The 225,522-nt window shown below is 39.1% G+C and overlaps 1 protein-coding gene and 1 long non-coding RNA gene across 2 annotated transcripts; one reads left to right on the forward strand and one right to left on the reverse strand.

Moving 5' to 3' along the window:
* Window positions 1-14,347: 14,347 nt before the first annotated feature.
* LOC131378554 (uncharacterized) lies at window positions 14,348-191,492 on the reverse strand. Its single transcript, XR_009207845.1, has 3 exons — window positions 191,473-191,492; window positions 66,144-66,391; window positions 14,348-14,397 (listed from the first exon to the last, which is right to left on the reverse strand). It is a non-coding gene; the product is annotated as an uncharacterized LOC131378554 (long non-coding RNA).
* On the forward strand, window positions 189,997-222,722 carry EDNRA (endothelin receptor type A). Its single transcript, XM_040064521.2, has 8 exons — window positions 189,997-190,226; window positions 193,105-193,606; window positions 206,686-206,813; window positions 212,456-212,654; window positions 216,421-216,573; window positions 218,938-219,071; window positions 219,452-219,560; window positions 220,865-222,722. The coding sequence occupies exons 2-8, from the start codon at window positions 193,205-193,207 to the stop codon at window positions 221,006-221,008; spliced, it is 1,269 nt and encodes a 422-aa protein (XP_039920455.1). The 5' UTR covers window positions 189,997-190,226; window positions 193,105-193,204; the 3' UTR covers window positions 221,009-222,722.
* The last annotated feature ends 2,800 nt before the right edge of the window (window positions 222,723-225,522 follow it).

Raw genomic sequence — 225,522 nt, forward strand, 5'->3', positions numbered from 1 at the left:
AAAAAAATGTAAGTAAAGCTATACTTACAACACACGGTTTTACTTAAAACAAAAGCCAAAAGCCCCACAGTTATTTAGAATTGTCTAGCTTGTCATTTTGAAGTACATAAATGCTAATAGGACTTTTTTGTCATATAGAGCTACTGTGTTTTTTCCCCAAGTATTCAGTCTACACTTCCTACCATTAAAGTTTCAGCTGCCAGTTCCTTCATTTTGCATGTCTGTGATCTGAGGACGTTAGCAGCAGGAGCACCCTTACTTTTAAATTTGGTTTAATGTAGGTATTGCATGCCCTGCTGGCAGGCCTGAAGGCATAAACTTTTAATAGGGAAGGAAAAACAGAATATAATAAGAGGGGGGAAAGAATTTAACTATTTGCTGCATTTAGTGAAAGGAAATTTATTTTTTGGGAAATAAGTATTAGATCTGAGTCAATTTGTTACTGAATGATCAGCATCAGACTAGCAGATATTTTATATATTAGCCTTTCTGGGATCAAAAGCCATTTCATTGATGCAGCATTTTGCTGTGGTTATAATGAAGTAATTTTTTAAATTGTGTTACTTAGAACTGACTGATAAGGAGAATTATAGTTTGAAAAGATGACAGGATAGGATATTTCCTCTAATTCATTCTTTTTTGGCCTCATACTTATGGTAAAATTTTTACAGGAAAGAAGAAAGGTATTATTTATAAGTAAACTTGTCTGCAATTAGGGGCAGCAAAATTTAACAAAAGTGTGTCCTAGAAAATAAAAAAAATCAATAGAATATAAACATATGGGTAATTCCTCACTATAAAAGATTACACTTCTCACAGAGAATGACAGGTTTGTATACAAAAACTATGTAGAAAGGAAAACCCCTTTTTAGGAAGATACTATTCAGTGAAAAATAGTAATTAAACTTTGGAACAACAATCTTGAAGCCCAGAGAAGACGCAAAGCTTCCTACAAGCTTCTTTCTTTGTGAGGTATTAAGTTGGAAAATGAACACAGCCATGCCTTAGTGGAGGCTGATGAATTTGGCAAGGCAGGGGGGCTGACTGCAGCTATGGGGCAGAAAAGGAGGGGAAGCAGCTGGAAGGAGATCCCCACAGAGCCACTGCAGCCATGGAAAGCCATTGATGGGGAGCTGTAATTTGGGGACTGCCAGAAAGCACGTGGCTGGAGCACACGACAAGGCGTTTGCTGGCTCACACGCTCCACATTCCCAATCCACAGAAATCAAGTCTATGGGAAGAGAGGCTATCAGGCACATGTCTCACATGAGGCAATATTCAGACATTTTTCTCAGCACGTTTCTGTCTCACAAGGACTAAAATACTGCCCTGGCTCCTATTTCAAACTCAAAGCTTGGGAGAGGGAAGAACAAACCTAGAGAGCTTTATAATATGGCCAACTGAACTTTTATTTTAGATGTAGGAGATTGCTTTCAGAGTGAAAGGGAGAGTGTTATTTCCTTCATTTCCAAGGTAACTGATTCTTACAGGTAAATTACAACCACAGACACATGACAGAAGGCACCAGCAACACATCCTTCTGAAATCCATGCGATTTCAGTCGCGTAAATTTCATTGCTGGTCATTTAAAGGCCACTTTACATCTTGCTCCTTTATTATAAAGTCCAAGCCACGTCTCATTTACTTAAACAAACACCCACAGGTGGTGCAGTTTTATTTCTAAAGAAGTGCTTCACTTCATCCCATAATGGAAGGAATCTCCCAATGAACTGTAATTGCTCCAAGGGCACTCGAAGCCAAAAGTAAAACACCAGCTGATAGCTGATAGCAATGCTGCCTTTCCCAGCACCTTTTGGGAAACCTGTTGGCTGCCTTTTCACTCTCCCTACACATTTTCTGAGGTATTCCCTGGAGGCTGAGGATTTCCCAGGGATGTATACAACACACAGCTCTCTTTGTGGGTATATCTGCTGCTACTTGGACCTCGTAGGATAAAGGATCAGAATGTGACAGGACAGACTTGCTGGCACGCAGCTTTATCACACTGAAAGTAACAGTGTAAATTGATTAAAAAAAAAAATTAAAACGAACAATAAATCTTTGAAATCTACAGCCAGCATGATAGATGCTTTTTGTTCCAAGTGCCCTGGACGAGGTCACGGCCCCAGCCTGACCCGTATCCTCAATGCCCTCCTCCGTCCCTGCGGCTCAGGGGACACAGCCGCCCTCCGCTGCTGCCTGCCTGTCACCCACCACCGCCCAGCGACACTTCAGCCTGTGCCTTCACCTGTCCCGCTGCACACCCTGCCCCTTGGCTCCGGTACCGAAAAAATGTAACCCCCAACAGCCGGAGTTCCCCGGGCCACAGACCTGGGCTCACGGCGCGGCCGCAGGACGAGCGCTGCGCCGGCCCGGCCCTTCACGGGACGCCGCGGCCTCGCCATGGCGACGGGGGCGGGCGGCGCTGGGGCCGGGCGCGCTGAGGGCCGGGCTCCCGGGGCCCGCAGGGACCATCCCGCCCCTTCCCGGCGGGCTCGGGGAGCCGCTGGCCTCGAGTTCGAGCCTGCAGTGCGCCGGGACTGTGAGCATTCGGCACGGCCCGAGGTGCCGGTGTGCTGTCCAGGAGCTCAGGTGAGCTCCGAACGAGCTGCCTCAAACGGGAGCGTCCCTCAAAGCTGAGCGAGTTTCTGAAGCTGGCAAGCAAAGAGCCAGGATCGTATGGACAGCTAAGGAAGTGTGGGCAGTCTCTCAGATAAATGGACGCCTGCAGTGAGCAGGTTTTCATCTTTCGCAGAATCACAGAATGGTTAGGGTTGGAAGGGACCTGTGCATCATCTGTTTAAGCAGAGTTGTCCCAGAGCACATGGCACAGGATTGTGCCTAGGTGGTCCATGAATATCTCAGAGAGGGAAGCCACAGGCTCTCTGGACTATCTGTCTCAGTGTGTGGTCACTACAAAGTAAATAAGTTCTTCCTCAAATTCAGGTGGAACTTCCTGTGCATCAGTTTCTGCTGTTGCCTCTTGTCCTATTGCTCAGCACCACCGAGCGGAGCCAGGGGTCCATCCTCCTGGCATCCCTCCTACAGACGCTACCAGACCTTCCTGCGGTCCCCTCCCAGTCATCTCAAGACTGAACAGGCCCAGCTCCCTCAGCCTTTACTTGTAAGACCAATGCTCCAGCCCTGAGTCATCTTTGTTGTCCTCCATCCTTCCAGGACTCTGAACCTCCCTGAAATCCTTCAGGATTCTGAGTAAGGGGAAACAGCAAGTAAAAAAAGCCAGACTGAATCTCTTGACAACATGAAGGCATTTGGTTTCTAGAAAAAGTCCTCACTTTATGTTGATGAGAGTTTGCTGCTTAATTAACAGTCACAAAGGAGCTGTTCTAAGGGGCTGCCCTGCTTGGGTGTCTGGGGGCTGGTCAGAAATGGAAATATTGAGAAGGAATCAATGAGCTTTTGCTAAGTGCAAATGAAAACTATAAGAGAAACCCAACTGGGATGTTACAGAATATAAAGAGCAGAGATTTTTCAGTGACTTCTCTTTTCGTGTTGGAAACTTGACACCAGCGGGAGATAATTTTTTTTTTTTTTTTTTTTTTTTTTTAACCACAGATTTGACCTAGTTTTTATTGCTACAACTGTTCAGAAAACGGGAATGTCAGAATCAATTGCTATAATCTATTTTGGAAGGATCAAGTGGACAGAAAGCACTTAAAAATGGCATTACCTGTTTCTGAGTTGATGGCAATCGGAAACAAAGGATCTTGAATGTTTATGGGTCAGTGTTCTAGTTGACAAGTCACAAGCTGACAGGGTACTTAGCTGATATCAAATCACACCAGAGAACAGCATGACCTATGCCTTACCCACCTACAACACCTAGGGAAAGCGCTGCTGTACTGAGTGAATTTCAGTCTGAGTGACATAACGCTAAAGGTCTCATGCTGCCAGTGTTAAAATGTACTTGGAATTTCAAAATATTTAAAACGTCAATTTCCCAACTCAAAAAATGTTGCATCCAACACAGAGGAATTCTATATTAGACCTCATCTTGTCAGATGAAAAGGAATGGATCACAGAACTAAAAATTAGCCATAGCTTAGGTATAACTGATAATGATTTGATCACATTTGATATGTGCAAACAGAATTAAGTCCAAGCCAATAATACATATACTTAATCCTTTGGAAGTGCTAATTTTGTAAAGGTGAATACTATTATCAGCTAAGTCTGTCGGGAGAAGAAATTTAATCTGAAGTGGGAGAATAGTAATTGGAAGTGGTTTAAGGGTGGTAGTGCAGATACCCACTCAGCCAGAATGCCACAACTAAGGAATATGTTTGCTGAAGAGCCAGGGTGGTTTACAAGGCAAACATCTGCAAAACTGGAGAAAGAATGTGCTGTTGTTCATGTACACTGAAAGGCAGGAATTGTAGAAAATTGCTGTGGCAAGTAAAAGGTTATGAGGGAAATATACATATGGTCAACTGAGTTAAAATGAGGAAATTGGAGGGTTTTTGTAAGTATAGAATATGGGAAATGATCTAAATAGTAAGAAGACCCTATTAAGACCTGCAGATGAGAGCTTAAACCTTAATCAGTGGCAAATTTCAAATGTTAAAGATATACTTGTTATATAAAGATATATTTGTTCTGTCATTTGGGGAGATAACAGCTGATGTAATTATGTTGTTAGTGTTGCAGAATTGTCTTCTACTCAAAGATGAGGGAAAATGGTTCAGTTACTGAAAGAAGACTACCATTAAAAGTTTTGGAATGAACATATCTATCAATGTTCATATTCAGAAGTTCTTGAAACACTAAGACTTTTTTTAAGGAGGATGAAGCTAATGTTGTTCGAATACCTTAAATGAATAAATGGGATAATTATAGTTTACCAATGTGACATTGATCAGGTAAAATAGTCAATATTGTTAACTCAGTTAACAAATAATTTAAAAGAAGAAAGATGTTTCTAATTACCATGGGCTTCTGCTAAAAAAATCTATATATCCTGGCAGAAATCAGATCAGACTTTGCTGTCTTAATGAGGCTGCAGGTTTTGCTTATTGATGTAATTTAATTAGACTTCAGTAAAGCATTTGACTTATTATCATTTGGCTTTTTGGATTAAACACTTCAATTACACAATTATTTGTATCCTGTACATAAACTTACAAAGAAAACTTGCAAAAACCGAAAAGATAAACCAGCAGATTTAAAATTACTCTTAATATGCTGGAATGATATCTGAAGTACTTCACAAGCAGACACTTACGCCATGGCTACATCTCCTGTGTTAAACATATATAATTCATTTGACTTGGAAGCAAAGCAAGAATTTTTTTGTGGAGATGTGTTCAAAGGATCCTGCATGCCAAACAATGTGTAAGCTAGAGAGAACACTCTTTAGCAGAGAATCAAAGGCAGTCTACATCTCTATAGTAATATGAAGAGGCAGTAGCCTTTCTGTGGTTAAGGATGAAACCAACTCCTATTACAATGCTGTGTTCTAGCACCAGTTTAATTTGCCAAGAAACGTTTGGCCTGCAAGCCCCAAAGGGAAAGTCTGTCCATGGAAAAATAATTCAGTTGCTAGCACTTTTTTGTTCCTATCATTAGAGTAGGTTTTCTCCCAGTTCTGTAAGTAAGGATAATGTCCAAGGAATGACAATGTTTTATAGCAGGTGCCCTTTGCAAAAACTGTGTGAAGAATTAATTTGTTTAGGGAAAAAAAATTGATTTCAGACATTGGCACATTCAAAAATGCAACCTAGAGAGGCAAAAGGTGCAGTGTACTGATCATTGTGAGTAGCTGGTACCCTTAGGAAGTAAGTTTGTGCACCTTTAATGGTTACATTGAAAAGGAATTGCTGTGCTTAAATGTGGCAATACCCCAAATTTAATCATATCTGGATACTCCTGAATATTGAATACTTGAATACTGCTCATTAAAATAATAAGATCCCTGCCCACCTGTCCATCTTGGGCAGTTCTGATTTTCCTATTTCCTATCAACCTGTCCACTACACAAAAAAGCTGCAAACCTGAAGTGTCCCCAGTCCTTCGCTTCAGGAGGGAGGAAAGAGGGAGAGGCTTGGGGAAAACTAAAGTATCACAGTGAAAAGTATGAAGAAAACAAAAAATACGAAAGGCCAAATTGTTAAAAATACAAAACCAGGGAACCTGAAGGGGGGCAACACTGAGTGCACTACCAGGTAGCAATCAGTGTACAAAGATTTTCTTGGCATTTGCCTGAGATCACCTAATGTCATGAATGTTGGAATTGCAAGTCAGACAGCTTTCCGAAAATATGCTCATATCATGCCATTGTAAACCCTGTATTCCATGTGCGTTACACACAAAGGTGTCCCAAGCATGCACTTTATATGTTATGATAAAATGAAATTTATGCCATCAATATCTCGTCCTGGTTCTGTTTACTTATTTCAGGTATTTTTGTAGCCCTGCATCAGATGGATTTTTACCTACTGTAACATTTGTAACATTGTCAACTGACTTGTTTGGCCTTCTTTTGAAAGCTGTCTAGAAAGATTTATATAAAAAGTTAATCAAACTACATCACTGACTCAGCTCATCAGTACAACTTTTTCATCATCATAAAAATATCTCTGTGACATCTAGCTTATCATCATGAATTATGGGGTAAAGGATAAACAACCCATTAAGAAATTAAAGGCCCACAAAGGTGCAGTTTGATAAAGGATAAAAAAAACCCACGGGGTATGTATAATAAAATCTCTCTCCCCTGAAGAGTGGTTGTTATCTTCCTTTCATGAGCGTCAAAGACCTGGAGCTCCTCAGTGCCTCAGGCAACTGAGTTTGAAGGTCTCCTTCATGATTGAATAGGAAATTGTAATCAGAATTAGGTTATGACTGTTTATCCTATAGAGCATTTAAAAAAATGTTTTTTGTGTAGAACTGATATTAGTAGCTAAGAGAAAAAGCCACTGTAATCACATTTAGAAAACTCTACTGTATTTTCAATATTCAGTGTGTGATTATCTGTTTATTCTGGTGTATGTTGGGACAAGCTGTTCCGTGGACAACTGAGCTAAATAGTTCTAATACATGAATTCGTATAGTCTTCATTCTGTAATAAATGGAAGCCTGGGTAAAAGAACAGTGATGTACAGATAAAGATGTCTTTACAACCCCAAGAGAAATAAGTTATTCTTAAGTAAGTTTTCATTTCCTGAGACAAAATATGCAGCCAATATTCTAACTGTACACCAATTAATTATGCCTTTCTTTATCCTAATGGAAGACAGCAGTATTTACAGCCTCTCCGACTCCTCTGAGTGAATTTCATGATTCTGCACGTGGTATGGCTTGTGGCTGAATGAGAATCTAACTAAATCAAAGAAGGTACAATCAAAATGAATGACTTAAGCAATGACAGTGGAATTATCCTGTACAGTTCTGTTCCTTGTATGATAAATTATGCTTAAATTGGTGAAAAAAAAAAAAAAAAGATTTGAGATAATAAGAAAGACTGCCAGCAAGAGATGCTCATATTCAGCTGGCAGACAATTTTTTTTTTTTTCCCAAGTAAGCTGAAACTCTGAAGTTTTGCACTTGCTCCCTGAAGATTGTTTGCTCTTAATTGCTGTTAAACTCTTCTTTCATTATTGTTTTCCAGTTCTGGTCAGACCCATAGATTGCATCTCAACTAAAACACTGGTAGAGGCAACAGCAATTATTTACAGATCCCATTTTCTTATGGAGACCAGCCCTGAGACCTGTGTGCACTGTAAATGATAAAAAACAAATAACAACATGCTAACTACAGAGAACAGGTGTCTTTTGAGGTTAGCAGATCTAAAATTCTCTTTCTAGGTGACTTCTGGAACACTGTCAGTGACAGCCAGCATCGCCTTTTGCCTGTTTTCTGTTAGCCCATGACTTATAGGATGTGTTCATATGGGAGAGTACCCAGCAGAGGCTCACCTACATTTTAAAGGCTTACCTATAGAGGTTTATAACTTAAAGTAGCAGCAGTGAAGAGGCATGGAAAGGTCACGTCTAGGAAAATAATGTGTTGTTCTTAGATAGTCTACTTAGGTGTGTCATGCTAGAGATAGCTCAAATCCTCTGGGTTCAGTAGGTCAGGTGATTAATGGATGTTCATGCTCCACTGGGTAAAGTCTTTTCTATACATAAGGCTAAAAAATGTTGCTCCTTTTTTGGTAGAGTAGATGTTTAAACTGAATTTTGGAAACTTTGGGGGTGTAAAGCACTTTATAAGCATACACTTCCACATCCAGTACTGCTGGGTACTTACCTCCAAACTTGAAATTAGTCATTGTGATAAACCTGTCCATTATACTACGGGAACTTTGTCATAGTGTCCCTACCAAATTATTTTGTGGAAGTTTCTCATGTATTAGATTATTGTTATTAACCAGACACAAAAGTGATACTGAAATGACAATGGAGGCCATTTTAAAATTCCCTATCAGTGTCATGAGTATAGGCTTCATTTATTAATTGTAGCTGATTAGCCACAAGGCAAACATTTAATTAAACCTTGGGAGACAATAACATTGCGCATAAATTATCCATTTAAGAGCACATAGGTCTTTATATTTCATTTAAAAATTGTTTAACCAATAAAAACTCATCTTAAGTTCAGTCTGTATTTGCAGATTTGAAGTCAGAGAATTCCCTAGTGCATTACTCGAGGGTTTTTTTTTCAGACATTTATTTCTTGATGTGTTTTGATTTGTATTTACTTACCATTTGTTCATGATGTTTTCCTGATTAGTAGACTGTCACTCAAATCAGTCCTACCAAATTATTTACTTTTAAAATTATTTCAGAATAGTCTAAAAGATATGTTAGGTGCTCATGGGATTCAGAAAAGCAAAAATCCAAACAAATATGATGTATTATTGCTATAAATTGAAGGCTTCTCTTTCTGAATTATTTTTGTCCAATGCAGCTATTTTCTGTTCTTCTAGCCCTGGGATTTTTTTCCTGCAAGAATATATGCTTATTGTTTTATATGTTTTTCTGAATACTGGCATATTATATTAAATGTACTTTTAGATTCAAGCAGCAGGATGACTGCTTAAGAAACTGTTACATTTGTCTAAAATTCAGTTTTCCACAAAAGCCTGCTACATTCCATGAGTTTGAGAAGATCAATATCTGCTCTATGAAGTAACTTTAAGAACCAAGAACACCTTTAACCAAAAACATTCGTGGTCAGCCATAAGCTTTGTGGGCAGGTCATTTTTCTTCAGCATATGTTTTCTAGCCAGAACATTTTCCAAATATTGTAGACTGAGGCAAATATATCTGACAAGTAACCAAGGGGGAAAAGAAAAAAAAAAAAAAAAAACACCAAAAAACCCTGATAAAAATGGTTTATATAAGGTAGTGGACTGATTCTTATTTCATATAATTAATAAGACTTAGAGCCCGACCTCAAAGTTATAAGAACTTGATACTAAATTCTATTTCATTATCCTGTGATAATGTATAAGGAGCACAGGGAAGCATGATGTGAGGTACACTTGATTTCCCTTCAGTGTGTTTATATTTCCATTAAAAAATTACAGATGTATCAAACAAATATTTGTGTCTCAGAGATTGCAGATATTTCCTGGAAATAAGTCAAAGCATATTCCTATAAATCTTATTGCCAGCTCATATGCCTGCCAACTGGCTTTTATCTCTGCAGGCAATACTAGAGCAGGGATCTTGCTTCTCTGTTTTCAAAGTGTCTTGTTTATAGGAGTACAGGTAAAACAGATTCTGCTTAATTTTGGGATGAAAGCACTTGTGAAAATCAGTCTGGTGAGGTATTACCAATGCTCTGCAAATAATTACTTCTTCTGCTAAGACACTGGAACCGGACAAGCTACCGTGTCTTGTAATGGAACTTCTCTTAAAAAATTGCTGAACTTAAGTAAAGCACCACCAAGGGAGCCAATATGATTGAATCTCAGAGATGAGCCCTCTAATATCCCAAGGTAGCCTCTTTCCCTTCAGGTTTAGGAATAGGCTCTGTGACTTTCCTAACCAGTCTTTTTTTTCCCATTTTATTTTTGATTTGGAAAGCAGAGGATTAAAAAAAAAAAAAAATCTAGAAATCAATTATCAAATAAAAGCAAGCAGACAAAATAACTGCATCATAACCCAAAAGCTGAAATGCAGTAGATTTGCACAACAGCATGCGAAGTTAAATGTAGGTTACTACATTCATCTACAAAGATATTTAGATGGCAAATAGAAAGTAGCTGCTGTGAAGCACATCACATTCATATATAATTGAAGTACCTGAGAGTAAAATACTGAGGCACAATAGGTGACAACAGATAAAAACAAGAGAAGAAGTATAAAACAGGATACAAAACTCTGGGGAGTACAGAGAATATCTAACATGGGCTGAAGAATCTACAATAACTGTATCTAAATTACCAGATAATACAAAAATAATAACTGAACTGATAAAGCCAGAGAATTCAGTGAAGTGCTGCTGTTGGAATGATACTTTACTGGGATCAGAAACATTTTCTTGATTTTCTTCACTACCACACAAAGAAGAGGAAGATTTTTGCCTGCAAGATGCCTGCAAGATGTCCAGAACAGGGAAGCAGGAGTTTTCCAGCACAAGTCACAGGCTTCACTCATTCTTTATGGATCTGCCTCAAAACAAAGTATTCACAGATGAAGGTGATATTTATTGTCCCTTGGTCTGCAGGGATGTCCAAGTGTAACTTAAGTTAATACTCATCCAGTCTAGTCTTACCCTTATTCTGCTTGCTTATCTGGTCAAAGTAAAATCTTTTGTAAAGCAGAAGACAGCAGCTGTAAATGACAATTTAGGGCCATAAATCCTGAAAAAAGCATTATCACTACACTAAGAGCAGACTTGGATCTACAGTGCAGTTGCAGTAGGCTTTGACGTAAATACCTTTGTCTTGTGGTGGCCGCAAGGCTCAAACTGTTGAGTCACATTCCCCCCAAATGTGAAACAGACCTTTGTGTCAGTTTCCCATGAGTTAGGCTTTGGGAGAGCACATTTATTGAAAACACATGTTCTTGGCATTCTTCCATGGGCAAACTTCACACTATTATAATTGTAGAACACATCTGTGTAGCATTTTTGCGCCACAGTTTCCTCAGATGCAGAAAATTCAGGCATGTTGTCTATCTCGCTCTATCCTGACCATCATTTTCCAAAAACTTTACAGAATTTAAATTTGAATTGTGCTCTGAATTTTAAATCTCTCACTCAGCTCCAGAGAGGATGATGGTAATGGTGGCTTTTCTTGGAACTTAACCATGGATTCAAAACCTTCATAACCTGGAGCACAGTTCTGGTACTGCTACCATAAGAAGAATATGAAACTATTGGAGCAAGTCCAGAGGAAGGACATGAAGTTGATAAGAGGACTGGAGCATCTCTCCTATGAAGACAGGCTGAGAAAATTTGGGCTGTTCAGTCTGCAGAAGAGAAGGTTGCATGGAGACATCATAGCAACTTTCCAGGCTATAGCAAGGCTACAGGGAAGCCAGAGAGGCACTCTCTGGTAGGAAGTGCAGTGGTAGGAAATTTAGAAAATTTATGGAAATTTAGGCTAGATCTTAGGAAGGAATTTTTTACTGTGAGGGTAGTGGTATGCTGGCACAGGGTGCCCAGAGAAGCTGTGAATGCCTCATCCCTGGAAGTGTTCAAGACCAGGATGGATAAGGCCTTGAGCAACCTGGTCTAGTGGAAGATGTCCCAGCCTGTGGCCGTGGGGTGGAACTAGGTGATCTTTAAAGGTCAGTTCCAAGCCTTAACCTTCTATGGTTCTATGATTCTATAACAACCCCTTACCTTTTTGTGGTAACAGCATCAGTTTCACCTTTGTCTTATGTGTTGCCAGATAGATGTTCTTATAGTGTGATTAGTGATAATTTATTTGAACAATGTTATTTAAACAGTTTGAGCTAGGCACATGGGAACAAGCTGAACTGAAATTGTAGTTTAGTAACAAGGTCCAGCTGGGAGATGGATTATGACAATAATAAAGACAATAATTTGAGTTTACTGCAAGAAAAATAGGAAACTAATGTCTATAATGAAATTCAACATTAACTCCCCCTGGATGATACACAGTAATGTCAGCACCCATCTGTCCGTGGTGTTGGATTTGTTGAGAGGAATTTTTGGTCTCCAGAACCCAGTATGGAGGATTCAGCTAAGATGCTGCTGCTTTGCAGAACAAGTCTTCTCTGCCTTAACAATTTAAATAAAGTCAGGGTTAAGAATCTTGCATAATACAGGTTTATGAGGACCTACATCTTATAATCATTTTAATGTAATCTTATAATAATTTTATCCTGTAATTTTAACAGCTGCCTTCTTGTCCACCCTGTGAACTTTGCCTCTGAACTCTCCTTAAGGCCTCATAGTGAATCCTTGCCCTCTTCAACCTGAGCAGAGTTCAGGCACTGCCTTTTGGCCTCTGTACTCAGCCTTAGCATGCAGTTTCCCTGTCCTGCACACTCCTCTGAGAGCTGGGTCCCTGCTGTCCAACCAGGAAAGACTTTACAAAGACAAGCTCCCCAGGAGCCATCAGGAATTCCTTTCTTTTCTCAGTTGCAAATTAATTGGTAAAGGTTCTTAAAGTATCATAGCAGAGAAATGTGGAGACTGAAGTATATGAAACACAGGCATTGCAGAGATCCTACCTTGATTTTAACAATATAAAGAGCTGAAAAAAATGCTGTGAGATACAGATAGCTACCCGGCTTGTTTCTGATGAGCTGGTGATTCTCCTTCCTTGTGCCTCGTTTTCCTTCAAGTATTGGTATTTCTTTCCCTAATTTACAGTTAAATTTTGTTTTTCTAGAACTCATAGCAACATGGACCTTCTCCCTAAAAGAGCAGTCCTTTGTTTTTGCTATCTTTATCTCAATATATTTTTCTCAGTATTTTTACATTGTCTTTTGAAAAGGGGAATAATTCTGTATCCGTACAAATAGGGAGTAGGGAAACAGGGCAGCACAACACACATGAACTGCTGTGGCAGGCATTCCCAGAAAAGCAGGTCATACAGTTTATGACATAGTCATATCCATGAGGAAGGTAAGCAAAACGACATACTTTGTCTTTCCCAGGAAAGATTTAGTCAAGAAACATTCATCTCAGATCACTTATTTACAAAGACACATCATGACACCACATACAATGTCTAGTAAAAGTATTGGCAAAGGTAGGATATCAACATAAATTTGTAGATGGTTTATAAAATAAAATGAAGAAAAATTCATTAAATAATGAAAAAAAAAATGAAAATCACACATCTGTTCTTATACAGTCACTGTTCGCTTAATGGAACAGTTTTGATTTAAAATTTTTAAGGCTTTGCAGAGTATCTGTTTCATTTGTATGTGAAGAAGCTCTAAACAAACCTGCGACTCAGTCTTAAAAGACTCTGTGCAGTCAAACTGTTTCTTATCCAAAAATCTTGTACTTATATTAAAAGGTGAGATAACCTCTCATTATTATAAGGCCAATAACTGGCAGGTTAGAAAAACAGTGAACCAAGTCTTCAGAAAAATTTACTTTCTGTTTATATCTTTGAAACTCCCAGCTGTATTTTCAGTAATTGATAATAATAATAATGTACTGTTGAATAAACAGACATGCTATATTTTTTTATGTTTGCATAAAAGTTGAAATAGAGGATAAATATACCTGATAATTTTATGTATCATTTGAAAGTAAAATTGATTAACAATTGTTAATTCTCCTGTGGGTTAAAAAAAGTTTTGGGACTGAAAATTGTATGTACCTACACAAATCCAGCATTTCTCCTCCTTTAAAAATATCACAACAGGATTTCTGTAGCAATGATTTTGGATACTCTAAGTAATACGAGCAATACTGTAGTTTGCAGTAATTACTGTAGAATACGGTATTTTATAAAGGTGGCACTTCATATTTCACCCAGTAAAATTTAGTTATTAATATTTTAAAATTAATATGATGTAAGGTTAACAGGTAAATAATAAAGTGCAAGGATACAATTATGCAGATAGAGAAACAAGTATAAAAATCTCGACCTCTCTGTCTATATGTATATAATCTGCATACAGTTGCATTTCAGCATGTTATTTTAAATGAGTGAGGAAGATATCAGATTTTTCTGGATGTGGATCTTATTACTAAGGCAGAAAGTGGTAGCTAATGCTGCAAAACAGAACTTCACACTAGTAGGAATATGTGGATCTAAAATGCTAAATGCAAATCATCGAGTATTACAGAGTGCTTTTATTCATTGATAGACATCTGAGTTACAATTCCTAATTAGCAATAATGGGTCTAAATGCTTTTACCTGTGTCATCGTTTAACCACAGCCAGCAACTCAGCCCCAGGCAGCCCCCTGCTCACTCCCCCACCAGCAGGCCTGAGGAAAGAATTGGAAAGGTAAAAGTTGGAAAACTCATGGGTTGAGATAGACAGTTTAACAGGGAAAGCAAAACCCACAAAAAAAGCAAAGAGCAAAACAAGGAATTAATTTCCTGCTTTCCATGGGCAGGGAGATTCAGTAATCTCCAGGAGCGCGGGGACCCATCACAGGTCACAGGTGACTTGGGAAGACAAATATCATCATTCCAAACATCCCCCGCTTCCTTGTTTCCTCCCCCAGTTTATCCACTGAGCATGATGTCACATGGTCTGGAGCATCCCTTTGCTCAGCTGGGGTCACCTGTCCTGGCTGTGTCTCTTCCCACCTTCCCACACCCCCTTGCAATAGAAAACATCTGCACAATATCAGCCCCGTGTTCAGCACAAATCCAAAGTACAGATCCATGCCAGCCACTGGGAGGAATATAAACTCTGCCGCAGCCAAAGCCAGCACAGCCTGGCTCACAAACACAGCAGCACACACAGCTTTCCACTCTGCCCCGTTATTTCTATTTGCTCTTGCCACAAGTATTGCAGTTATTTGTTGCATTGGTAACAACTTCACATGAGGATACTTTTTTCAAATGTCATTCCGGGAATAAAATACTGATCCCACTGCATGTTTTCCCTCCTAGGATTAGTTGGTGTTTGTTCAAGTTCAATCTTGAGATGAGAAATATTTATTCTGGTGGCGAGTAGGACTAGGTCATAATCTTTATAGAAGATAAAACACTCAAATGCTTTAATGCATTTTCATTGTTGTAACTGATGGCAGCTTCAGAGTAAATCAGGCAATAAAATCTGCAGCTGTGATTTGCTTTTGAGGGCACGACACGATTTAAATTATCATACGACCATAGTTAAGGTTACAGCTGCAAGTTAGTCTAAAATAATGTCCCAGATGTCTTCACATCTAAGAGCTTTCTACTCTGATAAGAGAATTCTTGAACACATTGCTTGCTTTTGCATACAATTTTTTGTACTTCAAATGATTCTGCATCTTTCCTGCACATATAACCGTGGTATTTTAGTCCTTATTTTCTTTTCAAGTATTAGCATCTTAAGTGGAATAAAGAGCTGATGTCAGGTGTCAGTTTGCATCTCCTTTTTTGATTCCAGTCCTGTGCTCTGATTCAGGCATTCCCACTGCTTATTCCAGTTACATCTTTTGAACTTCCTGTTCCCATATAGATAATTGGGTATCTTGCACAGTCTTTTTCTAGACAGAATAAATGTGCCTCTTTTGGGTTATGAGTACAATCTATGGTCAGGTTTTATGCAGTATTTATGCACATCTTTCCAGAAAGATTATTTTGATGCTAATTTAGGCCAATGAAGAGCACAGTGAGCCATCACCAGTAAATTAAAACTTGTAGACAAATCAGATCTGTTATTTCATATTTTTCAGAACGATGACAACCAAATGAGGTGTGAATAACACGTCTATTGCCCTCCCCACCCCCAGCCCTTCTCAAATCTTGTCAGTTACATAGAAGTTAACCATTTTTATGGTTTCATTTCTGTGAACTCTCCCAGAGTTTGTCTATTTATGAAGTGGCAGGTACTTCTGGAAAGTAGGGATTGATGTAATATGTAACAGTAAGAGAAAAGATCTTGAGACACACAACTTTTCCCACTTTATTTTCCAGAAATCTGCAGACCCGGCTGGTAGAAAATCTGAAGTATGGATTAAACTTTTTATTTGTCCAAGACCACTGTGTATAATGTTTCAAAGTTGCTCCAGCAACTTTAGGAACCAAAATATAATATAAAATCATCTCAGCGGAATAATCAGAATTTGTGCATTGTACTATTATTGCAGCACTCGTGAAAGGAAGCAAACTCTGGCCTTGCAATAGATTTTTTAAGTTCTGTGTTTGTTTTTTAAGTACATCATTGATACAGTAATGCAAATTACTCCGGTAATGTGACTGTACAAACCTCTCAATTTGTTTTACTTTTTTATAGTTATGTATTATTCATGTTGCATTAGCATATGCACTGTTTATTTCCCTAATTGTAACAAGCACTTAATTAATTACACTATAACCTCTTGAATCTATAGGCCAACTGTTGCGTCTTTAGTTAATATTTTAAAGTCTCATTTTTTCCATTTTTCCGTGTGTCTTTGATGTTTTGTTTCTTACCCTTCTTGTTTGGGTTCTCTGTGGAATAGTCTCAGAATAATTCTGCAGTTCTCTTTTATGGCTGAAACTTTGCATTTTAACAGTTGTCTGGAGATGGTTTCTTCCATGTGAAATATCAGTTTTAATAACAAGAAAAGAAAAATGCCATAAATCTGCACTAACTACATAAAGCTGAAGTCTCTGAGAGACTGATTAACATTGAGACTCTACACAGGTTTTTCAATAATTAGAGGATGTGCTTGCATGGAGCCATGACTGCTCTGGCCTTGATGCTGTTTCCCAGGGCAGGCAGCAATTATTATAGCCCACAGTAAATTTCCTGCACTCATTGCCTCCAGCTACTGAAGATCTTTTTGGAGTAAAGGTCTCTTAATTTTCTACATTCTTCTCATCAGTTTGGATTAGCAACGTGTTGTACTTATTTTCTTCGGTTGTTTTTGAAACAATTGACAGCTGCTTTTCTGCCGCAGCGTTTTCTCTGCACCTGAGGTTGAAGGGGTCTGATCACAGCTTTTATTATATTAACATAATCCTGGAGCTTTCGGCAGGGTAGCCAGAACCAAACTTATCACTGTCTTTGGGCTCGAGTGAGTAACCCCCACTCAGTACTCCCAAGCTTTGTGCTGCAGATTATATTTCTTTATTATTCTCAGATTTTTACGGCCTCCATGGCTCACAAATGAATTATTCATTGAGGTAGAAGGCTCCTTCTTCTGTGATACCGTGTCTTCACCTTGTTCTGTGCTTACTTTGACTAGAATTTTGTTGCATTACAAAAACACCAACTATAAAACTGACTCATCTAATCTTAAAAAAGCAGAATAGGTTCTCATGGCTAGTAAATGAAATTTAAGTGGTGAAATTTAAAGTGGCTAGTTTGTTCTCTGATTGTACAGGTCAGATGCTGGTAATTATTAGTGGGGAGAAAATGCCCAGATTGCTTTGTGTAGATAATCTTGGACAGGGCTGTGTAAGATAGGAAACCATTGCTGATGCACTTCGTAATTTCCTGTCCTGGGGTGACTGTGTATCCCCAATCGTCTGTTGGGTGCAGGGGGGAGGGCAAGCGCGGTTTGTTTTTCCCCAGGAAAACCCTGCTCATCGGAGTGACCTTGAAGCGGGGGAGTTGGAACACGGCAAGACGAAAGAAGCTCTGTTGTTTTTTCCCCGGCAGTTAGTTAGTTTAGTGCTAGCGTAGTTAGACGCTGTAGAATAGCTGAAGCTTTTTGCTTTTTTTTTCTTTTTCTTTTTTTGTCCTTTTTTCCTTCCTTTTTGCTTTTTTTGTCCTCTCCTCGGAACTGTTCCAACCTCTCCGGACTAAGGACCTGGGGAAGCACCGGGGGCCTCCACCGGGGACCCACCCCACCAAGACCAGCCCTGCACATCTCCTTTTCTCCCAGCACCAGCGGAGACGGAGCGGTGGAGCACAGTAACGACCCTCGAGGAGACTTTCTTTAAGTTTGTTATCCCTCCGTAAGCGGCACGAAGCTCTTGTCATCGGGTATTGTGCCGGGAGTGCTTTGCCTGTTTAATAAACAGGTTTTTTCCACTTCTCTCTGAGGAAATCTTTTTTCCCGAACCAGTTGGAGGAGGGGAGGGGGGCCCCGTGGGAGGGTTTCTCCCAAAATCTGCCTGAAACCACCACATTTCCCTTTTCATCCACTATTGTCAATTCATGCTAAACCTCTCCATGGTGATAGAGTAAAATACAGTAAAGTAAACTTTTAAAGCAAGAAGGGACCTAAAAGCCTGAAAAGATCCACTGTAACAAACTGTACTTTTTGTGCAAATTTGTAGACATTCATTCATCAGTGCTTTGACCTGACCTGAAACTTACCATTAGGAAGAGCAAGGATATCACTTTAGGAATTAAAAATCCTTTGGAAAAGGACGTATGTGAAACTGAGGATGACTTTTCAGAAAAAGACATGTATTGAAATAAAGATGGACATTGAGAAAAAGATCGAAAGAGAAGTAGAAGGAGAATAAACTTCTGACAGGAAAGAAGTAGTTCAAAGAAATATGAATGGTTAGTGAAGAAACATCAGGAAGTGTGGAGGAGGAAGGATGAAAGGTTTAAAGGTATTAGTTAGAATGTGAAAAAGAAGAATAATTAGTATTAGTGGAAAAAGGTAAGTTATTAGAAACGTTGAATAAACCTCTGGAGAGAAAAAAGAGGAAAACCGCTGCCAGGCTGGGTATTGTGTGAGAAAAGGAGAGTGGAAATGCAGGTAAATACAACTGGATATGTTGTATTTACTCAGAGTTGCCAAGTACAGTGCCTGGCATTTATGAAGGTGATGGTGAAATGTCCAGGGCAGATATAACATGTAAACAGACTTTCCATTCTCAGCTAGGTTTGAACAGCCAGGTGGGAATATCCTGATAAAGGAACTATTTTCTTACTGCTTTTTCTATTCCACATGTTAAAGATCTTCAGTCAGGCACCATTTAAACAGAGTAAGACGTTTATCTGGCATTTCTCTTAAGGGAGGGGAACACAAAGTATCCTTTTAGCATATATCATCTCTGTTGCAAAAAAACATTAGCAGTGGTGGCTTTGATTTATTTGTTTGGGTGCCAGGGAATTGGTGCTGTGTTAGAAGAAGGTGCTGATGTTTATGCTTTATTCTTTCCCAAATAAAAAGGGAGGAAAGCAGCAGACTCTGAAATGGAGAAGAATGCTCTTCCTAAGCCACTTCAGAAAGAAGAGAAACCAGCACTGCTGCGTCCAGCAGAGATGAGAAGAGAGATCCAGCACTAGGTCGAGAGAATGACACACAGTAGTGTTGCTTGGAGCTGACCTTTTCTGTACAGCATTGCAAGAGCTGAGATAAAGGAGTAACTGATGCTGGAAAAAGGAATTCTTTCCCAGAAGGAAAATCCAGCAGAGCAGTAGACTTATAGGAGAACAGAGGATTTATCTTTAGGAATCCCCCATAAGATTTTGGTGTGGCAAATAAACTTCATGCCCCCATATAAGTTATTTGCTATAGAACATGATCAGTTATGGCTGGTAGGGGAGTTAGATTTAAAACTTTAAAAGTATGACACTGATAAAAAACCTTCCAGTAAACACCCAAACTCAGTAGCCAGATTTGAAGCTGAAAAGCAGTAGCTGCTCAGCCCAGTTCTTCAGACCTGTTTTGCCAGGGGTAAAGTCAAAGAAAGCCCTACAAATCCCACGCCCAAATATTAACTGCAGGAGCATCAGAGGAAATGGGACAAGATGGCAAATGCAGACACAGTCCTTTCTCACCAGGGGTGAGATTAGCTAAGCTAAAGGTCACTTATAAGAGTGCAATAATGTGACACTGATGGAACCCTTTTAGTCCAAGATCTTGAATGAGATCCCAGTTAGAATCCTGTTCTGTGTGGAAGGAAGTTGTGCCCTGGCTCGAAAGCTGTCACTAAACTTGCCTTTCCTAAGTAGTGCAACTTCCTTCGCCAGGCTTTAGATATTTACTTAACAGTAATTCCGAAAATTGAACCTACTCGGAAGTTTAACTTGGTCTTGCATAAACATTCTCCACATTTAGTCGCTAAATAGGTTATTTTGGGTTCTGTAGTTTTACATCTTTTGTCACTGAAATCAGTCCAACCTTCAGTATGATTTTCTTCTCTGCATATTTGGATGCTTCTCTGTGTTTAAAACTTACTCTCAGCTTTGACTCATTTATTCCCAATTGCCAAGACATTTTTTTGGACTTATTACATGTGATTTGTCCCCTCACCACTACTTTGTGAACGCTACACACAGCTCCTTCTTAACTTGAGTATTTCAGCCTTCAACACAGTATGGCAGCATCTCCTCTTCAGTGAATTCCCTACACACTTTCTTTCAAGAATTCTACTGCAAAAAATAACTCCCATGTAGCATTGTATGAGGCTCCATTCTAAAGCGCAGATAAGAAATAATTTGCATTTCTTTTGTCTAGAAGGAACATAAATTATCTTAGCAAAAACAAATATTAGGTGTTAATCTGACCTTCATTTTTCTAATTACAGGCAGCATGCTTCACATCTTCCTGTGTATATGGACCAAATTTCATTGGCATATGCTCTTTAAATTAAAAATACATTTTAAATAGTAAATGAGTAATGTTTAGAAATGTGGGGCTGGATTCTCAGCTAGCATAAAGGATCTCTCACTTGGCCATGCCATTTTTTACAAGCTGAGAATATGTCCTATAACCTCCTTTCACTTATTGTATCATGAGATGGAAATAGAAAAAAAATGAAACCAATGAGATTTTCAGAATTATTCTCTAAATAAGGAAAGTCAGGAAGACAGATGTTTCAAAGTTCATGCCTGTTAACCAATATTTTCAGGAAATAGAATATCTTTAGTTTCAGAATTATTCATAGTGCACTGATTTTTAGTTGTTTTGCCATTATTGAGATCATAATTAATAATACATTTCCTAAATACATGTTCTAAATGGATTAGCATATATAAATATATATGTGGTTTTATATGCACATATTAAGTCTAGCAGCTCATCAATGTATTGTGTTCCAGATTTGAATAGCACTTTAAAATGCAGCAACATATAGTCAACTTTAAAAAAAAAAGGAAAAAAGGAAAAAGCTTAGTACTCAACCACAGAACCGTGTCTGGCTTTGAAAAAGGGAACAGACTACATAGAACTATTTGCAACTGTAAACCAGTATAGAAGAGTGAGGAGGAAACATCCAGACAGGGAAGACTGTGTCATAATTCTGCACTGAGATGTCGTGTGCCTTTGTATAGGTGAGAGAAAGGTTACCATAAAGCGAGGACATCTGTTCCTGCCTGATTCGGCAGGTAAATTTATCCTCTTATGAGGATAAATAAGTGACGTTACCTAAACAGTGCAGAAAATGCTTTAGTAAAAAATTATGATACTGCACTGTGTTATTTTGGGACAAAAAAAAAATATTAACAAAAGTAACACTCATAAGCTTGTGCTTTTGTTTCAGAACAGGTGGGATCTGCAGTGGCAGAGACAGAGCATGACTTAAGTACAAGCAGGAAGAAAGAAGTTTCCAGTCTAGAACACTGAATAAGGCCCTCATGAAGGAACAGTTCCTCATTTTGTGTGGTCAGATCAAGGGCTGTGCTGGCTTTGCACGGCCAAGAGCAGGGTTTTCAAGGATCCTGGGAAAAGGATCCTGTGCACTCCTGCCTCACGCAGCTCGTGCTGCCCCCTCCTTTGTTGGGCTATTGTTTCCAGAGCTAGCTGGGTTTAGCTAACCAGGGATGCTGACACATGATAATGAAGTTGTGTCTTTTTTTTACTAGGTAGACAGCGGCTCTGAAGTTAGGATGTTACGGGATTCCACAAAGTTTTTTTTTTTTTTTTTTTTTTTTTTTTTTTTTTTTTTTTTTTTTAAGGCAAAACAGGTAATGATAGAGTTTGATGTTAAAATTGATGAAACAGACTATCTAAATAGACTTGTTCAGAAATATGGGCAGGAAAGAAAACAATACACCGGGGTAAAGCAGCACTCAAGACAGATTGATCATAGGGAGCACAAAAAGATACAGTTAGCACTGAAGACTGAATAAATTCTCAAGCTGTTTAGTATTATTCTGGAAAATATGGCTGGCTGTGACAAGAAGGTTCTGAAGACTTAACAGAAAAAGGGGTGATCAAGGTCACATTTGTGACACTAGAAAAATACTACACTGAAAGTTGTTGACTTTTTGTCAACAGGAGAAACAGATAAAAAGAAAAAAAAGGAGGGAGGAGACATATCACAGAAACAAGCTATTTATGCTTTTCAAATTTGAGTTAAATTTTGAATTTACCCCAAAATATGCACAGAGAACTTAACAATTATTTTAAAAAACTTGATGGAAAAGTATGTTAAATTTCTTTTACACTAAGACATGCCCTATCTCAAAAATCTAATGTCTAAAAGCATGGTTTCTGTCGATGTTTCCTCTTTAACTTCCATACTGTGTTGGCTCAGTTTACCAGCCCAAATAAGTTTTTGATCTTTTATCATTGTAGTTCCTGTCCAGCACAGGCAAGACTGTATTCTTTTGGTTTCAAAAATAAATTTCCAACAATAGATAACAAAACTGAGATCCAAGATCATGCCCCTCTTCTTTTTTTTTTTCTTTTTCTTTTTTTGCCTTTTTTTGCCTTTTTTTTGCCTTTTTTTGCCTTTTTTTGCCTTTTTTTGCCTTTTTTTTTTTTTTTTTTTTTAGTGATGCTGCCAAAAGCACAAAGAATGCAGTCAGCCTCTTGAAAGCAAAGTAACTCCCAGGGCACTGCTTGTCAAGAGCATTTTCTTCTGTGGATTCTCAGACATATAGGACAGACTGTCTGTTATTGACATTGCTGCGGAGCAGAGGAGCTACTGGGGGTGTGGATCACACGCACACCTGGACCTTTGCAACTCCATGTGAGTAACTTCAGTGCCTTCTGCTTTACTTGTTTTTATGAGCAAAGTTGCCTTCACGATTACAAGCAGCGCTTTTGCTGCTCTTCTCAGCGGAGATCACTCTCTATGTCAGACTCTCATAGTCTTTGTAGAGCAGGGACTTTTGAAGCCCTTTCCTGAGATGTCTAAAATGTCCTGGGCGTGTTGCTCGTGATTTGGTACATAAAGGAGAAGTTTTCATTGCTAGTGGTGCCTTTTTGTATGTTGAAAAGATAAATCACTTTTTAAATACCTGTAAGTAACTTCCAACTTTCTTTTGGCATGTCAACAATATAACAAATTAAGAAGAAACAAATTACAATTTAATATGACTTCCCAAGTGCTCTGTCTAAACTATTAATGTTGGGGTAGAATAAAAATACTCTCAGGAGGCTGAAGACCAACAGGATATAAGGGATTGGTTGAAAATAGGATCTGACTAGCGAATCTGAGCAGGATACTGAAGATAAAGAGGGACCACTTGGAAGGCAGAGAAAATTGTGTCTCATTACTTGATTGCTCCTTACTGTGGTGTCAAACACCCTTCAAATTATTTAAAATTAAGACTATTTCTCATTAACTATAGCGGGTTAGCAAAAGAGCTGATTTCTCCTTCCTTAGATATTCTCTCTATTACTAATTCCTGCAATTGTACTGAGTTTCATTTATGTTTACTTGTTCAATAGACTAAGGATTCAATATAAAATTATCTGAATTTTTAGCTTGACTGATTTTATTAACTTAAAATAATTATTCGTAAATTCTCAGCTACATAAAAGGCATTTGCCCCAGACTCATTTCTTGGTGTTTTATGACTGTTTGGACTTAAGAAAGGGCCTCTAATATTTAGGTAAATGCTGCTTGCCCACATGCAGATGTTGTCTAATTAATTTGAAATTATTTACACAATGTTACTTACTATGTTCTGTCAATAGCTGCTGTGCAATTACTTTTTTTTGTTTGTTTCCAAACTATAAGGACTCTTCCCTCTACGTGGCCATGCAGGTCACACATCTCCTTGTCCCCAGAGGGATGAGTTTAACCTCTTGAACTGGGTATCTTTTCTTCCCTGCTCTAAGCTTAAATTGGTTTGCTTTTAAGATAGTCAAAAGAATGTTTCTTCTTGCCCTAGGACACTTATTGATTTTGCTATCAGGAACTTTCTCAACCTTCCTTGTTAAAATAAAATATAAAGAAAAATCCCTTTAATTACAGTCATTTGTCTTGTTAGTAAAATTGCACTAAGACTCTGTAAGGTGCCAGACTGTGCCTCAGTTTATGGACCAGCACATTTATGAAATCACACAGTTTATATTCCCAAGGCAAGGCTGGACTGGACAGGCATAGTTGGCATTCCTCCTTTTTTAGGGGACTAGAACTGTGTACAGAGTTCCCCTGTTCTCCATGACATCCTCCCCGAGGGTCTGTCCTTGGATCTGTGCATAATCGTTGAGATAATTGAGGATGGGGAAGAGTTTCTGTAAGAGAAAGGCTGGCATAAACTAGAAAGAGTTGTTAAAAGAGGAGTAACTGAGGGCTGCTATAATCAGTACTAATATGAAGAAAATTGTCAAGGAATGATTGCTCATTGCCTCCCTTTTCAGAACACAAATTTGAGAAATAATTTCTTGTAAACATTAGGTGTAACCTAATCTGCTTAAAAAATTAAGTCCCCTTCATTAATTTTTAAAATCTCATTCATTGGAGATATTTTTGAACTTTCCTTTTTGTCCCCACTGCAGTTCCCATACAGAAAATTGTTTTGAAAAAATCCGTAAAGATGACCTCTGACAGATTCCATTGAACTCATCACTGTACCTTGTTCCATAGCACAGGATTACCTTAATTTATCTTGTGGGGTTTTTGTTTGTTTGTTTGTTTTTTGTTTGTTTTGTTTTTTTTTTTTTAACTACATTATTTCAGTGATAAGAATATAAAGCGTGCATAAAATCAATACACCCATTTTCCTTAATTGAATTATATATACACTTATATATCATGTATACCCCTTCAAATATGGTGTGCAATTTTCCCCTGCTATTTCTGGACAGCTCAAACTTTATATGAGCTTAATTGCATTATTTAATTATTTGCATTCTATTTTGTTATTTAGTAAGCTCCTAGTTTGGGTGAGAAATAATGAGAAGTCTTTCAGAATGCAGATTAATGCAGAATTTTTTTTCCTTTGGCTGACATTTCCTATAGACCAACTGTACAAATGTCATCCGGGAAAATAATATTTGTCACAAATGTATTAGCATGAGGAGTTTCTCTGTTTATTTTTTATTTTTTATTTTTTTCTTAATGGAAGAGCAGTATTTTCACATCATTTCTAATCCAGAAATCATGGCAGAGATCTCTTCATCACTGACCACTTGGGCAGGATGTGGCCAAAGCTTTGACAGAACAGGCAGTGCAACGGGTCACATAACACTATGCAATTCTGTTTGAGCCTGCAGATTTGAAAGTGGGCTCAGCCATGAAATAGGAGATCTTTTCCCATGCTCCATTATCTCACTGAGATTTAAATAAAACATTGGAAAGTGAAACAAGTTGAGAGTTCTTTGGAGAATGACAGGAACAAGTAAGCAAATAATCACTGCTTTGGCACCAGCAGGGCACTTGTCTGCCAGTCTTCCTGAGCTAACAACTTCCTGCAAAACAACTGGTAAGGAATACAGTCATCCTAATGACAAAATGCTCTGAAGAAGTAACCTTAAAACGTGCAGTTCGTAAATTACCACAACACTGTTAAACACAGAAGCCACCAGCTGCAAATTCTTCAAGTTCCAACTTCAGTCATCAGCTGTTGCTCCATCATCAGTGTGAGAAAATTGTCTAGAAATCAAGCTGCTATTACGAAGTCCAACTCTTTCTGTGGAGGCTCTCAGAGGTAGGAACTTTTCCTACATCAGATATCTTCTGTTGTCAGCTCAGTGTGAAACCAATGCTGCTGCATTCAAAGTCATAGCAGAATCAGGATTTTACAATGGCTCTAAGATTTCTACAGCCAAAAGAGAAATGCCAGAGCTTTTGGGTGACTTTGTACTCAACATGAACACCAACTGTTTTATTTTTAACAGAGATGATCCAAATTGAAATAATTCTGCTTCCAAAATATTCAAATCAGACAGCACCAAGCCAGCTCTGATGCCAAGAAAGTGCCTTTCTTCCCTCTCACCTCTTTCTCTTGCTTCTAGTCCACTGTCTTTTCTTTCCTCTGCTCAGCTTTTGAACTGAGGTGTCCCTCAGCTCTTCAGTTTGGTGTTTTGAAACCTTGCCTGGCCTCAGACAAGTGGATGTAACAGCTCAGCCCCTTGTAGGGGCGGGAGATGAAACAATGTCCAGGGGAGCCCAGATTCCTCCAATCCCCTTCCATGCAAACAGAGCACTTAACCTATACCATCAGCTCAATGATGAGGCCCTTTATGTTTAGCACTTTCTCTGGATAGTTTAATATGAAGTAATTCCATTAATGTTTCATACTCTTGTTTCATTAATTTTTTGAAGGAAGAATGTATTATTAAATGTTCAGTCCCTTCTCTCTTATCAGTTCAATTAAGGTAGAGGAGGTACATCTGCAAAAATGTCCTCCAGCAAAACCGGAATTAACAGCTGATATTTTGAGCATCAAGAAGGCCATGAAAACCCCAAAACCAAAAGGTTTTCAAGCACCCTTTATATATCACACACACAGAAAACACACAAACAAAAAAAGAAAAAAAATGGGGCAGTTACTATTTTGTTATTAAAGAACAATGTTTCAGCTTGTAATTGTAAATTGTAAAAGTGACATAAAGTCTACTCTTTAAAATAAGTGTTTTCCTTGATTAGGGCCTTTCCTAAGTGTATTCAGCCTTTCCTTCCCAAGACAACCTTTGTCTCTGCTCTCAAATCATAAGCCCATCTCTCCACTTCTTGCTAGTTTTCTTTGTTCTTTTCCTGTTTCCACATAACTATTCCAAAATTCCAGGGTTGCTACCTAATCATTACATTTTGGTACTTTTTAATGCTGTTTATTACCATTATTTATTTACTTAAGATGCTCTATGAGTGACATAACAGCGTGAATGGTGTGTTTCCAATGAGCACCATGTCGGTTTATTTTTAAATATTTGGCTGTGGTGTAGGTCATTCTACTCTCCATAATTCAGTTGACTTTATGGTTGGATGACACGATTAGAATGAGCCCACCTCAGAACAAGAATGCCATTTTAAACCTCTGATAGTTTTGTGAAATTAGTCTAGTCCTTATAACAGTTCCTAAATTACTGGGAATAGGATTCTCTCTGTGGTGGGTGGTAGAGAGACTTGGACTGGGATCTGACAGCAAAAAAATGCTCCAATTTCACTTTAATAAAGGCAAGATTCATGAAAAAGCCAGATTCGCTAAGCCTTACCACATGTGATGTGGCTGGGTAATAGCACCAGCTGCTCAAGGGCCTCGCACAGGCCGTGCACAAATGGAGTAATTCTGTCCCAACAAACCCTTACTCCAGTGTCCTGCACAAAAGCAGCTTCCCTTGGGATTCTGCCATCTACAGCCCTTCCCCAAAGCAGGAAGGCAGGTTGTCAGAGTTCCCCAGAACTGATTCCTTCTATTCCTGCTTGGATTCCAGAACCCTCAAATTCTCTCCTTTCACCCCCACTTCCCTACATGTGGTTCTTTTCCCTGTCATTCCTGCTTCCTATATAGCGCAAGGCAAGATGTACAGTATTTTGTTTTGGGTTTTTTTAATATGCTGTGCCTAATGAGAGCCTATATTCCTGTGTGTATGTTACAGAGTGTTCTGTGTAATGCCAATCATTCCTTTGACTTCATTGCCATACTTGGGAAAAACTTTCTGATTAATGAGTTTTTTTACCCATGTGAGCAAAAAACGAAGGGATGCCATTTAAGCCCAGTGAGTTGTGGAGCAGGCAGAGGAATCAGCGTCGGGCTGTTTATGGATTTGACTGACTTACAGCTTGTTACACAACTAAAATAGTGAAGGAATATTCTTGTTTTGCCTTTTAATAGAGCACTGTGCCATACAATATTTTCATCTACTGAAAATGTTTTTTTATAAAGTATGGATAAAGCATGTATATTTTCAAAAAACAATCCCACTTGTGTAAGTCAGTACATCAGTGACATAGTTGGGAACACTTTATGAAACAATGTATTAACTCAGAAAAATACAAATGAAAAGTGTATATTAATTGCTTTATGTGCCCTCCTATACTCATGTTTTATTAACTTTTTAATATTATGAAATATCATGGTAGAGTGTGATACTCCTCCAAATAAGGCACTATTTTTACTCAGTTTATGAAAATAAATGAGCATTTCAGATTAGCATTTTGATTTTGCACGAAAGCACTTGATATTTTTTCTTGTATTCCCTGATTGTTTCAAGGGCAATGGATCATATCATAAAGCTGAAGACTCTTTCATCTTTCTTCAGATAAAGTTGCAAATTAATCTTAATTTTGCATGATATTTGAAGACTTTAGCATTTATTATTATCATCAGAACCAAGTCCTAACACCATTCAGATTCGGAAGGCACTAGATAGCTTTTTTTTTTTTTCAGTGTTTCTCTTACAAAGTAGAGTGATGACATACTCCACCACCACCACATTCCCTTCCCTGACTAGAATTTTATCAGAGTACAAATGTTAGGAAGCTCAATGAAAATACAGTTTGATGCAGCCAGTTGAATTGCCTGAGAGGAAACAGTGCATACAGCTTTTTTAAAGCCTTTCCCCTCAGGCCATTAACTAAGAAACTGGTCACTAACTGCTGGTAACAAACCATTTTGGAGGAATTATTGCTATTACCAGAATTCAGTGGTTTATGGCTACATTTTGTTAAAGACGTTAGGAACTGTAACATGGACGAGCTCACAGTACTGGAAAAATCCTGCTTTTCCCTTGTGATTAACAATAGTTTTTCTTCCAGCCCAGATGTCTCGAACAGTGGTTTCATTATTTCTCATATCTCCCAATGCTGTAAAAAAGGCTTTTCATTATGGCCAGGATTCAAACGAAAAGAGTGGAACGACAATACTGACTTCTGGGAAAGTACAGCTCTTGTAGAAGCCACTGCAAGTAGACCAGATTTTGACGATTTCCAAGGATTGTAGCTGCCACAAAGAACTGGTGGAACAACACAGAGCAGCTTTCCCTTCCTGTGATCAGCCTATGAAGGTACCACCACTGCTGAACACACCAACAAGGTTTTATGTTCATTTTACATAATTTTGTAGCTTAAATTTTAGGTGTAAGAAAGGGGTTTTGATCAGTATGTTTCTAGCACTCCTCAGTTAGTTCCGTTTCCTAATTACCACAATTCACATAATCTATAGTATTAGTAAAGATCTCTCAGCCTCATTAGTAATGGAAAGTACAGAATTCTAGGAAGTTCAGCACTTAATTAGGAAAAGTTCTGTGGAGATCCAAAAATCTTTATCTTATTCTTTTTCTTTATTTTTTTAAGGAACCCCATCTAAGAAGATATTTTGACAGCCTGGTTGTACAAATGATATTGTTGAGTTAGAATGCAGATTACAAACGCATTATTTGCATGGCAAATGTGTTTTTTCACTTTATTCTATCCCCTTCCATCTTTTAATTTAAGAAAAAAAATCCTAGATCAGAACATATCATTAGCTGTGCTTCTTAGTGAACCTGACTTTTCTCAAGAAATTTACATCTTTCTCTCATTTTCTGTTAAGGTTTCTTACCCTGTTTTCTCACCTAAAGAATTATAATGAGGTAGAGAGAATGAGATCTATGGGGAAAGCAGTGGACCTAGAGACTAAAGGTAAAAGGATGATTGATGGTATGAAATTACCATAAAAGTACAATCAGGATCAGATTTTAAAATGAATTTTTAAGCAGCCTAAGAGATACTCTTTGATTTGTAGTCTGGTGGAATGGATAATGTCTCATTCAGTGGATAAAGTTTCTCACTGTGTGACTTGAGCTTTTTCTGATCTTTCTGACTGGGAGTAAAATGGAACCAAAGCATAAAGTGGTTTTTAATGCTGAAAATATCAAAAGCAATATTCTTAATGTCAAAACCTAGGCGTAGCAGGTGATAAAAAGAAAAATAAATATAAGATAATTATAATGTTGATATTATTGTATAAAAGACACTATCATCTTAAACATCCTCTTGGATCTATAAAAATATTTTAAACGTAAGGAAAGGGTCAGATCTTTATGCCGAAATGTAAAACCTCCTGATCTTTAAACACTTTAAGTATTTGTGAATTTGTTAAATCAATTTTCAGCTCAAGACAAATACTATAATTTATGTCTGAACAACACATGACATGTATTGCAATCTCTGTCTAACTAACAACAATTTACAGTGCAATTGGTGGGTCACCAAAACCAGAACTTAGTGGGTATTTAAGAGCATAAAATATTCTGTAAAATTATTTGTATATAATTGCATCAAATACTAAAATAAATTCACCAAAGTTGAAAGTTGAAATTAGGAGAATTTTAACTTTCTAATTTAGTGCATTCTCATTAAGCATCTATATTCGCTCTGAAGGACTGATGTTAGAAAGCATTATGTTGTTGACAGGCTTTTCTTTAGAAACCAAATTTCTTTCAGTTATGAATCCTTTTTTTTCTTCCCCCACTCTCTATTTCATTTAGTTAATTTAGAGGATTTAATCTGATAGTAAATTAAAAAAAAAAAAAATCTTTATTTTTGGTAAGCTAATTTACTCCTTTCCTGTAGAAGTAAATTTCTGATTAATTTTCTTACTACTATATATGTAATAAAGATGGTCCTATATACCATTTTGTGTATAACCTCAAAGGATTTATTTCATTACGTGGATCCTTATTATATGGCTGGATGTTGTGATATTAAAATTGCAGACAATATTTTAAAATAGTTTAGCATTATTAAAAAAAAAAAAAAAAACAACCTCCCAAGATTTCCAACAGTTGCTTCTTATGACAGTTTTCATTTTTTTCCCTCCTCCTGACAGTTCCCATAATGACTTTAATCATATAGTCTGGAAAGGGAGCAGGTTACTGAACAGCAACAAACTCACTGGTCAATGTCGGTGTCACTTTTCTGGGAGCAGGACTTTTTGAGCATCAAGGAACTAATTTTAACAGCCTGCTGGAAAAAGTGTTAAGTGCATTAACTCCCTGTCAATCATATTTTTAGCATGCTGGCCAAATTATTATTATTATTTGGCTCAAGACATTCTATTGAAACTTATTTGTATGGTATTCTTATCTGTGTACCTTATGTGACTAATGATGATTGTTTATGGAGAGGTGCCTGTCCAATTATTTTTGAAGGAACACAAGAATGCAGAATGACTGGAAGCATCAGGTTTTTGCCAGAGAATGCCTCAGGTAAGAGGAGAATGGCTAGAGGCTATAAGGAATCACAAGAGACAAGTCAGAGTCGTAAATTGGGAAACTGACATATCTCATCTAATATACTTGCTAACTAGGCCTTTAAAAACCTTGACATTTAACTAAGTTTGTGGAAAAGTTATATATTTTGTCCTTTTCTATTGGCTATAACTCATTAATATGATGAACTGAGGTGTTTATAATCATTATCAGCATTAGCTGACTAGCATATGGGATCATTTAGAGATCCAGTTAAGCACCTAACAACTGCTCAGTTGTTTGTGTAGGTTGTGCCTTTTTCAAAGTGAAGTCAGTCAAAAATGATATTGCAAGTTATTTACCCTTTTGGTACTTCAGTGTGTGAAATAGGATGAAAGAATGCTGGTATTCAGCTGAGGCATTTAAATAATGCTTTGGAAGTCCTGGCCTGCTTAGAACACACTGCAATCCTTACTATAAAACAGAAATTTCTGATGGTTTCAAGAAAAAAAAGGTAGTACAAAAACAAACTTTGCAGTGAATGCTGCCTATTAACTCAAAATGATTTAAATATGTTAGGGGCTTAACTTTTTTCCTGGTGAAAATAAACTTTGTCTTTACCCATTAATGTTTCACAGATAAGACATTAATGGGTAATTAAATATATATCCTGCCCTGATTCTGATCCTATGTATACAGATTTTTTATATAGGGGGGGAGAAATCTAATTTCTATGTAAGAAAATCAACCAACAAAAATTGAAGCCATGGAACTCTGTGAAATGAACAACAAAAGGAACTCAATTCAGTATGAAAAGTGGAGATGATCACAAAAAAAGCAGAAGGAGGCACTGTAGCTCAATAGCTAGAAAAGAGTACGTTTTAATTTCTGAAGAGCTCTCCTCTCTGAAGAATTAAATTAAAACAATATAGTTTGCAGGCAAGCATTTTTATTCTTAGGGACTGACATAATTTTTTCAAAAAGCAGAGAAAATATGAAGAGAGCTAGTCAATGGAGGGAGGGGGAAGCTATTAAGGATTGTTTTCCCAGGGCAGGAAGCTGAAATTCAGTAGGAAGTGGCATTTTGACAAGCACTTTGTATTTCCAACCGAAATGGAATCTTGTTCATTTAGTGCAACTGGAAAACAATTAATTGAGGAAACCACCTCGTTTTAATCTTACACTTGAGAAACTGCATTGACTTTTAGAGGATTTGAGTTAAGTCTACCAGCCTTAGGAATTCATTCTTTTTACCTAATGTATTTTGGAGCATGAATAAATTATATGGCTACATATTACAGTAGGAGAGAAAATGACTACTACTGCTCAGGCTGTGTGACGTTTGCCATGCTATACCCAGTAGCTCATAACTTTCTGAAAACTTCTGGCTGCTGGGTGAAATTTTTCATAGTTTAGGTCTCTGTTGAATGAAAAATATTTTTTGAAAGTTTGAGTGACTTGTTCCATTATTTCTGGATATGGGTGAATAAAAACATATAGCCCATCTGGCAAACAGTCTCATTTCTTCTGCACTGCGCTGTCATCCAAATGGAGAGTGGAAAGGGGATCATTTTATGGGAATTTGGGGATGGCAAATGAATAATTTCATGTCTGCTCAAAGAGTTGCTTAGTTTGAAAACAATGAAAATCTTAGAAGAATTTCCAATTTCACCCACTGCGCTGCTGAATTCCCTCAGCTCTTTTTCCTCAGAACATTTTTTCAGGTGATCACCACACAAACTTGTCAAACATAAGTGTTCTTTATCTGGTCACTTATGATCAACATTTACTTGGCAATATTTTGACTGGTCTGAGATCACTGAAGACTGTGTACTGGGTTATATTCAAGTAAGCCTTCAGATATTGTGAAATAAAATTAGAATTTTCCAGCATGTGTAGGCTCCTTGAAATGCTGCATTCCATCAGGAATCTAATCTTTCAGAGGAACATGTCACAGGACATGTCCATTTTCTTCCAGTTACACTTATCCAGTTGGTTAAAGAAATAAGAAGGCATCACCAAGTTGGTTAAAAAGCTAGGTATAAGTAAATTTGAAAAGACATCTGTGCTTGCAAAAAACAAAATCTGACTCTTTCAATTGTTTCTCCTACCCTCCTCAGGTGACAAATTCAGTTCCACAGGTGAACTGATGGGAACTTGCACAGAGGCAGCAGACTTCTAAATATTGGTATTTACACCAGAATCTTGGCTACAAATAATTCTCAGCCAGTGAAGAAATAGCAAGAATATTATCTCACTCACAGTGTCCACAAAACCCAGTAAATTATTTTAACCAACTGCCTGCAAAGTGAGAGTGATTGTAAAAAGTCTTTGGTATACAAATGCTTGGGTAAGAAAGGCAATAATTTCTATATCAGGAAGCTGAAAATCAGGATTGTAAGACATGAGACAGAATTGTGGGTTTTCTAAATTGCAAGTGCAGCGTAGGTTAAGTTTGCTTTATCCTACCAACTTAATGACACTTTCACAACATTCATCTCTGAGCTGGTGTAGATTTAAATAAAATTACTAAGTAAAAGTGTAAAAGAAAAATATTGACTGCAATCTGTAGAAATAAATCCTTCTGGAAGGACAGCCTAGAATGAAAAATGGGTGGGGAAGAGTTGCTTGCTTTCTTCCTTAAAAGAATTCAGTGTCTCAGCAGATGATACTTAATTGATAAATTTGGATGAGTGATTGGGAAAGCTGTTTCTTTCAAAGTTCTGAATGTATTCTCCATATCTCAATTTACAAAGCAAGTATATAAACAAAAAAGACGAAAAACAATATTCCCGTTCTTGTAGATGCTTTACATTTGGATAAATTCCATAAAATACATCTACATACATGGAGTGGATTGTTATGTCTTTCCCATCATGCGAACGACACTATCTATGCCAGGTTTTAATGCTGGGTCTAAACTTGCAGTTAGTAATTTCTGTAATGCTGTAGACTAAAACATCAGAGCCCAACTTGACCAAAACTCCAGCTTCCAGGCTTCATTGCTTAAATATGTTGTGTTTCAGTGTTATTTTTATAGCTCTTATTTCCTGCTTTCCATGGGTCAATTGTTAAGAATAAGTGAGTGGAAGTTATTTATTTGGAGTAGTAGCAGCGGTTAATTGAAAAGGAGATAAAAAATGTTTTTGCTTCAGTATGATGAACTGTTTCTGTGAAGGTCAGTGAAGTCAGCAAATAAAGTCAATTCAAGCTGCATACAGGGCATTAGCTAAATCTGTAAGAACATTTTTGGAAAGGTGTTTGTACAAGTCTTCAGCTGAAACTACGGTTAAAATAGATCAGCAGCTCAGTACATTCAAACTACGTGTGTCTAAGCGCTCTGAATACATTTGTCGTTCTTATTGGTGAAAACAGTTTTAATAGTCTTTTCTGAAAATAGCACTGAAACTCTGACATCTCCATTAGACTCATGTCTGCTGTACTGGACTGATCTTCCAAAAGCCTGTAATATTTTCCTTTCTCTTGTCCAGGTATTGCTAATAAAGCAGTCCCTATAGTGACTTGAGCTGTGTCTGTAATCTTTAGCTGCAACAACTGTGTTATTTAGATGTGCCATTTTATTTTTATCAGCACTTGAGTCCTTAAAAGGCAGTTGTTTTATCTTCCAAACTTTCTGCCAAGCGTTCCTGCCTGCAGTCTTTGGCATACAATTGCCCAATGCTCAGTATGCATGGCTGTAGGAGACTGCATTTATATTCACTATTTCATAAGAATAAAGGATTTCTCAGAAAAGAATTCCAAGGAGCATACATCCCTTTTCACCAGCAGGAACTACTTGCAGCAGTATCAAGGAAACGGTGTAATTTACTATCTTTAAAAATTGCTTATCCATTGCAGGTTTAATTACAACAGCCTTCTAGTAATTGAAACCTTCTCTTACAGCTATGCTAATCTGAATTCAGACAGGTTAGACCAACGTGTAGTTGATATTAAAAAGCACAGATTAATTTTAGGAAAGCAGCTGGCCTCAGTTTCCTTTAAGTAAATATATTTACCATTCACTCTTTAATAATTCTTGTTTTCATAAGTCTTACTTGCAGCTTAGAAATTCTCCAGCCCCCAGTCCACATTTTCCTAAAACTCTCTCAAAAATTTTAAAAAACCAAAATAAATAATTTGTTAATGACCCTTTCCCAGAATGATCAACACCAGCAAAGTGAGATGCTTTTAAGGCACATGCTTTGAGCTTGTATCAGGCTTACCAATACATTTTCACCAACATCAGTTTTCTGTGAAATGCACTATTATTCCCATTGATGGATAAAGAACTGAAGTAGAAGACAATTTACTCCACCTCATACAGAGTTGTTATGATAGGACTATGAGAAACATTGAATTCCCTGATCTTGATGGAAGGTTTGAGCAACATTTCACACAAAATTATTGACCAAAGAGAGGCAAACTTGGCTATGGAATTAAGAGTGCTTCTACCATTATGAAGATGAAAAGAACAATCTGTCTTATTTTAATATTACACTTGGTTTATGACTTAAGAGTCTCCCTAAAATTGCACATTTTGGGGTGTCTGTATTGGGGTTGATTTCTGGGGAGACTGCTTCTGGAATACATAAAGAATGATGGAAGAGAAATTTTCAGCTCAACTGCTTTGAGAGTGGCAGGTGCCATTGCGTCTCTGCTTTTATAGCCTGTTTGCAACTATCACTAAGGGTTTGTAGATCTGTTGGAAGGACAGAGATGAATAAATAATGTTTGATGGCTGTGAAGTAATTTTTGTTGGATTATTTGTGGATATAAAGAAGCTTCTCTTGTCTAGTGCTGTTAGTGAATCACTAGTGGAGATTGTGACTAATTAAAATAACAAACAGGGAGTCATTAAAAACCAAACAAAATAAGCAAGCTAAGTCTACACAAGCATAGCCTGACTGCAAAGTCATAATTTTAGGGAATTAAAGTGTTGCCATAATCTTTAAAGCTTACAATAATATTTACATGTTTGTACATTTCTTTTATTAGTTCACTGGCATGTTTGTCCTCCCAGGCAAATTTTATGCTTTTGTAAAAACCATGTTTTTGACTCAAGTCTTCAATTTATAATCCAGGTTCTCCTATTGACCATTAAACTGCTGATGCATTGCCTGTGGTAAATATAAACAAACTTGGTGGAAAATAACCACCTTTTTTTCTTTTTTTTTGAGGGGAAAATGTTTGAGTCAATATTTTGCCGAGACTTTTGGGCTGAATTCTCTTGTATCTTGATTTTTGTCATATCTTTACTGAGAGGTCAAGGAGCACTGCAACACGCCTGTGATAAGAACCAACCCATCAACTCTTGGTGGTCTGGAATTTATATTGTGTGACTTCTATATCATACAAGATGTTTGAATGGTTAGACAGGGTCATGTGGAGTAGATCTTTGGGCTGGCTCTTAGAAAGAAGCAAAGAACTTGCACTCAAAGCATTTCTGGTGCCTGGGCTCTTCTGTGTTTTTCTGACTTCTCATTGTGAGGTGTGTTTCTGAAGGTAGTAGAGAAAAGCCATTGGCAGCAGCAGATTCTTTCATCACACATTGGTCTTTCTATCCCCTGACAAGTCAGCAACTGAATATGCAATGGCTATAAATCTTGCAAAAATGATTAGCCAAAGGCTATCATAATTCATACACTCCAAAAGATTGAGAAGTGTTCTACCTAGTTAGGGTGCCTTTCCAGATTTAATTCACGATACTCTTTGAGTCAGCCTAATTGAAACAGAACAGCCACTTTGCAAATGAAAAAAACCAAACCACCCACCCTAATATGTGGGGGTTTTTTTAAAAAAAATCTTTGTAGGCCTATAACTACTGATGCTTGACTTTGAAGATTGCAAGGATAAAAATACATTACTCTTATAAGAAATGTTTATAAAAACATAGCAAAAATGTGAACTGCAACTCTTGTGTTCCCTACTGCTTCTGCTCAATCTAAACACATTGTTTTCTTGTCTTTGTAGACCTGAAAAAATATTAAAAAGCTGCAGCAGGTTTCTTTTCATTCCCACTAAAACGAAGCAGTTAGCAACAGGTAACTGCAATCAAATGTTCTTAGCTTGCACTTTACAGTTAGAAAGAGATACAATAAATAACTTTTAAAAGCCACGTGTACTGCTATAGAGCTTTGGTACTTAGCTGTTTGTTTTTCTATCTGATTTATGAGGTGCTTATAGATTTTACTGGTGCTCAGTGCCACAAGACTGAGCACACTGAGAATTTCTGTGCAGAGTCAACAGAATGTTTTAGCATTACACAGAAACAGAGTCCAGTTAACACACCTGGTTTGTGCATCGAAAAGCCATAATACCAATCAAGTGTAGAGTTAGACTCCTCAGAGCGTATTTTTGTCTCCCTTGCACTGGAGCAAAGCAAGCATTTTGCTGAATTAGCGTGTGAGGCTTATACCATGTTTTTTTTGGTTTTTTTTTAATACGTAAGGCAATTTGGGGAAAGAAAGAGAAGACAACTGGGATTTCAGTTAAGCTAAACTACAGCTTTGCTGTCGAATAGTTCTATTAACAACCAGTGTGTTCACTGGAATCCTGGCAAATATCTTTCTAGTAGATATTTGGATGTGCACACAAAGCTTCTCCCCTACCTCTCTCAAATGCAATTCAGAAACTTGTGATGAGGTAATTATTTAAGAAGGTGAATGAAAATAAAGAAAAAAAACTCACAAAATGTGATTTGAAGATCATTTTGCCTAAGTTACACGTCATCCTCCCCTCAATTTTCATCTGATGGATCCAGGGGGAAAGCAAGGAGGAAGGAGCTACTGTCCCCACAGAGTGAGAGCTCTAACAGCCCACGAGTAATTCAGCCCAGTGCCCCAGGAGGCTGTGGTGACCTGAGATCAGAAGCATCATTTCAAATCCTCAGGCACAGGTAGGTGTGTCCCTAGGCCAGATCCAGTTCAGGAATCATTTTACTGCAGTCAGTGAGCAGACAAGTATAGGGAATGTTGATACTTAATTGTAGCTTACACTTAATTGCAATTAACATTTTTTCACATGAATGAGTAACATTTTTAGTGTGAAGAGGTTATTTTGTAATCCCATTTTTATTTCATACTAATCCCCATATGCTATTTGGTTCTTTTAAATAATGTTAATATTCTTTTTAACAGCTTTAAATACAACAGAACATCTCCCTTTTGATTTATAAAATATGCTTATGAGATTAAAATCATGTATGGTATTAAAATACATCAGACTAATGGAGCCACTGTCAATTAACACTGCTCCAAAACTGCACGTTTTGGTCTCAGCAAAGTCTCTTCTAAAAATCAGCCCTTGAAGCTTCCAGGGGAACAATCTGGGGTTTTTCAGTCACCAGGGAGCTGAACTCTGAGCTCTCACTCCTCAGCACAATTCATAGCAGCCTAAATATCTTTATAATTCAAGAATTTCATATCATCTGAAGTGCCAAAGTAGAATACAAATAGAGAAGTGACCTTTAATCAGTAACTCGAACCAAAAACCTGTGTTTGGAAACAATCTGGAAGCAACTGCAATCTTCCCTGTGAGCAATCCCACCACAGCAAGCAGGCACGCACATCATGTGTGACATGAAGAGATCAGATTTAGCTCGGCTTGAATGCAAAACAGTGTGGAGATGAATCTCCAAAAGGATAATTTGTGTTTCTCTTTGCCAAATGAGTGAAGGAAGAAAGCACTCGGCTCCAAATATTACCATTCGTCCATAAGAAAACAACATTTTGCATATATTTCAAACAGAAATATGTCTTTTCCATCAGGTGTATTTTGCCAGAAGCCATTTCCTCATAATAAAAAGCAAAACTCTAGCAACCATTAGAGTCTCCCTAAAATGCACTTAACAGCAATACCTGCAACATGGGTTTTATTGATTTTTGTTTAAATAAAAGATTTTTATTTAAATAAAATTTTTGATAAAGAAGAAAGAAAATTCTTTTAGTGAAAAGACTGCAAAAGATCCTATTTGATTATTGCCACAATAACTAATTCAAAATTATAACAAGAGAAAATTCTGTATTCATTTTTAGACGCAGTTCTCACAAACCAGACATACACAAAATGATCCCTTGTCAGTGCTGCTTAAAGACAGCCCTGAAAAAATCTCTGTGTGGTGGACCAAAGCATGCATGCAGTGCGTGATAGCTTTATTATATGTACAAGGAAAAAACTACAGAAGGATGTGCAGTGTAGTATGACTGGGAGAAAAGAGATTTTTAGATTTCTCTGTATTTTCTCTGGGAGGCTGTGTTGGCGGCACTCATATTAATTTAATTTTGTGACTATGTTTCTTCAGTAAATATTCAGTCCTGCCGTAACAGATGATTTGGGATTGCTTTGGCAGAAGGAGCTCCAGCTTTCATTTCTTTTACATTCTGCTGTTGGTCATTTCAGGCAGCATTCAAGGAATGTGCGTATGAAAAGAAAAGGCACTTCAAGCTTCTCGCTGCTGTAAGAGGGGCGCTTTCATTTACATCACTGGAATGCAGAAGTAGTTTCAGAAGAGTGAGATGAGGCCCACGAGGCCTCCAGTCCTGGCAGGCTCACGGCAGCATCGAGTTATTCATCAATGCAACCGGTTCTGTGTGCATGGAGAGCCCTGGAGAGGCCACACCGCCGCTCTGCAGACCGGGGAAAGGCGGCCTGGCCGGGCTCGCATCCGGACAGGAGAACTCGCCTCATGCCAGCAAGGATACAGGAAATAAAAAAAGAGCTGATCTCCAAGGCATATCTCCATTCGGATGTTTCTAAACAGGCATGGCGTTCAGAGAGCATCTTTTGAGTAGTGGGTACTTCATTCAGGGCAGTGAAGCCCGTGTGCTGCAAGAACATCAGCTGCTGGTGTTACCTACAGCTGTGGACAAACAGCCCCTGCCCCTAAGCACCAGGAAAGTTCCCTGGACACAAGCACTGCCCACGAGACCCAGAGTCACCAAGCTGTACTTGAGAAAGGTTACACAGCTTGAGCACAAAGTTAATGTCGGCACCTGGGAGAAGGCGCTTATACCTGAATATTTACCCAAGAGAAAATTCTGTCATTTCTGAATTTCCTTCTAATTTCCCACAAATCTCAGGGAGGAAAAATTTTGAACAGTTCAACCTAATGTAATAATACGTAGCAATGCATGAAGCTATCTGTTACCCTGGTTTTTCTGAGTTTTTTTATAGCCTTTTGAATTTTCATAAAATGGAGTCAGATCTTTAGTTACTGCACAATATTAAGAGCAGTTTTCTACCTTTTTCCCACATATGTAACATAAACAAATCCTTTGTTTTTCATTCTCTGTCCTTTGTTTGCATATTTCTAACCTGAAAACAATTGTAACTGCCAGTTGGTCTGGCCACTTGGCTGAAAGGTGAAAAACCCCAAGAAGCCAATCTTCGGCCAGACCCACAAATGTATAAAAAGTAAGAAATAAACAAGGAGGTCTCTCTCTCCACCCCGGACTCGACTTTGAGCTGGCACGGAGGAACCTCTCTGCCCTGCGAAACCTCTCTCTCCGTGTGACTGCTTTGCGAATCATGGTAATAGCTATCTACAAAAAGAAAATGTGACGCACAAATAATAAATATTACCTTTTTTTTTTTTTTTTTTAGGTATCAACAGTTTAAAGGGAATAACTAGAATAATGAATATACTGACATCCAGAAGGGCTGTGCAAGGTAATTCTCAGAAAAGGAGAGCAGAGATTTACCTGAGTTAACACCCCAAATAAAACCTCATTACTTAGAGCTATTCTCCTGCCAATGGAAGAAGCAACAGAGTAGAACTCATAATTACACTATGACATTTCTTTTAAAGTTAGTTAAATGGAGGAGGCTTCAAAGTTTCTCAATGGAGTTTCTTCTGCCAATACACAAACACGTGCTACTCATAAAAGTCAATACTAAAAAGAGAGGAACCTGTCATGAAAGACCCCTACAAAAAGCACGGATTCCCATTCCACATTTTATTGCGCGGTAAACTGCTGTTACAGTTTCTCAGCAGGCATCATCAATATATACCCAAGAGACCAAATGACATCTTTGTGAGTGGCTATTTATCTCTATCTCACTTATGTCAGGAAAATTTGTATTAAAAGCATAACAAATGATTCTTGAATTTGTAATATCTTATTCACGTGATATAACTAACTGCTCAGTGATATATTAACGCCAATCTCAGTTAAACTGGCCCAATTTTGTTTCAGTTGCTACCAGAAATGAATGTCACCCTCACAAACTGTATTAATTTTGAATGCATTGAGTATAATGCAGTACAGTGTTACCTTCCAAAACCAGTTTCCAAGGGTTTTAGTATATATATGTGCTAGCATGTTGACCTGTACCAGCCCTTTAGCCAGTGAGGAATTAAAGTACGAAGATTAGCAAAACCAGACTGTAAAAGCTTTTCTCTTCAGCTGTATCAGTGTAAGAAGGGAGGACGAAGCTGTGAACCTTTTTGTAAGGGGAGGGCAGTTGCCAAGACGGTGTGGTAAAACAGAGGAAAACACTACGGTTTGGGAAAAGAAGGAGATGGCCATATTGCTGCTGGCCCGTGCCATTCTGGTTCATATGCGTTTACAGGGTTATCTCTAAAAATGGATAAAGAATAAATACTTGGAAGAGTAAAGCCACTTTCTGAGGGAAAGGTAAGGGAAACATATCCTGTGCAGGAGGTGCAAGTGAAATATACGTAGGCAAGGAATGAGGAACGCCTGCAGAGAAGAAAGTGGGAGCCAAGAACTCAAAGGCTTGAAAAGAGACAGAAACATGCAGCATGAAAGAAGGGAAAAAGAAATCTTACAGGGACAGGTCAGGCCAAAGACTAAGAGGGAAGAACATGGTTTAGAATAAGAAGAAATGAAACAAAGACAAAGGCTATTTTGGTTTTATGAAACAAGAATGAAAATAGATAAGGAAGATGAGTGAAATTTATGAAAACACTAATATTCAAAACTTCTAAATAAAAGAACTTCCTAGTCTTGAAGTTGTGAAATTACAAGTATAAATGAAGCAAAAGATTATCTCTTTTATGAAGTCGAGAAGCTGCAAGCCAATTTCAATAAGATTTTGGATTTGGTTTGGTTTTCAGACAGATGGAATCTACTAAACTGCAGTCTTAATTTTGGAAAAAGGACTTTGATGTCTTCCAGCTTTTAAGCAAATTGAAATAATTATACTAAGGTATATGAGGTTTTTCTTGCATATCTGGGGCAGATTGATACTTAGATACTTCTAAGCCTTATTTAATACTTCAAATACATGCATGACATTTCATAACAGTGCCTTTAGCTGAAAGATCAAGTTAAACACACATATCCAAGAGAGTGGGTCGTAGTGATGGGTTTAGGTCTGGGCAAACCAAGGACTGTTAAGAGCTGTCGAGATTTTATGAAGTCCATAAAGAAAAGTTCAGTGCTTCTTTAACATCAAAATCATCTCCATCTCTTCCAAAAAACCAGAAGACATTTCCCAACTGTGTTACAATTTTCTATGACTAAGAGGGATTGTTGATACATGGTAGGCTCACTGTAGCTTTTAGGATAAAAGGAATTGGCCACTTTTGAAAATGGTCTGCCATTGTTTCACTCTAAAAAAGACCAGTTGGTTTCAGGTAGAACACCAAGAAATGAAAATAAAGTTAAATCTCTGTCTTAAAATTAATATGCCCAGAAGCAACAAATGCTCTCTGCCCTCTGCAGATTTAGTTTCCCTGCAGTTACCATCTCTTCTGTCTCTTGAAATGACCTTCCTGGCTTTTTTTTTTTTTTTGTACACTTATTTGCACATTTGCTGGTCTGATGTGTGCCCCTTCTCAATATCTTAGTTTGTGAGGGATCGTTTACTGAACAGGGTTTCAGAGGTTATTGATCACAGTGTGTAAATGTTTACAGTAAGTGAGGGCATACAAATACAAAGCATTGCCACCATTTCTTAAGTGACTTCTAGAATCAGATCAAGTACACGTTCCTTTATGAACACGATGCAGCAACAAGCGTTTCCCTTGCCCCACCAACTGCAGAGAAGCTAATTTTGTTTTCCATTCTATATTACGTTTCAGGGAGCATATGGTGACTAAATTTCTTCCATAGATTTTGCTAAATGCTCATCTCATGAAGGTTTATAGAGAGTATAAAACAAACAGCTCTGTGGCTGCTCCAGCAAAAGTGTCAGAGTAAACAAAGAAACCTTCACTGTGCCCCAGTCAAACTTACATTTACTGCAGACTTGTCCCCTCAGACCATAGGTTTGCCACTAAACTTTGCACACCAGTCTTGGACGTTTCCATTCTTGGCTCACGTTCATGCAGTAGAATTATTTAGACAAGCTCCAATTTCCCCAGTTTGGAATGAGAGGGAAAATGTATGGTGCTGCCAGGCAGATGATTATATCTTCGTTTTGGTGTAGGTTTCAGGCTCTTCAGAGAGCCTCTGGTTGTGGCTGTCACTCTCTGCCACACTCAGAGGCTTTTTTTATTGTCCCTGTCAGTTAGCAGCCCAAGGTTACTGCCAGCTCTCTGTCAGTGCTTTGATTTTTGTCAGCTATGGCCAGGTCCTTTTAGTTATCTGCTATCTTTTCAGCTTTGTTCAGCCTGAGCTCTACTTGTCTACTAATTAGCTCTTTGGAGATTTCCCTTTTAAAACTCACTATCACAGAGGACAGGAACCGTTCAAAAGTTTTGTGCTTCATAGAAATTCCATATTCATCCACATCCCATACAGCCATCTTTTTAAAATTAGAAGTGGCAGGTCAGGCCAATTTAAGGTATATAAGCAGCACAGCCTGTAAAAAGATACCTTTAGGTTCTTGATCAGGTATGTAGATGAATGACAGAAAAAGAGAGGAAAAAAAAGGTTTCCACTGAAAGGACCAAGGTGTACGAATAAAAAAGAAACTATCATTCTGTGTAACATATTCTCATTTTCTTTATCTTCTGGTGTGCAAATATTGTGCTAGCTGAATATAAAAGTAGCACAACTTTAGGGTACAAAAAAAAAAAAAAAAAAAAAAACCCACACTGTAACAACATCAAGAGTGGTCTTACATCAAGGAGGGCCCTGAGGATGTCTTTGTTGTCAACTTCAGAAGAAAAGAGAGGAACAGAAGAGGAAACTGGCAGAAGGAATAGATGCCAAAGAGAACTCAAAGGATTAGGTCCGGGTGAGGTGATCGGTATTCGAAAACAGTCTGCCTTCTGGCTCTGATCTAAGGGAATAGGCTGGCAGCAAAGCCAGAGGGCATAACAGCACAAACACACCTTCAGCACACTGCTGGAGGCTTGCCTCAGTGCCTTAAAAATTGTGGTAGCAATTAGAAATAAATGTATATAGGAGCAATAGGCAAAAGTGCTCTATTTATGAATAAAAGTCCTCTTTTTACATAATACTCGGTCTACTTGTATCTTCTTTTCCTTCTTTTTTGACACTTAGTACGTTTTTCTCGTGGCATCTCATCGAGGCTGTAAGTTGCGCCTACATTGCACTTACATAGTGTTAATGCCTGGAAGATGAAAGTAAAAACCTTTGAATATATTAATGCTATAACACAGATGTCTTACTTTTTATACTCCTTTTTTAGAAATATAGTGTGGTTAATAATGATGCAGATTGTGCTGGATGGATGAGCAGATGAAACAGGGGAATACAGATTAAATAAAAATTTCTTCAAAGCTTACGTTTGCTTCATAATTTAACTTCTGTACTTGTCATGATAGTAGTAGCTAGGTGCAACTATGCATAATCACATTGTTCTAAAATATCCTGGTGAAACAGAGCAAACCTAATCTAAACAGCACTGCCACACTTGTTCAGATAACTGGGGGAAAAACGTAATTAGGAGATGTCAGCTTGGCTCCATGGACAATGATAATTACAAATCTACAGTTACAATAAAATATACACAAACAGTTTTACAGTGGAGAATCAAGCATTTCTCACCAAAGGCAAGGCTGCAAAGAGACAGTGGAATAATCTGTCCAGAGCTCCTTTTTAGATACAAGACCTCACACACTTTATGCCTGATTTCTCTTTTTTTTCTGCTCTGATATTTGTCTTATGCATTGGGCGCCAGAAAGAAACACAGATTCGGCAGCTTTTGCTTTGGTAATGGGAAACCTCCCTTCTCAGCTCGCCTGGGGGATACCTGGCCACCATGTGCCGACTCCAGAGCACTCAAAATTCTACCTGAGAGCTGTTTTTGTTTTCCAGAGATCAGGTTTTCAATGGCCTGGCTATTAGAAGGAGTTACCAGGATAATTCTTTTTCTTTGAACTCCCTGTGTACATGGGGTCCTTTGCTCCTGATGTTTGGCCAGATTGACAGATCAACAAACATTTAGTTGTTTCTTGTTCTCATCTTTGGATGTTTCCAGCTGCTTTTAAAACTGTCTGTTGATAGAGTTGGAGGCTTTGCACGCTTTTCGTATTTCTTGCAGGTTGAACTTTTTCGACATACTTTACTACAATATTGTAACTCTGCTGTTTTTAAGGTTCAATCATAATCTTTAACTTGTTGGGTTAATCTAAATTGGGGCATAAAGGTAACATAGATATTTCAGCTGCTTGCATTGAAAACATTTTTATGTCACCTCCTACTGGTTTAAAGAAAAATTCTGACTAGTCACATTTATTTTCAAACTGAATTGCAATTGTCAGCTGGCAAAATCCAACTGACCAAATTTTGTATTAAAAAAGCCAGTTCATTACTTTCATAATTTGCATTCTGTTGATAACAGCAGTTTTTATATCAAAGCTGCCTGCTGTCCTTTCTGGGTATTCTAGACACTTTCTCATTGGCATCAGGTCTTCTGTGTGTCCCTGCTTTCTGAATCCTTCATTTGTGCATGGAACAGCCAGTCACCTGCTCCAGAGTGACACGCAGCATGCACCAAGATGAAAGAGTTGTGTCCACATCGCTTCTTTGTTCCACTGACACCTTAAATGCTTGGGAGCAATTTAGTTCAGAAAACTTACGGATATTAAAAGACTCTCAGCCTGCCCTTCCTCACTAGGAGGAAGGCATACTTCAGCTATGGGTGGCTGTTGTGTTCCTTTAGCCTTTCCAGGTTTAGGGAACACTCATAACAGAGAGCAAGTGACCCCTGTATAACACTGTTGGCAGTCATTGCTTCCCTTGCTCTTCCCTTATTTCAGTTGTGCTTCCTTAGCTTGTTTGTAGAAGCAAAAGGATGTTGCGGACATCCTTGAGTTTTTGCTAACTTCAAATTACTAGACCTGGGCATGCTGATCACCAGGATATTTATCTCAAGGAGCCTTCTTAGCACATTTGGTGACAGCATTAATATTCTTCTACAGAAAATTTAATCTACATTGTCTCTCAGCCTTCCACTTACACTCTGCAGTGTGGAGATTAAAATAAACAATTGCTTGCTTAATACAAAATTGCCTCGTTGTGAGACAGTCTGTGCTGTTCCAGTCAGTTCAGATATGATTTCCTCAACTGCAGGCATCTGTTACTCAGCTTATCTCAGTACCATCCTATATAAATGAATTGCTCTATGCAAATGGATTTTGTCATTTTTTCACCAGAAACTACTTATCATGCTGCTTATCCAAATCAAGGGCTGTGTCTCTTCACAGAGATTTTCCACTTGCTTACACTGATAAAATATAATGCGTCAGGTGAATAATTTTTTTTTTTTATTTCTAGTACATATCTGATGGACGTTACAGTCCTTGAAGTACCTCTCACTAATCTCTCAGTTCTGTTCCAAGGTAAGTATTTCATTTTGACCAATTGTATTTCTTCTTCTGTGTTTATTTTATAGATTGTTTGTCATATATAATAATTGAGGAAATGTATTATAATAATTGAGGCGATGCATACCCTGCACTGGAATAGTGATTCAGCTGGTCAAAACCAGGATGAGGATTCATTGCCAGTGCATTTGTAGCATGTTTGGGAATCTTCTGAGAAATGCCTCGTGGGCTGGTTGCTGGTGGATGGGCTGTACTGGGCAGCAAGAGAAAGAAGAGGGCACCTCAAGAGAAGCAATCACTAGAAACACATCACTGTCAACTTTAAAAGAACCTGTTCATACTGAAACGTGTTCCTAGGAAAGGAGAATGCCAACAGTAGGGATATCTGGCCTTAATAATTTAAAAAGGTACCTCTCCTCAAAAAACAGAAGTCACTTACCATGATCTTGAGACTGCCTAAAGATTAAGACCAGTAAAAGAAAGAACACAATGGAGATTTAATTGACTGAGACTGATGTCAGAAATAATGTTTAAGTAGAGGACAAAACAATGATGGGTGCTCTATGCTGCTCCTTTCCCATATCCATCTCGCCCTCCCTGCTCAGAGTAGCTCCTGAGGACAGATACATCAGGAATTGTGGCTATAGGAACAACTAGAGGCCTTTACCTTCCAATTAAGGTTCATGAAAAGTTCATCAAGCTCAACAGAATCACACTTTTGCTGAAATAAATTTCCTCTAACACTCCTGATCATAAAGAAAATTTCCAGAATATGATGTAAGTATAAATAAAGTCATGGATACCTGCCTACATTTGCAGAGAGCTGTGTTAATATTTGTGTGTGAGAAGTCCCATAGGCAATATTTCCTGTTGTCCTACCTGCACATTTCAAGTGCCATATGGAGCTTTTACTAGGGACAGGAATATCTCTCTAGGAAAAAGAAAGGCTAACAGAATCGTGTTAACACCAAACTAATTATCTTCCCAAGCACATAATTAAAGAGACAAGATTTCTTCAGGACTTGAACAAATACTAAAATTACTAAAATCAGTTTTTGAGAGATGTAGCTGTTAACGTCTGTACTTTACAGAGGGGAAAAAACCAAGACAGAAGTTTTGCCTAAACATTTTTATTGGTCTCCATTTTAGGCCCCTTGCATTTTGGATGCCCAGGTCCATATTTTCTCTTTCCGTTCTCCTCCTGTGCTCCGACTTTGTCTAAAAGATACTGGCCTCCCCCAGCTGCAGCTAAGAAGAGTTGTATCAATGTTCACTGTCACAGAAACTGAACTAAAATTATATCAGGTAGAAGTCCAAGTGTTAAAAGTTTCAGTGCAAGAAACTGGACTCAGCCCCTTACTGAGATCTTTGAGATTTGATTTCCTCTAGTTCAGCACTCCCACACCAGAAATTCACAGTGCTGCCCACCATGTGTCTATGTGACTGCAAAAAAACATCTTTTATAGAAAAGGCCAAAGGCCAAACAGCTGCTGCATGAATACTTTGAAAGTCAGGCTCTGCAGTGGTGAGTGGTTATGAGGACATCTACAGTCTCTCAAACAGACAAGAGCCTACTTTGTTCATTTTCTGGGCTTTCCAGGCATGGATCACTCCAAGCTGAAATCCTGCAGCCATGGCCCGTGCTTTGATGAACCTGGGGCAGTGGGTCCTGCAGTGAGGACCAGCATTACAGTAATGAGATTATTTGGCTTTGGCTGCCCAGGCTGCAGCAGAGCCTCACGACATCCAGTTACAAACACCTCATGGACTTATCACAAACATCATCTGCTACCTTACTCTCTCAGAAATAAAGGAATATAATGATACAGAAGTTTCATCTTTCTCCTCTCATGGCAGGTTTCACACGTTTTTGCTCCTTACAAAATCATTTTTATGTTGTTTTTTTTTTTCTCTAAAAATTATTATTTTACTTTTTCAAAGAATAAAGCCACTCCACAAGGCAAAGAGTGCTGTGGAGAGAAAGCAGAGCAGCAGTTTAGGAAGCCTGGGAGTATTCCACATCACCCTTTTTTTCCTGGCTGTGAGGGCAATGAAGTAATTGAGCTCCATGTGATGAATGAAATGGGAAATTGACATAACGTCTGACTCTCTGTATGCTATGATACATTAAAAATGGTAATTCACCTGATTTTTACCAGGTACTGCTAAGATGAAGTGACAGATTTCCTTCTTTTGAGCAGTTAAAAGAAGTCCCTCTGTAAATGCAGTCTATTTCGTTCACTGGTTTTTAATTTCCTGGATCATGCAAACCCCACTCACATGGCACAACACAGCAGGCAATATTTTCATTGTTTTTTTTCTGCTGATTTGGTAAATAAGGAAGGGAGTCTCTCTGTATTTTTGAAATAGCAGCAGGAATTAAAACTTTAGAGTGGCCCTTGCGTCAGAGACTAAAAGACACAATATAACTTGAAGCTGAGATCCCCACATTCTTTTCCTTCTAGTCCTGTTTCAAAAGTCATTTATGGTTCTTACAGAGAGCCTGAAAAACAGCTGTGAGGTTAGTGGAGACCTGCGGTTACTTATAGAAGATGTCTCCATGTGTACATAGGGGGTCTGCAGATTTTGTCATCCCTTTCTTGCTATCTCAGTCTTTTCTCCTTTCAGGAGAGAACTGGCAGATCCCTAAAATGCTATTCCATTTTTTATCAATTGAACTAATTCAACTTTTGTCCTGACAGGACAAAAATCCTGGTGGTATCTGACAAAGTCATGGGGATGATATAGCTGGATGGTTGTGTAGAAGGGTTTTAAGTCCAGAGGAAGTGAGAAGAGGAAAACAAGCAAAGAGGAGATAATCCCAGACTAAATGGAATCAATTAATAGAAGTAGCTAAGAGAGAAAAGAATGGAAAAAGTCAAAAAGGGAAGAAATGAAACATAAGAACATCGATCTGTTTTAATTTAGGAATGCTATCCCTGTGTTATACTGCTGCTCTAAAGGACTGCGCTTGTTCTCAGCCCTGCAGGACTGGTGCACTCCCTGCCAGCTTGGGGTAGGTGAACAGAAGAACTGTGGGCAGTCAGCTGTTGGCTGTGGGATGGGGTTTCACATCCAGCCTCCGCCAGATCCAGAAATGAATAGGGAGTATTCTCCAAAATGCAGGTCTGAAATGAAACAAGACTTGAAACGCTCCATTTCCTACTCTATTTGTGATTTAACCTATCTCCTGCTTCTAGATCAATAGATAAATGGCATGTAATACCCTGAGCCTAATGCTAATTCAAAATTAAACACGCTTCAGCCCATAGCCCTGCCAGAGAAATTTAACATGCATTTTGAAGGTGGAAGAGAACACACCTCTTATGCTGATTAGAAAAACATACAGGGATTTGCGTGTAGGGGGAATTAGCAAACAAAATCCAACAGGAGTAGGAAAGTAAGCAGGGCATAATCAAACTATGCACAGTTTTGTCAGTGTTCGAGGAATATACAAACTAATAATCAACATGATATTTAACTCTTCTTGTGCCAGTTCTCAGTAGCTCCTTAATCCTCACCTTACTCAGGAAGAAAGAGATTTTTGGAAGAGGAAAGGGTCCAACTATTTTTCAAATTAGAAAATAAAGAGAGCCTAAACATTTTGAAACTAATCTAGGAAATGGACCACCTCTCCTGCATTCCAGCTGCATGTCCTTCTGGTGACAGAGATGTACCTTCCTGGGCATAACAGCCACATGCACAAGAAGGTAGAGGAGATCTCAAGATTCAAAGATTCACAGAGTACAGCTATTTCATATCTTCCATGTTCAGTTCAGTTGGTTTACGACTTTAAAACCATTTTTTGTCTCTCAAACAATGTAGTGGTTGATGAGAAGTGTGAAGAGTATAATTAATAACAAGTAGGATATGTAAAAACACAACTTGCAGCATTGAGTTTCTACCTGGTCCCTTTTGGGCTAAGCTGTTTGATCAGCTTCCCTCAGTCTCTGTGGATGTCCTTATACCACTTTAATTGAAGGACCCCTGTTCTCTTTTTATTTTTGCTCTATGAAAAATGCATTGGAGATGTCTTATAATGAACTTTGATATGGTGAAATGATAATAATGTCCTAATTATATATAAAAATGTAATTACACTTGCTACTATTATAGAAAAACTCCCTTTATAATGAAGTGTTATGTTAGAAAAAAAGATTTCATTACAGCCGGATTCCTTTACTTGTTAATTTGGCCTGTGATTCATCGCTTTAATATTAAAAAAAAAAATCTAAGCTACTTTTGATGTTTCTCATTTATGGTTCATTTCTCTGCTCTGGCACCTTAAGATGCCAAAAATTACAAACTTATTTAAGACATACTTAAAAATTCACTAGTTCTTTAAAAGGAAAACCAGAAAAAAAAGGAATAAGGTTCCTTCTCCTGGTGAGAATATTTTATAACAGAACATGGAACCAGGTTAAATACCATGGCCATGTTCTCACTGACCAATTGCCTTTGCTATTAAAACTTTCTTTCTCAGCATATTAATAAAGGTAGTATCAAATAACGAATATTGCTAACGAAAGGAAGAATAGTATTAAAATAGATCATTTGGAAGGATCAGTCCATTGAAAGAAGCATCCAGTTACTTCTGAAAGTTGCAATCAAGTGACAGTTTTTTAGCAAAAAACAAACAAACAAAAAACCCAAACAAACAAACAAAACCCAAAAACCCCAAGACTGATAATGAATATTTTCCTGCTGTATCATGAAAAGAGTACTCCATGTGTTTTTGTGTGCCAGCAAGTTTCCTACTGCACTATAAGATAGTTTGCAACCAATCAGCCAGTGAAAAGCCAGAGAGGGAAGGTGTCGATAAGGCAGTGATTTGCTAATTATTGAAAACGAGAACAGTCATTTTCTAGAGCAGGAAACAGCATTTCTCAACCCAAACCAACATGACTTTGAGGTAACAGAATGTTTAACTCATTACACTAAAGTACATAGCCACTGCAAACAAAAATCTCCCAAAAATTTTAAAATGTTTCAAATGTAAATGATTTTTTAATAAAGCATACATCCTGGCTTTTATCAGCTTTCCAAGTAAAGAGCTTTAGTTTCCTTTGGCATGGAAGACTCCTGATCCTGTCCATTTGCTGTTTCCTCCTCTTTGTGGAAGAAAGGCGCCCTCACCAGAGGAGGATGTTCCCCACTAGCCAGCAGCTCTCAGGGCTCCAGCCCTTGCAGCAGTGGCTAATGGTTCTGCTTTGTTATAGAGTTATGAGGAAGAGATCCATGCACCTGAAAGCTGCTCTGTATTGACACCTCATGGAAAAGATTTCTTTTTGCTAAAGCCTTGCCTCGTTTCTGTCCTTAGACCATTGCAGCTGTAACACCACTGATGATAAAATCCATCTTTCTCTAGTCAGAGCTAATGTATTCTGTACGATGCTTATAGTACATCACACTCTCCACTCTTGCTCCTTTGAGGGAACCCTGTGAGGAATGGCTTCCTGCCCTCTTTACATCCATGTGCTTCTGCTAGCCAGCAAATCAAGGCTGAAAGGCTCTGAAGGTCTGTTTCCTTGTGGCTGCAGTAGCGTCTGGCATGTTTTCCTCACATGACACTCTTGTAAAGCTGCACAAAGCAAGAGCCTCGGTCCTGTAAAGGTTCTTACACAGGACACCTAGGTACCAAGAATTTTAGTGCACATAACTTCCTTGCTTCATTTTGCTTACTTAAATAAAGAACAGATCCAAGAGCTCTTACTGTTTAACAAATATGAAAGAAAAAAAGTGTATTTGAACATAAATCTTCTAACTTAATTGAGACTGTAACTTTCCATCTATGTGGTTTTAGCACATTGATCAGGAATCACTATACAAGAGTAGGTAGGCTCTTCCAGAGCATCTTTCAAAACACCCTCCTAAAGAGTTCTTACAGCATAACACACTTAGTGGTTAATTTCTTCAGCAAGCAAATCAGATTATCATCTTACTGTGCATTTCAGCTCATACAATTCAGTCCATGGAAATAATTTAAATGAGGCCCTAAACCTGGAAGGCTGAGAGAGGAAGAGAGGAAGGGACGTGCCCAAGACCATAAGAACAAGTCAGCAGTAGGATCAGGACGCAGGTCCTGATCAACCAGCAACAGGCTGAGCTGTACTTCCAGCTATCGTAGTGAAACAGCGCATTCCTTTTCCATTTAAAAGCCCCTCAGCCTATTAGTCAACATATTTACAAGTGTTTGCATGACTAATAGCATAAGTTCTGAGAATACTTTTGGTTTTGGACTTTGAGAGTCCAGATAATTAAAGAAAATCAAATTAGGAGGTGGCACTGAATATATGCATTCTTAACCTACTGCATTCTGTAGCACTATTCTCTCTTCAGAGAGAAACAAAAGTAATAAAATCAGCAGGGATGTGAGGAAGGGCAGGATAGAGACTTTTAAAATGGAGCAGCAGCTGTAGTCTGCAACAGGGCAGTAAGTGTCACCAAGGAGATGCCATCTCATGCACTGCCACAAATGCAGAATTCCCACCAATTTTTTTTCTCCTCTGTCAAAGGAGCACTCACATGAGTAACAGCAGATGAAGCAAAATTGGTTTTGTAGAGGAAAACTAGTTACAATTTTAATCACAGAAGACATTTGAATTAATAAAAAGGACTATTTTACTCTATTCCCTTTTCAGCCTTTTGAGAAGAGTGTGTTGGGATTCCTCTGATGTTTTGGTAGAGATTTCTGGAGTGTTGTTTCTGATCATACTAAAGCAATTGGAAAATGAAGGCTTTACTTTCAGCTTGGTTAAAAACACAGGGAAACATTTTAAGAAATGCCTAGCTCAGACTTAAATATGGCGCAGCCTGTGGAATTTCTGATTGCAAACAGGTATTTGGGGTTGGACAGGGTCTTGTCTGCCAACTGTGCTTTCTCCCAGACCCTTGCAGCATCTACCCCAAGATGCTGTCTGGTGGCTGCACCGATGGGGCCCTGGCAGGGCTACAGAGCCCAATTGCCATTTAAACTCATTTACTGACAGCACTTCTCTGGCATTCAGAGATGCTAATGTTGATGTACCAGGCAAGCATTTCTCCTGCTAGAAAAGCCTCACACAGCAGAGCAATCACAGCCATTTTTGACAGAAAGCACACCTTTGAAGGCTTTAAGATCCTTGCAGCCTTTAAAAATTTCATTCTAAGCTAGCCAGTTGCAAGTTATTTCAAAAGCTTAAGCTTCCCATGATCAAAGGCGCTCCTGAATCACACTATTATGTTCTCCTCCTTAAATCCTGTCTGCTTGGCAGTGTTGGTGAGGAATTCGGCAATTTATTGCTCCTACTTGTGAAGCATATTGAAACATGCAAACTGCATGCACAGAGCTCTTCTGCAGTGTCACATATTCTGTTGACATCTCAAGATGTGACAACACATAGCAATATTGTGAGAAAAACAGATTGCTGTTTATCCCACCGCTTAATTTAGAAAGCACAAAAGTGATCAGTGTTTAGTAATACCATTGTAGGCAAGAAAAACATGTAGGTGCCACTTTGTAGTCATACACCTTGAAAGTAACATCTATTTGAAAATAAAATTGGGGATGAAACTTTCAGCCTCTGACTTGAAAATTTCTTGCCGTTTTCCCCTTTGCTTTCCTGTCTGCAAAGGCAGGATGTATCCAGACAGCTCTGTGCAGGTGCCAGGTGGTTCACCATAAATGATGGTCAGCCGTACAGCTCCTCACTTGTTTATTATCCATCTGGATTTACTAGCATAAAGTAAAACATTCAGCCCTAAACTACTTTATTTCTCTGTTTGAACAACATAGCCAAATATCACTAAATGTTCAAATTGTCCATGGAACCTACATGGTTACTTATTCTGGCCACTATGACAAACACAACTTCTCTTCTTGCCAGGAGGGGAGAAAAAGGTTGGGAAAAAAATTAGGAATATTGCAACCTACTAATAGGCTTTAATTCCTATCTGTTGGCTCAAGTTTGTGGAGACAGGACAGGAAGGCAAAAGCTGTTGCCACAAAGAAAATGAGCTCTCAGAAAGATGAGAGATGCTGGCTAACTCCCTTTCTTACATGTGTCTGTGACCTACTGTTACCTGGTTATATTTTCTTGCAGTCTAATCCCTGATCTTGGCTTTTAAATACCTGATTTTCTCAAAACAAAACAAAACAAAACAAACCCCCAAAACCCAAAAAACCCCAAAAAATAACAACCACCAAAAAAACCCCACAAAAACCCCCCAAACAAACAAGCAAACAACAAACAAAAAACCAAAAAAAACCCAAAACACCACACCAAAACCCCCCCCAAAAAACAAAAACGAAACAAAAGCCCGAACCAAAACAAACAAACAACAAACCCCCAAACAAACAAAACCCCCACAAAATTACAAAATATTAGCACCTGTGGCACCACTAAAAGATTTGAATCAGACTCCTCACTCTTCATATTTTTCATCCAAGCAAATACATAAGAATTAGCACTCTCATCTACCAGTATCTTCAAGTTTTCCAGATAGCTACATAATACAAATACACATCTGGTTCTGGTTTTACATGTTCATGAGAAGTTTTGACATTTTTTCATCTTTATCTTATCTGAAGTCACAGGGAATATGCATCATTTTTAGAAGTACCAGTAATCTCCACTTAGCAAAATTGAGAAAGAGACATCTAGGACACTCCAGCAGGCCAATGCTCTGGCATTTCAAGTTTATCCCAGAACTAGCAAGTAGGATAAAGAGGTTTTTAAGCTGCAGAAGAAATTATACTCTCTAGCAATAATGTCTGACCAGATAACTGATCTATTGTAAAACAGGTTTTTGTCTAAGAAAACAAGACAACAAAAAAACTTCAGTAAAAGCTCATATTGCTTCTCTTTTGCATACAAAGGGCAGGAGTTTTGTGTAGCAGAAGCAATTGCATTCTAGGGGCAGAAGGAAGGGTTATATTCGCATCAGTGTAGCAATGGCAGCTGCATAAGGGAGCCCAGATAATTTTCTAAGTCCTGGAAAATCTGACCTTTATGAATGCATATAGATGACCAAAAAAATTGGGAAGCCATAAGCAGAAAGAGGCTTGGCAGTGCAGCAGAGAATGTCACACACACTCCTGGCTCTTCCAAGCAGAGCTTTGTGCGCAGTGCCGCAAAGCCACAAGAAGTTTTCACTGACTGCGACACATAGCAGCACCAGTGAATTTGATGTAATTTTAAGTTCCTCAGGGTTAAGTTCCTCATAGATAATCACTTGCTTTATGAGAGAGCCTACTGTGTCTCACTTGGAATTAAGACTGTTCATGAAGTGAAGTTTTGTCAGCTTGGTTAAGTGAAGCAAAATATCCAGTGAAGTTTGCAAAGAAGTCAGGTAGCTAAGTGGTCCCAGCTCTGACAGCTGGGAAAATCATGCAAATAAGAAACACAATTTCAAAATTAAAAATAAATTATATATTTGGGGGAGAAAAACATCCTGAGTCGAACCCAGGGAATGAATGGGAAGGTTCTTTTAATGTTGCATCTGGAAGAGAAGCAACAGCACTGATCAGCAGGATATGTACTACAAACACAGGAGCTCCTGCATTTCATCATAAACTGCACTGCTGCAGCAGGGCAAACTGTTGTTGATTGCAAACCAAGAAGCCCACAAACTCTGCATAGAAGCTTTGCTGACTTTTGGGAGGTTATTAATTTTTAACGGGTTATTCAATTTCAAATATTTCAGTTGAAGAGTCTTCATTTGAAAATGCTGCTTTTACATCCATGGTGAAGGTAGGAACTGTGGAGGGTCTCAAACATGTACTAATACATTTTTACAGAGTATTAACTGAGAATCCCTGTCACGAATAACCTCTTGTAGATTTTCCTTGTTGCAAATAAAACTATCAATTCACCATTAATAAACTGGAATGTCAATTATTCCTAGCCGCAGAAATGTCACAAAAGGTAGACATTCTGCCCCAGGAGCTGTACAAGCTGCAGACTGAGTCACTACAGAGCAAGCAGAAATATTTACCTAAAGCACTGCTCCTGCCATTTTAAAAATTCTCTTGATTTTGTGTACTGCCAAAAACTTCTCATTCAGAATTATGGCAGCTTGAGTCCCAGTCTTTGGGGAATATCTGCAAGACACTTCAGTGTCTGATTCTTCAAGTAGCTCATTAGGGTGATGAAAAGCCACATGATGAAGGGGCAGTGCCATCCACGAAGAGCTAGGGGTTCCTGTTGTCTTGAATTATTAACAAGTCAATATTTAGTGGACTGTTCCTGCCTGCCTGCCTACAGCAGGTGGTACCCCACTGCCTTTCACTTGGAAAGCATCTGCTTGCTCTGAGCCTCCCCAGAGCTTGCTACAGTCATTTGTTCGATTTAAGACAGACACTGTCATTATTCCGTGCAGCACTTCACAGAAATATTTCCTGCTAAATGCTTGAACCATCTGAGCAGCACTAGGCAGGCTGCAGGCTTCATTAATAATGCATCCCTGCTTATCAATAGATTTAGACAACTGGTATTTAGAAGCTTCTTCAGAAGGAGTGGATTTTTTTCACACCAGTTAGCTTCATTCTGTCAGTTCCTTGATGTAGACATTACATCCAACTGAGTTCTGAAAGGCAGAGGTGCTAAAATTGTATTTGAGCTGCTGCCTTGCTTTGGAGAACCATTTGACTGATGTAACTCTTCAGATCAACTCCTCTTATTTTATCCTTTACTGGTTTCAGGGTTTGGGGGGAGGGGTGGAGAGCAAGGTTACATTTAAACTAAAATGGAAATTTACCATTGTCTTGCTTGAAATACATGGAAACATTGGTTTCACATTCTCTAGGTTCCACTAGAGTTTCTCTGGACTCAAGTCACAGATGAGGGGAGAAGATTCAGTATTAGATTTGCAGCAGAGTGTCAAGAACTTTTGGCAAAGCATTCAGGATGCTAAATACAGATTAAAAACCACTGAAGTGCTGCCTGGATCAAAAGCAATATGAAAAAAAGTACTTAATTTAGGGAAAGGAAGGAATTTGATATAGGGAAAGGGAAAATAAAGATACGACTCCATTTTGGAAAAAACCCATGAAATAAAAAGAAAGCATCTTTGAATACCTGTGTCACAATTACAGAGGGGAAGTGCTCAAATCCATTTTGATACTCCTACTAAGCCTTCCTTCTGGATCAGGTTACCCTTCCATCACCCCCTGGTCGAAGCCCACAGCCTTCAAACAGATTTCAGCAATTTACTTTTTTGCTGGACTGGTTATATTTGATAGCCAGAAACTGGTGGGGTTTTCTTTTGTTTGTTTGGTTTCAGTTTTTATGAAGCATTCAAACAAATGGTTAGAAAAACCCAATATGCACAGCTCTCACAGACATTATCACCTTTATTTATGGTTTATAGAAATCGCTTTCAGCTTTGATACCTCCATCCCTGCAAGTGAAAAAGCTGCTGTTTCCTGCAGTTCCTGCCTATTTGTCTCTAGAGATGCTCATTTCTAGCTGATGTGCACCATCCACTCAGCAAGCTCACATTTTTTGGTAGACCTGGAATGCTCCAGTGCTTACACGTCCCCCTCGTCTCTGACTTGCACGAGGAAACCAGTCTACACAGCTTCCTTGCTTGATTTCTTTCTTTCTCTATTTGATTGACATAATTCCTTGATTCTTAATGATAGAAATTTTTCTAAGTTTTTTTTTTTTTTTTTTTTTTTCCTTCCATTGCAGGAATTAACTGAGAGAGAGAGACATCAGCAGAAAGTACGAAAACATTGAGGTAGGATAGCAATGGACAAAATTTGCTGTCAGGCTAATCACAGACTGCTTTTACTACAGATTGTTTAAAATGTAGAATTGCTGGTTACTGCTCCAAGGACAGAATTAAGATATGGTCAATAAAGCCAGAGTTTAAAAAAAGAAATAGCTTGTTCTGAGAATTTTATGCAACTATAAGAGAAATGAAATTATTTTGATCACAACTCTTCTAACTCCTTTGAATTACGCAGTGGGTGAGGCTTTTCAAAATGACACTTATTACAGGGGATTGAACTGAAAGGACCTCTTTGGAAGTAGTATGCATCCTATCCCTGTCCACTGCAACTAGGTCACACATGATTTCTCCAAAGATGTAAGAGCATATTTCAGAAGGATGATTTTTGGATCAAAAGGCAGCTCAATCTCTTTGCTTTTAATTCCACAGCCTAGCTAAGAGGTGCCAGTGGTAACTAATTCACAGTTCTGTCCACCAGTAACTATTTAACTGTTTTTAAAAACTTGGTTATTAAATTAGGAATGATTACTTAAGGCAGAGATACTGTAAGGTACAGAGAGGCAATGTATGAATCATATTTTTAATGTTTTGTTTTCTCTTTTAAAGCACAAATTCCCTGATGCCATCATTAGGAGCCTAGAAGAGATAGAGAGGGACTATTGGCAAGAGCAGGTAGTGGCAGGAGGAGGGGCATGGACTTCACTGGAAAAGAAGCAGGTTTAGATTAAATATTAGGAAGAAATTCTGTACTGTGAGGGTGGTGAGGCAGTGGCACAGGCTGCCCACAGAAACTGTGCATGCCCAGTCCTGGAAGTGTTGAAAGCCAGGCTGGATGGGGCTCTGGATGGAGCAACCTGGTTTAATGAAAGACGACCCTGCCCATGGCGGGGGGCTGGAACTGGATGATCGCCAAGGTCTGTTCCAACCCAAACTGTTCTGTGATGTGATGATATTCCACTAACGGGGTAAAATTCATCTGCCATGAACAAAGTTAGGTAATTAACAAGTTTTTCTTCCCCTTCTACATGCAATCTTTATCCATAGCTTCACATCTCCTGTGGCTACAAAAATACAGTAAATGAAAGGAATGTGAAAAGACAATGAAGGAGCAAAGAAGCAAAGCCAGCAGCTCCTCCTGAAGTTAGAGCAGCACTGAGTTTCATATTTGGATTGGAGATGGACAACATCTTCTAATTCAGCCTGTTCTTCACCAGGCAGCGAGATTCCTCTGTACCACCACAGGAAATTCTTTCACCCTCGAGCTAATCTGATTTTTTGACTGCCATCCAATCAGAATTAAAAAAAAAAAAAAAAAAAAAAAAAAAAAAAAAAAAAAAAGAAACAGAAATAACAAAAAAGAAACCACGAAAACTGGTTTAATAATTTTTAAAGAGATTTTAAATGATACTCACTTTATCAAGCTGATGAAAATGACAGTAGTGTCAGAGGGTAACAGGCTGCTAATAAATACAATAGTTTAGGAAAGTGCTATTCTTGTCATGGAAAAATATATTCTGAGAAAAATAATACCACTGTAATTCATTTTTGAAAGCTATAGAGACATCTTAGATGAGGAATGCAGTTATTAAAGGCAAAAGTACACAATATGTTGTAATGAAATGGTTGTGCTACACACTTCATTAAAGGTTTTGTGAGGCACCTGGGAAATTCCAGCTCTCCCCCCTCAGAAGGAAGTGTCTGACGTGGTCAGACCACTAGAGGAAGCCCACAGAGCCAGGCTGAAACAAAAACCACAGTCTTGCCTGCAAGCAACGCTGAATGTGAGCAAAGATTGACCAAGGGGCTACAGGAATCTGCATTTATTCTTCCAGTGCAAAAATGATGGTTCCAGGATTCATTGAGAAAGGCCTGAACGCTCCCAGCGTTCAAAAAAGAGGTTGATGTGAGCAAAGCTGAAGTTTGTTGTGAGCGACAAGCGCTGGGGAAGATCCGACAGACTGTGCTGCGCACGTGCCCATTGGAAGAAAACACGCTTGTCATATGAGAGGCTGAAAGGCTTAAAAATTCAGAGAGCACAGTAGGGAGTCTTCCAGCAAGATTCAAAGGACTGATGTGTTTTGAACGTGTTGAGTGTTTGATTTACAATATTTAAGGGTGGAAAATAAAGGGGAAAAAAAAAAAAAAAAAAAAACCCAGTCAAATTTTATATGGATCTCAGAGACACAGGAGCTCAGGAAGGGCAGATGTGTTGGAGTATCTATGATATATGCACAATCATTTCAGAAGCTCATCCTTTTCGTAAAAACACACCCTCCCCCAAACACACAAACAAAACAAAGAAAAACAACCCCCTAATCCTGTACTTTAACACTATGAGCAGCATTGCTGAAATTGTGCTGTTTACAAAGCATGTTTTATAGTTCTAGTTCACTTTAATCCACTGTTCTTTCAGACACGCGGCAAGAGCACGTTACAGACAAGAACCAGGGCAGAAGAGACGGTGCTCATACCACAGAAGCCAGGGAGATGCTGAAGTCTTGCTTTAAGAATATTTGCAATCATGCTGGAAACTTGAGGACACACCCAGAGCAGAGTGAACAAGGGCAAGATGAAGATATTGTTGCACAATGTTATAGAAATAACATGCAATATCAATAGTGGTAGCTTCTCTTTTTTCTCATGGTTTATCAAAGCTTGCAGTCTACTAAGGTTTTCCCTTAACTAGGATTAACAACATCATTTGAAAACTCTTAAGAGAAAATAGGATAGAATTTTTAATTAATACTTTCAGTGGCAAAGCTTTTATTAGCATCTTAGAGTAATTGCACAACCAGTAAATTCTGTCCATACCCATAGGTTCATTCTGAGGGGAGCTCCTATGGATATGAAGTGAGAGTGTCTCACCTGGCACTCATGTTAAATGGTATTTCAGTCTCAAATTATCTCCTTGAAACGGCAAGGCCACATGCAAGTCCTGTACAGCCTAATTCTCTGAATGGCATGCCAGAGGGCTTGTCTTAAGATTGGTCTATTGATACTCTAGCAAATAAAACAAGCCCCCTGAAGAGGTTCTTCCAAAATATTCAGTGGTGCAGATTTTGGCAAAGATAGAAAGCACAAGGAAGTATTGGGACAACAGTCCTTTTTTTAGCACTTCTCAGTACCAAGGGATGTGCTCTCAGGTGTGTGAGGTGCTGTTTAAGGCCACCAGCACATCTCTCTATTCAGGGTTGGCATGCTCCTTGGAAAAGACATAGGATGAGGATTTTTCCTCCTTGTTCAATTTTTGTTTGCAAAGCTGAAGAACCCTGCAGGGAACTTAAATGACTAGTAAAGTCTGGTTTAGCAGAGCTTTTGGCCATTCTTGTTTCAGTTCTGTATCTTTTAACCTCCAGGGCATAATTCTTCCTCCTAATCAATCCCCTTTTGCATTCCTTCTGGGTTCTCTTCTCACTTTTAACACACAGCTTAGGACGACTCTCAACTTTTAACACGCAGCTTAGGATGACTCTCATTCCAAGGAGATCTATATTTCTTCCTAATAGTATCATCTTGGTTGCTGCTAAAACTTTTTTTGATTCAGAGTTATTATATGGAAATATTATATCCCCCCCCCCGCCCCATTCAAAGACGTAAGCTTCCCAGCACTCACCAAATACCCTCAGCTTTTCAGTTTGCCTTTCTAAGGCCCCAGAACTGTGGATTTATCTTTCACATTTCTCAGAGAGAGACTTGGACAAAATGGAACCTGCTCTAAGAATAGTTTTATGTCCAGACACTTTAGGTCTTGCTGTTCAGTGAAACTGTGTATAACATATGATTATTTTTTGCTAGTTCACTGGTCATTTGGTAAAAAAAGAAATCTACCTTAGGTTACTTTAGAAAATATCCATAGGTTACTTTAGAAAATATCCAAAACCTGACTTTACTGGAATAAATTTGGGAAAAAGAAGTTACTCTATTCATATATCTGGTTTTTCAATAGATGTTTTTTGTTCTTTGGGTAAGTTCAAGTCTTCCATGATCACATAAATTCCACTACTACTTCCTGCCCTTAGTCCCCACCCCACTTCACAAAATGGATATCATCCAGTTCCAAACCTTGGATGTTTCTCAACTTGCCTGGTCCTGGTGGTCCCATTTTTTATTTCACTAACAGACAATGCCACTACAGTCCCACTGGCCTCTACCTCTTTTCATTTCACTTTAGGAAACTGTGATCAGAGAGGTGCAAAGGAGAGCAGCAAGGACACTGGGAGAATATATTATTCTTCTAAGTTTGCCCAGAAGTTTTAAATGCCCTGACAGCAATTAAATGCAGTTAATACAAATATACTGCCTGGTGGTACAGTATGTACAGAAAGTAAAATCTCACCCAACATAGCATCAACTGCTTTGCTCCCACATCGGTCCCTAACCTTATGCTCTTCCCAGGAGAGATATCCTTCTCAGGATTATCTTTTAAGAGGATTAAGAAAATAATATTAATTAATTTCGTGCTTAAGAGTTGTGTGTATTAAATGCAGCTGTAAAAGAAAATGCATGCAGCTTCAAACTAAGCAACAGTAACACCCCTTTCTCTTAATGTTTTATGTAAAAAGTCAAGATTTTTACCAGGCACAGCTTCTTTCTGTGTGAAATCCACATTTTGAACTGCTCAGTTGAAAAATGTCTGCAGTTCCATGAAACCTGAAAGCTCTCAGTGGTATTTCCACCCTGGCTGCCCTTGTCCTAAAAGCATTTCTCCTGACATCCCTTACTGCTGGTGCCACCAAACACCCGCAGGCAAGAGGGCACAGTCTGGGCCTTCTTATGCTGAGAGGTGAAAAATCAATTGAATCCCCATCAGATGGAATCACTGGTGCAGAAAGTTACTCAACACACAAAGTTATTCTGTGATACCAAAATCTTGAAAGAGGATACTGCAAACACAGTCTATAAGCTAAAATACAGGGTGATGATATTTATAAGAACGCTCTGCCTGGTATTGTTACTCTGGGCCTCTGCCCTTCTACAGGTATGCTGCTACTCATGCTGCTCAATTAATTTTCTCTCCAAATATTTCAATTCTTATAGCACATATTATATATGATATGTTATGACACACACTGATACATCACATCACGATAGAGAAGCATACAGAATATTTCCATTCCATTACCATTATGCATTAAAAACAGGGTAAGCTGACAGCAGAGTCTACATACTGTGATAGGAAACATGATTTTTATTTCTGTTTCAAATTTGGGTGATTCTAGGCTCTATGTCCTTATTTTACTAAATAAAATCTAATTATTATATGCTGCATGTAGTATCTATAATATATAATTTAGCCCTGGGTATAAATAAATCCAACCTGAGTTGTCTTTCTTCACATTTTTCCTCCCTTTTTTCCCCCCTGTCATTTTCTATATTTTCTGCTGATTTTCCCAACATCTTCTCTAGCCAATTCTTTGTTTCTCTCTTACACTTGACATACTGCCTTATATATCTGCTAGCATCCAACTGAGCTGCAGGAAGGATTTTTCTTTTAGTGTCCTCTCTGTTTCAGTCCTATTATACTCAGGATGATAAATTACACTTGAAAACTTCTAATACAGATATAAAGAAGTCATATTACCTGTTCCCAAAAGAATGTTAACCATAATCCTTTAATCATAATGCTAATCATATATGTATTTGGAAAAACCCAAGCATTTTATGTTTGAGCATAGGAATAGGTGTCAAAAGATATGTGTTTTCTCCTGGGGTTTTTTTGTGGTCTCAAGGAAACAATCTGATTTTGTTTTCTAGCTTGGTTTTCTTGTCAAAATTCATGAATAATATTGGCCTTCTTGATTTAGGCAATGCTTATAAAGGCTTTGAAAACACCGGCTATGCCCGGCTAAAGAGGTGCAAGTTATTATTAGCTGTCAATAATGTTTTACAGAAAACACCACGGCTGAACACTCAGCAAATTGGTAAATTAGTAGAAAGAAGAAAAATAAAGAAAAATAAATAAAGAAGGGAAATCTACAGCTTTGGAACGGCAAAAAACCAAAGCCCAGTTGCGATGCAAAGAAACAAACTTTCGCATGAAATCGTCACAATCTGCACAGCTACTCCTCACGTGAAATGTAAACCAGTGTAGACACACAGGCTGGTCGAAACGAAACTCCCCAGCTTTACGTATAAACTCTGCGCTTTAAGCACGCCGGTGCTGATGCCGTGAGGTCAGTCGGCTTTGATCTATGATGACAAGAGCGCTAGCTCCCTGATTCGGTGGAAGGAATAAACTTTCGCCTGGCTCGGCGGGGCGCGCTCCTGCTCGCGGCTGTAACCGAGCGCACTCGGGCGCTCCCCGGCGCGCCGCCAGCACCAAAGAGAGCCGAAGCACAGGCAGAGCAGAGCAGAGCAGAGCAGAGCAGAGCAGAGCAGAGCAGAGCAGAGGGCTCCGCACATCCATCTGTGCCGCGGGGCACAAAGCCTCAGCTGCGGGCAGCTCCGCCAGAGCTTCACAACCCCCGGCCCAAGGAGGGATGATGTTGGATATTTGCGGTTTCTGCTTTCTGTGCCTCGCTTCTCGTTGGGTTTATCTAATGCTTGGGAAGATGGCTGGGGTAATTTATGGGGGGGGGAAAAAAAAAATGCACGTGACTCGATTAACCAGTTTGAGATCATAATTTATCTCTAATGGCCTTTCTTTGACAAGAAGACAACAAAAGAAAATTAAAGTTGATAAGGCTGTTCTAGTAATGTCAAAAGTTGGCATTCTTTATCACTCTTTAACTTAAAAGCAGTCCTTGTCAGAATAATGATAAGGGCATCATAGAAATTTTGCTTTTCATCTGCCTGACACATAAATCAATGATCCAAAACACAAATCATTATATATGTATTTTTTTTTAAAGCGAATATAAAACAAGCCTGCTTGTCAACATCCCTTATTCACCTCTGACGGAGTCAGTTATACCATTTCTCTGAGCACTCACTCACAGCTGAAGCTGCTCCCCCTCCCAGTTATAACACTGACCCCGTTTAGAGGGCACATCTCAAACACAGGCACAGGAATCAGTAGCCTTTTCCAGGGTGTGAGCTGACATAATGGGCAGCTTTGCTTCCTCTGGGGAGCAAGCACTCCCTTTATCGCTAGGACAAATGACCTGGAGGAGAAGTATCCAAGGCCAGCCACTCTATTTCCTTACAAATGCCAGATCAGATCACGACACATTACTGTGACTCGCTGTGTTAATGACCAGGCACTTCCATTTGCAGGGAGAGCACGAGGGTGCATCCAGCTGAATCCAAGCTCTGGCTATCTTAGGGTACTCGTTCCAAGCAGGAACTCTACTTTTAAAACTTCCCCTTCCCTTCCAGCACACATCCTTGAAATTCATAGTTACAAACAGACCAAAGCATTGCCAAATCAACAACAACCAAACAAATATTATCAACAAAAAAGGTTTACCTTACAGCACCGCTGACCTGCGAGAAGCAGCGTACATGACGGGTCTTTCACACCAGGGAAGGGCGGTTTTCAGCTCTCAAGGGGCTCTCTCCAGGACCCTTCACTTAGGATTTTTCTTTATTTTTTTAAAAAAATTTTTGAGTGCAGGTCCTCATTCATGACAGTAGCCAAATACCAGCAAACTGTGCACAGAAGTACAAGACTCCTCCATGTCCCTCAGTGTGAAAGTTGAGAAGGATTAGCTGAGCCTAAAAAATAAAATAAACAAAACGAAATTATTTTTCAGGCTTGAATTAATAAAAAACAGAAATAAAACTATTCCATATTTTGGAGGGACAGAAAAAAAAAATCACACCATACTATGGGAACAATTAAAGATAAATTAAGAATGAGAAAAGTAGAGAAGGAAAATAAAGGTTAGATAACAGAATATGAGATAGACAAGGTGATAGAATCAAAAGCACTAGATTAGAAACAATAAAAAAAGGGAAAGTATACAGTAATAAAAAGGGAATAATAGAAATAAAAATATTTACTTTGATGTATCTGTTAAGTTTAACAAAAGTCAGGGGAAAAGGAAAATATTAAACACTCAGTTTAATCAAAAAACTTCTTGGAGGAAAAAACTCAACCAACCAACAAAACCCCCCAAACAAACCAGAAGAAACGTAGGAAATTAGAATGAGAGTGCATGAAGGGAAGGAAAAATATAAAGGTGTAAAATAAAGGCATAGGCCCTCGCACTGTTCACCAATTCAGTCGCCCTGCAGTCACAGAGGCCATTTCATGGAATCCCAGCTCAGAATTGCTCACCAAACACTCAGTTTATGTCAGGCCATGAACCACGTAACAAGTGTTTAAATAAACAAAATGCTTAACTGCACCGAAATACAGTGTCTGTGGCAGAGAGCAAAGCAGAATGTGTATCACAGGGCCCCACAAAAGAGGTGTTTTTGTTTAAAATGCTCAGGAACCCTACTGCCTGCCATGCTTTACAGAAAAGTTAAGAAAACGTTTTTTCCTGCTACCTTTACTGGTACTGACCTGCCATCCAAAGATATATTAAAGTAGAAGATACTGGAGGCTTCAATTCAAGCTCCTTTGATAACACAACCCTTAGGATGCATCATTCCTCTTAGTGAAGGTATTCACAAAATTATATGTATTCCCCAGTGTACTCAAACACATCCTTAGAGGTAGGAAATGTATTTTCAAATTAGAAGCATAAGCTCTCATTTCTATTCATGTTAGGCTATGTTCCCTTCCAGGTCTAAGAAATCTGTGAGAAATCTTTGAGCTCTTACTCCTACACTGTTTTCAGAAACTTGACTGAACTATTCCAAAGCCAGTGTTGAAACTGAAGTAGATACAGCAACAAAAATCTGCGGGCAAAGCACCACACAGTGTCCATCTCCTTCCTCTGCCAAGGATAGCAGGTCCCTGCTTACTGCGCTTTTATCTGTGTTTATCCTCTAAACTAAGCTCAAAGTTGGCAGCACTTGGATGTCTGTGTCAGAAGAGTTAAGTAGTATGAGTTTTACATATATAGATGCACTCAGACATAGACATATAGACATACATACATACACACACATACATATACATACATACATATATATATATATGGGCTTCTTGGTTCCACAAAGAAAACTTGGAGTTAGGCAAAAAATATGTTTTCCTTTCTATACAATGCCAGCCTGTCCCTGGTTTTGAGCAACACGATTTTTCTTCCCCAGAGCCATCAGGAAATGGATTCAGTAACGACGTCTGAAGAGTACAGAATATAGACCAGTTCAGTTTATTTTTGATATGAGTGTCATGTTAGAGAAAATGCATAGGCATAAACTCTCCAGACAGTAGATTGCCATTATTAACTTTTCCCCAAGCAACTCCCTGACACCTGTTTTTCAGTACCTTCAATTTCATTGAAGAGTGAGACAGAAGCACACAGGTCAGAGTAGAAGAAATATCTGTAGGCTGGATCCTTCATCCCTGAAAAACCCCAAATAGCTTGTTCTTACTCTTTCTCCCCCCTACCCTTGGTAAACTTCTAAGTTTTGCTCATTTTGAAGCATATTGTTTCACTCTAAAGTTCTGCATCTGTTGTGCTTTCCTTGTTACCTCTGTATAATGATTACTATTTCCCATCTTACAGCAGCATGCATGATAGAGCACGATTCTGTCATTTATAAGGGTAATAAGATTTTGCAGTAATTTCTTAACTTAAATTTTTTATTACACTTTTTTTTTTAAAGATGATTTTTAGAGAGTGCCTGGTTTTAACTTCAGAAACAATCATGTTGATAGCGTTTACTAGAAATATAATAATTAGCTAAATTTTAAAAATATGTAGTTAAATCATGATTTTTATCCAAGCAAAAAAACCCCAAAATTGCTAAGCTTCCTGTATTTTAAATATCTCTAAATCACGCCAGTTCTTTTTTTTTTAAAAAGTCTTATTGGAAGGGATATTTACACAGAGCAGCTGTGATGAATAGGTGAATGCTGGAATTTCTAATCCTAGGGACGATTTGCTGTTGCAAACTGACTACAAAAGGTTTGCAGTCACATTTTTCCTCCTGGTTCTGTACATATTTGGAACATGCAAAACTTCATACTGGCAATTTGCACATGTAAGGCTGCACAGACGCACGCATTGCCCAGAGTGAATCGTGGCAGAAAATTAGACTTTCCAAGTTCCCTTTTCAGCAGTACCAGAGAGTGCCCTGCATTACATAGGCTGGAGACCCACGATACTCAGCTATATGTAAAAAAGACAGTTTCTCAACTAATGAAACCATCCATCTTCTCTTCAGTCTACAGGACGACATAAAGGTGATCCTTTGAATTAAACTTACATAAAGCAGGAGTCACGGTGGCTAAGCTGAGTGAGGCTAAGCATCCACGTGAACCTATAGAAATGCATGTTTCACAGCTGTGGACAAAGATAATGGCATGCAAGGAACGCCGTTCCAGAAAACGATGTAGCCTTTCATCCTTAATAACCAAATAAAAAATGGGAAGTCGGTACTTGGGAGCTACTCCAGCAAGCAGATCTCCAGGAAACAAGGTTCCCCACAGACTCTTCCTTGATCTTAAAGCTTAACGTGAAACATTTATATGCACGTAGCACCTGGCCACAAGACGTGGGGAGGCACTTTTATCACACTGGCTGTATTTCTTCCTTAAATAATAGATTTCCTCTCCTTTTCTTTTTTTTTTTTTTTTTCTTTTCCCCCCCCTCTCTCCTGGAAATGGAATAAATCCTCAATAATGTTTCTGTATATATATATATTTTTTTCCCTTGAAACATTTTAAGAACCAGGTAATCTTGAGAAACTCAACATCACACAACTTTAAAAACTATTAACACCCATCAAACTGTCTGGGGCTGAATTTCATACAAGATTTAAAAGCTCAGCTATCCAGTCAAAATAAATAAAGCATTATTTAGATGAAGAATTTTTTTTTTTGCTGTTTTTTAAATGTGCTAATTGAATGCTGATATCCCACCTGCACTTCTCTGACATCCAAGCACATGGATAAACTGTGCACAGAGTAAGTCCAATTGAAACTACACAAAAGCCAGTTGAATTATACACAGTATTTTCCCAAAGGCACTCCAGAGGAGTTAAGAACAGCAGTCTGTGAACCTTAAATCGCTGCTACAAAACTAGTGCCAGCTTTGCAATGTTTGACACACATGTGTGTTAAGCAGGAGTTAACTTATCAAACCTGCAAAACACATGTATTATATGCACCTCTGCATAATGCAACTGCATCTCTGTCTTCTTCAAACTACTCTTGTTTTTATCTTCATCTCTAATACAGCATGCAATCAGTTGTGGGTGCAAACCTCCATGATAACAACATAAAGCAACCTCAAAGCTTCCACTGAAGCAATCAGGAAAACACATCTGGAATTAATGCTTATTTGCCTCTGATTACATGAAAAATTCAAAATTGTTTTAGGAAGTAGAAAACCTGAAACTCTCTTATCCATTAAGACCAATGTCTGTTGAGAACACAGGCAGAGAAAACAAAGCCATTTTTGTTTGTTCAAAATAACTCTTCTAATTTTTCTCAAATAAAAATGGCTTCATTTTACTTCAGCTCTGTCCATGTCCTGAATTCTGGCTGAGAGCAAACCAGAAAAAAAAAACCTCAACCAAAACTGACAACCCTACAAAAAGACCCCAAACCCAGAATACTCAAATATGAAAACTAGGGCATTTGGTCATTTGAGTTCCTGCTAGTGACCCCATTGCTACTGTGACAGAAAGACATTTTTCTCATGCTTCAAATGTGAGAGAAAATACATTTCAAGAAAGTTTTTACCCTGATTACTTTTGTGGTCTGGGACATGCAGAATTTTGACAAGAAATTTTAGCCTTAAACAGCCCCTTGTAACTGCATCTCAACTTCTGTCCCTTTTGCAGTATTCCCATGGACTTAAAAAATAAATATTAAAGAGATCACAACTACATGGGAGGAAAAACAGCTGCAGAGTCTGCATGCAACTCAGGCAGTAACAAATGCAATTAGATCCAGAAAAAGCAAATGAGGAAATATTGGAAAATTCCACCATCATTTTCACTTCTCACTACATCAGAAATCTTAGCTGTAAAGCCTGAATTAGATTTGCATCATGTAACATTAGGGTTTGAAGCAAGGAAAGCGCAGCAGCTCTCTTCCTCTACAACAGAAAAAAAACATGAAATACCTAAAAATATTTTGTATTAGTACAATTATTTTAACAGCACTCATTTCTCTAGATGATTTTTTTCTAGATTTGCGTATGTGTGGAAGAATAATAAACTTTCCTCTTCTCTGCCTTCCCCTGCATAAGGTGCGTTGTTTCCAGTTCACATTTTGGAACCTGATCCATGGAAAATTCTCCGCACGAGACACAAATACTGGGTTACGTGGTCCTCCCTGTGAAGTGCTGCTGTGTTCCTAAAGCTAACACACAGAGAAACGTCGATTCTCTGAAAGGAGATTCAAAAAACAGCCCCAGAATAATAATCAGGAACCCTGCTGCATTTCGTGGCGAATAAAGGGAAGTGAGCACAGTCCTAGCCCAGAGAGAGAGCTTGGCAACAAGGGCATTCTTCGGGGACACAGGACACATTTAGTCAGACCACATACCAGGTTTCCTTAGTCAGAACCAAATATCAGAACCACTGAGCAGATGAAGCAGCATTTTCTACCCCCTCTCCTGTATTTTGCAGAATCCACTCTAAGAACAACAGAAAGCAGAGCACAGGAGCTGGGACAGGCAGAGAAACTCCAACTTCATGTGTAGTGAGAATCCTTAGGGATACCGCAAAGATTTAAAACTTGGACAGAGGCAGTCCAAAGGGCAGGCTCCTCTGTGAAGAGTGAGTCCCTGATGAGAATTTACACTGAAAGCATCACTGCTGAAGTTTGCTTATTTGGTTTGCTAAATGCACTTATGAATATAGTTGCTTAGCATGAGGCTGTTTCCTGCCCTCATTAAGGGCTTAGAGAAGAAGTTAACCACAAAGTTCTGCTCCAGCACATTTACAGGAGTCCAAAGGCTGGGACTTGGTGCATCCTTTACAGGTGGAGACAACAAAGATTGCTTCATAGCAGTATAACTTCCTCAAATGGAACTAAAGAGGAGCTGGTAATTGTATCCAGCCTTAGCACAGATCAGTCTATGAACTATGAAACACTGTAAGGGAAAGGCCAGGCTCACGGCCAAGCTCAGTCTAAATCTTGGTACTAACTCAACTTCCTGTGAGACACCAGGCAAGATGCCTATCAGTCTCCATCACCCAGGTGTAAAGTGGGAATTTAGGGCACCTCCATGTCTCCTCACCATCTGCCAGGTGTGTTTTCACTGCCAACACTGGGCAGCAAAAGTCTTCCATTATTCATAGGCTGAGGTCAGGGGGCTCTAGAACACCTTCTTGTCTGACCTTCTGCATAGCAGGGGCTGTTCTGTGGATATGTAATACTCAGTGGGCAGCTGACCTCAAGTGGGGTCTCCAGGCGCTCTTTCAGAAGAGAAATAATAATATTAACTTAAACACAGTCATCACCTTCTGTCCATCTAATACGCTGGGCCTATTTAGAATTTGGATGCAAATTTTGTTTTTCTTACGAAGCCAGCAAACTTCTTTGTATTTCTTCTTTATTTGAAAGTTGTTTCAGAAGAGGATATTTCAAAATGAAAATTTCTGAAAGAGTTCATATATGTAAGGGTATTTCAAAGGCAAAGGATACTTGAACACTCCAGATCCTGAACTGATAGTGGTGTGTACTAATGCACTAAGAACTCATGAAATTGTTTCTAAATTAAGCATGATACAGCTTTAAGAGACCATAAATTCTAGAAATCTGTTAAGTCTGGGCATGAGGCATAAAACCATAAAAATCAGACTTAGTTAACTAAGATTATCTCACTCAATGTCTAAATATTTTAAGGCTTTTCCAAGTAAAATACCCATATTCTCATTGTTGAGATAAGTTGACATAAACTGAGTGACTTAAGTTCAACCAAATCACAGTCCTTAACATTTATGAATTTTCAGAGAATGTCCTTAGTGGCATTATTTACTTTCTGCAGGTTTATAATGTAATATTTAAATGGCACTCTACTTAGGAGAGGATCAAATAAAATTCAGCTTAATGAGAATAAAGTTTGCCCCTCACTTCTGCTTTTATAAAAAAAGAAAACTGCACAAGTACTCTCAAAGTATTAGTAGATTTTTCATGTTTTATATTTTTGATGAACTGGAAGAAAATAGTGGAAAAAAGCCCTGCAACAAGAAGTGTGACAGAAAGCATCACATACATGCTATGACATCATCTGTCTAATCTGATCCTGACTGTATTACACACTGCCATCATGTCAGCTCCCAGAAAAACACCATCATATTGACAAAGGCAGTGATTCACACTGGTTCTCAGACAAGCCTGTGTGTTTATCCTCAGGCTTTCCAATCATTGTTAAAAGAACTACGATCATCTGAGTGCCAAAATTCAATTTATCAGCTCCAATATATATGAAGGGAGTGTAATACAGAAACCAGCAGCATGTGAGAGTTAAACAAGAAGTTCTGATCGTCCCCTCTGGCCTCACTGTGACACTTAGCACTGAATAGGAGGAGCTGGAAGATGTGCTGTCCCCTTTCTGTCCCCTTTTAATATGACCAAGCTGACTTAATAACAAAATTTGAGACAGAATCTAAGACAGTCCTTGACTGTGCTCCCTTCTCACTCAAACAGCTCTGAAGGTGTCTTCTGTGAGAACTGATTTTAGGAAAGGATACACTGAAGAATGGATGTAAAGTTTATCAGATCTGAAGATAAAATCTTAAACACAGGCTGGGAAGTAACTTGGCTTGCAGGGAAGGCCCTATTCAGGAAAATGCCCTTTGGTCCAAGTCTTGGAATGGACCCTGTTATGCAGGATGGGGTGGGAGAAACTGACATCGGAGCTGGAGGAAATGAAATGGAAATGGCAAGCAGAGGGGCAAGTGTGCTACTAGCTGAGGTAAGAGCCTGACATCAGGAGTAATCAGGAGGTAACAGGAAACTTGTAGGCTTGGGAGGGACATCAGCTAATCCAGTATAATGCTGGAGAGGGCTGGGCTCGGAAGACAGCAACTCGGGGAGAGCTGAACCAAAAGTGAGCCAGGAAACTGCAGAGAGCACTGTGGTAGCTACAAATGGTGAAGAGAAGTGAGAAGAAGGATTGAGGGAAGAATACTGGGAAAAATACAGTTGCAGGGAAGAGGATGAGATGGAAGGCTGAAATAGGGAAAGGAGGAGTAATCAGACAGAAAGGTTCAGTCGTTGAGGGTCCGGCCCACCAGCCAAGACTTCCTTCCCAGAAACTTGGATGGGAAAATTTCTCCACACCTGGCAGGAGGTTAGGGCATCCACAGGATGTACACCCTTTCCTCCTTTCTACTGACAGGCAGCATAAAAACTAACTCCCAGCTACTGCTGTCAGTAGCAGTGTTAGCTCAAGCAGCAGATGGCTGTCAGATGCATCCAGAGATTGCCATCTTGCTGATGACCCCTGTGGGGGGTGTTATGATTCCACAAAATCTAGTTCAATGTTTTCACTTTACTTTGCTAAAAAACCCAGGGAATTACACAAAGTATTAAAAACAACATTATGCTTGCAAGTAAAGAAAGCAGCATCAAGATTAAAAATGCCTGCTCTTTTTTTAATGGGCTCTCTTCTGTGCATGCTCCATGTGATGCACATTTCACTACAGGGATAACAAATGCTACTGTCCTTATAATTTTGTCTCATTTCTTTTTCTGTTGTTTTTTGTTTGTTTTTTAATAACGCAGAAGATGGGCGGCAAATCAGGAGATCACTATAGGGAAAAAAAAATAAAATTCTTGGGGTCAAGACAATTGAATGCTGCCTTAAAAATGAGATTCTGTACCTGCTTCTGTACATAACACAAGGCAGAACGAAACAGAAACCTTAACTGACTTGATGACCACAAACTCTCTAAGTTCTTACACATCCCATGTGAAACATCTGACCAGGTTTGCTGAGTACTCAGAGTTTCAGCCAAAGTTTACTTTTTTACAGTAGTTGTCTGAATACCTAATATAGCATAAAAATGCAGAATGCTTTGAAAAGCTTTTTCAAGACATCTCACTAAGATCACCAGAATTACAGCTGTTTGACAATTTTAAACTCTGTCTCACAACACCGCCCATGTTGCCCAGTAACACTGCTTGATTTTGTATGCATATTGTGAAGTTTTACAGAAGAGTCCACAAGAAATTAATAATTCAGTCAGCATCACAGGATATGAATCTCATATTTCATCTTTTTCAATGAAAAACAAAGCATTGAATGCTGGTGAGGTAAGGGCCATCCCTAGTAAAGGTGAAAACACACTGACATGGCAAAAATCAGCAATGTGTGTTTGTATATAGGGGCACTGTAATTTCTATTTCTGTGGGAAGAAGAAAACAAGGAATGCATGGACAATGTAAAATTCAACAACCATGCTTGATTTTTCAGCTTTAATAATGTTTTGTTAATCCAGATTTTTGAATGCAACATGCTATAAACTTTTATAGGAGAGATGAATACTCAAAATTTGAATCAAAGTGTAACCCATTTTTCCTGCTGATGGCAGAGGGTATGGATTAGGTCATCTTTAAAAATTGCTTCCAGCCCAAACAACGATTCTCTACCAGTTTGGGACCTGTAACCTGATGTGTTACTTCAGAACAAATGGCAGCATAAAGTTCTGTCAAAGATAAACTTAGTTACGTGATATTGGCTAATTTTCTGGCACTGAGACAACCATAACTCGTTCCAGTAAGATCAGAATCAAGGAAGTCCGCTATTTCCACTTGTGTTTTTCAGGCATAGCGAACTCAGTGGAAGATGCGGATTTTGTATCCATAAGGAGAAGCATGCCCCCCCCCACACCAATTCTAGCTAAAACCAACCAAAATTGCACTTCTGGGAAAACTATCCCACACACGGGTGCTTGTGTCAGACATGCCTGGAGCCTGTGAGGGACCTTCGCTCCTGGGGTGTGTTTTGTGGCCAGCAGGACCACAGCCACGACCATCCCTTGTACTTGGAACAGGTGAGGCTGCACCTCAAATCCTGGGATCAGTTCTGGGCCCCTCACTGCAAGAAGCACACTGAGGTGCTGGAGCGAGCCCAGAGAAGGGCAACTGAGCTGGGGGAAGGTCTGGAGAGTAAATCCTGCGAAGGAAGAGTGGCAGAGGGTGTTCAGCCCAGAGAAAAGGATGCTCGGCAGACCTTACTGCTCTCTGCAACTCCCTGAAAGGAGGCTGTAGCCAGTAGGCAGTGGCTCTCTTCTCCGGGATAACAAGCAACAAGGCGACGGAATGGCGTCAAGATGCACCAGGAGACATTTAAGCTTGGATATCCGGAAAAGTTTCTTCACTGAAGGAGTGAGGCATCGGGACAGGCCGCCCAGGGTAGTGTTTGGGTCACACCCAGGTATTTAAAAGAAACGTAGATGCGGCACTCGGGGACACGGTTTAGTGACAGACCCGGCTGTGCTGTGTGAGCGGTTGGACTCGGCGGTCCCACAGGTCCTTTCCCAGCCCTGAGGACCCTGCGGTTCCACGGAATGCCCCGCTCCCAAAAATTCCCTGCGTGGGCGCCGAGAATCCGGCGAAGAGCAACGGCGACATCTAGCGGCGGGACGGGGCGCCTCACACGCCGGGCCCGGGCGGGAAGCGGCGATCCCGGGGGAGAACCGCGTATCCCGGGGGAGAACCGCGTACCCCGGGGGAGAACGGCGTATCCCGGGGGAGAACGGCGTATCCCGGGGGAGAACCGCGTATCCCGGGGGAGAACCGCGTATCCCGGGGGAGAACCGCGTCCCCCGGGAGAGAACCGCGTATTCCCGGGGGAGAACCGCGTATCCCGGGGGAGAACCGCATATCCCGGGGGAGAACCGCGTCCCCCGGGAGAGAACCGCGTATTCCCGGGGGAGAACCGCGTAACCCGGGGGAGAACGGCGTATCCCGGGGGAGAACGGCGTCCCCCGGGGCAGAACCGCGTATTCCGGGGGAGAACCACGTATCCCGGGGGAGAACCGCGTATCCCGGGGGAGAACCGCGTAACCCGGGGCAGAACCTCGCCCCCCGGGGGAGAACCGCGTATCCCGGGGCACAGCCGCGTCCCCCGGGGCAGAACCTCGTCCCCCGGGGCACAACCGCGTATCCCGGGGCACAACCGCGTCTCATGGGCAGGCAGGGACACCAAGGATGTCACAGAGTCAGAGAAACAGAATGGGCTGCTAGACGGGAAAAAAACTTCCGAAGCTCATCCAGTCCAACCCTCTGCGATGAGCAAGGACATCTTCAATCAGATCAGGTTGCCCAGAGCCCCGTCCCATCTGGCCTTGAATGTTTCCAGCGATGGAGCATCTACCACCTCTCATGGTGGTAACGTTACAGTTTCATCACCCCTCCTCCTCCTATCTAGTCCAAATCGAACCTCCTTCAATTCAGAACTATTGTATCCTGTCCTACCCGCATGGGCCCTGCCAAATAGTCCATCCCCAGCTCTCCTGTGGGTCCTTTAGGTTCTATAAGGTCTCCCTGGAGCCTTCTCCAATGCTGAACAACCCCAGCTCTCTCGGCTGACTTCATAGGAGAGGTGCTGCAGTCCTCTTGTCATCTTCATGGTCTCCTCCACGCCCATTCTAACAGGTCCACGTCCTTCCTGTGCGGGGACCCCAGAGCTGGATGCAGCCCTGCACATAGGGTGTCACCAGAGCAGAGGGGCAGAATCACCTCCCTTCACCTGCTGGCCATGCTGCTTTTTGGGTTTGTTTTCTTTGTTACAATCACCTTTCTGGGCTGCGGTTCGTGATTCCTGGCTCACATCCAGCCTCTCACTCACCAGCACCCCAAGTCCTTCTCTGCAGGGATGCTCTCAATCCCTTCATCCCCTAGCCTCTATGAATACCAGGCGTTGGCCCAACTCAGCTGCAGCAGCTTGCACTTGACCTTGTTAAACCTCACCAGGTTCCCATGGGTTCTCTTCTTGAACATGTCCAGGTCCTTCTGGATAACCTCCCATCCATCAGGCATTTCAAAATATCCTCTCTTGGATGTATCCTATCTTGGCATAGATGCCAATTCAATATGACAAGCTCTAAAAAGGCTCCAGTCAGGATACATATTTTCTATTTCAAAAAAGACCCCAAAAAAAAAACCAAAACAAAAAACCCCAAACCAAACAACCCCAACAGAACAAAACAAACTCCAGAACAAAACAAAACCCCATACACCACCACATACCTCAGTACACCTCATGTCAGCTAAATAAACAAACAAACAAATATAAAAACCCACTCATTGAAGAGACTATGGGTTATTTTCTATGCACACTGGCAAAATGTATTTTTCCACCTTTCTATGTTAGAAAGCTGAATCATTCTTGCTGTTTCTGGAAAACTTCATTCAGCCTAATAGTGACACTTACTGGGAAAACATGCCATGGAAATGCCAAGGCCAAATGGTTTAAAGCTGGCACGTCATTATCAATTGAAACAAGAGCTGTACAAATAGGAGTGCTGAGCAAACACAGGCAAAACCTGGTCACTTTTTTTGTTCTAGTCCAGAACTTACACAGGCTACACAAGGAGATCAAATTAAATATGATCTATTCTGCAGCCCAGGTGTTTTATTACACCCATGTAAGTCAACCCAAAATTTCTAAAAAGGAATGAAATTTCAGTTGCTGGAATCATCCTCGAAAAATAGGAAATGTTAAGTACGTGACAAAAACATTTTGAGGATTCATCCAATGTAATGCCTCCATGAGCACATGGGATCAATTCCCCCAGAAATGTGACACAGGAAGTTTCTTTAGCCAAAACTAAACTTTTGTGAGTCCTATGTTTATTTGTCATCCATACAGCCCATGAGGCTTCTGCACCTCTTTCGTTTTGTATCAGAACAAAAGTTAGGAGGCTTATCCTGCCACAGGCTTTAGCCAAAGGCAAATAGAGCTGTGATGGTTTAAGCCATAGCCACACATCCCTACCAGCCCCAGCTTGCTTTCCAAGTTTACAAGAAGGGAATATACACTTTTTCATTACTATTTAAAACTAAAATGCTACACGTTACAATAGCTGAGACTCCAAGAACTTCCTTGACTCAGTTTAGGAGCAGAAACCTCCAGCAGAGGCCCAGTGGAGACCTGCAGATGGTGGAGACAGTTTAAGGTACCATATCGAGGTTCAGCAGAAGTTGTCTGTTAAATCTCCAAATCAACAAAAACTCAGTGAAATTTTTACAGACATCCACCTGAGTTGCTATATCCTAGTAGATGGCAAGGAGGGGGATTAGGCTTAGCCTGTACATCACAGCAAATTGTAGTTTTCTGACTACTGCTTTTCTTGAAAAGAGCATGTATATCCTTAATGTGCTGCCAAAAACTCCTGGAACAATCATGGAGGCCCAGATGAAGCATTTTCAAGTGCTTGCTGGGTCCCCATGACTGAAATGATCCTTGCTTGATTCAAGTAGTGGATTTCTTATACACAGCATACAGGGAACTTTCTTACGCACACATCACACATCTGTGCAGATGTGGAGGCAGAAGCTGTGAAAAGGATACATGAAAACAAGAAATGACCATAACAGTGAAACCTTTCCTTTTCCTCCTAAAATTCTAATAACAGCACTACCAGCACATGCTGGGTAGCAGCAGACTGCCCACGTGCCAGAAGAAATCATGTTAAAAAAAAAAATTAAATTAAAAATAAATAATTAAAAAACATCTAAAGAGTTACACAAGCCAAGCCCCTTGAGAGAAAAAGCAGTCCTCTGAATAACCAAACACTGGGTCCTGGCATTAGTTTTTAGAGCTGTTATTCTTCTCCTATATGACTGCAGCAACTCTGAATGTCTATTTATCCTTCTGAGGTCTGTGGAAGAATCTATTTATAGTTGTGGGATACCAGTGCTGGTGCCTCATGACACTGGCCTCGGTTACTGGAAATGATCCTGGCCAATTTACAGGCAACAGGATGAGTGACTGACACATCCTATCAGAACAAGAAGCACAGTTCTACAGAGGGAGTACCAAAGAGAAAAGAGAAGCCTTGAGATGCATGGAAAAGTACTCAAAACAAAACAAAAAAGATGGAAAAGGCCCCTTTTGAATGTAATTGCCCTCTTTTACAGACAAGTAAATGGAGTAAAGAACAAGCCAAAGTATCATTTCTGTCACGTGAGCTCTTAGATGTTCTAATCAAGATAACAAAGGTTGCATTTCGTCATAGATGAAAAGCATCCATAACGACAAAAACAAAAGCCAAGGGTACCAGCCCTGCTGTGCACTTAAAAAACAACCTTGTTCACCTTGCTCAGACTGTGCATCACCACAAAACTGCTAGAATAAAACTCCTAGAACTGATTTTGTTGAACTTAGGGAGTTACTCTCCTCTGCAAGCCTTCAGGACAGTACTGTCACTGAACCAGAAAAAAAACAAAAAACCAAAGCCCTACTGAGATATCAGCTGACACATTTTTGCATCTTCCACCACTTTCTCTTTTCCATTCCCTTGAGTGCTGTATCAGTCAACACTTCACAACATCCACATTCCCTTATCAACAATCAGACATTAGTGTTCATGGCACTCCCTTGCCAATGGATAGGCAAGTTTGACACATGACTTGTTTATTTTGGAGATTTGAGAAGCTGTGGTTCTTGGCTCTCGGCATTTCTAAGTTTGGGAACAGCTTTATTTATCGCCAGCTCTGGATTAAGGCCGTAAAATGCCTACAAAAACACGTAGATGGTCCCTTAAAGGAGAGCTGTGCAACACTGCAAGTGAAATGGTTAAACACAATGTTTGGTTAGTAATAAAAGGAACAGAGCTGCATGCTAAGGGGTAAAGCCACAGCAGTACTGATATCACTGGAGTGTTTGCCGTGCTCTGGGATAACAGGACTCTATTTATACGCACTGGTGCACAGACCAGGCACCCTGTGCTGAGCACAGGTGAGGGTAAGAATACACAGCTGTGAGCTGTCTTCCCCCTTTGAAATTACATTCTCAGGTTACACAAACAAACCACTTTCGAGGTGCTTTTCCCAGAGTTTAAGGGAAATCTACAGCATTCCCACAGTTGTAAATGTTTGTGGGTGTTCATATGCCACCCGATGGGAAAGCTGCTTTGCACAGTGTCAGCAGGAAACTCCTGTCAGGCTTTCCAGAGGGCATCCCCCACATCACAGCCACTGCATAGAGAAAGAAGGGTATTCCTTCATCTATGACATTGCTTGCTAACTCACTAGTGTTCATCCAGCACTTGGAACTGGTAATTTCAGAGGAAGCTACTATTTCATGTAGCAGAAATGGGTGATTTGCTTTAGCAGGGGTTATTGTTCCGTGACAAAGCAGTCTGTTGCTTGGACAGGGCAGAGTATCACTATAAATATCAGCTTCTTACAGTTATTTCTCTTCTTGGTAGTGGTTGATAACTGGAGTGACAGATCAAAGAACAAACGTGGTAACAGTGCCCTATACTGTAAAATCAATAAGTCAACAACTCTCCTTGGATCCTTTATTCTAAGGCAAAGTCTGTATTGTCTGTACTCTTGTCTACAGCAGAAGATATTTAACTGTGAAGTTCACACTGCAGGAGTCAACAGCAGTCTGGAAAGTGCTTTGCCTCAGTTTGAAGATGACATGTTCATAAAAGAGTAATTTCTCTGAGGAAAACTGAAAGAACTGGCTAAATCAAGGTAGGCAGCCTTAAAGATGATGCTGGTGCTTTTTGCAGCCATGACATTTGGGTTACATCCTACCATTACATAGACATTCAGGACTTTTCAAGCTGTAGGGGAAAACCTGAAGCTTCAGTAAATCATTAAACAACACATTTAATTGTAGGGAATGAGTTGCATCTTCTGTTCTGACAGGGTTACTTTGAGATCGTTTGGGTTTTTCTGTCTTCTTGCATTGTTTTTCAAGGTGCCAAATATGCATCAATAAAAAGAAAACTGTTGCTTCAATGTGTCCTCCCTGCAGGTGAATGGGATATCCATTACTTTGGAAGAGGAGCTACACCTTTGTTTCCCTTCTGAGTTTTGATCAGATGTGCGCTTGGCCTAGAAGATGCAATTGCAGCAGATACACATCCACATTGCCAGAAGAACAGTCAGAAAATATTTAGCTTGTTTCTTCATTAATTCTGCCTTCCAAGAACTGTTAACAAGAGAATGTTTTCACACAGGTATGGAAAGACTAACATCAGGAGGAGTTTTAAAAAGATTGGATGTTTCAGGATGTAGCAGTAAGATTGAGAAGAGCAGATGCTATCCTGGAGGATCAGGTTTTGGAGTTAGGTACTTGCTTTCTTGGCATCAAAGACACAGCTTTTCAGGCCACATACTGGACAGTTCCTGAGCATTAAAGAGTTGCCTCAGGATAGCCCTGCCCAGCATCACATGCTTCTTCCACATGCAGAGCCCGCACAGGGACGCAGTGTCCCCATTTGTGTATAACCTACACAGACACCACAGGGCAGACAGAATCCCCCTGTCAGCACCGCTCTCAGCTCAGGGACTGAGCTACTGAGCTCCAGCAGACCCCAATTCCCAATGGGTGCAGCTCCCCAGTGCATTTGCTGGGATCAGAAAAACTTTACTGAAGGCTATTCTTTGTCCAAGCCCCATTTCCCATGTAAGATGCATGACAACATATCAGCGCTCTGCAAGAACCATAACTTTAGCCAAAACTATGGGGCAATCACCAGGTGCTCCTTGAGGAACTCAAGCCAACTGTCCTCTGAGCTGCTAGAAACCCTGAAACCTACAGTGACAAACACCTCTCCCTTTGCCCAGTGTGTTGTGCCAGATTTAAGGAGAACTGTTTCCTCTCTTTTTCCACACAAATATCTTGCTGATTGCTTCTTAGTGCCATGACTCTGCCATCACTTGTTGATTTGCCACCTTCACATCACTCATGGATGCTTCAGTGGAACCCAGAAAGACCTGGAAGGTCCTGGGAAAGTCTTGAAAGGAAAGCATTGGGAATTATACTGAACAGCACACGGGGACATTACAATGCTTGTTGTCCTCGAAGGCAGCACAATTTGCACTTTCCTAAACCTACACTGCTCTGGAGGCTGACAATTACCCATCTCAGTACATGATTAAAATACTGGGCTCTTTGTGGGGTAGCCTCAAGATTCTCTCTGTTCCAGTCATAATCTTCACCCATGCTTCTTACTCCCAGTCCAACCCATGCTAGAGCAGAGCCTAACCAAACAACCTTAAAGGTGATGTTTTCAATGTTTTCACAGGCACTTGTCCGTCCCCTGTGAAAAACTTCTAAGTACTCGCTGATTTTCTTTCATCCAGTTTAATAAGGCCCAGCTTAGAGGGATGGGTTTTTGCTTTCCATTTTTGTCTTTTGCATTTCTGATTGCCCACAGTTTAACTAAATCTTGACTAAACTAATGATGTAATTAATCATAACTAAAGAGATAAATTTTAAGTACGCTACTACTGGTAACTGATATGGCGCTTTTCTATTTATGAAGAAACAAACCAGATTGTCAATATCAAGTCAGTTTCTGAGGAGTCACAGCAGCATATTTTTCCCCAAAGTGACCCAGAGAACACACAAAACATCTGTCCTCAACAGTTTTAAACTGTCCTCTGGCATTAGCTTGGCTTTCTCTCCATGTTATTCTTTTTTTAACTCAGAACAACTTTTTCCAGTCATCCAGAGGAATCTCCAGTAAAAACAGACAAGTCATGAGTTGATGTTCTTGATATTTTTAAGGTTAAATAAGCATTTTTATTTTGAGTAAATCAACAAAAGTTCCTACAGATTGGAGAGGAAACTACCTATTGAACTGCAACTTTGTCTCACATGCTTTTTATGAGGCTGCGTATACATCTCGGTGAAGAGGAAAAGAAGGGCATAAGCCTTATTTTTCTTTAGATTACAGAAATAGTTTAATTCTAGCTATGCATTCAGTAATACTCCCTTCTGCATCACAGCTTATCCTAGGATTTACACCCTCATGTAAAAAGATCCCACACTTTCACAGATATACATGAGACTGAAAGCTTCAAAACATCCACATGGGAACAGACCCGGTGCCAGTGAACATGGACATTGCCGAGGAAGGGCTCAAGCATGGAGTGGGAATGCTCAACAGTGGCTTAATGGATTACAGCATGGTCAAGGGAATTGAATCAAGCAAGAATCCCTTCCCCAGCTGGGCTGACCTGCTCTTGAAGTGAGACAGGTCTAACGTTGCCTATAGCAAGAACTAATTTTTTTTTCACTCCACCATTCCTTATTCCAGCTGCCTAATCAATTAGGGCTCCAGATATATACTTTCAAAAATAATTTTACTTGAAGGATGACAGACTTGCATTGGGCTGTTGTTTCTGACTTCTGTTAGTCTTAAGTCAGTACACGAGAGAACTCTGAAGCAAGAATTCCTGGAAATGAAAACATTAATTTCCCCCAATGAGCCTGAGAATTTAAAGAGAAAGAAAGGGTGGTCTAATGAAAAATACCACTTCTTTTACTATTCTTCCCACAATTAGAAGGAACTTAACAGCTGCAACCATTTATCATTTAGTAAAAAAAAAGTGCCCTTTTTGAAGACAAATTTATTATTTTTAAAAAAACTGCTGCTTAATCCCTCCTCAACAAATTCGCAAAAATCACGCGTTAATATAGGGCCACATATTTTTATGTTGTACAGATTAACTGTAGGCAAGGAATTTTTCTTCCCCTAGCAGCAAGCTGCTTGCCAGTAATATTATCAATGAACACACAGGAGTTCCAGTGTGGAATAACCCTAGATATATTTTATACTTTCCTTTAAGACTAGTGTTTTCACATGTGGCAGCAGAATGTTTCTGCATAAGGAAGTCTTTGATAAGTGACCTGATAAACCCATTTCATCCATCCTATCAAGATAAGCCTAATGAATAAGATTAAATTAAATTGTTTATCCTAATAAACCGGAACTCGCATGACAGCACATAACTTCTAGTAAGTTCTAGGAACAGAGGAGAACTATATGTGCTAAAGGAATAGGGTGGCACAAGGACAGAGTTAAGTTATCCAAAAAAAGATGCAAAGCTGGAAACTGTTAAAAAAAAAAAGAAAAAGGGTTGTAATGACGAAAACAATGATGAACTGAAGCAAACATCCCTAACCCCTTTAAGGGAAAAACCTAGCAATGAAAGCAAAAGAAGAATACATGGAAGCCAGGGAAGATGAAGACAATTTTCTGTGGATAAAAGTAGCATGAAGGCAGGACAAAACAGCCAGGATCAAGTGACTACTCAAGGACTGGTGTCAAAGGTGAGCTTGGGGCTGTTCCACAATGGGAAATAGTTCATGAAAAGGAGGAACTATCTTTGAAGGACGGACTTTCTCTGTATCCTTTAAAAAAATAACCAAACCACCTTGTTGGATCAAATCTAGCACAACCAGTGAGAGAAAAAATTGACAGGAGATATATATCATATAAACGACAGAGCCTCTGACTATCTAGTCCTGTTCCACAGGACTGGAATAAATGCGACCGACCACTTACCACCCAACACCTTTTTAAAGCCACAAGAACCTGTCAAGTTACCTTGGTGTTTTTTCCCTGGGCCATTTTCAGTTTATGGAAATACTTCTTGGCGTTTGGCTTCCCGCACGTTACTCAGTGTTCCAATAGTGGCTGAACTAGCACCGAACACAGTAATGTTTATCACTTTGTTCTTACAAGAATTTCTACTGCTTAGTATGCACATTTGTTCTAAGTCCTCCTGGAACTTCAGCAAAGCTGACTGAGGAAGGCCTGGAGTGTATGACATAAAATTACTGCTTCTGAGGAGAAATTTCACACAATAATTTTAGCTCCTAAATATCTCTTCTGTTGTATGAAATATCTTTTCGTTGCTCACACCAAGGCGAGGCGGTCCCAATTATTTCCCGTTCCCATTTCCATCTGTTTCCTTACTTGTAAGTTCCCATTATTTTGCTTGTTATCTTTTAGTTGCTTTTAAATATTAAATTACTAAGAAACAAGACTATGCTCCTACAGGGGCTTTTAGAAGGACTTCTGACTGATGAGTGCTTTTTCTCTACAAAGAAGACAGAGAGGCGTATTTAAAGAAGGTTATCATCTTTTAAAATTATTTTTCCTTCCTAAGAAGAAACCTGCTAGGGTTTGGGTTTTCTTTGTTTGCTTGACAGAAAACAGACCACGAACAGATTTACTGGCTTAACTGGACTAGCCACAAGGTTGGAATTATATATGTGCTTCAGTACCTTGCTAGATGAGTAAAAGAAGTGTTTATATCCTGAAGAATTTAACACTGTACTAGAAATTCAACTGAAGGGGGTCATTTTAACCGCAACATTCTTGCACACACATGCCAATGGATCTTCACCAAAAAATTCAGGGTCCTGCATTGGTTTGGGTGTTTTGAGTCCCCTCTATTACTACTACAACAACAACAAAAAATCAGGCTAATTTTTCTATTATATAGGTAACTTATTTGCTAAAATAAATATCTGTAACTATGGAAGCATTACAAGATTTTTTGTACAACTCAATTCTGACTTAACTGACATTAGTTATAGACTTTACTTTTGCTCTCTGAGGCCTCTTCAGTGGTCTAATCTTAGAGTTAGGACCCGAAATTCTTCCCTGGGCACACTTGGCTGCCAGCTGGCAGGCTGCCATACCTACTTGGATGGCAGATGTCTCCTTAGATTGCTCTACTCTCTTATTGAAAGTACTTTTTGATCCATTTCCTATATTTACTTGTTTGGAAGAGGGCCATCATCCTTCCTGAGGAACCTAAGATGGAAGTTAAGAGGAGATTGTAAAACTCTGGGAACGGCTGAAAATACCACCTGGAAAATCTTTGAATAATGATTCTGTATCTTAGCAAAGACAAGATAACAATCTTCAACAGCAGACAAGCTGCTGCAAGGAATAAAATGATTAATCTGCTGACTGTGCCCATAGCAGACAGAAAAGAAATAGTGAACTTACACAGTCATATAGGGGGGAAAAAAAAAAAAAAAAAAAAAAAAAGGGCAACTTCTTAATGGCATGGTTAGAGAAGGCCTGGAAAAAAACTACCTAAAAATCATAAAATTTCTGGCATCAGAAGTCTTCAAGAAAAGATGAGGGAAGTGTTTTCAGGAATGCCACAGCACAGCCTGCCTTGCCTGTGATCTCAGGAGGTCCACTTTTAGTCTATTTTTCAGTAAATACTTTCTTTTTTTGCTCTATCTTTAGGCAAATGAAGTCTTAATAAAATTGCCTGCCTGCCAAAGCACAGCACTGAGGTTTGTATCAAGAGTCACACAACATGCATTTCAACAAAATTTCAGCAAAATGTTTAAGTATGTTCCTAGAGTTAAAGACACATCCTTGCATGAGACTGATGACTAAGGAGGAATTGATTTAGGCATGCGTTTTCTAAAAGGCGAGTTTACACAATCTCTTGTGGAAGAAAAACCCAAACACTAAAACTTGAACAAGAAATCCCAACAAACAGTGCAGAGCATTTTTTATTTCTTAGAGTCTCTGCCCCCACATTGGGAAAGGAAATGAAAGCTGCAGCAAGTAAAGGAAATTACAGCTTTTCCTTCATCCCTCCTACACATGCATTAAAAAGAAGGGATGTGTGGGAGGAACATCAACATCTTAGCCCATTTACATTCCCTTTGCTCCATTTTCTCTGTCCAAAAATCAAGCAGAGTTCAAATGAAACATGAGAAGCTTTAGTCCAAAGGCAGAAAATCTCAAAAAGTGTCAGAGATTGTTATGGGAACGTGGACAAAGGCCTTCCAGAGTGCATCAGTTACATTAACATCCACAAATTAATTACCTTACCTGCCCTGAACTTTAACCATGGCCATATGTTAAATCCCTAGTGATCAAAACTTAGTGACATGTTGTAAACTGGTTGTGTCCTCTGTGCTCATGTATCAGGAGTTTTAATCCATACCACTTAAACCACAAAAGGTTGCACACTCTAAATCAGTTTTGTCACTGCTTAAGTATGAAGCTGAGACACACTCCAATATTTGTTTACAGACAAAACATTGACTCTATCTGCAAACCCTATGTAAAAGTGTCTGATTCAGCACATCTTTGACAACACTTCAAATGTATGACCAGTTTTCATACACTTAGTATTTTCCTGTGATCTACTGGGTGTCAGAATTATTCCCTGCAATCACAACAGATACAGAGTTTACTCATGGAAAAAAACCCCAACTTGTGCTACAGTCCACAAAAAACCCGTTAAAATCTAGTAAAGAACTTTGATGTTGCTATGACCACCATGACAACTTACTATAAAAACAATGCATTTTATCAAGCCCATCTTCAGCTATTTGCCAAGGAACGGAATACTTATTATACAATATAAATTAAATATTTGTTCATAAGAGTTACTTTTTCAAATGTAAAAAAGGAAATGTAGTTTATTTTGACAACAATTCCCCCAAGTTCTTTTTAAAACAAAGTGTTCAATTTGGACTACGATAGCTAAAGTAGAAATCCCTGACACAAACTTAGCTTTCTAGCCTTTGGGCAAAATATAAAACTGCTGTTAAATTGAAATGAACCAGGAAATGTATGGTGAAACTCATCTGCAGAAACTTTTGCTAATAACAAACATTTGTCCAGGGACACAGATTCTAAGTAGAAACACATGACAAGGTGTGTCTCGCAGCGGCAGGATTCAGGAATGCTTTGCTGGGTGAGTCTGAAGACCCAAATACTTCTGGTACCAAGCCACATAGATGTTGCACTATCAAATACCACACTCCTATATATATGTACACACACACACACACGCATATATATAACCAGCATCATTTCAATGTCATGAATAAAATTCAAAGTTTTGTAAGCTTCTAATGTTCATTTCATTGGGGCCTTTTTCTCTAATGTTTATACCATTTCCTTTATTATACTGGCTGTTTAAACTGGCCAAATTGTTTTTGAAACTGCCTGGCAATGTAACTAACTACCTTTTATGGTGCTGCAGGAACAAATCTGACAATTTTATTCCCAGTTACAATAAATCTGTCAATAAATCTGAGCTTACAGTAAAACTGAAAAGAAGTCATCATATTGATCAAACATTTAAGGAGGTGCTTCCATTTCCAAGCAGAACACTCTCATTACCTTCTCTCTTTGTTCTTTACTACGTGCCCCAGTGCGTTACAACTTTGTATTCCTTGGGCAAGATATAAAGGAATGTGTCCATAATATTTTAGTTAGCTTATGTTCAACCCTATCTCAAATATTAACCTGAAATGCAAACTAAACAACCTTTTAAAAAGTTCAAAAAGGTAAAAAATCCCCATTCTTCCTGATTTTAGTAGGACACAAAATTCTCATCTGGAAAAGGTGGTGTATTTCTAATTAAAGAGAGATTGATAGAGATTTCCAGAGCACAGAGATTTAAGCCATTTATAAAATTACCATATAAAAAGTAAAGCCAGGATAGGGATGCCACTAAATGTGAGGTAAGGCTCACAACTAAATGCAGTCCAAGGCTAGGTATTTAACTATGCTGGAGTAATTTTGAACGTCATGGAAAAGTATGGAGATGACAACTTGGTTTCATGTAAGCAGTTAAATATCTTCCTCAACAGGAAAAAATAGCAGCAGTTTTAAGTGTGCTGTTACTTATGCTACGGCACACGTGAGTCTGAGGGGTCGCTGCAGCTTGGGTAACTTGATGAACACCCATTTCTCGATATCTTGAAGTGTAATAGGTAAATTAGTTGCATAAATATCCAAACAGTCATCTGATGAAGATTTTGAGCAGTCTTCATTGTCCCCGGTTGCCCCCAAGCACTGACTATGGCATAAACTTTTTTTCCTAGTTTATAAATTAATCAGCTAAAATAAAATTACAGTGGTCTGAAGACATCACAGCAAACAAAGGTTATTATCTTAGCTCTGTAAACTCTTGCATAGGTTGAGAAGATCTTGTGAGCCCACAGGACTGGGTACACTGAAAATGCTTACCCTCTGATTTGGCCAGCATTTCTTCAACAAAGCAAAAAAAACCCCCAAAACCAAAAAACAACCCCAAACCCTCCCACCAAAAGAAAACCCAAACAAATAAAACCGAAACCAAAACAAAACCAGCAAACAAACACAAAAATGGTTATAAGACCACCAATTGCATTCTTAGCTGATCCCCACATTGAATTCATCAGGAGTCCCAATTTTTCAGAATTCAGTATTTTTTTTTGGAGATATGATTACTTCTGGGCTCCTAAGCAGAAAGTCGGGTGTTAAAAATCAGGACTCTCATTGTAGAGAGAAGCTTTTGCTTCAGTTTTTTTTCAAGATGTTTTATGCAGTTAAGTTTCGAGGGGTATTAGTGTTCAGTTTGCAAATTCATCATTTTGCTCCTTTTTCCAGCCCACAGTTTCATCAGAACCAAGACACCCTGTTCCACCTAGCACCGAGTGCAACCATGCCTCCTGAAAATGTTTGATGTCAAACAACGTGTTCGTGATTACTGTTCATCTTTGTCCAAGATGTGGCAGTCAGCTCACATCCAACATTTAAGAGCATCATGACAAATAGCTGTTTCTTGAAGTGTTTACTCAACACGGTTGAAAGGCTTTTTTCAGCTCTGGCTGAAATGGGATTTCAGCCTTGAGCCAGAAACACTGTGATCTTTGGGGGCTCACAAAGCGTGAGTGGCCTTACAAAATCTAGGCAGCTTGCCAAAGGCTCTTTTTTTTTTTTAAAACTTTGTTGAACCATGGTGGAAGGTTAAACAATTCACACAGTTTTGATTCTCCTTACCCCCAATTTGCCTTCTACTTAATGTCTTCTTGTCAAGAAGTAAAGTAACTTCATAATGGGATGGATGGAACCATTTCAGCTATTACACAGCAGTGATGGTATTGAAGGAAATCTGGAACAAACGTTAACTTCAATCTTTTTCAGCTCAAAAGAAAGAAGTATATTTACCATGCTGAGAAGTTTTCACATCACATGATATCAATTTTCTTATGGTTCATTTGAAATAATAGGGGAAAAAAATCCAACCCCAGCTTTAAGCTGTCTGGCAACTGGAGAGCAGGAAGTGAACTGCTCATGTCAAGGGGCAAGCCTCGGAAATTTGACTCCAGGAAAAGAATGCCTTGTTTCCAAAAGCACTAATGCACACATCAAACAGCGCAAGCGTGTTTTCACACATGCATTTTAATTTAGGCATGTTTTGTGGCAGAAAAGGTCCATCACTTTAGAATCAGTAGAAAGAAAAAAAAATGCAACCTATTGAAAATTAATGCTCGAAAGCCTTGTGCCATTCTGCAATTGCTTTTTGAGATTAGAAACAGATGCCTCCTTTCTAAATTGTTCTGAACAGTATATTACTTCAGAAAACCCTCTGCTGGACAGATTTTATGTCCTATTGTGAGCCACAGAAATTTTCTATATCAACACTTAAGTGAGCAAACTTAGTAGGAAAAACCCCCAACAAACTAACCAAACAGACTATTTTTGTTCATTTGGACAAGTGCTGTCTTATTCCTGATCCCACTTTCAAATGCTCTCATGAAGTCCCTTTAATAGGCTATAAAGTTCAGCTACTAAATTTGGTAAATTTAGGGTGACATTTTCAATATGCAAATTTTACCCTCAGCGGTGAAAAAAAAACAAAACAAAACCAAAAAACAACAAAAAACACTACTACCACCACAACAAAAAACAAACAAAAGAACAACAACAAAAAAAATCCCAACAACAACAAAAAAAACCCCAAACCAAAATATAAAATATCTATTCTTGCTTAGAAATGTATACAAAGAAAGGGAACCTGACATGTTTCCCTCTAAAAAACAAAAAGTTAAAAATTTCTTTTTTTTTTGTAGGTTCAGTAACAGTTTTCCCGCTTTATGTCTCCACTTTCAGAAGGTCTCTGCCTGTAGCCCAGCTGTGAGCAGCAGCATTAGCAGACATTCACTTTTCTGGTTTGAAAGTAAGAATAAATAGAATAACGTGATGTAGATTGCATCTGTCATCATTCCCAGTGTACACCAACATGGGAATGTACCCTACCAACTTCTGCTGCTAAAAAAACATTGTCTAAAATAAAGGCCAACATTCTTGCCAGGATTTCAGTGGAGCAGCAGTGGGTGGGTGCCCACATGAACAGACCCACTGGCAACTTTGGGGAATTACATCAATATTTTTACCTCCGTGAGCAGCCTCTCCAAGGTTCTGCATGGTATGCTTTCCAAATTTTTGCCAAATATCAAGACACATGACTAAAAATTCCTCTAAAAAGATATTTTTAAAATTTCTCTTTCTAAATTTCTTTAGTTCATCTTTTGAGAGCATCTTTCTATAAATACCCAGTCAGTGAGGGCATGCTTTGGCATTTTTGCTCAAAGACAGAACTTTGTTTATGTCAGCAGGAGGTTATGGGACTGCACATGGAATGTTTGCTGTGAGCTATGAGCTCCATGGGGTGGACAGCAGAGGCAAACACATTTCTACCGGGTAAGTTATTGAGGGGTCTGGCTTAAACGTGTGTCACAAAAAGTTTATTTCTCTCTCTGGGTAATCTGCAGAGAGGATGCACATCTCCATGAACCAGATACTCTGAGGATGGGCTATTCCTTGGGCAGACTAAGCAACATTGTTGGTAGTTTTCTTATTAGTATTTTGTATTACTGCAATACTTTCCTTTGACTATCCACCACAAAGATCTCCCAGTTTAGTTGACTTGTTTAATATTGATAAATATAACAGAAGTACATTGTGAGATCATGTCTTCTTTATACTGTAATTTTTGCTACCTGTTGTGTAATTTCGTATCTTGCTCCTGATGCAGCATCCCATATGATTGCCTAAGTATTTTGCCAGGAATAATATTCATAAATAATTTACAGCTCAGACTCAGCAAACAATGTGTAGAAGGAAATGTGTTGTTTATACCAACAGAAAGCCTTGTGGTACTTATATAAAATGAAACACAATAGGTACAATATGGATTGTGAGCTTTTCCCTCACTCAGTCCCTGATGTTATTTATATAAATAGGTACATTTTGCTTTAAGAAAACACCAGGCACCTTTCAGCTAACAGAAAATTTCCCCAAACTAATCTCTCTGTTCCTTGTGGTTCACTTCTGAAACTTTATCACAGAAAAAATGATCATAATTCCAAAATCTAAAAAAACTACTGATGGAGAGACTCAGAGCAAGCAGGCACATGTGCAATTGCATTAAAATATTGTCATTTAACAACATATTGGAGAGGTGGGAAAAGGGATTAAGTAGTTTGTGAGAGTCTGAGCTACCATATAAGCTGTCTCAAAGTAGTTAGCAGGTCTCTGACATGAATGCAAAAAATTGAGCATTTATGCTAATGAAACCACATAGTCACTTGCCAGTTATTAGCCAGGAAAATCTCACAGTGTAATACTCAGCTAATAGCATTGGGTAAGTGAATAAACCCATATCATACACAAACCAAATCGTTTGTGTTGTGTACTTAGGACAAAACTGATTTTTGTTTGCTCTGGACAACCCCACTGGGCTGGTAGCAATCACTGCACAGGCATAAACACGGAGGAGATAGGTTATTGTCACTATGAGAGCTTGACAGCAGCGGACAATTTCTGTTTCCACCCATGCAGGCACAATCCCGGTAATATCCAACCAAAAGTTTGGTACAGCAATCTACAGCAGTCAGATGTGGAGATCAGGCAGAATGGCGCTTGAATCCCCAGCAGGCTGCACCACTCACTGTGCCCAGGCCACAGCTAAAACAGACATCAACATGATCACATTAATCCTGGGAAGGGCCAGGGCATCACTCAGAGAACAGGGGAGAAAGCTCCCCACAAAAGCTGGAGATGCAAAGCCAGCGTTGCCGTCAGTCCAAAGGAGTTCCAAACCACTTTCTAGAAAGTGCCTCTGAAGATGAGTCACATGGGATAGAAGACACATGGGGCACCTGTAGCTCGTGCTTGTTCTGACATGGATGTCAGGCAGACATCACACCACAGTGTCTGTAAGAGTGGCTTTAACCTGGGGAGCACGGGGAATGCTCAGTGCCATTTCCTGGCCACCCTAAATTCAGTTCAGTGTGCCTTACCTCTTATCACAGCTGCTGTCAAAGATACTATTTGTCAGTTCTTGTTTACTTTGACAGAAAGAGACTTCTTGGAAGCAAGCCCAAGTAAAGAAATGGGGAAAAGCAGTAAGATGTTACCATTATCTTTTTTTTTTTTTTTTAAGAGAATGAAACTAAACTGAAACCCTTGTTTAATCACACTGTTAAAAATGCATTTAATACAGGCTACCCAATCACATCTATTAGACCACCTACCTTAACCAGCCCTCAGGGAAACACCACTGCATTGAATATATAAATATTCTATTCCTGCACTTTTCAGTTTGCTGTTTTCCCCATAGTACTGTTCTAATTTTAACATAATGGGAAAAAAAAGGCGACGCAAACCCGTTCTCCTTTGATAGACTGAAATACCAAATACCACACTTCTAGAGAGATGTTTACCTGAAGACTTGAAGAACAAATAAGCCTCAACTGTTCAAACAAAGCAAAAAATCCCAAGTAAATCTATTCTGTATTCAATTTGCATTGTATCCTGCTGCAAATATCTCAGCCCTATCACAACTCAGCTGACATACCTTTGTCTCATTGAAGAGGAGAAGTTAGGAGACTATTACTTATTTCTCTTTACAGCTTGAATTTCACTTTTGGCGCTCCTTTTTAGGAACAGAAATATAGAACACTTTTGCCTTTCCTTGATATCATCAGTTGATATGTTCAAAGGAAAAACGAGGATTGCGTCAGTAGCTTCATTTGAACAGAACAAGCTGAATTTAAAAGGAAAAAAACAGCTTCTGAAAGTACCATTTCTAGATGGTTAGAAGAGCTACATGAAGAAAAGTTCTGTTAACTCCAGCAAGAGGTAAAGAGCCACAACCCAACCACAGAAAAACTTCCTCAAGAGCTCATTTTTCCTTCACCTTTCTCTGTAGGTACTCCTTTGTATTTTCCTCTTACACGAGAAGAGCAAGAATTGATTATGACCCTATTGGCCTGTTTTCTCTCTTTTTGTGTATCTGTACTCAACTAAGCTGTGAAGATAAACTGTACTCGGAGGACACCTGCATCAAGTGGGTAGAAAATACGGTAAAACTTTTTTTTTGAAAGCCAGCTTGGCTTATCCATTCCCAAAGGCAATCTAGACCAATACAAAAAGGGATTTTTCCTTTAAGCCCCAGGTGACAAGGTCTGCTGTGACACCTGCCAGAGGCTTATCACCAATGCTCACAAATATCTACATTCACCTAAGAAGCAGGATCAGGACTTCTCTCACAGCACTTCTACTGGAGCCAGTGTTGCAAAATTGCTTGTATTTTCTCTCAAACATCATCTCGCAGATTCCATCAGGGACAGAATTAATCAGAACCATTACATGACAAGGGACAAGCCCTGGTGTTTCAGCCAGACAGGTAAGATGCTGTATATCACGGTAATTTTCTTATTCTGACTTCTACTATTGCGACACAAGTACTTGTCTTGGACATGAGCTATTTCTCATTCCTTCATCATCCTGAGGGTGGGGACACACTTTCATGTGTCTATTACATGTTGCCTCTAGGCCTTATCACAATATAAACAAGCAATGAGTGCAGCAAACACTGCTGGAAGTAAGAAGTGTCACATATCTCATAGCTCTGAGCGTTAATACATCACTTCCACCTACATGGGCTTTTTGCAATACTTTTTACTAAGGAAAGAAAGCAAGCCTTTAGGGAGTGTGGAGATCTTGAGTTTGTCTTTGAAACCTCTGTGTTTTACTCCTGAGGTAAATAACTCATTCTCCTTTTAGTAGAAAAGCTTGAGAGATGTCATGAATGCTGTTGACCTGTTCATGATTTCAGAGAATTGTGATTTTAATAATCAATCAACTATGTTTTTTCTAGGATTGGTTCCCCCACACCGCTACACAAATGCAGCCATTTAAAAAGGGATATTGAAAACCTCCAAGTTCAAAAAATGTGCTAAAAATTTTCCACTAAACCCTGCAATTTGGGCATTCCAAAGTTATGCTTGTGGTTTTCCAGGTTATCTGCGGTGCAGTTAGATGCCTAAGTGGCCATCAGTAACCCGACAACCCACCTGGTCATTAGGTACACATGCAAATTTAGGATAGTATTATATACCCAGTTGTGTGAGCTCAAACTTCCCAAACTGTGTCCTTTAACCCACGTTACTGTAGCAAGCAGAATGATAGAAAGCCAACACTGCATTTGTGCAGCGGAGCACCGCTGGGAATTCTCATGGGTTACCCTCTGGGTTAAGGCCACCATCTTACCAGGAACTCCGCCTGGGAAAACTGCGGTTCCACGATAACGCTTCTACCACTGTTGACATTTTCTTCTTCAGGAGCCAGGAAGTGAATCCCCTTTGGTATTGTTAAGACTTTCAAAACTTGCCCTTTCAAGCAGCTGGCTAAACTGGCATAAACTTTGAAGGGAAATCAATCGACCTTGGCAGTCAAAATGAGTTGAGAGCCAGTGAAAATAAATGATTTCAGATTATATTTCACCTAGGAGTCAATTTTATTCCCTTTCATGTCCTTAAAGTGCAAAGAGGAAAAAACACACTCCTCATATTTTGTCTCTTACATGCAGGACTTCTCTGCTGATCCCCCCTTAAGTGCAGCGCCACTTAAATCCTTAAGTCACCAACTAACCTGCCCATTTTGGTTCTTGTTTAGGAGAGCCTTTTAAAGTTATAAATAAGACACTTGCAGGAGCCAAGTTTTAGGCAAGTTTCAGATCTCTTTGCATTAGTTAGTAGCTCTGGTCTGTGCTATGTATAGCCTGTTAATCAAGAAAAACACAAGGGAAGTCTAGGTATGCAACTTCAGGAATTTATCTTCTAAGCACTGAGCCAAAATTGCCAGCCCTAATTTTCTTGATGCCAAAGGACTTCACAGAAGTCTATTGCTAGCATAAGTCAAGGAGTACACCAAGATTTTTCCAAGTATTCTTACACAGGATAGTAAAAAGAACACTCTTGTTCCCCATAAATTTGTACAAAAAACAACAACACAAGCAGCGTTCTCAGACCTGGAGAAAGGGGGAGAAAAAATGAAACCCACCCTCACCCTGCAATGGGCAATTCTGGCTGACACCAGACATCATCACATACCTACAAATCAGTCTGTCAGATTAGAAGCCCCCTCCCTTAACCTCGTCCACATGGTTCCCATTTAGAACAGCTACGCTGCCCTTACAGCATTAAGCAATGAGGAAAAAGCTTGTTTATGTTCAGAGTCAAAGCCACAGTCCCCACACCAACCATTTAACAACTGACTTATCTTTTGAATTCGAGCTGTTTTCCCTCTTTATGCCAGAACAGACCAGGCCAGTTTTCAGGGTGATGAAAACAATTCAAAATTAATCAGTCACACACAGGACATTCAGGATTTAACTGCATGGTTTCCTTTAGGCACACTGCCCTCTCCTCAGTGTTATTCACATAGGTTAGGTTAAAAAGCAGACTTCAATTTTTTTTCTTTCCTGATATACAGGAGTTAAAGTGTTATATATAGGAGTTATATATCCCAGCATGTATTCATAACTTCAAGAATACAAATTACAGTTACAGCCCAAACCCTTCTGGAATCAGAGGGACTCATTTGACAGTAAGGACTTGTATATCCATAAAGAAAGAGAGCACAAGGAGAGTTTTTCTTGATGATACATTTTAATTCTGCTTTGTGAACATCAGCAAGAGCCTGCTCTGCCTTGTCTGTAGCTCCTCATCAGGTACCAAAAGACAGCAGGAAGGGGGCACCATCAGCCCCATTCCCTAGAATACATAAAAAGATTTCTTCTGAAAGTATAAAGGAAAACCCTTAATGTGTTCCAAAGTGGAAACAGCAGTACAAAAAGCTGATTAGGAATTAACCAGTCAAAATCACAGTTTGTTTCATTAACTGGAAAAAAGCAAGTTACCATGTATGAGCAATATCATCATATGCTGCAGGAGATGAGAACCAGCAGGGTGCTGTGCAGAGGGTTTGTTAGCAGACATAGATCATATCAACATGATCGAGTGACTGCACTGAATAATTTGGTTTATTGCAAACATTCTCTTGGTAAAATCTGGGCACCACGTTCCTTATTTTGACAGAGCTTTGAAGTTCATATCTAGCCAGATCCAATAAAGGATGAGTCTACCTTACCACAAAAAGACAACCCCCGAAAAGCACCAAAAAAACCAACCCACCTCACATCTCAATTTAAAGCCTTTTTTAAACAGCTCATTTTTCTCTCTTAAGTATGCTCCTAAAGGCAGAAGAATGTTACTGAGTCTCCTAAATGAGAGACAGCAGCTGGAACATGGTTTACTAGAGACACAGCCCAGTAAGAATATTTAAAGCCCACTGCCTAACTTTAATCAAGGAAGTAGCCTTGTGAAGCTCATGTCTGAGATAGACAAATACTTCAAATGTTTCATTAAGACCTTAGGAACTGCAGCACCTTGTCTTCTAAGTTCAAAGTAAGTTTCAGTGAACTCACAGGAATGTTTGGGGTGTTTTTAGAGAGAGATTTTTCCACGGAAAGGGATGGTTGTCAGTGTAAAGTGGATAACTAAGCAATGTCTGTGCTAGGATGAGTAAGCAGTAGGAGGGACATGCAGGAAACATCCTCTAACATTAGCTAAGATGTTATTTCTAAGAATTTCAACACCTTTGCCAGAGAAATATCTACCATCTAGAATGTTACAATAGCCACTTAAATATTTAATGTCCCCATCCAAAAAAAGCTGCATCTTTCCAAGCAAGGTAGAAGAGAGCAGTTCATTCTCAGTTCACATCTACTCACAGCCTTTTTGAAATAGAAATACTGGAAGTGCAGCGGGGATCAAATTTTACAGCTGCTTAAAGTCTGGAAAATATGTCCTTTAGAAATTGTGAAGTTATTTTTCATCTTTAAATACTTAGAATAGAACTAGACACTGGAATCTTCACAGCTAAGAGAAAACTCTATTTTCAATTCAGTCTGATATTGTAAACTATTAGGAATGTCAAAAATCAGAGAAAAGGAGCCCAAGTTGATCACACATCAAATTTTGCCCTGAAACTCTAAAGGTCATTATGAGGAACCTGCCATGAACAAAGCCACTGTATGTGAACAGCTCTCCTGTTCAAGATATTTTCTGATTTTCAAAATTTTATTCTTTTAGAAAAGCTTTTCTTTATTGCTTTCATCTCTGAATATGTCTCTAAGATATCCATAGGAGGCTGTACTCCATTCTTACCACTATAAAAGAGAAAGCCCCACAAGCCTTCCTATGAATATTGATCTTGACTACGTGTTTCTGTCAAAATTATCCTCTGATTTTATTCCAGGTCTCTAGACCAAGTTCCACCTTTCCTGTTCATCTTGCTTTTGAACATTCTCTGCCCCTCTAATCCTAACCTTAAGTCACACCTTTTTGCAGAGCTTTGTCTCCGGGGATACACAAAAGTACAGAGTTCGTTTTGTTCTTTGCTTTCTTCTGTTCTTTAAACAACCTGCTCAAAATCACCTAAGCAATACGATGTCAATTACGGACTAGTAGGAACTGAGTGTAAATACCAAGCTTTTAAAGACATCTTTACATAATTTTACTCCCCAAAAAGCTATATATTTTGGCAGCTTTTAGCTAACTTATTATGGTAATAAGCAAACACACTCTTCAAAACCTGAGGAGTTGATAATCTCTAGAGAAATACTATTGACTTCTAAGCTCTAAGGTAAGAAGTTGAAACATGGAACATAGATAAAAGCTCATATTTATCACCCATCAAATCTAATACAGGCCAGGTAAAAAGCAAGAAACAATCAAAAAATCCACAGAATATACAATCCAAATTTTTCTCATCTATTGTGAAGCTAACAAATGAATTTTATGGTATGCTTGAGGGAAAGATATTGACAGAGAATCCTGACAATTTTTTTTTTGTGGACACCTGTACTCAATTTGTAGTTTGGTATATTTAAAGTGCATTTCATGAAAACACTTAGTTTGGCATGATTAGTTCCATTAAAGTCGGAACAGGAAGCAGAATCCAGATTTAACCACCAGCAAATAAAATTCATTCTAGTCATGGAAGAAAGCCATAAGAAGAGTGCATTAAAAAATTACCAGTGCTTTACTCTTACAGTTCCCAGCTACATTTCAGAAGAAAAACTTTGTGTATATTGTTCCTGCTCCCATATCTGGAAGAATTTCTCAAATTACATGAACTTGTTATAAGTTCATAAAGTCTCATCCTGCCCCTAGAAGCTGCTTGCTAGGGCTCAGTACTGTGCTCACTTCACATCCACAACATTTCTGTTTTGCTCAAAGCACAGGCAGCTTCTTCCTCTGTTCCAGAAACAGCTTTGTTACCTCCCACCTCAACACTTCAGTACTGTAAGAGTTTGAGCCAGTAGAAGTCTGTTTCAGGAACAGCAATGGAAATTCATGTTCTCGTGTTATCTTGATCAAAAATATAACTGTTCTGTCTGGAGCTGTAATGGTATAGAAAATTGGGAATGTCTGGGAAAAACAGGTCTAAGCAGGCTGGAAGGCTGCTTAGAAAGAAAAAAAGAGATAGGTTTTCATTTTCCTGCCCTTCCTAAAAGTGTAGGAGACTGAAAATGGGCAGATTTCTTTTTTTTTTTTTTTTTAACCAGGGCTCCAAAACCATAACAACAAGGCTCTGAGCTTTTTCATGCATACCTAGCTGAAACACAGAACCTGAAACAAAGTACATTGCAACAGAAAGCAAATTCTTGATTCATCTCATCCTTGCTATGGAACATTTCTGTAGTGAATGTTGTCACTAGCATCCATCTACACCAGGAGAAACCCAACTGTGTTCCAACTCATTTCATGTGTCAGACACCTTGTGTTCTATCTCTTACCTCCAGGGCTCTCACAGAGATCATCTTTCTGATACTTTCACAGCAAAGATCAACTAAACACTTCTGAGAGATTTCTGTGAGACAGGAAACCTCTATTTCTACTACTTGCTCTGCAGTTTTTCCTTCTGTATTCCTCTGGGTGCATTCATAGTGCAAGTGTGATCCTCCAGGCCAGGTGACAAAAGTGGTAGGGAGAGTTCATATCATCAATTTTTAGCTGTCTCTAGTACATACGTGTCTGTGTGAGCCCTGAGAAAGGTAAGTTCGTATTTCTCTCCACTGTCTCACACACATTCATCCTTACAGAAAGAGCTTTTTTTTCTCTCAGTTCACATCTGTTTAACATGTGGCTATACAAACATTGATGCCAGGGGCAGTCCGGGAGCAGGAAGGAGAGCTGGGAACCAGATGGACCCAAGTACTTTATAAGCTACTCTTGCCTTGAAGGAAATGCATTTGAGCTGAGACGACGCTCAATGAGACATTTCCTAGCTGGCAATATCAGCTGGAGAGGCTCTTGTCCTGCCCATCCCACTTTCTCCTCCCAGCAGTCTTCCAAAACACCAGTGAAAACGGGGTATCTTTAGGGTGGGCATTCTATCAGCCAGTTTGGAGAGCTGATCTGGCTCAGTAAAAATACATAACATCTCCTTTCCGCTCCCCCAGCAATCTTTAAAATGAGTTCTCTTCCCTAACTTGGTTTGCAGCACAGCCACCCTAGCAGAACTGACAGGACTATAGACAAAAACAATCAGCTTGACAATAGCTCAAATTCATTGCTTTAATTTCAGAATGGCATAGTCTAAACCTTGTCTTTTTCCTCAATTGCTCAGTTCTTCCACATAGCTCTGGAAAAAAAAAAAAAAAAAAAAAAAAATCTTAGTACTCCAGTCTACAAGAATTTCCTCACTCTCATAAACCCAGAATAAATCTACACAGATCCAAAAAACCTCTAGAGGTTCCATTCCCATGAAAACAAGTTCACAAATATTAGCTAAAGATTGTTAATTTTTGTGCCATGGGAAGACATTTTATCAAGAGTCACTAAAGATTGAAGAAAAATCCTGCAAGCTGTCCCTCCATCCATGCAATTTTTATCAATATCTATAGATATTGCTGATACTTCAGCAGAACATTTGAGTCCTGTCAAATATACAACAGATAGGATTTGGGGTACATGAGCAGATCCTGAGACACCTGTCATGTAAGAAGCTCACATTTGAGCTGGTCACCTTGATTCCATCTGGAGCCAGCAGAAGGAACAGGCAGTGCTAACATGAGGTCCCAACCCATCCCTAAACAACACCCAGCCCATACTAAAAAGCTTATCCTGCCCACGGCACTGATGTTCAGAGAACTTGCCCATCCAGAGGACTTCAGGGGCTGCCCATGGCCAGACAATAACAAGATGCTGAGATTTCCCTCTTCATGTTCAGATTAAAGGTTCCAAAGAGGGATCTTACACAACAGACCTTGATAGTGGTATTTGGGCAGGTCCCCAGGCACTCAAACATTCACCTGTCCACCTCACTCCACTCATTATTATCTCTCCAATTTGTTTCTAATCCACTTCGTTCCTACTGAGCAACCCATCTTTCCTTGTCAAAACTAGAAGCTTTATGAATGGCTTTCCCAGAGCACAGAGGCTTTTACCACCACAACAACCAATTCCTTGAGATCCATTAAATACTGCATATACATTTAGGTTCCCCCCCTTTTTTTTTGTTCATCAAAACACAGACATTTTGCAACTCAATTTCAATTTAGCCTCTCCTGCCTTGGCTTTAACAGCCTAAGGATACCATACTGTATTGAGAGGCACAGAAACAATGTCATGTTCCCTCTGGCAGCGTTGTTTACATTGTGATACGAAGACAATCATTAAAGAGTAAAGGATTTCCATGGCCCTTATATTCCCTTTCATTGCCCTTGTATTTCCTCCCTTTCCCTCCTGTCTGCCCCAGCTGATCTTTCCCTTTAAAAGGGTGGTTTGTCAGCATCCTGCCAGGACCATCAATCCTGCCCCAGGACCTTCAGTCCACCTCTCAATTTGCCACATTTCTTTTCTAGCCATTTCCTCTCCAGCATATCCACAACAACCCACACTTCTGCCTTTGGCCTCACACTACCTCCTCCCCACCGCATTTTTTTTTTTTTTTCCTTCTTCTTTGGCAATGTTTCCTTTTTTCCATTCAAGACAGAGGGCAAATGAGCAGTGACCTCTGTAGCTGGCACCAGGACCTCTCCTGTGGCTAGAGAGGAGCCAGCCCCTGCAGCAGAGGCAGCCAAGTCCCTTTCCCAGGAGAGGACTGTCACCTCTCCACAGCAGTTCTTCTCTGCTGAGAAGCAGAACAGAGTCAAGTCAAATTTAGATATTGATTAATCCTTCATTTTTCTATTTTCTTCTATGGGCAAAGTTCTCTCAAGAGACTGTGGCAGCTATAATAGAGGGAGCTTTATCCACAGTTCTACCCCTGAGTACAAACTACTTCTTCTACTTCTACGTGTAAATTTCTGGTTATCAGATTATATTAAAAAAACAAAAAACAAAAAAACTGCATGTTTTTTAATTTTAAATATCTGGGTTCCAGCAGACATGTATTGGAAGTACCACAATAGTACAGATGGAAAGTTAATTTCTTGAAAATAGTATTTTCTGGATAACGTGCTGCTTTCAGAGGACGGCGGTTCAAACATGCATGTTTCTGCTTTTAAGCTAGCTTGACCTTGCACTATTTATAAACTCAGGAAAAGCAGGAAGCACCCTAAATATATATTTATACGCAATGGGATAATTTTTCCTTGTCATTAAGTTTCAATATTAAAATCGGAGGAGGTCAAGTGTGACTCGCATAGGCTTTGTTCAAAGTATTTGCGAACCCCCTGTCACAATCCTGCACTTACTCCACTGCCCTATGAGTTTCATGTCACCCTTTGTGAGTGGCATTTGCAGCTGATGATGCACTGGGGCTGGGTGTCCTTTCAGGGCCTGACCCAGACAAGGATGGCCGTTGCCATTCACATTGCCTGTGGCTTTAGAAAGTGCAAATTCAGCACTGCATGAAGGGAAAGGGAGATGTAAAACTACTTTTGTGTGTCCAAATTGCCTAATGCTAAAAAAATAAATACATCAAATAATCATACATTTGGTTTGGCATTCAGAGTCTCTGTCACGCACAGGGCACCAATTCTGTTACAATCCTAACCACCTTCAAATTTCTTTTTTAATTAAGTAGAGAACACAGACAGTGACTCTCTTTCAAACCTCCAGGCTCTCCACAGGTTTGTTTTTGGTTTTTAGTATGCCACAGGACCTTCTGTTCCAATGTCACTTTGGCTTCAGCAAGTGGAAATGGGTCACGGTGACACGCAGTGCTAGAGCTGTCCATCTGCACACACACTAATTCTAGTTATTTCTGCATTATTCCAGCCCTGTTTTGCCTCTTTCACTGCAGTGTCATAACAAAAGTGATTAGCATGCAATAAATTCAGCAGCTATCAGGCCAAACAACTGTGAGGGCTCTGTATGGCAGGCACTTGCCCAAAATCGATGTTGGGTGATAGACACAGGAATGCCTCTTCTATCCCAGTGAGGGAGGGCGACGAAAGGCACGTCTGAAGTGCCCAGTGCTGGCTCCCTGCCCCAGGAATGGCACACTTCCCCTCACTGGGACTGTGATAAGCCCAGCTAAGTTTAGCGGTTCTGGCCAGCATGCTGCAGATGGGAGCGGCCAGAGCTGCTGTTTGACACACCGCGTGTCCCGTCAGCACAAAGGGCTTTAACCTTCAGCTGGTCTTGCACATGCTCCTAATGTTAGAGACACACACAGATCTGGGTGGTGAGGTGGGTCAAAAATCACTGAGAATTAAAGAAGGAATTTGTTTGGGAGAATTGTGACATATAGGTCTCTCTGCAGTACTTTGGTGATGAGAAATGGAGTCTGAGGTTTTGCTGATGTTGCTGTAAAGTCCTGTGGGACTCACAGCTTCCAGTTGTGGGAAGCAAACTTTATCAGAACAGAGAACCCTGGAAACCAAACTTAAAAGGCAAAACTAGACAAACACAGTTTTCTCTTCAGCAAAGACACCCTAGAAGAGTAAATTCTGCACTAATAGTCATAGAAACAAAGCCATTTGAAACAAAAGTACCCTGAGGTTTCCAAAACATGTTTTCTTTATAGCTGTATGCTCAGACACAAAAGCGTAATTGGGACATGATGTGAAAGTCCAGGATGATTCACCCTTAGAACTGTTCATACCTCTGGGTGTGTTAGCTGCTGACATCATGTTATCAAGGTCAGTAATTTAAATTAAAAAAAAATACATGCATGCACACATTTATATCTCCACATTAGGAACTAAGATAGAATTGCAGGGTTTTTTTTGTATGAGCATATTTCCTTTGTTGGAAGAACTGCATTTTAAAAAAATAAATTTAAATAAAATTCTAATTTTATAACCTAGATTATTTTTCAGAGTGCTTTGTCCTAATTCTCATAGAGACTAAGTTTTTTTAAAATTTGAAATAAACCCTATTAAATGAAAATAAATTTTGGTAGAGACTGAACAAGTATGAAGTGATCCAAAAAGTTTTTCTTCCAGATTCTATTTCCAAAACTTTGCGGGGGGGGGGGTGGGGGTGTGTGGTTTACAGACCAAAACAAACAAACAACAAAAAAACCCCAAACAAACCCACCAAAAAAAACCCTCCCAAACTCAAAAGACACAAACAAACACCTGAAGAACTTTTTTTGCAATGATTGGCTTCTAAATATTGGGAAGTATAAAGAAGCCTAAGAACTCAGGGATTCCTCTCCTGAGGGAGAGAATGAATAAACAAGAATTAACAAAGGGACAATAAACCATTAGCTTTCCAATATTATAATTCTTTGTGGTTGAAAAAACAGAGTACAACAGTGACAATTAAGTTGATTGCCACTGCTGTATAAATTAGAAATTTCAATATTAAAAGCAAAATCCAGAATAAATTCAGCAGTAGTAGTTAGGGCTGTTCAGAGGGAATCAAAGACTTAAAACTGAATCATGACTAGTAAGATGCAGATCGAGATGGTCTCAAATCACCTTTATCCTCCATTAAGATTTAAGAAAAAGAAAAACCACAAAGTTAGCAGCAGGGCTCCCATCCAGGTGTCAGAAGACAACTGATTAATATTATGGGGGAAAAGGCAATGCAAGAAGGTGTGTCCCAAGCATTTCTTCAGCAAGATGGAGAAAAGGTCACCAAGAAAAGCAAATTTAAAGTTTTGTGACAGCAAAGTTATTACTTTGAGTTACTACTCAAACCAGCACCTGTGGGACTTTGCCCAAGAAGATGGCATAGCCATGGCAGGTCAAAATCCAATATCCCAGGCAAGCCAATAAGGCCAAGGATGTGGGAAATACAGGCGGCATTTATAGTGGAAGGCTGTAGGAGTCAGCAAGAGAGGTACAGAACTAAAACAAACAGAAGGCAGACAAAAGCACAGCCTTTCCCTCATCCCCCAGACAGGTGACCCAGTCATAAAAGAGATCAGGCTGGTCAAGCAAGGAGCTGCCTTTCCTAAACCCAAGCTGGGGTCAGACCCTTTGGTTGTCCTGATAATCTGTTCCATAACCTTCCCTAGCACTGAGGCCAGGCTGACAAGTCTGTGGTTCCCTGGATCCTCCTTCCAGCCTTTCTTGTGGATGGCTGTCACATTGGCCAACCTCTAGCGGTCTGGGACCTCCCCAGTGAGCCAGGACTGATGGCAAACGATGGAGTGGCTTGGTGACCTCTCCCACCAGCTCTCTCAATATCCTTGAATGAATTCCATGCAGCCCCATAGGCTTCTGAGTGTCCAAGTGCCAGCAAATTGCTGACTAATTCCTCCTGGACTGTAAGAGATCTATTCTGATCGCTGTCCCTGTCTACCAGGGAGCCAGCTACCCTCAGGATAACCATTCTTTCTGTTGAAGACTAAGGCAAATAAGGCATCAAGTACCCTTCACCCTTGGTGGCAATCTTCCCCTCCACCTCTAAATTAGGATGGAGATGTTCCCTGGCCCTCCTTTTGTTGTTGCTGTACTTATAAATACAATTTTTATTATATTTCACCGTGATGATCAGATGCAGGCTTTCTGATTCTCTTTCTACATGACATAACATCCTTCTACTCTTCCTGAGTTGCCTGCCCCTTCTTCCAAAGGTTGTAAAGCCTCTTTTTAAACCCTGTTCAGCCAGGCTGGTCTTCTTCCCCACCAGCTCCTCTTTCAGTGCATAGGGATGTCCTGCTTCTGCAGAACCTTTAAATTTTTTTTTTCTTAAAGTGCGTCCAGCATTTTGTTATCAAGGACTGGTTCCCAAGGGAGTCTCAAAACCAGCTAAAGTCTGGACAGACCAAAGTCCATCCTCTCTAAGTCCAAGACAGATGTTTTGTTGACCTCCCTCCTTACTTCACGAAGAGTTGAAAACTTTATCCTTCCAATAGAGTTTTGATGTTGGAAGTTGTTCAACACAGAACTAAAGAAAGTTGTGAGGAGGTATATGACAGTCACTCCTAAATCTAGTTTGCACAGGGAAGGCTTTGCATCTTGGAACAGTAATGGAATTGCTGTTCAGGATTGCCAGAACTCACAGGCAGAGGGAAGGTTTGAGTTTTGCTCCTATGGAGCTACAAAAAAACCAAAAAACAAAACAAAACAAACAAACAAACAAACCAACAAAAAGCCTTCTGGAGCAAAGCATCAGGCAGTGATGGAAACTACCAGGATAGAGAGAGACCCATTTAAAACTCAGTATGTTTGTGAAGCCCATATTATTAACAACTTTAGTGTTATTTGACAAGCTCCCTCCCCATATCCATTAGTGTGTTTGCCTCAAAAATATTTCCACAAAGATTTGAAAATAAATGCAAGCTCTGTATTCTGACACACAGAATTTCCTGGGAGTGCTTTGGCAAAGAAACCCTCAATGTTGCTACATGAAAAAGAAATTAACAAACAACAATAAAAAAAAAAATTCTTCTTTAACTGCAGTTTTTGGATTTTTGCTGCTGAAACTGAAGAGGACCAGAACTCAGCCATTTGACTTGGGAACAATCTACCTAAAGATTACCATCATTCCCTTGTCAGTGCCAAGGCAGATGATATATGTCTCTCAAATCAACACCAGATTCTTCTCTTAAATCATGCATACATGAAGTTCTTGCAAGGCATATGATTTCCCCCCAAAACAATGAATTTACTTTAAGAGGGAGGAAAATAAAAAAAAGAAACAATCTTCTTTCATGCTCCCAAGCCAATAGGCTGAGTTGTCCCCATGGGCTATTGATGGCATTAAAGTGGACTAGTCAGCAGCTGTGTCATACTGCCCACACTATTGATTAGTTTCACACATGGCTCTTAATAGGTTTATTGATATTTTGGATTAATTTTGTCCTGATTTTTGTCAACCTTCCCATTTTCACAGTCAGGTTCCAGCTCGCTTGAGGAACGCATTCAATTAGTCCAGCTCTCAAAAGACACGTTCTTTCACTAATGATTTATTCAGTGGATTTATCTACCTATTTTCTTTGCCTTTTCCAGTGTTCTTTTGTTTTGAGGTTTTTTGGGTCTCATTTTGTTTTCATTCATGTATTTAGGTAGGATCTGTGTATTATCTGCTGTTTTCTGAATACAAACTATCTCCAAATCAATTTTAAATCTTTTCAATCAATTTTAAATCTTTTCATGGACTCCCATCTGCCATTATGGTCTGACCATGCTTTAAAGCAACTTTTATATTTGTAATATATTTTAATACCCATAAATTTTGAAATCCTGTGGTAGCATTAACTGACATAGGATGAATGTTGTTGCAAGGTAACAGTGCCTTACTACAGAAAAAGATTTGTTTCTTTGCCTTTAAGAAGAACTAATGTATTCAGGTCTGAACTGTTACTCATTTAAGTCTTACTGAAGAGCAGAAAACAGATCCAATGAAAATATTTGTCCCTAAGATTTCAGGGACTATGGAAATTGTGCAGCTTCTGGAACCTCTTCAAAAGACAGAGTACTAAATGGGTTTACTGATTGCTGACAAATATTATGCCACCAAATGTTTCCAAGTTTCTCATATGTTGATTATTTCGCTTGATTCTGTGTAATTTTACAAGATTTTTGCTACTGAGATGGCGTTCTATTCAGCCTGCTTTGAAAGAATTAAGATATCATTTATCTCCAAGTTGTTGTCTCTATATAAAGAATGAATCTCATTTGTAAGACTTATTTTCAGTTATTTTTATGCTCTTTTCCCAGGATGCTACTTCACGTACTATATTGCTTTAACATTTTTCACGCAATGGCACTTGTAGATTAAAACAAAACCAACTGTACCCTTCTAGTGTATTAAATGTTCAGAAAAGGATATCTTAGTTTAAATTCACCCAGGGAACTGGGGAAACCACAACAGTGCACTATCAATGTGCAACCAAGATAGAAGAGTAATTTTGTCATGTTCTTAAACACAATTAGTAACCAAATCTAATGGACCACAGACAAACGATAACCTGCCCCACTGCGGGCTTTGTGATTCCCTTGGTACTTCACGGACAGGTTAACTGCAAAAAGGGAAGCCTTGTTTTCTCACAGAAGAACAAAAATCTAAGTATGACTTTTGTAACTCTGAGTACTGTTGAGGAAAACTCCCCCATTGAATTTAATAGAAATTTAACTTCTGATTTGGTCAGATTTTCACCCCAGCATCTTCAACTTTTAAGGGCTGGAGGAAGAATCAACAATTTTGGACTTAAAAATAATCTTGAAGAAACTAAGGGCTTTATAATTTTCACCATAAAGTCATTAAACAAATTTTTAAAAGCCTACATTTAAACAAACTGATAAACTAAGGAAAGTATCAGCCTTTAGGATGTCACACAGGGGTTTTTGCTTGAAAATAAGAGTTTAAAACTGCCTGTGTGCTCATTCACTTAGCAGGGATTAATGCCGGGATGCCTCTTATGTTAGGCTAGGCCACAACAAACAAATCAGAGGTTTAGTAATGTCAACATTTTTATGTGAGGGTTTTTATTTTTGTTTCTTCATTTTTCTTACAGGTTTTACCAATATGACTTCACCTCATTTCAAGTAAGTGTTTATGCACATAATCACAGTATTTCACTATCATGCTCTGAGTTCCATTGACAAACCTTCATCTGTTTTAAAAGTAAATGAATTCTTCAGCATAGGCACTGCTCAGCAACATTTGGCATAATGAAACCCTAATTATGGAGCTTCTGAACTCTCCCTTAAAAAAAACTAAAATGCATTTGAGAAAGTAACATTTTTCAGGTGTTTCTCAAACAAAGAACCTTAATACAATTTATTTGAAGTAACATATATGTTCCTGGAAAACAGGTCCCTCTATAAGTTATATTTACACAGTGAGTTGCCTCAATTTTTAGCTGAGTTGGAACCACAACTGCGTCTGCCTTTTGTTTACACAGGAGGATTAGAACAGGAGGATAAATGAGGGGTTCTTGGCTGGCTGGGGATTAGAGAAATAACAGCAAGGCCTCATAAAACCAGATAGCATCCTGCTTCAGATTTGCAGCTCCAAAAAGCTAAAGTTTGGCAGGCACACACTGTGGTTAAAGCTTCCTTATTTGGGAAGAAAAGAGCAGTAACACTAAAAAGGTTGAGAGAGAAGCAGTGTACTGTGAGAAGACATAAATTCTGATAAGCTAAAGCAGGCATATATTAACTGGGCAAGCATCAAACTGATGGTCTGATAACCTCTTCTTCCAACGGAAGAGTTTGGCTCTCTGAAATGTGTTTCCAGTCAATTTTTATTAGACAGCATTATTTAATATCTGAATACAGAGTGTTCCAGTTTCTTCTCCCTTTGAAGGCTAGAGTGCTATGGCTGCTCAAAGCAGGGAATCAGAGAACCTCCTGTTGCCTTTGGTCAGCAGCATCTCCCTCAGAAGCCAGGAAGAAGGCTGCTGGTTAATAAGCAGATACATTTTCCTGGAAAGCTCCAGGCTGTAAAAACACACCAAACTGCCAACAACAAGGGTCAGTGTTCGGTCTGTGCCACACTGGAAAACTACCTGCCATGGGCAAGGTTGGAAGGGACCACTGGAGGTCACCTAGTCCAACCTCCCTGCTCAAGCAGGATTCCCCAGAGCACTTCACTCAGCATTGTTTCCAGATGGCTTTCAAAGATCTCCAGAGAAAGAGAATCTTGTCATTTAGTAAAATCAGGTTCTCAGAGAAACTGTGGGGTTAGAAAGAGCCTCTAGACAGTCATCTGGCCTGTTTCTTTGACACAAGTACACCATATGGAACAACAGTTATACCTATTTCTTTACTGACCAACAGTCACTTAATTTGTTCTCAGAAGCCCTTCCCATGACAGTCTGCCGGGCTCCAGTGAGTCACCTTCCTGTTAGGTTTCCTAAAGCCTAATCCAAGCTGCCTTTGTGGCAGTTTCAGCCCAGAGAATTTACTGTCCTCCTAACCCCACCCAAATGTGGTGGGAAAGTTACCATCTGTGGTTGCAGTGGCCTTTTATTAGACAATGACTACAATGCCGGCCTCAGAATTCTCTAGACTAAGCAGTAGACTTTCTTTTTTAATAGCTCATGGTTTCTAGACTTGGGGCCATTTTTGTTGTCCTCATCTGGAACCCCTTCAATGAGCCAGCTTCTGCTTGACTTACAAATCCACAGCCCTGAGACACTATTCTAGTCAAGATGGCACCACGCTTAGCACAACCTGGGATAGCTCTCCTGTCTTCTGTGGCCTACTCTTACTGTTGTGGCCCAGCAGGAAAAGACCCTTTCTGCCACGACAAATTAATATTCACACAAGCCAGGCCTTTTTAGACAAAAAGAAACAGCATAGTAACTCAGTCATCAGTATACAAGTATAGGCCCTGCATTATCTTACCACCAAGAGAGACCTGTAACAAGAATCTTCCCTATTCTGACACAAGTCTTCCCAGAAGTCACAAATCACATCTATCAGCCAGCTGCAAGGATCTCCCCATGGGATCTGATCCAATCTATTCTCTTAGTAACTCAAATAATGTATAAACCACTCAGCATTACAACAGAGATTTCTTACATATGGAAGCCAACATTTTGGGGTACGACACATCGTCTGCACGATCATATATTTGCAAACAGAGCATTTATAGGTCAACTCAACGTTGTATATTTGAAATCTGAGTTCCAGGTGGATTTTGTACATTTCTTATCAGATGATTTAAAAAAGTTTCCAAACCGAGTACATAATTTCTGGCAAGAGTATATTAAACATTAAAACCTGAACTCTAATGGAAATTAAAAATATCCCTGAAAACCCTCCCTTACTGCAAGTATCTGTGTATCCATCCTAACAGTCACAGAATTTAGGAAGCTTGCAGACAAAGACAGTGTATCACAGGTAGACTTGGTTCTGTGGTGCTCAAGAGGATCTGCAGGTATGCCAACACTTTGCAGATCTCAACACATTGCAAAATATTCACTTTGACTACATAACTCTTGGCTTCTTATCTCCACATTTGCCTGCTGCAGCCCCACTATCTCCTGCTTCGGTGTCTTCAAAAGATACAGGGAGGCTGGAAAGGATCAGCAAAGCTCTGGAAAATCCCTGGAGCTGGGAGACTGGGTAAGGCAGACCCATATCCTTATAGCAGATTTATGTAAGTTTGGCTGCTTTGGACCGTGCCTTGTACACAGACAAAACATGATCAGCAGTGACTTAAGGTCTGACTAGTTCTATATTCACACAGCACTCAAAAAAGGCTGGAACTTGAGGGCTGATCTCCTGTAAAGGTAAGTAGGCCATGGAATGCCCTCTTTGGAGTTCACGGGCCTCTTGGTTAAGCTGGATGTAACCGGTAGAGAAAACAACCAATTAAATCTACTGCTAAATTCCAGTTAACTCAAACCATGGGTTTGGCTCAGCAAAAAAAACTCTCTAACTGGTATTGTAGAAAACTGCAGCAACAGAGGAGAAATTTGGAACAGATTTTCTGGAGTGTTCCTAATGCATCCAACCTTTTCTCCCGTAAAACCGCTGAGCACGGCCCTTGTACACAGGGGAAACAAGCATATGTGTACGAATGTTTAGATGTAGCTTGAAGGAGAAAAATGAATCCATAGCTCCCTAACCACTTTCAAAACACTAAAATGATCCTAAATTTCTTTATAAATACTTCTGACTGAATGCCTTCACAAGGTAAAGTTCAGTTGTGTGTCCCTGAGATAATTTACTGTGTTGTAAAACTTGAGATCAAAAAGTATTTAAAACGATATAAGCAGAAGACTAGAAAGAATAGTAAGAGTTACAGCTCATGATATAGGATATAGCAATGCATCAAATGGAAGGGTCCAGCCTTTATTTATTTCCAAAGAGCCTGGAAGCAATTATTAAAGCTGAAGAGCTGTGGGTTTAATGAATGTGGAACATTATTACATGTCAAAAAGATCCTAGTCCATGATTTAAAGGATATAAATTAAATCAATCATTTGACTAGAATTGCTTTAAGCAAAAAACCTAAGCAAGAAATATTTGAGAAAAGCAAATGTAGAATCTCTAAATTTAAAAAAAAAAAGAAAGAGAAAGAAGAAAAAAAGTGCAAAAAAGTATTTGCATTGTGAGACATGCTGTACTAACAAGCAAGTAAGACAGTAGAGGTCTGGAGAAGCTCCCAGCAGTGAGTTACATCATTTACTGCAATGCTTGACTAAATTTCAAATGGACTTGGAGAGCGGAACATTCCCTGTATAATACTAGCAGGCCAAATGTGGGCTCCAAATAAAAGGAAAGGATTCATCATTTACCATCCCTTATGCAGCTTTCTTTTCGTTACAACAAAAGGCTGTTTCAATTAGAGCTGTGCAGATTCTCTGTGCTGAGTTTGGTTCAAAGTGTTCTTTTGCAATACCAGCTTCTCCAGGGATCAGCCTCCCTGCAGACCAAGCCATCCCAGGGCTGGAACAGAGATTTGTTTGGGACAGGCTCTGCTTGCCATCTCTCCCCTCAGCTCTCTGCAGAGTGCTGGTTCTCAGAGAGGGGCCTGACCCAACCTCTTTCCAACAATTTCAACTCTGGTGTCTTCCACCCTTTGGGCTGGATCTCAAGGCTACTGCAGGACACCAGGAAAGCATCCCCTCAGCAGCCCTCCTCACCCCTCTCCCGATGGGCCCTGAAGCTCTGTTAACCACGCGTTTGTCTTCTACCTACTCCTCGTTCCAGCGAGATCTACATGCAATTGCCACCCCCCAGGTGTTTCTTAATAGAAAAGTTAAAGGGACTCTGACAGGTTCCCTCCTAGAGGCACAGGGACTCACATGTACCCGGCCTTTTGTTTAGAAAAGCACACATAATACCCAAAGCTTTGTGCACCTAATGATATCTCCTCCAGCACTGAAAAACTCAGGCATGCAGTGGACTGCAAGGCATCTGCAAACTGGAAGCAAATCTATACAGATTTGAAGGCCGTGACACTGTGCATTGTTAATGGCCATCCTAATTTTTTGAATTAATTCAATACACTCGTCTCAGCGTACAGGCTAAAACCTGACACCAAAAATATACTGTATTTCCTAACAGCTAGAAAATACAAAATACTTTTGATGAACTGATTTCATCTGAGTATCATTTACAATTAAGTAGAGTACTCTATAGCTGAATGGTAAAAAACAAATAGGATCCAGCTTAGAAGTGCAAATGCCTGTAAATGCTAAGTACTCAGAACAACAACACAGTAATTGTGTCCATTACTATTTAAATGAAATAAACACAGCTGAAGGGAATGCAGCTACACAACTATTGAGTAGGCTCTGACCATTCCTGTTCAGTACTGTGAATAATGGAGCCTCTCCAGACAGAAATTTCAAAAAATATGAACTCTTTTGCCCTAAGTAAGTTGTTCTGTAAATATAACAGTGTGAAGTATTAGGACATGCCTATTAGATTATGTCAGACCCTGACAGCTGATGCTGATTGGCTGCAAGAGCTAACATGGTTTATATTTTTTGTATATAATATCCTTTCCACCAAACCCAAACTTTCTTCACTTTCTATTGTTAATAAGTCAAAGTATTTAGCAAGCTTTTGGCCAGCACAAAACCCATAACCAGTGCATTCAAAAGTACATTCTATTGTATAACGCTACTATTTCCTTTTTTCACTTATTTTGGGATTGCATAGCACAGTCAATTTAAGCTAAATTTTTCAGTCTTAAAACTTCCTCTGACCTTTGCCTGAGAATGTCCAGCATTATTTTCATTTGAAAATATTTGAAACTCAAACATTTGAAATTGTCTGTAAAGGATACACAGAAGTCCCTCTTTTTGCAAGTGAGTGATGTGCCCAAAAAACCTTTCCCTGCCACATCCATTCCACAGAAAAATATTGGTAATATATCAAAAGAAAATGATGGGCCTAACTATGGGAAGGAGTCTGACTCATGCCACTTCTGGGGCAGCAGCTGCAGCATGCTGCACTCAAGAGTGCCAAGGTAATTTTCTTTTTACTTATATTCTAAAATAAAAAGTAGCTCTAAGAGAATTTCTAAAAGCATTTTCACTGCCTAGTGGGTTAAACCAGAAACTGGGTAGATTTACAATTACCTACATGTAATTATATCAAGATGCTATGATCCTTTCTGATTAGAGGACCATCCAAAATTTTCTGCAACACATCTGTTTCATAAGAAGAGTAGGATTGTGTAGAGTGGCCCTATTAATATAGCAAGGGCAATTCTGAATTAGGAATTTCTGATCTTTTGAGGACTTGATTTGGAAACCAAATAATAAAAAAATCCCACACTGCTGCTAATCTACAGTTTATAGTATAATTGTAATAACATCCGTGCTATTCAATTAGTGCAAAATTCTGTGCAAATGAAGGCATGACTATTAATTGTACCTTACATAATTAAAGACCTAGGTTGATATTAATATGACCTCATGACTGAACTCATGTAGCATTACCCTGATGTTGATGCTGTTTTCCCCAAAAAAGTGTCTTACTACTTAAAACAATGGATGGCAATGCCCAATGGTTGGCAGTGTGGGGAATCTTTTGTTAGTGGTATTTGACGTGGAAAATATTAATGAATAAGATTACCACAGCTCTTTTGTTGGTCTGCTTTAGATACAGAAGCACATCAGTTTATCCTCCTTACTTGTTTAGATTTTGTTTCATCAGGCTTGATAGGAACTGATGCGCTCATTCTGCATGTGTCTACTGGAAGTGGCATATACCTTGGATGAAATGGGAAATCAGCACAAAACTCTTCCCTCAGCAAACCTCCCGATTACCTAAGTACTTCATTCCAGGCAGAAACAGGAGGCTGCAAACAAAAGGGGCCCATTGCAGGGCACATGCAAAGACAGAGGAAACATATGATTGTTAAAAGAATGGGTTGTTAAAATGAAAAAAGAGTGACGCCTTTACAAACCCTAAAACTCTAACATGCAGATGTTTTACACATAACACAATGACAACGCACAGAAACCTATTCCCATTGTAGCTAAACGCTGCAGAAAAACTATTAAATAAATGCATAGAGCATAAGAACAACAGCAACTACAGCATGAAGGGAAATTATGTCAGAATTTTGCAATGAAAAAGTATTCTGAAGAAAGAGAGCTGAACTGAAAGAAAAAATGAAGAGTTTAGAATGACACTTCAACATGCTTGATCCCAACTCTTCTCAATTATACTCACAATTGAAAAAGAACCACAATCTGTACTTGCCCCAAACTAAAGATAACTGGAAGTATCCCATTCCCCCGTCTCTGGGAAATGACCAAGTCTTTCCCTTTAAAGAAGTAAAGGCATTTCAGGACGAGACAGTCTTTCTTACACCACAGTCCTAATTGAAAGAACATGGCATGACCTGAAGCAAAATGTTAATTAAAACCATTCTGCATTTTTTTCCAAGCAAAGTCCTTTTGTCTGACTTTTATAGATTAATTTGACACACTCCCTTCCCTTGCCTGGAAAGTTCTGGGTTTTTTTGTTTATTCTGTACAAAGCATGAAATTATTGTCCTCAATACTTTGTTCTTTCGAATTGCATGAAACTTAGCAACGTTTTCAAACATATTTGTAAGATGATGAAGGCCAGAGCTGACATATGAAAAACACATGAGCGTGTCCATTTACATGGAGCAAATTCATACTACTTAATATACACGAAAACCAGCACTTATGGAGCTATTTTTTTTCGTCCTCAAAGCACTAAACTATCAATTAACACAACACACCTCCATACTTCTGATGGAAAATCAGTTGCAGAAACAGATAAACCCTTCCATCACCATCCAACACAAGTACATTTCACTATTTGCATATACACAAAAGCTCACTTTATTTAGAAAGGTCTGAAAGAATATTCACTCTAAATTATTTTTTCTAATACTACTCCTTTCTCTCTCAGGCTACATCACCTCTTTTCTCTCCTATCCAATTAAAAATAGTGAGTTTCTTACCCCAGCTGGCAACACCACTGAAAATGAGATTCCTTCTGATCCTGTATTCTGAATTCTCAGGTTCTAGAAAAAGACTAACATTTTTTTAGCACTGAACATTATCCCTTTACTTTCTGCCATCCAGAAAACTCTCACCTGTGTCTAATTTCAAAGACACTTTTAAAAACACCAGTAGTAAAATCAACCAAGTTGTATAAAGTGCAAAAACATATTTTTTTCCTGAAGGCCAACAACATAATGGGATTTGGGCAGACCATTTCATACTCAGTAAAACTTGTATTCCCTTTTAATACATTTGTCCACCAAAAGAAGCACAGGCAGAAAAGACCAAGAAACTGAAGAATTAAACCCAGATTTTCAGAAACACATCCAAAACAACCCCCCCCTCAAATGATAAATATGAATTACATACCATGGAGAAAAATCAGATAGCTGAAGAAAGAGGTTGCACCTTGCTACTTCTGTCCTTGCAGGAAGGGCAATGAAGTGCTTTTCCCATGGTGCATCCTGAGCCCAGGTGACAGCAGTTAACCTCCCAGGCAGTGCCTACAGCTGAGCTGGGGAAGGCAGGAGCATGAGGACGAATCTGATAGTAAACCAAATTGTTCTCAGTAGGGAAAAGTAAAAAGGGGTTGAGGGGACATGAAGAAACTGCCATCTAGGAGAACCTTTACTTGGAGAGTTAAATGTTTGCCAAATGGATTCTCTTTGAAATACTTGTTTATACTTCAATGGCCTAACTGAAAGCTGTAAAATACTTATAGTGCTTACACTGCTGGCCTGGAAATTTCACTGGCTTGCATATTCTGAATAAAATTACATGGACTGTTATCTCTGAGGAATTAATTTTTCTGACATAATTTAAATAAGTGAAAGTGGAGAAAGTAACTGAACTACTTGTGAATGTTTTGTTCCACCAGTCACCATGAATTCTGGTTCATCTGTAGTTCACAGCCAAAAGGAATCCAGGGTAGAACATTTTCTGGCACTATCTCCTGCTTCAAATTTCAGCTAGGAAAAATAAATGCACGTTTAATTGAACACATCCCTTATAATTTCTCTCTTCATAACAATTTGAAAATCAGTCATAACAATTCCACTTCAAATGACATTCTGAATTGCAGGTATGTAAGCAAGTAGTTGAGATCTAAATTAAAATTGGAAACAATTTTACGTTTACAAATGACACAAGGAAACTTAGACTTAAAAAAGAGAAATGAACATTTGTATTTTTTCTTTTCAGACACAGTAACTACCAAGACCTAAATACAACTCCTCATCATATTTACTTTAAGGCATTCCTTTCTTAAATTTGCCACGTACATTTTAATTAAGAGTTATCACTGGTCTGGTTAAATTCTGATTTATCCTGGACAAAATTTTTGGAGACAACTAATAAACAGAACACCTGTTGCAGTTGTGAGAGAAATGCTTCACCAGAACCTGTGATAAGTCTAATTGATTTTTGGCCAGAGTGATGATAACTATTAGGAAAGCATTAATATCAGTGACTTAACTTGGGGTGACCAAAAATAGTGAAAGCAAAAGCTTTATTGATTATAGGACCACTAGCAGATCGTTTTTGGCTGAACTTGATCTCTTATTTGCTGGGTTAACTACAGCAAGAGCTTCTTCTCTGTGCCATCACTGACAGTATGCAGCACCAGGTCAGTTCTCTACCCATCTCCTGCCTTGTTCTTTGCATGGAAAGAGGGAGCTGGAGGAACAACCTATTCTCGTCCTGCAGTTGATCTCTTTCTCCCTAATACTACACTCCCAAAAAGAAAAAACGTAGCGAAAAAAAAAGTATAAAAATAATTTTAAAGTGGGACACAAAAGTTATGAAAAGAGAGAATAAATGTAAATTATTTCCCAAATTATTCAATTACCATTGAATATCAAATTACAAGTCTTTTTGCAAAACAAATCTGCAAAATGTGCTATTTTGCCATAATTTCTTGCAGTTAATTACATCTAAACAATACAGATTTCTTTGTTGCTGTTCTGAGTCAGTGAGATATCTGGAAAAACACTTTAATTTTCAGAGAGAAAACTTATCTTATAAAATTAAAGAGTTAATGTATATTTTGGGGACATGACTTGTAAGATAGTATAATGGAGGGTGATTTCTATGCTACATGGAAAGTTATATAGAATAAATAATAAATACAACCAGTTGCACTCTACAAATATAAGTTTGACAGAGAGGTGCCAGACAGTACAGGAAGGTAACCCAGGGGTCAGCAAACATCTCCCTGGAAGCCCTTTCAATCCTGTTAAATATCTCAGCTGAGCTCTGTCTGCAGCTTGGGAAACTTGGAAATGGCCTTCTCCCTTCCTCCCTAAAGCTCCTGAACCTTAACATTGTGCAAGGACAAAACGTGGGTGTTGGAGTCCAGGGCATTCCTTTGGCTGCCCTGGAGGATCAGAGACCTGGGCAGGGGGGTCTGGGACCCCGGCCCAGGGCCCAGAGGGACATTGGCTTTGATCCCAGTCCATGGGAAAGGCTTCCTGCACTGTGGGAAGGATTGCAAGCCACAAGAGTGTGAAAGATAGTAGTTTAGCTTATCACAGGGTGAGAAAATAGTAGGTTTGGGGTTTTAGTATGGAAGTGAATGGGGGCAAGATGGAGGATTTGGGGCGTTGTCTCCTGCTTCTTCTTTCTTCTTCCCTCACTCCATTTTCTGCAGTGACGGTGGCACAAAGTAGTCTCAAGAGATTGGGTCAAAGTAGAGATGACCTTTTTATTATAAGTGATAGGTATTGGCAAATAATGATAAAGAACACATAGCAATTAGTACAAAAGATAGCGACTGCCCAGTCTGGGAGGAGTCACCAGATGCCCAGGCAGCTACACAGACCTTTGTTGGGCACTGAGAAATTTGTAAGATAAGAAACAATAAACAAAGCATGCAACCTTGAAAAATCAGAACCTGAAGACTCCATCTCTTTCTTGCATTTGGCTCAGAGCTTTGCAGAATGCAAAAAGACTCTAAATCTGAATCTCGGAACCAAAAGCCGAGACATGGGCTCCAAAAAACTGACATCCTAAGATTATATGAATGGCAGATCAAGAGCCCACCCAGTATAACCTCTCAGCCTCCAAGCAGAAACCATTTAGGGCATTTTCCAAACTTCCTGTGGTTTTCCCACCCAGTTACCCAAATAGGTATCTCTTCCAACTACCTGTTCAGTTCCGGTTTAAATACATGTTATGGGAAGAAAAGGTACACAGTTTTTCACAATGAATCCCACAGGTCTGAAAGCTGCTTGTTTCATCTAGCTAAGCATTTGTACAAAGCACAGCAATCTCTTTAAAGCGGGGCTCAACACAGTGCCTTGTCTCTGGGGCTGGAAGGCCAACAAACTGACAAGAGTGTCTTGACCTTCACCTTGTAAACATCAATGACTTAAAAATTTGTTCCTTCTTTCAAGCTCTAATTGTCCTCTTTCAATTGTGCTCTTCCACTCTTGCTCTGTTGTGATACCACACCTTCAAACTCAACAAAAATTAAACCAGCCCATCCTCTTCACTCTCATCACAAAGTCACTTAAAAGTTTTGTCTTTAAGCTTTGTGGTTGCCTTTTTTTTCTTTCTTTTCCCCAAATCCCACATTTGGATCATCGCCAAATTCTGCTGGTTTTGCCTCCAAAAAAACTTCAGATGTCTACCCCTGTATCACTGTAAGTAAAACGTGATATCCCAAAATGCCACGAATATCATGAATATCCAGCTTCACAGATGTAAATCCCTCTCATCTGCCTTTATTAACATCAGTGATATGTGGTCCAGCAAGAGCAAAATAGAGCCACAAAGATGCTAGGAAGAGAGAACAGATAAACCACAGGAGCCACGGGGAGAGATTTGGATGTCAAACAAAGAAAACTCCTACTCTGCCCAGATCCCCTGGGATCCAGAGTATGGCCAGCACAAGCTGGAATCTTCAGGGACTGTTGCTGCCAAACTCTCATAAAGACTGAGCAGGAAATTTTCAGAGGAGATAGTGACACAGTCAGATTTACACAGATTTTTGACTCCAGGCTCTCCAGCTTCTTTACCCACCTGAAAAAGGTGGTTATAAGATTTTTATTTTTTTTAACCATTGCGTACCCTCTATTTTGCCTTGAATTTATTCATTATCTACTGAAATTCAGCCTAAGAGTGATGATAACCATGGAGAAATCAGGTCCAAGCTTTTCAAATTACACACTAGCATAGAAAGGGTCTCATAAAAGAATGTATTACATAACGTCAATGACAGCCAGCTTTACCTAAACCAAATTTTAACAGTAAAGTATTTTGTCTTCTGTTTCCTCAGCAAAGGACCACCTACTTTGTACTGTGTGACATTCTACAAATGATTCATGCAGGAGCTTCCAGTCTAAACTCCAAGCCAAGGTTTCAATGCAAATCTTTTGTGATCTCCTCTAGTTAAACAGTTTCTAAATTAAAATAAAATCAGCAAGTTTGCTGTAAATGTATTTTTAACTGAGTCTCATTGGTTGCACTCAGTTACTGAGAGCCCATATAATCACAGAGTGGTTTGGGTTGGAAGGGAAATTTAAATATTGTGTAATACAAACCCCTGCAATGAGCAGGGACATCTTCAACCAGATATGGTTGTTCAGAGCCCCATCCAACCTGACCTTGAATGTTTCCAGGGATGGAGCCTCTGCCACTCTCCTAAGCAACATGTGCCACTATTTTACCATATTCATTGTTAAAAACGTCTTCCTTAAATCTAGTCTAAACCTTTATTTTAAAACAATTTCCCCTTTGTCCTGCTGCAACAGGCCCTACTAAATGGTTCACCCCATCTTTCTTATAAGGCCCCTTTAAGTACTACAACATCTCTCTTGAGCCTTCCTATCTCCAGGCTGACAATCCCATTTCTCTGAGCCTGTCTTCATAGGAAATTTGCTGAGATTGCGCTCAATCCCTCTGTCTGTGTCATTGATGAAGACATTAAATAGCACCAGTCCCATTGTGGACCCCTGAGCACTTGTCACTGATGCCCCTGATCAGGACCATGAGCAGTTGTCCCTCTGGATGCAACCATCCAACCAAATCCTCATTCACTTAACTTCTATCAATCCTTGAAATATTACGGTTCAGTAGTATCTGGTTTCTTCTAACTCACAAAGGGAATCCTGAACTTCAGAAATTTAAGACATTAAGAGATGGTTTAGAGACCTTTTGTTTAGTTTTTTGTTCTCCCTCAGCAAAAGATCCAAGCAAGGGATGTGAAGCAATTCTCTCGGACACTGAATATAATTATAACTAGTAATTTCCTTCTTTCTCCTTGGAGCAATATACATTGACTTCATTTCAAGGTAGTTGGCTGACACAATTCAAATTTAATTACTCTTTCTGCCTGATAAACTCCAGTCTGTGAGCAAATATGTCTCGTTTTTAAGTTTGGCTAGACAGAAACAGTGTAATAAAGGCTTCTCCACCCCTGCTGCAGCCTGTAACTTTTGAAATCTTTCCTGGATGACAAAACAGCCTTCTCAACCATAGAACTTTATCGTAACAGCCCTATTAAATAAAAAAAAACCTAATCCCTAAGAAAACTCTAAACTATTAAACTGACTGCAAATTATAATGAATTTTCCTGTCAGAATTGCTTGACGTGCAACCAGAGCAGGTAAAGACAATGTTGATGCTGACTTTCAAATTAAGGTTTACTAGGCAAGGAGGAGAATTATCATAGTCATTTTAAATAACATTCTTGTTTTTCCCCCACTGAGTAAGAATTTCCAGTCTCTGAATGGTGGTAGTAGTCTAACTCGTATAATAACTGGATACAAATATCCAGGCAGGAAATTCTGACAGGGCTGCTTGAGCTTCACACCTTGGCTTATCTGCCAAAGCTCCCTGCCCAGATTCAAACTAATATAGCATTGTTAAAGAAGAGAACAATTACTCTTATTTTTTAAAAATTCTCAATAACATCTCTGAATGGGAATTTCTATATCCAAATTCATCTCTGTATAGCCCTTAGCAATGAGCAAAACATTGCAGGACTGGGGAAGTCACTTCCAATGCACCTCAAAAATACTCAGACTGTCTTCCAGAAGAAGAAAGCCAAGGAAAGGCAAGGGGCATCTCTAGACAGTCCCACTTTAAAGATGTTAGGAGGCAATTAAAATATTCTGATCATGGGCTGCGAAAGGACAGGAACAAACAGTTGCATCTCCCTGGGGAAAATACGTCACAAGCAGCAGATTTCTCAGACACGAGGCCAAGAGCAGCATTTGACATACACACAGCTCAGTCTGCAAGAGGAAGATGAAGGATGAGAAACAGCTTATGCCCTGTCAAACCAGGAAGCAAGCCATGCTTTTCCTTGGGATACTTTTAACTCATGGCCACCAGCAGCTGACCCCCTCTTCCTTGTTCAAACTGATATAGGTGTCAGGTGTCAATTTCTTTCAGTGAGGGCTAGAAGGGATTAGCATGTCTCTATTCATACAGATTTTGAGTGAAACCTCCAAAAGTAAAGAAACAATTAGTGGTAGCGCAAAAAATCTAAAGAAAATTTTGAAGACCTATAAATTATCCCTCTGATACAGTAAAAAGAATAAAATTAGCAATGTAAAATGAAGTAAACACTGCAGTTCAGTGCCACTGTTCACCAGGGGCCCAAGTTTTGAGCTGGACATATTTTATGCACCCAATTTTTTTTCCTTAAATGAGTGAATTTTGCATCTGACTTTTCTAGGAAGTTCTAAGCAGGAGTACAATGAGGTTTGGGTAAAGGATCAGTCTTGCTCAGGCTCTGTTGCACCAGTGAAGGGTGGGCTACTTGCACTGGTTAGCTCAGCTTTCACATGTAAATGCATCACATTTAGCAGAAAAGCACCATGATCCTAAATGGAACTTCCTAAGGAGGAATAAATACCATGGGTAAGGCTGTTACAATGTCCTTAACAAGGACAGATGAACCGTTTGTATTTCGCTAGAACACTGAATCAAGGCTGGATGATGGTGAGAATATATTCTTACCAACAGTATTCCCAAACCTAAGAGAGTGATCAATGCTACCCCTGTTGTCAGCTTTCCCAGCAGCTGTCTCCATAATGATATTTCCTTTCCTAGTGGTAAACCTAAAAGGAAAAGTTCCCTTCTTACACTCCATCTGATCTACCTTAGAATTTATTTTTTTTCCTCAGCAGAAGACTGACACGTGTCACGGACATGCATACAGAGTGCCATGGAAGACAGGAAAGAAAAATTATTATAAAACATTTTTATGAAAGAAAAATAATCCCAAATACAGTTGATTTTAAAAGAGGCCTGGAGAGATGTTATTACTGGTCTTGGCTTCAGTTTTATAATCTTACTGTGCTGAAACAAAACATTAATGTCAAGCAGTGTCAAACCATGGACTCAAGGGAGATTCCAAATATTATAGTTCCTCCATTCTTCATGGAGAAGAGGAAAATTAGTATTACCAAACTCCCAACTTTTTTTATAAGTATCTAAAAGCAGCTAAGACTGAGATTTGTTAGCAAAAATTGGTATATAAAAACGTATATAGTGGTGGATAGCAGAAAACTCTTCTGATAGACAGACTTGATTCCAGAGTGTTCAGCTATTGGCTGCATCTTGTAGGCTGCATCTTGTAAAAAGAAAGTTTTAAAAGCAATGCTCTCTAACCTAAGAAAAATACACAATCCACACAAAGTGTCTTCATGCTCCTGAACTATTTGAGAAATAAAACCTAAGGACACATAAGCAACAATTTTTTTTTTTCTATAATGAAAGACAAGGCAACTTATTTTTTGGTAAAGTATACACTTGGGCTCTTTTCTGATTTTTTTTAGTTTTAGAAAAAATTTTCTTCTGCTGATAATGGTAAGATACACATTACCATGTAAAGCAGTAAGGTTACACAAAGAAGCAGATACACCAATTAAACTTCATGTTACCACATGTTACCATAGACAAAACAATGAAAGTGCAAAAGAGGTTAATTGCTCCATATAGTTATCTATCTCTTTTCAAATTAAGATATACTTGTATATATAGACTCTGGAAAATAATCTCAATAAACTTCTGAGATAGCTTTGTAGAATGACTTTAAGCAGCCCAGCACATATGACTTTATCCTAATTAATTACAGAAGTGAATCATAATAAACTGAATACACGTATTTTATTTCTGAATATGTACACTATATTTCAGTGTCACACCATTAATCCTTATAATTGCATTTGGTTTAATTGAGTTCTAACACTGAAAAAAGATATTTTCTTAAAAGAAAAAAAAAGAATGAAGCATGTGAATTTTAAAATAGGCTGTACTCTGAACAACACATTTTCAATCAACATTGTTGAAGTTCAAGAATGTTGAATTAAAGTTTTGAGGAAACACTACCCGAATTTGCCTGTATACCTCAGATGGTCTTAATTATTACACTATTTGTTGATGTGTAAGACCTTAAATTATTCTGTTAACCAGAAAGAAAGAAGAGAAAGGACATTCTATTGTGCATTTGCAAATGTCAGCTTTTGAAATAAGGAACCCACATTTCTGAATTTCAGCTTGTTTTTCACTCCATTTTGAGAATGATGAAACAATCCTACTTCAAGATTTATAACAGCAGCTGCAAGAGTTACAAGAGCACAGAAGTGTCACTGGGAGTACATGAAAACTCTAACTTGGCCACAAATTTTGCCTTCAAAACAGCAGAATATTATTTGCCTAAGGTTTTTGAAGACTGGACATTGTAGCTGATGTCAGGCATAGAAAGCGTCAAGCAAAAATTGCTCTCAATAATTCATGAGCAGATTTATCACTCAGAATATGTTAGAAAGACTACAATGTTCATGGTAAACTGATAATCCATTTTAACGGAAATTTTCAAGGTGTAAATCACACAGTACCACACAGAAACATTAAAAAAGTTATCCCATGACTCCAGCACCTGGAAAGAGTCACATTACACCACCTTTTTCTGTTTCTTTACCTTTTATCATCAAAGCAATATCAAATCATTCTTACATGAGGGGGGAAAAAACCCAAAACACATATATTGTGTTCTCACAATTGGCAATGTTCGGTGTAATTTCACGTGCTTAATGAGGTTATATATTCATGGGGACTTATAATTTTCAGCATTTTTATCCTATCCTAGAATACCCTCTGATTTATTCCACCACACACCTTTTTTTTCCTCCTCCATTGAATTCTTCTTTCTCCTATGTCAAGGCGCACACCATGCTGTAAAAGCACAGATACTCAAAATCAATAATAGATCAATTTCTAGTCAATATCTAAAAGCATAAAACTAAAGAACCACTGCAAGGCAAAGAACAGTGTGAGTGGATGGTAGAAAAGCAGCCAACCACTTCTGAACCATCAGATAGGATACAAGGAAGAGAAGGCGATAAAAAGTTCAATGTCCTCATTCATGGCTAATGTGAAAGGAAACAAGCCTAAAACAAAACAAAGAGAAGTCCCAGGGGTCCCTTAGGGCTGCAGGAAGAATTCTGCTTTCTATTATCCAATCAATATCTGGCATCAATGAAAGTATCCCCATGAATACAGAAACCAGCTCTAGTTTATGCAATTTTCCAGCTCTCTTCTCTTTCACGAAGTAAATACGGCAATCGGATATAAAGGTTTTTGTTGTATTAAGCATTTGTATTTTAAAATACTTCCATACATGAGAATAGCAAATGCCATTTAGCAATTGATTCAGCAAAGACAGCCTTCTATCCTGTGAGTAAAAGAAACCATTATTGATTTTCTTAATTCTGTAACAATTACTTTCACAATGATGTCTAATGTCTACCAGCAATTGATTTATAATTTATCAACAACTAAACTAGAGGCTTTCAAATTTGTGCTACATTGGTTAGATTGATACAAACCACATGGTAATGTGATGATTTACTTATTAAATTACTGACTCTCACAGCCAGGTTTCTCATGGAAATACACCAGCATTTCTACTGATGAATTCTAAATTAGTTTCCCACCACAGTTCACAGAACTTACAGTTTATTTGCCCCATGAACATTTTTTCCAGTAAGTGTCTAGACAGTTCCAGAAAAGCACAAGAAAAGTAGAAGGAGTGGAGACACAGCTAACCAGCATTTGGTTCTTTACTTTAGGGATCCTTTCTGTCTGTGATCAGAGCTGCCAAATCTCACCTTTCCATCCAGATCTGTAAAATTCCTCCCACAAACACCACAGCTCTCGCAGTCCAATGCATACCCAGGAGCATCCCCTTTCATTTGAAATTAAAGTCCTCTTCAGCAAACTGAAGTTTGAAACCAGAAGGCAAACAAAAGAAAGACAGACTGCAGATTTTAACAAGGAGAGGTAAATGTCTTAACACTTCTGCAAGATCACTGATTGGGATAGACATGCACTAGTAATCAGGTAACAAAGTACGTAAGAGCAGCGTAAAACCAGATGGAGCCGCAGTAGAATTAGGAACCCACTCAAAGCTCTACATATTTATATTAATGTGACACATTAAAAAGACTGCTGAATTCCAAAAGTCCTGGGTGGTAAATGAGAAAACCAGAAGATAAGGAAGAGAGAAAATAAGACATACAAGAGATAAAAAACTACATTGATTTATGAGGACCAAGATGTCATTTACTAAAAGCTAGCTGTGCAAGTTAGAGCAGCTTACAGTCATCCTCAGGAATTGGCACTTAAATAGCAAAAACTTCCAGGTCTTCCATAGCTTGGCCATAAGAGACAGACTCTTAATTCAAGAAATCATTAATTCAAGCACAAATGTGTTTTTCTTCTGCATAAGCCAGGCCTCCTTTTGTTTGTGATTATTTTCTGAACAATGTCTTCCCAGTTCCATTTTCTTGATTCTGAAATAAAATCCACATTTGTGTCTGACTTGTAACCAGAGTATGAATAAACAGCAAGATCACAGCTGGATATGTTATTTGCACCTCAGGCTGCAAACTTGGAATCACCAATATTGTGTAAGATCCTGCACAAAACTTGAACTTTCTTTTGGAGTTAAAATACTTCTGCTCTTGCCAAGGAAGACTAGAATTGCTACGTGCCTGATCTCCTATGAGTCCACATCAGCATGCCAGCTTACAGGACAGGAATCAACATTACCTATGGACGTGTACAAATTTAGAGACCTTCAAGGTATCAAAGCTTCCTGCACGCTCTGGGCGAGACTCCTGCTCAGTTAAATGGTGCAGCTCTTCACTTGTGTTATAAATTCTTCAGTGGGCAAAGTTACCATTCCAGGCTGAAGTAGTCCCAGCAACTTCAGCTCAGCTGCAGTCCAGAGAGAGAAGAGTATTGAAGGATGAAGTACTCCTAAGTGATATTAATCCACAAGGCTGAGAAAATAGGATTATAATATTTTCTTTGCATTATGTACAAGTACTACACATGTAACCAAATTTAAATGTCTTGAAGGCCCCTCAAAGTAGCAAAGTCATTAATCCAGTCTATGGGGTTCAGGCTCCTCACTATTTTCCACAAATAAATGATGCTAGCCAAGCGTTCTTAACAGATACCAAAAAGATTAAAAGACTAGGACAAAAATTTTAGGACAGAAAACATACTGGGATGTCAGGCTTTGGCAAAGCACTAACCTTTACCAAGCAAACCTTTTGCCTTTCAAACACTAAAGGAATAAAAGAACTGCTTTGCACACAGTGTTATGCCATTACACTGCTGCAGGAAAAAAAAAGGCCTAGTGTAATGCTTCAAAGTCTTTGAACAAAGTGTAATGGCCTGAATATAACTATTTATATTCACTCAAACAAATCAAGATAGGTCTCACAAAACAGTGTTGTTCTTTCTTAATTTCAGATTCTTATTGTTCAGAAACACAAGGTCTCATATCAGAGCAAGTCCTGGCCTGAATCGTACTCCCAGCTATGTCTGATGGAGATCAACCAAATTATTGCCTCCATGTACCCACTTTTTTATCTTCTTATTTTATTCTTGCTTAAATTGTGAACTCCTCTTTGCAATGACTCCCACTTTTCCAGTGGGTTTGTAGAGCAGCAGCACAACACAGTGTGAAGCTAATCTGAATATCCTTTATCAGAATACTAAACATGATTTAAAAGCACTTCAAACAATGACTCTTAGAACAGATGAATATTTATGATAAGGACAGAGAACTCCTTAGGAGAGCTGATGAAACACTGCACTTCTTCATTTCTAAGGGCTCAGGGTAAGCTGATTGGAGACACCATTTCAAATTTTTCTGTACTTGCAGTGGTACTGCTTTGTCTAATAATTTCAAAAGCTGCTTATTAGCCCAGCTTTGTATGAAATGTCAGATTTCTATCGTGAGTACAGAAGATAAACACTGGAACGTTTTAGGAAGTTAGAAGACAATTAACGCCATATAGAAAGCCTTCTAAAACCAAAACAGAACACTTAGGATTTAGCCACAACAAAGAGATCACAGCAGACTTTTAAACAATACTTCCAAAATTTATGCAAATTGGTCTCATTTTTTAAACATTTAAGTCACCATAAAAACACACATCCAACACGTTGCTTGCATGACCTTCTCGGAGATCTATCAACACACATCCTCACAAAACCAGAAAATGGCTCTTTGCAAAGATCAAGCCTTCAGCCAAGCGTGAAACCCCCCACGATTCCACAGTTTCCATGGACATAAAACCCAATCATACCATAAGAAAAGTTATTCTAATTTCATTTCACTTAACAAGTGGCAAGCAATCAGTGACACTGTTTAAAAGTGTTGTTCAGCACAATAAACATGATTTTGTTGTTGCTGCTGGTTAGTTGGGTTTTAGTTTGAGAGGTAGAAAAGGAATAAATTGGTTACATCTGTGGTGAAAAAGTGAAACATGAGAAAATGTTACCAAAATCCTAAAATACCATTAAACCAATTTCTTAATCTCTAAGTAAATCTTCAACCACAATAACTATTTTATTTTCCATTTGTAGTCACAACAGAAAACAAGCTTTACAAGAAATCCTAAATGAAGCAAAGAGTAAAATTACCACTGGGCAGGTCTCTCCTGCAGTACCACCAATAAGAATATGCAATGAGAACTTAATTGTGGATTTTTCCCCGGAGATTTGTGAATTCACTGGTTTTCTCTTCTATGACTGCTGTGGCCCCCCCCCCCAAAAAAATTCAAAGGAACACGTGGATGTAAGGAATAAAACTTTTGATTATCCTTATACCTCAATTTCAAAAATTCTTCTATCCCACATTCTTAAAGAAATTAATGGAAAGTACCAAATATTTTTAAAGATCTGGCCTTTATTTTCTTCAGAATCTCAGTCGCATTGAAAATCTTCAGTGCCTCTGGTATTCCCCCACCCCAAAAAAAAACCCAAAACAAACTCAGTTTATTTAGCTGAGATACTCAGTGATATTCTAAATAAGTAATAGATTTTTAAGAATTACAGACAAACTACTTTGGTTTTCAAAACTGCTCTGTTTAAAGAAGCAATCTTTTTTATACTCATTTTTAGCCAAACCTACCATCATCAGTTATTAGCCATAATTAGTGAAGACAGTGATAAATGCACACAGTATAAAGACAACCTGGGAGAAGTTTGTACTCTATAGTAATCAGAATAAAATACTTCCTAATACTTTGTCTTGGTAAATCCTCATCTACAAACTGTCTCAGTATTTCAAATTTCTTCTTCTTTTGGACAGAGTTTATTTGAACAAAGATGGATTATTGATGGGCTATGACCAAATACTCTCAATTTTTAATACACAGAGATCTATCAAACCTCAGTTAAGTTGTATTGTTCTAACTCCTCCCCACCCCACCCCCCACACATTCCTGCTTTCACAGTAGGAGTTGAAAGTCGGGGGAAAAAAAAAAAATCACAAATAGGAAGAAAAATCAGTTTTGTCAATTGTTATTAATCATTTCAAAGAGTAAGAAACAGCTTAAACATAGTATGAAAGTGATCATCTGACATGATAAAGGAGGTAGGCAGGTTCTGGTAGAAGGGTGCACTTCTTCATGCAGCAAAAAGGGGCTTCTCCTTTTCTCATCCCACCTCCCCAAGTACAAGCCTCTTTAAGGCCTGCAGCAAAATGAATCTCTGAGAATTTTTCTCACTGTATTGGATACAAGTGTTTTCATAAGCTCAGTTTGCTTTGTTCTCTGCACTTCTGAAGTTGCTGGCCCTGCTGCCAATAAAATAGGAATACAAGGAAAGCTCTCTAGAGATGTTAGAAAACCAGAAGCTCCAGGGACAAAGAAGGAAGCTCTGTTGCTGTTTTACAGAAAGAAAGAGTAGTATGGAGAATGAAGCTTCTCAAAAAGCACTTAGCCAGTGGTAAAACTAGAAAAAGAGAAGTAAATACCCAAGCAAAACAAATGCTGTAAAGAATTAGAGAAATAGATACATAGATAATCTCTTCCTCAGTTCTAAAATTTTTAAATAATATAGAGATTCTGGACAAATCTGAGGCATAACTTCCACAGCTTCAGACACGTCAGTAACTCATCACTTTTATGGTAGCTGTGCTAGTTCAGATCATTCCTAATATCCTGCATTCCACTCATGATGTTGAATTGGCTATTGTAGTAGTCTAAACAAAACATTCTTGTAGTCGCCTTCCTTGGCTTACAGCCCCATCATTTATTATGCTATAGTGAGCAGTGCTAGGAAGGTAAACAGCTCAGCTTAATCCTGTCTTGTTTAAATTGGCCCTTGAAATGGTCAACACTTAAAAATTTAGCACTTAGTACTTAATGCAATATTTTAGTACTTAATGCAATATTTTATTCTGTGGTCTGGACCTTATCTCTACAAACTCCTTGATTTATACAGAGAGCTGCAAACGGATGAGAGAAGATGTTTTCTAAGGGATAACATAGCATTCTCGCAGAAAGACAGCAGTAAATTTGGCTGACAAATCAATGTTTTACAGGCCTGACACACCAGACTGACTTCTTGAATGGCCCCACAAAACTACCTGTCAGCTAACTCCCAAAGGGCCTTTCCCAAGGAGGGGTGGCTCAGCCACTCAAAACATGGCATTCCCTTTTCCCAGGCAGTCTCTCCCACACGTACTGGATACATCACATGTTCAGCATCAACAGCTGAATTTTTGGTGTGATGAAGTCTCAGCTGTTTTCAAGCTGGAGCCAGGAAATACTCTTTGTCTTTTCTGCACCCAAAGGGGATCAAGGGCTGGCCACAGCAAAGACTTGTCTAGCGTGGAGTTGTCTGGGATGAGAAGGAAATTCAGCAAATGAGGGAAATGTCGAGGTAGAGAAGTGGGAGAGCTGGTTTGTGAATGTCAGTCTCTTGCAGGGTTTGTGGTTCCTCTTGGCTGACTTCAGCTCTCAGGACAAGAGGGGCTGGGGGCAGTGGCGGTGAAGGCTGGATTCCAGGAGGAGAATCACAATTTACCTCCCAACTAGACTGGAGAGTAGCCAATGCAGTGCTGCATTTGACTCTTTCATGTTGAGAAGACCATGGGAGAATAATCCTGAATTTTCTGAGTTGAAACTCAAAGCCACAGAGATTTTTTTGGTTTTCATTTCACATTGTTTCCCAGAGTCAATACATAACCATAGAATAATATAGGTTGGAATAGAACTCTATATGTTAAACCCAAACAAAGTCCCATACAAAGTTCTTGCAGGAATAGTCCTTCTCCAGAATGCGCTCCTTCCCTTGTCAGCCCCTTTGCAGGCACAGTCCACTGCAGCTCTGCCTCTCTACCAACCCCAACAGCAACCCTAAGCATTGACTGAGCCACATGGAAAACCTCACAGCCCTCTCCCATAAGAAAAATATCCAAAGGGGAAAGTCTGCTTACAGACTGCCTATTTCTTTGGCAGCACCTTTCCCATCCCCACTTCACCTACAGCTCTACACTTGGTCTCTCACACAACCCCAGCTTTAGGCTTGTGCAGGTGCTGAGCCTTAGCCCTCGTTCCACAACATAGTCCTGCATGAAGTCCCCAGAGGATAACATTTTTTGGCAGCTTGTCCCCTTTATCAACCCATTTACAGCCAGAGTGTGTCTACCTGCAGCCCTAAACCTTCTCTCTCCTCAGTCCACCCCCCTAATCCCTAGGCATTAGCACAGACTAAACCTTAGGTCAAGCCACATGAAGTTAGCTCTAGTTCCACATGAAGTCCTCAGCAGACAATGTTTTTGGCATCACTACTCCAAATGATCCCAGAACTTAGTCTTTCTGCCATTCCCAATCCTAAACATAATCTTCAATTCTAGGGGGTCAAGGTACAGGCTGGATCTTAGCCCATATCTCTGCCTCACATGAGTTTCTGCAGGGAGAAGTCTTTCTGCAGACTGTTCTTTTCTTTGGCAGATTTACTGCAATCCCACCCCATCTGGAATGCTAGGCTTTGCTTCTCTGCCATCCTTAAACCTAAATCTAACCTTTGGAATTGGCTTAATTTTAGCCAAAGATGCCCACTTTCAGCTGAGTCCCAGATGAAGATGCTCTCATGAGACGACTTTTGCCATTTATAATTTAGCAGGGTATCAATCCCACATTTGTTCAGGGGATTGACAAAGTTCCAAGGAGGTTACCATACTCTCACTAGTCCATTAAACACCAGCTTTTGCTTAAATAGTGCCAGAGACACATACTTTTCCTGAGCAAAGATGATCACTTTTCTGACATCTGACACGTCTAGAGTTAGCAGAAACAAACTTATTACAAAAATTAAAAGACAATTCTACAGAATCAGCAGAATCACCAAATGAAAGATGGTTTTGGCCTTGAATACAACTGGAATCAGACCACTGAAGGTCTCCAAAAAGAAGGATGAGACTTCAGATTTGCCCAGTAGCTTTTGTCCTAGCAATCGGGAAAGTTTCTGGAGGCAAACATGAATCAGCTTCAATTAACAAAATCTGTTCACTTTTTCCAGTAAATTGACAGATACATCCAATGTTTTCCAAATGGAAAAACACCTCTGCTTGGCTTCTGAAGGAGAAATGCTTTGAGGTCAAGATTTTCAGCAATATTTGTAAAGAGCTTTACAGTCCTTGGAGAAAAGCAAAACCCAGCCTTTTTTCAATGCCAACTATTTTGTTTATTTTTGCTTTTTCCTTTTTTTTCCCCACTGTATCCTTTCTCAGAAAATGTTTTAGGTCACAGGGGACAGGCAGTGGCCGAAGTAGATAGATACTTTGCCTGTTTTCATGAACCACACATTGGGGGCTTCATTTATCCAAAATGTTGCCTGAGGGTTAAGATTGGATACTATTACTAACTTACATTTTAAGTCCTGTTACTTAAAAATAGCAAAAAAAACCCAAAAACAAAACAACACAAAAAAAAAAAAACAAACAAAAAACCAAACAACAACAACAACAACAAAAAAAAACCCAAAAAAACCCCCACAAAACCCCAAAAACAAACAAACAAAAAAACGCCCCCCCAAAAAACCCCCGCTGTCACTACAGAAAAATACTTATTTGGAATTTTTAGGAACAAAGGTAAACTGAAAACTCAATGTACAAATAATGAAGGTAATTTAAATCCAAGTGTTACCCTACATGCACACATGTATGTGTATAAATAGCTGTTGCTTTTTACATTTCAACAGAAATAAAATTAAGGTCTTGAATCTAAATACCCTGGCTCTCAGTATATTCCACTGTAAATATTGTTTCAGATCTCGTCATTTGGGCATTTATAACACGTAACAAAATCAAAGCACCTGATTAGCTCATAGCTTTCCAGATTTTACATAGAAAGGAAACAGTTGCTCAAGGAGGAATTCCACTACTTCCCAGAAAAACAAAAATCTGTAAATTAAAGGACTTTTAGGAAGACTCATCAACATTGGACAGAAACTACCACTTCTATTGCTTGTTTGAAGGTATATGACCACTCTCATGGCAATAAGAGCATCTGAGAAAAGTCGCTGATATTGGGGGGAGGGGGCAGAAGATGGTTTCATAAATTCTTACATAAATGCATTTTTTTTGTTAAAAGACATTGATTCATAATTTCATTGATAATGTTCCAGAGGTGCCAGAGTTACCTGATATAGCAGACTCCAAGGCAGCCAGCCCACGAACAAACAAACTGCCCCAAATGAAACATTCCCAGCTCACTGTCTGGGTCCAGAGGCTGGGCCAGGGCTGGCCAAGCAGAAGGCTCTGTTCACCCACTACTACTCCTCCTTCCTGGACCTAGATTAGGCATCTCCACTGGATACTGCTTGTGTTCATCTTGAAACCTCTGTACTATCTCCTTCTTAAAGACCTTTTGCAATGATTGATAAGGACACACTCTAACTACTTGTGTCTGTGCAATCACTATAGTTGAATTCCCATTTACATAATTTATATTGGTAATAAATTCTTCTATATGCTACCTAGGCAATTTTAAGGCATACAAATGTATCCCCTCCCAGGCTGTTCCATGATTTTCAACCTAGTTTCATTTCTGGAGCATGCAATCTCTGTTTAGTGCTCAGACTAAACAGAGAGGACTAAACAGATTCTTGTGTTTAGCCAAATATGATAAACATTCTTTATTTCCAAATGGTCAAGAGCAGAAGTATAGTGAAAAACAGGAAAACATGTTAAAATTTAGGATTTGTGGGAAGCATCACATAGCTCGAGGATGTCATAGTAGATATTGAATGTGGTAAGTAAAACTAAGAATAGTTCGTGCACGATCTATATGCTGAAATCTAATCAATATATGTCCAAAACTTTGGAATAATGAAAATACTCAAAAAATGAATTACTCACTTTAGAACAAGTTTCCACCTAAAAAACCACAGCTAAATTCAGGAAAAAGTTCACTGCAATTCATGGGATTAATTCTAGAAAAGCATAATGTCTGTTTCCTCCCTGTCTTGCCTAGGTCAGAATTTACTGGAAAAAATTTACATTTCATTCAAAACCTTTAATTCCACAGCAAGCTATATTTCATACTGTATTCCTCTCATCCAGTCAAAACTGATCTGCTTGTCACTGAAACCTCCCAAAGTGCATCAAATTCACAGCTACTGTGCAAGAGTTTTAATATTCCTGAGTTCAAACCCTCCTCCAGCTCTCAATTGTGCCACTTAAGATTTTTTTTAGCAATATTTTGCTAATTAGTTTTAAGCTCATTAATGCCGTGTATTGGCCCCCTCTCTGTGTGCCCTGGAGCCATTTGTTGTGCTATTTCAGTACAGAGAGCGTTTTGCCACTCATTTGAATCCCCACCTGGCACCATGACGGATGCTGGGAGAAAGGCCTGAGCCTCTGGAGTTTCCCTGCAGGGTTTGAATCTCTACTGAAAACTTTAGGCTGCAGCCCAGTTTGAATCTAGAAAAACATGCTGAATCATTGGCAGGTTTGGTGCAGCTTGTTTCGGTCACGCAGTAAGGGACTGTTTTTGTTGAATCCTGAAAGGAAAAGCTCCCTGTTCCCAGTGGCTTGATACAGGATACTGAGCACTCATGTCAGGATACTCATTTTTCAACACTTTGAAACTGTAAATTATGTCTGAAAATACAGAATGCAATTAAGGTGGATATTGCAGTCTCTTGCTGCTAGTCACTGTTTCTGGCAATTGTCATCACCTGTGACATAAGAAACAGCATGGGAGCCCAGTGTCAGAGGTTGCACATCAGCTTCCATCCTGTCAGGAGAAATTAATATTTAAAGATGCAGTCTGAATACTGATTCTGGAATGAGGGCAATGCAATGAAGAATCGGGCCCTTAATGTTTAATTTAACATTTAAATACAAAGCCCCTTCTGCTGACTGGCTCAGAACAAGAGATATTTTGGTTCTAGTGTCATATAGTTGGAATTCCGGATGTCACTCAGATGCCACTTTTTAGTTCTTTGCTAATCTGAGTAGCAGACAGCAGATATCAGTAATCACCTCTAACTGGGTTCCTGGGCTGGACACTGGAGATGGCAGAGCAGGCACTGCAATCCTCCTGGCACCCTCACAAAAACAGGGATGCAGCTGTCCAGTGTAGTGCTCCACATTTACTAGGATGGCATCGGCTAAGGAAGGAACAAGACCAGCAGGAGACGGATAACAGTTAATGGATACACCCCAAGTCACTCATGGACTGCCCATAAAGGATCCTTCGGGTCAGCTTGGCGCTCACAGGGCTGAATTGCCCTCAGACATTATACTCACTTCTGCACATGCTCACTTGGTTTTGTTCCTCCACACTTCAACTGCTCTTCAAAAGGTCTTTTATGTTAAAATACAATTGGTAAGTGAAGAAAATGAGTGCAGGAGTACACTGGTGTCAAGAAGGATCACACAAACCCATCGACAGCCCCTCAGTTCCTAGGCACAGGCTTCCGTCTCAGTTCCCGGAAAACACATCAAATGGAAACAGTATGTGCTCCCTGTGTCTCCCCAAGCAACATGGGTGAGCTATCTCAGCATGGCCTCATCTCTGGAGAACATTCCTATCATCAAGAGCTTGGGCTTGGCAGCCAACAGAGCAAAGGTCACCCCTCTGCTTTCACTCTGCTCTAATATTTTGTGTGCTGTTTGTTGCTATGTATCTGGACATGGCAGCACAGCCCTGCTCCCACGCATGGATAGCAGTCCTGCAACTCCAGCCTCTGCACATTTCACCTCAGTCACTGCTTAGAGACAAAACCATGACCCTAGAACAGTATATAATACACATTCTCTTTGTTGCTGCATATCCCCTCTGAATGTCAATCTTTACGCTGTAATTGAGAAACATGCAGTAAAAACCAGCACAACCACTTCAAACTGCAATCTTTGTACATCTGAAATAATGACACAGCGCATCATTCCATTCTGCAGGCTGTTACTGGTTTCAAGAATTCACATCCACACAGGAAGGTCTCGCTGACAGTGGACAGTTAAGACTGGTTTGAATCCATCAGATAGCAGAATTTCGCTAGAATCCAGGGATAACAATGTATCTTCCAGAATTAAAACAAACAAAGCCCTGTGAGATTAAGGCTAGAGAAATGGTGAATCATAAAATTAACTTTTGAAGCAGTTTTACCTCTCAGTGTTCAGGGATCCATCTTTGAGTAGTATTTTTATTCTAGGATCTGAAGCTAGCGGAGTAACGGCAAACACCCTATGCTTCCTTGCATGGCACTGGCAGCTGTAAACTGAGGCACTAAAAGAGGGACCCACAACCATTCCTAATCCCATGGAAAGTGGAATGGTCTGAATAGGGAGAGGAAAAGAAAAAATACAGTGTAGCACTGAAGAAAGAAGAGCTCAGTGAATGGATACGTGGCAATTGATGGGTGATCCAAGATTTGAACTCGACAGTGAGTTTACTCACTGATGACAGGAAGTTTCATGTCCCAGACAGAGGTTTTCTCCTAAGGCAAAAAAAAAAAAAAAAAAGGCAGTGAAGAGAACACTAGGAACAATTTCACATGGACTTGGAGGGTAAGAAATACCTCGTAAAAAGGAAAACAAGAGGAATTACATTATAAAAGCAGAAGAGGAGAGAGCAGAATAAACACAGGAAAAGTCAGTAGGCTATGTAAATCATCCTGAAGAACAAATGAAGAGATCTCAAACTGAAGATGCTCTTCAAGCATGATGAAAGCAGAAACATTAAGAGTGAAGTGACTGTGTTATTGCTAGGGCTGCATGTGAAATAAAATACTTCTGAATTTTCTCTGGATGAGCATTTAGAAACTGTCCCTCACCTTTTGCAAGAGTTGCTGCATTTTTCCCATATACATATTTCTAGGCTGGTTTCAAACAATTGCAGTCCCAGAGTCTCACTCCTAACACTTGGGAGTTTCCTGCTCAGCCCATAGTCCATGCTACTAATGGTATTTCTCCCCACACCATTACATTGCCTATTTTTTTTCTTTAGGTCATATATCTATGGTTTCCTCTCCAAAATGAATTCAAATTCATCACAACTACTGGCATTGTTGTTCAGCAATTGGCTTGGCTTTTTTTTTTCCTGTTGGACAAGCCAAAGGAACAGTTGTCTTTGAATCACGTTTATTAAAATTGTATAATGGCAGTCATTTGCATTCCTGTTATGTCTTTCACTGAACTGATCCAGCAAGAGACCCTCTGGGAACTGGTGAATTCTTTAAACACTCCTTAAGGTTATGTGGATTTGCAGAAACCCCTTGCCTGAGACAAAGGAAGTCAAAGATCTGGCAAAACCAATAATTTTCAACCAAAAAGCTGCAATAAAACTTAGTTCTATAACCTACTCAATTCATTCAAACTAATGCAAAGGGGAATTCTGTGGGCTGTCACTTATAATTTGGTTTCTTTTTCAGAATACATAAACACGTCAACTCCACAGAAGTAGGTGTGCCATAGAGAGGCTGACAGGATTTGTATTTGTCCTGGTATAGGGTATCAGAGCTAAAATGCCTAATTAAAAATAAAATCTCCAACGCCACCTTTCTAGCACAATAATCCTATTAGGTCACCCAGACCTAATTAGGACTTGCTCCAAACACTGCAGATAGAGGACAAAGTTCAAAATATACTTGCACTCAGTTTAGGACAATGCACCCAATTTGAGATATACCTTCTTTTCCTGTTTATAGCATCCACTTATTTCCTTTCCTCCTGGTTACAGCTGGGTTAATTTTCTTCTCAGTAGCTGCTGCAGTGCTGTGGTTTGGATTTAGCATGAAAAGACTGTTGATAACACACTGATGTTTTGGTTGTTCCTAAGTAGTTCTTAGCCTAAGATGAGCCTTTTTCGTGTCTGGTGCTCTGTCAGTGAGGAAGCACAAGAGGGAGGGAAGCAGGGAGGGAGCACGACCAGCTGACCCCAAGCTGGCCAAAGGGATATTCCATACCACAGAGCATCATTCCCAGTATATCAACTGGGAAGGGTTTGATCACTGCTGGGAATGGGCTGAGCATTGGTCAGTGTGTGGTGAGCAGTTGTACTGTGCATCACTTGTTTTTTCTCGTTTTATTCCTCTCTGTTATTTCCCTTTTCTTTACAATTATTGTTATATTTTACTTCATTTCCCTCACTTATTTTCAAACACTGTGCATTTAAATGTGTCCTAGCCATTTACTGGTTATTCTGGACAACAAAGAACAAACTAATAAAAGCTTCAACAGCCAGAAACTCTTGACCTCAATGTGCAAGAGAACTCAAGATGGAGGGAAAAAAAACCCTGAAATTCATTCTATCATGCCATGAAACCTTAAAATGAAATTTGGTCACCGAGAGCATAAAACCAGACATTATCCATAAAGATGTTACTGTAAAGGACAATCATCTTCCAATGATCTGCCATTGAACTAAGACATTGAAAATGAACTCTGCTCCTTTAAAAAGTTGTAAAAGCAAAAGCTTTAAGAGAGACATAAACAATTTTTTAATTCCTTAATGTCCTTTCCCAAGACACATTTATTCTGAGCAAGTTGTTACTGGGGTAAAACTTTCCTGAAATTATTCACTGTACCATCATTTAGGTTTCAGAGGAGAGGTAATATGGCAGCATTTATGGCAGAAAGAGCTAAAACACTGAAACTGTAGAGAAAGTGTTTACCACCTGGACAGCAAGAAAACTTTGTTATGCATAAAGAGTAAAAATTTCCAAGTGGTATAAAAAATTGTTATTAAAGAAAAATGCCAGATCTGCTACCAATAAAGCATACTGATAACAAAGAGCTGTTGTTGGAAACCCATAGTGTCTTGAAAATTAATGACCAAGAACTGAATAATTTATTTATGAAAACAGAATATTTAATATTAATTGGAAATTATTTGACATGTATAAAATTATAACTCTGACAGATTAATTAAATCAAATAATTACATATTTAAACACTAGATTATAAATTAAATAATTATGAAACAATTTATTTGTTAATAAGTGGTTTAAAACAAAGACCTAAACTATGAATTCCAGTAAGGTGTGAATTCAATAGTTATTAAAAAGCTGCATTTGACTTTCACTCCCATTTCTTTAGAGATACACTAAAATTTAGCTAAAACTGATGGATTCTTTAAACTTATTTGTGTTTGGAGAGGCCTCTGAAGTAAGCTGCAGTGTAGTGTTCAGATTAATTTTGTGGGCAGACACAACGGTGTGGCTTTTTGTGGTTTACAGCAAGCCAAAAATACCAAAGTCATCAAGATGAAGGCAGGCACATAAAGCTATCTGTCCAGGCCCTTTTGTGACATCTGAAATAGCTTAATAAGCCAGACTTTTAAAAAGGAAACAAGAACTGTTGCAATAGATAAAAATCCATTAGCAGCTTGGTTCAATTTCTGCCTCAAATTTGACACTTAGTTGCATGCTAGTTCCAAAGGGACATTTTGATTCTAAATAATAATGTGCACTAAATCATTCCTATTTACCAAAGTGTTTATTGAAAGAATAGTCATTCAAAATGAGCTACTTTTTCCTCTTTCTGTTCTTCAGGGATGTAAATTCCCCAGATAATACTGAATTTACCTATTGAATGAAAACTACCAGAAGACCCTAATGTTGCTGTTCTTTTATCCCCAAAGTGAAGACAAAAAGGGAGGCAAGTTGAGTCATATTTGCCACAGAGTGAACAAGGACATGGCAGAAAATTTGACAAGCTACCTCATTCCAGCAGCTCTGTGCCAGCTGAAGGGATGCTTTCCTTCTTGCAAATCTGAGGGGATTTGAGGTTGCTTACCTTGAATTGATAATCTTATTACTATTTCAACTAATCTTTCAGCCTTCAAACTAATGCTTCTACTCTGTCAAAACAAAAAATCTTTAAAATAAGTCATCTGCTGTGGTTATAATACAGGCAAGACAAGGAATTGGATATTTTTGTGAGGTGCCTGAGGATGCAACACTTTGGCAACAATTAAAAAAACCAAAAGAAAATATTTGTGTCATTTAAAGAGGAAAATGTTGCACTACCAGTCTCAAATGAAACCACAATGCCAAAAGCATCCATCCTGCCTTTTGTCTAGCTGGTATTTCAAAACATGAACTGTAAGTTCAGAGAGGTCATGCAAAGAACTAAAAAATATACTGTCATTGCATCAGACTAAAATATTCCAGAGGGAAAAAAACCCCTGCACTCTAAACTCCTGATATAATAGAACACAACAATATATTACAGCTAAAATCCTCTTGGTTTGAGGTAAATACCATACATTTACATGCCTATTAAAAAACTAGGTCCTTCAATAGAAACAAAAGTTAACTCTCTACGTCTTGCAGTTGGTTTTACCTTATGTTGCTACTACATTATTGAATAACTTCATTAAGACAAATCAGCAAGTTTTAGCACTGAAAGGAGCACCTGCCCACTTCAGCAAATGTAGTGACTCAAAAGAGCAGTGGCACTGAACTTGACACATTAAAGAATATTATAGTGATTTTCTCAAAACCTAGTTGCAGAGATAAAAGTAACATCTGTGAGAAACACAAGAACTAGAGGAAAATTGTCTTGGGTCAGAATGAAGCAACAGAAGACACTTTGTTAGTTTGTGAGACTTAAGCCACTTTTTTAGAAGCTTCACTTTCCTGCACAACCAGCAGGTAAGATACACCACATGCTGGAAAACAAGCAGAAATGTAAGGGGGTGCTTGGTGAAAACACTATTTTGCATAAGCGATTAATTTTTACTAGCAAATATAATCCTAAACTTTACTCAACTGGGCCTTGGTTTCTAAAAACGACTCCAAAGGATATGATGCAAGGGAAGTCTTTAGTTTCAGTACTCATAGTTTCAATTAATCCCTAACTGCTCGGCAAAAAAGTCCTTTCTAATTAAACAAGAGCTATTAAAGAAATTGAATGTCTTCATAATAACAAACTCTTTTTGATTGACCTGCAAGAGTCATACAACCCCCACAAAGAGATGTTTAAGTCTGATGTTCACCATTGCTCAGTTACAAGAGTCCGCAGCCTGCTTAGTACATGGGATATCATGCATCATGGAATATCTCCACATTCTTTTCAGGTCTAACCACAACAACTTGTCAATACAACGTTTAAACCAGGACTGCAAATAAGTCCAGTCAATCCTAAGCAGGAGGACTGTTATTTTAAAATATTTGATCACCTGAAAAACAAGCTTTGTGGCTTTGGTTATTTACATGTTTGAGGCAATTTGTTCTTCTCAAAGGTACCAGAAAAATATTTTCATACTGGTAGCCAAAGTTACCGACTATTTTATGCTGAACATACAGAAGACAGAGGGGTATAACAGAGGTCATAGATGTGAGCTTGATGCCAGTATTTCATAATTTGAGTACTTTGAAATCAAATTATTTGAATTTTTTATGTTTGGATGTTTAAGTTTTCTATGTGTATATAAAGTTGCTAAAGTTTCCAGCATTGCCAAAACCCAGTTTCTCCTTAGTAACTATGTCAATACTGTCTAAGCTTGTAAATATAGCAAATAAACTCTGAAGGGAATGCAGACAGATTTCCCATTAGAGATGACAAGAGTCACAAGGTATTTCAAAAAGCCAAAGTAAACAAAGAGGCAATGAAAAAAATAGATTATTTCTAGGCACTTATTTCCAGATCTCAGTATGTTTGATGATGGACACAAATGTAACATTGTCATATCACCATGTGCAACAGAACAATAGAAACAGCAGTACTCAAGACAGTCCATATGTATTTCCTGGCTTGCATTAAATTGGTTTTCGCACTGCTAACTGCAGAATTCCACTTAGAGCAAGGAAAATATTCTCACATCCTTCAAGATTTCATCAAAATCTCATTTTCTTGTCCTTCCCCACCAAGTCATCTCACTCCACATAGCAACTGGATTCCAACTGCCTACGAAAGAACGTAATCTGCTGCCGTAACAGATGATGGCACTCAGATGTTTTCTGTCTGGACTAAATTAGGGGGAGCGTGTTACTAGCGCTCTCACAAGCCTGCTGTTACCCCTGAACTCCTCTCACACTGTGACTGTGCTACCTTGTCCTTCTCCAGAGTAAATGGTACTATGATAAAACCAATGCCATTTTCTTTGATGGAGAAAAATCATGACATATGTCAGTCACGGACAAGAAACTCACTCAGTGAACTGACCTGTCTCCATCTGCTTTAAGTTAGAGAGCAGTCTGGGTCATTGCCTGTGTGGTCAAAATTAGGCCACATCCCCCTGACTGGATCTCAGCCTGAGACGCCAAAAGAGTAGCTCAAATATTTGGCCTTCAATTGCCTTCAGAGACATTCTCCTACTTGGAGAGATGGGACACATGCAAACCTGTGCTCATGTTCACATAAGCAGCCAAACACTATATCCCAGTAAATGGCTATTCCTGGGAATTCTTTAAAAAAAAAGTGGTAATATGCAAGTCCTATAAAAAGCTCTGAAAGGAGAAGGATTTCCAGTGAGTCCAGAAAATGGGAGAACTGCAGAGATAAGCTGAAAAACAAAGAACCAGGTCTGTACAGACTCACTATTAAATACTATCCTATAAATCATACTTTCTTAACAAACATTCCTTTCCAGTTTCAAGCCATACCATTGCAGAAAAAAGTCATCCTGTCTTTAAAGAGAGCTAGTAAGTAATCTTTTTGCAATGACACCCTTTTTCCCAGCAGTTTGCGAAAATAAAATATGAGTGATTCAAGCCCTAACACTTGCAGGCACCAATGGCTTAATTATTTAACAGTTCCTGGACTGCTGATATTTCCAGCTTGTGGACTTTGTTACAGGCTAAGAGCTAGGGAATTGTGTTAGTGAAAACAGATTATTAAATAATGAAATACAGGCTTTGAAAAGCCTCCGAGATGTTTACCTTTAGGAATAAGACCAGCATTAAGAGATTTCTAATAAAATATTGAATGAATTAAGGGACTTCCTTTTTCTGTATGCAGAGGTTACATTTAAATCCCCTTACTGCATAGCAGCCTTAGGCAACACAACCTGACTTGACATTCTGTTGCCTTGAAAAGCATGAAGAAGCCAGGTTTTCTCTACATGAAAGGCAGGCAGGACTCTTCTTTCTACTCTTTAGTTGTTCTCTAGGCTCCCTAGTTGAGCAGGGCTGTAGTGATAAAACTAAAAACCCCGGAAAGACTTTGCCTGACTTTCACTGGATTTTCAGGGTATGTGTGTTTATTTTCTGGCACTGAAGTTACAGCAAAGCTAGCTTGTTTGAGAAGCTAATAACTGAGGCAGCCCTAAATCATGCCAAGCCACACCAGTCTCGGTAAAAGTAAGAGAGCCTGGCCATCAGTGAGCATGAAAAGAGGAGACTAAAGGCCTGCAGGGTCATTTGCTTTGTCACACAAATTTGGGGGGAGTAAAAAAATATATGTATATAACCTCTAAAAGTTGTTTTTAAGCACTAACAAAAAGTAACAAGATTTTCAAAAATATATTCCTACAATTTTCCCCCTTGCAAACATTAACCTTCAAAGATTTCCTCAATGTAAGAAAAACTACAACCTTGTTTTGTAGCACGTCGCCTGAGACCTGATGATCCATTAGCAGCACTGCAAAGGTCACTAATGCTTTCATCATAATCACGTAAAATACCAAAACCCACACAGATTTAAACATCTCAGTTTCAGCTAACCATCCAGTTCTCTCCCTGAACCACTTGTCAAACACTGGCAGCCTGCTCCTGTCACTGCAGCTTCTCCTGCCACACAAAGGACTTGACTGATAGAGCCGTGTGATAAGGCATAAATTATACCAGGTGCAGGTTGTCAAACACCAGCTCTGGCTCCCACCTTCCCCCCAGAGTCCTGAGAAGTGAGCTAAGTTTGGCTGGGAAACCACCTCAGTGATAATGGCTGCAACAGGAGTGACACTGCAGGAATCTTCGGTGTCACCAACACAAATTATGACTGCCCCATGATAACACCACTATTGTGATCCTCACAAAAACAGCAAGTGCAAAACGATTTGGGTATCTGCAGATAGGTGTGGGGCTCTTCCCTTCACAAATCTCCTGCTTGAAAGAATTTGACCTTGCTGGGAATGGTGTCTGTGACCTCTGCAGAAGGATTTGACTGCAGAGGACAATGTGAAGCACCACAGGGATGGATAGAGACCCACTCTTCATCCCCCCCTCTACTGCCAGGTCCTGCTGCTCAGCACAGGCTCATTTGCTCACTCTTTGCCTGCTTATCTGCCAGATGAAATATTCTGGCATTTTATGGGGAAAAAGATAAAGAGATGATGTCTGACACTGGAGAACGGAGCATGTGCTTCCTGCCTATTCCTCTCCCATGCCTATCCTGCTTCCAGGGGAGAATAAGAGACAGAAAAGCAGGAAACAGCAAAATCAAACTGGCCACTCCAGAGTCTCATTAAGACTGTGCACAGTCTTGTAACTTGTGTTGAAAACACTAACTCAAAAACAGAGTTGCAGGCATTCTAGTGCTGTTATTTCTTTGCCATATTCATTTTAAGCTGGTATTTAGAGAGCAAATAAATTGACCCCCAAAACTCAAAAATCATAGCAGAAAAGTTATTGGTGGAATGCACAAATTGTACAAAATAGTTTATTCTTCTCAAGCCATCTCAGAGGGAGCAGAGTAAAGGCATGACTGTCCGAAGCCAAAAGATGGATCCAAAAGGCTGCTCAACATAACTGCAATGACAGGCTCATGTCATTTACTTGCAGGGAAATAAACTCCATGCTCTTAAACCTAACAGCCACATAACCACTCCAAGGCAAGAAAAAAAAAAAGAATCCTTTCCTTCACCAAAAATGGTGTCACCACAGACTTCTTCAGAATAAACAACTCAAATCTAGAATAAAGTGACTTGATACCAAAAAGGGATCAATACTGCCAATTTCAGTCAGATCTAGCAGGTCATCCCATCAAAGATGTAAAAAAATTAAGTGTGCTAGCTGAGAATAGCCAAGTTATTCAGAAATGGCTAATTTGGTTATCACACAAATGTATTAAGCTGTAAAACCACATTTTCCCAGATTTTATAGGTATTTTCAACCTTAGGTGGAATCACAAATAGTTGCAAACTATATCCAAGAATAAAAATAATTCTACCACCTCTCCCTACCCAATACAGTGTAACTGTATTTAACTACAAGCATTGGTTGAAATGTTATTTAATAAATAAAAAAATAGGAAAAAAATGAACTATAACTTTTTCTTCCACTTGGCTGAAGTAGCTAGTTTACAGACAACAGAAAGAAGAACACATTTTGCTACAGTGAAGTTTATATTATAGTGCATAATGTGGGATAGCCTACCCAAAATTTATGAAAAAAACACTTTTGAATTGTGCTCAAGAAAAAAATTCACCTGCATCTTTAAGCCTTTGGTTTTGTCAGACACCACATATCACATCTGTAAAAACCCTTTTTTTAATGTAGCCATGTATTCTTTCTTCTTCAAGAGCTGTATGGGTCTTCTGTAGAATCCTCCTGCCTAATTCCTTCAATATGTATGGACCATGATTCTAATTTTTTTTTCCTTTATCTGTTGATATTGTCTGTTTCCACAGTCTCCTGTGTGGCAGCACATATCAGAAGTTTACTTTGCACACCACATGGTTATGAAAGATGATGACTGATTTAAAGCCAAAGAACTTATGCTATAAATCTGGGTTTGGTGAATAACGGGTTGCGTTTGGACTATCTTTGTCATAGCTCTGTAGAAACCAATTCCATCTCTCTCAGCCTTGTCATCATACTTGAGCATCCCAGACTTATCAGTGCTTCCTTGTGATGCTACAGCCCTAACCCATTTGTCAATCATTTTGCTATTTGCAGGCGCTGCCTTACAACAACAACACTCACATCTGGCCTTTGCTTTTCTTTCCCAAACACTTAAATCACATTAGCAAAGACTCTGCTATACTGCAGCACTGGCTGTTCTTATTCCAGGGCACGACCCACATGGTTTTGATTTAAGGCCTGATGCGGAAGGTACCACTGTAAGGGTCCAGGCATGGATCTCCCATCTGGCCCAGCACTTCTGCACAGACAAAAATATAATACTTTTGAATAATTTCTGTCATGAGGAGCTTAAATACACCTTAAAAGAGTTTTACACGCAACATCAAGGCTTAATATCTCTCTCCCTTGTGATGACCCCATCTGTCACAGCCCAGAACCACAAGTTGGTCCCTACAGGCTGCAACCACCCTGTCCCTGATGAAGCCACGCTGAATTTGACACTGGCTGAGTAGTAACTCTGAATCGCTTCCCCAGAAGAATGCATTGGTTCTTCTCTCCACAAAAGGTCTCTAACACATGGAGAAAAAAGCTGGAATATAGATTTCTGTGACTGTTTTCCTCTAAATGTATCTCAGCCTTGCCTGCTGTGGAGGGGGCAATTCCCCTCAACCCTGGGTACTCCTCATCTGCAATGGGGGACCATATCAAAAGGCCTGTATTCTTCACTATGATTAAAAGACTGATAAGTAACAGAAGCTCTAGGGAGCCACTGCAAAGGAGGATACCTCTATTTCATACGAAAACAAAGGAAAGCCATAAAAGACACTAAGAAAAAAATCAGACCCATTAGGGTCTAGATATGCACTCAACAAAACTTTGAAATTCAAGACTTGTCAGACTAGTCAGCTTTCATTTCTATGGACATCTTGGTCATGTCTTTTTCTGAATCCATAATCTTCTTTTGTTTTCCCTGTAAGAAGTCATTCCCAATACTTGTTCCTGTACAGCTGCTACTCCCATGACACATTCCCTGTCAGAGTTTGTCTCTGTACTCATCACCTCAGCTGGGATGTAGATTCTTTGGCACAGAAATGTGTGACTTACGCATGAGTCATTAATTCTTGATACATCTGCAAAGCTCTTGATCTTAGTCTTAGTCCTTTAAGTAAACTCAAAAAAGGAAAAGGAAAGGCAGGTTGCAACATTAATTTATCTTTTTGTCTGCCAGAAACAAAGAAATCAATTGATAAAACCCTGTACCATCTCTGCATGACTGTATTCCCCAGGGCTACAAAACTTGTAATTATTATGGCTAGAGAGTGTCAAGGCTGTTTAGGGTCCAGGGCAATTTATAATTGAACAATTTCCAAAAAAGCCATTAACTTTTCTTAATCTTAGAAAATACTAATACACCTAGGCTCTATTCCTCTGGAAAAGCTGTGGCACATCATGGATAAATCTTTTGGATTATTTGTGCAATTACTTTTTTACAAATACATTCTTTGCTACACTGTAAAGAGGTAAGCCCATGTCCAAAGAATAATAGATTGGCATATGTTGATTTCCCTTGAAGCTTACACATATGTTCAGGTGAACATTTTACTAAGGTCTGTTTAAGTGGAACTAAAATTAAACTGGTAGCCATTCATAATCGTGAGTGCAGGTTAAAAAAAAAGTCTTGCCATAGGCCAAATCCAATAAAACTGTAATTGTTCCAGTTTTCTGAGGATCTAGTAGCTTCCAGAAGCCCACAGGAAAGCTCTCAAGTAGAAACACACACTACATGGTGTCACCAGAGCAGCACACTGTCCATCTAACACACATCACAGGCAGAACATCCCGTGCCACCACAGAGCAATTAAAATTGCTTTCATTGTCCCAGTACATCAGTGATGGGGCAGAATCTCTCATGCATTTACCAGGGGAATTCACACAGCCAAAGCACACAGAAATTTCACCAATCAGATATACAGAAAAGGCTCAGAGTCTTTCCACGCATATCCTGTAACTGGGAAAAAGAAAAATACAATAAAATTGAGCTTCAGAAAAACATGCATGGGCTGCTGAATTGAAGCTTTTCTTTTTTTTTAATTTATAAGGCCATTTCAAGTGCTCACACAGTTTTTTTTTCTTGATCAGCTTTTTTTTGTTTTTCACCTGAAGGGGTGATTTTTCCATCTTTCCCTTTGCATGTAATTACAATGCCATAAAATCACGGTGTCTTCTTGGATTAATTTAATGTACAAGAGGCACTGCTTCATACTTCACAGCATTCATCTCCAAGAACTGCATATGCAGGAAATGACCTGCAAGTATAATAAATGGATGGCTTTATTTTTATTTTCTTTAATAATCTTGGCCGACTGTTCTTATGTCAGAATCACAGTTATGCACAATGAACCTCTGAACAACAGTCCAGTGCATCCAGATGTGCCCAGTAGTTGGGCCAAGACATTGTAGTGCTTCTCAATATTTAGTTCAGGCTATGATTGACTGGTTGGTGGAGATGTTTGCCAAATATTTTCAGAATTGAGTCTGTATTAAAATGGCTTGTCTAGTGTGACCAGACGATAAACAAGAGAGATGAAAAAAACAGCCCTTAACTTTGCACGCTGCTTTCAGACATTCATACACATGGATGAGACTCCCCTTGGGCATTCTCTGAGCTGAACAGTCCCAACTGCAGTATGAGAGTCCCTCAATCATCTTAGTGGCCCATTGCTGGGCTCTCTTCAGTAATTCCAAGCACACAGCACTCCAAGGGTGGCCTCACAGGTGCTGAGTAGAGGACAAATCACCTCCTAAGGCAGCCCACCAAATAAACACACAATTCACATCAAATACATCATCATGCAATTACATAGGGCACGACTCATGAACAAATAAGCAGGTTTTGCTCTTTGTGATCAAAGCCTGCTGCCAGCCTTAGTAACCTCCATCTGATTTCAAGCTGATGCCAGATGCAGAGGCAGACCTTGATAGTTGTAATGGACAGGTGGGTGCCAAGAAAAATCCACAGAGAATCTGCTTGGGGACAAGTGCATGGGACACTCATTCCACTGAGGAGTTGTCCCCTCCAGCAGCCCCAAAGAGAAAAACGCAGTAGCACAGTGGGAAAGAACAAGAGTATCTTGGAAGTTGTTAGTCTGTTATTCCCTGAAGTGGGGTGGCGTTGGGCAGCTTTTTATGATACGAAGAAATAAAGTTCTTTCCTGCTTAAGGTGAAACTTGCCCCAAGCTACCCAGGGGCTGATAGAGCACTGGACTGGCCTGAATCCACACTATAAATAACTTGCATCGATCTACATCTCAAGACTTCCTTAGCTACAACTTTCAAAATAAAATAAGCTTAGTTGCTCTTGAAACATCCACTTTCTATTGTCCTAACCACACAACATTGTCACCTTAAAAAAAAAATCATCATTTTGAAAGCAGATACGAAAAAATGAACGTGTATCCTCTGAATATATGATATTTGTCCCTCTTCTAATTAATTTTAAAGCTGTTTTGATTTTCAAATATTGCAAGGCTTTTATTTTGCTCATTTTTTCTAGTAATCTTCTAGGGAAGTAGTAAATAAAACCTGCTTCCTAGTAGACATCTCTTCCATAAATAAACCTTGCTTCCTGCTATTTCTTGTGTTTGATTATCTAGAAATAATTGCTCTCAGACTTCCATGGTCCGTTATAGCTCTCTGCTCCCAAGACCTCCTCTTGGTCTGACTTACAAAGGGCAAGAAATTGGCTCTTACACTTGCTGACATGTGGCTGGTGAAATCTGCAGGGAGGACATGTAGTGCTGAAGAGCACATTAATCAAAAGATAACAGCAAAATACAACTGTCCCTCTTTACAGGGACAACCGAACAACCCACACTGGTTCTCAAACACACTGGCCTCTTCTGCTTTTATCAAAGACAATAAACAGACTTCTTCATAAATATAAATGCAAAGGGCCAGGCTCCACAGCACAAGTTTAAATCAGGAGAGACACGACTCAAGTCAATGCAGCCAAGCTGGAAGATTGGCATGAAAATAACCTAGCAAATCATCTATAGGCAACAAACAAGAATTTTGACAGACACATTGTGTTCTCTAGAAACTGGCATGATTTCTCAAGCAATGCAAGCATGGTTCAATACCAGATACACATGTAGTGCCAAATGACAATCATGGCTTTTGGAACTGTTTGGAAGTGTGTCTATAACCAAATCCTACACAAAGAGCTTCACATGAACAACTCTTTTCCCTTTCAACATTCTGGCTCCTGCAAGCATGAAGGAAGCTTCATTTCCCTAGCCTTAGGGACTCTAGTCAGTACTACAGCTATAACTTTTAAGAGCTACAGAGGAGTTTGTACAATTCACTTAAGATTAAATTACAGCCCTGATTTTAGTCTTTCAATCAGCAAGCCCCATGGATTTTTTTCTGTCTCCCTTTGATCCAAGTGTCTTGATCTCAGAAGACATCACTGCTGTTGTTCCAGCTAAACTATTTCTCATTGAACAAAGTCCAAGCAATGCAAAGCACCACAGGAACATGAATTTTCAGAGAATGAAACTTTTAATGATAATACAAACTCATTGAAGTACTCCCACAACTGAATAAACCTCTTCAACTTCTGTTTGAAGAGTCCAGCTGGCCCTGATCTTTTTTTGTAACCTCCGCAGAATTTGAGTCTTATACAGAAAGAAGATGGGGAACTAAAGGGGCAAGTTGCTTGCTATACCCATGCTATCAAAAATTATACAACCTGTACTCCTTTTTTTCCCCCCTCGTAGAAGAACAACATTCATATGGGAAGACAGTTCCCACAGAAATCAAGTTCTGTTTGCATGACCATTTCTCCCTGAATAGACTGTCAGGAGGGAATAGCTGTGTGGGATCAGCTGCAAACTATCAGAAATTCACACAACCAGATCTGCTCTGCCTCTTTTATTACCTTTCTTCAGCATATTTTTTTCCCTTTTGGGGGTCCTACAAAAGAGAAGCATAAACCTCTGTTTGTGTCATGCCTAGACCAATAGCAGTCTTAGCAACTTTGCTCCATTGTTTCTCAGAACAATGGCCTTTAAATGAGCTCAAAGATGGATTTACTGACAGTCAGTTGACAGAGGTCACAGTCGAAGCACTTTATGCATGCATATGAACCAGCAGAAATACGCAAAATGCTCAGAAATATCTCAAAAGTGACAAAAGACCATAAAACCTATGTATTTTCTAACTTTTTAGCATCACTGCTGATGATTATTTTTTATGAAATGTTTTTTTATGAAGGTTTTAAATGCAGCTACATTTGGTGGTTTTTACTGTGCATTAGAAACGCTATAAACCTGTAGGAACTTTATTCCCAGACTGGTGGACTTTAAGGCTATAATCCTGCCAAGAAAAACATTTCACATTCACTGCAGTAAACAAGGGCCCTACAAATGTAGAAAAAAGTCATTTACCAGATGTTACTATTTGTCTTACAATCTGCCTTTGACTTCTGCTTATTTTCTCTTGACCTTCTAGGCTTCTCCCATACACACTTGGCACAGAAAAACAAATGTTAAACCTTTGAGAGCCAGTTGTTGTCCGGCTATAAAGTTCCTTAAGACTCAATACATATACCTTTGTGGTGTGCCAAAAAGAGCTGCTCTTACTTAGAACCAGCACAAAAGGATCACTGTATCACATTCCTGCTTTTTTTAAAATAATGCCATGCACCTTCACTCTTGCAGCTTTTCCAACGTTTGCCAAAGAATTGAACAAATAAGCCAAATAAAATCCCAGCTAAGAAATGCACACAAGTTACCTCACTCAAAAACCACAAAAAAGGAAGATTAGATATCTGTGTACACGTAGGACAATATATCATTATTTACAAAACAGCCTTGAATAATAACATCAGTAATTCAACAACTGAAGTCAATGAAGGCATTCCCATTTCAGACTTTTCAAAACAAATCTCCCCTTACCCCCCTAAATAAATAGGAGTCTGCTGGTGGTGACAAATCTACACAGCATTTGAAAAGCACAGTCACTCACTGATGCATTTGCTCATACCCACACAAGCATTCAGCAGCAATTTCTGCTGTGGCAGCCCAACCTGAGGGTCCTGTGTGGATCATGGCTGTAATGTATTGCACTGAACTCAGAACCTTCCTCTCACTCATCACAGCTAGAACTAACAAGTACTGCCACTGAAACTGTTGAGCTTCTGGAACCACTGAGAAGTCTCCAAATAAAAAAAAAAGAAACCCTAGAGTTCGGAGTAGTCTGAAAGCAGCTGTCATAAACAGAGGAAAGAAAAAGTACAAGCAAGTTATGAAAATTGCTTTTTTCTACACCATCATTTCAGATTTGCCTGAACTGTTTTCACCAGCTGCATTTCAGCAGCTCCAGAGGAACATAGGGGACACACTGCTATTTAAGCTCGGCATGCAGAAGATGGGTTTAGGGTTTAGCCGTGCACTTTTAGCACTTCTTCTGTTATCACAGCGCTTTCTTTTCTCCCTAAGGCCAACTAAAAACGTTTAATAGCATGGGAAAAGAGTTGAAACAGAAAGCAAGAAACATCTGGAGCCCCATCTTTCCATGTACAGCAATATTGAGAGGGCAATGCTGCCGTCCATGACTGTGGACCACTGAGTGATTGATACAGAGTTGTGCTTGAAATTGCTGGGAGAAAATATTCCACCAAATGTTTGTTGCTAGTTGACCTAGGCCCTCCAGAGAAGATTTGCCACACACAAGTTGAGACATAGTCCCAGCCCTTCTGTTGCAACCAATCCCAGGGAAAAAAATGGAACTTTAAAGGAAGTAAAAAAAAAATTCCAGAGACTGAAACCAGTCGAAGCAAAAAGCAGGACACAGCTGTACTAAAGGAACAGCCTAATTGAGCAAAACTGCTCTGACCAGAACTGTAAGCATGGGGCCAGTCCCTGAACAAAGCAACAGACACTGAGATTCACATGTGTTGCATCCAAGAAGAACAAACTATCACCAGAAGGAAAAACATCTTGGTTGGAACCACTACAGTGAGTCAGCTGGGGCTGGGAATGGTCCCAGGGAAAATTTAAGGTAGGTATCTGAGCCTGTGTCTAACACAATACACACGGGGTGGTTGATGCACAGCAGAGGATCCAGAGTCCTCCTTCACTATGGTGGAAATTTTGTTTCTGAACAAATGTGTACATTCTTACCTCAATGCCACAGGTGTGTCTGTGATAACTGACAAGTTACAGCAAATACCAAAGAAATTTGAACCTAAGATGGCCCAGCACAAAAAAATTAAATTTCACATTCCCTAGAAAGATATTGGAAAGGAGATGAATATTCCTAATACAGGTAGGATGAAAAACAGATTATATAGTTTGGTTTCAACTAAAGCCAAATAGTTTAGTTTTAACTCTGCTGAATACATGCATTAACAATATGTCCTTGGATTTCAGGTTTTCATTCGCTGAAGATCTTACACCATTGTTTCCAGAGTGAACTACCAATCTGTTAGGGCAAGCAAGTAATCCAAATTACAGCAACATTCTAATCACACCAGTCCTGCTCAGTCTGACAACCTGAATAGTCATTTTATCCTAAATACAAATACTTAGACTGGAAGGGAAGAATTTGACATATATCACAAAACTAAGTAACACTTCATATTGAAAGTGTCTTTGAATTAAGTGCACTTTCTTTTTTTATTAATAACTTTAGCTATACCTTAACGTGAAAATAGGTGTAATCTAAATTATCAAAGAAAACCAGAAAAACCACGTGGAAACATCCAAGGTAATAGTGGTTTTCTTAAGATGTAGCTAAAAAGTCACCATTTTACACATGCACAGACATACTTTTACTCCACTTTAATTCTGTAAAACTCTGTCTTCTGTGAACTAACTATTACAAAACAAAAAAACCCCCACATGTACATTTTGCAATAGTATAGCGTTGTAATCAGATGAGAGACAAACGCTACCAGAGAGGAAAATGCATAGTTATCATATGACTCCCAGAAACTACAAACAAACAAAACCAAAACAAATCCACTGATAAAACAAAAAGGAAGTAGGACGATTTCTTTTTTTTCTCTCTCTCTGCAGTAGCATGGGAAAAGATTCTGGGTGTGTGCACATGAGTAACTTCAATGTCTGTGTCACAAGGACAGAAGCATTAGCAAAATCCTCCTGGGTTACTTCTCCTGTTGAACTGTCTCTGCTTGCACAGCACCTCTACAACCAGCTTGCAAATCATAAGCTGCCTATTGGGGAAGAGACAAATCAGAAATAGAGCAAAGTCATGTGTAGAGTGAGGGTCAAATAAAGGCTTTATTTAGCATCTTGGAGAACAAATTTAGAAAACTTGAAGAATTGTTTTGTAGAAGTCTTGAGTTGTTTAGAAATATTTTGACAGATATAGATTAAGAAATTCAGAAACTCCCCTTCACTTTAGGTGTCAGGGCTGGGTTGGACTCTACGATCTTGAACATCTCTTGCAACCTAGGGATTCTGTGTGATTAGTTTCAACTCAGCAACTGCTTGTCAGGGGGGTTTGACTGTAAATTCTCTAAGAACTCATTCCAGTATTTCAGCCTTGGATAACCAATAACATGTTAAAATACAGTATCAGAACCACCTATTTAGTCTTAGACACCAGCCTAGCTATCAGTACCTCCTTTTCACTAAGCTTTTGTATGTATTTGGTACATGGAGAAGTGATCTATGATGGAAAAATCCTGAAAATACTGTTGCTTAAGTTTGAGAACAGGTGCTTTAAGTGCTTACCAGAATATTTTAAAACTACTTGAAAGGGAAAGCCCAGCTGTCTTTGTGTGAGACATCTAAAACTTATAGGACACGACTGCACTTGTATAATATGCTCAATCTAGCATTGATTCAGTAGATGGAGCAGCTGCTGCTATCCTTTCTGCATCACATTTCTGTTACAGTTAAGCCCCAAAAATCACACATTTCACAACACTTGATCTTTGCTTAATAAAGTTGTGCTATCTCACCATTAGCCTGGGGAACAAAGTGAATTTTGGGGACTTTGTTCTACTCTTTCTTCCATCAAAAAGCTCCATAACTGCAATGGAAGATTGTTCTTGCATAATATTTTGCATAAACTCAGTGTAGAAAAGTGAGCTGTCAAAAATATCCAAGTGGCTTGTAATCAAAACCAAACAAATTTGCACAGCAGATAAGAACAAACAAACATCAGAAGAAAAAAAAAAGCGTGAAGTCCTTGTTGTTTCTGTCTTCCAAACAGGCTGATGTTTTTCTCTGTCAAGTTCACTGCTGCTTTGTGGAGTACAGTTCAGAGCATTTTGGTCATACAGTGGCAAATATCACAATTCACACATCAAGTTCTGCCAAAAAGCAGGAAGGAGGAGGGAAAGGCAGGGAGACAGAAGTCTGCTCATTAAAGAAAAAAAACCCCAAAAAACAGCAAGAGTTTTGCTTTCAAAGAGTAATGGAAAAACACTGTGATCCCAAGTTCAGTTCAGTAATTTGCTTTAAAGGCAGCAATTTATTTTAAGAGAGACTACAAGAAACAGTGAAAACAGCAAGAATGATGCTGTGACCTGGGTGAGTGGAACAAATGTTCTGCAACTGCCTCTGGAACAGACCTCTCCGCAGATGAATAAGAGGGACTCTTTCTTAGTGGTCCAGCTAACTTCCCACTTTACTCTGACAAAATTGTGGACAAAAAACATGCTTATAATCCTCAAAATGGGTCAGGCAGACAACTGTAGTATCATGGGTCTAATTTTTTTAATGCAGTTCCACATGAGCAGGGAATGCTCCTGCTTGAACTCCAAGTCCTACTCAAACTTTCCTCTGCAAAGCCTTTGCTACTGAGTGCTGCCTAATAATCAAAGTGAATCAGAGGCTGAACACACATCCAGGACAGTTGGGTAATTGTGTGTGTGGAGAGGAAGCAGCTTCAGCCTCTTTTGGGAGCAACAAAGGAAGCTCAGCTTGGTGTGAATGTGGCCATTTGTATTTAGATGACAGAACAACCTACAAACAACAGGGCACACATTTGAGGGGCTCAAAATACCAGAGGCTGCTGTCAAAGTAGGGCTGCAAAGAGAAAGCCTTGCTGAACACAAGGCACATTTCCAGCTGGAACTCAGCTGGCTCTATACAACCACATGGCCAGGGTGCTTCAAGTGTCATTGTGCAGTCCCTATTCTTTAACCCACTTTGGAACTGACTCCAGGCACATCAGAGTTCCCAGCCTCCACACCAGTTTTCTATAAACCAGTGTACAGGAAGAAATGCTAGATGTGTTGGCATAAACACGTGGCCACGACTTGCACAAATACCCAAATTTTTGGTATTTCCCAGCATATAAAAAAGGCATGGAATCATATAATCATTGCTTGGTGCTGTGCTGTTAGCATCGCAATCCTTTGGCTGATCAGGGAGGCCTAAAATGATTATTTAGTTCAATGATTCCAGGAAGAGTAGAGGATTGGTAAAGGAGAGTTTGCTGATGTGGATTTCTTAGGACTGCTCAGTACTTTGGATGCTGCAAGCAGCACGTGGCTTTTCTGAAGTTGTGTGTTAAGTCAGATGTCCAAGGGAAAAAAAGGCATAAACAAACAAAATCAAATGTTTTCCAGGAAAACCATGTCAGCAGATAGGACTAGAAAGTTTAGAGGATAATAGGTAACCATGAAGCTTCTGATGTGCTGGTGGCATCCAAAAGGACAAATGTAATCAATGGCTACCTATTGAAGGGAATCCAGAATCAACAAGGAATAATTAAGGCCCAATATTTGGCAGAGGTTTCACGCTAACAGAACACCATGTTCAGATCTCATGTCTAGGCTCTACGGAGGGTCCAAATAATGCAAGTACAACTCTGAACAGGGGAACAAGAGTAACTGGTAACCCAGTCTAATGAAAACTAGTTAAAAGAGCAACTTAGTCCATCCTGGGAGTACTGGCCAGGAAGTAGAAACATTAAAGCATTTCAACATCAAAGCTCTAAGGAGATACTATGAATAGAACTCAAAAAGGAAAATTTCAAGGCAAAAATAAAACATGTTTTGTTTGGTTGGTAGTTTCTTAAACACTTGGGATAAGCTTCTCTTTGAATAACCTTTCTTTAAAATCAAATATAATTGTTCTCTGAAAGACACTCAATTTCAACATGGAATTAGTTTCTATTAACCTGATTCACTCAGAAATGTGAAAAGTAGGAGAACACATGCTCCTTATAAACATAAGGCAGAAGAGGAGCTTCAACCTCCTGAATACCGGGAAATTTTCCCTTTTGAAAAATGATCACTATCTTTCAGCAGATGTGGCCAGACCTCAGCACTGGCAGCTGGACTCCATTTCTGCATCAGACAGGGAGAACAGTAAACACAAAATCTCTTCCCCTTCCATGCTGATTTCAAGAGAATGTCAAGCAATGTCTTCACTGAATATTTGCATAAGGTAGCTGCAATACTGTTGTCCAGTACTTAACTGTGTTTAAGTAAAGTTTGAAAAAATAATGGCTTAAAGGATGCATCTGAAAATTCTCAGAGCAGGTCTGACCATGCCCTTCTGCATAACCCAGCAGATCCAGAAATGACTATATGCTACTCCTGGGCCTTTGCTAAATTGCCAAGAGTGGTTCTTGCCAAAAGTTCACCCTTATTTCAAAACCTAGGGGGATTTAAAGGACAGGATTAGATTTAGATGCAAACAACAACCCAAACTGAGTCAGGAACAGGGTGGAGCCAGAAAAGCTGACTGGTACTTGGAGAACCGTGTTACAGGACAGCCTGTTCCACTCTGCAGGGCATCTCCGGCAGCACAAAGTGCTTCTGCCACCTCTTCCCTTTCCCTCTGTACTTGCCTAAGTCCAAAGATAATTGATTTTAAAACAAAAGCCAGTTTGTTTAGTAGGATATTTCAAGGTTTCATGCTCATAAATCCATTCTTTATGCAGCTTAAGATAGGAATGACACCACAAATACAAGTCAGGGCTTTTTCTACCTTGCTTTGTATTGTATGACAGGAGAAAGTGGCTCTCTGGAGGGAAGGGGGAAGGGACTCTTACTTGTATCAAAACATGCTCATAAATCAGAGGTTCAGATGGCTTTACTATTTAAAAAACAGTCAAAGATTAAACAAGTGATAATAGCCGCTAAGGACAACAGTTTGGGATTTGCTGCAGCGTCACTTTAGAAAATTATCTTTTCCAGGCTTGACTTAACAAATATGCACAGCAAAAGATAACAGGACTGAAGTTAACTGTTCTTCTGCGGTTGTAAAACTGGGTTTACTTTAAGGAAGGTTAAGGAAAGGGTTGACACTGAGAAAAGACATCACACAGGCAGAGAGAGAACCCAGGAGAACAGCTGGCAGGTACACAGCTTGGGCTAAGCAGCTGCTCTTGTGAAAGCCAGCCAAGAAGGGAGCTGGAGCCTGGCCAGAGCTACAGGCCACCAGGATGGCAAGGGACAGGGACTCCAAAGGGACAAACCCGAGGCTAAAGTCAAATGAACTTGCTCAAAGTTGCGTGGAAGGCTGCCTCTGTACCAGCAAAGAGTTTTCAGTCTTCTGGAAGCAATGGAACTTTTTGATCTTTGAGATCAAATCAGACCACATTAGTGAAGGGTCACTGAAGCAACTCATTAGAGCCATTGGCTGCACTTCTCTTGAGCAACAAGCAAAGCTCGTGTTGTGCGAGCGGGTGCTGAACATTTCAGAGGGGCAGAGGGGCAAAATAGACTTTAGAAAGAAGGACAGTATCTTTTTAGATATTTTGAAGTCCAACTGCCTTACAGACAGATTATTTTGCTCATCTGGTTAATTTTCAGTAGGAACTTCCAGGGTTTCTCTGTATTTTCTGACAACTATGTTTTCTCACAAAACGTTCTTCCCTTTTTCTTTTCCAAGAAGCTTCTATTACAGTAAGGGTGTGGAAAAATAATAGTTGAACATGATTTCTCTTGAAGAACCATTAAGTCTCTACCTGCAGCAGTTTCTCTCTTAAATTAAATATTTTGATGACTTACAAATGAATACAGCATGTAACAGTTAAAGTTGATTTTCCTACTGGGCACTTTTCCAACTCTAGGAAAGAAGTCATGGGCTCCCACTAAAACACAGAGCATCTCATGACATTAGAAATATCCATCATGAGCTCATACTTATTTCATGTTCCAGTTCTCAGAAAGCATTTTGTTTTTTCTTGCTCATTGTAATTATTTGCAAATAAGACAATGAGATTTTGTTCTGATGTAGTAAAGGAGCAGACAATCTTGATTTTAAAAGAAAAATGGTGCTTCAACAACAGCAACAAAACCTCTGTAAGTTCCTTTCTGAAGTACAGGAAAACAGAACTAAGAACTAAAGAAGAGTGCCGTGTACTGATGTTCATATTATTTATAAGAGTAATCAGAATAATTAATGCCAACATTTAGGATTAGCTTCTGCTCTTCCAAACTTCAATACAGTTTTCTTCCTTCTAAAAGGGTTTCCAATAATTGGCTGTAAAAATATATATATGCGACTGATCAGGTTTGGTCTGAATAATTTCATTTTTATCTTCAAAGGAAGCACCAATTCATTTGAGCTGCCTAATATTGTTTCCTGAGTAGGATATACTTAGGAAGTAATTTTGTTCTGCAAATCAGTAAGAAATGTGTTCCTTAAGTGATAATTGTTTCCTGTAATGTTCGGGCTGGTAGCCAAACTTGAGTATATTTGAACCAGTTTCCTATGCTAAATGATGCATTAACTTCAGGAAAACAAAAAATGTTTTCCAATCCTGTCACTAGCCATTGTAAAAAAAAAAAAAAAAGCATTTATCTTATTACAGTTTGGAAATTTAAAAAAAAAAAACAACCTATCTTCAGTATCACACAAACACCCTGAGCAATTTTTGTTTGGACTCTTCACCTCCCCAGCCTTGTCTGATCTGGCATAAAAATCACATTTCTGGCCTTATTAGCTGTCAAAGTATTCCATATGACCTGTCTTATCAGACTACCTGAAGATTAAACAAGTTATCTTGTAAAAAGAAAGATATGACTACTTTCACTGACCAAATGAGGTAAAAGCTGGTTGAAGGACAGATTCAAGAGAAGATACAGGTACCTAAAGGGTGGTTTAAGCAGAATGTAAACAGTTAAACTGAGCAAACTACAGCAGGCTCTGTCACACAAGAGATCTAAGCACGGGTAAGTACCTATAGTTTCCTAGTAATCTTAATTAGGTGCATGTCCAGAGTCTTGAACAGCTTCTGTATTTGAGTAGCACTCTCAATTGTCAAGAGGGGTAAAATTCGGGGTCTCTACCCAATGACAAAAACAGTCTAGCAGAAATGTTCCGAGTACAGCAATATAAAAAAAAGTATTGTGGGGAAAACTATATCCCTGAATGACAAAAGTAGGGATCAGCAAGAACAAAAAAAACCCAAAGAAATGTCATTGTGAAAGCTCCTTTATTGTTGAATTGAAAAGTTTAACTGTAAGGCTCAACTATTTAGTTCAGCTTGTGAGCTCTGTGACCAATCTGCTTAAACCAGTGTAGATCAAGGGTAAAACATATGCTAATGGACATATGCAAGTGTAACAGTGACATAATGATGTATGAGCTATAACAATAGTGCTGAATCAAATAAGGATCCATAATGAAAATGGATCTTCTGAATCCCTGTCATCTGTATGTTGTTCATTGCACCAGTAAAGTGGAGGGAAATCAACCAAATCCTGGGCTATATGCAGGCAAATTAGAAAATAATTAGGTCTTAAAAATGTATTTGCTTTGTTCAGAAACTCTGGAAGAGCAGCCATTCCACATTTATTATTTACTAAAATTACCAAATAATATAGTGATAGGCTACTCAGAATGCACAAGCGTCAGATTGCAACTATAATGAGTCTTTTTTTTTAAAAAATGAAGCATCATTATTTGTAAGTCACTGATGAACAGTATCTGAGGAAAAATTCCCTCCTCTAAGAATAGGTGGGAATAAGTGGGAAGAGCTCTCTGTGATACATTTTCAGGTACTTGGACACATGCCCATAGCAGGGCTGATGCATGTTGTGGGCTTACATGGTAAGCAACTGCTCATCTAACATTTGCACATTGCATCTGCTAAATATAGAGCAGGACAAAGGGATGCTTCAAAGAGAAAAGAGGGTAAAGCTGCAACTGCCCTCTCCCTCAAAATGCACTTTGATATATGAATTTTCCACATCTAACCGGGCCCAATTCCTTCTATCCACCTTCAGCAAATTATCTAGTTGGAAATTATTTTGTATTCATGTTATCCCTTACCCTTTCCTCCATCCATCTGCTTTTCTGTTCTTGATACCTACCAAAATCCTCTCTCTCCCCATGGCTGCTCCTATTTCTTCTCTACTACAAAAGAGGTAAATTTCAGCTTCTTGTGGGGCACAGTGAGGGGAAGTGGGGCCAGGGTGTGATGATGGTATAAGGCAAATCTCACATTGCAAAGCTTTCTACTCCCAGCACAGAGGGAGACCCGTTTGGCAGTTTTCCATCACAGAGACATGAGTATGGCCTGTAGCAGCTTACACTGAGTAAAGTGGCTCCACTCTTCAGTTCCTTAACTTGTGGATCACAGGTCACAACCAGAGAGAACTCCTAACTCTCATACCTTAAATATATCCCATTTTTAACTGGCCAAAACCCAAGCTTCTTTCAGGTTTCAAAAACACTCTCAGCTGACCTATCAGGGCATCAGGCATTGATTTGGTCTGCCACCCATTTTGAAAATTCCACTATCTCCCTCCTTCCAACCCACACCCCAGAAACCTCAACCAAGTTCCCCAAACAGCCTGAGAGAATCACCCAGAAACAGTCAACAAAACCATCAGAAAACATTTATTTCTTTCAAGTGCATTTCTTTATGAGCAGCCTTATTGAGGCAAAGCAGCCCTATACAGACAGATAGATCAAAAACTCCTCTAAAGATGAGTCTTCATTAAAAAAATAAAAGCCCAAATTTCATATTTAGCCCTACTTTCTCTTACTTCCTATGTGAAGTGTGCTATCCTCCTACAATGTGGTCAAGCATTCACATGCAAGACCTGTTCATAACCCCACATACCTTATTCTTATCCCCAGCCACACTGAATACCAAACTTGACAAGTTATTGGTACCATCATCTTTCCTTTCACAAGCCACAACTGAATGATCCCCTCACAACCTGAAACTCAAAAATAATCCCAGAGTCATCTGGAAGACTGCATTGTTAAGGGAAAGAAGGTTGAAATAATCTCCAACCATTTTTAGGCGAAACACAAACCACCATCCCAGAATTCCAACTAGGCTGTAGATTCTCACCCATAATTGACAAGACCAGGAGATCCTCATTCACCCTTAACATCCCTGGCACTCTGCTGGTACAAGAGGGCTTCCTGGGAGCTGCTAAGCTGGATTTAAGAGAGTTTGCAAAGCTCCTCTGATTGCTTCTTGCTTATAGAGTTGGGGGATGTTAAGTGTTAGTCTTAGGATTCAGGCTAGGATGGGCTGCAGGGATAGATTAGATTTTGGCAAAGGATCGAATGGAGGAGCTGTGTCACAAGAACAAGATTTCTTACTATTTCCTGGCCAGTAGCAGTTGCTGATTTCATGCCTGGAACCAGGCTGCACATTGCTCAGGCTCAGACTGAGTATTGATGTCAGACCATAGGGACCGGGTGGCAAAATCCAAAAGATTCATCTGGGGAGGCAGCACCTCCACAGCTTTTGCAGCCATTGCAGGGCTATCTCCCCTCAAGGAGCCCTGTTTTAAAATTAAGGTTGAGTTCAACTTTCAGGTCCTGAATCCCTGGTGTTGGGGTGAACCCCAGGAAGCAATGCCTGGTTCCCCCATTCCAGCAGATCGTCATTTCTGCACAGTCAGGAACGTCCTGCCCTTGCCGAGTTACATCCAAAGTCAGAAGTCAGCATACTTTGTCAGCCACCACATATCTGAACACAAATTTGAATGACAATTCTTATCTCAACCCTAGCCTCATCAGTCTGGTATCTCTATAACTCAGGTTTGTAGCATCAAGACCCCTTATACTGGCAGCTGCTCTACAGAACAAAAAAGCTGCTGTTGACCTCAAAATGCACATGATAATTCTTCTATGCTTTTATCCCTACCACCTACAAAAAAGTCCAGAAAATTTCTCTTGTCCTAAATTATGTCAATAAGAGACACCATGAGTAGAACAATAATCCAAAGGAATGGTCACAAGCAAAAAGCTTAAAAAGCTTGAAAAGCTTAAAGAATGCTTTCACATCTTTAAGTGGAACTTTTTGAAGGAGAAGATCAGACTTGTTCAATCATTCACATGGTATCAACTCCACTAAAGCTTCCATCCAGTATGCCAAGAAAAAAGTGACAAATTGGACCACCAGTAAGCACCCCAGATAAATATTCAAATTACAAAAAGAAGTGCTTTACAGCAGAAGGAGCATTTCCTTTAACTCATGTTGTCCCTTCCCTGCTGTGGGTGCAAAGTACTCTTGCTTGACTATGAAGCCAGAGCAAAACTTATCCTGAAAAGACCGCAGCAGCCACCAACTCTTAACACTAGATGATTCCATAAAAAAATCCAAATGTTAAGAATCTTTTGAGTTTTTGACTGTTATCCTACAAATAATGCATGAAAGCAAAACATACTTTTCTGCTGCTTTCCTGAAATGGTGTTTTCAGCAAACTATTACAAATCAGCTGTTCTGAATCCAAGACTACCTGGGGATGTTTCTTTGAACTTCTTTCTCCTTATGTCTGTCATCAGCAGAAAAAGCATTCTCATGCCAGGAGCAGGGCTATAATTAGCCACGTGCCCTGCAAATCTTCAGTTTGAGAACACACTCCTTAGATAATTCAATTATGAAACAAATTGGGAAGTGAGGAATGAGATTTTTACAAGTTTTGTGTCTACACTTTTAATCCTGCACCACACACAGAATTAAATCTTATAATACCAAAAAGAAAGTAGCAAAGAAAAAATCTGAGAAAAAAATCTTAAAAGCATTTACAGATTTTAGACTCCAAGAAAGTCATATTTGTCTGATTCTTCAATGAGAAAAATGCATCCTGCAGCAGAAGCTGATGCAGTGAGGCAACATCCTCAGATTTATCCCTCAGAAAATAACATTTGCATTTGAGAATGCTTATTAATGTCATCTTAGTCATCTCAAGTTGCAATAAAAACTAATCCAGCAACAGTTTAAGTTAGCAGACAGTGCTTTCTTCCTGCATTTCATTTCACCTAGATGGAAGAAAAAGCCTGAAATTAAGTTCCTAAGTATGAAAAGTAATTTACAACATGCTGGGGGGTTGATTTTTTCACACAAACACACAACTACTATCAGATACGCCTGCTTAAAATTCTTACATGAGCATTAACCTGAATTATCTCTGCAGATTTATTTCCAAGAGTCATTACTTTAAAAAAATAAAAACAAATCTCATTAGTATTGGCTCTTATAAAAACAGGCTTGGTGAAAATATTCCAGCTAGTTAGGAAGCCAAGATTTCATTACAGGGAAAAGGGATGATCACACACATTCAAGGACAAATCTCATAAAACTCATGTTTGACAGGAAATTGTACAGGAAGCTAATTTAGAGAGATCAAAATGAGGGTGGTATGTTCCCAGGACCCAGGGCAAGCCAGAAACTTGCAGCTGAATTTTATACATATGGTAATTTGATCAGAGTGGATATAGCTGAGAGGGGAAAGAAATCGTTCATTGAAAATATAGAGAGAAGAAAAAATAGCATGGGAACAAGAATCTCTGCAAATAAACCAGATCACAAAGTCCCTAAATTAAAAAAAAAAAAAAGAAAAGAGAAAAGTGTATATATATGTAACCTACTTAAGTTCCTTTTTTGTAGTGGGATGAAAAACATCACTAGGGAGAAATGCATCAGAACCTGGTCACTTATAAAGTAGGATTTGAAGTTGCTTTCTCTGTGTTTTCTCTTATCTTGTAGTCTTTGTATGAAATACACCCCTGCCTTAACACAGCAAAAATTGAGCACGAGAGCTAAAGACAAGGAGAAACCAGCAAATTTGAAAATAACTATGCACTTTAAAGCTTAATTAATTTCATATGTCCAGCCTCAGATGATTATAGACTGTTTCTATGTTTTTTAAATGTTTATTAGAAACAGGTAATGCAACCATCTTTTGTGTTCTCCTTATTTCCAGAACAAGGATAGCAAGGAATTTCAAAAGTCTGAGGAAATGTACATGGGCTGCAGCCTGTGGATCCCACAACCACTGCACATCCTTCCAGCCAGCTGGTGATTTGTGGTAGCATGAACTTTGATCATGAGTCAAAACAGTTTAATAACATGAAGTACAGCATGTCCAAGTAAGAGCAGAGAGCAAAGAATTAACTTGAGCTAAGGCTGACTTTCTTGGGGAAAACTCACAACTTACAATGTCCTCACAGATGAATAAAAAAAAATAAAATCTATTGCTTAGTCTTCTGGTTTATTTCAAATCCCACACTATCTTATTTTTCATCTTTTAACCAGCCAAAAATTAGAGAGGTTATATCATAATCTGTTTGAATGACTTTTTCTCTTATTGTCATAAAAACCAGGCAACTCAGCTAATACCACTACATGGACTGGAAATAATGTGAACTTACACTCATTTGTTCTTTCAAGAGGCACAAAATCCAATATTGTGTCTATGCTCTGTCTACTTGCATTGAGAGAGACACGTCTTGGGTTTCTTTGGGGAGAATCCCAGAAGCTAAACAGGAAAGAGGAGGAGCAATGAATGGGAAAACACAAGAAAAGCTAAATGTTTCCCACACAGCTATAAGTTTTCCCCGGGGCTTTACACAATCTAGGCCAAGTTCTAACTCAGTTATTTGTAATACCTGACTGACTTCTGACAGTTTTGAATGCAGGGGAGCAAAATTTGGAACCCTGTTTTTAATCACTGAGAAAATAAGAGAAAGGTACTTTAAAAAGGCAACCTAAACCCCATATTCTTATAAAAAAACCAGCAACCACAAGTAGCAATGGACAAAAAAAACCCAAAAAACCAAAACAAAAAACCCACAGAAAAACAAAACCCCCTATAGATTATGTAATTCTTTAGATACTGAAAACTTAAACATAATTTGAGCATGTGCTTCTAGGCTCACACCCAAGGTAGGAAATTGTCTAGCCCTGACCACATAAGACAGTTCCATCATCATGGCTGAAGGGGGTCACATATTTCAGCAGGTGTACAAATGTCACTTTCTTCCAGTCCTCTAGATGATTCCCCCATTTCTGTATCCCTGTAAGATATGTGATACTTCTCATTCTTGATGAGACCATGTAATATGGTCAGACACTTCATCCACTTGAAAATATTAAATAATGTAGGACAAAGTTACTTGGCAGAAAACATGAGAAAGTCAGTTCTGCACATATTTTGTTTTTATTTTCCCAGGTTTCTGCTGTAAGCAAAACAAGAGGAAAAACTCCTTCGGTCTGCTTGATGTAAAAATGAACCACCAACCCTTCACAGTTCTGCCAGGACCTGCCAGCACAACCAGATGAAATGTAGATGACAACTCACGGAAGTGCTCCTTAATTTAGACTCTTTGGAAAGGCTTAAGTAGTCTGCGTACATACAGAGCAGATTCCAGGAAATCAGAGTTAGCTAAAGGGAGAAAGACCATGTCAGAGATGGGGGATTTCGATGTAATTAAATTGCAGCCGCATTCACTTTGTTTTTTGTTTAATTCTGGGGTTCTATTCCCCACTCATTAAAACTAACACAGCTTCATAATCACATTCCTTCTGAACTGAACTTGGGAGCAGACAAGGACCAGAAGCTAAACTTTTTTAGGAGACTAAAGAGTTCCTAATAACAGGGATGTGAGCTACATCATGTTTGCCTCCCCTTTGCCATCCTTCCAAGATAATCCATCAGCCTTCTCATACCTTGTGGCAATGCAAAAGCACAAGTCTGATGGACTAAAGATGGCCCTCCCACTTTGGTCACTGCTTCTCCTCCTTCCCCAACATGGAAAATTGGGGCATTTCTCTTAGTGCAAAGTCTGCACGTACAGTTTTGCTGCCAGATGAATTCCCTAGCAACACATGAAGAAGTGATCCAATTCAGAGATCCCAAATCCATCCACAGAGACCAAGGCCTGGTTTCTTTTTCAGTGTCTTTAGTTATATGAACAGCTCAGATCTTCCAGCCTGCCCAGGACACCACCAATTTTAACTCATTTTCCCTAAAGAAATCCCATTCTGAAGCGCAGTTGGGAATCCTGATCTTTGTTCAAATACATCTGCGGTGAATCAAGGCAGAACATAGGCTCTCCTCTTTTCCCTTTCTTTTTCATGCTTTTGGCCGTGTTCTGTGCAATCTACACACTGCTCAAAGCACTCTTGTTACCTGTATGTTTACTATCCAGCCAAATCACTTTTCTACATGAGCAGCACCTGCAGTCACGCTCCCTGAGAGCTAAGCACAGCACGCTGTTGGAACAAAAGCTCTTGTGTGAGCATCTCCAATAGAAAATTCACCCTTCAAGTACCTTCTGCATAACCACAGATTGGTCACCCTGCCTACACAGCACCTTTTACAATGGCATTGCACTGGAAATACAACCACATCCCACGTTTTTGTGATGAGCAACATAAAACACAATGTCTTGACTTTTCTTTTCATCCAGGTCTCCTAATGACTTACCAGTATCCTTATTTCAACAAAACTTGGAACTCAGCTCTTCAGAGAGCATTGTGTGTTTTAACACAGTACAAGAACAAACGACAGTTGGCAAATGCAGCTGAAAGCCTGTGATTTAATTTGCACTGGTGCTCTTTTTCTTCATTTAATTCACAAGAAGTTGCATGGAAGAGGAAAACACATCTGAACCTAGCTATTAAGTAAGAAAAGAAATAGTCTTTTCACTGCAATGCCTTGCTTACAATGTAAGAGCCTCCCAAACTGCAATGCTGGACACTGCTTGCCATGAAAACATTGAGAATAAAGCAGCTTAGTCTCATGAGTCACTGATTCTCAAAAGCCTCTGCCAGGTATCCAGAAGAAAAGGAGATGACAGAACTCCATTGTTGGAAATATCCCAGTAGGTATGAAGATGTTTGTGCTGGCAAAATAGTAGTACTAAAAAAAAGGAGTAGCATTGCTTGGAAACTACCAGTAATCAGCCCAGTCAAATCCAGGCAGTTCTTTTTCTTGAAAAAAAAAATGTTGTTTTAAGACTAACATATATCATCAAGGAACTAATTACTCATTCACCCTGTTTTACTTTTCCCAAAAGCAAATTTAGTTACTGCTCCTAAATGGATACTCAATGTGAAGTTCCTTTTATAGAATAGGGAATAGAGAAGAGAAAAAAAATAGAGGACTGAAGAACCAGGATGTCAGTTCCAGAACATCACTGAACTGCAGGATTTTTGTTTTATAGATTGAGACATTTCTTAGTAAGTCCTTTATATTATTGCCTAACATCAATTTTATATAACATCAATTCAGTGTTACCACAATGCAAGAGGGTAACCCTCATCTGAAAGCTGGGAAACATATTTCATGTTTCATCATCAAATGTGCAGACCCAGAGTTACCATGAGTAACAGGAAGTTGAAAAAACCCAAACTTTGACTGAGCACTCAAGCATTTAACCACCAGGATGAACAGAGGCTAGTGGTTGACAAGAAGTTTGACATCCGTCCTTTATGAGTTGAGAATTCAGTGAACACTTTCTGAACTGAAAGCTGTTATGTATGTTATTGCCCTTCATTCAGGCAGCATGAATACATAGTGGCAGAAGAAGTGGCAACATAGCTGATATCAGGGCAGCAAAGGAATTTTATTCATAGCAAAAATACCAGTCAGAAAGCCTCAAATATTTCAAAGATGCATTATTTCAAGAATTTAAGGGACAACAAATTTTTACAAGAATATTGTTAATAAAAGCTGTTCTCTGTAGCCTCAGCAGGACAATTAATTTTCTAATATGAAGTCCTACAAAAGTTATTCCTCTTTAATTTCCCCCACATTCTCCAGCTCCATCCTTTACAACAAAAGCATTAATTGGCATCCAACTGCCTTAAAAGCAAACACCAAAAGACCCATCTTTACATGCCCTTCAAGAAGTTCTCTATATCCCTTCTCTATTTTATCACCACTCTCACTAACTAAAGCTGCTGTTTCAAGCTGTCCTCCTTCATGTCCCATATCTTGCTCCTGCCTTGGGATCATCACTGAGTTCAGCTTTCAGAAAGACAAAGATGTGAGATGCTTACAACCCTCTGGAATTCAGATACCTGAACTGAGTTTTGACCCAAGTCCACACTGTAACAGAAAAATTACATGAACAGGAAAACTACTTCATACAAGCTCTCCTTGAAAATTACAGCCAAAAGCATATATTATACATGTTTCAAAACAATATAGTTGTTTAGTCTGAACTGTCCCCTTTAAGAAATTATACAAAAGATGATGTCAAAGAAACAAGCAGGGGAAAGAAAAAGTTGAGACAAAGATCATGAGAGAGGTTACACTTACAGTACTTTTGATCTGGCTGACACAGTGAGGTAATAAAAATTCATAAGGCAACGGTTCTTGCTCAATTTCCAGGACAAACACATATGGATATCTAGCCAAAGCTGACTCAACCTTGACATCTTTTGTTCCTCAGTGCTCCGTTTCTTTGTAACCAAAGATATTTGTGAAGTACTTACAAAAATGCACACATTTCCCAGTGGGTTTTGGTGTAGCCTGATCAGAGTAAGCTAGTAAAGCCAGAACAATCCTGGATAGTAAAGCTAAAAAAAACCCCCAAAAGTCACCCAAACCACCAAAGAAAGAGTTAAACCTTTCCTATTTGTAATAAACATTTATATAGCTCTGCCTGCTCAATAAACAGTGTTTGCTTTGCAGTGTCAGTATTAGAATTGTCAGAAAATGTTATCAATACATAGGCAATTTTAAAAAGTGGAACTTCTGCTGTAACAAATGAAAGTGAGCCATGTGATATGTTTCAAACCAAATCAACAGTGTCTGGAGAAGAGGACATAGGAGGTGGGAATTTCAGAAGTACACACACAGGATGTTCATTACACACCTTCACTGCCTAAATCTGCTACAAGCCTTTAGATCTCCTAAGAAATAAACATTTGTTCCATACATACATGTGCTTATGATCTGGAGGACATGGAGCTAAACAATGTCTTAACAGCACCTGATGTAGGCATTTGTGTCACTGTAACACTCTTGGGCTTTTATTATGGAAAAAGTCCCTTTCTCCTACCTGCTGTGCTAATACAGTTAAAGAAATTAAATAATGAAAATATTACTTTTGTAGAACTGTTATAGAACAGTTCTGGTGTATTTCAATAAATCAAATGTACTCATAGTCCATGCTATTGGTCAGCATAGTCATATTTTGCTCTGATCTGTAAGGCCAAATTTCATGGAACTTTCTCATTTGTTCTCCAAGCCAGTCTAAAAATTGTAATACTATGTCCTAAGTTTTAGAGAGGTTAAGCATAGATCATTTTCACCAGTGTAATTCTGAGAAGTTCATCCCAGCTGATATTAGGTCATTTAATCAAGATGCAAAATATTAACTTTAAAGCTGAATTGTAACTGGCCATTTATGAAATTCTAATTCAGATCATCTTCAGTTCAAATCTATTTGATATCACCATAAATCCAGAACTGGTGCTACTGACACAGTTTGCACCCATGGATTGCAACCAGAATCTGACCTATGGATCGCTATACATTCAGAGCAGCACTGCACTGTTTGAGCTACATTTCAGTTTCTGCTCTTTAGCCACAGACATGCATTCATACTCACTGTGTCTCACATGCTATGAGTTCTCCTAATATTGGAGTTATTCAATAAAGAAAGAAACTCAAAAAGCAATGATTTATATCAATATTTTTAAATAGCACATTAGTTATCTCAAATTCAATGGAAGCCCAAACACTGCTACTGAAGTTTACAAAATGATACATTATCATCCAAAGCTTGTGTCAAGGACTGGAATATATTTAATTTCACAAGGATTTGAATTAGGCTGTTGGACTAGCTTCCAACTAGCTTTTTATATATGGGGAAAGCAGTAATTACAAGGGCAGAAGTGTGGAGTTTGCATAAACGCACACATTCAGTTTGGTATGTTTACACTGAAGATCCCAACAGAGCTTTTGCTCTTTAAAGCTGCTGGGGGTGAACTAGAATAACTGTGACCATCTTGGAGAGATACACCCTAAAGGGTCACTCCCCTCCAAGCATACTAAACAACATGAAATCTGTGAACAAAGCATGGAGCTCAGAGAAAAATCTTTTTACCAGTAAGCTCTGTTGACACAACCATGAAAAACTATGGGGACATGTGCCAATTTGAGCTCATTTTTTTTTTTTTTTTTTGTTTTGTTTTGCTTTGTATTTGCACTTTTTTCCTCTGGAAAAACAAGCCATAAAGAGAATTGGCAACAAAATTCACAATATGCCTTTAAACTTTATTCTTACTGCTATACACAGCAAGCCTGCACTTCAACTTCTTTGGAGCATCCGTGTTTTCAGAGAATACATGAAGCACTTGTTAACAGTTCTGAGAGGGCAGAAGAATGTCCTGGAACTGGAATGCTTCTATTGAACAACCAACTCTAGACTGACCGCTGAGGTGGATGACTGAACCTGTATTGCAATTGTTTAAACTTGAGCTGGAGGCATCTCACAGAAGCTATCACTGCCACCAGAGACAAGGAACCAGTTACATATTTCAAGCTGTTTTTCTGACTTTTTCATCTTGCATTTGAGAGTTAAATACTTGAAGCCCATTTTTTTTCAAGATCCAATCACTTAATATTTAGTAAATTACAAGAATAATATATTGTGAATATTCCCAAGTGTGGTTATGCGTTTTTTACAGATTCAACATACAAGAGTTATGCAGTAATTAGCTACTGTTAAAAATTCTGAGCACTCTTCACAACAAAGTTTGAAATATAAATGCTAATACACCTGACTGTGAGGCTGTCATAAGACCCTGGACAACCATCTCCAGGTGGCTCTGCATAAGCAGAGGGTTGGACCAAATGATCTCCAAAGTTACCTTCAAACCTCAGCCACTCTGTTGTTTGGCAATTCTGTCAATCTGTATGCACAGAAGTGGATATAGATATATGATATAGATATATTTAGTTTAGTAATTTAATATTTTGAGGAAGCCAACTATTTTGAGAGTTCAAGTATTAAAGACAAAGGGACTTTCAGTAAATTAGGAATGTTAAGATGACAGGCAAAATGTGAAAATCATAAATCACTGAGGGCTGGCAAAGGGAAAAAACACAATTTGCACAGAGATGAAAATTATTGCAAATAAACTCTCTAACTCATATATATACTGAAGTTTCTTAAAAAGAAAAATCCCCCAAACCAAAAAGAGTGCTGACAGTTTAACTATAATTTTCCATCATTTCCCAGTTTCTCTATATTCAGCCTACTCTTCCTAGAACTTTCTCAGCATCTGATCAAGATACTCTTACCAGGGTACTATGCAAAAAATACTCTCATAAATTAAAACCTGGGAAACATCCATCTAGGCACATAATTTATTAACAGCTGCACGTGCCTAGTTTCAGCTGCACAGTGACAAAAACTTCAAAGGTCACCTCCACAACCACAGCAAGTCTGAGGCACATTTAAATCTACCTCTAAATAGGTGGCATCATGCGTGTATCATTTTGTATCTCTTCCCCCTTCCTTGAAAGTTCCAAGTCCTTTGGAGTTAGGATCAACCCCCTTTATGAGTTAGTAGACACACCTAGCAAAGTCTTCTCACACCAAGTTGGACACGGAACAAATAAATCCTTAGACAAAGCAGGAGTATGTTAATAGAGATGGCTGAAGGCAGAAAGGAGGGTATTTAAATCATCACATGTAGGTGCCTATGTTAACAGGGATTTGGGGTTTGCCTTTACAGCAAAGAAAGATGTCTCCCCAGCGATTAGGAACGATTCTAGACACATGAACCTTCTAGCTTAGGTGCATCAACTCAGTGGGATGAGTACAGACACCCCTGTGTGCTCATTGCCAACATTTAAATGTTGTGAAAACACTCCCTGATCATGCAAATCAGGACATTAGCTATATCATCATCACAGATAGCATCTCTGAAGAAAGAAGAACAGATAACCTTTACATAAAGAGGCAAGCAAATAAAACTTAAATGCAATATGCACAGCAGGAACATACATTCCCAAACAAAACACACATTTCACCAGAGCTTTGTAGAATTTCTCTGAATCCCTGGGAAATGCTCCTACCGGCCACTGCATCTAAATACTGCATTTTCGGCACTGATCTTTGAAGCTCCATCCAACCCCGTCTGTGATCTGTTCCATATTGATGGCTTGTACTCAAAATTTGCCTAATTTGTGTTGGATTTTTAGTTTCTGTTACTTTCTGGCTGCCCTGGTTTACAAAGCAATCTAAATTCTGCGCAGGGAGACAAGACTCTACATGGAGAATCTGGCATCTGATAAGATATCCAAAAATTGTAGAAATGCAAGAACGCAAACTACACACATTAGATTAACAGGGAAATAGTGTTCTCCTCAAGAAAACACATTTAAAAAGTATTTCTGTGAATGTAAATTAAACCATTTTCACTGACTCAACATCCAAGATTTGCTAAGTTACATTTTTGAAGGTTCAAGAAGCTTCTTTAGACAGAGCCAAGTCTTGCAGCACCAAAAAGCTGTGGGAAAGATGGTCTGAAGGGTATTTCAATTGAAGACAGAACAATTCCAAGAAAGCCTGGTCTCCTGAGGCTTCCAGACCAGTTTTGCTCATCTCAAAAGTGGGCAACACATTTTCAAGATGCATCACAGAATCATAGGATGATTCTATGTCTTGGAAGCACAGATGCTTCTCAAAAATGACAGAAATTGGCAAAAATTATCTCTTCTGTCAAAATCTATGACAAAACTATTAATGTCAATGTTGAGAGAATTGATAAAATACCTGCAAAATCAGGCATCAAATTAGTTGAAATCCATGGAATTTGCCTCGGTGAAAAAGAGGGTGTCCTCACACGAATGTGATCTGCAAGGCAGCATTTTGTGACCCGAGATCTTTACTACCAATTTTTCTGACAAGTCACACAGTACAATCTTCTCTCTTCATTTAGGGCAATGCCACTACATCCTGGGCCAGCATCACATATGAATCTAGACCACTGAAAGCTTTTTGATCATGTCTCCAACTGATTTTATATGATACCAGTTTTATGGCATAGAGAAAAAATGCCTTTTTCTTTATCCAGTTATATAAACTTCACAAATGCAGTGATATGGTCATTATACATATATATTTTAAAATATACACTTGCAATTTAATTACATAATCTGCTTCATTCCTCATAAGGGGAAGGGATGGGAAGCAAAGGGAAATATATAATGGCTGTGAACAAAACCCCCACATACAGGGATAAAAAATAAACCTGTTCATCTCCATGAGAGTCACACTTCTCCCATGCCTCATAAGCACTCAAATATAAACTTGTTCTATAGATTACAAGCTGTCATTTACTATTTACCAGCTTTACTTACTCCAGTCATACTTATTTATGGACTCTATTACTGGATACCCTCTACAGGATGTTGCTCTATTGAAAGGAATTTGGACTGAGTTTATAGTAAAAAACATACTCTGCTTCTTGTAGCTCTGGAAACACAAACAATTTTTCTTGGCAAGACATGTCCTGAGCTTTTCACCCTCTTTCAGATGTGCACTATCTTCTCTCTTATATCTGTGCTCTGCCCAATATTTTATCCCACGTACTTTCAGAACTTTCACAGTTTACTTTCCTGGTTAAAATATATATATGTTTGTAACACTGACATGGTTTACATCTGTCCTGGACAAGCTGTCAGTTCTGTATCCACGTGATATTCTGAATATTCCATCTCAGCACAGAAAACGGAAATGGGTTTAGAACTAAAATCTCCATAAAAAAATTGCTGAGACTCCTAAGTCCTACTGATAGCAGGTCTCTAAAGTCATCACTTTGATGGCTGTGACCTTACTAAGTGTCCCTTCCAACACAGAGCTTGTTATGTCTGCTGAATTAGTGTCAACCCCCAAAATTTTCAATGCTGTGGTGACTGCCCTCAGAAAATAGGCAAAATATTTCCAGCCTATAAATGAACAGGTAGCAAGTAGATGGAAGGAAAGAAACCAACTGGAAATGGACAAATAAAAGCTCTTAATGTGCCCGACCCCTCCTCTGTAATAGGTTTGTAATCAGTGGTGAGAAGAAAGCCTCTAAAGGAATGTCAGTGAAACAGGAACTCTGACTCTCCAGGAATCACAACTTTTGGTGGACTTGCTGATTTTTTGCTGCAGCGAACACTCTTAATTCTCCAGGAGCTGTATGAAGCCCTTGATGTAGAGTCAGAGGAGCATGAACGCTTATGGGGCCTTCTGCTTTTCAGTATGCAAAGGTCAAAAAATCCATATTGGTTCTCAGACCTCTGGCACAAGAGGTCTTGTGACACAACAGAAGCTGAAGAGAATCATCTCTTAAGAGCTCCAAGCTAGATGCCAGTTGGAATTTATTTTAAAGTCTGAAACTGGAAAATGGTATAAAATGGCGATGTAGCCTCCTCCACAATGCAATTTAGAATAACATAATATTTGAGTCACTTGGGGTGAAATTCTAGCTTCACTGAGAGACAAAAAGAATTTTCCAAGTGACTTCAAAGTGGTCAGGATTTAATTCCTTATATGCTTCAGATATTTTATTCAGAGGAGGAAGAAGCTGTTGAAGTATAAAAAAATACGCTTGTTTTAGTTAACTTTCAAATGCACCAAGATGCTGGAAATGTACCAATTCTTTAGTTGTAAATGGGGAAGAAAACCTTTCAAAATGTCACTTTAAAGAGAAAACCCAGGCTTCTTATTAAAGGATCTTATTTGGCAACAACAAATTGTAGCATGCATTCTCCTCTTATAACTATTGTTTATTGCCATTACTGGGATGTGTTCTATAATTGGATTCTGGCACAGATTAGTGGAAAGAGAAAAATCTTTCCAATCTGATTCAAAATAGGTTTTACTATGTAAAACACATATGCAAGAGCAAAAGATTATCTCTTCATTCACCAGTAGCTATTTAAATCACTTAGACGTTTTAGTCTAGGCAGATGTTAAACCTACAACTTGTGAAGTTGTTTTTATAAACTCTGTGTGATTTAGAGTTACAGCAATTCTTTTTCATATTTGTTGGATAGCTTTCTAATCCCAAACTGAGGCTGAGCAACTATTACACTCCTTTCAAGAAACACACTTGGAATGAAATTTACCTCCCACCAAAGAGTCACATACACCACAGTCATCAATAAAATAAATACAATATTTTATAGACCGACTTAAAAGCTAAAAATCAGGCATGCTGATTAGGCATGAATGTGTGTTTCTACTTCAGCACCTATTCAGAAAGTGTAATGAAGGGATTAAGTAAATATAACCGTAAATAAACACAGTAATACAACAAAAACAAATAACAAGAAGCAAAAACTAAAGTTAAGTCTTCCCCCTCTGTTTAGAAGCTGATCTTGCACAGTTGAAGAACTTTTTCCATCAATAGATCTCAGCCTACAGGCAGCCAAAGTGAGAAGCGTCCAACGCATATGCGATATCAGCAAAGCACAACTGATTCAGGCTCATCAGAACAAGACTCAAGCAAATAAAAATATAAGGAAAAGTCAAACCGCATAAAACACAAAACTGAAGGCACTTAAATAAAACATCAGTTTGTTTAAATTTTTCCTCCTCTCTATAAAGCTTAAGCTTTAGCAACTCCCAGCACACACTAGTTAACCAGCTCTTCCCAAGAGGCACTCCACAGTTTTGGCATAAAAAGATAATTGAAAGACATTCCTGAGTTTTATAACAACCTCCAGAGTCAGAGCCACAAAGCAGCATCTCTTCTGCACAGCACTATCTGCTCCTCACTGCCCACTTCTCCAGACAGAGAGCCTGGCCAAGGCTCTCTATTTGTTTCAGACCAACTCAGCTGTGGTGATTCAATGCCTAAGTGCAAGCAGGGATTATCATCAGGTGGAGCTGGCATGAAGAGAATCAGAAACGCACAGAACCTTTCTTCCCGTAAAAGGGCTTTAGGAGACGGATTTGTTCAGCTTCTGATTGATGACAAGCAACAGATGGGTAGCACCACATGAAATCTGGGTAACTACATTCAGAAGATGCCTGTTTGTGGCCTGCTTTGAACTGGGGGAGAGGAGCTATTTTACTTCAAAGCAATCAGAGAGCAGATTCTGTATACTGGTTCCTCCTAGTGAAACCCCAGAAGAATACCACAGACTTGTAGAAATGTTCTAAATTCTGTGCAAAGTTTTCTCCTAGTGTCAGCTATTTTACAAAGCTCAGTACCAGCTTGTTTTCATTAGGTGGTTGAAAATATTTGACTAAATCATTTTGAAATAAAAAAAAAACCCTAAAATCCTTTATTTCTTTAAAAAACCCACAGGACTGCCACAAGGGATTTCACATTCATTTACAGCAATGTTACATATAAAGAGTGTATTTTTAAAAGATATTGATAATTTTACTTCCTTGGATGTTTGTGAGTACAGGGAGGAGAGAATTAGATATGTTTAATGAAAGATCTGGTTAAACTGACAATTCAGTCTTTGAATGCTTTCCATGGTCAACACAGGCCATGAATATTTCTCTGAGGTTATTACTTTTGCATAAATAACACAAATGGCAATGAATCCCTGGCCCTTCAGATAAATTCAATGCGTATCATGGTATGTGTTGCCTTCCAAACAGAACAGTGGTTTTCATTAGAGGCTTGGATGTATCTCTGCTCTCCATCACTCAGAGGTAATTTCAAGAACTACATTTTTGAAATAATGAAACATAAAACCTCAACAACAAGTAAAGTGCTCTAGAAATAGGTGACCAAACAAGACACTGTTAGTTAGTAAGGCCCAACAAATGTCTGCACTGAATCCAGTAACAGAACATTTTTTCAGATGTGCATGGCCTCCAAAAAGCACGGCTTAATCAAAGCAGACAATAATACACTACAATGGTACCTTTTGCAGCAGTGCCTCCACAAACAAGGTAGAGGGATACATTCCTCCATATAAATCTTAAAGTATGGTGTCTGGCCTGTAGAATACTGTAGGTCATGACAAGGAACATAATCTGTCACAGCAGCCCTCTCATGAAAAGGTAAAAATGAACCAAGCCACAGATTTCTTTTTAAACACAGCATGAAAAGGGCCCTGCTTTACTCCCCTTTAAAGCTCAGCCCTCCTGACTCCAACCATTCTGGCTGCAGCAAGCTCCTACTGTAGGTTTCTCTTGCAGCCTCTGACTGCTGGTTATTTCCTGCTAGACTATGACTACACGTGTCAGTTTGCAGACTCTGACTGCAGGCTTTTACCTGGCTAGACTGTGACCACAGGTTCCAACAACAGGCTCTGACTGCAGACCCAGACTGACCTCACAGCAGTGATTCTCTCTGCCCAGGATCCTGCTTCTTCACCACTCTCAAAACTCCTCCTTCATGATGATCTCCTCACCAGCTAACCCCCTCTTTTATCTCATTCACCCTTATTGGATACCGCTGTTACTCATCAGGGGTGAGGCCATAATGGTTAGTTAACACAGCTGTTACTTATTGGGGGTGAGGTCACCTGTATTCCCTTCTCCTACAATAATCAAGTGAAGTAAGGAAAATATGATAAACATAACAATGCACAAGCAAATTAGAGAATAAGATAGCACAAGAAAATGTTGCTTTCTTTGATGAAGAAGCTTCCTAAGATGGTAACAGAGTGATGCCATCACTTGTTCAGCAAGGCAAATGGTGCCAGGGAGAATAGTAGAATATTCTAATGCTCTGCGTCACTCCCCCCATTTCCCTGCATTTGCAGTGGTTCTGAGCATGCATTCCATGAAGGAGCATTGTGATACAAAACTGAAGTCCCCCACTAAGCCAATGTGTTTTCACATAAGTGGTTTGACAGTGGTTAAATAGGACACCAAAAATTGCTGTAGTCTACCAGATTTTTTTTTTTTAATTGAGTCAATATCATTGCACATCCAAAGTCCAAAGTGAAGAGGAGACTCTCTGTGTGTTATTCCTCCACCTTCCTGAGCATGGGAGATCCTCTGTCAATCAGAGATGACAGAACCTTCAGGTGACAAGAGAAGGCAAGGGATACTATCATGGGAAAAACTTGTAGAAGGAGATAGCCTGACCCTGATAGAAATCGCCAAACACATCTGTTCAGACTAGAATTTCTTAATATTGCAAATCATAACAGCCCTCCAGGGCAGAAGGAATTCAATTATCAGTTCCTACTCACCACCAAGAAAACCCTTAAAATTTGTTTCATGTTGAGACACCTCATTAGAGGTGGGAGCTTAAATCTACAGGCAGCATTATAATAAGTAACGATTAATTTAAAAAAAAAAATAAAAAAACCCACAAACAAAAAACAATTGAGAATCTGAACCCTTTAGAAAATTGAAGAGACGAGGCATGTGACTATCTGGAGGCAACAATTATTGTTACTATCTCTAGAGAGTGCTTGGCCCAGACATGTCTATTAATACCAGACTTATTAGGTCTTGACAGCTTCTAGGACATCTGTTTGCTTCATTTCCCTTTAGTCTCGCCAAATGCTAGCAGCAAAAATCCTACACTTTTTGTTCCTACTTCTGCATAACTTGAAAGACTTCTTTGCATATATGAATTTTGACAATACATGGGATCTCGTGTTCTGTATCTGATATATATGTACAGGCATGTGTATTCAAAGAACAGCAAAGGTGGGTAAATTTCTTTAATCTGAGGGCATTTATCTAGGAATAAAGATGCTAACAAACACAAAGTAGAGCTAACAAACATTCCTCAGAGGCTTTCATAGATTTGTTTTTCAACCTGCACTAAAAGAAGGTTGCAGAGACCAAAATATCTCACCAGGAGTTTTTCACAAGCAACTCCCTCAAGTATTTCAGTATATTGCAAAATTCCAAGAAAACGTTGCAAAATTTCAACAAATAACTTGGAGGATTTTGGTACGGCTTTCCCCATTTTTCCAGAAGTCTCACACAGGTCCTGACCCAAATAAAGTTCTAAGGTATGCAATAAAGGTTCTAAGTCCTTTCATTTTGCTAGACTGTTACTGTATTCTAGACCTAATCCAAAAGCCATTTCTGTCCTATATTCTTCATAATTCTAGTTCATCATTCTGTTCTTCTTGGCCATCACTTCAAAAGTAATAGTATAGGTGAGACTTAAATATCACCTACTGGAAACAGAAAGAAAAGGAGACAGCTACTTGTGTACTATAAATCAACCACAGGCAGTCACTGATGCTTTGATCCAGATATTTCACTCTGAATATACGCCAAAGAGCTAAACTATTTTATTTACAAGAATCCAGCTCTGCCCACTCATTTCATTTTCATATGGCTGTATAAATGATTTGTTTACATTTTTAAAGTAACTTTATATTTGCTTATAAACTTTATGTGATCATTATAACCTCACACATATACATTATTTTTAATTAATTTTAAAAATGCCCTCACTCAAGCTGTAGGGCCCATTTAGCATGTCAGTGCAAAGTAGTTTTATTTCAGTTCAATACTTAAAGAAATCTGCATCCAAACAAAAAAACTGTTTTATTATCTGGATTATTACAGATGCTAGTGAATTAAAAATTATTAAAAATTCCAAAGTACTAGAAAAGTATTCAAATCAATTAAAATTCTTATGAAGCAGGATCAGCTTTTGCAGAAAATTGCAGCAGCTTCTCCATTTCAGGTATATTTTGAGAAACATGAACATTATGGCATGGTTCCCTTCAACATCCACTAACGTGCCTGGAAAAGAATTACACCATCCATGATCATTCCCTAAAACTACAAATAAATGTATTTCCATTCCAAACAAAAGATTTATGTCAGCTGAGAATCTGATCCAACAGTGCTGTAAGGCTCCCATAAGAAATCTTTGACTTCAGTGGATCTGCAGGAAATAACACATGACCACAAGCTTGATACGTATGCTTTCAGCACCTGTTTCACAACAATATTCCTGGGGTTTTGTCTATTCATAATCCAATATTGTAAATAACTACAGAGGTTTCATGGGGAAAACAGAACATTAATTCTATTTCCATGCATTTCTTGGTTGTATTTTTTAAATGTCCTTCCTAAATAGTTTAAGTGAATTGCACATTAAATCAATAAAGAGGAGATGAAAATTTGTGACTAGGATAATTGTTAGCTAAAATTACAAAACCTGAGCTTGCTGTTGCTTGACACCAAAAATACATGATTTTAATTATTGATAATAGTGTTCTTTTTGGCTATTTTCATAGGAATTATCACAGAAAACTAGTATCATTTTTGACCTCACTGTGCCCAGGAATTGCATTGGTTTCAATAATTTTTTTTTTTTTTTTTTTTTTTTTTAGTCTATACAAGCAGAATAGTCTTGTGTTACAACTTGATACAAAAGAATCATTGTATACTTGCTTCTGTATTTATTTATGACAAAAATCCAGTATCATAAAATGAAAGTCCTTATAACTGCAGTGGAATATCAGCCAAGAAAGGGAGTCTGGCAACAATATCTCTTTTTCCTTTTAATTTCAAATTCTGAACAATCTATAAATAGGGACTGTGATGAGAATAAAAATAAAAATAAAATTAAGCAGTACACATGTATTATTATATGGTGAGCTAAGGAACCTGCTGGTATATATGCTGGTATATTTTAACAGAATCATTAGTTTACCTTTTCATAATTTCCCTTTATTTGAGAGGACATAGTGGCTTGACACATGGAAACCTCAGTCTCAGTTTCAAGTCTCAGTTTCAAGCTATTTTATAAGACCAAATAAAATTGCTGTTACCAGAGGAAGAAATATTTCTGTCCAGAGATGGCAGAACTGAGTTGGTTCTTTTGTCTGGGATACTTGGACTAAGACACATAAAATTGTTCCCTCTTTTCTTCCCAGCACCCTCCCTCTGTCAGGGAGCAGCAAAGGGATGGCCAGCAGCCAAGGGTGATGCCACAGCCCTCCCACTTTGTTTGTCTGTCTGTCTGTCTTAACCCCACCTAACATCACCGTGATTGGGATTAAGAGTAAAACAGCAAAATCCAACCATTTGCTGTTCAGTGTATGAAGAAATGGGCGCACTCCCAGCTGCTGGAGAAACCACAGTGGGTCATCAGTAGGACGAGGAAGAGGAAGGCGGCTGATGAACGCTGGTGTCGGTGGCTGAGGACTACCAGGCACATGTGGAGATAAGAGGGGTTCTCATTAGACGGAGCATAGCAGAACAGGCAAGGCTCTGTGTGAAGAGGCTGGGGTGGAAGAGGGATGAAGGGAGCCAAGGTTAATTGCCTCCCAACCCTCTGAATCCGCAAGACAAAATTCAGATTTCTCGACAATTCTGAAACTTAGCATCACTGAACAGCATTAACACAGCCAAATACCATAAACCCCACACTTCTTCCACACACCAGGTAGAAGTCCTTGCAGTGGAAATCCAGGTCACAGTAAGGCCATGACCTCACGGGGCAGCACATCATACCAATCCTACAGGCAGGAACACAATCATATCCCAACCCAGCCTTTCCAAATTTGAGATGGAGCCAGCTGTACTGTTAAAACAGACAGCATACTCTCATACATGAACATAAAAACAGAAGGATGCCTTTTAAAGGATTGAGAGCCTTTATCATCAAAATCTAAAGAACTGTCAGCCCCTTCTCTCTCAAGTACCACATACCTAGATTTTTCTATTCACACTATCTTGATGCTGTGTTAGTTACCTAAATGTGTGCTTTGGTTTCCAATAAACAATATTTTCTAGATAGCAGAAAAGAATGGTGAATCTTTTACCAGAAACCTTGATTGTTTGTCTCAAAGTTTCATTGCAGAAAATTCCTTACATCTATGAAAACACTCAGAAGTTTGTAATTAATCTCTCACTCAGTAAGTCTGTAGATAGGTCTACATATATGGCTTACAGTAGGATAATATGGGAAATAGTTTATGCTAACCATTTAATATTGAATAATATAAGAATGGGACTTTACTGAATCAAAGTAAATGTACAAGCAGCTTATTTCAACTCAGCTTTAGTTATGCTAACAAAAAAATTAGATAATGTAGAAACATTAGAAAGAAGTGAGATGAGTCAGGGTTTTCCATGAAAAACAGCTTCACTGCAGAGTAGCCAATAGAAATAATTTTAACCTTATTTAGATTAAGATAAAATGGCACTCTAATGTCTCACTATCTTATCTAGATAATTTTATTAGTGCTTAAGATAATAAAAGATGCATCTGGCAGCAGAACAGCATTCCTCTATCACAGAACTTGTGCTCTGGACAGGCTCACATCTGCAAATGCAGATTGACACTTTTATAAATTATGGAAGGTTTTCTAATCTAAGACATTCTCTTCCTCTTACTGTTCTTTAAATCAAGTTTTAATTTATATCTGGGTTTCCTTATTTCTCTCTCTTTTTTTTTTTTTCTGTTTTGTTTTGTTTTTGTTTTGTTTTGTTTTTTCTTTTGTGTGCTTATAATCACTCATTGCATAATTTCACTCATTTCATGATTATATAGCAGGCATCGTCTGTGACATATTGCTATTTTATTCTTCTTCATGTATATATATTTATATATTTTACTGCATATTGAGAGGTTTATGTAGAAGTATTTTTATTTGTCACCATTGAAGACTGGTCTTTTTTGGAGCAGGTTTCTTAGCTCAGAGATAGTTTCAGGGTTGCCTGAAACAATGGGGATGAAGACGCCCAAATGCTCCCTACAGTCACTCATTTTGCTGTTATTGCCTCAAAAGGGAAGAAGGAAATAATTTCTTAATTGTACAGAGCTGACACTAAAAAAGCACAGCCTTTGCTAAATATTTCAGTAACAATCACCCATTACCCTTTTGGACAGTATCCAACTTGACACAGGACAATAACTTATATGCACTCTTCTGTGTGCGTGTAGTTCATGCTCAATTAAACACCACATCAGTTCCCAATATGAACAATATAACTTGAAGAATTTTGAACTCCATAATTCCAGAGCTCGAGTCAAAATACTCTTGACATAATGGAAGTCTCACCTGAACCACAGCATTACAGATTTACAGACTTTTGAGATTGGAAGAGACCCTCAGCAATCACCTGGGTCATGCCCACGCTCAGAATCCATCCACCTAAAGCAGGTTACTCGTGACTGTGTCCAGTTGGGGTTTGAATATCTTCAAGGATGGAGATTCTCCAGCCTCTCTGGGTGCCCTGTGCCCTTTGATGATCCTTACAGTGAAAGTGGTTTTTCCTATATTCAAATTTAATTTCTTGTATTTCAAGAAGACATTTCTTGTGTCCTTTGCCTCCTCTTCCACACTGAGCATCAGGGAGAAGAGTAATTCTCTCTTTTTTACTGCCTTCCACCAAATAGATTAATAAGATCCAGACCTTGAAAATTAGGGCTTCCATCTATGGAAAAGAAGACCAACAGAATTACCTCTCCCAGTAAATCTTTTCTGAAATGTTCTTAGTCCATCACATTTAACGCAGTCAGTAAATGCTCCCCAGAGGAATCTGAAATGCTCAGCAATTGAAGGGAATTAACAACACATATTATTATTTCTCCAATCTGCACATTAAAGGAAGCTCACTTCTTACTCAAACTTTTCCTTCAAGATTCTGCAAAATTTAGATACACCCAATGCACAGTTCCTATGTAATATTCCCTTTTGGGGTGTAGTAGCTCCTGAAGTGGTTCCTGTATTAATTGTTTGGCTCCATGATCAGTTTTGTCCTTTAAACCTTTTTTGTCCTTTATCCCTTTTGATTCTATCACAGTTTCAGGTTCCCATAGTCCAAGGGCAGGGCTATTTCAGTGGTTCTGATGCAAACACCTTTCTAGTTATAAGAATAAACTACTACAATAGTATCCTCACTATAATTCTCTTTTAATTATAAACTCCTACTGTAAATTGACAAAATTTTCTTTTAACATGAAGGAAACAGTTGAGAGAGACATAGAAAGGGGGAAGATGGAGGGAGGAAAAGAGAGGGCAAGAAGGGAGGGAGGAGCAAGACAGCCTTGCCAGAAACAGGATTTATTTGTGCTAAGCACATAAATATAGTTGTGGATATGTCACTAGTAGAGATACAATTTAAGTAAAGCAGCTGCTGGGAAACAGAAATGTTATGTAACAGAAGCAAATACCTGGTTCAGTGATCACTGGAATTAAGGAGCCCTAAGGTTCAATGAATTTAGATTTTCTGGAGAGTGCCCTTTTAAACTGAATTCTTCTAAAGCAGCTGGATAAGTGCATCTCTTGTCGAAGAACAGATAGTCTATACAAGATAGAAATACTCTCTATGGTTTGGATGATTCTTCCTTTTGTTCAGTGAGGTGCAACTTCTGACTGAATGGGGGTAGTAAAAGTTGAAAAACCTGCCCAACAGGTGTTTTTGAAATCAGCATGATTCCATGAGAAGTTTTGAATTTGCCGAGTTCTTGTTCACTAGATGCAGATACTGAATTCAAAGTGAAAGAGTTATCCAGTATTGTAACCAAAGTATTTAGGTGCATTTTTCCAAATTCTCCAAGTGGCAACTATTTTCTATTGTTTGTATTGTTCCTGTTAAAAACTGTATCAGAAATCTAGTGAAAGAATTCAGAATAATTAGATATTTGCAATATTTGTGATTAATAACTTTTGATTTTCTGAAAATGCTATGGATTATAAACCTACCAGCTGACTGCTTACGGAAATGGCAATTATAGACAATGCCTGGTTTGATTTTGGTCTTTTGAATTTCAACAATTCCATTTAGGACTCCATGACCTGATGATCATATGTTCCTATTTCATACCAAACCTGGGTAAGCAAGTGTCTTAACAGGTAATACATTTGCTTAACACAACTTTCAATCCAATAAAATGAAATTAATTTTTTCTAATACCTGAAAGTTTCATGGAAATTAATAGCCTTACAAAAGCTGCTATTTGCTGATAGTCTTCTTGACTCCAGCTGCAAATCCAATTGTTTTTGGTTTTGTTTTTGTTTTTTTTTTTCTAATGAGAGTGACAGGTTGCCATACTCTGAATGTCTGGAGTTATGCAAGACAAGCTGAGCAGTTTGTTAAAGACACAAAACAGAAGAGGTCAGAGGAAACACTTTCACTGTGCTGAAACTGGTACACAGAGTCCTCAGTCAAGAACTCTTCCCTGCACAGGGCAGCAGTCCTATAATGATGGTGAAAGTGTCTAAAATGAAAATATCTTGGCGTAAAGAACTGCATTTTATCACTTTTCTCTGTAGCTGAGGTCACCTGCATTTGCAACTGCACTTTTTGCATAATTCTTATGCGAAAACTTCCTTTTTCATGTTATTTTACTGAACACCATGAGAGCAGGAAAAATTAAATATAATTTTTAATTTATCTTAGTTTAAGACAATATATCAACTGAGCTTTAGACATCTAGAAGATTAAAGACAAAGCAAAGGTTGATTTAAAAAATTAACAGTGAAAATAAAAAAGAACATGGATCAGCAATTTCTAATAGCTAATACTACTTACGTGGGTTGGCAGTAAAAGAAACACTCATAAAGACTGTCTAGAAATAGATCCTTAACAGCATGGTAAATTTGATAATTTCATTACATTTATTTCACATAATAATAAATATGGATATGCATGGAATCATGGTATTATGAATTGGAAGAACAAATGTAGGTTTGAATGAGATCAGAAACATGCTTTTTGGCTTTGTTTTGTTTTGCTTTTTTATTTTTTTACAGCTCTGATTGTTTAGACATAAAGGTCAAATGATCCCAGGAAAGGAATGGTGTCTTAACGATGTTTAGAGAACACACAAGAGATTTAAGGATTGCATTTCATAAAGCACTCCATAAAGTGCACACGGTCTTAAATAACCTCCTTTCCAGCTCTTCAATGGTTTTTCCAACAAGTTACCATGAAGATGATTCTTGACAAAGGAAATAATTAATGCTAAGCATATATGACCAAACTGTAAAGATTTTTTTTTGGTGGTGGTGGTATATGGATAATTTAGTGGCTTATCAGCATTTATTCCACTTCACAGCAACCTGAGATTTTGAATTAAACTTTCTACTTGATTTGCAAACAGTAGGCTCTTTGGGATTCTCAGCCTGAACATGAATGTTCCTTCAAAGATCCTGTGCTTTGACACTTCATTTAACTGAGATAACTTTCCAGAAGTAATAAAATACTGCTAATCCAGTTGATCCAGATGCTGGTTTTTCCTGTTCAAGACTTATCAGATGATTTCAAACAGATTACAGAAGCGTATTTTAAACTATGCAAAACTGAAAAAGTTCAAAACAATTTCCCAGATGATTTAGTGCCAGATATTTTAATTCTTCAGGCCACTACCATCACATTTTCTGTTGTTCTTCTCAGTCTGCTTTTGCGGTTTTAGGGTGGCAAATTTCTACACCTTATTTAGGAAGGTTGCCTTTTTTATTCAGAAGAAGCCCATATATGTTTAGAAAATAATTTCTGTGGTACAATCAGATGAAAACTTGCCAGGAAATGATTCAACAAAGGACTCAAAATTTCATAAACTTGCTAGCATGAAAGAAGGGATTTTGAAACTCTTTCCTGTACAAGCTGCTCCCTCTGATACACTGGAATTTTTTTCTCATAGTGAGAAAATATCGTTAGGTATAAGCGAACTTTCCACTTTTTCTGCACAAATTTTTTTGCACCTCCGTCTTGACCGAAGAACCGTAATAGGAAACAGAGGAATCACAGAAAATTTATTATTATCCTATTATCTTATTATCCTTGTAAATGCAACTAAAATGTATTAGCAAGGTGTGTCCCGGATGGATCAAAGAACTTTTCACTCAGGAGCAGTTTCTGTTTACGGATCCAGCATTTTTGAAACTCTCGCACGCAATTTTACCGATCGTCTCGGAGACCGAACCCCGCCAGCCCCGGGGCAAATGCAAAGCAAAAGCGGCGTATTGAATGAGATTTCCCCGTTTCGCTGGCCGCTCTTGTGCCGTCCGATGGGACCAGGCACAGAGCATTGCTGAGAACCCTGCGTGCCACCCATCAGCAGTGGGCTCCGGGGGCTGTGGTTTAGAGGAGTCCGGCAAAGCAGCTGCGCTCAGCTTCAGCGAGGAAAGAGTTAAAGAGCTCCGCGCTCCCCCGTGCCCGGGAGGCAGCCTTTGTGTTTAGCATTGGCAGGGGCTCGGCTCGGGCTGGAGGTTTGTTTTAATTGGGGGAGGGGGCAGAGAAGAGGGGACGCTCCGACTCCTTCCCTCTGTCTCTTTCGTTCACGGATTGAGCGGAGGTGGAGATTTTCAATTCCGCCCAGTCAGAGGCAGGCAGGACGATCTGGGAAGACTATCCCAGGAAAAGCCACTCCGAAGAAATTCTCCGAGGCGGCGCCAGCAGCCCCAGCAGCCGCAGCATGAGGGTGAGCCGGGCGGGGAGGCGCGGCGGGGGGAAGGAAGAGCGCGGGATGCTGCGGGAGCCCCATCCCGGGGCCCGAGCCGCGGGCACCTCCCGCACCGCTGGGAACGCCCCGGACGGGGATTCCGCGGCGGTGCTGCACCCCTGTGTGAGCGTGGGGGAGAGGGGAAGGGAGGGAGAACGAGAGACGGGCACAAGGCAGCTCGGGGGAGCTGTTATTCCGTAAAGTTTAACGATGTATGGATCTCGCCGGGGGCTCTCCAGATAGGCTGCGGGGCAGGCAGCACTGGTTTGCCAACGCACGTCGGAATTGATCTTTCGCCGGTGGTGCGAGGAGCGTGTTTCCTTTCTCCTTGGAGAAGGAGCAGCGGGCGGCTTCCCCGGCAGCGCTGGCTGGGAACAGCCCGGAGAATTCCCCTTTGCCGGCGTCGTTCCCTTCAGAGCCTTCCTGCCCTGCTCCGCTTCATTTGCTCCCGTTCACTTCCCAGCTGCCGTACCCCCACCGAGCACTGTTAACGTTGTAGCTGGTCTTTAATACTTGGGACAATCTCATTTCCACTAGTACGGTCTCTTCTTGTGAACCTCGGCATGGGAATTTTTCTGGCTCATAGTCCAGGCAAGTCAGGAATCTAGTTCCCTGCAGCACTGCAGGAGCACAGGCACAGCACAGGCGGCTGGCTCCCACATTAACCGAGCACCCTCACACTGCCCAGGTACCCAGGCTGCGTGTGAAAAGGGACAATCCTAGATTACCTTATCCCAGAAAGTTATCGGGGATGCCAGGGTGTTACTCATACGAGGCAGGTTGCATACTATATTCTGCAGCAAGATAAATGCTTCAAAAATATGCACAGAGGAATGAAGGGCTGTCAGGAATCTCTAAAAAAAGTACCCTTAGTAGCTAGCCTATCAAAAACTTTCTAGTTTTGCTTCTTAGGGAAAAGTTTCTTTCAGGAGAGGGAAGAGAAGGGTAATCGGCAATTTTGTTCCCAGCTTTGCACGCTGGCGGCATGACTGCCACGCTGCCACCATGTTTATATGATACATACATCAGATTTTCACAAAAAAGGGTCACACAGTAAGGAGGAAACTCAAGTAGCTACTAAAACATGGGGCTGTGGGTCTGTTCATAGCTTTATCACCTTTACTTGGGAAAGCCATTTAATAGTGGTACACGTTTCCCATTTGTAAATTGAGGAACCGTATAGGAAATAATAGGCAATAGGAATAATACAAATGTTAATCCTTACCTGAAAAAAATTGCAGTCAACATCTCTGTTGTTTCTGGTAAGATTTAGAAACCTAAAGTGAACTTGTTGCTGCTAAGTGTCCTGAGATTCCGTCATAACCAGAATTAATTTAATTAAATAAAGAAGGGTTTACTATTTAGTACGTTAAACTTTGAAATTAAGTCCATGGGAACTCACGGCTGGCCATTTCCTAATCTCAGCTACAGCAGTAAAAGGATTGAAAGTGGATCTCTGGTCTGTCATGGACAGCACTCTGCATGCCAGGCAGGAATACTCGGGTTAGCATCACATCCGCTGCTCTACAGAGGTACACACACACTTCCACAGACCACATACAACAGGAGCCTGTAATACTTGAAAATATTTATACTGTGTCTGCTCCAGAAGTGCTATCAGTAAATTTTCTCCCTCCTCTGGTAAACGTCTTGCTATAAACTCTGATTTAACAGCCCCACAGGGGATGAAATTAGGATTCATTTATTTAAAAGGATCCTCCCAAATACTTCAGGCGAGTCCCTGGAAATCAGAAAGTTATAAATACTTTATTTTCTACTCTTCTTTTGTCAACACTGCAGCACTTTGTCTCATTTTGCAGATATAAGCCATGTTTAAAAAAAACCAAACAACAACAACAACAACAACAACAACAACAAAACCCACACCAAAAACCTTAAATTAAACCAAGACTTCAGGGAAATGGACTTAAGTGGCATCCCTGGTTTCACCAGAGGTTTGGCATCTACAATCCCTGTGGCAGAGGTTACACACAGGCAGTCACACAGGCAGGATTCTATGATGCATTCTTCCCTACCTAGAAATGCCATGAGTTCTTGCTTAGAATGCTAAACCAAGTATTTTTTATGCTTAAAGAGCTTGATTCTTTCTTATTAACTTCACTATGGCTAAGTACCGAGCATGAGTTGCAATTACATTCAGGACCAAATGACAAAGTTTGAAGGCATTATTCTGGCCTTCAGAGGTTTATTCTAGGACTACAAAATCTTCCTCCTAATATTTAGGGATTTTGGATCTGGTCCAGATTTTGATTTGAAATACATGTCCTTTCAGTTTTCATTTGAAATCCAGATAATAAGTCAGACAAAAATAATATAAATACTAATTGTTGCAGTACATCAAAAATATTCAGAAAATATATGAATTTACTATCTTTAATTTTTAATATAGTGCTTTTACCTTTTTCGAGAAAAAAGAGTGACTTCTTATTTTAGCTAATATACCATTCAGCAGTTTCCAAGACAGGTCGACTTTTCCTGCAAGACTATATTTTAAAACAGAATTTTATCCACCTTATTTTTTCTATCCCTATACAAATTCTGTCTCAAGTTAACAGGGTTTTGTGGGATCTTATTTGCATAAGCTATCACTTAAGGAATTTTTGTGTTTGCCTCTTGTCAGACAGGTAATGGGGGTAATCGAGATTTCAGAGCAGCACCGTGAGTATAAACAGGTGTTTATACATATGTGCTGCAGAGGCTGAACATTCAGATACCCTCCCTATGAGAGAGACAGGAGGTGTTAGATTGCCTGTTGTACTGATTATGTGCTTTTTTTCTTACCTGTTGTACTGATTATGTGTGGTGGGTTTTTTTTGTTTTTTTTTTTGTTTTACAGTTTCTGTCTGCAGGTGAAAAAGTGAGAAGCATCTCACTGAAACACTGAAGAAAAAAGTGAAACCCTTGTCTCACTGCATTTGCTCATTGGGGACTTCAGGATGGAAGCCTTGTGTTTAAGAGTTTCCTTGCTGCTGCTGGTCCCGGGATTTGTCCTCAGTGACAGCTCTGACAGAGACGTTTCCAACCGGAGCGACTCGGGAAACCCCCTTTCCACCTTCTCAGGGATCGAATCCAGCATTCTCCTCACCACCATACAGCCTCCGGTGTCCAACCAAACTGTCAAATGTTCCCAGCAGACTAAGATTGCTGAAACTTTCAAATACATCAACACCGTGGTGTCCTGTGCTATTTTCATCATTGGGATGGTCGGGAATGCAACTCTGCTGAGGATCATTTACCAGAACAAGTGCATGAGGAACGGCCCGAACGCACTGATAGCCAGCCTGGCACTGGGAGACCTTATCTACATTGTCATTGATATCCCCATCATCGTGTACAAGGTAGGACACCACGATCCATGCCGGCTGCAGTTCCTCACGAGTTCCCTGGCTGTGCTTCCTCCTCTGTTCGGTGCTCTTTTGTCAATGAATAGTGCACTTAAGGAAACAATACAGCTCTTTTTTGTTCTGCAGCAAGCCCCTTGCTCTCAGGCCTCACCTCCAGCCAGAAAAAGTATATCTCCCGTGAAAGATGATGTAGCTCTTAGCTCTTAACCCAAGTGTGGCCTTGGGCATTTCACAGGAGCTCTTCATTTCTCATAGCTGCTACAGCTAGCAAAAGAATTTATGAGGGAAGACTTTTTATAAACTGTTCTCCTCCTTGATGGACTCATTGCTATTTTTATATTATCCAATCCTTAGTTCATATTTTTACAGAAAATACTCCCTGTGATGCACAGGCTTCATGTTATGACTTTGCAGGGAGGTATTATGTCAGTTAAGTTGAGCCTTAAGGTTTTCATTTAATATTCATTAATAGCAGAGTCTCAAAATTATTCCAATTATATCACAGACCATATCCGAAATATTAAATTTCATCTGGATTTGTCAAAGTGGAAAAAGGCTCCTCAGCAATTCTTTTATCTGGTATAAAATTATCTTGTCCCAGTGTTTTGATTTTCCATTTTAATTAAACAAAGCCATAAAGCAGTGCTTCTTCTGATGAAATTTATATTTACTAATATAATTCAAGCCAGAACATGCTTGAATGAACAGAACTGAGCCCCTTTTTAATAAATTTCATGGATATTAACTTACCTTAGAAAATAATCAAAGAATTTTGGAAGCTTGTATCTGTCTCTTTGTGGACTGTACACAGGTGCATAGCTGATAGGATATTTGACTTTTTCTTTTTTTACAGCAGAAACATGAAGTGTTTCTGTTTCTAAATAAAACACTAAGTCATATAATATATAAAAGTCATATAATTAATTTCTTTAATAAAAGTTCTTCACAATTTCAGCCCTTAAAGATTCTAATGACTTTTATTTACGTGTGTTTTAAATTAAATATTTTAATGCTTGGCTTTATAACTGGTGCCCTGTGGTTTCAAATGATTTTAAAATTAAAGAAACAATGATTTTAAAACATGAATTTTGCATCTTTATAACATTGACATCATAATTGCATTATAAAACAGGCATTCATAGGACAAGATCATAAAATTTGAATTAATTAACAGGAAAAAAATCTCTCTATGTGCAAATATTACATTTCTACAGAGGCACTGGAAGTTTGTTATTATCCACCCAACCAGGAAGAAGAGGTGGACAACTTACTCTGTAAGCTGCTGGAGAATGTTTCAGGATCACCAGCCCTTGTTCTTGTAGGTGACTTTAACCTACCAGACATCTGCTGGGAATTTAATACCGCAGAAAAGAGGCAGTCCAGGAAATTTTTAGAGTGCATAGAGGACAATTTTTTGTCACAGCTGGTGGGTGAGCCCACCAGGGGAGGGACAATGTTAGACTTGTTTGCAAATAGAGATGGGCTGGTGGGAGATGTGGTGGTTGGAGGCTGCTTTGGGGCAGAGTGATCATGAAATCATAAAGTTCTAGATATTTGGTGAAATCGGGAGGAACATCAACAAGACTCTTACATTGGACTTCTTCAGGGCAGACTTTGGCCTATTTAGGAGACTTATTCCGAGAGTTCCTTGGGAAGCAGCCCTTAAAAACAAAGGAGTCCAGGAAAGGTGGACGTGTTTCAAAATAGAGATTTTGAGGGCAGAGGTACAGACTGTCCCCATGTGCCAAAAGATGAGCTGACGAGGTAAGCGTCCAGCCTGGATGGGCAAGGAGGTTTTGGAGGAACTTAGGAATAAAAAGAGATGTATCATTTTTGGAAGGAGAGTCAGGTCTCTCAGGAAGTATTTAAGGGGGTTGCAAGGGCATGTAGGAAAAAAAATTAAGGAGGCCCAAAGCTCAGTTCAAAATGAATTTGTTAACTTTTGTAAAGGATAATAAAAAATGTTTCTACAAATATATTAATAGCAAAAGGAAGGGTAAGACCAACCTTTGTTCTCTACTGGATGCAGGAGGGAACTTAGTAACTGCAGATGAGGAGAAGGCAGAAGTGCTTAACTCCTTCTTTGGCTCAGTCTTTAGTGGGAAGATGGGTTGTCCTCAGGACAACTGTTCTCTTGGGTTGGTAGATGGTGTCAGGGAGCAGAACGGTCCCCCTGTTATCCAGGAGGAGGCAGTCAGAGAACTGCTGAGCTGCTTGGATGTTCATAAATCTATGGGCCCAGATGGGATCCATCCCAGGATGATGAAGGAGCTGGCAGATGAGCTTGAGAAGCCACTCTCCATCATTTACCAACAGTCCTGGCTCACTGGTGAGGTTCCAGATGTCTGGAAGCTGGCCAATGTGACACCCATTCACAAAAAGGGTGGGAGGGAGGATCCTGGTAATTATAGACCAGACAACTTGACCTCAGTTCCTGGCAAGGTAATGGAACAGTTTATACTGAGTGTCATCACACAGAATTTACAGGATGGCCAGGTGTCGCTTTGCACAGTCCACAGGCTAGCTCAGAGGCACTGCGTTTGAGAGGCACCAAGTTTGAGAAAGAACAAGCATTTTCATTACACATTTTCTTCTAACCTTTCAAGAGCCCTGCTTCTTTTTTGCAAAGAGGAATGGAAATCTGGAATTAATTTTGCCTTTCAGAATTGAGTTTTGATGGTGTTCTGAAAATTCTTTAGAAGTTTAGTTGAAAGTAACTTTTTTTTTAATATTCTCTTTATTATTTTGCAATGCAGTTTTTTCTATTAATTTTCTGTTGCTTCTCTGGAATTCCATAGGTGTGTTTGTCTTGCTCTATCTCACATGATGAGCTGAACTATGGTTCTGATTTGATGAATGAAATTTCCTTAGCCTGCATGAGAAATTATTTTCGTGCTGCAGAGAAGTATTGAATAAATAAAGGCTATGAACAAAACTGCAGCTCCTTGACGCCAATGTCTGTCAATTTCCATATGTAAGAAGGCAGAATTAAAATAACCTTTAAAACTTAATTCTAGCTTTTAGTTATTTTTCAGTTATCTAACTTTCAGAATAAATTACTTATAAATTACCATACACAACCACCTTGTTGTCTGAGGTTAGCTGCAAGAATTGTGATACAGGGAAGCATTTATGGCTTCATAGGGGAGCTCTGGTACATCTGATAAGAAATGCAGTTGTTGTTGTTGTTGTTTTTATTATTATTATTGTCCATTTTTCATACGAACCACTCAGTAAAGCGGATGCTTACATTAGAATTTGGGTTTAAACTTTGTTAAATGCCATTCCTGTTTGTACCCCTAGAATCCTAAAATCTGTGTCACCTTTCAGCTCCTCTTGAGCGACAGTGTGGAGGGTGGCCACTGGAAATATCACAATTGGATAACTGAAGTTATAGGCTTTTAAGGAAAAAAAAAAAATCAAGTGTTTTTATTTTTTTTTTTTTAAGTAATATTTACCCTTCTGAACTTTATTTTAAAATACTCTTAGTTTCAGGGTCAGCCTCGTGTTGAGCCATATATTAGTATCCTATATAAGAAGTGGTGTCAAACACTTCCTTATCACTTAGGTCATACCAACTTCATACCACTTAGTTCAGACCAACACTTTGGTCAGATCTGCATTTTTAGGACAAAACAGGTCTGAAATCAGAGAAAACAAGCATTCAGCTGCATATTAAAATGACAAATAGTACAGTGTTAAGATGGCCACATTGTATAGAACAAAATGTATAATAGTTGTAATTATAATTGAATATCAGAAGTAGTTATAATCACTTTCCTGAAAGATAATGTAGCCTTAGCTATTTTGAAACTACTTTCAAAAGAGAAGCAGATAACGCTACTGGTACTCAAATCCATTTTACGAACCCTTAGAAAGAAGCAGCTATAAAACTGTAGTAACTGGCAATGTAAGATCCCAGGAGAACTGAGTCCTTCATTCTTTTATGTGTTTACACAATTAACAAAGATATGATGCTGGGAAAAGAATAATTATATAGTTTATGTCACCTAAAAATGTGGTCACAGGTGTTTGACATTTTTAACCTTTCTCTGTGGTACAGTAGGCTCAAAACCCCACTCCTTACTTTCTCCTATTACTGTAATTATATAGTGGGTTCCCCTTATTGTTAAGTGGATTGTGATGTGAGTAATATTCACTGTCCTTTGAAGATATTTTGGATATATTAAAGCCCCATTACATTTAATTACCACAATATATCCACTTGAAGTATCAAATCAGTATTAAAAATCTTAATAGATTGAGTTTTACTGGAAGAGAGACAGTTATAAATCCAACCTTAATAGACCAAACTAAGACAATTTAATTTTCAATCACATTTTTATACTGCCATAGTCTCCTCTTTTACCCAAAACATACTCCTCTCAGACATTCAAGATGCCAAAGCCTAAAGCCCCCTATCAGTAAGAATTACTTCTCTGCAGGGCAAAGAAGAGCAGAAAATAAAAGTTTTGTATTTTACACTGCTGTAGAGGTAGGGTTAAGGAATTGAAGAAGAGATGGGTTCCTTTTCTTGTATCAGGTGGCATCAGCACATAACTGAAAGCCACTGATCACCTGCATTACCCATCACTGCCATGTGCATTTTTTAGCAAATAAATTCAGATGCAATGCAAGAAAACTTCTTTAGAGGGCTGCTTTCCATAAAGGCTTTACATGGTTTCCTAAGGCTGCACAAAGGCGGCAGCAGAACATCCACAGCACCACTGTTGCCTTGGCTGCCCTGAGCTTTGGCAAACCCTTACAGATGTTCTGCTGCTGCTCTCATGGCTGAAGTTCAGCAGAGCAACAGGAACAGGAACACAAACATTGCTGTCCACTCTTTTTTCCTGAGCTCATGGAGCTTGAAACACTCCAGACCAAGGCTCTCACCTTTAGAATGGCAAAATTTTAACTGTTATTGGGAAGCCCTGAACTCTCTCTGCTTCCAGGTTTATGCACTTTAGAGAAAGACATAAAAATGAGTTTTCTTTCTTGGAAACTGGATGGCATAGGACTGACATAAGCTGCATTGCCTTAGATCAGAATCTGCTTAACTCCTGAAACCATTTGATTATAAAGTAGATGAAGCAAATTAGGCAGCTTTTTATCTGTGGTTTTTTGGTTTTGTGTTTTTTTTTTTTTTTTTTTTTTTAAATACCATTTTCTTAATAATTTTACTGGTATAAAGCTGAAGACATCTATCCAGGAAAAAAGCAAGTGTTCACTGCTCAGACAGCTCAATAAGATGTTTTCTCGAATAAAACAGGGGGATTCTTGCTTATTTAGTTGGCATTCATACTTACTTTAATTGCAACATTATCTACATCTGAGTAGTCCACATGGAACATTAAAAATTGAAATATAGAAGGCAGCTGACAGCAAGAAAACATGTTCATCCATTTTGTCTGCAGTAAAGGAAGATTCAGCCAAGGCATTTCTAGTCATGGACATTTTTCAGCATCAGAGCACATGCGTAAGTGTTCAGAGCAATCCCTTCTGAATCAAAAATTATTTGGTGTATCTGAATACCTTCACCAACAGAATGAATAATTATACCTACATGGGGATGATAATTAACCACGCTGGTACTGATCTTGTAGCTGATAGAACAAGTGCCATATTTTATGCCAAAGGAGTATAAAGACAAGCCAACAGCATACAAAAGGTTAAGGGCACTTAGAAAAGAAACCCTTCTCTAAAGGCAGAATCTTTCATATGTATAGTGTGTATTTCTCAATGAAGTACCAACACAAGTTGGAAATTCTGAGACCTCAACTTGAAAACTACATTCTGGTTTTCAAGTAAATTCTTATCAGGGATTCCAAGAAGCAATGAAGGAGTAGCCCAGTGTGATGTAGAAATTCATAGAACCTGCTCCAAGCAGGACCTGTTACTTGTGTGTATGTCTCCATGTAGTGACCAAACAGCAGAAACCCAGAGGTAGCACAGGAATTGATCACTGAATCCTGAAGGCATAAATTTCCCAAAATGGAGCAGGGAACGGAAATCCATCAGGAATCTGTTCTATTTACAAACAGCAGCTTCCCAGCAGTGTTTAATGTGCATACCAGGGTAGCAGTTAAGGAAGACATTTTTTTATTCTAGGTCATAGTTCAAGATCCACTCTGCCTTTAACTCATGGCTGTTCTTTAGGGAGTGGGATATACGTTCCTATCAACACACAGCTCCTCCCTCATCTTCAATTCCTCATGCCTGCCTTGCTGCTCTGTGGATTTGAAATAGTGTACAGTACTTAGAGACTCTAGGTTTAAGAGAATATTTTAGTGTGTTTTCTGTCTTTATTTCTCAACCAGCTGAACTCTACATATAACAAGGAATTGTTTTGATTGCGCATATCCAGGGCTTACTGGCTCTGCAGTAACTTCTTAGAAATCCTGTCACTCTTTTTAGCAACACACAAAAGAAAACACAGCTGGAAGAATAACAAAAGAAATATTATGCCCAGGGATTGAAAAAAATTCCTTTAAACAAATCACCATACACATCAGCACACCTTGCAGCTCATTTCTCTGAAGAAGAGAAGCCCAGCTTGAGAAACAGTTTACCTAAGAGGATGGGAAGATAGCCAACACCATGGAAAGTAATCCTGCTTTGTAAACAGCAAAAATACCACACGGGAGATGCCTAGAGTTGTTAGGAATGCTTAACTGCTAAGTAGATTTTTGTAATAAATATAAGTATTTTAACAAAAACCTAAAACTGAGGGGGTTTTTTTTGTTTTTTTTTTTTTTTTTTTTTTTTTTTTTCCCCCCCCAGTTAGTTGTCACAGAATGTTCTGCTGCAAAACCAGGGCATTTGTTTCCCTACTTTTCAGGATGCCTTGAAGTATAATCTATTTTCCCTTGTGTAAAAACTATACATTCCCTTCCACAGCTGCCTAAGCAGGCAAAAAACACCGTAGGCATTCAGTGAATGGCATGAGATCCTTTGCTACCTTCACCTCTACTCAGCTGGGCTAAGATAAACAAAATATTAGAAAAAGCTCTGGCAGGGAAATTCAGAGTAAAAGATGTCTTTGATGGTTCTCATGCATCCCCACTTAACTTTTCTTCCTTCCAGGAAGAAAACCAGCCAGTCTTTTATCCACCCAAAGTGGAAAAAGTTCTTGGTTGTAGCAAAATCAGGAATGTATTTCCTGCAAAGAAGGGTTGAAGAGATACACTGTGTTTTCTCTACCATGCCAGGGTTGTGAATCTAAGGACAGGGAAATAAACAAATGATCCCAAAGCTGGCAGAAGCTTGAACAATCATCTCACCATGAACTCAATCCTGGTCTTATGCCCTGCATTGTAAAGGCTACCCTCATTCTTTTTTTCCCCCTACTCTTTGTTCCTCTAGTCACTGTCCTTTCAAAATCTGAGGTTTTTCACTTCAGCAGTGGGAAGGAACACATAGACAGGCTGTGTTCCTCTGCACCCTGACAGCTCTCCCTCTTTTCTGCAAAGTGGTGGGCACAGCTGAGTTGTGGTGAAGCAATAAATGGATGAGCTTTTTCCGGCAATGCAATTATCTCCTGTGCATATGGGTTTTAGGAAGAGGGGGAAGGCTTGAAAACGTGCCATGAATTCTTATCCTATGGCATTTCATGAGGGCAGAAGGGCCCTGTTTCAGTCACCACAACCAAAACACCACTGCTGAGTCTCGGTTTTTGTTCCGAGATTCAGGTGGTTTTAGAGTCTTTTTGCCTTCTGCAAAGCTCTGAGCCAGACGCAAGAAAAAGAGACAGAGTCTTCAGGTTCTGATTTTTCAAGGTTGCGCACTTCATTTATTGTTTCATATCTTACAGTTGTCTCAGTGCCCAGCAAAGGTCTGTGCAGCTGCTCGGGCATCTGGTGACTCCTCGACTCCTCCCAGACTGGGCTGTCACTATCTTTTATACTAATTGCTACGTGTTCTTTATTTTTAGTTATTTGCCAATACCTATCACTTATACTAAAAAGGTCATCCCTACTTTGACCCAATCTCTTGAGACTACTTTGTGCCACCGTCACTGCTGAAAATGGAGTGAGGGAAGAAGAAAGAAGAAGCAGGAGACAACGCCCCAAATCCTCCATCTTGCTCCCGTTCACTTCAATACTAAAACCCCAAGTCTACTGTTTTCTCACCCTGTGATTAGCTAAATTACTCTCTTTCACACTCTTGTGGATTGCAATCCTTCCCACAGTGCAGGAAGCCTTTCCCATGGACTGGGATCAAAGCCAATGTCCCTCTGGGCCCTGGGCCAGGGTCCCAGACCCCCCTGTCCAGGTCTCTGACCCTCCAGGGCAGCCAAAGGAATGCCCTGGACTCCAGCACTGAGGACTCAATGCATCCTTATTCCTAACTAAGCAGTCTTACAGATCAGAGATAGGTGCAACACTTCAATCAGAATCATCATCTTTTGTCACTTAATTGCAGTCAACTCAGTGGTATAGAACTTAGACACTTCTGTGCTGAGCCAGGTATCCCCTGGATTCTACCCAAAACACCAGATACCTTGTCTGACCCATGCCTTGAAGCAGACAAGGGCATATATAATTGTAAGACACAATTTGAGACAGAGCTTTATAAAGACAGCTTAATATCTCCTAGAGGAAACTAGCCAAAAAAACCCAAACCAAACCAAACCAAACCAAACCAAACCAAAAAAACAAAAAACAAAACAAAAAAAACCCCAAAAAAACCAAACAAAACAACCCCACAAAACCCAAAAAACCCAGCAAAACCAAATGTGCTGATGTAACAAACCCAAAAGAATTTCCCTTATCTTTAATTCTGGGCTATGTGGCAAGGAAAGAAAATTGCCCCAGACTACACTGGTTTTGTAACTCCTGCTCCCCAGTTAGGAGATGTTGGTCACTTACACAACTGGATCGTATCTATACGGATGAAATCTGCTGGCTTGGTCCCTTTCTCCATTACCACAAAAGTGTAACTTAAGTCACGGAATAAAGAAATTTCTATTTTTCCTGAAGAGGGAATAGAAGCTGACTTTCATGGTTGTGCCAGAGTTGTTCCAGCAGTATCATGGAACATTTAAATGCCATGAAACTCAGGAGAGTGTTCTGGATGGTGGCAGCACGAGGGGCAAGCACTGCACGTACAGAACACAGTTCTGTTTCTGGGAAGAACATCTTGTGTGTCAGCACAGCAATGGTCCCAAGTGGATATAGGAAGAGGCAGTCTCTAGAGCACCAGGATGAGAGCAGAGCAGGAAAGGGCAGGCATGAAGCCTTTGCTGCCATCCTCCAATGCCACAGGGCAGAAAGAGGGGACCTCCTGACATGCACTTGGAGTTTTAACAGAGCAGCTCAGAGCTGCTTCATATCCAGCACCCAACCAAGTCCATCTATTTTGGGCTGAGCTCCAGGGCCATCATCTGCCTGCAAACACACAGCATCAGCCTGGCATGAGATAAACACTGTGGCTGCACATGAGCATGCTCTGGCCAACACTCATGTGGTGGGGTTACAACGTTCTCTCTCTCAGACTATCTATAAATTGCTTGGGATGCACAGTGGGACTTGATGTTTTGTACATCAGCTACCATACTGAGGGGGGTTAGGAAATAGCAGCAGCAGCAGCAGAATAAAATCAACGGAGTGACATTTAAAAATCACTGCAAAGGAATGTTCTCAGTGCTGATGTCTTGTTTGTCTTCAGCCACGGCTCAGGGCAGAGAGGCCATATAAAGCAGCAGAGAAGGGAGGATGCTCAAGGAAGCTGTGGCTGTCTGGTCACTTTGCTGAGTTTTTAAGAGCAGTCTCGGTTTCTGATTTCAGTGCAAAAATACATGTTGACCATACTTTTTTCTCAGGAACTGCACCACAATATGAAATACTCCTAAACTGCAAACTACACAAGGGAAAAGAGTGTTTCCTTTGCCACATGTCCTATTTTGAAACCTCAGAGGTTTTGTAAGTGGGTTTGCAAAAGCACAATTCACTTCCCCAACTCATAGAGAACTGGGACACAAGTAGGAGCAATCATTCTGATTTCTTCTGTCCTAGAGCCTTGAGAGAAAATGTAATTTTCTAGAATTTTATAATAATTTTGTTTGGATACTAAAATATGCAAAAGCACTCAAAGAGCAAAGCTAGTAGTTCCAGTTCTTGTATTGTACCTAAGTAAACCAGGATTAATTAAATTAAATCCCTGGGCTCATTTTTTTAATACAAAATGAATGTATTATTTCCTTCTGAAATTTCCATACCATGCTAGGGCAGAACAGAGGGAAATGGACTTGTTTTGATGCAAAAATCAGTAAAACTAAAGACAGGATCAGATTTGATGACTAAAAATATCTACAGAAGAAAAAAAACTGGCACCTGATCCAAGGGGAAATAATGAATGCATAGCTGATGCGGAGTGATAATGGAGTACACCCCCAGAAATGATTGCAAAGTGGATCTTGAAATCAAAAAACCTTATTTCTGGTCCCAGGGATTTTGATTAAAACCCACTTGAAAAGAATGTCTAATGATTTGGTACTGATATTACTTCAATTAGTGGAAAGTGTAAGAAACAAAAGGAATAAAATACATTTAATCTCAAAGAAGGGGAGCTTCCTGCGGTGTGGGGTTGAAGTGTACATGCTGGAAGCACGATAAAGCTTCCCCGAGAGGAGTAATGAGTTAGTGAACCTTTTTCAAGTACAACACTTTTCTTTTTGAAGCTAATATTTGACTTGTAGTGACAGAGTTTCGCAGTCACTACAAAGTGCTTTTTCGTTTCTATTGCTGGTGTTGCTACAGCTACAGTCAGGGCACTGAAATGAATAGGTGGCTCTCAGTTGCCTTTTAAAGTGTGATCTCTAATGATAAATGGGTTTTGGGGCTCTGGTTGGCACAGTGGATTGACAGAAGTCTGCTAGAGCTGCTTTTCTGTGGCAGTGCCATTTATAATTTTGCTTCCCCAGCCTGAGAGCTACTCTGATTTTACCCAAACTCAGCCAAGAGTTTGGAGCTGAAATTCCACGTGACTAAAACATGGTTGAATTGCTACGGGTCCTGATTATCACTTATTTTTTCAACTTTTTTTTTCTGATAAAAAACCTAAAACCTCATATGAGGGTTATAGGCAAAGCACAGAATAGGCTCTGCAAACATTTGTTACACTATTGCAAGCCTATCTGGAAAACAATTCTTGGAGCTTTCAATGTATTTCATTCAGTTTATAAATACAGATAGAATCAGAGGAACTAATCAAGAGCTTGCAGATATAAACTTATCACCTTTGCTACTGAAGGTAATGACTACAGTTTGATCACCAATCCTAGCAATCCAATCCCTAGCCTTTGGAGAAAAGGGGGATTTCCTTTCATCAAATGTGACTAACTTAAACTGGGATGGCACAGCAAAGGTGATTGCACACCTAAGTTTGAGACAGTTTCCACCCAGTTGGCTGAAAGCTTGTTAAAATCTGTCCTGAAATACGGATAATCAAATGACAACATAATTATAGTCCAAGAGAGACAGAGGAAGTGTGGAGTGCATAGCTGCTTCCAGCATTTTTGAAGTATCATTGGGGGACAAAATCACAAGTAATTCAGCATAGTGATGAATGACTGTAAAACAGAGGGGGTGCAAAAAAATCCGCAGCAGGACTATGAGGAGAAGATTAATTCCTACTTAGGTAGAATTTTGTGATAAACATCCATACAGTAAAGTGCTCTGAAAAACTCATGCTATAAAAAACCAGAAAGGTAACACCTACCTTAACTGAGATAAAGACAGATGCAAATTTGAACTTCCCACAGTTAACATTTATATTACTAAATGTAGTGATTATGAGCATGCTTCAATTTAACGCTAATTTAAATAGAAATAAAAAGTTTACTTTGAATACTACAGTCCTGAGTTACAACCAGAATTTGTTTTTCTAATTCTACAGCTAGAATACACCCACTTTTACCAGACAAGTGTGTTCCAGGACCTAAGCTTTTACTGAAAAATATTTCCAGTCCTTGTGGTTGCAAAGCTAACTCTCAAAACATGAACATCCTACTGCTGAGAAAGTCTCAGCAGCAGAGACTTAGAGAAGTAGGTGAACAAAATGGTAGGGCAAGAATGAGAAGGTTTAGTGGCTTTGTTTTTCAATAGAACTATTTATGAGGGCTGAAACATCCTTAACTTGACTTAAAATAGCTAAGTTAGGGCTCAGTACTTTGTATGGACTCAATAATCTTTCATTTATTACACTTACATTGAATGTAATCTGCCATTTTACTTGTCAGCACAAGTAAATGGTGATCCTCTGTGACTCTGCAGCCAGTCATGGATTCAATTATCCTGAATAATTTTGTGTCCTGTATTTTGTGTGTATACTTGCTATCTACGCTCAGTTCAAAGACATAGTTATAGCTAGAAATATTACTGTTTATATGCTAATTCTTCACATCTGTGCACGTGAATGACTGTACTAATATTTATTATGTAAATGCCTCCTTGGAAATACTACTCTAAACCTCAGTCACTCACATCTTTCCAGTGGATGCCTTTCTGCTGCCTTGAAGCACAGAGCCATATGTTTGCACGGTTGTCCTTTAAAATGTAATATGGAACAAATTATGTATGCTCAGTGTTTTCTTCACACTCCTCAGAGTCTGGCACTGAATATTGCCATGAGTTACACAATGGTACATTTAGGATGACAAGAATCTACTGGCGTGCAGCATCAGGACTTGGCTCTGAGGTACTTCATTATGAACCTTACATTTTGACTGTCTGGTTCTGGAACATGCCAATAGCAAACATTATGACAGGCTTGAGTTAGATTTTCATTATTCAGTACTGCTGGCAGATTTGCAATAATAATAATAAAAAAAAAACTTTTAACAATGCAATTTACTATTGCAACAGCACAAGGTCAACATTTAAGTGTAAACTTTCAACTTCTGCCCTTCCACAGTAGCAGTTATTGCCCAGATTCACTCAGTACTAAGGATATCTTTAAAGTATGGAGAATTCAAGGTTACAATGGCTGTGTCTAAGACAGGAAATAACTACAATTGTGATGTACTTGCTAGGTTATCGTTTAAATATTCTGATTATTTTGTATCTTCTCTTTAGCTCCTCGCTCAGAAGTGGCCTTTTGGAAATACAGAATTTGGACAGTTTCTTTGCAAATTCCTCCCCTTTATCCAGAAGGCATCAGTGGGAATCACAGTCCTTAATCTGTGTGCCCTTAGTGTGGACAGGTACAGTATGTTTTATTCTTTTGGCACTGTTCTTGCACGTGCAGATTTCCCAAATCTGGGAGCACTAAGCATGGACTCCTTAGCAGGCAGATTACAATATAGATACAACTTAGATTCTGGTCTTTTATATTCTGGCTAACACCAAGCACCACATTTGTGGCTCAAAGTATAATATTAACTCCTTGGACTAATGAACTTTACATGTTTTTTAAAGGTATTTAAAAGCTCTGGTAAAGCATTATTTCAACTTCTTTTACCAGACAAAAATTTATTGGGGTTTGACTCAGTATTCAGATTTCTTTCTTTCATATGAACTCAGGTTTGTTTTGTATTTGAACAAGATCTTAATCCTTAGGGTTAAAAATTAGTTTTTCAACTCACTGCCTATGGTCAATAAACCAGGGTTTATTCAAAACTAAGCTCTACTGAAAAACATATTGGAACCTTGCTTTGATAGTTTGAAAATTAATGCCTCTGCTATTTTTTCTTGAGACATAAAATGCAATAGCAGATGAACACTTGACTTCTGTAAAAGTTGGTTTTATGTCTTGAGTAACTTGATCGTGTTCTACTCCAAAATATCAGTATGTCTAAATACAGAAAATAGTGTTAAATGAAATGCAGTATGTGTAGTAGTACAAGGATGCAAACAAGCTTTAAAATTAATCTTGGTTTGGCTTTACAGAAAAAGTTAATGTACAAGGTTTGCAATGGATAAATCACTTAGTAATGTCCATATCTGAAATACAGTTCCTTGCTGCATTAGTACCTCATTAGTCAGAGCCATTAAAAACAACAACAAACAAAAAAACCCAAACAAACAAACAAACAAAGAGTAATACAGATAGCTGTTCTGCTTCCATTTTACAGTTTGAGAACTACAAACAGAATTCTATTTTTCAAACAATATCCATCCATCATTAAATAAAATCCCATGGACCACTCTAATGAATTAATCATAGATCAAACACATGAAACAGATAGTTTGTTAGATAATTCTGACAGCTGTAGTTTCACTAGATGATATTCCACTGTTATATACATTTTAATAAATTGGAACTAACTCAGCTGAAGCTACCTTTTTGTAGATGCATACAAATTTTTACAAGGACTGATTTGCTAATCCTCACAGCCAAATGCCGTTTCCATTTGAGTATAAAGTCTGGTATGGGATCAGACTCAGACTATTTAATTTCCTCCCTTAGCTTAGACACTTTGCCAAGGACATATTCTTTATCATCTGTTGCTACTCTTAGTAAGTGGTTGCAGAGGATGAGTGTTAGAAAACAGATGTATAGAGCCAGATTCTGATATTTGCTAACAAGAACTGCATCTATGTTCTATCACCATGAAAGCTCAAAGCAACTTGATTAAGTTAGGTTGGACAATGGAAGTTGGGCACGTTAACACAAACTTCCACATCAGCTAATGGTTGCTTTCGAGAATGGAAAGTCAGTAAATACGAAATAGTGTGCTGGCACAGATGGACTGCTTCTCTACAGGCAAGTTAATTCTTGCTTTAAAAAAGCTCCTGAAAGCTATCTTGTTTATAATTATTTTGGGTCCCTATGTATTCCATTCAATGACACAGAAAAGGTGGAGTCAATTGGTGGAGTGAATCCAGAGCTCCATTATTTTTAGTCATTGTTGACTTTCTGTCCCTGTTGCAGACTACAGCCTTAAGTTAGAACAGGATTCTTTTTTTTTTTTTTTTTTTTTTTTTTTTTTTTTTTTTTTTTTTTTTTTTTTGCTGTCAGGACAGTTCCCTGTGCTAACTACATCCTATTGTGAAACTCCCCTCATTATTACTGCCCTGGAGTGACTTGCCCTGCATTAAGGTTTAACTGTGCATGCCCAAGGGGAACAATGGCCACTCTCATGTGGAGAGGGTTTTAAGAGGCTGACAGAAAGCCAGCTATTCACCCTTTGCAGGAAGCTCACTTCGAAGTTGCCTCAGATGCCCCCAAGGCATTTTTAAACTCTAGATCACGGGTGATGGTAGTATGACTCTTTTTCTAAACAGTGCCTGAGTGTGACTAAGAGGAAGGATATTTTCCTGTCTGAGCTTTTACTCTTGCTTATGTCTTGGGCATAATGATTTTGATGAAGAAGTGGGTTGAAGAAGAAAAGTGAAGATATGGGTGTCATTTCACGTGTATACACCCTCTTCTTGCCTCCTCTGCACAGCCCATTGCATAGAACACTGATATCTACTAAGATATCTCCTAAGATAGAACAACATCTATCAATATCAATTATCTGGACCAACTCACACCAAGTGTATGAGACAAGCTGAGATTTTGCCACTAAAATAAAACCCTAAGAGCTTTATTGTATTAAGATATTTGCATAAAATGAAGTACAGCTGTGGTTGCTAATAACGAAGCAGAACAGTTCAGTATCAGCAACAGCAGGGACATTAAGGAACTGTCCTGGCACTCATCTTGACAGTGACTGCTTCCTACCTGCTTCATCTTGTCCCTTATGTTTCCTGCATTGCTTTTCACTCTTACAAAGGGCTGATGATACTCGCAGAACAGACACTTGTTATATTACAGGGCCATTTGAACACCTAATTTTCTGATCAACACCTAATTTCTAATTAAGTTAAAAGGAAGAGGGGAACAAAAGCACCCACTGATGTTCTCAGATCCAGACAAGACATCTTGCTGAAAGAAATGCTTTAAGCATGTTATAACTAGATAGGAGTGCAAAATATTTAAGTGTATGTATGTATACAAGTTGACAGCACATGCATGAGCAGTTGAAAATGAAAAAGGGGGAGAGGAGAGGAGCCACAACATCAAACAGAGAACAGGAAGTGACCTGGGGAAAAAAGTGAACATTTTAGACAGGGCTGGAGACAAGAGGGAAATAAACAGAAAAAAATGGAAAGTTAGCCAATTCTCACTCAGATTTTAGACTGAGAAATTAAATAACATGCATTATGCATGTATTTTATGTTAGGTCCCTGGCAGACATCCTATGTTTTCCAAGTATGGGGGAAATAAACCCTGCAGTACTTTCCCACTCTTAATTGTGGGGAGTTTGTGGCTAGACAAAGATCCTCTATATTACATAGCCCACAGAACACCCACCTGAAAAATTACTGCTACTAAAATTATAATTACTACCACTATTTTTCAAATCACTCCTACAGCAGTGAGTAAAGAGACTGAGTAATTGCAGGTTAATACACATTCAGCGAATTCTGATCTAATTACTGAGCTTTTTATGTTTTAGCTGAAAATGTTCATAAAATTATTCAGTTAGAAATTCCTTATTTGAGAGTTATTCGAATTGTAAACTGAAAAAAAAAAAAAAAATCAGTAAAATACATAAAGGACCCAAATCCTTACTGCTGTGCATAGTGATCTCCTCATGTGCAAAACAGATAAAACTCAAAGGAACCGGTACAAAAAGGCGAGAAAGGAAATAATTGGATTCACAGTTTGCAAACCATTGGTGGTCACTTACATAGTTAGAGAGGTAACATAAAACAAACTTCACATTTGCTCCTTGAAAAATATATACAGTGTACAATCCCTTGTTTGATAAGAGCATCAGTCAGTCAAGGATGGAGTAATACCTCGACCAGCTGACAGAAATGGTTGTAAAACTGCCAGCCTGTAGAAAGTAAACTTTGAACTGATTGTTAAATTTCCAAAGTTCACAACTACTTGAGCATTTATGTGAAAGGTTAAGTTTCTATGAATATTCCATCTGGTGATGAAAGCCAGAATTTGATATTTGGCAAAATGAAATATGACAGGATGACAAATTATTTAAAATTAAAATTGTATTTTAAGATGAATACTTGTGAGAAGATATGATACTGGATATTTCTTTCTTAACTCTCCCAGTAGAGTTTTATTTGTTTCGACGGTCTCAGAATTCCAATCTCAGAGACCTCCTCCCCGTCAGTGAATCACTGCCTCCCTCCTTTTTCACATTCTTGGAAGATAAGGATGCCTTTAGATGACATTTTTAATGTGGAACTCCAAGCTGTAGTTTGCTTTATTGTGCTCAAAGTATTCATACACTCATTTCTGTAGAGAAGATGCTCTGAGAGCCCGTCTGTAGTACATCTGTGACTGTGCTGTGCATGGCACTGCTGTAGATATCAAGGAAAAGCTTACCAGCCTGTTTTCTGCAGGGATGATGGCATGCCAGGCCCAGACACCTTCCAGTGGGATTGGGTAACAATGCTTGCTGAACTTTTTGTGAGGGGCTTAAGCCTGGATTTGCATTCAGGCATTGCCATTCCCCTGACACTGAGGCTACAGGGGATAGAATTCCCAAGTCTTCCATCTAGTTAATAAGCACACTTCCAAACTAAAAAGGGGTGTGATACAAGAAATCAGAAGAAAAGCTGTGAGTGTGAATCCACTGTTACTGTATTGGTTAAAGGAGGACTGAGAAAGCCTTTCAGTAATTAAATTTTCCTGATCTCTGTAGCCTAGGTCCTGTAGGTCCTCAAAAAATGTTTTTTTCCCATAAAAGCTCTTAATTCCATCCATCTTGGTTGGACTTGATGATCTCAAAAGGTCTTTTCCAACCTAGCTCATTCTGTGATGCTGTGATCTCAAAAATTCAAAATCCAGTGTTTCCCTTCTTAACATATTTTTTAAGCAGACAAAGAACCTTTCTTGACCTTTTTTATCCTCAACTAAAGAAGACTGTTTCATCAGTAGATTCCATGATATATCCATGTGGCACTGTCATTCCAAATGGGAAGGTGCTATTATTTTAGGGAAGTAAAATTAGCAGTTCAGAAGCTGTTACACCATTAATGACAGAGAGCTCTCTAGAATGAATTTCGGATTATTACAAGATCAAAAAATAATATTGGGTTTTCCCACTGATTCTGTCTTTGCTTAATTGTTAGAAATGCTAAGTAAGTAGTTTACTGTAGTCATTGTAGGACAGCAGTTAAATCTATCCCTGAAAATTTAATTTATGGACTGGATTGTACTCTGTATTCTACGCCTATCAGTCTTCTCTGAATAATTTTACAACCTTCTGACCAGAGCTGACAGAGAGATTGAGGTCTCAAAGCTAATAAATTTCTACAAGCTCATTGAAAACTGAGAGGCAAGTAAGAGGAGAAAGATCCTCTTCTGTTCACTGAACAGTGTAAACAGAACAAACGCATTTTTACTTCATCGAGAGTATTTTCCTGATCTTTCATTGCCTGGAAGCTGACAGCTTCACTTTGGATAGCGCTGCTGCTACAGCTGAGGTAGCTGAAGGAGTTGGATGCTTTGTGTCTGTTAGAATGGCTGTGCCCGGAAGCCTTTTTTTCCTCTGTTACGGCAGTTATTTAGTGAAAGATATAGTCTGTCCTCACAATCCTTGCCTACTTTAATTAGAAATCATTAGTGCAGTCCACCCAGCAGAATTCCACCCAATCCCACACCCAAGCAGAACAGGAGCAGCCGGCTCTCTGCCCTTTACCCCTTGATGTGCCCTGTTATGTCCTAGGTAAGCTGACAGCTGGCAGAGGCCCTGGAACAGGCAGAAAAAAACAAGCAATACAAGTCTCAGGTGTCAGCTTTAGGATTTTACTTGCCATATGACACTGACCCGTGATCTTTTAAGAAGGAAACTGCCGGCTGGAAACTAACGCCTGTCTCTTTCAGGTACAGAGCAGTTGCGTCCTGGAGCCGTGTTCAGGGGATCGGAATCCCGATGATCACTGCTATTGAAATTTTCTCCATTTGGCTTCTGTCCTTCATACTGGCCATCCCAGAAGCAATTGGCTTTGCCGTGGTACCTTTCAAATACAAGGATGCAAGTTATGTTACCTGCATGCTCAAACCCACAAACAATTTCATGCTGGTAAGTAACATCCTGTCTTGTCTATTTTGGAACCCACAGTACATGGGTTAGACAATTAAGGTACTGGATGATAGCAGAGTTTATTCATGCATTAAACTGCAAAATTAATCCTAATGCGTATTGGTGCAAAGAAGATTCTGTGTTCACAGAGACTTGTCCCTGCTTTCAGCCAGAGAGATTAAATGGGGCTTTACAGCATTTTCATTTCTTTGCTGCTGAGGATTCTTACTACAGACATTTGCAAGTCACACCTTCTTAAAGTATAATCAAGAGATGTACCAGGGTAGCCAGAGCAGTGAAAAGTTTTGAGTTTTGAGGTACAACACCTTGGAGCTTGTAAATGTCAAAACATATGTTTTACTGTGCTTAGTCATCCGTTTGTATGCAGCAGTCAGCTCTCTTGGCACATAAAGAAAAGGGTGGAGCCATGCTACACGCATTAAAGTCAAATAAAAAATAATCCTTTCGTTTACAAGAAATCATGACTACAATGCTGACAGACCCATACCTCCAGCTAGGTGCTTGTGCTGTGTTAGCTGCAATTAGAACCAGGAGCTCAGGAGCAAGAGGAGTGCCTGGGACACACCAGGCTGCTTTGGCACGTTTCCTAGCCTGCACCCTCTGTGCTCCTGCAGGCTAACAGCTCCCAGTACCCACATCAACTTCTGCAAAGCAGCTCAGGTGAGAAGTCACTACAGAATCAATAGATTATTGCATAGTGGTTTTCTACCTGGCCTTACAATGAGAAAATATCTTATTTTTTAAATTTCTGAATCCAAAGAAAGGCCAGGTACCATTCATCCAGTAATGAAAAAGAAAGAGTAACATTCAGATTTGTTGCAGAGCAGGCAGATAGCACCAGGTCTTAAGTCTTGAGAAAAACTTGGTGGTTTTTTTAATGGACTAGAATTTTTCATAATAGAGAATAAGTTTCTATTTTTTGAATGTCTGGTGCTTCTCCATTTATTGGAACAGAACGTAGAATTGGGAAGGATAGGGTAAAGTGGAACTGGGAATTTTAGAAAATAAAAAGTGTGGATGATTATTTTTTCACAGAAACATCCCCAACTTCGGTGGGGTTACACAGACTATAGGGGTGGCAAAAAGAGCATGAGATAATTGAAAGGGAAGACAAAAGGAATTCCCTAATTCCTTAATGCAGGTAAAGATGGAGTGGAATTTCCCAGAGCTTATTATATTTTTGTTTTTTAACTCCACAGCCTATATGACTGTAGATACTGTACTTATAAGACTGTGATTTATGAATGACACACTGCAGCAAAATTTCCCTTCTCTAATGGCTGTTTTTCTCCGCAAATGTGCCTGGACAATCCTCACTTCCTCTCTTCCTAAGAAAAAGAATAATTTTCCGTCTTCTCAAAAACATTATAGTTCAGGTCTTCCATAGGCATGCCAACTTTAATGATGACTGTTCTGTTCTTAATGTTCTAAGTAGAATAGCTCGGTTTGTTTTCCTAGCAGGAAGTAGTATCTCTTACTTCCTCAGTATAATTCAGAAGTGCCAATCTCCCCACAGCAGTTTGGTTTTTAAGGAAACAAACCAGCAATTATGTCCAAGCTGAGAGTAAATTTTGGATGTGTCAGTCAAAATGGAGAGCTCTGTGCTTCAATGTGTTGCAAGCAAGTACTAACATGACATTAAAGTGGAAATACCATTTTAACCTTAACTATAGTATTTACTACCACAAACACCACAACAAACAATTACTAAACTTCAGGAAGGATTTATTATTAGCTTTTGTTTTTAATAGGAGCTTTATTCATGCTTAAAACTATCTTTGAAAGATTTAGAAGATTCATGTTAGACCACGGTTCCCAAGAGGCTGAGTGCGCTAGGAAACTTGTTTAAAATGCACATTTCCTGTAGAAAACCAGTTCCATGTGGGCTTTCAAGACAAACAAAAGAATGTCTACTTCTCTTTAATCAAGCCATTTTTGTGCTTTGATGTAAGCTTTGTGAAACTCAGATTCCTCGATTAATCATTTACAGACGTTTTAGAGTAGGTTTTATTACTCCTCGAGGCCAACTCCTCATCCAGAAGTGATGTACTGGTCAGGGCTGTGACACAGACCTTTCGTGTGTTTTCCTGACCAGCAGGCAATGCTCATGGAGGCTGGAACACTGGTAGGACACAGAGTTTTCCTTGTAAACACGGAATGGATTCACGTAGTACACATTTTGTTGCGCTGCCCAGCCAATGAGATTCTAGCCTGACTTGGAGGAATTTGCCGTGGAAAAGATAATTGTCTCCATGTATTTGTAATCCTTTTCTCTGCAGAAGGAGCAGTAATTACATTTGCCCTCAGTGCAAACTCTTCAAATATGAGGCATATTGTTGTCTGGTTTTCTGCTGGCAAAAGCTCTGCTCCCAGAGGGGGAAATTCTGCCCCCAAGGAAAGTGCAGCTATGCAGGAGACTAGCCCCTCCTCAGGGAGGAGGCTAATGAGGGGGAGGAAACAAGTTAATCAACACAACACAGTGTCCAAGAGTGAGGTGGGATTGTGGCCTAGAAACCAGCAGCATAATCTAAACTAGGAAATTCTGTACGCAGCTGTGTTGGGGCAGAGGGAAAAAAATGAAAAGCCCACCCTTTTTCTGAGTAAGTCAACTTCCTAATGTAACTGAAGTAGATTTTTAAGGTAACATTATTAAACACCAGTATATGAATTGTATCAACATTTTTTTTTCATCTTTTGAAGTTTACTGCTGTTTGGTTTTAAAGGTAAACACGATGTCAAAAGTTTGACCTCTTCAAACACGATTCATAAAATCCTCAGGCATAAGAATTTTGACATTTGGTGTGGGAACTGTGATGTTACAAGAGCACATCCTCTAGGAACAAACAAGCTCGGGGAAAGAGTGACACATCCCTTTTAAACTAATAACCTAGACACAGGAAGTATTTGAAATGCCATATTTCAGTGCATACTTTTGGCTGAGCATAAAAGCTAAAAACCAAGATACCATATTTTCTGAAGTCTGAAAACACGATCCTCTACAGGAAAGAGCTATTTTAAATGTTTTCTCAAATGTACTATTTCCCACAATACACAAATGTATTAACTTACAGCACTGCTTACATCACAGCTAATACTTAAAATTACACAGAGCAGAGTACTGCTATTCTATCAATACCTCAGTGTCCTGATGTCACAAAAGGCAAATGGTGGAAATGGCAGTCAAGGGGTTAAAAGTAACTGTACCACTGGAAGCCATCCCTAAGCTTTGCACATATCAGACAAACACTTATAAAGCAGCTCCTATCTGCCCAGTACATAAGCAAACCAACTGCTAACCTTTTCACTGATAACAAAAGGTGATTAAACTTACAAGACATTTTGAATTTTCCTTTTTTGGCATCAGGACAGAAGCTGTAGAGGTAAATGGCATTTCCTGAGACAGGCTTTTAGTGAGATTCGTTATCTCAGACTGACACTGTCTACATTTTGGCATGCCTTTTTCATGCAGCTGTATTCCAGTTTTCATGAATGAATATAAATGTTCAGAAAGTAGAACAACAACAACAAAAAATCCAACCCAAGACAGATTGCATAAAAGGTACAGGCAGGCTATCTATAAATGTTTACGGTGCCACAATTCCTTTTTTGATGTTGGTCAAAAAGAGATCAACAATAAGCAGACAGATAGCAGCGTACCAACTGTCACGCTTTTCCAAGACCTTTCTGTGGTATTTTGCATTGAATTATAAGAAAATACCTGCTCTTTTCTTTCCCTTATCTACAGTTTTACAAAGATGCAAAGGATTGGTGGCTGTTTGGTTTCTATTTCTGCATGCCGCTGGCATGTACTGCCATCTTTTATACGCTAATGACTTGTGAAATGTTAAACAGAAGAAACAGCAACTTGAGAATTGCTCTGAGTGAACACCTGAAGCAGGTAAATATATTAGAAACACTAATGCTTGAAAATATTTCTCTTCTCTCTGTGGGTTACTTTAGAAATATTTCAAAGTGTACTTGAATACAGTAAACTACAGAAGTAGAAAGTGAGGATGTGGGTTATTTATGATGTTAAGGCATTCACATTTAAACCTGGAACAAAAGACTAAATCATTGTATAAAGAGGCATGGAAGACAGAATGCTCTGGAAACTAACCCTTTTCTTTCTTTTCTTATTCTGACAGTTGTGCCTTCCCTCTCTTTTACCTCAAATCTAAATGCTTTGAAATTTAACTACAAAGATTTGCCAAAAAATGTTTCTTTTTTTTGTAGCATAAAGATATGACTCCATGGATCCTCCCTCCTTTTGGCACTCTTTGATATGTAACTGTGGTTTCATATAAAAAGCAATTGTATTGCTTTTTTATATATTATAAAATAACCTATTTTAGAAAAGAGTGGATTTTGTTTCTCAGGGTTATTGCACTGTTGTAATACCACTGCTGTAGCTGCTTTGAAAAGAGCAACAGGAGAACAGAACAAACAAATGATCACAGAACAAAGTCACTCAGAGAACCGTCTCAGGTATCTTTGCTGGTTTGGCAGCGCTGGCTGATGTGTAACACTTAACTGAAATTTTAAAAACAATCTGGAGCTTTTCCCCTGGGTTAACATCAGTCCTTCAAATTCCACTCTTTCAACTTCCATGTTCACAGATGTGAATCCCTCAAAGCAGTGCTCTCTGCATCAGAGTGAATTCTCACAGAGCTTCCTTCTCTGCTGGTTCATGCCACATCAGGGCTGACTGAAAAATCCTCCCCTTATACAAATTCTCCAATTTTCCCTCATCAGGCCCTGCGACTGCAACGCAGTGTGTCCTAGGGCCACACACAGGCTACTCCACCCATTAGAACTAGAATGGTATGTACTAGGAGGTGGGAGAATCCACCCTTTCCCATCCTAAAATGCAATGCTCACCAAGCTTCTCAGACTGGCTGCTGCAGGAAGACTTTATGCCACAATTTACAAATGCTTGTCTTTTTAACTCTCTCCTTCCTTCCTTCCTTCCTTCCTTCCTTCCTTCCTTCCTTCCTTCCTTCCTTCCTTCCTTCCTTCCTTCCTTCCTTCCTTCCTTCCTTCCTTCCTTCCTTCCTTCCTTCCTTCCTTCCTTCCTTCCTTCCTTCCTTCCTTCCTTCCTTCCTTCCTTCCTTCCTTCCTTCCTTCCTTCCTTCCTTCCTTCCTTCCTTCCTTCCTTCCTTCCTTCCTTCCTTCCTTCCTTCCTTCCTTCCTTCCTTCCTTCCTTCCTTCCTTCCTTCCTTCCTTCCTTCCTTCCTTCCTTCCTTCCTTCCTTCCTTCCTTCCTTCCTTCCTTCCTTCCTTCCTTCCTTCCTTCCTTCCTTCCTTCCTTCCTTCCTTCCTTCCTTCCTTCCTTCCTTCCTTCCTTCCTTCCTTCCTTCCTTCCTTCCTTCCTTCCTTCCTTCCTTCCTTCCTTCCTTCCTTCCTTCCTTCCTTCCTTCCTTCCTTCCTTCCTTCCTTCCTTCCTTCCTTCCTTCCTTCCTTCCTTCCTTCCTTCCTTCCTTCCTTCCCTCCCTCCCTCCCTCCCTCCCTCCCTCCCTCCCTCCCTCCCTATATCCTTGTCCACATCAATGTCTAATCATGATTCTTCTCATATTTTGATAAAAGCTGCTATTATTAAAAAGAGGAAATGATAATAGTCATATTCAAAGTCTAAAAAGACTGTAATCACTCATTTGACTTCAAGTTCTTTCATGACAGAGCCTTGCAGTGCTTGTCACTGTTACATTACAGTGGAATCCTTACCCCTTCATATGCTTCTCTTTATCAAACCCATGCCTTCCAAACACTACTGCCAAAAATCCACTAAAACATCTGTAACTCTCTAGAGCCATATAAAATATCCATTAAATTGCAATTACTTCCTAAGCATTACAAGACTAAGCTGTAATGCTGACATTCCTAAAATGTTTGTAGAGGAACAATTTACCTGAGAACATCAAGATTTCATAGTAAGGATCACACAGCAAAATCAAGGTACTAGGCAGTATCCCTTTACAGAATAATATATCAGAGAGAATCCTGCAATAACCTAGCAATACCAAAATCTGTGTGCCCAGCTGCTCCAGCCTCAGTGATGAGCAGATTCTGTTGAGGACGGCCAGGATCAAGAACACGACAAACTGCATAACAAAAGAGTAGTATATCAAGGAGTCTGGAAGCTTCACTTTGGGAATCCTTTCATAATTTATCTATATTCCTGACTTTGCTGCCAACATTACTAACTACAGTCATCTGCTAGTATGAACTGGGCACTCAGTATATACACTCTTATCTTCTTTATCTAGCGCCGAGAAGTTGCCAAGACGGTTTTCTGTTTAGTCGTGATTTTTGCACTTTGCTGGTTCCCTCTCCATCTGAGCCGGATTTTGAAGAAAATGGTATACAATGAGAAAGACCCCAGCAGATGTGAGCTGCTCAGGTACTTCATTTTCTATGCCAATAGTTTATACTGAAATGACATTCTAAGCTGCATACTTGGAATTTCTATGAAGAATGTCACTGTGCAATGCAACTGTGGTGTTTATTAATTTTAAGCTGCACCCATTTTCAGCAGTTGTAGTTTTAATGGGGTAGCGTAATCTCAACAAATGTTGTCTGTCATCATTTCAATCACTTTGCTCTAGATTTTTTGATCATCTGTGAGACAGGTTATTATTGACATGGCATGGTACAAGATTAGATTTGGGGAGTTAGGTAAAAGAGAATTAGTTTGAGTGACAGAAGAGGCTGTAACCACAAGGAACATGGATGCTTCTGTCCCATATGAACTGTTTAAATGTTTTTCTTCCTCTTGCCTAGTTTCTTGCTGCCCTTGGATTATATCAGCATCAACCTGGCAACCATGAACTCTTGTATAAACCCCATAGCTCTGTATTTTGTGAGCAAGAAGTTTAAAAACTGTTTCCAGGTAAGCTTCTCTTGATAAGACTTTACGTACCGTTAAATAACTGTATTGAACCACTTGGCTGTTATCTGTTTTTAACAGCTGGAGAAGAGGCGTGCAAAGGAATGAAAGAATATAAATTGTGTGGTTTAGCAGCTAGCAGTTGACATAGCAAGCTGAAAGTTCACGTACCAAGCTGAAAGTGAAACTATCCACTTTATCTGAAATACTAAACCAATAAATAAGTTTGACATAGTCCTCATATGTGTAAACTGAGATAGACACGCTCTTGTAAATTTATCTGCACGTGACATGCACATGAAATAGCATTTGGTTGAACGATTTTCCACTCTCAATGACACCAAGCTGCCTGCATTAACCAATCTCATTAATGACTAAAATTTTCAGGCTTGAATACCAAATCAGGCACCTGAGTTGAGTTTGGCAGTTAAATATGCATTATGTCTTCTACCTGCATTTTCCAGTTCCTACACATGCAAATGTATTTTAAGGCAAATATAATTTCCTTGTGACAATGTGCCTCTGCGAGTCCCTCTCCACCTATTAAAGGCAACACAGGAGGCAAAAAATGGGAGTAAAGAAAGTAGTGAAATGGAAGACTGAAATAGCTTTATCTGCAACGGAAACCAAACCACTAAGCATTAAGTCTGAGAACAGGCAGAATCCCAACTACTGAGAAAAATGTAAGGAATTATTAGACTTAGGGAATACCTGTTTGTCTGTAGCCTGCTTCAGATTAACAAACTATTTTAAGGGAGCATTTTCACATGATAAGTAATGAGTCAGTTTCTATTCCTAACTGCAAAATGTTACACCTCAGTGTGTTCACTGACCCTTTTCGGAAACAATTTTGTCTTTTTCTAAGATGTAAGAAGAGACCTAAGTCACGGGCTGGGGAATTTTTCTTCTTTTCTCTTCCATGCTAAGCAGCATGATGTTCCCTAAGTTTATGAAGTACAATCATAAAGAGGGGGAAAAAATCAATCCAGCACCTAAAAATATCTATTGAATTCTCTTAGTTCTCAATCTATTTACCTTAGTCAAAGAAATTTCCCTTTTCATACTGTGAAGGTTTTTGTAAATAAGAGGCACAGGTTGGGTCTAATTCACTGCATTTGTGATGTTCAATCACAAGGATCATTTATGTCCTAGGATAAAAATTTCCCTGAATACAGCTAGCACTCCCTTCAGCTAGAATTATCTGTCATTTCTGAATGAAAAATATGGCTGGCAATCTGCATGGAACTGAGAGATTTGTCTTAACTTTTATTTATTTTTTTATCTGTCTATTTTTTATTCATTTTCAGTCATGTCTTTGCTGTTGCTGCTCCCAGTCTAAGAGTTTGGTGACTTCAGTGCCCATGAACGGAACAAGCATTCAATGGAAAAACCAAGAACTAAACAATCACAACCACACAGACCGAAGCAGCCATAAAGACAGCATAAACTGAAAATTAAGGATTCTCACACCATTTCAGAATGAAACAGGAAAAGTCACTACAAAGCTATCACAACAGGAAGCCCAGTGACTGTTCTATAATGAATTCAGACATGTGCACCATTGTACCAAATTCTAGAGGTGACTGAGTGGACGGAGTGAGTGTAACTGTGATGATCTGTGAACTGAGATCCACTGGATGGTAATTCTGCCTCTGAAAAGGATATTGATGCAATTTTGACACACACACACAAAAAAAACCCTGGCTTGAACTACACAGGTGGTTTTGCTGATCTGAAGCTGGCAGGAACTGTCCAGTATCTGTACTGGTACAATGCAATCTTTTTACCCGATTGTCACCTAGAATTAATCGTTCTGGAACTTTTGAGAAGATAGCAAAATGGAATCTATCTGTGACTATATTTTCCCCTTTGCCCATTTGTCCTTTAAGTTCTATTTCTGTGGTGGATAAAGTACCAGTTTATTTTGCATGTTGTTGTTTTTTTCTGTTTTTCAGGTTTATGTTGGAAAATGTTTTGGTCCATGCTAGCATTTACTTACTTATGCTGCAGTGGATCAAGATATTAACTGGGCAGTTCACATTTGTAGCACTTCGGTATTCAAATATAGGAAGAAACCATTTAAACAGCATCAACATTTGGCACTTAAGCACAGATTAATACCAAAAAAAGAGAGGTATTAATAATACAGTACTATACTGTGTTATTTATTCTAATGCTCTGTACAAAATAAACATAATTTGTATCAGCAAAAAGAATGGAAGATGCTCACAGACGGGCACTTTAAACTGTGTTTTTATTAACCTGACATGTTAATTCTTAAACTATATGAACCTTTTAATCTGTTTAGACTATAGCTGCATTAAATCTAAGTTGAAATGAGGGTCAGTGGAACATGGTGAAACATTGTTAAAGCTGTCCACAGCATTCTGAGACTACGGTTATTATCAGAGCAGCTATGTACTCTATTTTCACATTGTGAACATGAGGTTAGAGTCAGAGTGAATGTAGAAATGTGGAAATCCATAACAGCTGGATGTGCAGAAGGATATTTTGTACCTTATTTCTTACAGAGTTCTCTGTCTTACACAACACTCAAAGATTTTAATGGGGTTTAATAAGTTATCAGCATTGTTAACCATACAAATGCTATTAACAACATATAGAAACTATTATTTTCATATATGTAAACTGAAAATTTCCTTATTATTTCCATCCATTAAGGCTACATGGCAAGAGACTCCTGGTTTGCCTATAAAATTTTTTAAAAGGTAGCCATTCATTAAATGGTGGAACTCAGTAGTGTGGTGTCATATATAATACGTCTCATGCACAAATCTGTTAGGTAATTTATAGCATCTTTTGTGCTAGGCTAAGAAGCAGTAATCAAAATTCCACAGATTTTTAAATATCCTTTCATTTCCAGTGAAAGATGTAATCCTGCATAGGTTTATTTAAGAGGTCAAAATGCTAGTGCCTACAGTGACTTCTGCTGCACAAATTTCCCCAATGTTTACATTCACACAAATCTTCTGAAGTATATTTAAAAAAAGGTTCTTTAAACTGATTTGTGTATTTTTTGTGTGCTTTTGTCTCTGTGACATATATGCGTGTATAAATACATATAAATCTATGTTCATATGTTATAAAACTCAATACCGTATTCTGACAGTGCTCTGTGGTAGTGCCTAAGAGCATGGTATGGAATGAGACTTGGCTGAATTTTACTTAAAACATTTCATCGTCAAACTGTATCAGAAATCATAGTAAATGAGTGACAATGCTCTCCTTTGAGAAGACTGAGTTACTGAGTCTCTTTACATTCTGAAATCTCCCCTGCTGCTTTAACTGAATGTATCAAGGAGATGATAAAGGTAAACAGAAAAAAAGACATGAGGAATGGATTTAAGTCGTAAATTGCTCCTTCTTTATTTCAAGGCAGGAGAAAGTTTTGTGTGCATTCCCCTTTTCTGCTATTTGCCTGATGGCTAGATGAGCCAAAAAATTTCACACACCTGCAAACCAGTAATGTGATTGCTCAGAGACAATATTTCTACCTGTGTACAGAAGACAGTGAGCAATAGAAACAATCCATGTCAGTTTAGGGGTTTTAACTCCCACCAGAAAAGCCCCATCTACCTGAAAAAGTTTCAGACTGTGAAATGGGTCACTTTTATGTTTACAAGCACCGATGCAAACCACGAGTCATGAAAACTTAAAATGTTTCCCTCCAGCACTGACATTTCCAACATCTATTGCTTTCAACCCAAGAGCTGACTTTGTTATGTGGCAGAGATACATGAACTTGCACACAAAAAGCATCCTTTAAACCACATCAGCCAAGATGGAAAACCTATCTTCCTATTTCTCATAATGCTGACTGACCTTGGCAGCAGCACTAAAAAATACAAAACTTTTTAGCAAAATGAAAAGAAGAGGGTAAATTATCTAACAGAAGTGAAGAGTACTTTTTAGAATCCTGTAGAATTATTTTTGTCTGATTACTTAGGGATCAGAGCTTGCAAAAACTAACTGGTGACCCTCATTCCATTTTTCCAGCCTGTGGAAGGACAGACAGAGTTTAAATAACAGTGACAAGTGAGGTCCTGGGAGGTCTCAGACTCTTTTTTTGCCGTGTTGGCTTTTTTGTATTTTTACTGGTGGCTGCTGCTCTCACTCACAAACGAATTGTAAGAACAAAGGGTGTTGTGATGTGGCAGCTGCAATGAGGGGGTGAAAATGCTTCTGAAAACTTCCCAAGGTACTTTTTTCATTCTCTCCTTCCCACTGAGAATGGTAAAAATTCCTCCTGGTACAGTATCTACCCTCAATTGTGAAAAAGCTGTCTTTCAATAAGAACCAATCAACGTATTCCACAATTCTGCAGCAGCTGCTTTCTCTTTTACATCAGTACAGCTTTCCACAAGTATCCTTCCATTCTCTCCTGATGTTATAGATGTTTTTAATCCTGCTGTTTGCATTCACCTCAACTGAACCAAGCTTTTCTCTGCAGATAGCAGGGCATATTCCACAAGCTTCAGATTAACTTAATAAACTTTTTGTCTGATCATCATAATTGAAATACATTTAACTGTCACATTCACCTTTTTTTTGTGGACTTCAGAATTCCCAACTTCTGTCAGACCACTCAGTGTAAAATTTCATTGACAGCCTCATTTCTTAACTTAGTTTTAGAGTACATCTGTTCTCCTTGTTTTCAATGTGCATTTTTTTCAAACTACCTCACTAAACATTTCCTCTTTGGTATACTTTATATTATTTGCTTCAAGGAGACAGCATACATGGGTTTTCATTTATATCTATGTCTGTATTTATTCATTTACATAGAAACTCCATGCTTCAGACCTGACCTAGCCAGCTCCTGTGCATTAAAAAAAAGAACTTATAAAGTTCATCATAAATCTCACCTGAAGAAACCATTAACTTGGTTCTGAGAAAAGATACTTATGTTACTCTCACATCTGAATATGTTTATTTTTGATTTTAATACACTCAGTTTCAGGTGTTTACCTGTCTGAGCCTCCATCCTTCCAAACCAACTATCAACCCCCTGTCCAATTTCAATACATTTTACAGAACAGAGTTATCATCATTAGGAAGATACAGAGAATTTCACCAGAACTGCAGGATGGCAGGAAGAACAAAGTTCCAGTCGTGCTCTTTGCAGAAAATTTCTGAAATGTAATTTGGGCATAATAATAAATTCACTTGATAGGAAGATGTTATAAACATTATGGATGCAGAAAAAGCCTTGATCAGAGCATTCAACTTGTAAGACATCAGAGAATCAAACCACAACCCACAAATTCTGGGAAGCCAGTAAGTTCCCTTGCTTGTGGAATTGCTGCTGCTTTTTATTTTCCTGCCTCTCTTTCATAATTTACATATTTACTGCAATCTTGTTACTATATAATTTGATTCTGTGAAGCCTTATGGGTTTCAGTGTGTGAGAAGATGCGGTACAAATTCAAATTCTGCTGCATTTGTATGAACAGATGCCTGCTCAAAAGTCCCCGAGGCAAAGCGTGCATTTTCATTAGAAGAAACACCGGGACCGCATGCTAACATTGCCTTGCAAAGTTTCTTCCACACAATCAGTGCTGCAAAGTATTGTCTCAGCAAAGTATTCCTAATTTACACTCCTCACTCTTTCAACGACTAAATAAAGGCAATTCTCCGAAATCAGAGTAAAAGAAGACACATAAAAAGTTTACAGACCAGAAACAGCTCTCAATTTGCATAAAAGGGGGAAAAAAAAGACAGCAAACCCAGGCATGTTTAAAATGTGGCTCTAAAAGAAACCCAGCTTATCATTAGTCCAAGTGTGGGAAAGGAAGATATGAACTAAATAAAAAAATGTAGGCCATCTCCAGTTTCTCTAAAGGAAGATGAAATTAATTGACCTCTACTATCTCATCTAGAATCAGTTTTTCCCTTGTACAAGCACCACTGCCTCTGAACTGAGTTATCACTTGAGCCACAGCTT

Source organism: Hirundo rustica, chromosome 5, assembly GCF_015227805.2.
Source record: "Hirundo rustica isolate bHirRus1 chromosome 5, bHirRus1.pri.v3, whole genome shotgun sequence".
Classification (NCBI taxonomy): Eukaryota; Metazoa; Chordata; class Aves; order Passeriformes; family Hirundinidae; genus Hirundo; species Hirundo rustica.

Coding starts and splice junctions, on each gene's coding strand:
- EDNRA (XM_040064521.2), top strand. CDS start 193,205: ATGGAAGCCTTGTGTTTAAGAGTTTCCTTGCTGCTGCTGGTCCCGGGA. Junction 216,574..218,937: donor TGAGTGAACACCTGAAGCAG/GTAAATATATTA, acceptor TTCTTTATCTAG/CGCCGAGAAGTTGCCAAGAC. Junction 219,561..220,864: donor AGTTTAAAAACTGTTTCCAG/GTAAGCTTCTCT, acceptor ATTCATTTTCAG/TCATGTCTTTGCTGTTGCTG.